The sequence below is a fragment of the Biomphalaria glabrata genome, chromosome 16 (genome assembly GCF_947242115.1).
Source record: "Biomphalaria glabrata chromosome 16, xgBioGlab47.1, whole genome shotgun sequence".
Lineage (NCBI taxonomy): Eukaryota > Metazoa > Mollusca > Gastropoda > Planorbidae > Biomphalaria > Biomphalaria glabrata.
Genome location: NC_074726.1, coordinates 5,346,187 through 5,575,369, shown reverse-complemented (window position 1 = coordinate 5,575,369; position 229,183 = coordinate 5,346,187). Strand labels below are relative to the sequence as shown.

Sequence of the window (229,183 nt, the reverse complement as noted above, 5' to 3'; positions counted from 1 at the left end):
CCAAATTTAACTAGAATAATATTAGATTGAGTAAAGGTTAAAAAAAAAAACGACTTATCTCAATCGTGATTTTTATACTTAACATTTTTGTTTGAATTCTAACTTTTCCAAAGCAAAGTCTTTCTTAAAATAATATGATAAATTCATGTGAAATTACATAAACTCTGTCTGGAAAGGGAAGGGGCGGTAGAATGGAAACGATTTATCCTCGCTCCTTTTTATAATTTCTGCTAATGATTGCATTTGACATTTAAGAATAGGGGTGGGGCGACTCGATATAAGAATTTAATTTATAGCATCTATAAATTGTATTAGTGACAGATTTTTGTTTCATTTTGTAATTTCTTAACTATAATACAAAAAGACAAAAAGAAAAAAAACAACAAAAGTAGATTTAAGAGTAGAGTTTAAAAAACAACAACCATAACCAAAACAATATCACATAATTTATTATTGTACCACAAGGAAAGAAAGAATTGATGCTATTTCCCTTCAGTGTCACCTTTAGAGGTCAGGCTGAAATTGCTCCTCTAGAGCTTGTGAAAGAAAGTGGGTAGTGAGTCTTAAGGTCGCCTTGCCCCGTACAAGGATAGCCTCGTTGCCGTACACACCGACCAATTGTCTCTCTCTCTCATTTCATTGTTCCCTTCGCTCTTCGTTCACACGTGGCATTCATAAAGATTCATGGTTGGTTCACAGTTTCCTCCTCCTTTATGCAGTGGCGACATCTTGTGTCGCAGTGCTCTCTAAATCTCCCGAAGGAATCCCCAATTATTTATACTTTAAAGGCATTAGCTATGTCCATTTATAATATTTGTTCTTTATATTGAATTTTTCAGTAATGAATTTCGTCAGAACTTGTCTAAGTAGCATATATTACTATTGTATTCTTCTATGTCATCGATTTACTAATTACAAATTCAGCTGCTTTTAAAATAAGAGTCAAGTTTACTTTTAATTATTTGGGCCATCGGCTTCTTATATAAATCTCTAATTTTGTTTTCTAGTTCTGTAACATTTTTTCGCTCTTGTTTGTAAAGCTCTTCATATTCCATCTTCTCTTTTTCAAGGCGTTTAGCTAAATCTTGGTATTGCATTTTAGCCAGTTGATCACGTGATTTACGAATTGCTTGAACTAAATCATTTTCACATTTATATGCAGACAACCTATTTCGGATATCTATCTCAGCGTTGACTGCTTCTTCTAAATACTTAAATTGATTAATTATTTCCTGCAGACAACCATATTCTCTGTTGTCCTCATTAAGATTTTGAAGCGCCTCTTGACAGGTTTGGAGCATGGACTTTAATAAAGTCGTATCGCAGTTGAGTTTTTCTTCTTTCTGGATTGCTTTTAAATTAAGAAGAATAGCATTATATCGCTGTTCATAAGTCGAGATATTAGATCCCATCAAAATTTTATTTCTTGTTGATTTCGCCATATCAAAAAGATTATTGGTATACCTGCAATTTTCTAGAACTAAATCTTCAACAAAGCTAAAAAGCTGCTTAAGTTGCCTTTCCTGTTTCAACTCATCTGTAGTCTTGTTGTCAAATAAAACTACCCGATTGTTGCATTCTTTCAAAAGGTCCGCCAAACGACCTTTTTGTTTTGAGAGCCACTCTTGAAGGGAGGCCTCTTGATTATCTTTCTCGAAATGATCTCCAAAAGTCATCACCAGTATGCAAAATTTTCTGATAAAATCTCCTCCAAAAATACTCTTTAAGAACACAATAGTCTCTTCGTCTTCTTTTTTGAACCTTTCCCCGAATCTTAAAACCAGAAGAAAGGCGTGATAACCGTCAGGGTTCGCCGAGATGGCAGCGGTCAGGGAGTCTAAAACGAGTTTATTTGATACTGTCTGGTCGCCATCTGTATCACCAAAACCAGGGGCGTCGAAAACAGAGACAGTTTTGTCTAAAATATAAGCTTTTGCTGAAGTAACTTCCTTGGTGACAGATGAAGAAGAATTGAGACTTCGAAAGACATTTTGTTTTAAAATAGTGTTCCCAAGAGCACTTTTGCCATTCCCTGTTTTACCAATCAAAAGGAAGTCTATTTTGGAAATTTCTGTTAAGAACGATGACCTATAGCGAGAGTAAAGAATAAACATAGTTTCATTTACTAATTAATGTATCTATCTATCTATCTATCTATCTATCTATCTATCTATCTATCTATCTATCTATCTATCTATCTATCTATTTATCTATCTATCTATCTATCTATCTATCTATCTATCTATCTATCTATCTATCTATCTATCTATCTATCTATCTATCTATTTATCTATCTATCTATCTAACTATATCTATACCTATCTACCGCTATCTGTATCTATCTATCTATCTATCTATCTATCTATCTATCTATCTATCTATCTATCTATCTATCTATCTATATCTATCTATACCTATCTTCAGCTATCTGACTCTGTCTATCTATCTATCTATCTATCTATCTATCTATCTATCTATCTATCTATCTATCTATCTATCTATCTATCTATCTATCTATCTATCTATCTAAGTAGCTATATGTATCTATCTATCTATCTATCTATCTTTCTATCTATCTATCTATCTATCTATCTTTCTATCTATCTATCTATCTATCTATCTATCTATCTATCTATCTATCTATCTATCTATCTATCTATCTATCTATCTATCTATCTATCTATCTATCTATCTAAGTAGCTATCTGTATCTATCTATCTATCTATCTATCTTTCTATCTATCTATCTATCTATCTATCTATCTATCTATCTATCTTTCTATCTATCTATCTATCTATCTATCTATCTATCTATCTATCTATCTATCTATCTATCTATCTATTTTTTTGTTATTGAAAAGTAAAATATGGCATTGTAATTTCTGTTTTTCGGAATATCAAGTTTAGATTTCGAAAATTTAGAGTTTACAGAACAATATGACAGATGAAGGATGTAGCAAAATATGTAGGTCACTTCGTAGCCAAGTAAATAATGCACTCCTTCTTAATTTTCGGACTCACCGAGTAAATAAAGATAACAATAATCATTCATGACCAAATAAGACGTGTCGAAAGTAAGAGGCTATCTCAATTACCGCACCTCCATATCAATTAAAGCAGTATTACATGAGCTGTGATTAGTTCACTTTCTATATAACATTTTCTGGTCTAGTCCGAACGATAAATACATTTATATGCAGACAGTACTTTAGTAGTAAATTACTTGCTGGTAGAATGGTTTAACGGGCAAAATGTATTTGTTTATTTTAATGTTCGATGGGAAACTTTACTATTAACTCAATCTTGACAGAGACTCGGATTCATGATTGGCCACTTCAAAAAATATTCCTTTAATTGTAATGATGTTAGTGAGACATTTGAAAACAAAACAACAAGTTCACTTTCAAACCTATGGGTTTTGGGTTCGAATCTACTTGAAGAATTTTGGGATTTAAAGAATTTGCCTGAGTCCACCCAATACTTATGGGTACTTGACGTACATCGCTTGGCTGTTGTGCTGGCTATATTAACCGTCAACCACAGAGACTTTACATCTTTTGAACTATAAGATGGCAAGGTCAAATATCGATCTTCCACAACACCGCACAATCACAACAATCTATAGATGGATGTACTTTTAAACATATATAGATATACATTGTTACCTTGACGTTATATTTGATGGGCTTTCTCCAAATGTCTTTGTTATCAAAGTGGAATTCTGATCCACCTTTTCAATCGTTGTATCATCATTTGTAGACTAAGAATGATAGAAAATGTAAGATATTTCAGAGTAAAAGGGATATAAAAGAAAATATATCAATAACTAAAACAAGAATTGTCGACTTTTATGATAATTAAACAATATCAAGGATTCTAAATTGAAAAAAAAATGATTTTATCATCCAAATTTATTTAAAAACCACACAAATATTCATATATCTTTTTATTTTATAATTTAAAAATGTATTAAAACTTATTTTGTACTCTGGATAATCCAAAAAGATTCTTTTTATATACAACTTTGGGCATAGATAAAACTTACAAATTTAAATTTTCCTCGTTAGAAGATAAACGAAAAAAAAATGTGTAAAAGAAGAGTCATGATATGAAATGATATAAAATGAGATGAGGATATCACAGGATGAGAAATGAAGAAGAGAGAAGTAAAGAGAAGTGATGAAAAAAAAAGTTATGAAAAATCGTTAAGGAAATAGAATAAGAAAACAGAAACGAGAATTTTTAAAAACTGTTTGATGAAATCTATACTGTTTGAAAACTAACATAAAATAGATATATAGACTTTATTTCAAACAGTTGCCAACAAGGCTCCTTCAACAAACATTCTAACCGTGTCTGTGTGTTAACAATTAAAATGTTTCGTTTACCAGACGTACTAGTTACCTGAATGCTGTTCACTTCTGCTGAAACATCAGGATGTAGCTCTTCTATCGTAGAAGTTACATCTTTATCATTTTCATTGGATTTCAACTGTGAAACCGGTTTCGATGGTTTGTACTCATGACATGGCTTTGTATCTTCTGAAGTCTCGTTCTCTTTAATTTTACTGATATCTGAGGGGTACGAAATAGCTTGTCGTCTTCTGAAACTGTCTCTTCTCATGGGTATTGCAGGTTTTTGCTTGGCAGCATGCTGTTTCGGACTTACTAAAACATCCTGCTTTTCCGCTTGCAATAATTCTATCGTCTCTCGTACGGTGAAGCGTTTTTCACTTTCCCCACTCATTCTTTAAACAAAAAAAAAGTTGTTAGTTATAAAATATATAAATATTAATTCGGTTATAAAATATATAAATATTCATTCGATGTAATGTATGATTTTTTTTTAAATATTTAAACAAAGAGACATGAAGAAATGTATAGGTCACTTTAACATATCTACCTAATTCTGTTCTGTTTATTATTATTGTTTGATTCCCTCCTTCTTAAGACCGTCAATAGTTTATCAAGTCAACAGCTTATCAACAGTCAATAGTGAATCAAAAGTCAACAGTGAAACTATCATTGCTTTCATAGATACTTCATAGACTACTTTATGATTTCATATATTACTTTTTGATTTCCTATTTAAGCAGTTGTTTGAGACAAACATCTATAAAAAAGCTAACAAGATCCTCGAAATAAAAAATCACCCTTTGTATCAGGATTTTGTGATTTTACCATCACAAAAGAGATACAAGACACCGATAGCAAAGACAAACAGACACAAACACTCTTTTGTTCCCCTGGCAATCAAATCATTAAATAAGAACAATCTGATATAAACTTTGTCACATGTAAATTATGAGCGAGCCTGGTGTGAATGTACACTTTGGTTTCTTATAGTTATAATGTTTTTTGTTTAGTGTAATGCACAAATTGTAAGACAAATTTCCGTACGGACAATAAAGATTATTATTATTATAACTTCTTGATTTTATAGTTTACTTCTTGATTTCATAGATTACTTCTTGATTTTATAGTTTACTTCTTGATTTCATAGATTACTTCTTGATTTCATGGCTTACTTCTTGATTTCATAGTTTCCTTCTTGATTTCATAGTTTCCTTCTTGATTTCATAGCTTACTTCTTAATTTCATGGTTTACTTCTTGATTTTATAACTTACTTTATGATTTCATAGATTACTTCTTGATTTCATAAATTACTTCTTGATTTTATAGCTTACTTCTTGATTTCATAACTTACTTCTTGATTTCATAGCTTACTTCTTGATTTTATAGATTACTTCTTGATTTCATAACTTACTTCTTGATTTCATAACTTACTTCTTGATTTCATAGCTTACTTCTTGATTTAGTTACTTACTTCTTGATTTCATAGATTACTTTTTGATTTCATGGCTTACTTCTTGATTTAATAACTTACTTCTTGATTTCATAGCTTACTTCTTGATTTCATAGATTACTTCTTGATTTGATGGCTCACTTGTTGATTTCCTGGCTTACTTCTTGATTTCCTGGCTTATTTCTTGATTTCCTGGATTACTTTTTGATTTCATGGCTTACTTCTTGATTTAATAACTTACTTCTTGATTTCATGGCTTACTTCTTGATTTCATTGGTTACTTCTTGATTTCATGTTTTACTTCTTGATTTCATAGCTTACTTCTTGATTTCATAGATTACTTTTTGATTTCATAGCTTCCGTCTTGATTTCATAGCTTCCGTCTTGATTTCATAGCTAACTTCTTGATTTCATGGCTTACTTCTTGATTTTATAACTAACTTTTTGATTTTATAGATTACTTCTTGATTTTATAGCTTACTTCTTGATTTCATGGCTTACTTCTTGAGTTCATAGATTACTTCTTGATTTCATAGATTACTTCTTGATTTCATGGCTTACTTCTTGAGTTCATAGATTACTTCTTGATTTCATAGATTACTTCTTGATTTCATGGCTTACTTCTTGAGTTCATAGATTACTTCTTGATTTCATAGATTACTTCTTGATTTCATGGCTTACTTCTTGATTTCATAAATTACTTCTTGATTTCATAGATTACTTCTTGATTTCATAGATTACTTCTTGAGTTCATAGATTACTTCTTGATTTCATTGCTTACTTCTTGATTTCATGGCTTACTTCTTGAGTTCATAGATTACTTCTTGATTTCATAGATTACTTCTTGAGTTCATAGATTACTTCTTGATTTCATAGATTACTTCTTGATTTCATGGCTTACTTCTTGAGTTCATAGATTACTTCTTGATTTCATAGATTACTTCTTGATTTCATGGCTTACTTCTTGAGTTCATAGATTACTTCTTGATTTCATAGATTACTTCTTGATTTCATGGCTTACTTCTTGATTTCATAAATTACTTCTTGATTTCATAGATTACTTCTTGATTTCATAGATTACTTCTTGAGTTCATAGATTACTTCTTGATTTCATTGCTTACTTCTTGATTTCATGGCTTACTTCCTGAGTTCATAGATTACTTCTTGATTTCATAGATAACTTCTTGATTTCATGGCTTACTTCTTGATTTTATAGATTATTTCTTGATTTTATAGATTACTTCTTGATTTCATAGATTACTTCTTGAGTTCATAGATTACTTCTTGATTTCATAGATTACTTCTTGATTTCATGGCTTACTTCTTGATTTCATGGATTGCTTCTTGATTTCATAGCTTACTTCTTGATTTAGTTACTTACTTCTTGATTTCATAGATTACTTTTTGATTTCATGGCTTACTTCTTGATTTAATAACTTACTTCTTGATTTCATGGCTTACTTCTTGATTTCATTGGTTACTTCTTAATTTCATGTTTTACTTCTTGATTTCATAGCTTACTTCTTGATTTCATAGATTACTTCTTGATTTCATGGCTTACTTTTTGATTTTATAACTAACTTTTTGATTTTATAGATTACTTCTTGATTTTAAAGCTTACTTCTTGATTTCATGGCTTACTTTTTGTTTGAGTTCATAGCTTACTTCTTGATTTCATTGCTTACTTCTTGATTTCATGGCTTACTTCTTGAGTTCATAGATTACTTCTTTATTTCATAGATTACTTCTTGATTTTATAGATTACTTCTTGATTTCATAGATTACTTCTTGATTTTATAGATTACTTCTTGATTTTATAGATTACTTCTTGATTTCATATCTTACTTCTTGATTTCATAGATTACTTCCTTACATTCTGCTTTCCATCCGTCAGGTGATGCACATTATGAGGTTATTCTATAGATAGACTATACAACATTTCTCTGACACCATATTTTGACCTTCCCCTTGTGTGAATCTTTTCTTTTGTATTTTAGTCCTGGGATATTAATGGATTAAACAACAAAAGGGCCCTGTTGCCTTGCAGCTATACCCAATCACGGGAAAGACTTCGGAGGTCAACCCTGAGGAAAAATCACTATGGCGGTTGGCAGCACCCAGTGCTACACCCTGACAGAATCTGGGACGCCGCTGACCCCCAAACTGTATCGGCACTGCCGTTCTTTGGATACATCAGCTGCGTGGGGAGGGGGGAACTGATGTGTTGGCGACATCTTTCCGACCCCAGCTAATGCCCAGGCATTCATCTCATGTCCATGAGATGATCCATAGGCGCTTCGCGACAGAGGGAGGCCACAGAAACTCATATCTCGGAAATGATGATTTAATAATCAAGATATTGCACCTTTTTTTTTAGGCAACTGGCAGTCTGGACGTGTAGTATGCACTGCCATCCCCTGTTATCTTACAGGAGGTTCAAAGTAATACGTTATAATGTTGTCTTCTGAAAAAAGCAGGCTAAAAAAAGTACACAAAAAGCTACTGTGCCTTCAATGCAGGATTTTGGAAAATGCATCCTTTTTACAAGGCTTAAATCAACTCTCTCTGTTTGTAAAAAAAGTTGAACATGTTTTTCTCTCTCATTTCCCAATCCCGAACCAAGTTAAAACTGTGCAGAATCATACATTGAACCTTTGAAGACGTGAATAAATAAAAAAAATATATAACCAACTAGTAACTACAACACGAAACTATTAGCGGCTTTACCTTTTTCGGGTACTGGGGGGGGGGGGTCGCTGATTACATTTATGTTTCATTGGTAAGCTTGAGAAGTCTACAAATATTAATAACAATAGAACTACTTACTTTCAAATCAAAAGAAATCATCGAAATCAATCATCGACAAACATGCGAAAAATAAATAAAACAAAACAAAACTTCTACAAACATGTTTAAACAATTATAAAAAAAAAAAATACTTAAAAAAAAATGCGTTTGATTTTTTTAAATACACAAAATGTAAGAAAAGCTTTACTTGTTAAGTTCTTGTTTAGGTTTGATGTAATAAGGCTCGTGATCAGCGCCATTCCCCCTACAGTACCAAAGCAAATACGAGATAAATCTGAAAGAGATAACAATAGTAGCCCATAGTTGAATAACTGAAAGGTGTCTGTCCAGCTTTCTTTTTATCTTTTCTTTTTGACTTTGTTATAAACGTCTCTTTAATACATTCAATTCTTTTTTACTGTATATAAAAGTACATTTTATTTTGGGGCATCATCAAATAGAGAAAAAGGGAAAGAAAATATTTTCACGTACATTTGCAGGCTTCTTAAGAGAGATAAGAGGCGCCTCGAAGCAAGTACACACGGATAAAGTTTGGGAAAGAATTATGTATTATGGTCACTTATGTATATTTCTTTAAAATATTAATGCAATCTCATCATGAGAACATATCAGTTATAAAGGAAAATATAAATTGGTTATCTTATATGTAGGTGAAGGACATTTCGATAGTATACTTAACCAACTACTTAATAATGTAACAAAATTGTTCCAAATGTGTACTTTGACCGACCAAACCTAATAGACCCACTAAAACAACATGAGCCTCAATAAACACAATGATTGTATTAGTCTCTATTTATGTTCTTTACTCCAGCCACTTGTTCTCTAAGCTGACCTCCTTTTACACACAGTCCTGACACACTGCTGTTCACTCAAGCATGTACACTCAAGGTCCACTGGTCATTTCATACACAGGCACACACACTGCACTACCAGCCACGCAAAACACATACACTTACTATCACATCTCCCTCCTTGATAGTTTTGAAATATCAATCGACTATACAAATGATTTCTGTCTCACTATAAACAAATTAGTCAACTGACTAAATGTTTAACACAACAGAATGTTTAATTGTTAATATTATCAATAGTAACAATATAAATTATAAAATGTGTAGCAAAAGAAACAAGATTCTAGGTTTACAAATAGACATTAATTATATCGAAATTGCATAATAATAAAAAGGTATACATGTATCTAATTATCTGCGTCAGGGTAACGTACTGGTGGCCGAACTTGCCTACCATATCGAGTTATTACTGGCGGCGGATTGGTAGTGTTAGTCTGTTCCTGTTGCACATTTGTATCGCTCACGTTCTCTGGCTGTGTGGTTTGACCATTAATGACTGTCTCTAGGGTGTCCATTTCAAAAAAATCAGGCCTGCCCTTTGATTTAGTACATGTGTCTCTTAACATTCTTCTATTTCTTCGGTATGTTATCCCATTCGGTGTTTTTACCCAGTAAGATCTTAAGGTATCCGCTTCTGAGATGACCACTGCTGGTGCCCAAAGATCGCCAGGCTTTTTTTGCATCCACACTTTGCTCCCAGGCTGAATGTGTGGTCGCTCGATGCGTCGCGCTGTTTTGTTATAATATTTTGCTTGATCTAGAGTCTAGATACTATTATAATAGATGTAGACCTACTATTATAAGAGTGAATTCAAGGGTTCAAGAAGTTTTTTAATTATTGTATGTTAGTATATTTAATATCTACCAATATAGAACCTTATATAGCCTGTCCAATCGTAGTGTGTTTACATAGCGGCTTGCACGACACACGAATCGGACTATTAAAATATACCAGCCGGCGGGAGGGGGCGGAAGGAGGGTTAGAGAGTCGGCTTGCGTGCTCATTGTCCCACATATTTGGGCAAAGTAAAGAATTATATACACAGAATATTGTGGAGTTAGTTCAGGCACGGTGGCTGAGCGGTAAAGCGCTAGGTTTCCGAACCGACGTCCCGGGTTCGAATCCAGGTGAAGACGGGACTTTTAATTCCGGGATACTTGGACGTCTCTTTGATAACCACATGACAACCTCGTGATTTTTGGGCCACAGAAACAGATGACCTTTACATCATCTGCCTTATAGATTACAAGGTCTGAAAGGGGGTCTTCACTTGTGGGGCTAGTTATATAAATCTGTATTTCAAAATATGTAGGTCGGAGCTAGGGCTATGTAGCCGTGTAAAAAATTGCAATTCTTTTAAACCTTTGGAGCCAAAGACAAGCCTTATTGTTATTAGTATGTTAGAAAAGAACGAGCATTCCTTCTCTGGCGAATTTCATTAAAGAGAACCAAATTTCAAAAATTGTAGCCCCTTAATCGGATTTCACTGATTGCTTTACCACTTGTGATGTGGCATGTCTGCGGCATAGCCGCCCTTTGACAGCCAATGATAATGTTCATTAAAACCCATGATATAATAGCTTTTCAAAGTTTTTGAACCTTTGGAAGATGACTGCCAATTTGTTAAACATATGATCACTATATAGTCACTAGCTTGTGTATATTTTGAAATTCTCAGACTTTAAAATGATTTAACACAATATAACAACAACAAGAACAACAAAAACATAAAAAAATAATAATTAAAAAAACTTTTATTGAGTGTAACAGTGACAATTAGTTTGGATCAGTCATTTAATTAAATTTAAAATAGATCTAGATCTAAATTTACAGTGATAATTCTGCGCGATGAGAAATGTTTTTACCAATTGTTTTTCTTTAGTGCAGTTTCATGCTTTTAGCTTTCTCAATGCTCTTTGATCCTATTATTTGTCTGGACCAGTTGGAAAAAAAGAGAAAAGGGGGGGGGGACCTAAAAAAAAACAAAGAAGGTTTCATATCTGTCTTTTGATAGATTGAAACTTTTAAGTGACGACTCATTTCTCTACAATAAATATAAAGTGTCTAATTCAACGTATACCACTATATACGGAAAATCGAAGGAAAATTTCTTTCCCTTTTTCGATACCAACAAAATAATTAATTACCAATAGTTAAATAACAAATAAGTTATTTTTTTTAAAGTTGATTCTAGTGTTGTAAGGCAAAAGAGATAAGTGTGCAAAAATTAAACATAATCCGAAATTAGATGTGAGGAAAAATCACGTGTGCAAACTATTTACCCGACTGACAGATAGGGTGAGTTAGTTGATAAAAGATTTGTAACTAAAAATACACCTTCTCCCTTGCCTGGACTTCATAGCTTACAGGTTTAGATAGCTGCATACTTTATCAAGTGTCCCAAACATGACTCTGGTCCCAAAACCTTCATATAGAACAGGGGTTCTCAACCTGTGGTTTGCGACCCCTTTGGGGGTCGATTGACGATTTGCCAGGGGTCGCATAAGACCATCGAAAAAATTGATTTTTATTGTCTACTCTTATATTGCTGTGTGTGTGTGCGGGGGGGGGTCGCGACAGAGTGGGGGATGGTAAAAAAGGGTCGCCGAGACTAAAAGGTTGAGAACCGCTGATATAGAACAAAAACTATACGGAGAACTGCCTGACCTGAAAACCACTGCGCGGTTCATCTCAGATATAGGATTACTGATCTGAACCCTCCGACTTGTTCAATGAAAACAAAGAAGAAGAAGGTTTAGAAAATATGCGTTTGGTAACATTTTGAATAATATACTTATTTCACATTTGACAAAAATGAGTTAACCGTTTTTGAAAAATGAAGTGTTCTGAAATAAAGAATTTGTGCATCCAAAATAACTGCAGATAGTTGGAAACATATTGCATTAGACTAATAGTAAACAAAACATTACTTTGTTACAATGACTATTAAATAAAAATAGATTTAGTATGACAATACAATATGAAGGTCTCCGTATATTTACATTAGTCTTGGGGACTATTTACAATGACTTCTGTCTCATCTCTTCATAGCTAATCAACTATAGAAGCTGCAAAGGATTATTGTATTTATCGTTTGCTAAACGTATTTTCAAGGCAGCTAATTCTCTTTCACTCGCAAGTTTGCTCTGTTGAAGTTCAATCTCCTTTAACATCCGCTCTTCTTTTTTGTTAATGGCATCCATCATCAGCTGAACTGTTTCTAATAAAGGATCGTTCTCCTCTTTATTCTTTTTCTTCTTAAAATATGTTTTCTTTTTCTTGGTGGCTTCCTGCTTAACGCTTTCCATCAGTTCCTGCCGTTCTCGTTCGCATTGTTCTTGAATAGATTTTCTTTGTTCTTCAAGCTTGATATCTTCACTTTGCAGTGCTGGCTCAGATCCTACAGAAACATCATCAGCTTTATTTAATGAAGTTTCATTCTTAGCAACGCTTTTGCTTGGACCACAAGGCTGATTATCATTCATTTGTATGCTCTTTAGAACAGAATCCAAACGATTTGTTAAAACTTCAGTTATTTCTTTGGACATTTGTTTCACTTCCTTGCTTTCATTTGTTAAAGTGTAAAGCATCTTGTCCATTCTATCTAACAACAGATTGTATTTTTCAAGACGATCCTCTAATATACTTTCTCCAATCAGCTCTAATTCTTTACAAATAGATTGTAGCTCTTCATTTAGGCAAGGATTTTTAGAAATTCTCTGCAGTTTGGCGTTTTCAAAATTTCTACGAGTGTAAGTTTGTTCAGTCTTAGTTATTTCACCTACGCTACTTATTAAAGTTCCAACTTGGTCTTCTCTTGCGTGCACATTTACATTGTCCCATAAAATGATTCTTTCCTTGCATTCGCGAAATAATTGCTTGAAATAACCTTCTTGGTTTCGGCACCAATCTTTAAAGCTGAAATCTGGAACTTGTTTGGCAAACTGGTCGCCATGAGTCATTAAAATGATGCCAAAGTGTTCTATGAAGTCTGACCCGAATATTTCTTTCAGCACCATTATGCAGTTATATTCTTCCTGGGTCAGACGGACACCGAATCTCATGATTAGAAGAAAGAGATGACAACCTGTGGGTTGAATAAACGGCTCGATATCCTGGGCTCTCCTTACAACGGACATCTTGGGTGCTTTCACATCCTCAGAACTTGCTAGACCAGGAGTATCAAATACTCGGAGATGGAAATTTTTAAAATATACATCACCGCTTTCAATGTTTAATGTTTTGGGCAAACCATCAGACGAGCAAACAAATCTCTGATCGCCCAGGATCGTATTACCTGTTTCACTTTTCCCATATCCAGTTTTTCCAACCAAAAACAAGTTAACCTATAAAAGAAAAAAAAAAGAAAAGAAATTCATTAGGATGTGAGATTTATAAAGTTGTAAAATATTGTATTTCTTACTACATCTTAAGTAAACTACTAGATTTTTTGCAATCTTACTTCTTTCAGCCACTGGGAATGAGATTTGGAAAGTTTTGTAGTAAGTAGGTATAGTAAGTTTAGCGAGCGAACCATAGGCGTAGTAACAGGGGGGAGGTGCTTTCCGCGATTCAGTACCCCCCCCCCGGAAAAAATCCGATATGGGAGGGGGGGGGGAGGGAGAAAAAATTCATAACCCTCCCAAAAAATTCTTCACGGAAAAAAAACCAAAAAAATAAAACTGTCTGCGCCCATGTAGAGAACAGTAACTTTTTTTTTCTTTCTCCTAATCGGAAATGTTCGTTATATAGTCAAAAAGCAGCTTAAAATTTCTCATACTTATTTCAAAGTGGGAACATTGTGTTTCTAGAAAAGTACACATACTTATTTCAAAGTGGGAACATTGTGTTTCTAGAAAAGTACACATACTTATTTCCAAGTGGGAACATTGTGTTTCTAGAAAAGTACACATACTTATTTCCAAGTGGGAACATTGTGTTTCTAGAAAAGTACACATACTTATTTCTAAGTGTGGACATTGTGTTTCTAGAAAAGTACACATACTTATCTCAAAGTAGGAACATTGTGTTTCTAGAAAAGTACACATACTTATTTCAAAGTGGGAACATTGTGTTTCTAGAAAAGTACACATACTTATTTCAAAGTGGGACCATTGTGTTTCTAGAAAAGTACACATACTTATTTCCAAGTGGGAACATTGTGTTTCTAGAAAAGTACACATACTTATTTCCAAGTGGGAACATTGTGTTTCTAGAAAAGTACACATACTTATTTCCAAGTGGGAACATTGTGTTTCTAGAAAAGTACACATACTTATTTCAAAGTGGGAACATTGTGTTTCTAGAAAAGTACATATACTTATTTCCAAGTGGGAACATTGTGTTTCTAGAAAAGTACACATACTTATTTCAAAGTGGGAACATTGTGTTTCTAGAAAAGTACACATACATATTTCCAAGTGGGAACATTGTGTTTCTAGAAAAGTACACATACTTATTTCCAAGTGGGAACATTGTGTTTCTAGAAAAGTACACATACTTATTTCCAAGTGGGAACATTGTGTTTCTAGAAAAGTACACATACTTATTTCAAAGTGGGAACATTGTGTTTCTAGAAAAGTACACATACTTATTTCAAAGTGGGAACATTGTGTTTCTAGAAAAGTACACATACTTATTTCAAAGTGGGAACATTGTGTTTCTAGAAAAGTACACATACTTATTTCCAAGTGGGAACATTGTGTTTCTAGAAAAGTACACATACTTATTTCCAAGTGGGAACATTGTGTTTCTAGAAAAGTACACATACTTATTTCCAAGTGGGAACATTGTGTTTCTAGAAAAGTACACATACTTATTTCAAAGTGGGAACATTGTGTTTCTAGAAAAGTACACATACTTATTTCCAAGTGGGAACATTGTGTTTCTAGAAAAGTACACATACTTATTTCCAAGTGGGAACATTGTGTTTCTAGAAAAGTACACATACTTATTTCAAAGTGGGAACATTGTGTTTCTAGAAAAGTACACATACTTATTTCAAAGTGGGAACATTGTGTTTCTAGAAAAGTACACATACTTATTTCCAAGTGGGAACATTGTGTTTCTAGAAAAGTACACATACTTATTTCCAAGTGGGAACATTGTGTTTCTAGAAAAGTACACATACTTATTTCCAAGTGGGAACATTGTGTTTCTAGAAAAGTACACATACTTATTTCAAAGTGGGAACATTGTGTTTCTAGAAAAGTACACATACTTATTTCAAAGTGGGAACATTGTGTTTCTAGAAAAGTACACATACTTATTTCAAAGTGGGAACATTGTGTTTCTAGAAAAGTACTCATACTTATTTCCAAGTGGGAACATTGTGTTTCTAGAAAAGTACACATACTTATTTCCAAGTGGGAACATTGTGTTTCTAGAAAAGTACACATACTTATTTCAAAGTGGGAACATTGTGTTTCTAGAAAAGTACACATACTTATTTCAAAGTGGGAACATTGTGTTTCTAGAAAAGTACACATACTTATTTCCAAGTGGGAACATTGTGTTTCTAGAAAAGTACACATACTTATTTCCAAGTGGGAACATTGTGTTTCTAGAAAAGTACACATACTTATTTCCAAGTGGGAACATTGTGTTTCTAGAAAAGTACACATACTTATTTCCAAGTGGGAACATTGTGTTTCTAGAAAAGTACACATACTTATTTCAAAGTGGGAACATTGTGTTTCTAGAAAAGTACACATACTTATTTCCAAGTGGGAACATTGTGTTTCTAGAAAAGTACACATACTTATTTCTAAGTGTGGACATTGTGTTTCTAGAAAAGTACACATACTTATCTCAAAGTAGGAACATTGTGTTTCTAGAAAAGTACAACGACAGCTGACATGTCGTTTCCTTATGCATACATACCTCTTTTATTTGTTCATCCATTAATATAAGTAGTTTCAACCTGCAAATAAGAAAATATAGGACAGAAAGTCTTTATTTATATTAAAAAAATACAAGTTTTATTTTCGATTAGCCTAAGCTACATATTCTGTTGAAATGTATACTGTTCAATATACCACTCCACTTATAAATCGTAAAAGACGTCTGTAAAGAAATTTTTCTTACATAAAGACAAACAAAAAGAACTTTCCGAATTGGCTCGATATGTATCAGTGAAATGTCTAGTATAATTTTGTTATAGTAATTTCAACAAGGAACTTGTGATTGGTTGAAACACACTTTATTACTTAAAACAGCGTTTATTAGGCTATCTGCAGGCTATCTGCAAGTTTTTATGGTCAAGACAAGTTAAGTAAACATTTACACAGCAACACAAATATTTTATAGTTTTTATTGTCAAGATAAGTAAACAAAGCATTTTTATAGCAATACATATTTTTTTTTTATTTACAACAATATAAAATATAAAAATGAAAATATTATTTGGCTGAAACAATGACTTTTACTCAAATTAACAAATCAAACATACAAGTGAAAGATTAGAGACTTCAAGTCACGGGCTAGGTCAGTTCTTAATTTGATTCCTTTTACATATAGTCGCTGATTAGATAATTGAGGGGGTGGCCATATGAATTGGAAAAGAGAAAGAAAAACAAAACCGATTCTTTGAAAAAGCTAAAAAAGTAAAGAAATTCTTTCAGACTAGGCGAACTACAGGGCAGATGATGAAAAGGTCATCCGTTTCTTTGGCCGACGGTTAATGCTGCCTTCACTTTCCCCAAGTAATTCTAGGTGGAATTAGAGTCATCCTTTAAACCCCAAAGTTTAAAAAGATTCGAACCAACGACCTATCTGTTTCGGAATCCAAGTGCTTTACAGTCCATCCACCACGCCCCCGTCTCGAGAAGATAAAACTTTAGGATTTCCGGGTGTTTTGCTCTAAGAGTTGCCTGACATCGAAAGGCGATAAAAGGGGGGGGGGGGGGCTGTGTTCATTATGCCGGCATAAATAAGATTTGTTGATATTGTCATGAGCCATTGAGCAGGTTGGTTGGAATCGACAGAGATGGTTTTGCGCTCTAGGTAGATAGTTTGTGCTCGTCAAAACAATTTATATTTAATTTTTATATTTTATTTCCTTGATTTTGGGTTTAAGAATATGTTTTTAAAATACTTAAAAAAACAAAAACAACAAAGGTTATATTTAGCGTACTTGTATCAATTGCTTTGGATCAGTAAGGTAATTACATTTGTAATACACCTTGACTAAAAAAATTTTAAAAAGCATTTATAATAAATATGTATGTATTTAAAAAATAAGGGGAGCGACCTGAATTCAAACTTGTGGAATAAAGCCTTCTCATGCTTCTCAAGCCAACGCGGTAACCACTGTGCTAGCGAAGAGTCTATGAACATGGAAGTGTATAATTATCAATTGTTTCTATTTCTTGTTTGTGTTCACTAAGCCTTCGACGGCAGCCTATTATAAAGGGAACTAATTCAGCTTATACCACCTTTTCAGTAAAGTACTATTTCTTTCCCTTGTTTGAGATACCAAACAAAAGTAATGGATTACCAATAGTTAATTAACTAATTGTTTTTTAAATTTGATTCTCGAGTTGTCTGGTAAGAAGAAGAATTGAGCGAAATTTCAGCTTCATCCGAAATTGGGTGTCGGAGAAATAATTTGCGCAAGCTATTGGCAAGGCAGACAGACACACAGACAGACAGATATAATGAGTTGATATAAGCTTAGTAAAAATAGGCATTCAATAATTTACGAAAAGGTAATAAAATGTATTATCTTACCTTTAAGTAATGTTTTCTAAAACAAATTACTAGGACAAAATCTGACAACTTTTATTAAGCGACTCAAAAATACAAAAAATCTTTGCTGATAATGTCCCTTTATCCTTGTGCAGTTTTTATGATGTGTGAAAATACACTCTGGGGTTGAGAGGTGATGTGTGATTTTGCTGGTATAATGTGTTTTGATTTGATACACACTTGGCCTATGGGCCTACTAATAAAAAAACATCACTTTGTTTTGTTTTAATCAGGACAACATCTCTCACGTGAACCAACTAGTTTTGAGATAGTCAATAAATTTCTTGTCATTTCTATCGCCTCTTTTTCTCTGTAAGCTTATATATAATATATATATATATATAATAGTCTATTTATATCATTGTACCAGCAGCTTATTCCAAATAAGCCCTGCATGTCTGAAATCGTGTTGTAACACAGCATATCTTAACTGGCGCAGATAATAAGACCAGTCGATAATTTAGACCTAATTGTTTGTAAACTAGAAAATTTTGAAAATCCGACATCACAATATTTTAGACCATTCAAAGTTCTGATTCAACGGCTACTTTTTTTTCTGAAAGCGAAAAATCTAATTTTTAAAATCATTATGCAAGCAGTTTTTTAAAGAGAAAAAGCTAATTAGTATGCATTATAAGTTAGACCTAAATTAAAACGAATAGTAATCTTGTAAACGTCATTTTCTTTTATTTTTTTTTTTAGAGATTTCGTATGAGTTTGGGCCTTTTCAAAACAAATACATCAATTAAAAGACTTCAGTTAGGCCAGGAGAGGCGTGGTAGCTGAGCGGTAAAGCGCTTGGCTTCCGAACCGGGGGCTCCGGGTTTGAATCCTGGTGAAGACTGGGATTTTCTACTTCGGAATCCTTATGCGCCTCTGAGTCCACCCAGCTCCAATGGGTACCTGATATTAGTTGGGGAAAAGTAAAGGCGGTTGGTCGTTGTGCTGGCTACATGACACCCTCGTTAACCTTAGGCCACAAAAACAGATGAACTTTACATCATCTGCCCTATAGACCACAGGGTCTGAAAGGGGAACTAAATAGGCCAGGTTCACATCTAACTTTGCAATCACTTGCACCTATCCTTTGATCAGCTGTACCGTTGGTGCACTACACAAGATCTGTCAACCTTCTTTCTCCATTCTTATCTCTCATTTGTCTTTGATATAATTTCATTTGGATGTTCATCGGGGGCCGATTTTGAGTTTGTGTTTCCACACAAACTGTCTTTGTAATCTTGTTTTTACAAAGCTTATATCAAGTCTGTCTGTCTGATCAAAAGTATGTACACGTCATTTATGTCAAACTCATCCTCGGATCACGTTGAATCTTCACACAATTATTCATTGACATAGACAGGACATGAATCAATACAAAAAAAAAAAACAATTATAAAATTAATAACTGGTATTTTATTTTTTTGTTTAATAGCAACAAAGGAAACCAATACTTCAGTATTCACATAAATGGCTAAATGTGTTGGGCATAGTCCCCTTAAATAGGTGTTAACGCTATTTCTCCCTCACGCATTCTCCGATCATGTTGATACATTAAACAATTATATATTGTACCTAACAAAACATAAATCACTAAAAAAAAGTACTCCATTAGTCAATTAATTATTGGTAATTTATTATTTTGTTTAATATCGAATAAGGGAAAGAACTTTCACATTATCGAAAGATATAGTTTTATGGACGAGTCCTTCCCATTTAGAATATCTTTTTTTATTTTGAAAGGATTTTTTAAAATGATTTTCTTGTTTGTGTAAATTTATTTTTCCTTATAAATGTTTTGTTTACTTAACATAAAGACCTTTTTTTTTCTTTCTTATAATAAAGTCTTACAATTTGCTAGTCCGCCATCCACATAGAAAATACGGAGGCCAGATAACAATATTGACATGACAGCTTTTACTTTAGCGTTGTAGATACCTGGTCGTTACAAGATGATGGCGCTAGACATTGAGACCCGCTGTCCGATCCAACGCCAAGTTCACTTTTGATTCGACATATTTTTTCACCTTCTTCGTTCAACAACCTTATTGCTGCTATTATTTGAAGTTACATGCCATTTCTTATTCATTATCTGCATAATTCAGAAACAATTGTTTTGAGAATTAAAACTCGGATCATCTTATCTTATATAATACAGACGTTACTTCAAAAAAGAAGATGATTACGTCCTACGCGTCATGCATTTAGTCATGCATATTAACCAATGACTTAAATTCAGCCAAGTCACTGGTTTTCCTGGCTAGCTCAGGCAACCCATTCAATGCTCTAATAGCACTAGGGAAGAAGTAGTATTTGTAGAAAATGTGTCCTAGCATATGAGACGAGGAATGTGCCTTTATCTTTGTGTCTTTCAGAGTATTTTATTAAATTTTGTTTTTGTATTTGAAGATTATGGTTCAGTGTTTTATCATTTAAACAATAGCTCAGAATGCACAACAAATGATAAAAATACCGTTGATTGGTTCACTTCATTGAATGTTCTTTATTATAAAAAAATAAACAAATTAATAAACTTTCATTTCATGCAAAAGGTAGATAATGAATATATTAAACAGTGAATTATTTTTATTTTTTTATTTATTTTTGCCTTTAATGCAACAAAGTTTTCAAATTTCAAGAAAATCGCTTGATTTGTATTTCCTTTGGTGTGATAGATGCTTCAGGAATAAGTGTTGGAGAACTATAAAGCATGCCGAACCTTGAGAAAATGTTTAAATATGTTTTTACTACTATAAAAAAAAACGGAGGCGGGGTGGCTGAGCGGTAAAGCCGTAGGTCCCAGGTTCGAATCCTCGTGAAGACTGGTATTTTAATTTCGGGATCTTTGGGCGTCTCTCGGTGCACCCAGCTCTAATGGGTACCTGACATTAGTTGGGGGAAAGTAAAGGCGGTTGGTCGTTGAGATGACCACATGACACCCTCGTAAAAAGAAGCAGATGACCTTTATATTATCTGCCCAATAGACCACAAAGTCTGAAGTAGGAATCTTACTTTTAACGTGAAAATCATGTAGCGTATATAAGTACTTAATATATATATATATATATATATATATATATATATATATATATATATATATATATATATATATATATATATATATATATTAAGTCAAAAGATGGCTCAATCATCAGTGATCGTACACTTCAAATGGAACGATGGGTAGAGGACTATGAAGAACTTTACCAGATTGAAAACGCCATCTCGCCAACTCTTTTGTCTAACTTCCCACCACCCTCTGTAAAGGAAATGAGCACAGCCATTGACATGCTTCCACACGGGAAAGCACCCGGAGGAGATGGTATTCCTGCAGAAGCCATTCAGACTGGAAAGCATGCCTTAATCAAGCCACTCCATTAACTGCTGAGTTTAAGGTGGGAACAAGGAATAGTCCTACAGGAATTAAAGGATGTAAACATAGTAACAATTTACAAAATATAAAGGTGACCTCTCGGATTCTAACAGCTGTAGAGACCTATCACTTCTTAGCATAGTTGAGAAGGATTATGCCAGAGTAATACTGAAGCGGCTGCAAATATTGGCAGAGTTTACACAGAATCGCAGTGTGGCTTTAGGGCCGGTAGATCCACAACTGATATGAGTTTCTCCCTGCGGCAGCTAGAGGGGAAAAGAAGAGAACAAAAGCAGTCCCTCTTTATAGCTTTTATTTACTTGACCAAGGCGTTTGATCTTGTCAGCGGAACCGGCTTGTTTGCGTATTAGAAAGAATCGGCTGTCCAAACAAATTACGGAAACTAGTGTAATCTTTCATGAAAATATGCAGTGTACCGTACAATTTGACAGTTCCGCCTCTAGGCCATTCTCCATCAAGAGCGGAGTAAAACAAGGATGTGTTGTGGCTCCAACACTATTCTATCAACAGAGAAGACTACGCTGGTTCGGTCATTCCACTCGCCTGCCAGATGGAAGAAACCCTAAAGACATCCTATACGTTGAGCTTGCAAAGGGAGTCAGACCCAAGGGCCACCCGAGACTAACCTACAGAGATGTCAGCAACCGAGACATGAGAGCCACGGGCATCGACCAAAGTATGTGGGAGGAGATATCCCAAGACCAGACAGCATGGAGACGTGTAGGTGCTAATTTAGAATTGGCTTGATCAGTCACTTTACATTTAGCCCCATCTCAAGACGTAACCAAAGCCAGTAACTTATCTAGACACATCCAATGTCTTCTGAGACAGAAGAAGGAGCCATATAACCCCCGAAATGAACCCCCCCCCATGGTTGGGGATCGGAATTTAGTGAATGATTTTTTGCTTTGATTATGTTTATTTTAGGTGAGATTTTAATACTAAACCATCACTTGCCCCAGCACAACCAATGAGGTTTTGATTTTAAAACCCCCTACCAGGGGAGCTCGAGTTTAAAAACCCCTACCAGGGGTTTTGAGTTTAAAACCCCCTACTAGAGGTTTTGAGTTTTAAACCCCCTACTTGGGGTTTTAGCAGTTAACTCCCCCTCTTCTATAAAACAAAACAAAAAAAATGCAAACGAAAATCCCCTAATTCCAAGAGCACAGTTAATGGAGATTTTGATTATAAAACCCCCTCTAAAATTTACGATGAACCCCCTCTTCAATATAGAAAAAAAATGCTAATTACTCACTCAAAATGTTATGAGCGTAGCTAAATGGGTTTTGACTTAGTTTTGAGTTTAAACCTCACTTCAGCGGGGTTTGAAGGTACAAAATACCTCTTTAATAATAAAATAAAAACAAAGCAAATTATACACTCACAATGTTAGGAGTGTAGTCAAAGGGGTTTGGAGTTTGAAGCTAAAAAGTACCTCTTCAATATAAATAAAAGCAAATTACTCACTCTAAAATCTATGAGCGTAGCCAGAGGGGTTTTGAGTTTAAACCCCCCGCCAGGGGAGTTTGAGGCTAAAAAATACATCTTCAGTGTAAGAAAAAAAGCAAATTACGCACTCAAAATGCTATAAGCGTTGCCAAAAAGGGGTTTTGAGTTTAAACCCCCATTCAGAGGGGTTTGATGCTAAAAAATACCTCTTCAATTTAAAAAAAAACTAAAATTATTTGAGCGTAGCCAATCCAATCGGGGATTTTGAGTTTAAACCCCTCTTCTACAGATGGCTTTTTTTTTTTTAAAGTTTAAAACCCCTCCAGATGGTTTTGAGTCTAAGATCCCCCTACAGAGCATTTTGAGGTGGAAAACCCCCAACAGATGATTTCGACGATAAAACTTCTCTTTTCGATATAAAATCTAAAGCAAACTACAGTCACTTAATTCCAAGAGCGTATTCAAGAGAGGTTACACATTTTTACCAGTGGCAGGGCTCCATTAATAAAGTGTAGTGAATAGTCATCTGTCGAAATTGAAAAACACTAAATGTGGGTCAACAAAGATGACTAGGAGATTTTAGGAGTCAGTTATAGAGATCGAGTCTAAATCAAGGAAATCCTATGCCGAACTGGGAGTCGACCCTTTAGTAAGATTGTGAGAGAGCGACGCCTGACATTTGCGGGACATGTTTCCGACAAAATGAATTACGCATAAGAATAGTTGCAATGATATCCTAGTACAACTTGACGCCACTCATTCATTGAGGTCCTCATGGCAGGTGGGAAGAGGCTTCAGACATTACCAGTGACAGATTTTTATGGAAACAGCTTGACGTCAAATGCTCCGAACGGTGCGGGAGGGTCTAAGTCAATAAGAATAGCACATTAGGGTTTTGAAATAAAACTTTTTAATAGCAGGAAAATGCACTATAGATACCTCAGAATATGCATTTTGTTGGCTTTCAATATCAGAAATAGCACTTGGCGGCGGGGCTTCGCCCCGCGCTGGGGGAGCTTCTAGCGCTATTTCTGATATTGAAAGCCAACAAAATGCATATTCTATATTCTATATATATATATATGATTTACACTAATTAATAAATAATGCGGCTAATTGAGCCAATATATTGCAAACCAAAGAACTTTATTAACACAAGATTACTCTTTAGATTTTATAATTGAAAATGAAAACCAAATGAATGACCTCAATATACCGTTTAAGAATATTACAGTTGTTTTTTCTTTATATTAAGAAGTAGTTACATTGTAGGATTTAGACAAATGTCTCTTGACTTGCCACTGTTTCTTTCTGCCGAATTTTCGAATAAAGTTGACATTTGAGGCCTTGTAAATGATTAAGTATCGTTGTAGATAAATGTGACGATGTATTCAACTCGTCCATTACAGTTCTTTCATACAACTCCAACTCTCGTAAAATGTTATTCAATTCTTGTAACAGTTCTTCGTTATTGCCTTTGTACTGATCCTCGGCAGCTGCTATTTTTGATCTCAGTCTCTGAACGGACTCTACTGTATTTTTTCTGAGTTTAGGCATGGCTAGTTCTTTTTCGAAAGCTTTTCGAAAATTTTCTGCTTTCGTAAAGTCAGCGTATCGGTACTTTAAAGTGATTTTGGTAAAATCTAACAGTTTTTGAACTTGTGAAGTCCTTATTTTATTTTCTGTAAATTTGTTATCAAATAAAACACATCTATAACCACATTCTTGTAATAAATCACCTAATTCCCCTTCCTGCTTAATGCTCCATTCAAAAAATCTGGAAAAAAAAGGTCCACATTTGGCGCTTTCTTGAAACTCATCTCCGTGGGTAAAAACACAAATGACGTTATTTTTAAAAACGCCATTTCCTAGAGTTGACTTTAAAAGTTTAACTGTTTTAAGTTCTTGCCTAGTAAACCTTTGACCGTAGCGAATAACAAATACCACTGCGTCGAATCCGTCTTCTACCTTACAAAAAGATTCTTCTAGATATGCTTGAACTGTGTCGACATACTGCTGGTCAGTGTTGTCTGTGTCTACACCTGGTACATCCACTATATGGATTAGAGCATCATTGAAAATTGTTGAGCCTTTCAAGACGCTATTCTCCTCAGAGCTGCAGTTGCTTGAGGATTGAAATGTTTTCTTGCCAGTGATTGTGTTCCCTGTTGAGCTGACTCCGTTGCCTGAAGTTCCTATCAATAACAGATTTAAACTTTGACATGGGCGAGACTCGTAGGTGGCAATCTATTATGAATAGAAAAATGTGTATTTATGAAAACCTCAATCAATCAATCAATCAATCAATCAAACGATCTATCTATCTACTATTATTCTATCTACCTATCTATCTACCTATCTATCTATATATCTATTTATCTATCTATCTAATCTATGTTATCTATCTATACTTTTAATTTCTGGAGACAAAAAATGTCAAAAATCAATGGTTATACTATTGAAATTCGAAATACTTACCATACAAGGATGGAAGTGTTCCTTTATTTCAGCCATCCCATTAGAATTCCTACTTTGATTTAACCTGAAAAAAAAAAAAGATTTAACAAACATTACTAAGGAAATGGCACGCTATCTACGATAATCTTATCTTATTCTTATCTAACTAATGACAGACCTTCTTTCCTACACTTGTCGACGTGTTGCTAATCTATTTAAGCATGTACATTTGAAACTTGAGCTCTGCATAGTAATCAATTTAAAGACAATGTATCGTATAAAACAGTGTTTCCAAGACTTTTTTATCGTATAGAACAGTGTTTCCCAAACTTTCGACGAAAGTGCACCTTTTTATAATTTTTGTAACGCTGAGTACTCCTCGCCCTGCATCTATGAGAATAGTGAACATAATAAATGAGTATTTTTTTAAATCAGCATAGTTAACGAGATGCATCGCGTACCCCCTACAAAGTCTTCCCGTACCACTGACTGGTAGGCGTACCTCACTTTGGGAAACACTGGTAAAGAATTAATAGGTCACCATTGTGTCTTATTTAGCCTTTTTTGTAAAACATGAAGTTGGTGGGAGCCTTGAAGAGTACCCGAGCTTCGACAGAATCCTCCAATAAACCGTCTTTTCATTATATTGCCATTAAGATAATCATTCTTTTCTTTTAACTGGTAACACTCTTTCCTTTAGTAAACATTAAATGATTATTGTGGCCAGTACATCATGTCTTAGATAGTCAGTAGTTTTATTGTTTATGCGTGTTGTGCCCGATTCTTTGGAGTAGGCGCAAAAGAAACTTGTGTATCAAGGACCTAACACCGTAGAAGTTCTATCTTCATTTAGAACAGAGCATGTTGTTCTTTTATATTGCAATTTCGGCAGATATTTCAATAGAGCGGATAACAGAGCTTCAAGGGCCATATTTGTACGCTAATTTATATCAACTTTTTTTAGTGCATGATAATCATGGAAAATAAGGGCTAAATGCCTAACACTCATATAGCATTAAGTCGCAAACTTTTACTAAGATGCAATAAAATGAAGGGGTGCAAGACGGAGCCTCGGGACAGAGCATTATTCTGCCATTTGGAACTTTAGAAATTCTTTCTCCTGGCGTCTATTTCTTCTAGTAAGAAAAGCGGATGCCAAATAAAGATTTAAAAAAAGTTTCAGAGACGTTCGAGGCAGTTTGTAATGGACGATATTTACATAATTATCATTTTTTTTTAAAGAAAGACGTCATGTGATGCGATCGTTTTTGTAGTATGCGTGGTCTAGAGGCTAGGTATGCTTGAACTTGGCCTTGCTTGGCTACCTACGAAAGAAGCTCGAGGTTCGACACCCGACACGAGCAGAGTTGGGTTTACTGAGAACCTAAAGGCAGCACAGAAAAATCTTTTCCCAGATACCACTCCCCCCCCCTCCACTGGTCCACAAATGAGATTGGACCATAGCGCTCTGAGCATGCTATAAGCATGAAAGTAGCGCTATATAAAGGCTATAATAATAATAAAAAAAATAACACGAAAGAGCTGAACATAAAGATGGTCAATTCCATGCTGGAGACTGTTAGGTTTGAGAATCATTTCGACGTGTGAAAATGTCTTTTTTAAATGGTCGTTTTAAATCCTTTTTTTTTTCGACGAAAAAACAGGAAGAACGGAGATACTTTAAATTTAAAACAACTTAACTTTAGTTAGTAAAGTAAAAAAAAAATACAAAAAAGTTTCCCTTTTAGACCTTGCGATCTATGGCGCTAATGACGTAAATGTCATCTGTTTCTGTGGCCCACGGTCAACGAAGATGTCCTGTGGCCAGCACAACGACCAACCGCCTTTACTTTTACCCAACTAATGTCAGGTACCCATTTGTGCTGGGTGGACTAAAGATCACAAGAGTAAAATCCCAGTCTTCACCAGGATTCAAACCCGGAACCCTTGGTTCAGAAGCTTTACCACTCAGCCACCGCGCCTCGCTTAATGTAATGATATAATAAATTTAACATTGATCATATTATAGATTTACTTGATAAGTTATTAATATTGATTTAAAACTACAATTTGCATTAAACATTTTTCTCATTGAAATACATGTACGATCAACTTTGTTCCGCTTGATCAATACTTTGCTTCAGGGGGTGGGAGTGGCTGCTAACGTAAAAATGACAAGCCTGCATTCATCATTAAACTTTGGAATAAAAAACAATGCTTATTATTTGAAATATTTTTCGCTAACATCAAATAATAATATTTAAATTTAGAAAACTATTTATATTACTAAAAAGAATTAAATAATTATGAAAACACCTAACAACGCGTTGCTTGGGAGCCTGTTAGGCATATTCTAATAAATTTTTAAAACACTTCAATACGAATAAAGTTAATTAGATATACCTACCTTCGTAGATGGAAGTTGATTAAGGATTGCGGATTCTTGTATAAAAGAAGGTCATTACGGTCCTTCTTTTTTTCTTATAGCTATTAGTAAGTTACTTAAGCTTTATTATCACACATCACATCATTTCCAAGTTACCGAAATAGCATGCAATTCATATGTTACGAATTACAATTGTTATCTATCCACATATGGTTATTATAGAGCAAGCAGTTATAAAGTAGGACAAATAACTAATAGCTGCAATAGTACTCTTTACAAGTTAAGAGACCTAGGTTCGCTTGTGAAAGTGTCTTTGTGTGCAGCCGATTATGTATATGAATTAGAGATGGGAATCGAACCCAACTTTTAAAGTTCGGGTTCGGTTCGGTTCCGTCAGATTTAAGTTCGAGTTCGGTTCGGTTCGATGACGAGTATAGTTCGGGTTCGGTTCGGTTCGGTCAGGTCTAAAGTTCGGGTTCGGCTCGGTTCGATGTTATGAAATTATGTAATAGCAAAATTAAGTTATAAGGTTTAATACAATTTATCAGATAAAACACTTTAAGTTTAATTTTTACATAAAACTAATACTTTGCAACATATTATAGGCCTGTGGGCAATACTTTTTCCAAAATAATGTAATGGAAATAGAATTGAAGATGCTGCAGGTTTTCGCTCAAGTCGGCAAGTGGTTTAATTCTGGGCATGACTCGGCGCTTAGCGTATTCTAACCTTTTTCTCTTAGTAAGAAGAGATATTTTTTTAAAAGGCTAATATCGATGTGCTTTCTTTCAGAACGCACTATTCATCATAATAAAAAAACAAATATTCTTCGTGTAAAGACGTCTCTATCGAGGATTTTTTTTTCACACATAAGTCGTCACTATAATAAATTGCAATATACGGAAGAAATTCGACTATTCTGAGACAAAAAATGCAGAAGAATCTCAATAGCAGAGATGTTTTAAAATGTTTTCTTCAAAACGTTTTGACCCATTTGTGCATACGCGCCTCGCAAAAGCAGTCTACAGTTGACAAGGTCTTATTAGAAGATAAAATGACATCTCCTACTTAATATATTTTAATTTTTAAACATGTAATTATACTAATATTCAGATAAGTTAAACTGAAAATAAAACTTTTTTTCGACGCCCCCTCTCCTTGTTAGTTGGTCGTTGGTTTGTCGCTTAGAAACAGCTAGTACAATTGAACCAATAAAGACGTTTTATATTTTTACCGGTAAGGATAGTATAGAGGGACTTTTTATGGTCCGTCAGTTACGCTGGACAGGGCACGTATCCCGTATGGGAGACGAACTTATGCCAAAGACAGTCTTATTTTTTTTTTTTTGTGAGCTAAAGGGTGGCCGCCATAACAGAGGCGCCCCACGGAAACGCTTCAAAGACCAGCTTAGGAGTCAACTTTGCTTAGCTGACATAGAAGAGAGCACCTGGTTACATGCGGCCTCAGAACGAGTCAGTTGGAGTTCACTCCCGAAGGCCGCGGGATACACATTTGAGACCAAAAGAAAATCCGCTGCCGAGGACAAACGCAGACGCGAAAAGAAAAACTAAATGGACCACCTGCAGACAGTGGTTATGCTTGCCCTGGATGTGGCAAAATATGTAGGTCACATCTGGGACTGCGCAGCCATGGGAAAAACTGCATTCCTCACTAATCTTCGGACTCGAAGACAAGCCTTATAATAACATATAAACTTAATAAACTTTAAAATAAAGTTCTTATGTGAACAACTCAATATAGCCTGTTATTACATTATATTTAACTTTTGATAGAGATGTAATATTAATTAAATATACTGATATTTAAACGAAATCTAGGTCTCAAGATTGTCTGCTGTTTCACATTTGCATTACGCTAATTTCATCATACTCAGTGCATAAACTCAAATCAGTCGCTTAACCTCTTCTTATCGCCACCAGACAACACACACACACACTCTATGACACCCCTTTTTGTCAGGAAGTTGCGTCTCCCCATCCCCCAATTCAAGGTACTCGCCATCCCCACCCACGGGGGAGGACCCAAAGTTTGAGAAACGCTACATTAAAAATACTGATGATCAATAATGCAAAACAAAATAATAGTAAAAATATTCAGGGGCGTTGCTAGGAATTTTTCATCTTTTGGGGGCCCGGGAGGGGCTGGACCTCTTTGGGGGCCCCTGCATTTTGCGTAATATTGAATATTGTAAAAAACACTCATTTGGGGCCCCCCTCAAGTTGGGGCCCGGGGAGATTTTCCATTTCTCCCCCTCCTCCCCCACCCTTGCTACGCCACTAATAATATTCCAATATGGAATACTTCACAATTTTGTAAAAATAATTCACTTAATAGAAGATAATTAAAATGTATTTTAAACTAGAACACAAGTGAACTTATTGTAGATTTATATCTACACTCTATAATCAGCAAAAAAATATTCTACTCTCAACTAATAGCCATCTCAAATAAAAGTGACAATATTTTAATGTTGACTTTCTACTTACTAGGAACTAGAGTCTACATCTAGATCTAATTAGAGGGCGCCTACTCAACTCAAAACCAATATTGCAAACAGCCCGCGAAAATTCAAGGCCAGGGGGGAGTCGGCACATACGGAAAAACCCAATGGCGCGCCGCTTTTTTTTTTTTTTTTTAAAGTTTTCAAAATACCCCCCCCCCCTTTTTTTCCCAAGTTTTCAAAGTGTAATGGAATCATTAGGATTTAAATAAAATATTTAAGTAATTTTTTTTTTAAACCAAAAATTTAAAAAAAAAAGGATGTACAAATTGCAAAATTAGTTCGGTTAAGATAAGGAGGGTTCGTTCGGTTCGGTTCGTACCAAGCAGTTTCAAAGTTCGGGTTCGGTTCGGTTCGGTCATAAGTGAGGTTCGAGTTCGGTTCGTTCGGTTCGGGTTCGGTTCGTTTCCCATCTCTAATATGAATGTGTGCGTATATGTATGCGTGATTTTAATAATGCTGTGATGTTAGTTGTTTTTTTTTTTTAATTTATTTTGGTCTTTTATGTAAATTAAATTTCCTCTAAGTGGACATTTATTTGATTATTGTTTTTTAGTTACGATGCTTTGTTTTCTATCAAAAATAGTCGAGTTCTGTGTACGTCTTGACAGAGTTGTAGGCCTAATGATAACCTAAGGACACCTAGATAGTGAGAAACTAATAGAGTTTCTATATAGCTAAAATTTTGCATTAATATTTAATTATTAATGTAAAAAAAAAACCACTTATTTTGGGGGCCCCCTTCAAGTTGCGGCCCGGGTGTATTTTCCAATTCCCCCCCTCCTCCCCCACCCTAGCTACGCCCTTGTTCCAAGGACTATTATCAGTGATAATCTGTCTGCCATTCATGTTTATATTACTAGCATCTAATATAAACTATAGAAATCAAATCGCACTTTCACCTGCGTCTGACCTAGTTTTGTATCGGCTGATTGACTAATTTTTTTTTTCTCCAGTGCCTCGTGAACGCGCTTTTCACAAGGTCACGGCTGAATTGGTCCTTGACCTGGGCCGGCCTTAGGAAATTGGAGGCTCTAGGCAAAGTGAATTAGATGACCATTGACTATAGAGAAACAAAGGCCTGTCTTACAATGCCCAAGCGGATAATAAAGTAAGTTCCCCTTTCAGATGTTGAGATCTATAGGGCAGATAATGTAAAGGTCATCTGTTTCTGTGGCCTACGGTTAACAAAGGTGTCATGTGGCCAGCACAACGACCAACCGCCTTTACTTTTCCCTAACTAATATCAGGTACCCATTAGAGCTGGGTGGACTCAGAGGCGCCCGAAGATCCCGAAATTAAAAATTCCAGTCTTCACCAGGATTCGAACCCCAAGCGCTTTACCACTCAGCCACCGCGCCTCTCCCAAGCGGATAGATCTCAACTAATTAGAAGGACGATACTCTATGTCACGGCTTTTTAGATAATTTAGATACAGTTTATTTTGTAAAATACTGTACACATCGTGTTCCCAAGTTTTAAATTAAATGTTTCTGTATTTAAATTGATAGGATTTTCTTCATTGAATCTAGACAGATACACCACATAGAATCCCCGCAAGTCACAGAAGTTCATCTAATCAGCTGACGTCTTCAAGAAAGATCTCATATATTAGCACCTCACTCAGCACCTTAGATGAATTAGCACTACTTATCATCTTTAACTTTAATAGGAGCCGAAGCACAATCAAAACAAGAATAACACTGTGCTATACATTCAACATCAATCTATTTCAAATAACTCTGTGACACAAATGTTATTAATTCAAAGTCTGTAATGGAGTTTCAACTAAAGACTTTTGGCTACAAAAAATACTCTTTTTTTTTTCCCCCACTCAGACACATTACTATTGGAAGTAAGGAACTTGCAGTTGGACCATTTGGAATTAAAGTACATATTTTATTTCTTACACAGATCTAAAAATGTCTTTTAAATATCATTAGCCTGCCATTTAGAAATGTATTTGACTACTGACAACTTGGCAACATCGTCATCTAATAACCAACATTTCCACAACTTGGCAACATCGTCATCTAATAACCAACATTTCCACAACTTGGCAACATCGTCATCTAATAACCAACATTTCCACAACTTGGCAACATCGTCATCTAATAACCAACATTTCCACAACTTGGCAACATCGTGAGCTATAGCCAACATTTCCACAACTTGGCAACATCGTGATCTAATAACCAACATTTCCACAACTTGGCAACATCGTCATCTAATAACCAACATTTCCACAACTTGGCAACATCGTCATCTAATAACCAACATTTCCACAACTTGGCAACATCGTCATCTAATAACCAACATTTCCACAACTTGGCAACATCGTGAGCTATAGCCAACATTTCCACAACTTGGCAACATCGTCATCTAATAACCAACATTTCCACAACTTGGCAACATCGTCATCTAATAACCAACATTTCCACAACTTGGCAACATCGTCATCTAATAACCCACATTTCCACAACTTGGCAACATCGTCATCTAATAACCAACATTTCCACAACTTGGCAACATCGTCATCTAATAACCAACATTTCCACAACTTGGCAACATCGTCATCTAATAACCAACATTTCCACAACTTGGCAACATCGTCATCTAATAACCAACATTTCCACAACTTGGCAACATCGTCATCTAATAACCAACATTTCCACAACTTGGCAACATCGTCATCTAATAACCAACATTTCCACAACTTGGCAACATCGTCATCTAATAACCAACATTTCCACAACTTGGCAACATCGTCATCTAATAACCAACATTTCCACAACTTGGCAACATCGTGAGCTATAGCCAACATTTCCACAACTTGGCAACATCGTCATCTAATAACCAACATTTCCACAACTTGGCAACATCGTCATCTAATAACCAACATTTCCACAACTTGGCAACATCGTCATCTAATAACCCACATTTCCACAACTTGGCAACATCGTCATCTAATAACCAACATTTCCACAACTTGGCAACATCGTCATCTAATAACCAACATTTCCACAACTTGGCAACATCGTGAGCTATAGCCAACATTTCCACAACTTGGCAACATCGTCATCTAATAACCAACATTTCCACAACTTGGCAACATCGTCATCTAATAACCAACATTTCCACAACTTGGCAACATCGTCATCTAATAACCAACATTTCCACAACTTGGCAACATCGTCATCTAATAACCAACATTTCCACAACTTGGCAACATCGTCATCTAATAACCCACATTTCCACAACTTGGCAACATCGTCATCTAATAACCAACATTTCCACAACTTGGCAACATCGTGAGCTATAGCCAACATTTCCACAACTTGGCAACATCGTCATCTAATAACCAACATTTCCACAACTTGGCAACATCGTCATCTAATAACCAACATTTCCACAACTTGGCAACATCGTCATCTAATAACCCACATTTCCACAACTTGGCAACATCGTCATCTAATAACCAACATTTCCACAACTTGGCAACATCGTCATCTAATAACCAACATTTCCACAACTTGGCAACATCGTCTTCTAATAACCAACATTTCCACAACTTGGCAACATCGTCATCTAATAACCCACATTTCCACAACTTGGCAACATCGTCATCTAATAACCAACATTTCCACAACTTGGCAACATCGTCATCTAATAACCCACATTTCCACAACTTGGCAACATCGTCATCTAATAACCAACATTTCCACAACTTGGCAACATCGTCATCTAATAACCCACATTTCCACAACTTGGCAACATCGTCATCTAATAACCCACATTTCCACAACTTGGCAACATCGTCATCTAATAACCAACATTTCCACAACTTGGCAACATCGTGAGCTATAGCCAACATTTCCACAACTTGGCAACATCGTCATCTAATAACCAACATTTCCACAACTTGGCAACATCGTCATCTAATAACCCACATTTCCACAACTTGGCAACATCGTCATCTAATAACCAACATTTCCACAACTTGGCAACATCGTCATCTAATAACCAACATTTCCACAACTTGGCAACATCGTCATCTAATAACCCACATTTCCACAACTTGGCAACATCGTCATCTAATAACCCACATTTCCACAACTTGGCAACATCGTCATCTAATAACCCACATTTCCACAACTTGGCTGTAAATACTCAAAAAAAGATATGAGTACAGTATAAGATGCTACAGCTACACACATGCTTTTATTACATAAAAAAACAACAACAACTTGTGTAACAATAAATAATATTGTTTTAAGTATATTTATTTCCACTGGGAAACTATACTTAAAAATATTTTTAAATAAGCATCATAAAAATATAATCCATATTGATAATACCTCCACATACAAATACAGCTGTAAAGTCTTTTCCACAACAAGAATTAAGTTTAATAATTAAAATACACATACGTTTAGCAAATTATGCTTTTAAACTAAGTGAATCATAAGTCTATACATCAAGGATTAAGTTGCGACCATTTAACTTCAGAAATGTTTTTATAAGAAAAAATGCAAATACTTTTTAAAAAATATATATTTCTGCAATCATTCAAAAGATTTAGAAATATCAAAGGAAAACAAGAAAGAGTACATACAAATGTGAATTTAAATTTGATATCTAAACATCAATGCTACATTTATTTTACTCTTCATGGTAAGTTAAATAACTGTCTCAGCCATTTCCTTTCAGGTCCCAAATGTAACTATATTTCTTTTCAAAAAACCTAAAGAACTCACGGTCTCAACAAGCCTTTATCCGAAATCATTGCATATCATACTCTCCACGTCCAGACATTAACCCATTCTTTGCGACTTAGCCCAAACACACACACACACTTTTACCCATCAACATCAATATGTCATGATAGTTTTATATACAAACAGTATGTTTACTATCATCTGCAGATCGTGATTATAATACAATGTATTCATATAGTTATATATACAGCAGTAAATACGCAGTTGCAACATTTGCTTAACATAGTGTACATATATATATATATAGGTAGGTAAGAAATATACCCATGTTGTAATATAAAAATATTACAAATATTTAAAGCAATGATTCTCAACCTTTTTAGTTCCGCGAGCCATGGTTAATGGGGTTGCGACTTGTCTGATGAAAAAAAAAAGATCTGTTAGCGAAGAAGTTATTTTAATTTTATACAATTTTCATTTTTCTACTGACCTCGTTCTGTCATCTCGGGTAGATCATTGCTTCTAGAATTCACTCGAAAATAATGTGTTTAAAGGGAATGAACTGATATAGCACAAGAAAATAGATGCATATAGTGTCGTATTCCGTTATATATGCCATTATTGTTTTTTAATGAAAGCAGTATTAATTTAGTGATGTTCATTTTTTTTTTTACTTTCATGTTTAAACCTACAATAGTACCAAGTCAAAATTGCCGAGACACAGTAAATCATTAGTGATATTATTATTGCTGATTGCTTTCCATCCAAAGACATAAAGATTGATATGCGGTATTGAATGTGGAGAATGATGATACGAAAATGTACATGATAATTTCTTTTACATTTGAAAAAATAAACACATTAACATAAATTAGTTAGTAAAAAAAAAATATCTGGAGAAATTGTTTATAGCAAGCCAACACTGTACTACACCCCAATCACCGCATGGCTGCCTGGTAGTGCGGTATGCCCGCTAGACTGTCGTTCGGTTGTCTCGGCGGTCCCGGGTTCAAACCCTGCCCGCTCCCATCCCCGTCGTCCTGCTAAAGGTTTGGACTAGAAAGTAGATTATCTTCAACTCTGAAGTAACATCTGAAACTTGTAAAACATTTTAAAAAGAACATCCGACACATGTAAAACATTTTACAAGGAACATCCGACACAGGTAAAACATTTTACAAGGAACATCCGACACAGGTAAAACATTTTACAAGGAACATCCGACACAGGTAAAACATTTTACAAGGAACATCCGACACAGGTAAAACATTTTACGAGGAACATATGACACAGATAAAACATTTTACAGGGAACATATGACACAGGTAAAACATTTTACAAGGAACATCCGACACAGGTAAAACATTTTACAAGGAACACCCGACACAGGTAAAACATTTTACAAGGAACATCCGACGCATGTAAGACATCTGACAAACAATCCATTGTTTTATCGTTGAACTTCACAGACTGGCGCTTATATAAAGCGAAGAAAGAAAGCCATGTTGTAGGTATGGTGCATAAACAAACACATTTTACAGTAATATTGTGCCCAACACGCAGCGTAATTATTCAAAGTATTTTTAGACTTTCTTAGACCTATGTCCTCCCAAGTCTCTCGCACAGAGCGGGGTGATATGCCTGAAACTTGTGGATTGTGTGTGAGAGAGAGACCAAAACCGCTCTGCTACGGCTCGACCACCTAACACAGGGGCTCGAACTTAAATCCCGACTATGGCAGAGTTGTGTTTGACGAGCACCTAAATATATAATCATTTTGTGTCTGCGAATCTCAATTTTGAGCAAACGTAAATGGAAATGAATCCTTATATAAATCCTTAAATAAACCAATAGAGGTTTAGAAACATTTTGCGCTTGTCTTGTGTATACAATAATTATAAGATTTTTTAATACACAGGCATCATTGTCATTTCATAAACTAGCTTCTATTCTAAATATTTAAAAAGAAGGAATTGTCTTTTTAATAAAGTCCTTTCTTTTTAAGTTTCTTGAACTTGATATTTACGCATGAACTCTACTTGAACTTGTATAAAGCTTGGTCTATTCTGAACTGAAAAGTCACAGCAGGAATACATGATTTCATAATACGATTCTGGAATATCTTTCAAAGGTAAATTGGTTGGTCTGGATAATTTCTCTCCTTTCTTAATCAATTCTTTGACCTCATCATTAGAGTATCCTGTATAAAAATATTTTTTAAAGTAAAAGTCATTAATATATGAATAAATGTTTGCTATAAAAGGTTTAAATGTTTTAAACAGTTTCTTTCGTCTCGTAATGGAGTATCTATCTACCTGTGTAAGGTTCTCGTCCAAATGTGATTAACTCATACATGACTATACCAAATGACCAGACGTCGGATTTAAGGCTGAACTGGTCGCTTAATAATCCCTCTGGAGCTGTCCATCTAATAGGAAACCTGTCTAAGTTTTATAATAAATAGATGAATAGATAGATATAGATATATATATCGATATAGATAGACAGTGCTTTTTGTGACGGTACGCACCGGTACGGCGTGCTGGCACCTTTTACAATGTGTGGAAAAATTATTAATTTTCTTGAATGTAAACGTTTATTATTAATCTATTAGTATTTAAAAGTTAGGCAATCCATCACTGAGCACCGACACCTATTATTTTTTACAACAAAAAAAAAAGCACTGCATATATATAGATATATATAGATAGTAAGATAGATATAGATATATAGAAATTTATTAGAAATATAGATATTATGGACATAAAAAATAAACGACTGGTTTATTATTATTATATCTAGAAATTTCAGGCCGATCTGTTTTAAAGCATATTTTAAAAAATCGTATGTTAAAAAGTTAAGCTACAATAGAACAAGTAAGGCATTTAAAGTAGGCTGGGTGTTTCCTCAGGCTAGGGTTAGGGTTATATAAATAGGGTTATATAAATATATATATATATATATATATATAATCCCCGCATTTTAAGTTTTCGGTCTTGACAAGAAGTAAGGAGGATAAGACATGATCTGAGAAGTCCAAGATATTAATGTTCAAAACGATCCTCCTCAAGTTAATTCAATAAATGCTCCAAAGAAGACATTTCTGAAATCGAATATTACTCTACTTTCTTTTGTCGGAACTGTCGTAATTGTCGTATCGGTTTCTATGTTAACGACTTTTGCGTTACAAATAAAGAAGTCCTCATCGAAACGTGCAACTTAACAAGAAGATGAAGACATTGATCACGCCCATAACAGACGTAGGTGCGCTATAGTAACCTCTAATGTCCCTCACATAATAGTAATGGCTACTACTGCCTTTTTCTCTATTAGAATCAATGTGACACGGCTCTGTGCCCGTCTCACACGTTTAATACAGCCTTGACACTGATGTTCTTACAAGCATTTCTATGTATTACATTAGAGACTCAGGGGGAGGGGTACATTTTTTTTTATGCTCACGACGTATGTAAGATTTTGTTCTTTTACAACCTTATAACCCTCCGGGCCTGACTTTGGGAGGGTATAGCAGTTTCCAAAACTCCAGCTGGCTAACCAGTGCCAAACTTTTTTTTTGGAAGGGGGGGGGGCAGGGGAAGGGGGAAAGAAAAAACAAAAAGGAGACACCTCTGGAGAAAGTTAAAAAAAAACTCTTCAGAAGTGAGTAAATAGATCACCCCATTAAAAAAAAAAGCATTTTAATTCTAAAAACCAAATAAACCCACAAAAAAACTCTCTCTTCTCTTCCAACACCCACTCAAAAATGCCGACACAGAACCATTAAACCACTGGACATGTACACATGTGTATAGTTCTAAAGGGAACGTAACAAACGCTTGTGACAATATGAAGATTCCAGCATTCCTTTGGTTTTTGGAACTCTTCAGTAAGGCCGGAAGGATAATCAAGAGTATGACATACCTACATAAAACGTAAAAGTGTGAAAATACAAACTCATTAATAATAATGAATCTGTCACCACCTCAAATAAATCCGTTAAGTTAGCACTTCTGACATTAAAAAAATGTCCCTGATCCATCTAGATATTCATTAAGTCCTTAACATGTCTGACACAATAGAAAGTCCTTTCTGAAGATAGTAATGATATGAAGGTAGTAATAATACTTATTTAGTTAATATGCGACATTACCTTTCAATAAATGATTGCCATTATTGTTATGTAATGTTCGGGCTAGTCCAAAGTCTGCAATTTTTACATTGTTGTCATTACCGACTAAGATATTTGCTGCTCTTAGATCACAGTGTATTATTTTCTGTTTGTGGACGAATGCCATACCATCCACAATCTGAAACACAATTTTCATTGAGGCGTTGTAATATTAGAATATTCGACCTGTAATAGTCTCATTTAACTTTATTTTTAGATACAAAAAACTTGTGTGAATTCAAATTTTATTTTTAAGTTATAATTATCGAAACAATCGTTAAAAGCTGATTTAAGACATGATAATAATAATATTAATACAAATGTATACTGGAGGTGCCGTGGCCGAGAGGTATGGCTCTTGGCTTCTGAAATGAAGGTTCGAATACTGGTGAAGACTGATATTTTCATTTCGGAATCCTTGGGCGCCTCTGAGTCCACCCAGCTCTAATGGGATTGGACAAACTCAGTTCCCAATCACAGATACATCCATACTAATACAGGAGTAGTTTATTGAAATATCCACAATCGGGGAAATTAAACCAATGTTTAATCAAGGGAGACCACAATGTCTGGTTACAAAAAGGCGGTTAGTCGTTGTTCTGGCCACACGACACCCTCGTTAATCGTGGGCCATAGAAACAACAGATGTCTTTACATCATGCAAATAGATCGCAATGTCTGGATGGGGAACTTTACATTACTTTACTAGTCTAGATCAGTGGCGTAGCTAGGGGGGGGGGGCAAATATTAAAGTCCTATCGCTTGTCTAGACCAGTTGAAAAGGGGGTGGGTGAAAAAAGTAGAGAGTATCTGGTAGATTGCTCTTTAAATGCATTTATATTTTTATAAAAGGTGAACGGCTTGATTTCAAACTCGAGAGATTACGCCTCATCAGTTTCCTCAAGCCAATACATTTACCACTGTGCCAGGGAAGTGCTAAGGAAAATAGAAGGTTTTTTACTTATCTATTTTTAGCTTCAAACGTTAAAGCAAGGACCTACATAGATGGGGCTAATTCAAGTTATACCACAAAGTTCATATTTACACCAAAACAAGCCTTTGAACCTATTTTAACTCGACACAGGTAAAAAAAATGTGATAAATGTTACAACATGAGATATTAATATTTAAACGTGACCTACAGATGAACGGACGGAAACACAAAAACAATAGCAGCTTTTCAAAATGCTGTTTAAATATGATCTATCAGTACTAAGTACTTACTTGAACAGCAATATTCACTATGTCTTTTAACGTCCCATTCTGTAATCCACCATTTTCTAAATAAGCGTGTAAGTTTCCATTAGAGAGGAACTCCAGTACTATATGGCTTATGGGCTCTTCAATTACCACCTTCAAAATCTATATAAATAAGTTACAATATATATATTGAAATGCAAAGCCACAACTGTCATTATAATAACAGTACGAACGACGTACTAATGCAATACAACAATCAATGGCATTTAATAATACTTTTTATTTTGATAATTTATGTAAATTGTGATTAATTAAAACAATGTAATATTATCTTATAAAAAATATGATGAGCTAGTGTAGGTTTAAATACAAAATCTTGAAATTTGCATATATATAACACACAACTGCCATCATTTTTTACAATGTCTTGAATAATTGCATGAATTAATTCCGGAATCAAACTTGGAAAGTGCTATATGTCTAAATGTTCGAACTAAATGAAGCTGAGCAGAATAAAGCTTGACAAACATTCACTAATTATGAATTTTATCATTGTTATTTCTCTATTATTTTATCTGAAACGCTCCCTACATGCATAGTTAGACTGATCACGTCACACTGACATGTTTGGTAAAGTTTCTTGAGCTTAAAGAAAGTTTGTAGTCAAGCAATAAAAACTGTCATGGTTACCAGAACGTTTACAAAATGTTTACAGACAGTTGTTGTTGTTTTTTTTCCAATCGCCACAAAGCTATCATGTTAGTTACCTTAACGATTTTTGGATGGTCCAGACGTTTCAAAAGTACAGCTTCGAATAGAAACTGTTGTGTCGACATTTCGTGTGGTATCATGGACTTCACAGCTACCACTGTGCGATGGTTCAGATTGCCTTCATTGTGATTTAAAATATTTGGTATCATTAAAAGAGTTAGATTTTAGAATTACAATCTCTCAAATAGTTCCTATACCCGCACAACACTCCTACTCCTCAATGTTTTGATGGAAATTATCGTTAGAGGAAATGATTAATATCATAGGAAGCGAGGTGGCTGAGTGCTAATGCGCTTGGCTTCCGAACCGTGGTCCTGAATATTGGGATTTTTTTTTATTTCTGGATCCGTCAGGTGCCCTTTAAGCCCATCCAGCTCTATTGGGTACATGACACTAGTTTGGAAAGTGAATACGGTTGTTCTTCGTTGTCCTGGCCACATCACACCCTCGTTAACAGTGGACCACAGAAACAGAAGACCTTTACAGCATCTGCCTTATACATCGAAAGACCTCACAATACCATTGGGAAGGAAAACACAAGGTACGTTTGGGTGATATTCACCGAGACCGTTGCACTTGCGGGCATGGAAGAGAGCCCCAGCAACTAGTTCACTATCCACACACTGTTTGGCAGGGGTTTAAATCTAAAGCGTACAGACACAGGACTGAACTGGTACAGAGAAGGAATGCATAGGAGTTTCCTGATGTTCAACCTCGCCTCTAGCCTGACAGTCTTCGGATACGAACCAAGGGTAATAGGCATGTACCATGACATTGCTTGGGTCCCTCCCACTGGCTCCCAGACAACAATTTGTTCAGACAATGAGAAAGAAGAGGAACGTTCTTTTTCAACCTAGAATACAAACCACACTAAACAACTAGCATTAATATAACTTACATTTACTTAGAATTGTATCTAAAATAAATTACCTTTTCTGACTATGGAGAAATTTCCTTTATCAACTATATTAATGAATTGTATAGCTGTGATAGGGATTTCAATGTCCTCTAATTCGTCAGTATGTTGAAGTGAATGATTCATTTCTTTAAAAAAAAGTTAGAAAGAGAACAAAAAAGTATTATTTTCGAACTTAAGTGAAATAAAATACAAGAAATTTTCGATATGGCAATCTCAGCGATGATTTTGTCTATAATGACACTTTAAAGTTTATGATGCGATCAAACAAACTTGCACATAAAAATAGACTAGATACACAAGCGAAATATAAATACATAGTAATAATAATAGAACATTTAGACTTACTTCACAATTCCGACAAAGGCCACATATAAGAAAATGTTTGATTTGGTATATAATTCAAGGCTAATGCATGCTCTATTTATATAACTCGAAGTAAAGCTTATAAAATCAAACACTAATTTAATTAAAGTAGGTTAAATTAACGATGAAAATTAGGAGAGAAAGAGTTAAAACAGTACGACATTTCATACTGTTGTTTTCGTTATAAGCGTTTGCAACTAGATTGATTTCTAGAGCTCTTTGAAAGACGACTAAGGTTCAAGCGTCTACTTTCTACATTGTAGATATTTCGAGTTGTGTTATACATTCTTGTATTCTTGTTACTTGTATTATATTCTTGAGTGTGGTTGCAGTTGGACAGATGCAGAATTAGGAGTAAAGACACAGTCCACAAAATAATAGCATAATAGCGGTGGGAAGCGTGGTCGAAAGTGCGCATGAACTTGGCTTGTCTTGGCTACCTAGAAGGGGGCTCGAGGTTCGACACCCGACTCGGGCAGAGTGGTGTTTACTGAGCGCCTAAAGGCAGCAAGGAAAACCAACTCCTAGATACCTGGTCCACAAATGAGATTGGACCAAAGCGCTCTGAGCATGCTATAAGCATGAGAGTAGCGCTATATAAAAGCTATAATAATAATAATTTAAATTAGGACGAAAAGGCAACATGATGACAGTGATGTTTAAGAATACTGAAGTCTGTTTACAATACATAAATGTTAAATAAAATAAATTAATACTAACTTTCAGTATCTTAACCCTTAAAGTGCTGAACTGTCTTACAATGAGTACATACACAATTCTGATGTTTAGAGGCTAAACTACCACACGCGTTTTATGGGTTAAACGAACATTTATGATATTCTTAAGATATTTTAAGTACTATATATGTTTACTTTAGAATAGTGCAGAAATAAATTCATTAAAATTATTATTAATTTATTTCACTCGCGCTAAAGCTTACAATACATTTTTAAATGCTATTATAAGGAATGTATTACCTTTCGATGTTAGAAACCTTGGTAGAACAGTCACACTAATGAGAAATATTAAGCATAATTAAAAAGTTAATATTTTTAATCTATCTAGATTCTTATCCATCAACATGCAGAAACACGTTCTATAGAGGTGCATGTGTAAAATATGAAATAAACATTAACGAATTATTAATATACATAATACCAAAAAAAAATAAATAAATAATTTAAAAAAAAAATGCTCATACTATGTATAGTTGCAGATTAGAGTTTGGATCAGCCATGAATTCAATTTGTAATATACCTACATCAACAACAATTTGTCTGTTCTATTTAAATATTTTTTTACCGATTGTTTTGTTTAGTGCTATAATTCGAACTCATGGCTCAAGCCTCCTCAAGCAGACATACTAACCACTCTGCTAGAGAGGTGCTTATAAAAACAGAAGAATGCGTAAATATAAAAATTGTATGAATAAAAAAAATAACTATTGACCTATAACCATTTTTTATACAAAAAACATTTGCTTGTATATGTATGTTTAGATCTAGATCTAGAGTCCAGATACTATTATATAAAACGTAGGTCTACTATTATATTAGATGCAAATCTAAATGTACATTTATGTCTAATCAAGATCTATGATACTTATAGTTTATGGTTTACACACACACATATATATATATTGTAATATTGGGTGATCACGAGCCAGATATTTCTAGATAATTTCCCAAATGTTAAGACTACTTTGTCTTGGATAATGACTGTATACAAATTCTTTCATTGACATCATATTGGGAAGCGTGGTCAAGAGGCTGAATACGCAGGACTTGGCTTGGCTTAGCTATCTATGAAGGGGGATCGAGGTTCGACACCCGACTCGAGCAGAGATGTGTTTACTGAGCGTCTAAAGGCAGCACGGAAAACCCTCTACCAGATACCCCCCTCCCCCCACTGGTCCACAAATGAGATAGGACCATAGCGCTCTAAGCATGCTATAAACATGAAAGTAGCGCTATATAAAAGCTATAATTATTATTATTATCTTAATTCCTCGTCTGCTAGATATGAAGGAGGCGGATTGCTAGTTACTATGCAGCTTGGATTTATTTTCTCACCTTGGAGTTTTTTACTCGCTGTATTAACTAAAATAATTGACATTTAAAAAAGAATGTCAATTCGAGACTGCGCATTTTTAGCAAAAATCATTGAATTTAGAAAGCCTTCAGGAAAGAAGACTTAGAAGTAAAGTGGCAATTATACATAAAACACTGAACCATAATCTTCAAATACAAAAAAAAAAAAAAAAAACAACTAATAAAATACTCGGAAAGACACGAAGATAAAAACACATTCCTCGATTCACATGCGAAGATAAATTTGTACAAATGCTTCTTCTTCCCTAGTGCTATAAGAGCATGGGATGGGTTGTCGTAGTCAGCTAAAACAAAAAAAAACAACAAAAAAAACAACACAACAATGACTTGTCAGAATTTCAGTGATTGATTGACATGCATGACAAGATTGACCTTGGAGCAATCGTAGGACGTAGACATCCTCTTTGTAGTAACGTCTGTATTTTTTTAAGATGAGATATTTTAACTCTTTCTCTCCGTAACTATTTTCCACATTCTGGTGGAATCAACGTTGTTTTCGTCAGTTAGCAGAGAAAGAGTTAAGAAAGGACACACTTTCAAAAGTCATTCTTTTCTGGGGGGGGGGGGGTGAGAGCACGAAGAAAGGGTCGTCCACAGAAAAGCTGGCTAGAGCACTTGAAAGAATGAACCTGCCTATCGCTTTCTCGATATTCTTCTGAGAACAGCTGCTGACAGGAAAGAGAGGAGGGAGTTGGGGATTGTTACACAAACTGTCGAAGAAGCCCTATGATATTTACACTTACGTTGACGGGTTTATCACGTTGTTCGTACCAAAAGAAAAACAAGACTCTTCCTTGCCGTCTGGCTTTAGTGTTTCCGCTACGACGCCTAAGGAGTGCGATCTTTTCAAAGGTGACATTTGATTATAAAGTGATTGCAAATCTCTTTCCGTCGGAGATTTTCCCATTGTATTGTAGTGCACATCACGGTCCTCGGCTACGTCGATATAATCATATGGAGGAGTGTCTTCGCCATTGAGAGTTTTCGGTTTGGTAGAGCCTGAAGCACTTGTGTCTGTGGCACTTGTAGCCCTTCTGTTAGTTTTCCTAAAATCTAACAAAGAAAATAATTCATAACATTAATGATGATAATTGTTAAGACACAAGACTCTGGAAAAATAAGCAAACACTCTTAGCTTGTAATTTCAGGAACACTTTAATATTCTTATAACTAACGTCCTTATAATATTTTCAAGTCTCTTTGTGTACATATTTCCGGGCTTACTATTTTTAACATTTTTTCCATTCAATAACCCAAATACAATTTAATACACAGTTAGATAAAAGCAGTAGCCAATATAAAACCAAACGAACAAGGTTACAAAGACAGTTTGTGTGGAAACACAAACTCAAAATCGGCCCCCGAAGTGGTTCACCTAGAGTCCTCACCAGGATTTGAACACGGGACTTCAGGTTCCAAGTGCTTTACACCTCAGCCACAACATCTCCATATATTCATTTAGCATACACTACATTTTTTTAATAAAAATAATTATTAGCCTTATCCATACATTCAAAATTAATAACATGTTACATGTAATAAAGAGAGACTAAAAAAGATGTATTCTTGTAACAAAACTAGACATATTGGCAACTCGAAAAAAAATAATTCTTGACCTACTTTAAGCTACAATTGTGTACAAGTGACCATGGGCGTCAGCAGGATTTTTTGCAGGGGGTGCAAGTTGCCACTCATGGCTCAAAGTCGTAACTGCAACTTGTTTATTACAAAGAATATTAAAGAAAACAAATTGTTCACCACGCCACCTCCATACCCATGTGATATTAAGTTCACAGTAAATACTTGGGTCATGAACTTTAAAAAAAAAAAGATTGAAGACGATTGCATAATATATAGAACAATAAAAACAACAGAAGATACAGAAATTTTACAAAGAGAATAAGATGAATTACAGAAATGGAAATCAAATTGGAGCATGTCTTTCCACCCAGAAAATTATCAAGATTAAAAAAAAAATTAAATTAATTCCACTTATCTTATTCATGGTAAAACAGTAACACAGACTAAAAACGCAAAATACCTAGGTGTTATAATAAATGAAAAACTGTCATGGAATCCACATATTGATGAAACTATTAAAAAATTAAACAAAGCATTAGGGATTATTAAAAGAAATTTCTATGAATAAAATTAAATCAAATAAGAATGTAAAATGTTATTTAACCTTGGTAAGGCCAATAATAGAATATGCATCCTCTTTTAAGGACCCCTCAAGAAAACATAAAGAAAGTGGAACATACTCAAAATATAGCAGTGAGATTCATGACAAACGAATATTAACTTTTGACTAGAGTAACACCTTTAGTAAAATTACTAAATTTAGAAAGCCTTCAGGATAGAAGACTTAAAAGTAAAGTAGCAATTATACATAAAACACTGAACCAAAATCTTCAAATACAAAAACAAAATCTTAATAAAATACTCAGAAAGACACAAAGATAAAGGCACATTCCTTTTTTGAAGTAACGTGTGTATTATATAACATAAGATAATAACCACATTCACACCATTTGTCATTGACACCATGCTGTGCTACGACCGTAACAATAATAATGTCTACAATAACAACGTAACTGTTGTTATATCAACCGAGGGAATAGGGACAACTGACCTCGTTGACACATTCGAAGTTCTAAGCATTCCTAAGAGGATCCTTTTTACTTGTCATAGGGCTGTACTGCTACAGACCTGCCGCATCGTCAGAAAATTTCTCAGTGGACACTTAAGAGAATTACAATGAATGTAGTTTCCCTTTTTACGAAGTTCGACCCTGGCAGTGCCAGAGAATGTAAATTAACTCATTTTTGTAATAATAATAACAATAGTATAAAATATTTTAGACTAAACAGTGTAAGGGGGATAATAACAAATTAGAACTAAGTATTCAGTTTCGCTCATGGAACTTATTCCAGGGCTCATTCAGTCTAAATGCTTTAAGCTCATACTGAGTCTATTGAATTATAAAGTGTATTATTGCTTGATATATAATATTTGTTCAATACTTACTTGATATCTTCGTGAGGGTTTAAACTATCCAAATTCACAAAATAGATCTGTTACTTTTTAAACCACCCAAAAATAAAGGGGTCCCAGTTATTGGTGAACTATCTTAATAATAATAATAAAAATTATAATATAATAAAATAAGTATATACTGTTATAAGTACGATTGATTGTGTGAAGAAATTGTATACCATTTGTTGCTGGGAATCCAAGTGTGGTGATGAGGTGGAGATACGATCTATAAATCATTTGGTCGTTCACATGTTGAACATTGTTGTGTACGTGGACCAAGATGTCTCCCTCTTTCATCTGTCAAACGTACCACACAGTTATTTTACGTAGTCAATCAGAGAGCAATAACATGATCACTGACATGTATAAGTCACCAAAAGAATCACATTATATTATATTTTAAAGAAGCCTATATGATATGCAAGAAACATACATAAGAATTGTCAAATATTGAAAAACTGCAGGGGAGGATAATAGTTAATAAAGAGACAATTGGAGGCTGAGTTTTTTTTTTTCTCACAGTTACTGTCCTTTACGTGTCCATATAAAGAATGAAATCTGAGCATACATAATAAAGCTAATATTGAATAGTGGCTCAAGATGCGAGAATGATAATAACAATAATATAATTATTTGTATGGCCTTTTAGCTTCCATATGTGGTAAAACAACATAAAATGAAAGGAAGGGGAGAAGGGAGGTATGGTCAGAACATTGTCCAGATAGCCTTTGCTCCCCCACCCCCCACCACCACCACCAGCCAAGCCAATAATGTGTCCGAAGGCACGGCAATAGCCGATACAGTTTGGGATCAGCGGCGTCTCACGTTCTGCCAGGGAGTGTGACTTTGTGCTGCAAGCTGGCCAAAGGTCACCGCTTCTGATTTTCTTTTCAGGGTTATCTTCGAAGCCTTTCTCAGACTTTAATTTAAATTTTTCTTGCTCCAGATGCTAGGACGATTACTAAAAGTGCTTCCCTAGCGCTATTAAAGCATAGAACGGGCTGCCTGAATCAGGCATGAAAACCAATGACTTTGCAGAGTTTAAGTTTGTAATGAACAGGCATGACCAGACACAGTACGCGTAGGGTGTATTCTTTTATATTTTGAAGGAACGTCTGTAATTTATAAGATAATCTGTTTTATATTTCTAATCTCCCTGTATGACTGACCGACTCATCACTTGCGTTGGACCACAAAAAAAAAAAAAGCCAGTATACTTAATTAACTAATTCGTCAGGTACAATGAATAATTGAGCGAAGTTTCAACTTGATACAAGAATGGGAGCTGGGCGAAAAAACATGTTTAAACTTTTTACCAGACAGACACAAAGACAGACATAGTGAGTTGATAAAAGCTTTGCAACAAAGAATGGTTTGTCAATAGCCTTCTACAAAATAAATATCTAAATAAATTTCTAAAAAAAAAAATAAACATTCAACTAAGTCAACAGATTACCAAGTCTGCAAACTGCGGAATGGACGCTAATCTAAATAGTCCATCAATATAAGCATGAAGCTCTACATGAGCCAAGTTGCTTATAGTGTTATAAGTTGAAAAATATTTAAAGAAATCTTGCAGTCCTAGCACTGTTTCCTCAATGTTTCTCTGTTTTTCTGGAAATGAAAAAGTACAAACAATTTGATAAGAAAATATTGGCCTATATCGTTTTAATAAAAAAATTATTATATTTAAACTGTTCATCAATCTAAAAAATGTATTCTCATAGTTGAAACGATCAACTGAATAGTAATTGTTGTTCTTTTTCAACACGATGACAACAACAACCTGATCAACATGACGTATCTGCATTTGCTTCATTAAAATAATAATAATAAGGCTTGTTTTCGAGTCCGAAAATCTTTGAGGAATGACCTCCAGCTGTCTCGTTCTGAAGTCGCCTTCAACCAGATGCTTCTTCTATGTCAGTTAAAGCATGTTCGCGCCTAAGCAGGTCTTTGTGGCGTTTCCGTGGGGCACTTCTGTTGCGTCGACTACGTTTCAGCTCGCCCCAAAAAATACTGCTTTTGGCATACGTTCGTCCCCCATACGGGGCTTTCACAACGTAACTGTCGGGCCATAAGAAGTCCCTCTATACTGTCCATACTGCTGTTCACCTTCTTTTGCTTATTCTTCTTTTGCCTATTCATCTACATTGTTTGTATTTTAATTTCTTTTATTTTACATCGGTATTCTTTTTGTTCTTGATTTAGTTGAACGTGTCTGTCTGTTTTAAAACTTAACTTGCTTTCCAAAAATTTCCATAAGAGCCATTTTTTTTTTAATATCTAGTTTTACAAGGAAAACATAAAATACCCACTATAAACCTTTGTTTTATTAAATTTGTTGCTTATAGCTTAATATGCAGAAAGGCTAGATAGATAAGTTGGTCTAAATATCCTAACGCATATATTCGCTGTCTTTTTTTTTTTTTTTTTTTTTGGGGGGGGGGGGTGAGGGATTAGCTTCCCCGACGTCCTGCTGGACGTTTGGGCAAATCATCTTCAAATTTATATTTCCTTTCGAGACATGTATAACAAAAACACGTCTTAATAACAGTGCTGACATGGCCATTACAATGTCAATTCACAGGAATGAGTACAGAACCTTTCTTGCTCAAATCTCGGCAGCGCGCTTTGATTGTTAGCATGCAGAATAGGAATAAGAAAATACAACTTTTCAACACAATCGTCATCCCAACAGCAACATATGCATGTGAGACATGGAAGTCATCTGCCGAAATTGAGAAAAGGTTAAATGTGACTCAACAAAAATGGCTGTGGCGGATTTTAGGAGGCTGTTATATGGTACAAATCGGGTCTTAAACAAGGAAATCATATGCTGAACTGGGAGTCAAACACGTAGTGAGGTTGTGACAGAGTGACGCATGAGGTTTGCGGGACATGTTCTCCGACTAAATTAATTATGCAATGATATGAAAAGTATATGCTGCATCGGTTGTCGTTCTTGTGTTTACATGTGCTTGTAACTCGTCCGTAAGAATGTGTTCACGACATGTGTGTTGTGTGGTCATTCAGTGTATTCAAGCCATTCTAAGCGGACATGGTTTTCGACTCAGTTATCATTATGTTCATAACACGCATAGCAAGAGTTGCGATGACATGGAGGCCAATACGAAAAAAAAAGGGTTACAGGGACGTCCTCGTATAATTTGGCGCCACACTTTCGTGGAGGACCTCAGAGCAGTGAATACCAGGTGGGAGGAGGCTTCTGACATTGCCAATAACAGATCTTGGTGGAGACAGCTTGCGTCCAATGCTTCAAACGGCGCGGGAGGACCTAAGTCTAAATACCTAAATAATATGTAATACAGTAGTTCAAAAGTGATTAAGACAAAGCTTAAATATAAAGAGTGTTCATTTTCATACTAGCCTGTTATAAACTTCAAAATCTTTTTTGCTTCATAAATGTAAACTTGAATAAACAGAGACATATCGGAAACAAATTTGTCTGTATCCCCTCTCAGTTGTTGTAGCAGCTAAAAGGAATAGACACATATAATTTAAATTCAATGTAACTTTAAAACATAATTATGCATACGCATATTTTACATATTTGTTTATTTGTGGGAACAAAATACAGTTATTTCAGTGTTAGTGAAGAATGGAAATCCAAATTGAGAGATAAGGCCTTAAAAAATTGTGTGAAGAGATTTAGTTGAGAAAGCAGTACATATTGTTAGGCGCTTCCGTGCTGTGTGTTATGCAGCAAAGTCAAACGAGGTAAACACAAATAATGAAATAACACAGGCAAAAGTCCAACAATGTTATTTGGTGGACGCTAATAGTGAATGTCGAATAAGAAGTTAAATGGAAATTTTGAAAATAATTAAAATCCCATTAACCTAAGCAATATTTCAGCGCAGCGTTTATTTATTTTTCAATATAGCTATAAAATAAAAAATAAACAGAATATAAACAAGATTATAAAGAGAGTTTGCGTTATTACAAATTCAGAGGCTGCCCCCGTAGGATCCCTATAGGATGCGCCTATTTGCAAGGAATATTCAAGACGTGATGTTAACATATTGTAACATTATCTCCCTTAAATTATGTAATTGTTTTAGAATTGGTGTATTTTTATGAAAAAATCGCTTGCATAGTTAATTTTATAAACTAAACGGTTTGCTTTTAGAAAACCAAAAGTAGCCGTTGCACCTAAACTTTGCAAGCTGCATCGTATGGTGAAATAATATTTTTCATTTCTCTACTAGCTTTCGAGATCTCGGTGTGACAGACGGACAGACGGACATTTAGCACAAACCTAATAGCGGCCGCTAAAAATCCTTTAAAAAAAAAAGCTTACCTAAAGGGGAAGAACTCTGCCCTTAAAAGTATACCTATCAACAATGTACAAGTTATTTCCCTTCGATATCAAACAAATATTTGTTTTTGTTTTAATTGATTCATATTTTGTTAAGTACTCTAAATAATTGTTTAAAGTATCCAACTTGATCGGAGAATACGTGAGGGAGAAATAGCGCTAACAATTATTTAAAAGGGACTAAACCCAATACATTTAGCCAATCTTTGAATACTGAAGGATTAGATTCCCTTGTTGCTATTACAATGAATGATTAGTTACCAGTTAATTAATTGTCTATTTGGTAACTTTTTGTATTATTGATTCATGTCTGGTATATGTTAATGAATAATTGTGCGAAGTTTCAGCTTGATCCGACAATGGGTATAGGAGAAATAACGTGTAAACACTTTTTACTAGACAGAGAGACAGAAACACATAAACAGAATGAGTCGATAGAAGCATTGTAAACATGTGATTACCTTCTTCCATTGATCCGTAAGAAAATACTCTTTTCCTCTTGTAACGTTTCTGACTAGCCCTAAAAGTACAAGTATTAAGTTTCTTTTCCTTTGAACAAGATCATTCCTCGTTTCCAAATCCTACACACACAAAAAAATTAACGCATTCTATTCATTATCACAATACTTCTATTCAATAAGTTATAATTAAACAGTTCCGCTTACTCAAGAAGATGCCTATAAATTGGGATATTTTTTTATAAGAAACGAAATCGGACAACGAAAAAGATTACAGCCCACCCTCTGGATCCGCCATTGTACCTGAAAAATCTTGAAATTGTGTTCAATATGCACAATGCATTGGCCCTATTAATTTAAACTGGGGAGAAACATTTTCATTTTTTTTACAAAGCTGTCTGTCTCTCTATCTGGTACAAAGTATGAACACGTTGTTTCTCCCCCATTCTATTCTTAAGTCTAAACTTTGTACAATAATTAATTGTTCCTAAAAAAATGTGAACCACTTTTAAAAAATTACTGATTTATTAATTAATGGTCAGAAATTAAAATTTAACTGATATAGAATAAAAATATATCTTGCATTATTTACAGAAATGTTTGTAAATGTACTTTTTTTGTATATACTTTGACCTTACAAAATTTACGTTTTTATTTTGCTTGTTATAGGTTCACATTAAACGAAATTGATCATTAGATCTATAACTTTATGATTCCAAAAAAAGAAAGATTCACTTACATCATTTGATGACAAAAATGATGCTGGATTTAGTAGTTCGTTAAAAATGAACTGAAACCATTCTTCAATCTTGGCATTCTCCATCTAGAAATGTTTTTGTTTTAGTTTTAATTAGTATCTGATAATAAATAATGTACATACTGAAAAAAAAATGCTTAAACCATAACTACATTATTTAAAGAAGTTTAATTACTCGGCAGTCAGAAACAAATACAAACAAGGTTACAAAGACAGTCTGTGTGGAAACACAAACTCAAAATCGGAATGCAAATCAACATTTTAGTCACGAATTCTTGGTCGCCAATATCATGGATGAGTGTATTCTGGGACTAGACTTTATGCAGTTATTTGGACTCTTCTTAAACATTTTGGGTGGCACAGTGCAATATGGAAATCTTGAAATTCCGTTGCTGGGGAACGACATGGAAGAAGAACAGATAAAGAGGGTCTTGATAACGAGAGGTACCAGTATACCCGCACAGTCGGAAGCCATAATATGTGACACAATAGACGGTAATGATCCTGTGTCTATCGCAAGCCTTATAGAGCAGTCGAAGGAAGCGCGCAGTAGACTGCATGTGGGGAGAATACTGGCGGTTAATAAAAACGACAGAAGGGTACCTGGTCGGGTTATGAAGTTTACCACTGAAGCTTACAACCTTCAGAAGAAGAATGTTATCGCCACTTGTTGTCCAAAGGAACTTATTGCATCGTGTGACGCGGTGGTCCCTGTAGCTAGTGCCTGGCACGTGATTCTCGGGTTGATCGGATACTTGGAGATGAGGGTGAGAATCTGTCGGAGGAAGAGTGCATTGGGGTTAGGCAAATGTTGCTGGAGTTTGGGGACGTCGTGCCAGACAGTGAAAATGGGCTCGGCGAGACTGATTTGGTGTTTCAGGACGAAGTTGTGCATCTGGATCGGTTGCACCGGCATTGTGAGGAGACCAGAGTCTGTTCGGGACGAACTGAAATAGGGAGGGCGCAGTGTTGTAACCCTGTTCCTCCCTTACTAACCTTTTTTTTTTTATACGGGCGAAGCAGGGGGGGGGGTATTTGTTTATGCTGTTGGACGTAAATGACCTGAACTAGTGTGTAAATGTGCTAAGAAACTTTAGTGATGAGTTTTGGATTTCTTGACTGAGGATTGAGGATTGTTTTCTATTGTGTTAGTGAATCGGGATATGCAAATTTGATTCGGAGATTGTGACATTATTTCTTTTTCTCAGCGATATTGATTGATATGGATTGTGCTTCTGCAATCGAAGAGATACCAGCGATCTGAGAATCGGTGAGTTATTTTGTTTAGTACAAACCCACGTCTTAACAATATTTTAAAACATTTATGCAAACAGTTTTTAATTTTTGGTCAAACAATTTTTTTTTTACATTTGTATTGCAAAATTAAGTAAGTTCTGTCATACTAAATATTACATTTGCACGAAAAAAAATGTTTACTTTTTTTCAACGAGACAAAATCTATTTAGTATTGTTACGTTCTTCTCTATCAGGCCTTCTGCAAACACTGCTAAACACAACAGCACATCTAACACAAGAACTTGACAACGTGTGTGGACTCTACTGTCTATTGTTACACACTGTCACTAGTCCGTGAAGGCTCTCGATCACATGACCACAATATGGGTCATATTTGCGTGACCTAGCAGTAATGTCCCTTGTTCAACAGCCCTTGACCTGTGTGATTGGCTTGAATCATGTGTGTCATTAGGCCGCACACACATTAACCCTTTCAGTCCGCCACTAGGGTTATAACAGTATGCATATAAGTTGGGCATAATTTAAAATAACAATTAATAAGTAATTTTTCATATTATCGCATGGAATAGGAAAGTGGCGGGGATCCCTGGTGCACTTCGCCTTCGGCCTCGTTTGTAGTCTGAGCATCCCGAGCTACTGAGGCACTGGAAATGGGGAGTGAATGTAAACACCTACTTGGACCTACTTTGACAGAAGGATTTTATTCAGCCTGACTTGTAAACGACATTGTGTTTGTGTGTGGGGGGGGTGTGTCTAAATCTTTTGCTTTGCCAGCCCAAGATCGGCCAATAATATTCAACTGCCGTAAAGAGCCTTTTTTAGAATGCGGTTGTCTTGCATTCTGTCAACATGGTCTGCCAACTGAAATTAAGGCCGCATCACTGTTAGAGTATAATTTTACAAAACCAATTCAGGAATATGACAATTAAGCTGGTACATCGCACTTACTTTGACAACTGAGGAATTATAATTGGTCAAATAGACCATAAGCTCCAATGTTAGCTCCTTTATTCTATAAATGGTCTCTGTACCTTCGTTTGATATGTATTGACAAAAGCGCAGAAGTAAATCTAAAAAAAAAATACATATTTTCTTTAACAATTGTACATTATATTACTATTAATTTGATGGAACATAAAGAATGTAAGAATATTTCTATAAAAATGTCAAAATTAAATAAATCTCTATATTACTATTAAAATAACAACTATATACACATTTCCCACTCTCACTCTTGTAATTAATAAGTATATAGAGCTTTAAATCAATGAGATTGGGTAATATGTTAGCGGTTAGTGATGCTGTCGGAGGCGCGGTGGCTGAGCGGTAAAGCGCTTGGCTTCGAATCCTGGTGAAGACTGGAATTTTTATTTCGGGATCCTTGGGTCTGCGCAGCTCTAATGGGTACATGACATCTGTTGGGCAAAAGTAAAGGCGGTTGGTCGTTGTGCTGGCCACATGACACCCTCGTTAACCGTAGGCCACAGAATCAGATGACCTTTACATCATCTGCCCTATAGACCACAAGGTCTATAAAGGGGAACTTTACTTTACTTTACTTAGTGGTGCAGTGAAGGCGCGGTGGCTTTTGAAGTGGGGGTCCTGGGTTCAAATCCTGGGGAAGACTGGGATTTTTAATTTCGGGTATGAGTCTACCCAGCTCTAAATGGTACCTGACTTTAGTTAGGGAAGAAATGGCGGTTGGTCGTTGTGCTGGCCTCGTTAGCCGTGGCCCACAGAAACAGATAATCTTCCTATAGATCGCAAGATATAAAGTTGAACTTTTCTTTTTTTTTTTTTACACTTAAGTCATGTGACTGTCATGTGACTATACCTTGTAGACCTAAGACTAGCCCATAATAAAAGGGAAAAGGTGGATGTAAAATAGCAACAAAAAATATTTAATTAAAGAAAACAACTTTGACAAGTTTAAACATTACATCTATATATTTCTTTTTGTAAAATGTAAATTGTAATCTTGACCTATGTATATGTTTTGTATCCTTTTTTGAGTCTCTATCGCTATTTCTTTTATATCCTTCATTTAAATTACCTGTTAGATTATGTCTTGTAAGAATCTTTTCTAGAACAGAAATGCTGTTTTTATATTCTTTGATAATATCCAATAAAAGATGTATACTATTCCAGATATCCTCGAAGTTACTTCTATTGGATAAAGTTGCATTAGCTGATAGAGACCTCAGTATATCAGTCAGCATACATGAACATTTCTTGGGGTATTCAAGAGTTGCTCTGCCTGAAGATCCATTTAAAGTATCCTATCGCATACATTGAATAAAACACTAAAATATTTTGTAAAATGTCTTTCGACTGCAGTAATCAATAGAAAAACATGAGAAAAAAAATTAGTAGATCTAAGTTCAAATTAAATATTTCAACATTAATTATAATAGCAGCTGAACAAAAAAAAAGAATGGCTGCCTGGTCGTGCGGTTTGTGCGCTGGACTGTCGTTCGGATTTATCGACCGTCGAGGGTTCAAACCCTGCCCGCTCCCATCCCCCGTCGTCCTGCGGGAGGTTAGGACTAGGAAGTAATTATCTTCAACTCTGAAGGAACATCGGAAACATGTCAAACATTTTACAAACAAACAAACAACATTTGAAAAGAGTTTAGTAAGAAGATTCATGATACAGTTCTTGTATAGCAAAGCAGGTTGCTTTATTAACGAACATTAAAATTGGTCTTTGTTATGAGCCTAAATAAAAGCAAATCTTAGTGCTCCGCTTTCGAAAACAAGCAATCAACGAACTTACGATTTAAAGTTTAAAAAAAGAGCACGGTTGCAAATCACGAGCCTCATGTTAACACACAAGGAGAGAGTCTGTCTAACCGACACCATATAAATTTATAATGCCATAGTGTTGCCATTCGGCAACGAGCTATTGGTCTAAATGATCCACAGATTGCGACGCTGCAGGTCAGTGTTTAAGCCTTCTATAGCGATTGGTGTGGATCTATTGAAGTTCGCTGAAGACTCTGCTCACCACAAACATCACGTGACTGAGATGTACAAACATCGAACAAATACGCAAGATATAAATCAGCCAATTAAAATTGAAATGCTCGCCTTTGAAATGCAACACTATTCTCTTGTTCAAAATTTGCTAAATAGAAACCACAAACAGAAAAAAAAAGTGTTAAATCCAATAGAAAATGAAATGTCACGCTACTTTGAGTAGGGTCTAACCAGGAGATGTGAAAGAGTCTTGACTAAGCGAAAATACAAAGAATCTTAAGCGCACAATTTTAAATGTAGCAATCTCTATAAGAGAGAGAGAGAGAGAGAGAGAGAGGCACGCACGCACGCACGCACACACACACACAACACAGTCAAATTAAAAGAAATAAATCTTGACGAGAGCTTTTAAATGAACAAAAACTAGCCGCTACAATCCCTTTAGCAAACACTAATACAAATTAACTTACTAAATATAGGATATATTATATATAGAAGTTTGCAAGAAAAATAAAATTTACTAAGAACTATAACACAACCGGATCAATTCAACATTAATAACTTAGTGAATAATACAATTTCTGTTAAACAGAATTAAATATATTAGAAGGACTTAGCGCATTTACTTACGTTAGAGTCAGTTTGTGTGATGCATAAGTTGGATTCACTGGCAGTGAAATGATTGTTTTCTGAAATAGTCAAAATAAGAAATGATCAAGAACGTTTAGCTGGTAAAAACTGCTTTTAGTTTTGTCCGTCCGTCCCATTTACGTCGCCAAACTAGAAAAGACATTTTAAAATCCAATTTCGTATTTCCCAGCTTGATACGTTATGGTGCAACGCAAACAATCTGTTGTGTTCATGCTAACTGTCTACTTTTGAAAATTTATTTTTGCAATAAAAAAAGTTGTTAATTTTTTATGGCACAGTATCCTAACCTGTTCACTAGAGGGAAATTAAAATGGAACCAGATCTACATAAAATTTAACTATTAAATAAAAAAAAAAATTGTATAATGAAACAAGAAACATATAATCATTTTAAGCCAAAGCGTGTGTTAGAGACGCGATAATGAATTATTACTAACCATTATCCATTGGCTTCGTCCGTTGATCCCCCCCCCTCCCAAACAATAAAATGTTCCTTTTTGTCACGGGCTCCTCTATTTTTTTCTTACAATAATAATGAGAAGAAGAAAAGTATCAAAGATCTTTTTTTTTTTTTTAAGCTTATCTAAAGAGCAAGAACTCCGCCCTTAAAACTATATCAATGATGTACAAACTATTTCCCGTATTCGAAGTTAATTAAACAAAATGGTTAATTACAAATAATTAATTGAATAATTGATTTTTTTTTGTTTATTGATTCACGTTTTGTTAGCTACAATAAATAATTGTTTAAAAGTATTATCTTGATCGGAGAATGAGCGAGGGAGGAATGTCGTAACAATTATTTAAGCGTAGTGAACCTAAAACTTGACCATATCAATGTATAGTAGGAGGCACGGCGGCTGAGCGGTAAAGCGCTTAGCTTTCGAACCAGAGACTGGTGTTCGAATCATGGTGAAGACTGGGATTTTTTATTTCGGATCTTCGGACGCCTCTGAGTCCACCCAGCTCTAATGGGTACCTGACATTAGTTGGGAAAAAGTAAAGGCGGTTGGTCTTTGTGCTGGCCACATGACACCCTCGTTAACCGTAGGCCACAGAAACAGATGACATTTACATCTACTGCCCTATAGACCACAAGGTCTGAAAGTGGAACTTTACTTTTATATGAATAATAATGTATTGTCTAATGGTTACCTTTTTTTTTATTGATTCGTGTCTTATCAGGGTCAATGAATAATTGTGCGAAGTTTTAGCTTGATCAGAGAATGCGAGTGGGAAAAATAACGATTTTAACAATATCATTTTTTTAACAAATTAAGTTTCACTAATATTTAAACCAAATGTTATTAAAACAAAGTATTTCGTTCAAAAGGTAACAGATCTGTTTCAAACGGCAGAAGTCAGTTTACCTGGCCTACGTCTTCTAAACCAGCCAAAGAAATTAAAACCACGTCTGCCTGAAAAAAAAAAGAAAAGGTCACGTTTGGAAGTTTTAATTGATGTTGACATTTTAGCCTTTCTAATGGTAATGTACAATACCTATTATCTAGTGACTCACCATGGTAAGAATACTCCTGTTCAGAGATCAGAAAAAAAAATTGCTTTAAATTTTCACTTATATGATCACAATAAATATACGTAAATAATTAATTATAGATAGATAGATAGTTAGATAGATAGATTAATAAGATAGATGATAGAAAGATAGATAGATAGATAGATAGATAGATAGATAGATAGGTAGGTAGGTAGGTAGGTAGGTAGGTAGGTAGATAGATAGATAGATAGATAGATAGATAGATAGATAGATAGATAGATAGATAGATAGATAGATAGATAGATAGATAGATAGATAGATAGATAGATAGATAGATAGATATGCGAAAGGCAGCTATTCTATTGTAAATATTTTAATCCACTTAATAAAACGTACACAGCACCTGGGTTACGTGCACATTCAGGGCCGAATTTAAGTATGTGAAAGCCCTAGGGCATGATTTTGTAAAAGCTGCCTACAATTTTTCGAAAGCTTTTAATAAAGCTGCACTTATGATTGAAAATACTTATATCGAAAAGCTTGTTATATTTTGGAAGAAAAAAATAGAGTTCTTTTAAATTTAATCTCACTTTCCATTTCCAAAAAAATATTTAGTATGCATATTTAGTTTTAAAATTTGTATACTTTTAAGTTTTTGGAAGGTAAGGTGGCCCTTGGTAGACGCACTGTTGTAAATCCGGGGATTATTTACTTATTCGGAGCGTGCTAAAAACATATACACCTGTAATCAAGATATTTTTGTCAACTGTAAAAATGAAAAAAAAAAATGAGCCTTCAAAATTCGGATATATTTCTCTTTTGTGGAGGCGCCTTTAGTATGGAGTTCCCTGGTGCTATAGCACCTCCTGCCATGCCTTATATCCGGCATGGAAACATCGCTTGAATCAAGTACATATCACTTGAGTCGCGTATACATCGCTTGAGTCACTTATTAGTTACCTAAGTCATGTACACAACACTTGAGTTACATAAACATCAATGAGTCACATACACATCACTTAAGTCACATACACATCACTTGAGTCACATACACATCACTTGAGTCACGTACACATCACTTGAGTCACGTACACATCACTTGAGTCACGTACACATAACTTGAGTCACTTATACATCACTTGAGTCACATACACATCATTTTAGTCACGTACACATCACTTCAGTCACATACACATCACTTGAGTCACATACACATCACTTGAGTCACATACACATCACTTGAGTCACATACACATCACTTGAGTCACATACACATCACTTAAGTCACATACACATCACTTGAGTCACATACACATCACTTGAGTCACGTACACATCACTTGAGTCACATACACATCACTTGGGTCACGTACACTTCACTTGAGTTACTTACACATCACTTCAGTCACATACACATCACTTGGGTCACATACACATCACTTGAGTCACATACACATCACTTGAGTCACATACATTTCACTTGAGTCACGTACACATCACTTGAGTCATATACACACTACTTGAGTCACGTACACATCACTTGAGTTACATACACATCACTTGAGTCAAATACACATAACTTGAGTCACATACACATCACTTGAGTCACATACATTTCACTTGAGTCAAGTACACATCACTTGAGTCACATACACATCACTTGGGTCACGTACACATTACTTGGGTCACATACACATCACTTGAGTCACGTAAACATCACTTGAGTCACGTACACATCACTTGGGTCACATACATTTCCCTTGAGTCACATACACATCACTTGAGTCACGTACACATCACTTGAGTCACGTACACATCACTTGAGTCACATACACATCACTTGTCACGTACACATTACTTCAGTCACGTACACATCACCTCAGTCATATACACATCATTTCAGTCACATACACATCACTTGGGTCACATACACATCACTTGAGTCACGTACACTTCATTTGAAACAAAGGAGACTCATAGAGCCAGCTAGAATGAATCTTTGGATACAAGTAAAGATAGTACAAAAGTAAACTTTTTTTTTTCATTTACCTGGACATTAAGTTGTTGCCTTTGTCTGCTCTGCCGGACGTTACCTGCGGAGTGTCAGCATACGAAACAAAAACCAGCAAAATATACAAAAAATATATATAAAAAAACTTAGCTTATCTAAGGGGAAGAGACACAAAATAAGTTTACCATATATCTCAATACTGCAGGAATAGGCTCCCTTTTATATAAAACAAAAAAACTATATACCACCAATTGGTAATCTAATTGTTTCTTTTTTTAAACTTGATCCATGAATGAGAGAAAAAATATATCTCTTTCTCCCTCTCTATCTCTCTCTCCCTCTCTCTCTCCCTCTCTCTCTCCCTCTCTCTCTCTACCTCTCTCCCTCTCTCTCTCTACTTCTCTCCCTCTCTCTCCCTCTCTCTTTCTCTACCTCTCTCCATCTCTCTCCCTCTCTACCTCCCTCTCTCTCTCCCTCTCTCTCTCCGTCTCCCTCTCATTCTCTTCCTCTCTCTCTGTCTCTCTCTCTCTTTCCCTTTCTCTCTCTCTCTCCCTCCCTCCCTCTCTGTCTCCCTCTCTCTCTCCCTCTCTCTCTCCCTGTCTCCCTCTCTTTCTCCTCCTCTCTCTCTCCGTCTCTCTCTCTCTTTCCCTTTCTCTCTCTCTCTCCCTCCCTCTCTGTCTCCCTCTCTCTCTCCCTCTCTCTCTCTCCCTCTCTCTCTCCCTGTCTCTCTCTACCTCTCTCCTTCTCTCTACCTCCCTCTTTCTCTACCTCTCTCCCTCTCTTCCTCCCTCTCTTTCTCTACCTTTCTCCCAGTACCCCTCTCTTTCTCTCCCTCTCTCTCTGTCTTTCTCTCTCTTTCCCTTTCTCTCTCTCTCCCTCCCTATCTCTCTCTCCCTCTCTCTCTCCCTCTCTCTCTCCCTCTCTCTCTCCGTCTCTCTACCTCTCTCTTTCTCTACCTCTCTCCCTCTCTCTCACTCTCTTCCTCCCTCTCTCTCTCTCTCTCTCTCACTCTACCTCTCTCCCTGTCTCCCTCTCTTTCTCTTCCTCTCTCTCTGTCTCTCTCTCTCTTTTCCTTTCTCTCTCTCTCTCTCCCTCCCTCTCTCTCTTTCCCTTTCTCTCTCTCCATCCCTCCCTCTCTCTCTTTCCTTTTCTCTCTCTCTCCCTCCCTCCCTCTCTCTCTTTCCCTTTCTCTCTCTCCCTCCCTCCCTCTCTCTCTTCCCATTCTCTCTCTCTCTCCCTCCCTCCCTCTCTCTCTTTCCCTTTCTCTCTCTCTCTCCCTCCCCTCTCTATCTCTCTCCCTCCCTCCCTCTCTCTCTTTAACTTTCTCTATATCTCTCTCCCTCCCTCTCTCTCTCTCTCTTTGATTTGATCGTGAATCTCGATCTCCCTCTCTCTCCCTCTCTCTCCCTCTCTCTCCCTCTCTCTCCCTCTATCTCTCCCTCTCTCTCTCTCTTCCTCTCTCACTACCTCTCTCTCTCTCTCTACCTCTCTCCCTCTCTCTCCCTCTCTCCTCCTCTCTTCCTCTCTCCCCCTCTCTTTCTCTCTCCCCCCTCTCTCTCTCTACCTCTCTCTCTCTCTACTCTCCCTGTCTCCCTCTCTCTCTTTCCCTTTCTCTCTCTTTGTCTCTCCCTCTCTCTCTACCTCTCTCTCCCTCTATTCTTTTCTCCCCCCCCCTCCCTCTCTCTACCTCTCTCTCTCTTCCCCTCTCTCTCTACCTCTCTCTCTCTCCCTCCCTCTCTCCCTCTCTCTCTGTATCATTTTACGTCTCGCAAGACTATCTCTTTCCTTTCCAACTTCTCTTGTTACCAAAGAGGCCAAACCCTTGATCTGAAATACACATTATTAAAACTGTACAAAAGTTCTATGTTTGGTGTCTATGCGACTTTCACAGCGAAAGTTTGCCGACCTGTACAACGAACGATGCGTGAGATTCTAAGTCTCAACTTAAATGTATGTTACAAGATTAATGACATACTTGAGAAAAAAAACAACTAAATAATAATCACCTTCTATTTTCTGCAGATCTTTTGCTAATTTATTGAGTCGTATTTGTTTGTCCTTTAGGCACTTCAACAAGGTTGGAAACCAGTTTTCATATTTTGTTAAATGATTCAATAACTCTTTAGCTGTTAGCACTGTGGTGATGTTGAAGGGCTCCTTATAAAATATAAAGAATAAAAAATTTAAAAGTTGAATTATAATGCAAATATAATTAACCTGTTTTGTACCAATAAATTCCAGATTTTGATGTACGTTGCATATGTATCAGTGGAGGGTACTGATGCATCTAATTTAATATGTTACAATAATAAGGATTTAGTTATATACTATATTTTATCAAAAAATTAATAATTAAACTATTATATTTAAACCGACACTTCTGTAGGACAGCAACAGAGACTTATTTGAAATCAAGAATTATTTACATAGATTAGATACAAACAGCTTTAACTATAAAGTTCAAATTATTTATTTATTTGTAGGTCAAGAAAAGTAACGTAGACCTATAACAATACATTCATTGATTTTTCAGATTTAGTTTAGTAAAATAGTTGCTTATTTTTCTACTTACCAATAAAACACTACTGTTGTATTTATCAAAAATATTAAAAATGTTTTGAGCAATGTTAGGAGTTATGTTGTCAGTAAACTTTTTTTCTATGTTTATCTTGAGTAATGTGCTATAGTCCAGGCTCCTCTCGTTTGGATGTCTCAGAATGTTTTCGCTCGAAGAATAAAGCCTCAGACGACTGATTGACTCACCACTTTGCGCTTGCATTTCTTGAATTTAAAAAAAAGAAGAAAAAAAAACAAGGTTACAAAGACAGTTTTTGTAGAAACACAAACTCAAAATCGGCCCCAGAAGTGGTCCATCCAGGCAGGCTTCAATATTTTCAGAAAGAACATCCGAATGAAATTATATCAAAGACAAATGAGAGATAAGAATGGAGAAAGAAGGTTGACAGATCTTGTGTAGTGCCCCAACTGTGTAGCAGATCAAAGGATAGGTGCAAATGAATGCAAAGTTAGATGTGAACCTGGCCTAATTGGTTCCCCTTTCAGACCTTGTGGTCTATAGGGAAGATGATGTAAAGTTCATCTGTTTTTGTGGCCTACGGTTAACGAGGGTGTCATGTAGCCAGCACAGCGGCCAACCGCCTTTACTTTTCCCCAACTAATGTCAGGTACCCATTGGAGCTGGGTGGACTCAGTGGCGCCCATGGATTCTGAAGTTGAAAATCTCAGTCTTCGAACCCGGGACCCCCGGTTCGAAAGCCAAGAGCTTTGCTGCTCAGCTACTGCGCCTCCACTGACCTAACTGAAGTGTTATAATTATTTTGAAAAGGCTCAATCTCTTTTTCGAATCCTCCAAATCAATAATAGATTACACGTTACTGCATTAAAACAGAGATATGAAAATGCAGTTTACAAGATTACTATTCGTTTAAAATTAGGTCTAACTTATAATGCATACTAAATAGCTTTTTCTCTTTAAAAAACTGCTTGCATAAGTGATTTTAAAAATTTGATTTTTCGCTTTCAGAAAAAAAAAAGTAGCCGTTGCATCAGAACTTTGAATTGTCTAAAATATTGTGATGTCGGATTTTCACGATCTTTTCTAGTTTACGAGATCTAAACGGGACGGACTGACGGACGGACAGATGGACAGACGGACAGACATTTCACACAAAACAAATAGCGTCTTTTCCTCTTTCCGGTGCCGCTAAAAAAAGTCAATTCGTGATATTATTTGGAAACAAATATAAATAGTTAGAAAAATGTGGTATTAGTGGCAAAGTTAAATAGACAGTTTGATATCGTATCAACGGGGCTGGAGACTGGAGTTCAATATCAGCTTATGCTTATTTGTGCTAGCTGAGAACTTCAAGACGCATAGAAATGTTGTCAGTGATATCATATCCCCTTCCCCTAAGGTCCATAAAAATATATTGAATCAAAGGGCACCAAGAAAGATGCACAGTACACAATTTATAAACAAAAATATAATTAAGTTAACCCTTTTATCCCTTACGATCTATAGCATAGGTTCTCAACCTGTAGGTCGCGACCCCCTTGGTTTTCGAATGACCTTTTGACAGGGGTCGCCTAAGACCATTTGATTTCTATGTTTCATTGCAAGTATTTTGTTGTCGATTCTTGCGGGTTGCAATAAGCATATTTCTACCTGACACCGATACATTCACATTCTATTGTATGGAATTTATTCAGATTAGGACGCTGCAAAATGAATCATGAAACGATTGTGAAGCGTCAATTAAATGGGGGGGGGGGGGGGCATATCATATTATAGAATTAGAATACGAACATATTACCAGAAGATGCAGATGCAAAATTCAACAGTAAAAAATTGAAAATCAAAAGATAAACTTAAAAAAATAATAATTAAGCACAACATTATTATAGATTCACGTAAAGCTTTTGCTATGTAAAATAAATCATGAATATCAGATATATACATTTTAAATTTGATTTCGATTTTATAGCATTAGAAACATCACATTTAGGGGGTATTTAGGCCTTTGATCGAAATAAATTTCACGATTGGGGGTCGCCGCCTAGTGGGGAATCGAATTAGGGGTCGCCGAGCTAAAAAGGTTGAGAACCGCTAATCTATAGGGACAGGTGATGTAGAGTTTATCTGTTCTAATGCCGACGGTTAAAACAAATGTGTCATGCGGCCATCAAAACCCTTTCAATGCTCTAACGTATACCAGTTACACATTACAGTAGCGGGTGAAACCGATTGACTTCCTAAAAAATTACGAAGTCGAAAGTCCCAGTTTTTATAGGAACTTTATTATTCTAGACTTGAGATCTCTTGGTTTTGGGGCCAAGAGCTTAACCACGCCGCCACCAAGCCTAAAGATACACATTTTTCTTATGAGGAAAACATATTAACTTAGAGTTTCCTTATTATATATATAATAAAAAGGCTAGTCTTCGAGTCCGAAGATTAATGAGAAATGCAGTATTTCCCGTGATGACACAGCCCCAGCTGTGACCTACATATTTCGCCACACTCAGAGCAGGCATAGCCATTGACCGCCGGAGCTCGGTTTAGATTATCTTTTCGCCGTGTACGTCTGTCCTCGGTAGTATTTCTTATGTTAGCTTATTTAAAGATACAATATGATTTAAATATTATAACGAAGAAAGATGCTACACTGTAGTAATTAATTTTCGATGTATCGTACATTTAACACAGTAAGTGTGTTGGCCTATATGTTTCAATCTTTGCTTGCATTGACTGTTTCTGGTGAAGCCTTCGAGTTTGAATGGACCTCATTCACCAATAGTAAACAAACAACATTTAGCCTCGTGATAATATTAATAAATTAACGAAAAAAAAAACTGTCACGTGATAGCCATTGTGTATTACTCAATTTGAATAGAAGAGAGAGAATCATGTGGCTAAATGTTGTTTGTTTACGATTGGTGAATGAGGTCCATTGAGACGGACGAGTTAATGAAACGGGAAGACCCGGAGAACGGATGATAAAAGGAATCACAAGTTAGATATGAGTGCCCAAACAACGGGTGTTCAATGTAATGTTGAAGAAATTATAAAGTTTTATGTCTAACTCCTTCGATGTTTGGTTATTTTGGTTAATTCTACATACATGTACATTGAAATTGAGCGTTAAAAATATTATCTTATATATTACAGACGTTTCATCAATTTGTTTTTAAGGACCTTAGCTAGGCTCTATTCAGTGGTTCTGTATAAAATAAAATGATACCCCTAAAAAGATTTAGTTAGACTTGTGTCTGGAGCAGTACCCTAACGACCAGTGCAAGATGTACGTATTATGGACAGTCTACACAAGCTCTCATTTTCGTGCCCCCCCCCTCGCCCCCCCCCCCAAAAAAAAAAAAGTTCTTGCTGGTTTGCTATACATAAAAATGATGTTAAGCTAAACATGTGGTAAATTCACTTCCTATTTGTTTATTAGTTTACAATATCAATGCCTAGAAAGTGCCCCTCCCCCCATATCTCAAATAGATAAGGGCTTTATCAAGTCTGAATCCGATCCTATTTAAGCCGACTATCCATCGCATTACATTTTTTTAAAAGCATAGGAAAAAAAAAAAAAGAAGTACCTTAGTTTATACGACTATATCGCAACCTGCCAGGTCTAGAGCCGTCATTATTTGCATGTGTACATCAAAATATATTTTAAAAGTAAGCTAAGTTATTTTTAAAACATGCTTAACCCTTTGTGTCTATATGGACAACCTGGGTCGGAAATAGGTAATATAGAGGCCCTGGGCAGGACTTTTATGGTGACCCATACACTTTATGAAAGGCGTTACAAAAATTCACTTACTTTATTCATAAAAAAATACTTATATCTTATATAATTAGATAATTGTTATGCCATTTCTTAGAAGAAAGATATAGAGTAGTAGTAACTATTTAGTCTAATATTCCTTCTTTTTTTTTATAATATGTTTTGACTTTGTGAAGAGTAAGGCTCTAAGATAACGCACTGCCATGAATCCGAAACTGCATTGATATAAGTCTATTACGTGTACACTACGAGGGGGCACATCACAACCACGCTCTTACAGCCAAACGCAAGCTTTAAGGTATTATCGGTATACAAAAACAAAAGATTAGCAATGGAGATTCTATAAAATATACAAGAAAAACGTTAAAGCTGATGATCCCTAGAAATCTTTTGATCTTTCAAGAATTTTATTGGGGGTACGTTGGGGATGTCCAGGGGCAGTATCCCCGCCTCCTCTCCCCCCCCCCTCCGTAAGTCCGGCTCTGTGAATAACATACTCTAGTAATGAAGTTATAATTAAAAATGTTCTCTTTCTTACGTCAACATTTTTTAGCACATCAGCATCATATTGGTTATAGGTGATCGAAGATCAATCATGTCTCTTGATGTGATTTTTTTTTTTTTAACTTTTGAGACAATCGGAGCCAGTAATAAAATTGACAGTGATCTTTTATTTTTACTAACCTTCACGAATTAGATAAACAAGTCATATCATATCAATTTAGTGGTTATTTATTGTGAACACATCACATACAGTTCAATAACACTATGGAAGTCCGAATCTGTGTTCCATTTCTGTGTGTGCCAGTAAAACGCATAAATAAAGGTCTACAAAATATCGAGCTTTGTCGATCATATTACTAAATTTAATTTGTTCCCTAAATACTACGATCTAAGTTCCTTGCTTACCTTGCTGTTCATTCACAGAATCTATCACCAGATGTCAACATTATACACAGACATTTTTTTAAAACTTTCAATGAGAACGGGAGTGTCACAGGGATATTATTCACATTTATCCATGCAATACTAAATCCTGATAACCGCATAGCAATGCGGAAAAAATGTTCCCTATTTAAATACAACTTTTACACACTGTAACTGCTAAATAGTTCTTGATAGGAGACAAAATAAAGGGATTTTTACGATGAATCCTGTGTTACACAGTCATCTACAAAATATCGAGCTTTGTCGATCATATTACTAAATTTAATTTGTTCCTTAAATACAACGATCTAAGTTCCTTGCTTACCTTGCTGTTCATTCACAGAATCTATCACCAGATGTCAACATTATACACAGGCATTTTTTAAAACTTTCAAAGAGAAAGGCAGTGTCACAGGGCTATTATTCACATTTATCCATGCAATACTAAATCCTGATAACTGCATAGCAATGCGGAAAAATGTTCCCTATTTAAATACAACTTTTACACACTGTAACTGCTAAATAGTTCTTGATAGGAGACAAAATAAAGGGATTTTTACGATGAATGCTGTGTTACACAGTCATCTTATCTTTATATTGTGACGGTGATAACAGGTTTATAGCGAAGTAAAATAAAGGAATCTCAAATGTAAATCAGAAAGTCTTTATCAGCTTACATAGCATAAAAGTAGATTAAAAATGAATCTGTTATGGCACGATTAAGAATTAGTGATTTGTTTCATGGAAATGGAATGTTTTAACTTAGCGACAATGACGCCACTAGTAAAACAAGAATAAAACTGTAGGAAAAATAGCGAAACGTCAACAGAATACTTCTGCTGGCTTTAGAGAGAGGCAGGTTTTATGGATGTAGAGATTTAACTTGACAACATTCGATGGTTCCCTTCGTTATTATTTAACTTCTTGTTCGACATTCGCTATCAGCGTCATTTAACTTATAATGTTGGGCTTTCACCTGTGTTATTGGATTTCGTTATTTCATTGTTACCTCCGTTTGATTTCTCTACATAAGACACAGTGTGGAAGCGCCTAACAAATTTAAAATAAAATGTGAACCACTATTTCTTTTGAAAGTTTTAACTATAGATGAAGAGGGAAACGGGCTACCAGTAGCTTTATTTATATCCAGAATGTTCGTAGACCTACTTGATTCGTAAGTTTCCGATGTTATATCAGAAATGAAAATTATGATGACAAACCGGAAGAGGCAGATAGCACACATTAAGGGATCCCCTGTCAATAAAAAAAAAATCCTTAATATTGTCCTTCCAAACTTAAAGGTTTCCCCCCCCCCCCTGATTTTTTTTAATGAAAATGTTAAAATGAATATTTATAACAAGCAAAATACAAAGATACATAGAAACTCCAGGGTTAATGTGTGTGCGATCGGGTGACACGTGTCTCAGGCAAATGACACTGGTCAAGAAACAGTAGACTGTGACTACGACTGCTTTATTGATCCTTATGGAAATTTGTTGTGATTACAGGGACTGTTTCCTCAGATAAAGACAACACAACAGAAACATTTACATAAATAGGACAGACATAACATAAAGAGTTCATTCATCGACTACACACAGGCATCTTGGTCCTTTTCATGTTTCCAGATCAACGAGTCGCGTTTATATAGTCTGACCGAGGTTTTGTACCGCTCGGTTCTAGTGTTGATATACAGAAGTCGCCCACTTCATGACGACTTGACATAGTTATGATAGAGTGGGTGGCTGATGTCATCCAAGATTTTTCCGATTTTTCTGAGACATTTTTGTTAAAAAGTTCATTTAAATATGGTATGTTCTCTATTATTACACGCACATATGACCCGTGTTATGGTCATGTGATAGAAAGCCTTCGTGGACCAGAGACAAGTGTGTAAGAATTTCAGTCCAGGCAAGACCAATCGCCTGAAAACTTACCTGCAACGTCACAACCTGTGGGCAGTTTAGACTAATAGCGTAGCGTAAGGGACCCCTGCCATTTTCCTTTTCTATACCAGGCTAATCGTGCAGGATACGCCATTTACGTAACGGCCCCTTGAGGAACGGCGCCTGGATTGTGACAAGGTTGTGGGAGCTTTTTTTACAACTCCGCACAGTGCAATGAGGATGCTCGGGCACCCCCTTAGGCGGCACCCCCACGGGAGTCATACCATTATGAATAAGACAGATCAAACGTTTGGTACCATGCTTAGCAAGACAGACGAGCCGATGGGTACCATGATGAACAAGACAGACGAGCCGATGGGTACCAAGATGAACAAGACAGACGAGCCGATGGGTACCAAGATGAACAAGACAGACGAGCCGATGGGTACCATGATGAACAAGACAGACGAGCCGATGGGTACCAAGATGAACAAGACAGACGAGCCGATGGGTACCAAGATGAACAAGACAGACGAGCCGATGGGTACCAAGATGAACAAGACAGTCGAGCCGATGGGTACCATGATGAACAAGACAGACGAGCCGATGGGTACCAAGATGAACAAGACAGACGAGCCGATGGGTACCATGATGAACAAGACAGACGAGCCGATGGGTACCAAGATGAACAAGACAGACGAGCCGATGGGTACCATGATGAACAAGACAGACGAGCCGATGGGTACCAAGATGAACAAGACAGACGAGCCGATGGGTACCATGATGAACAAGACAGACGAGCCGATGGGTACCAAGATGAACAAGACAGACGAGCCGATGGGTACCAAGATGAACAAGACAGACGAGCCGATGGGTACCAAGATGAACAAGACAGACGAGCCGATGGGTACCATGATGAACAAGACAGACGAGCCGATGGGTACCAAGATGAACAAGACAGACGAGCCGATGGGTACCAAGATGAACAAGACAGACGAGCCGATGGGTACCAAGATGAACAAGACAGACGAGCCGATGGGTACCAAGATGAACAAGACAGACGAGCCGATGGGTACCAAGATGAACAAGACAGACGAGCCTATGGGTACCAAGATGAACAAGACAGACGAGCCGATGGGTACCAAGATGAACAAGACAGACGAGCCGATGGGTACCATGATGAACAAGACAGACGAGCCGATGGGTACCAAGATGAACAAGACAGACGAGCCGATGGGTACCAAGATGAACAAGACAGACGAGCCGATGGGTACCAAGATGAACAAGACAGACGAGCCGATGGGTACCAAGATGAACAAGACAGACGAGCCGATGGGTACCAAGATGAACAAGACAGACGAGCCGATGGGTACCAAGATGAACAAGACAGACGAGCCGATGGGTACCAAGATGAACAAGACAGACGAGCCGATGGGTACCAAGATGAACAAGACAGACGAGCCGATGGGTACCAAGATGAACAAGACAGACGAGCCGATGGGTACCAAGATGAACAAGACAGACGAGCCGATGGGTACCAAGATGAACAAGACAGACGAGCCGATGGGTACCATGATGAACAAGACAGACGAGCCGATGGGTACCAAGATGAACAAGACAGACGAGCCGATGGGTACCAAGATGAACAAGACAGACGAGCCGATGGGTACCAAGATGAACAAGACAGACGAGCCGATGGGTACCATGATGAACAAGACAGACGAGCCGATGGGTACCAAGATGAACAAGACAGACGAGCCGATGGGTACCATGATGAACAAGACAGACGAGCCGATGGGTACCAAGATGAACAAGACAGACGAGCCGATGGGTACCAAGATGAACAAGACAGACGAGCCGATGGGTACCATGATGAACAAGACAGACGAGCCGATGGGTACCAAGATGAACAAGACAGACGAGCCGATGGGTACCAAGATGAACAAGACAGACGAGCCGATGGGTACCAAGATGAACAAGACAGACGAGCCGATGGGTACCAAGATGAACAAGACAGACGAGCCGATGGGTACCAAGATGAACAAGACAGACGAGCCGATGGGTACCATGATGAACAAGACAGACGAGCCGATGGGTACCAAGATGAACAAGACAGACGAGCCGATGGGTACCAAGATGAACAAGACAGACGAGCCGATGGGTACCAAGATGAACAAGACAGACGAGCCGATGGGTACCAAGATGAACAAGACAGACGAGCCGATGGGTACCAAGATGAACAAGACAGACGAGCCGATGGGTACCAAGATGAACAAGACAGACGAGCCGATGGGTACCATGATGAACAAGACAGACGAGCCGATGGGTACCAAGATGAACAAGACAGACGAGCCGATGGGTACCAAGATGAACAAGACAGACGAGCCGATGGGTACCATGATGAACAAGACAGACGAGCCGATGGGTACCATGATGAACAAGACAGACGAGCCGATGGGTACCAAGATGAACAAGACAGACGAGCCGATGGGTACCATGATGAACAAGACAGACGAGCCGATGGGTACCATGATGAACAAGACAGACGAGCCGATGGGTACCAAGATGAACAAGACAGACGAGCCGATGGGTACCATGATGAACAAGACAGAAGAACAGATGTTACCGGCTACCATGTCGAGCGGTATAAATTTTCTGTTACTCAATCTGACGATGTTGGTGGTAGCGGTGTCTTTTGACTTTTATATTGAGCCGTGCAATCTTGTCTCCCACGACGAGAAGCCTCCTATTTGCTGCGACTATCACAACGACGAGCACAGATCTAGTTAAGTCAACGTGACTCTCGCCTGCACCCAGGCGTTCAACAAGAATTGTGCCGATGGGACCTCACAGAGCCAACATACTTGCCAACAAGGTCTGGACCCAACAGACTCGAAAGGATCTAAAATATCGTATTCTAGAAATAAATCCTAAAGCACAAATCTTTGCATGCACCAACCATTCTCAGAATTTTTCAGGAATTAGGACTGGCGAAGCTGATCAATTAGCACATTTTCTCCTACACTTGACCCCTTTTTGGTCAACTTTAGCACACCGCTAGAACGTCCTCATCATAATAAACGGATCAAGACCAAAGCGCTTGGTTTTAACTCGCGGAAGCGCCAGATGAGAAGCCTTCAAGATAAATTTTTTAAAAAATTAAATGTTCTTTTTTGAACTAACGTCTGTATTATATAAGTTAAGATAAGAATACAGATCATATTGAAATTAACAAAAATAATTTCCTCTAAAAAGGCAAACGAAGGCTTTTTTAACGCAGCGGTTCTCAACCTTTTTAGTTCCGCGACCCCCCCTACCATTATTTCCTACTAGGAAGCGACCCACTTACAGATTTTATTTTTCGTTTACAGATAAATATATATTTGTGCTCATTTTTTAAATAATAATAAAAAAAGCTATCACTCAACCTTGCATTTAATTAATTTTCTAGTGCTTATTCACAATATACATGCTGCATACTTAAGTGACAATCTGACAAATATGTCGAAGTATGGAGGACAGTCTTTGATACAGTAAACTACATTGCATGGCGACGAAGCAATGAGATATTGGTCTTAACCTCACACAGATTGCGACGTCGCAGAACAGTGTGGAGGCCTAGTATAGCAAATTATATTTAATTTTCAACGTGTTCGTAACATACTCACTTTAGAAATTTCCTGTGGGAGAACAAGAGCTGTACGTGAAATATAAGGATAAGAACTAACAGTAGAACACAATTTAGTTGATGAATAAATGTAAGATCGTCCGAAAACGTCCTCAGTATCACACACATTCGGAATGTATTTCACAGATTGTAAGTCATAATATTTTATAAATCTCCGAATTACCCCGAAATAAGTCTAAGGTTTTACCGAAAGTACGGCTATCACCTTTCCCTTCACCTATCCCTTGGTCTATCGGACCGTTTAGGCAACACACAAGATCTGTAGACCGGCTTTCTCCATTCCTCTCTCGATAGTATCTCTTTCAATGACATGTCCTACCATTCTTTTATGTTGTCTTTCCATTGCTTTCTCAGTCTGCCTCTTCTTCTTTTTCTTGGTACTGTCCATTGAAGGAAGGTTATTGCTAGCTATGAGGCCCTTGTGTCTTGTGAAATTGCCTTAGAGTTTTAGTTTGCTTTATGTTTTTGTGCTAGTAATACGTGTATGATATAAACAACTGTTGCGTAAAAGAGAACGCTGAAATACCAAGTCCTGAATAGCTTAAAATTGTGTCAAATCTTGAGTTTAAAAAAAGAAACGTAAGCCCTACGTTCTGCAATGAGATCTGGATTCAGCAGCCCGTAAAAATATTACATATAAATTGTACTAGATGTATTGTTACTTTTTAAAAAGCGGTCATGCAGAAATGTCTCACTATGGTTGAGTGTCTATGCTTAAGAAGTCATGTATGAATGAAGCTGGCATAATATTCCTTATTATAACAAGTATATTATAATATTTGAAAACAGCACCGTTTGTAAATAGAAATATTTTAATAAATACAAAACAAATATCAACAAATTCTGTCTGTCTGTCTGTCTTTATGTTGTCTATTTTTACACGTCATTTCTCCCACATCCATTCTCGGATCAAGTTGAAACTTTGCACAATGGACCTCATTTACCAATCGTAAACAAACAACATTTAACCACGTGACTAAATGTTGTTTGTTTACGATTGGTGAATGAGGTCCATTATTTATTATTATGGGCGTAACCAGGAGTTTATTTCGAGGGAGGATTTCGGTCGTGGGCTGATTTTTTTCTCCCTTTCGTATATATATATATATATATATATATATATATATATATATATATATATATATATATATATATATGTATATGTATGTGTGTGTGTGTGTGTGTGTGTGTGCGTGCGTGTGTAGAGTTAGCTGAAATCCCTCCTTGCCAAGGGACCAAGGGCGAAGCCCGGCGCCATGCATTATTTCCGATTTTCAAAACAATAGGAATGCATTGTAATAGACCCACTAAAACAACATGAGCTTCAATAAACACAATGATTTTATTAGTCTCTATTTATGCTCTTTACTCCAGCCACTTGTTCTCTAAAACTGACTTCCTTTTGCACACAGTCCTGACACACTGCTGTTCACTCAACCATGTACAATCAAGGTCCACTGGTCATTTCATACACAGGCACACACGCTGCACTGCCAGCCACTCAAAGCACATACACTTACTATTACATTCATATTCTGAGGTATCTAAACTGCATTATACTGATACCCTTCAAGTTTACAATTTTATTCACAGCACTTTATTAATAGAGAAAGCGAAGTTTCGCTTTAATTTCTTATTGGAGTAGAGGGGTTAACCACAAAACACCTATTGGCTATGCTCATGAAATTTGGTGACTGTAGTTTGCTTTAGTTTTTTGTTTTTTTTTATCGAAACGAGGAGTTTTATCGTCAAAACCATCTGTTGGGAGGTTTTTAACTCAAAACCCTCTGGAGGGGATTTTTTTTAACTACTAAGCCCCCTTAGCAGCGTTCATTGAATTAGGTGACTGTTGTGACCGGTCGTTGTCTTGTTTCACCAATCTGCTGGTAGACAACTAAACCGTTATAAGCGTAATATATCATAAGTAACGAAACTTTAAATAACTTTAAAAAATTCAGTGTGAACAATGCTAAGTATAATTTGTTTATAGTATAGACAAAATCAACTTGTGATAAATGAAAAAAAGTAGACTTTCGTATATAATCTAGTGACTGTTGTTTGCTTTAGTCCTATATTAAAGAGGGATTTTTTTACGTCAAAAAAACTGGAGGGGGGTTTTAAACTCAAACCCCATTGCCTACGCTCGTGGAATTTTGTTTGATAGAAAAGTGGGTTTTATCCTCAACCCCCCCCCCCCCCCACCTCCCTAGGTTGAGAGATGATTTAACAGTAAAATCTCACCTACAATAAACACAAGAAAAACATTAAAAAAATAAATGTTTAAAAAAAAAGCATTTACGAAATGTAACTGTATCAATTAGTTTGGCTTAGTGACGTAAAACAATGTGTAATAGATCTAGAAAAACAAAACAATAAATCTGTGACATTAATAATGTTTTTATCAATTGTTTTTGTTTAGCGCAATTTCATGCTCTCTCAGTACGCTATGATTCTATCACTTATCTGGACCAGGGGAGGGGCGAAATGGGATGTCAGGGTGGAATTTACCATAATTGGTTTTGAAAAGCATATACAGAAAAAAAAAAGGGAACGACCTGAATTTAAACTCGTGACTCACGCCTCCTCGGGCCGACGTACCAACCACTCTGCCAGTGAGGTGTTTATGACTAGTGAAGATTGCATAGTTATAAATATTTTGTTTCACTCTAGAGCGGCGACTAAAAAGAGGACTAATTCAGCTTATACCACCCTTACGTCAAGTACAATTTCTTTCCCTTGTTTGAGATACCAAACAAAATATTTAATTACCAATAGTTACTTACTTTATTAGTTAATTCTTTTTTTCTTTTTTTTTTTAACTCGTGTGTTGTCAGGTCCAATAAATAATTGTACAAAGCTTCAGCTACATGTAAAAATGGATGTCGAAGAAATAACGTGTATAAACTTTTTTTACCAGACAGACAAATTAAATTAATATAGCTTTATTAAAATTTAAACACACACACACACACACACAAATAATAATAATTAACTCCCCCCCCCCGCGCAGTTGGGGGAAATTCCCTCCCTCCCTGGCTACGCCTATGACCATATTATTATTATCCAAACATCAGCTAATTCATGCACAACGCTTCAAGGAACAAAAAAAAAAAAAAGAAAGGAAACAGGAGCAGGTGGAGATCTCTTAGAAAAGAAAATGCAATAGACGATTACATATGACAACTCATGATACGCTTCACTGAACAAGGGTGCGAACGACGAAAGTCTTAGTAAAACAAAACCCTGCAGACAATGGCGCCACACCAGGAATCTAAGAGCTGACAATTTTCCTTACTCTTCTCTTAGCATTTGACTTAAATGGTTATCTTTCTTATTCTGTAATCCTAGTTCTAGTGGGGACAATGGCGTAGCAATAATGAACCCCTGGCCCACGACCATCAGAGGCCCACAAAATGAGGAATGCCAACCAGGCCAAAAGGGGTTCATTGCGCGTGGGCCATCATTCGTGACAAGTTGGGGCCCACATAAGCCCTTGGAAAATATTAATTAATTTTTTTTTTAAAGCCCATATAAACAACAAAAAATAAAAAGCTCCACCAAATTGTCCCTAACGTATTACCAAACTTATAATTCACAATGTTAACCAGTGCTAGAGTTTGTGTACCAGTACTAGAGTTTGTGTACCAGTACTAGAGTTTGTGTACCAGTACTAACCTCTGTGTACTATTACTAACGTCTGTGTACCAGTGCTAAAATTTGTGTACCAGTGCTAGAGTTTATGTACCAGAACTAGAGTTTGTATACCAGTACTAACGTCTGTGTGCAAGTACTAAAGTATGTGTACCAGTACTAGAGGTTGTGTACCTGTACTAGCGTTTTCTTAAAAGTACTAGTGTTTGTGTACTAATACTAGAGTCTGTGTACCAGTACTAGAGTCTGTGTACCAGTACTAGGTTATGTATACCAGTGCTAGAGTCTGTGTACCAATACTAGATTCTGTGTGACAGTAATAAAGTCTGTGTACCAATACTAGAGTCTGTGTACCAGTACTAGGTTATGTTTACCAGTGCTAGAGTCTGTGTACCAGTACTAGATTCTGTGTAACAGTAATAAAGTCTGTGTACCAGTACTAGAGTCTGTGTACCAGTACTAGGTTATGTTTACCAGTGCTAGAGTCTGTGTACCAGTGCCAGAGTCAGTGTACCAGTGCTAGAGTCTGTGTACCAATACTAGGTTATGTTTACCAGTGCTAGAGTCTGTGTACCAGTGCTAGAGTCAGTGTACCAGTGCTAGAGTCTGTGTACCAGTGCTAGTGTCTGTGTACCAGTACTAGAGTCTGTGTACCAGTGCTAGTGTCAGTGTACCTTGCTAGAGTCGGTGTACCAATACTAGGTTATGTGTACCAGTGTTAGAGTATGTGTACCAGTGCTAAAGTCAGTGTACCAATACTAGATTCTGTGTCACAGTGATAGAGTCTTTGTACCAATACTAGAGTCTGTGTACCAATACTAGAGTCTGTGTACCAATACTAGAGTCTGTGTACCAGTGCTGGAGTCTGTGTATCAATACTACATTCTGTGTCACAGTGATAGAGTCTGTGTACCAATACTAGAGTCTGTGTACCAGTGCTAGAGTCTGTGTCAAAGTGCTAGAATCTGTGTACCAATACTAGAGTCTGTGTACCAATACTAGAGTCTGTGTACCAGTGCTGGAGTCTGTGTATCAATACTAGATTCTGTGTCACAGTGATAGAGTCTTTGTACCAATACTAGAGTCTGTGTAGCAGTGCTAGATTCTGTGTCACAGTGATAGAGTATGTGTACCAATACTAGTCTGTGTACCAGTACTAGAGTCTGTGTCACAGTGCTAGAGTCTGTGTACCAATACTAGAGTCTATGTACCAATACTAGAGTCTGTGTCACAGTGATAGAGTCTGTGTGCCAATACTAGAGTATGTGTACCAATACTAGAGTCTGTGTACCAATACTAGAGTCTGTGTACCAGTGCTGGAGTCTGTGTATCAATACTACATTCTGTGTCACAGTGATAGAGTCTTTGTACCAATACTAGAGTCTGTGTAGCAGTGCTAGATTCTGTGTCACAGTGATAGAGTATGTGTACCAATACTAGTCTGTGTACCAGTACTAGAGTCTGTGTCACAGTGCTAGAGTCTGTGTACCAATACTAGAGTCTATGTACCAATACTAGAGTCTGTGTCACAGTGATAGAGTCTGTGTGCCAATACTAGAGTATGTGTACCAATACTAGAGTCTGTGTACCAGTGCTAGAGTCTGTGTACCAATACTAGAGTCTGTGTACCAGTGCTAGAGTCTGTGTACCAGTGCTAGAGTCTGTGTACCAATACTAGAGTCTGTGTACCAGTGCTAGAGTCTGTGTACCAATACTAGAGTCTGTGTACCAATACTAGACTCTGTGTACCAATACTTCATTATCAGTTAGGAAAATATTAATGTGCCGCACAGAAAAAGGAGAAGGCGACAATGACAAGTATGTCTTAAATATAGATAGACCTGATTGTCACAAATTTAAATTTGACACATCTGCAATTTTTTCAATTTTCTCAAAGCTTACTCTGAAGATTTTGTTTTTCATGTTTCATGTGTGGAAACACAAACTCAAAATCGGCCCCTTTAGTTTTCCACCTAGAGTCCTCACCAGGATATAAACACGGGTCTTCCGGTTCCAAGTGCTTTACCCCTCAGCCACAACATCTCCATATATTTATTTAGCGTACACTTATATTTTTTAAAAATAATAATCATTAACCTTATCCATACATTCACAATTTATAAAATGTTACATGTAATAAAGTGAAACTAAAAAAAAATATTCTTCTAACAAAATTAGATACATTGGCAACATCTATAGATATAAATTCTTGACCTACTTTAAACTACAAATATGTACAAATGACTTAACTTTAACAAGACTTTCCCCTGGCAAATAAAAAATATTATCTCCATTGCCATTTGCAATACAAACTAGACTAGCTAGATCTAGACCTAGTTTTAGATCTAAATCTAGATTCAAGATCTAAGTCTAGGTCTAGAACTAGACATAGAATCTTGATATAGAATCTACTATAGCTAGACAAGAACTTCTATGAATTTACACGTTTAATCTTAAAATTACTAGACCTAGGCCAATGGCATGATCATGAATAGTTGGCCTTTTGTTACTTCTATTTACTGCTAAATAATGGAAATAGAACTATATGAAAGTTTTTATCAATGTTTTAATAGTTTTATACCTAGATTTGTTTTTTTATGTAAATGTGTAAAAGAAAATTATAAAACATTTTGTTTGTTCATTTGAAAAGTAGTTTAATTTTGTTAAGGAGCTGTTGAAACATTGACTTTGAAGAGATTTCTAAATGAGTCAAGCGCAATGGCAATATCAATGGCAATGTCTTTGATTCTGAAGATAAAGATGTGTGTAGTGGTTCACATGACTTGGCAAACCCAGCTGCGACCTGCATATTTTTCCTCAAAAATCTTCCTGCGGTCAATTTAAGTTTTCTTTCTGTCTTCTGTGATTTCCTTAAGGTCTGAAATGTGTGTCCCGTAGCCTTTGTCTCTTTCATAGGCCATCTGCTGCCAGCTACTTTCCTCCATGCCAGTGTGGGTGAAATGGCGCCTGAGCTCATCTTTTTAGCACTGGGGGGGGGGGCACCTCAAGTACGCTGTCCTCTTTTAGATAAGCTTGCCAAAGAAGGTCGTCTCCCATGCGGAATAGGCGTCATCGACAATAATAATTTAAATAAGGTACAGTATTTGCAAAAGAATGTCTTTTAGTAAATATACCGATATATCTTACTTGTTTGGTATCTCGGTATGTTACGTACCTTACTGCTCAAATTTGTGTATGTCGAACACTAAGTTTTGTCGCATTAGGTGGGAGGGTGGCCCACCAAGACATACTTGAAGGGAGCCTTGCTACGCCACCGAGAGCTGATATTATATAGTCACATTTATTTACCAACTTGTGTTTTTAGATTCTTTATCAGCAGCCTACTACAAGTTTTATGACTGTTTGATTAACGAAATCTATGTATTCCGCCTTGATAACGTTTAAACAAAAGCTATCTCCATGTTTTCCTTTTTTTTTTGTTAGGTGTAATATTAATGTCAATATTCTATTTTATCGTCTTCTATTATTCTTATTTTCCAGCTATAGTGCCGTATGGCTCAAAGTGTTTCATGACAAAATATTATGTTAATAACAAAAAAAAGAAGGAAATTTACCTCTTAAGACCTTGCGATCTATAGGGCAGATAATGAAATAATCATCTGTTTCTGTGGCCCACGGTTAACGAGGGTGTCAATGTGGCCAGCACAACGACATACACAATAGCCAGCTCGAATTACCTGACATAAGTGTAAATCACTTAATCAGTTGCCTAAAGGAGGTATTTTCCTTTTTTTAAAAAACACAAAGTATTTAAACTGTTTTTCTTGTTCTAGTTTTTATTGTTTTTTCTGAAAACAAAATTCCTGGCCATTTTATTGTCATTGGCGCTTTTCTTAGGCTAGCAAAAGAATACTAAAGATAATTAAAAAATCAACAAATAAAACTGTGATTTGATTATAGTCTTTTTTATGTGCAGTGGCGTAGCTAAGAAGTAAGAAGGGGGAGGGGGGAGAATTTCAAAATCCCTCCGGGCCCTCAAATGAGTGTTTTTTTTTAAATAAATATTTTGCAGGTCTGTGTGATTGGATCATAGACTGTGTAATTTAATTGATTTCTGTTTGTTTCGATTATGGTCTGTGTCTTTTAATTAAAGTCTGTGCAATTCAACTACGGTGTCTGTGATTGGATTAAGGTCTTTGTGATTGGATTATTATGTGTGATGGGATTATGGTCTGTATATTTAGATTATAATATGTGTGATTGGATTATGGCCTATGTGTTATAGTGGATTTTATCTAGCGTAGCAGGACGTCTGTCCTGACTAAGACCACAAACAACAATGCCGCTTATCTTGCATCATTTACAACCAATCGTTGAACTCGCTAACTAAAATACGCAATGTAAAAAAAAAAAAACTGAACGGATCTTTTGTTTCTGCGAAACATGTAAAATCATGTGTCGATGACAAATACATCTAGATCAAAATAGTTTTGCCCCAGCGTCCCGAAGCTTACAGAGCCCAAGTTGCCCTTCTCCAGTCCGAGATACCAGTTCGCTGGACCCAATATCTGACTAAACCCAGACTAGTTGATCTGGTAGTCAGAGGCTACATGAGACACAAGCCAGTGAAAGTATTTTTAGTGGAGGATGTATATCCATTACACCACTAACACCATTACAAACTAAATCTAAATCCTCGAAACTTTAAAGAAATACTATATTTGAGTTTGAGTTAACTATTTTACAATTACAAAGCGTCTCCCAGGTTATTTTGATATTGGTCCCGACCTCCTCTATGTACTGTATAATTGCAGATACTGATCGAAATATATATTATCAACAAACGTAATCATTGTGTGCAATCGTAAAGATTTATTCTTAAAAATAATGTCAAACCCTATGGATATGGCTTATGATGTATCATAGCCTGTGTTTGAATTTAACAGTTGAATGTTTCTATGTTTATTTATTGAAGTACAAGACAATGCTTTGAAGAAAATCTATAAAATACTTAATTAATAACATCACTTTCAACCCAGTCAAATATTTTGTTCTGTCAGATGTAACTATTTTGATTTCGAGAAGAAAGGAATATACGCAAGCCAATGTCTAAACCCGAGTTTGTTTGAAATATTGCGTAGTAGGCCTGTTCTTGTTAATACAAATATGATAGCAAATACCGAAATAAAGCCAACTGTTTCTTTGTGTTTCCAAATCACCTGACATAACCAAAATTCTTCATGAATTTTTTCCTCCTTATTGTTTTCTTCTTTATCTTTTATCTGCTTGTTCATATCTTCTTCCTCTACAAAAGTTTCACGACTTTGTGAGACACTTTGAAATTCTTCTAGTGTGTACCTACTTTCGGCATTCAGATTTCGAACAGTTTCTAGCAGCGTGTAAAATTGTTTTTTCTGTTGATCTGGGTCTTTAGTTCTATTGTCAAACAAAATGATCCTGAAATTTGCTTTCTCGAACAATTTCTGTACATCTCCAGTCTGTTCTCGACACCAGTCTTTAAAAGATGGGCCATTGTCTTCTTTAACATCCTGGTAGAACAGATCCCCATATGTAAATAGGATGATGCCCCATTTCGGAATCATGCCTGAACCAAATACTGAATCATAAACCTTGACCGCGTCTTGTTCTTGTTTTGTAAATCTAACGCCGTACTTTAATACTATCACAATGGCGTTAAAACCACCAGATTCCGTCAAAAGATCTTCTAGCTTACATATAACGTCTGTAATGGAATCATTTAAGTCTTCACCTCTGTCACCGATTCCCGAGCATTTCACAGCTTTTATGTTGATCAACTCTTGAAATTCTTTTTCCGTCACTGATGTATCATTAGCATATTCCTGAAATTCACTTAACGTCAGAGACGAAGCATTGTCAGCACTTTGCTGTTTTTCGATGGAGTTAATGCTGAAGCTTTTCCCGTTTCCACCTCTGCCGATGAAAAGAATGTTCATTTTCCGTTTGACTTCCTCCCTTTCGAAATATCCTCCTGTATGAAAAGAAAAAAAAAAGAATATTTGTATTAATTCTGAAATATAAAGTTCAAATGATAAGCATAACTGTAGGGTTACACAACTTCCGTCACACAAATACAAATGTAAGTTAATTTAAAAAGTGCTACTTGGACTTGAATATTTAATGTTTTACAGTTTGACCTGTATTGAAATATATTGGAGAAGTCCGAAAAATCCCGAAATTTAAAATCATATTATTTACAGGAATTTGAACCGAGACCCTGTTGTGGGTGGTCGTTGACTTGTAGAACCAATCTGCTGACAGACAACTAAACCGCTGTAGGCGTATTATTTTTTAACAAATAAACTTGACATGACTTGAACGTATGTAGAAATGAAGAATTGAAAAACGTCTTCGCCCCAGTTACCACACACGACCACATTCACACCAACACATGTGCAAATACTAATACACATATACACTGAATAAAAAAAAAATATTTCTGCCTATACTGTAGATATTTTCACTTCAGAGCAGGGGCGGACTGGGTGTCAAAATCGTCCAGGACATTTCCATACAATCAGGCATACATATTGTTTGCTAAATGATTGGCATCAGATCATACCTATCATCAAAAGTATTGTGTAAAGTTTAATAATGTATCGACAGGAGTAAGTTATATGAATAATTTATTAGATGATACATTCTGTGACTAAATGAGTAAAATATATCAATTAGAATCGGGAATTTCTTAATGTTAAATTTTTTTTCCTGCTACCATATAAAGTTACATATACATGTAGTTGTCATTCACATTCAAAGCATCTGAAGATCCTCCATCAACGAGCGTATTGTTTTAATCTGTTTATGATTAAGTTCCACTCCTTGCTTTTTTTCTCGAGGCATATGAATTTAAATTTTCAAAAACAACTCTTCATCCTCCATTATTTAACTGCAGTTCTCACAAGGTCATGGGGGGCGAGGTAGCAAAGTGGTTAAGCGCTTGGCTTTCAAACATGTGGTACTGGGTTCGAATCTCGGTGAAGACTATAACGGGTACCTGACTGTATTTGTGGAAAGTAGAGTCGATTGGTTGTTGTGCTGGCCACATGACATTCTGCTCATTTACCGTTGGCCAAAGAAACAGATGACCTTAACATCCCCTGCCCTATAGATTGCAAGGTCTGAAAAGGGAACTTTACTCACAGCTTGTCAAAAGGTTATACACTGCTTTCTCAATCATTTGGAAACCTAGTTCAACTGTCTCCTTCTTCATATTATAGGAAAGCCTCTTTGTATATCAACTATAGCTTTGTAGTTTTAATATTAGTGTTTCTTATGATGTTGGGTCTGTTAATGTATGCATGCTGTCATCATAAGGTTGGTGAATCTCTAGTGCACAGGATTCCAGCAATAGTTGCTTTTTATCTTACTTATTTTTTGCTATTTCTTTTTGGATTCTTTTCCTTTTTGATTCCATTGCTGCACTGTTCAAGATAATAATTTATGAAGAACTTCGTAGCGGGCCACATTTGGTCTTTTCTCAATTTTGACAGATGACTAAAAGACTAAATGTGGCTCAACAGAGATGGCTGAGACGGATTTTGGTGGGAGTCAGTTACAAAGATCAGGTCTCAAACAAGGAAATCCTATGCCGAACTGGGAGTCGAACACTTAGTGAGCTTGTGACAGAGCGTCGCATGAGGTTTGCGGGACATGTTCTACGTCAAAGTGAATTACGCACACCAAGAGTTGCGATAACATGGAAGCCAGTACGATGAAAGTGCAAACAGGGACGTCCTCGTATTACTTGACGACACACCTTCATGGAGGACCTCAGAACAGTGGAGACCAGGTGGGAGGAGGCTTCAGACATTGCCAGTGACAGATCTTAATGGAGACAGCTTGCCGCCCAAATGCCCCGAACAGCGCGGGAGGACCTAAGTCTAAGTAAGTAATTCATAGAGGGGCCCACTCGGGATCATGCAACAACTCCAATAAACACATACGAATTCGTATGTAACTGGACTTCTTTTATAGGACTTGGAGCGTTGTTGTTAGTTCCTGTATAGATTCATCCGAATATATTTACTATAGATACACTAAAGTCTAACATTATAAGAAATAAAGGACTTGAGTTTCTTTGTTTATCGTTTTCTATGCTTAAGGAATTGACGTCTACTAGAAGAACTATATACGAATGAAGGGCATTTACGCCAATGCTTTAGATATGTATTAGACTTTAAAGTGTATATGATGTGTTTTTCTTTATAATTCACGTGGCTCAAAGTGTTGCTTTTAATGAGAATATTATAAAATCTTAATATAATTTACTTGGCATTTATGCGGTCATTTCGGTGGCCCTGCCGGAGAAATTTTTACCGGCCCACCGGGCATTAGCCAGAATGCCCTTATAGCCAGTCCGCCCATTCTACAGAGCTAAATCTAGATTAATGTGAGTGTATATTTTATCATCATCAAACAATTTTAACCCATTCAAAACTGTGTCAACAGTGAAACATATTAACATTACAAAATACAACTTCATTCTCAAGACTTTTCACTTTTTTTGTTTAAATCAAAGTAGAAATGGATCTAAATTCTTTACTTACCGGCAAGGTCTCCTTCACAGTGTCAGTTATGTTGTAATAGTTTGGATTTTCCCGATTTTTCGAGAAAACTAATACGTGGAATTTCCGAGAAAAGCTCGACCTATGACCTAGTTTTGTGAAAGTAGTTGGGTGAACTTGAAGTCCACAGTGTGCACACAGGCTTGTATCTATTGATAGGTCAAACTTATCACCTATGGGTCAGATGTTACGGGAGACAAGCACGAACTGAAACTTTGAAGTAACACGATGGATTGATTCCCTTTATCTTGAGTACCGTTTTCGAATTCGCACCGACATGTTTATAAAGCTTGGGAGAAAAAAAATTGTTATCTATGTCAGATAAGATTGAATATACACTTTTTGATCGTTCACAAAGGCTTTCCTATATGTAATGAATACATTAGTAATTAGTTTTGTTTTTTTTAAACTTTTTAAAAATATTTTTTTAACAAAATGAACAAACAATCTGTCACATGTGGTACGCTATACATTGAATATATTAAAATTTGTAGCGTCTATGTACCATAATTCTTGTAGGACCTAAGCTATAGCCTATGCTGCCTATAGTTAAATCCGGCCATGCTTGCATCTATTAGTAAGTGATTATTTCTGAACGCGCCCAAACCTGCAGTGAGTAACTGGAATACATACAGCGTTTGCTCTTTGGGCAAAAGAAAAATCCGTAAGTCAAAGGATGTTATTGTAGAAAATTTTTGACCTAACAGAGTAATCTAATTTGAGTACTAATTATGTACAACAGCATTATGTGTTTCACAGGTTCAGGGCCTCCCTAACAGTAGCGGGTCCTATGCAAAACGGATGGCGCGGGCCCAGTCTGGGTAGGGTAAGCATACTGTTAACATTAAGATTTTGTATTAGTAAATACATTCGTTTTGCTCTATATTTGTATCAAATAAAAGTTGACAACGCCGTTTCTTTTTCTTTCGCGCGTATGACTATTTCGTCTATTTTTTTTAGGAGATGTGTATGCGCTTTCAGGAGATTTTAATAATTTTATGAGATTTACAGGATATATATATATTGCATTCACTCGCGATTTTCTGTAGGCCCTTGAAAATCAGGAGCCACCTTAGGTTATTATTAAGTTATAATGGTTTTATTTTATACTTAGCATTAGCGCGGGGCATACAAAAGTATGGGGCTCACTGCCACCTCATTGGTTAAAGTGACCTAAGTCCGGACCTGAACATGTTCACCTCAAACGATCTTATTTAATTAGTTGTTAGTGTCTTTTTTTTTAAAATGATTATTATAATTATTTCTCTTTGTTTATCATCACGATGTTAGCCAGTTGTCGATTTTCTTGAAAATATTTATAAAACATTTGGAATTCCCGTTGGCGAGAAAGTATTATTTCCTGAGTTTACCAATTATTTCACATTAACCAAAATAATTGTAGAACTATGTAGATCTATGTATTGAAGCCTAGGTCTTATGTGTTGATGCATGTTGTCTTTAATGATAGCAAAGTTAGCATTGTACACGTAGATTTGTCAACTATCTTGATGCATATAACTTACACTTTTAAAACAGGTAAGTAAATTTTGTTTATTGTTATTAGTTTCTACTGCAGAAGCGAAACATATTCGTTTAAGACGCCCTACTAGTTTCTAATGGCGCTTGATGTTATATTTTTTTTTCTAATTTTATAACTTTAACTATCAGGTTGTGGTTTACCCGGCTTCCTCAGAAAAAGCAGATAGAGAGGGTAGATAATGTTAGATTCCATCATAAGCTACCTACGTTTTGTTCAGCGTGTCCATGAAGTCACTTTTTGACTCTTTGGAAGATACAAGTTGTGATTTATATTTAAAACAGATTTAATTCCTAAACTCCTTAATGCTAATGATTTTTATGATACAAATTAAAAGCGATTAGGTGCTATTTATCATAGAGAATAATGTCTAAGGTAAAAAGCCTTACTTTACTTCTGCTCTACTTCTGCTGACATCAAAATAGGTAATATAATTATACATCTGTAGTTTAATTCAGAGACTTTTACATTTTATTTTGTGAATAAGGGGGTCACAAATTTATTGCTCTCTTTTCATAATTAGTTGAGACATTGATAATGGTGTAATTTTTTTCGCTTAAATAATTTTTGTTTTCGATTACTATAATTAGTAAAACTATTTCTGTTTGCTTTCTTAAAGGAAAGCAATTTTATAATTAGATATGTGCTAATTTATTAACACGCTATACTTCGAAAGATCTGCTAACGTTGCATATAAGTGGAACATAATTTAAAATAACAATTTATAAGTAGCTTTTCATATTATCACGTGAACTGCACACCTCAGACATAAAACATTGAACTAAAGCAGGGGTTCTCAACCTGTGGATCGCGACCCCCTTTGGGGATCAATTGACGATTTGCCAGGCGTCACCAAAGACCATTGAAAAATGGACTGTGTCTACGTGGGGGGGGGGGGAGAAGCGGCAGAGTGGGGGATTGTAAAAAGGGGTCGCCGAGCTTAAAAGGTTGGGAACCGCTAGATACTACATGATTTTTATTTTTTTTTTGCGGAAATGTTTTTTTGTTGTTTTTTTTTCATTTAGGCCCTGAATAACAACAGAGTGTTACAAAACAATTAGATTATTAGATAATCATTATATGACATCCGTTAGGCCAAGTTCACGTCTAACATCAAGTTCACTTTCACCTATCCCTTAGTCTGCTGGAAATTTGGGGCACCACACAAGATCTTTCAACCTTTTTTCTCCATTCTCCTTTGTCATTTCATTCTAATATTCTTTCTGAAAATATTGAAACCTGCCTTTTTTACCTGCCTGGGTGGACCACTTCGGGGCTGATTTTGAGTTTGTGTTTCCACACAAACTATCTTTGTAACCTTGTTTGTTTGGGTTTTTCTTGTTGTTTTTTTTAAATATATATTTTTTCTTCTTACAGATTTGGATCATGCCTGATAATGATTTAGACCTTCTTTTGATTGGAAAAACTGGCAATGGAAAAAGCTCTACTGGAAATACAATACTTGGCAGAAGAGTTTTCAAAAGTTCGCCGAGTTTCACATCTGTCACCAAGCATGTTCAGTTTGATTATAGCGACTACAATGGGCGAATTATCAAAGTGGTGGACGGTCCTGGCATCGGAGACACTGACATGAGCAAGGAAGATGCCATGAATCTTGTCATCGACGCAATGAAGCATGCCATAGCCGCCAACCCACAGGGATATCACGCCTTTCTACTAGTTGTCAGATTTGGAGTTCGATTTACAGAAGAAGATAAACAAACGATTCGTTTGTTAAAACATATTTTTGGTCCGACATTTGTTGCTGATCACTGCATCTTGGTGATGACAGGGGGAGACAGCTACAGCCCGGAAGAAACTGGAATGGATTCTTTTGTAGACTGGTGCAGTACGCAACAAGGGGAATTTAAATATCTTCTAGAAGAGTGCAAACAAAGATTTATCTTGTTTGACAACAAAACTAAAGATCCCATGAAGATCAAGCTTCAAATCTATGATCTGATCAAGCTTGTTGATAATTTAAACCGCAAGAGATACACCGACAGTCACTTCCAAGCAGCTGAACATAAGAGAAATTCAATTTTAGTGGAAGCCAAGATTCCGATGATAAAAGAGGAGAGTATGAGAGAGGCCAGTCTCATTCTGCAACAGTTGAGCCACGTTCAACTTGACCAACCAGAGAGACAGATGGAACTTTTAAAAAGTTTGGACACAAGAGCTAAAAATCTGATATCAAGCATTAGAGCTCAAGACAGACAAACAGGGGTTCTCACAGAAATCATACAAAACACACAGCGCATAGTCGAATGCGTTGAAGAACAGTTAGAAAGTACCGAAAACGCCTTGAAGATTCAAGCTCTCAGGGAAGAGCACAGGAAACGTCTGGAAGAGCTGAGAGCCGAAAGAGAAAAAATGAGACTTGAAGCCGAGGAGGAACTGCGACATGAAACAGACATGAAAATCCAAGCCCTTGAGAAGGAAGATGAAGAAAATAATTCTAAGATTAAACAAATGGAAAGAAAGCTACAGGCAGATACGGAGGTAGTCCAAGAAGAATTTCTCGAGGCCAAAGAAAACTCAGCGTGGGAACTCATAAAACTACTTGGCTCTACTTTATTGTCAGCAGTAGCGCCCGCAGCGATTGCCTTCCTCAAAGCATGGGCCACGAAACGTTAGGGTTCAATCACACTTACATGGAAAAACGGACAGTTTCTGAAACCTCTATCAAATCCAAATAATTTTCTCATATCCAGTTTTTGTTTTGTTAAATACGAGTAAAACTTTTTTGATTCCTAACACCCTTTTGAATCACAAGACTTTAATTCAACCAAAGCAAAGTCGAAATAAGGAAGAACTTCCATGAAATTCCTGTACATAAGCTTCATGTGTATTTTAATTATATTTTTTGTTACATAATGATGAATATACCATAATAAAAGCATCATTTCTTGTATATATATATAGTACGTCTATCGTGATTCCATATGGAGACCATGTCACTCTCTTTACTGGGGCTTTGTGCCTCCTTATGTGGCTCGTGAGACCCATGTGAGCCTGGAATTTTCGGCTGCTCACTGGGAATGTTGTTTCAGCTGGAGGTAGTGTCATTGGCCTTGCTTTTTGTTTCTGAAAGGCTTTCCTTTATTATCTGAGAATAGAAAATATATCTCAAAGGCTAAAATTGAATCTAAAGATACGTCCATTTTCATTTAAATGTCCTCCAACTTTCGTCTGTCTCAAAGCCCGTGGTAATCTGCCTTAACTCTTTCTCTCCGTAATTATTTACCACATTCTAAAGCAGGGGTGGGAAAATTACGACCCGCGGGCCACATGCGGTCCGCCGGAGTGTTTTATGCGGCCCGCCGACACCTACAGAAGTCAGGTGTGCCCACAGTATATACTTATAAAAATACAAATATATTAAAAATAATATAAATATAAATTAACAACTAGTAGGCTAGTTACACAGTTCCGGAACATTATACACGAGTGTAAAAAGTAAAATACTGCACATTAAGTACAACTGTATATTAGTGGGGTTATTGTAATATAAAAAGACATCAGCAATTTAAAAAAAAAAAATTATTAATTGATATAAAAAATTGCTAACTCTTCTTGTAATTCCTTAACGTGGAGTGTGGAAAAAAAGAAACGTGAATATAATACAGTGTAACTATGAATTAAAAGTTAGCTAGAGTATCTTTCTTAGTTGTATATACATATGCGGCCCGCCATTCCCAAATTTTAAAAAATGCGGCCCTCTATCCAAAAAGGCTGCCCACCCCTGTTCTAAAGGAATCAACGTTGGTATCGTCATTTAGAAGAGAAAGAGTTAAAGGACCAGTTTTATTAATGTTAATTAAACACGAGGTTTCTAATAGCTAATTATTTGATTTTAGCCTCTTTGGTACATTTAGAATTCCAACTTATTTACACAAATATTGTGTTCCATATACTATATGTTACACTGGGAAATATGAAATATTTTCACTTCCTTTTAAACTAAAAAAAAAAAGTAAATATTTCCCTTTCAGACCTTGCGATCTATAAGGCAGATGATGTTACGGCCATCTATTTATTTGGCCAACGTTTAACGAGCAGGGTGTCATGTGGGCAGCATAGCGGCCAAGCCTTTACTTTACCAACTAAAGTCAGGCATCAATTAGAGTTGGGTGGACTCAGGATGCCTTAAAAATGTCGAAATTCAGAATCCCAGTTTTTCACCGAGATTCGAACCGACGACCCCTGGTTAGGAAGCCAAGCGCTTAACTACTAAGCCACCTATTGATTATAAATAATACAAGTTTTTAGAATAAAAATGTGCAGTGTAAGTGAACAAAATTAACAACTGGCATAACTTTCTTTAGGAAGCGTGGTGTCAGAGTGGTAAAGCACGTTGCTTTCGAACCAGGAGTCCCGGATTCGAATCCTGGTGAAGACTAGGATTTTAAATTTATTTCGGTATCTTTGGGCGCCTCTCAGTACACCCAGCTCTAATGAGTACCTGACATTAGTTGTCCAAAACTAAAGGCAATAGATAAGTCAGATTTTCATCGACATGTGACGTCACACAAAGCTATTAATTTAATCAATTGACTTACTGTATAACGGAAAACCATACAGTAACGTTTACATTCTCGTAAAAGAAATATATCTTCATCTATGCAGTTAGATTAGATGCAAAGAAAAAAAAAGCGTGTTAAATGTAGATTTACATGCTTGACTAACCACGGCAGTGTGTATTTTCTCGCCAGACCACTCTACACACTACAAACACTATCGCTTGGTTGTCTTGTCATGACCGACTACACATAGTCTAGACTAGCCTTACACTGACCAGTTTGTTAAAATCAGTCAGACACACGATCTATTTACTTCTTGGGACAGAGAGAGGCTTAGATGAAAATGTTACTTTTTTGTATCGAGTTGGTTATCCTAATGCTTTTAGATCTATATCTGTATATATATAACTGTAACATAGCTCTGAACTAGGCCGTCACTAAGCCTAACAGCCTAACAGCTACTGTAAAAATGAAGCGATACTATTGGTTAAATTTAGGTTCCTTTTCAGTATTGTTGAGGGAAGTGACGTTTTCCAAAGCTAAAGACACAATCTCAAAGAACCCCGTTTTTTTTTTTTTTTGAGATGTCAAGAATTTAGTGCAGAATTTAAATGTCCATAACTCAAATTTGAAAACTCAATGGAGTGTCCCTTTAAATCAGCGGTTCTCAACCTCTTTTGCTCCACGACCCCCTAATACAATTTTTTACTAAGAGGCGACTCCCAACCATATTTTTTGTCATAAGTCTAGGTAAATGTGGAGGCGCAGTGGCTGAGCGGTAAAGCGCTTGGCTTCTGAACCGGGAGTCCCGGGTTCAAATACTGGTGAAGACTGGGATTTTTAATTTCGGGATCTTTTGGCTCCTTTGAGTCTACCCAGCTGTAATGGGTACCTGACATTAGTCAGGGAAAAGTAAAGTAATGCGGCTTATCGTTGTACTGGCCACATAACATCCTCGTAAAACCCTCAGAAACAGTTGACCTTTACATCATCTGCCCTATAGACCACATCAACATGTATAAAACTAATATTGTTAGAATTGTTAGAAACGTATCATATGTATTTAGTGTAAACATAATGTGTGCTTTAATTTTCTTTAAAAAGTAGATTTTATGATTTTTATTTATTTACTTTTTCATTGCGTGTTTATAATACGGTAAATAAATATTTTACAATTTAGAAAGTATTACTAATCATGGAAAACGTGGCGACAGTATTTTGAAACTCGCCAAAGTTAGTGACAAGGTTGAGCTTGTTTTTATTTCACTAGATCAGGAATTTACATCGAGTTTATTTCTGTATTAAAACTAGATAACTGACAGGCAGAAAACAACAAAACATGTTTTACAATGATACGGTGTTGATAATGGAAGAGGACGTCTAGAACATATCTCATAGAACAGAATGACTGCAAACAGTGGATCCAGATTTGTGTCACTAACATTGAAGAGAAATATTTAGATGCAATGCTATTGGCGTTGCTAACATATATCGATGAATCAATCATACAATGAGTTGCAATGGATACTAATGGTGACTTATTCTGTACCAAACATTGGTATCCAGACCGACATTAAAGCATATTTAGAGCACCATCTGTGCAGACACCACAGATATTTTTTCCAAGAAGTCTTTTACTTTTTCAAATGTAACCAACTTTGTCAGTTACATCACTCACTGTAGAGGCCGTTTATAGATGTTTGCATAGGAACTAATCTTTAAAATCGCCTTTATGTATATATTGTAAGTATACCGGAACTAGTAATTGTGAACAATCTACAAAACCTGTGGATTCGTCAAGCTTGTAAAAGAAGCAAATATCATTCCCTTAATATCTGAAGACATGTCTACTAATCGCTTGTGGATAGTGTCATTAGATATGCAAATTGCAAAAAAAATATTTTAAAAATTTGCTCCAATCATAGCGAGCAATGTCTTTGGCCGCTGACAATAACTCCTTGGTAATGGTGTGAGATTTCAGAACTCTGGCGATTCCGAGAGCCACCAAAATAAGACGCTTCATAGGATGATATGTTTTAATTATGGTATTTTCCATCTGAGTCAAGTCTGAGTTTCATCAGGATTCAAAATTAAACTACTGTAGGTCGTTATCCGCAAAGCGATTCCGAGAGCCACCAAAATAAGACGCTTCATAGGCTGATATGTTTTAATTATGGTATTTTCCATCTGAGTCAAGTCTGAGTTTCATCAGGATTCAAAATTAAACTACTGTAGGTCGTTATCCGCAAAGCTCGGACGTATGTTCGGCCTTAATACATACGGCAGAAAGAGCTTCATTACAAATGTTGCATCGGGGTCTCTGAATTCCTGCTTTAACAATTGAAGTAAAACTATACCTCAAAACGATAGTCATTCTTTTTTTTTTTTTTCATTAACTTTGTTTTGTTCAAAGTCCTTGTTCACGAGTTGTTCCATAATGAATTTATTTCCATTGACGATGGCGTATTATTGACGTGATTAGATCTTCACCAAAAAAATGTTTGATCCCACAATGGCGTTTCGACACATTGATGGACAGTAAATAAATTGTTGAAAAATGTATTCTGCAACAACAGAGGGATGGTCTGCAGCAACTAGTTTTGAACAACCATTATTAAACAACAACAACAAAGAAGAACCAATTAAAAAAAAAACAACTAAAAGTGCTCTCTGTATCCTCTGGCAGTAGGCCATTGTTTACATTCTTCACTCACACATTTATCTATTTTTTCATTGAAGATTAAAATTGACGATCGTTTCATAATTTGATTTGTAATAATGTAATTTGAGTCAAGTCCCGTATCATTACCAACACTTATGTAAATCTATATCCACTATAGTACAATACATTAGAAACAAACAAAAATTCGTATAAAAAATTCCACTCCCTCCCCCCCCCCCAATTTTCCGATGGTCTTAGGCGACCCCCAACAAATGGTCATTCGACCCCCAAAGGGGTCGCGATCCACAAGTTGAGAGTCCCTGCTTTAAATTAATGCTTAAATAATATCGCATTCTAATAGTGTATCTCATCTTCTAGGAACTGGATAAAGATATTTTCAGTAGGCTTACAACAAGATTCTATGCCTTAAAAAGTTCATTACTCGAAATTATCATATAAAGAAATACACTTAAACATGTCATGGAAAGGAGCACAAAATATTTTTAGAGAGACAAAGACAGCGAGAAAAAGACGTAGAGGATTGAACGAGTTTGTCTGTCTTTCCTAAAATATACACACACAATGTGATCAAGCTTGTACAATGTCAATCTATAGTGTCTTTAGGCCTTACACTTATTCTGTTTGTAAAGGAAATACATAGCGATAGAATGGAGGCGCGGTGGATGAACGGTAAAGCGCTTGGCTTCCGAACGGCGGTCCCGGGTTCGAATCCTAGGGAAGACTAGGTTTTTTTTTTATTTCGGGAACTTTTCAGCCCACCCAGCTCCAATGGGTACCTGACCTTAGCTGGAGAAAAATTGAGGCAGTACAGAAAAGGATGAAAAAGATCTGCTCTGTACATCGCAAGGTCTGAAAGGGAAATTTTACTTTCTTTTTTTTACTTCTAACGGTAATATGTAACTCCATATGCTCCATTTGTCATAAGGCGTTCAACGTATAAAACACAGTGACTTATGGACAGTGCTTTGGTCTACATTCTCTTGCATTAGTTTCATGCACAAAAATCACAATGTTCTGGTTGGTGCATTATGAAAACTAGGACTGGCTGTGTTCGGCGACACGCTAGATACGTGTGGTAGTTGAATTAATCATCTCGGCCTTGAGGTCGATACGGTCCACCCACGCTTATACACGGTTTAGACACTGGCGGATCCAGGTGGAGGGAGCTGTTGTTATTTGACAAACGAATTGTGTGATGTAAATAGAATGTATCGAAACTTCAAATTCACCTACTACGTTGCGCACCCCGTCCATACTTTTAACATCTAACCCTAACCCATGTCTCATTAACTACTGATATATTAGTAGTTAAAAGTTAAGCAATTTATCACTGAGTACAGACACCTAATCACTGAGTATACCGGCACCTATTTTACAAAAAAGCACTGTATCTATTTATCTATCTCTCTATCTATCTCTCTATCTATCTATCTATCTATCTATCTATCTATCTATCTATCTATCTATCTATCTATCTATCTATCTATCTATCTATCTATCTATCTATCTATCTATCTATCCATCCATCTCACTCCCTCTCTCTCTCTATATATATATATTTATATATATATATATATATATATATATATATATATATATATATATATATATATATATATATATTGTGTGTGTGTGTGTTTGTGTTAAACAGGGGAATAAATCCATATTTATAGTTTTACGTCTCAATGCTGTAATACCTATTTAAATTAACTTATTAGTTAGACAGACAGAGTGAGCTGATATAAGATTTGCATTAAAAAATGTAACGTTTAGACTGAATTCTCAATGCGAAATAAAGACTTCTTATGTAATTCCTAGTAAACCAGTTACAAAAAACAAAAACAAAAAAACTCAGCGTAATAGGTGTTAATAATAAATATACACATACACACTAATGACACTATAAATACATTTTTTGTTATAAAAAAAGCATTAGGGTTTATTAAAAGTAATATTTACTAACAATACCATAAAGTTAAAATGCTATTTATCCTTGGTTAAAACACTATTAGAATATACATGCTTTGTTTCGGACCCCTTAACTCAAGAAAACATTAAGAAACTGGAACAGACACAAAATAGAGCAGTGAGACTCATAACAAACGAATATTCACATTTGACTAGAGTAACACCTTTAGTAACATCACTAAATTTAGAAAGCCTTCAGGAGAGAAGACTCAATAGTAAAGTAGCATTTATACATAAAACACTGAACCATAATTTAGAACTGCATAAACAAAATTGAATAAAATACTCAGTAAGACACAAAGATGAAAGCACATTTCCTATCCCATATGCTAGGACAAATTGATACAAGTTCTCCTTTTCCCATATGGCCACGTGAGAATGGCACGAGCTGCCTGTACCAGGCAGGAAAACTAATGAATTAGCAGAATTTAAGTCACTCGACTAGATTGATACATGAATACTCGTAGGATGTAACTACCTTCTTTTAAGTAAGAAGGAACCTGTCCGAATCTAATGCATCGCCTCTCACTGTACAGAAAAAGAAAACCGGTATTCTAATAAATTACTTGTGATAAAGAAGTGCTTGTATTGAAGTAAGAGAATGTATTAGGGGGTGGATGGTAGGGATCTATTACCTCTCTCCTTCGCTGAGATTTCAACGGGGTTGTACAACGCGAATGTGACATTTTAAATATCTCTGTTTTAAATAGTTTGTTTTGTTAAATTCAAATACTGAGTCTATTTTTGTTTTTTATCTAATGAAAACTGAAGTACCTCTTTCAAACCTTGCAATCTATAACACATATCAATAGGGTCATCTGTTTTTATGGCCTACAGTTAGTGAGGGTGTCATGTGGCCAGCACAACGATAAACCGCCTTTACATTCTCCAAAGTAATGTAAAATAGCAGTTAACCCGGACTTGCTGCCCTGTCTCATCGTGGCGCCCGGGTCGAAACGGTCGTGAGAGGTGACGACTAGGTCAAAGGGTAGCGAAACAAGGCTCCCGGGGGAGTGCCTAAGAGCGTGGCGCCCGGGTGGAAACGGACGTGAGAGGTGACGACGAGGTCAAAGGGTAGCGAAACAAGGCTCCCACAGGAGTGTCTAAGGAACGTGCTAGAACATCCGCATTGTACTGTGCGGTGATGTAAAAAAGCTCCCGTAGCAAACTGTCAACGTCCAGGGGCCGTTACATAAGTGGCGTGTCCCGCACGGTTAGCCTGGTTTAATATACAAACACGACGGGTGTACCAGTCTAGTCAGCGAGCCCGAAGTGTCCCTGTCCATTTGGATGTGAACGCAAACTCTAAGTTTAACCCAGAGTGTCATCCCCCGTTGGACAGGGTGTCGAGAAGGAGGTACTCGCGATCCAATTCAGGCTGGTGAAAGTGAGCTTGTGTTCGCTTTCACTGGCTTTAGTGTTCCAAGTGCGACGCACAACACTACGAGACAATTTTAGATGGTAGCCATTAACCATTAAATGTATATTATATCATAATCAATAAGTATGTCACAGTATCGTAAGGTTCACGCCACAACGTACTAGATTGTTCCAGTTGAAGTATCAGTTTTCCCTCCCTTCATGTCCATCTTTAAAATGTCACATACTTCTTACAAAGCGTCTAACAACTCACTCTGTTTGTCTGTCACAAATTTTGAACACGTTATTTCTCCCAATTTTGCATCAGATTGAAACTTTGACAATTGTTCACTGTTCCTAATAAACAATGAATAAATAAAACAAACCAGTTAAATAATTAATTAGTGGGAATTAGTTCCTTCTTTGATAGCGAAAAGGGAAAATTTTAAAGTTTTAAGAAATATGGCTGTAAATGTGGAGTTCTTCTCGTTAGATTTTCTTCGTTTTTTTCTTTTGAAGAGTACAATAACATTACATAACTTTAAAAGCTACAACATATTTTGAAAACATTGTGTAGTACAATTAGGCCAACTAGAAAACAGATGAAATGTATGCCTTTTACAAATCTTTAAATGGTTTAATTTTACAAAAATCCATATACAGTACATATTTCTGGATTCGCCCATGGTTTCAAAAACATTCGAATTGAATAAAAAAGATTTTCCCGTTTCTTCTTCCATGACACATACTCGGAAGCTAAACACACTCAGACACACACTCAGACACACACTCAGACACAGACACAGACACGCATCCGTGTGCAGGATGTTCATATGTGCTTCGCGGAAAAAAAAAGTTGTTACACATATTTTCAAAACACTTTGAAATCGCCTTGAATGTATAGTGGACGAAACGGGTAGGTCTCTCAAAACGTTTTCTTTCACGTGCGTTTAGTTCTTTTGGCTTGCCGATGTGCCTCAAATCAACAAATCAAATCAAATCAAATCTTTTGGCTTGTCATAATTTTGTTTCACAACAATGGATCTATATTATTGCTCTCTGGTTCAATTAGCCTGACCTGATTCTAGAGATTCTAATGGCCCGATTAGATTCTGTTGACCAGATTAGCCCAAAAAATTAATTAAAATGTTTACTTTTTGTTTAGAAAAATTTAGTTTAAATGAAAATTTATGTTTAAATTTTGCGTTAACTTTCTGAAATGTTTTAACTCCAAACTAACCTACATCTTATGTGCCTTAGCCAAATTTAAAAAAAAAGCCAAAATTAAAGAAAACAACTTTACTTGGCATTGATAAATGTAACCCAGATAAACTATATGTACACAGTAGGCTGACTGCTATTACCTTGGCTGCATTACAGGCACAAGTTTGAAACTGATTTGTGTACATTGTTTTTGGTTTCTAGTTTTATTTAGTTACAGACATTGTTCCATGTCAAACTATTTATATTTGTTATTGCAGAAGCTGTAACTTGGAGCTTGTGAGAACACTAGTAAAAATAATTATCTAAAAACGGAAAAATCCTGGATGTCTGAGAGAGATAAAAATGGAGTCTCACATGACTAAATTACTTATATATTGGAGACTTATATGACTACATTACGTTGAAATTTGTGTGTACTTTTGGAAGGGATAGAAGTGTAATACAGCTAAATACATGTACACATAATCTCATTGATGTTATGGCGAAAATTCTTCTGACAGATTAGGTATTTAAATTTTGAAGAATACGTTTTAGTATAGTCTCTTATATGTAAGTAAAACCTATTATCTATTTATGGCAGTGAAATTGATTTCGGGAATATTAAAAATTATGAGATAAATAAAAACTAAAAATATCCGTTTTTATTATATGAATGTGACGTGTCTTATAACTATGTAGTGTTTAATCTAGCTATATTTTAATTATGTTATTTAATTTGACTGTTAAAGAATGTATTTATAATTAGACATGTACTATTGAGGCATGTGTACTGAGTCCATTTGAATTATAAACTAAAACGTATGTACATTTTTTGGAACTTTTAAAGACTTGGCTAGTTCAAATTATAATTTAAAGCTATATTTAATAGTCCGCAAAAAAAAAAGTTAATTGTAACTGAAGAAAAGTCTAAAAACTATTGGCCTTACTTACTACCTTAAATGATATGTGTAGGAAGTGTGGCTGAGTGCAAAAACTGCTTGGCTATCTGTCAAAAAGGGCTGTAGCTTGAATCCTCACTGATTGCCCAAAGCCCGAAAAACAACTCACAGTACACACACACACACACACACACACACAAGAACGCTAATATATTTTTTGTTTATTGAAAGAAATCACTACGTAGTCCACATTCGCGAAGGGAAATATAAACAATGATTAGAATTGTATAAATTGGTTCAACTTGACAGGATTTCTTGAAATGTGCGAAACTGAACTCTTCAGTAAACAGGCTTACATTAACAGTCAATGTTAATTACTTATTAATAAATTTGTGTAATGTTGACGTTTAGGGAAGATTTTATAAGCAAATTCTATTAGAATGAGCAAACGATCAAGCGATTATATATACACACATATATATATATATATATATATATATATATATATATATATATATATATATATATATATATATATATATATATAAAATGGAATTAATATCAATATATACATTAGTTACTGATCTATATTCAATATATACAGCTATATCTACGACCTTCTGATAACTAGTGAATCTCATTTGATAACCTAATAATAATTTTGAAGATAAAATGTTTCATTTACATCAAATTTTATGACCAAATATTAATTGACCAATTATTCACGGTGGCTGATTTGAAAAGCGCTTGGCTTTCAAACCTGGGGCCCTGGGTTCCAATCTCGGTAAAGACTGGGGTTTTGAATTCTAATGGGTGCCTGACTTTAGTTGGGGAAAGTAAAGGTGGTTGGTCTTTGTGCTGGCCATATAACGCCTTGCTTGTTAACCGTTGGCCAAAGAAACAGATGACCTTAACATAATCTGCGCCATAGATCGCAAGGTATGAAAGGTAAACTTTTTATTTTTATTTTTACAAAACAACTTAAAGTAAAGAGATAAATTTTTTATATTTTTTAAAGAAAAAACGATATAAATTTAATCATAATGTATTAACATAATTTTTTTTTGTCTAGAAATGCAGGACTCATCAACGGACAATATCTCATCTAGATCTACCTCTACATCGTCATCAGGAGAGAATGACTTTGAAAGAGCCGTGTTCAAATCTCAGCACAGCATAGAAGCGAAGAAGCTAATAGAGTACAACAACTCCCTGAAACTAAACATTGAAGATTTGTTCGTAGCACACATTGATGCGTCCATTTTGCTTCAGGTCATTAAAAAACAAAGCAAAAGTGTTTTGACTGCTTCTGAAATCGTAAGTTTTTAATAAGTAAACAAAATACTGTTTATTGTGAATAAAGGATTTGTGAGTGATTTACCATTTATAGGTCAAACAAAGCTGATTTTTAGGAGGATACTCAATTTTTATACTAGGGAGGAATTATTATATGTTTAATGTTTTTAGTCTTGTACTTTTTGTAGTGTTATAAATTCTTTTATGTGAATCTTGTACGCTGACTGCAGAACTGGCAACGCCATTGCAGACTCATTGTCCCACCAAGGAAGGATAACACCATCCACCGAGCAGGTTGTGAGTTTTCATCATGCTCTGACTATAATAAAAAGAAAAAGAAATGGAAAAGTGGTTTGAGTGCTGGAACAAGTCACAAATAGCCCATGGAGTCTGGGAGCCCTGATCTCACTTCCCCGTCGTGGAGGCTGTCCAGGCCTGAGAAAGCTATTATAGCACAGTGCAGGATCGGCCACTGTCCTGTTGGCTCATATTTCTCATGTTTTAGCCCAAAATTTGACACACCAAACCAAAGACATTCTTCATACGTATTATTACACACCTTTATATTAATGTTAATTTTGTATTATTTGTATTGACTTCCACAAGTAAAAATAAACTGTACTTACATTTTTTTAAAATGTCATTCTTAAAGGATAGAATCAAACATACTTATGATGTGAAAGGGAAATTAGAAGCTGCCAAGGAGCTGCTGGAGCTGTTACCGAAATATGAGAACTGGTTTCAAACTTTACTCAAATGTTTGAAAAACAGAGATTTGAATCTGACATTTTTGATTGAACACTTCAAAAAAATTAACGGTAAACTAAATGACTACTACCATTAAATTAGTTATATATTTCTATCACAATTAATTCAAAAAGTTGTATACCACTTTATTAAGATTAAATCCCGGCACTGTAAGATAATGACTTTGTGATTTCATCTCCCCAACCAATACAGCCCACACAGAAACAAATAATATATTCATAATCTTCCCAAAAAAGAGGCCAAAAAAAAAAAAAAAAAAAAGAAAGAGGCAAAAGCCCAAGGATTCTTAGGATGTAAACAGCTCGACAACTGAAGTCAAAAGCTAAAAAGCTGAGGTATCCTATTAAAAAAAGAAAAAAAAATTCATTATCTTCTCTATACATGGAAAGTTTAAAAGAGAATATTTTACATTTGACTTACTTATTTTTAACACTTATATGTAGAAGCTCGAAGATTCTGAAATATACACACATTTCTGTTTTGTGCATCATGTGTAGAGTGTCTCAAAACATTATATATAGCAAGATTTAAATATAACTACTTATTTCTTCCTTAATGTTGATAACGTTCACATCCATTCAAGTAAAACAATACAATTTCACAACTGCTTTGTATATTCAACGTGTGCATTAAATACAATATTTATTGATAGATGATGTCCATACTAAAGTTTATTCAGAGAAGAACAGCACAAAGGTAAGCAACCGGTTTTATTTTAAACGTATTTCTGTTTTGAGTTATCTCTCTTTAATCTAAAATAAAATTAAAAAAAAAAACTGGAGGTGGAGAAACACATTTTGAGACCAGGGGCGGACTGGCTATATGGGCAAACGGGCAAATGCCCGGTGGGCCGGTACCAAATGGGCCGGTTTGGTCGCGACTAAAGAAAAAAAAATTAAATGCAGACAACTTTTAAAAAAAGTGACAGCAGCAAGACACAAAGGCCCAAACACGTTTTCTTGTTGTTTTTTTTTTTTTTATTATTATTAGAATTAATTTTGTTTGAAAATCAACAAGAATAAAAGAATTACACTATACACTGTACGTGTTATCATTTGTAAAACGTTAGACCGTACGTTCTGCTATGCACAATTGCATTGCCTTCAACACTACTTTAATGTCTTCGAGACTGTGTTTGACCTGATCATTTTGCTGGTCGGCATGGGCCTTTGATCGCACTCCTATTTTGTTTTGCTCCTTCCCTCACCCGTCTTTTGATGGTTCCATTGAAAGTTAACGAAAAAGAGGGATGGGAGAAGTTAAGTTAGAAAACATTGATATAACGCGGCAAAAGGGAAGACAATTAGCTCTTTAACAAAACTTAATAGAAGTTACCTTAAACACATACACACAACCGCGAAATTGCAAACACCCAACTTATCCACAATTCAATATGGGTATAACCCTATAAAGTTCTAGTTTCTGCGATTTGAAAAGAAAAAAAGTAAGTTTCTTGTTGTTTATTTGTAATAACAGATCTAAAAATACTACACTTAAGGCAAAAAAAAAATTATTTAATTAAAACATAAATCTAGATCGGAATTAATACCCATACCGTTATGATTAATAGCAAACTTATGCTTAGTATGAAGTCATTAATGATGAAAATTATTACAATAATTTATATAGCTCTGTCACATCCGATATTTAATGAAAGGAGATTTAGAATCATTTATATTTTAAATAATATATTCATATACAAATCGCGTTTTTGAGAATGTACTAGGACGAAGCAAGAGCTTTTCACATTTAGAAGTACCTCTCTAACCTCTCTATATATAGTCCGTCCATCGTAGTTCGATTATGACCACTTTGTCATCCAGGGGGCTGAGGGCTTTGCACTGGGGTTATATGCCTCCTCGTGTGGCTGGTGAGACCTATGTGAGCCCGGACTGTTCGGCCGCTGGAGCTAGTGTCATTGGCCTTGCTTTTCTTCTCTGACGTTTTTCTTCTGCCAGCTTGGTTCTCTTTTCCTCAGCTACCTGTGCGCCAGTTTTCACAGCGCGACGCCATGATGCTCTGTCATGTGCCTCTGTCTCCCAGGTGCCAGGGTCTATGCTGAATGTCTTTCTTTGACAACCTTGCGAGGGCTTTCCTTTGCTTAGTTTACCATACAAGAGTCGTTTAGGGATGCGGTGGTCTTTCATTCTGCATACGTGTCCTGCCCATCGCAGCTGGGACTGCATCAGGATTGTGTGGATGCTTTGCAGACCCGCTTTTTGAAGGACTTCAGTATCTGGTATTTTGTCTTGCCATTTGACATTCAGTATTTTTCACAGACATGTCGTGGTAGTGATTCAGTTTCTTTGCATGTTAACTGTACACTATCCATATGTTTCTGAGTCATAGAGCAATGTAGGGAGGACGACAGCTCGATAGACCCCTAGTTTTGTATTTGTGGTGATACCACTTTAAAGGAATGGGTTGCCTGAGTCAGCCAGGAAAACCAATGACTTAGCATATTTTAAGTCACAGATCAACATGCATGACTAGATTGACACGTGAAATGCGTAGGACCTAATTATTTTTCATTTTTGTTAAGAAACGTCTGTAATCTATAAGTAATACCAAAAAGTTTGATACTCATTAAGGCTGCTATTGTAGTGTTTATAGTTTTCAGACTACATACATGTATAAATAGAATACATTATGTAAGCCTACGAAAGCATACATCCAGTTTTCGATGCGTTATCAAACTTTATATATTTTGAATAGAATTAGGCTTACACCTATGATAAAACACATGGGCGTAGCCGAGAAGGGAGGAGTTCAAACCATCACCGGCCTCAGATCTCATTGTCTGAAAGGGAAACTATACTTACTTCCCCAGTGCAGCCAACCTAAGCAAACTACAGTCACCAAATTTCATGAGCGTAGCCAAAAGGGGTTTTGTGTTCCCCCCCCCCCCACCTCCAATACAAAAACTAAAGCATTTTACATTTTTTCTGCCAGTCGCTGGACTCCACTGAATAGAAGATTTAGTTTTTGATTTTTGTAGCGGAAGAGTAGCAGGCTAATTGCACTGTAGATACCTCAAAATATGCATTTTTAAATCTTAAAATAACGAAAATAATGCTTGGATCCCGGACCCCACTGAGGGAGCTAACGGCGCTCCCCCAGACTCCCTAGCTGTCCCTTGGCGGTGTATACTGCCTTTCACTAATTATAGGAAGAGAGTATTCTAGGGTAGGAAAAACGTTTGAAAGAATGAAAGATAAGAATGTAATGAAGATTAATAACATATAGACACACACTAATATATATATATATATGTAAATTGCGGAGAGGTTTAAAATTTCCCACACACACCGAAAATATATGACACGACATTTGTGGGCCGGTTTATATGGTAATGCCGGGCCGATTTTGATACCCAGTCCGCCCCTGTTTGAGACTATCAAATTATTAAAATTAAAATTTTAAGCTCCTGTTTAGCCTACCTCTTTATCTCCGTAATTATTTTTGCACTTTCTGACAGAATTATTCATTTTTCACATGTGTACATTCTACCCTGTTATGACTTCAATAACATCTTTGTTTGTAATCAGAAAATGTGACTTTTCGTATAGAATTATAGGCGAACACATGCTCATCTTATAAGACACAAATTAAAGTTTATCAGACCGATCATTAATTTACTTTAATGAGGCCAAATCAACGATGATATCGTTAATTAGTAAAGAAAGAGTTCAAATGTCACAATTCTAGCACATCCACGTTTTATGGCTTTAATCTACATTTATATGCACAAGAAATGTTTCACTTTACAGGACAAGTCTAACAGCTCTTCAGTGAGTGGTAAGCACAAATATTTTTTATCTCTCGTTTGGAAGTGGATCGCACAAACTGATATATTGGTAACAGTTTGGAGAGTTGAAAAAAAAAATTATTCTGGCATATTTTACATCAAAGAATGTAGTCTAGGGGGTTTAACGAGAACCGATTTATGCTTTGCGAACTTACATTTAATTTCGCCACCAGAGAAAATTGCTGACTTTTGGGACACATACGTACTTGTAAGATATGTATTTGTAGACTCCTTGGCAGTTGGGACATAAGGTGATCGCCAAAGTCGACTAGATATTAAACGTCTCGATAAACACACATGTAGATAAAGTCAAGCACTTTTTAAGAAGATGATGTAAAGGTCACCTGTTAACAAGGGTGTCATGTGGCCAGCACAATTACCAATACCAACCGTCTTTACTTTTCTCCAACTAATTTCAGGTACCCATTAGAGCTGGGTGGACTCAGAGGCACCCAAAGATCCCAAAATGGAAAATCACATTCAAAACCAGGATTTAAACCCGGGGACCCCCGGTTCAGAAGCCAAGCGCTTTACCGCTCAGCCACCGAATATTTAGATAGTCTATAATAAATTCTTTTTATTCCATTACTTACTTATGTCAGCCCCCACGGAAGCATACTGCCGCAACCACACCTCTCCACCCAACTCCAATATCATACCAGTATCCTACGTTTTGGAAATGACTGACCTCTTCTTTCTTAGCTTTGCTCTTGGAATTTGAGGATGGTCGATAGCATGATTAGTTTTGGTTTTGTTTTATACAAGAGTGTGATTTAACTGCGAAACCCTCTGGTAAGGGGTTTTAAACTCAAAACCCCCTTGCTGCGCTGGGGAAAGTGATGGTTTAGTATTAAAATCTCACCTAAAATAAACAAAATCAAAGCAAAAATCACCAATCACTAAATTCCAATCCCCACCACCGCAGGGGGGGGGGATTTCATTTTGGGAGGGGGGGTGAACCCTTATCCATGTTAATGCAATGCACTTTTAACAAATGATTGCTATCTAATTTATGTAATAAAAAAGGATGCTTATTTTAAAATATTCACTATTTATTTCAACGTTTTAATTTTTTAAATATATTTTTTAAGCAAAAGGAAAAAAACGCTGCTTGAAAAACCTACTGTGTATACAAAAGCCAGGTAAAGATAAATGTTTTTACTAGTCTTCATAAATGCCACGTAATTTTAGTTATCAAAGTCACATTTTAAACATGCAAAACTAAAGTATCAATCATTCTTTGTTAAAAGTATTGCTAATGATAAGTTTATTCTAACTTTAAATAGCTCTACGTTATTGTACTCTACTATTGTATTTAAGCTTTAACATACACCTATTCGTACATAAACATTCCAGTGGTCTAATTTTACATAAGCTATACATTGGTCTAATTGTAAATAATTTTACATTTGTTTGTACATAAGCTTTACATTGGTCTAATTGTAAATAATTTTACATTTGTTTGTACATAAGCTTTACATTGGTCTAATTGTACATACATTTACTAGGTCTAATCTTATATAAACATTACAAAGGTCTGATTGTATATACATTTACATAAGCTTAATTGTAGCCTTCATAAGCTTTACATAGGTCTTATTGTTCATAATCTTTGTATTGGCCCAATTTACTTTTACAAAGGCCTTATTGGGTAGTTTAATAACTTCAATGGGGTGATATGCTATATTCCTTTGGAAATGTGGTGACGATGGTCTCCAGGTTGGGCCCTACCCACTTTCGTCCTCTGACGTCTTGCAGGAGGTTCAGACGTTAAAAGTACAAGTAAAGTTTTCCCAATTCAGAGCTTGCAATCTCCTCTATGGAGCAGATGATGTTAAGGTCATCTGTTTCTATGGCCAACGGTTAACGAGCAGGGTGTCGTGTGGCCAGCAAAACGACGAACGCCTAAACTGTCCCCAACTAAAGTCAGGAACCCGTTAGAGTTGGGTGGACTCAGGGACGCCCTAAAAATCCGAAATTTTAAAATTCCAGCCTTGACCGAGACACGAAACCAGGACCCCAGGTTAGGATGCCAAGCACTTAACCACTCAGCCACCGAGCCCCCAGGTTCAGACTTCAACAATCTTTATATCTGGCGAAACGACTTTAATTTTTTTTTTTAAATGCCGAATAGGCCTATTTTATGAGAAATAGAGTATATTTCTGCACAGCGAACGAAAACAAAATCAGAAAAGTGAACTGTAACAGGTCCTCTCACTTTAAGTCCATGATGAAGACCTCCAATTCTAGACTGAAAATTGTAAATGTGTTCTATACCAAAAAATATTTGTTTACTCTAAATCTTATAAGAAATACCACCAACGGAGGACAAGATGGTCACGTACTTGAAAACAAGCTTGGAACATGACGATGCAAAGGTAATTGTTTAATCATCAGTTGAAAACATTTGCTCAGCAGTGACGTGTATTGTTTTCTACAGTGGCTAAATATTACGCTACCGAGTACATTGGAATGTTATATATGTATATATATGCTGCGTAAAAATAAAAAATAAAAGAATTGTGTTTTTTTTTTTAATTATAGCTGGGATTGGTATATATTGATATATGCATTTTATTTTGAATACCATTATAACGATTTTCTTAGAAAAATTCACGGTTTATGAATATTAATGACAAAAAAATTCAGAACTCGTTTGCCACTTTTTGAAAAATTGAGGTCGACCGTTATATTGGTTTAAGCGTTATCGTAAAATTAATTTTGGCTATACACATTTTGTGAATGAAAGAGCTTTGAGTGACATCAAGGAAAAAAAAATTGACACCGCTTACGTCACTGGCTTACAGCAGTACACCAAAACATTTCTTTGCACACAAGAACAACTGTGAATGAATCCAAAGACCCCCATTAAACATTTGCGTACCATCTTATTGCAGGCTCTATTAACCTAGTCGCCAAACTAGAAGCCACATATACGGCTCTCTGCAATTAAAGTTTACAATTTATAAATCACGCAAAACAGAATCGCTTTAAAACATTATTCTCTTCCATAATAAATCAATCTACATAAATTGGTGGCCGTAGTGGTACACGTTTAATAGAGCCAAAATTAAAATGCTCGTATTCATTTCTACGACCGAGATAAAAAAAAAGGTAGAGAAAATATGTTAGTAGATTTTCAGAATCCCAGTCTTTACAGAGTTTCGAACCCAGCACCCCAGGTTTGGAAGCCAAGCGCTTAAAGCACTCAGTCATAGTGCTCCTTTACTAGTGTATATAATGTTATTGTTCCTTATGCAATACAGAAATTAATATTTATAATATCTATAGTATTTAACTATATTGTTTGTTCAAATACTGTTTGGTTATTGTATGCCTGAATGAATTTAGGCTAAAAATTGAAAATATTAATATGTTTACTACGATATAGTAGGGTTAAAATAAAACTTCTTTATATTTCATTGTTTGAGATCATAAACAAATTAATAGAGTGATATCGAATGTGTTTCTTATAGTCTCAAGATAACTGTATATAAATATATTCTACAGACATCAAAGACTTTGGAGACGCAAACGGACGAGCCTTTACCTGACAACTGCCCATGTCAAGTAGAGTTCATTCTAAAAGATTTAAATTCACTTTTGGACCCTTCGAGAAAAAAGAACCCTGGTCATATTTGTAACCAATTGAATCTGCTTCTCGGCTTAATAAAGCCTTACAGATATTGTTTTAAAATGCTGGAAACTAAAGTTCTGAAATATGATTTATCAGGTATGTTTGGATCTGTATTATAGCCGGAACGATTTAGTGATAATTAAATTTAAATCTTTTTCCCTGTTATGTTAAAATGCCAGTGTAATTTCTGCTTTCTGCTATTACATTTCATAAAAATTAAATACTTGTATTTATATCTTTTCTTTCAGGTTTATTTTCAAGTGTTTGTAAAATGAATGTCTTTCTGCAAATGAATATGTCTTTTGGCATTCAAATTAAACAAACAACTTCAGAAATATTTGTTTATTTCATTACTTCCAGCAATCTAATCTGTCAGGTAGGAAGTACATAAAAATGCAATGTAGCTGCTGAAAAACTCTGTGTCTTGTGTTGTGATTTTTATTTAAATGGAAGTCTGTTATTTTTTAAGTCGTTATGATTCATTATAATTTATGTTTATTTATGATATATATTTATATATATATACAGAGAGATAGAGAGAGAGAGAGAGAGAATGATAATATTTTTTTATGGTTATCGTACTCTCAGAAATTATTAGAGACAGACGAATTCTTGGACCGAATCGAAACGGAAATGGATGGCTTGCTGATACATTTGACATTGGAAGATGTAAGTGTTAATTGTAGAAAGTTTACTTCATAAATTTATCTGTTTGTTATATATATATATATATATATATATATATATATATATATATATATATATATATATATATATATATATATATATAATTGCATTATCGATGTTTGTAAAAACTAATTAATAACACATTTTTCAATAAATTAAATTATTTATTTATGATACTTTAACTATATACATAACTGATATATTTCATTTAGGATTCAGATGAAGATTTAAGAGCTGCATTGGTGGAAATTAAAAGAAACATGATGCATCTACTGTTGGCAGTAATCAGACATAAGACATGCGAGAAAAAAAGATTTTTGGGGGAAAACTGGAGAAAGGTATAGGTCTAGTTGCATTTATTTTTATGTTATATTTATTTAGGATATAATTTCAAGATTGATATCAATGTGTTTTTTTCATTTACAAAAATAGAGGAAAGTACGTCTTTTAGATTTTGCGAATTATTGGGCAGATAACATTAAGATCATTTCTAGCCTACTGATAACCAGGGCGTCATCCGGCCTGCACCGACCACTAACTGCCTTTACGTTCCTAAAGTATTTAATAATAATAAATTTAAATCTTTATTATCCGTGGGGTTGGGTTGACAAAGGGGAATCCTAAAAGTCCTGAAATCCTTGCATTCAACGCTTTTCGAACCCGATACCCCTCGGCTCGGAAGCCAAACACTTAACCACTTAGCCGCCACGAACCTATGTTGGTTTTATCATGTCTAATACATAAATCTACTGTTGAAAGTATTAGTTTAAACTATTTGCATCATGTCACTCCTATCTATATATAAAATTATCTTCATGGCTCAACAGTTTGGACACCAAGAAGTTAAGATCACACTTTTATTTCTGCAAGTCGGACTAGAGCTACCCTACGTACCTTAAGCGGCGAAAAAAAAAAGAGGGGAGGGGGGAAAACAAGTGATCTTCTCTGAATTCACCCGTTACTAAAAAGCAGGGCCGGACATAACCATTGTGGGGCCCTATGCGAAATGGATTTCTAGGAGCTCCTGGTAAATCAGGAGGCCGCGGGAAATCTATTATAAGATAAAATACGCCGTGGGTCGACTAATATACTCTACAAACATAGGATAGGCTGAAGTCGTTATAACAACACGATAGTTATAAAATAATTGTTAGTCTACAGTAAGAAATCCTTAACAAAAATAAAGGATCAGTATAATGAAAGGGGCGTGGTGGCTAAGTTTTTTAGCGCTTGATTTCCAAACCTATTGTCCTGGGTTTTAATCTCGGTGAAGACTGGAATTTTGAACTTCAGAATTTTTATGGCGCCCAACTTTAATGGGTACCTGACTTTAGTTGGGGAAATTAAATGCGGTTAGTCGTATTAAACAAATGTCGAAGAATTGTAGTTTCATCTCAATGTACTTAGTGTATTCAAGTACACGTTTGATAACAGATATTTATAGCTGTAGTAAATGTTACATCTTATAAATCATTTCATCTCGTATTTCGACAGATAATCGAGACGCTATTCTCTGATGATGACCACTTCGTAGCGGACATGTCCTTGATAGTAATGTCCTACATTTTCGAAGGACTTCAGATGATCAAAATACTAGCAGGTATCATGTTGTTTAATAAGCATTTTTTTTCTTAATTACAGGATTCTCCACATCTTTTGAGCTATTATCACTCTTCTTCTTATATATGTATATAAATATCGTCTGATATTATTTCTAGCATGCTCATAAATAATAATTATAATTATAGCTTTTATATAGCGCTACTTTCATGCTTGTAGCATGCTCAGAGCGCTATGGTCCAATTTCATTTGTGGACCAGTGGGTGGAGGGGGTATCTGGGAGAAGGATTTAGGCGCTTAGTAAACACAACTCTGCTCAAGTCGGGAGTCGAGCCTAGCGCCCCCTTCATAGGTAGCAAAGCCAAGCCAAGTTCAAGCATACTTAGCCTCTCGACCACAAAATTATTCTGTTGTAACTGTCGGGGACTTGTTAGGCCTATCTTGGAGAAGTGCCGCGAAGTAGAAATTCGTCATTGGATTCAACTCACACCATAGAATACCGAACGCAGTCTGATTCATTGCTCTCCTCATTACGTAATTGATGTGTCGGAGGAAGAGGAAGGGAGCAAAGCTACTCCCGTCTCACACCTGTCGCGATGCTTCTTCTGTTTTAATGCAGCAGCTAGATTGTGTGAATATTTTCAAGGGATGCCATATTGTCTATTCTCCATCGCGATTCTCAATAGTCACTGTCAAACGCTTTCTTAAAGTCTAATAAACTGATCATCAGTCGTTTTTTTTTGTGTATTCGAGACTGATATTTCGTAGAACGAAGATCTGCTCTGCACATGATCTGCCTCTTTGGAAGTCTGCTTTTTCTACAGACTCTTCTACAGACTGTTGAAGCCGTCTCTACAGAACAATGCCGAAAACAGAGAGGAGAGTAATGTCCCTCCAGTTGTTGCAATCTGCCAAGTTGCCCATTTTAGGAAGCTTTACAATCATTCCTTGTTCTCTTTTCTCGGGAACTATAGAAGTTTTTCAACAGAGAAGAGATCTGTCATTCTGTCAATAAGTCACTGTCCCTCATGTTATAGGATTTTCAAACACTGAGTGCTGCATTTCGGCCTAAAATATAATTTCTAGTTTAAGGCGGAAATATAACTCCAGCCCCTTCAGGAAACCAATTAATTTAAGACTCTCAAAAATCTTGTCTTTACTAGTCCCACAGTTCTTTCTTAAAACTGAAAGAAAGCGCTAGTTCAGTGGAATTGCAAATCTCTACTTTCATATCATTTGTAGTGTCTTATAATATTTGTTTAAAGTAAGAAGTAACGATGATCCCTAAGCTAAGAATTGTTTTCATTATTCTATTATAAAGTGTCAAACTGATCCTAATTTTAGAATTATATTTTCACTGAATGAGGTCTCATTTGTTTTACGTTCAAGCTTTCCAGTTTGTTAAACAATGATGACAATTAATTTCAGACTTTGATAAATATGAAATAAAGTTCAAATTACAACGAAAATAAACCTTGTTAAATATTTAGACGAGAAAATAAAATTTCGGACATTTTTGTCTTTATGTTTGTGTATATTTGTGTTTCCTTTAGCTAACGATTTAAGTCCAGAAAAAGCTTTCGAAGACTTGCTATTGAACTTGAGAAGCTATGCTAAGTACAGCATTCCGAGCAGCAAGATGAAACTCGAAGTCTTCGCCTACATTGAAGGATTGGCACAGTTGGCAACATTAGAAAAATTTGAAAACAAGGTAAATAAAGTTGTACCTTTCAAATAACTGAAAAGTATGAGACTAAATTTAAAACGACTATTTAAGCAGTTATATTTAATGGCTTTTAATTATTTAATTGTATTTTTTATATATATTTTGAAATTATCTTTAAACAAGCAAAATATTAAAAACTATTTTATTAAACAAAACTTATCTAGTGGAAAGAACCTCAAAATCTATCTATTTAATAATTACGACAAATTGATTAATTAATAATTTTTTATTTTGTTTTATTGATTGACGTATTGTCATCAACTATGATTGATCATCGATTGAAACTATATTTTGTCTTGCATTTTATATCAAATTGAACATTGTAAATAATTAAATAAAAAAGTTGTTTTGTTTTTTTAATTATGATAATAAAAATTTTTTTTTTTTAAAGATATTGACAGCTGACACCATTGATGCTCTACATTCCATTGTCCAACGTCTACAAGATCAAAAAATAGACAGAACTTATCTCAGTCTAAGTACAAAAGTAAAAGCTTCACAAACAAAAGGTTAGTTCGTATATAACACTCTTAATACATTTTTTAAATTGAAAATCTCATTTAGGGTTTGAGGGGCTAACCTTTATATGGCCTCCCAGAAGGAGTTTTCTCAGAGGTCGGGCCTGAACCAGAAACTCTTGACTCTCACTTCTGTCTGAAGAGATCATTGCTGGTATGCTGGTCACACGATTTTCACTCCTGACATCTGGCCACTTTATCCCCAGCGTCTAAGTTACCGAATGTTGTTACTATCAAGTGGAATTATTTTATAGTCCTCTTATTTGACCGCCGCGTACCGTGAGGGGACCACCTCCTCTAGCGCTGGCTTGTGCATAAAGGTCCTTGTGTGGAGCGATGTGATTAGCGCTTTGGACTAAAAATAAAAGTAAAGTTCCCTTTCATACCTTGTGGTCTATTGGGCAGATGATGTAAAGGTCATCTGTTTCTGTGTCCTACAGTTAACGAGGGTTCGGAATGGTCGATTAAAAATAAAATACCCCTTTCAGACCTGCGATCTATAGGGCAGATGATGTAAAGGTCATGCGTTTCTAAGGCCGACGGTGAATGAGGGTTTCGTATGGTCAGCACAATGACAAACCGCCTTTACTTTCTTCAACTAATGTATTTTACCTATTAGAGTTGACTGGACTCAGAGACGGGTCTTGAATACATTGGTTCCTGAAGTAACCCCGTAGGAAGCAATTTCTTAACCTACTGTTCACCCATTCATTTCCATTAACGGACGTATCCATGAGAGCTAGAAATCTTCGGATTTCAACAGACAAAGCCCTGACAGCTACATCACCGGCTTTGAAACTAAAGTGTGGAAATATGTGTTTGTAAGAGACATTATTGGACAATATCAATAGTTAAATATTTATATTCTAAACAACAAAACAAGTTATCGAAAATTTGATTTCAAAGAGAAAAAACGAAGCTTTAAAAAAAATAACAAGTTATTTTAATCTTAAAGTAAAAAAAAACCTGACACTATATGTTGCAACACAATATTATCAACAATAATATTGATGTTAAGTTGGTTCTTTTACTTTTTACTTGATAAAAAAGATAGATGTATATTTGTAGATATATTTAGATATATTGCCTACTTGTAGATTTATACGTGTAGATATATACTTGCAGATACATTGTAGATATATACTTGCAGATATATTGTAGATATATACTTGCAGATATATTGTAGATATATACTTGTAAGACAATCGAAATTTTTTAAGGAGAGATTTTTTTTACGGGTTTCACTTATTTTTGTATTGATTAGCAATTATAATTAAATTTTTTAAATCATTTTTATTTTCATTTTTATTAAATGTTTAAAATCTCCAGACATTCCCTGTGTATCTTTGAATCGAGAAACATCTGATGTGACTAGGTTTGTTGACAATGATACAGGTAATTTCATGTTTTATAGATGTGAATGTTTTAAATAGTTTAGCTTTTGAATTAGAAATAGTGCAAATCTACTAGTAGTCTAGTAACATAGTACTCGTGATTGAATCCGTGTAGAGAAATGTCAATGCTTTGTTATCTTTTTAGCAGAGATTGAGAGAGAAAGAGTTAAAGAAGGGCGGGAAAGAGAAGACGAGAGTTAGGAGTTAAGGTCAGAAAGAGAGAGCTAGCAAATATTATTATTATTATAGCTTTTATGTAGCGCTACTTTCATGCTTATAGCATGCTCAGAGCGCTTTGGTCCAATGTCATTTGTGGACCGGTGGGGGGGGGGGGAGGGGGTATCTAGGAGTTGGTTTTCCGTGCTGCCCGAGTCGGGTGTCGAACCTCGAGCCCCCTTCTAGGTAGCCAAGACAAGCCAAGTTCAAGCGCACTTAGCCTCTCGACCACGCTTCCCACCATATTTAGGGAAGAGACAAAAGTGAGAGAAACCAACTGAAATAAAGAAGTGAAAAGAATTATGAAAGTCAAGAATTAAAAAGAGAAAGTGGGACACTAAAAGAGAGAGAGAAAGAGAAAGAAAGAGAGAGAGAGAGAAAGAAAGAAAGAGAGGGAGAGAGAGAGTTTAATTTTTTGAAAAGGAAAATTTTCAGAAAGATATAGAAATTTAAACTCGATTTTAGGACAAGCATCAACGAAAGAGATGTATATAAGACACAAAGACTTATTTATATCTAGAGAAAAAAAAAATGTTAGCCAGGTCGCCTTGTGATAAATTCAAATAATAGAGTGCTGTAACATAAAGCTCAACAACAACAGCAAAAAAAAACACAACTATTATTCAATGGATACCAGCACATATAGAACTAGAAGGAAATGAGAAAACCGACACACTCGTCAAGAGTGGGAGTACAAACTCACAATTAAAAATTGCACTCTATCCAGAAGAAATAAAGAAACTAATAGTAAATAAATAAAATAAATGAAAAATGGACAAGCTCTCATCCGAATCATAAGAAAGATGATGCCTATCATAAGCTCTCCCGACAAGATCAACGTCTAACTTTCGACCGGACACAACAGAATGCGACAACACATGTACCGGAAGCTCAAATTGGAACCAGTGAAATCTGCCCATGTGGAGTATCAGCAGAGAATGCCGACCACGTCCTCCAAAACTGCTCTCTTTACCAAGAGGCCCGTACAAGACACTGGCTCCAAAGCACCCCAATAGAAAGAAAACTATACGGAGAGCTCCCTGATTTGGAAAGCACTGCGCAGTTCATCTCATATATTGGTCTAGTCATCTGAACGCTCTAACATAACAATGAGAAGAAGTTTGCTGTATAGTGTGCCGGTATAAAAAAAACGAATAAAAGCGACCGTAAATCAGATCCACCCATAAGATGACTTGATGTAGAAGTAGAGCTAGAACATTTCAGAGTTCTGGAAATGGTGACGACAAACTATGGAGAGATTTGAATGGAAAGATGTGTTGAAGTAGACCTAGGGACTACATGAGCTGAAGCGAAACATAAATGATGGATATATTATTAATGTTTTATATGCTTAAATTTTCCCATTTTTATCTATTCAGATGTAAAAAATGTCTTCAAAACTTCGGACTACATAAATTTTAAATCTCCAACCTTTGAATCACTGAGCTCGTCGGGAGACTTCGCTTCTAATTGGTGCGCATTCGGCCGTGGCTTTGATTATGCTTTAACTAGTCATAATGGGTGCTATGACGTGGCTCAAGATTCTACACTTGCAGACAGCGGAATCGACAGGGAAACCCTGATTTTGTGAGTAGATCCTTAATAGAATAACACTTGTGGGTACATTTAGTAGTTGGTTGAATCACAAATATCATTTTTATGATACTTATTAATTGTGTTTTTTTTTTTTGGTCAGACAAGAAAGCACAAAGAGTTATACGTCCAACCTGTCAGTACAATTATCTTTAGATCCAGGTAAAACTAGATTATCTTATGTTATGAAATATTTTCTGAATTATTTATCGATATCGATTTTATTTTGATATTTACGTACCCAGATTGATGCTTGCAATGTAACTTTGTAACAACCGTTATATGTAAACAGATCAAAGCACTAAACAGGAACCTTGTTCAAAGTTGCAGGACCTTGAAACTGACAGACAAGCGATTGAACTTAAGGGCATTATCGGACAAGGGAATTTCGCTACAGTATGGAAAGGTAAGTTGAAACCGATTGCTTCATGTATTTTTTTATTTCGAAATACTTGTTTATAGCTCAACGTCCACGCTATAGCACTCACACAAATGAAGGCAACACTCAACGAAATCCAATAACACCGGCGAAAAGCCGAGCAATCAATATAAGTTAGTCGACGCTGACACTGAACAAGAAGTTTAATAGCAATGAAGGGAACCATCGAATGTCAGCTAACTCTATACGTTCATGCAAGTCTTCCTATCTCTAAATACGTTCATGCAGGTCTTCCTATCTCTAAATACGTTCATGAAAGTCTTCCTATCTCTAAATACGTCCATGAATGTCTTCCTTTCTCTAAATACGTTCATGAAAGTCTTCCTATCTCTAAATACGTTCATGAAAGTCTTCCTTTCTCTAAATACGTTCATGAAAGTCTTCCTTTCTCTAAGGCGTCCTGGAAGTAGTCTGTTTACGTTGCCTGATATTTCGATCTTTATAAAACCTAGTCTTGTTTTTAGTTGTCATTGTCTCTAAGTCAAAACTTCCGCTATTTCCGAAACAAATAATTAATTTCTAATTGTGTCAAAACAATACAACATGACATGGCCAAATAGTTTTTAGCAGTTAAAATGTATACGATTATACATTTCCTTTCATTGCAAAGTAGTAGTATTTAGAATTAGTAGACAGGATAGTTTAAAAAAAAATAAAAAAAAAAATATTGATATATTTTGGATGTTTCTTAAGAGTTAAAGATAAAATACAAATTAGCGCTAATCCAAACCAGGACGACGGAGGTTGGCAGCAGGCAGTGTATGAACCTGGCCCCATCGCGACGACCGAATGACAGTCCGTGGAGCGCACCCCATGACCTGGCAGCCAGGGAGCAGAGAAATACATTTTTTGATTATGTTATCAGAGTTTATTAGCTCTCAATTCTAGACAGCAGTCCTAGGTATCCTAATTAAGAATTTCATTCACGCAGTCATTAGAAATAAATAAATATTAAGCTAATTTGGTGGGCATGTCAAAACAAGGAGAATCACATAGCGAAACGGAACAGCTTCTCTCAGAGAGCTTAAATTTATGTGGCTTACTGAACCAAGAATACACGAGTTGAACAATGTAAAGTTTCCTTTCAATATTTTAGGCTAAATCACGTCATCATTATAATGTCCCCAGGTGTCAAAGATAAGACATTAGAAGTGGCCGTCAAAATAATTGATTCTTCCATGTCTTTGCCTTGCTCATACATGCATGAGGTCAATATCATGAGCAGACTAAAACACCCAAACATAATTCAGGTATGGTGTTAATTTCTACGTCAATCAATAAAGAAGTCGTTTGCTAGATTTTTTCATTAAAATCATTTTAAAGACAGATTCTTTTAGCACTACTACTAACTCAAATGCAACTTTAAGGCATATTAGCCCCAGTGGCGTAGCTAGAGTAGGGGGAGGAGGGTGGAGAATTAGAAAATTCCCCCTGGCCCCCATTTGAGGAGGGGGCCCAAAAATTAGTTTTTTTTTACATTGAAAATGAAATATTACGCAAAATGCAGGGGTCCCCAAAGAGGTCAAGCCCCCGGGTCCCCAAACGATGGAAAATTGTTTAATTGGTTTCTACAAAGTTTGAAAATTTGGAGCTTCTTTTAGTTTTCATCCATTTCTATCTATCTACAATAAAATATTGATAGCAGAGTAAAGAATGGTACTACTTTATATTAATTTATATTGTCTTTTATATATTCTTATCTTCTTATCTTATATAATAAAGATGTTACTTTAAAAAAGAAGATGATTACGTCCTATGCGTCATGCATTTAGTCATGCGTATTAACCAATGACCTAAATTCTTCCTAGTCTCTGGATTTCCTGGCTAGTTCAGGCAACCTATTCCATGCTCTAATAGCATTAGGAAAGAAGGAGCATTTGTACAAATTTGTCCTAGCATAGGGAACGAGGAATGTGTCTTTCTAAGTATTTTATTAGATTTTGTTTTTGTCTTTGAAGATTATGGTTCAGTGTTTTATGTATAATTGCTACTTTAATTTTGAGTCTTCTATCCTGAAGGCTTTCTAAATTTAGTGATTTTTACTAAAGGTGTTACTCTAGTCAAATGTGAATATGTGAATATTCGTTTGTTATAAACCTAACTGCACATAAAGCCAAAAGAGTTACTAAAAAAAAAAAGACAACTAAGCCCTTGTATTTTTGGGGAACGCAGGTGAGGAGAGTCTGGAATGGAGAGATGAAGATCTCATTGAAGAAAATTGAATTTTCGAGTCAGCTCCTCAAGCAGAAGAAGAACATCTTCGCGTGTATACTATCGATGAGCACATGAAACCTCTTTGGGAAAAAAATTGATGAGAAATTAATAATTTGAAAGAAATAATTTTTTTTTAAATTTTGTGACGTGACGCAGAGGGGGAGAGGGGGGTCTGAGAATTTGTGATACTTTGTGACAAGGGGGAGGGGGGGTCAAAAAAGGTCATTTTTGCGTGACGTCATTTACGAACGACCCCTTTGAGCTGGTTGGGCTGGTTATAAAGATCCCACAATTTCAAATCCTAGTCTTTGCCAGGATTGGAACCCGGGGAGACCCATTTCCGAAACCAAGCGCTTTACCACTAATCCCTCACCTATCCTGATGCGATGAATGAGGACATTATAAAAAAAATTGTATATCATTTCGATTCGATGGCTAGGATACTTGCTGAGCGTACATTCGATACACTTATTTAATTTTTATTCGCAGTCAAACAAGATTTCCACCACCTTGATTACTGGTGTATTTTCAGTTAAATATTTACATTATTTTCTAATTTAATATTGTTACAAATGACCAGTGACAGGAAGAGGTTAACGTGTGACCCCGACGAGATAACACAGCAGCGGGTGTTCCCTGGAATGTACATGTATAAACAGAGACAGGATGTGACGTGTCCTCACGTGTTGTTCCAGGGGACGAACAGATCTAAGTAGGGGGACAGTTACTAATGAATAGTGACAGATAAAGGTCACTACGTGTGACCCCGACTTGATGACACTGCAGCGAGTGTTTTCTGGAATCTACATGTATAAATAAAGACAGGATGTGACGTTTCCTGACATGTTATTCCAGAGGATACTAGGAGTGTTTATGCAACTTTAGAGAAGCGATTAGGGACTCTATATAAGCCAGAGAGTTAATGTGAAAGTCAGTCGTATGGAGTCGTGAGTGAGCCGTTACATTCGATACAGACTATGTAAGACGTGTGCGGCTCTGTGGAAGAGAAATGTGTACGACTCGATGCAAGTTAACTAGGGTAGAGTTAACTGGAGTGGACTACTGTCGTTAAAGTCTATACAGCGAACTACAGTGGACTTGAGCCGTTACAGTCGATACAGTCGATGTAAGACGTGTGCGGCTCTGATTCGGTAGACTTGAGTACGACTTGGTTCAGCTTTGGGAGACCTGGAGAAACACTGGGAAGTGTGTCGTTGGTCTGTTCTGTGGAATACGGCTCGAGGAAAGTTGAGAAGAGATGAATTGCAACGAAGTGAAGAGATGAATTGCAACGAAGTATAGCTAACTGTAAACTGACAGATATTGTACAGTCTTCTACGCTACATGTTACATTAACGAATTGTTAGAGTTAATAGTCATTAAAGTTATATGAAACTGAAAGTTTAGTCGTCAAGTTCTTTGCTGTGTTTTTATTTGTGTGCTTACTAATACTTCTAGCCAGAAGATTCAGAAATACGTAACAATATGCATTTATTTAATTTCTATGTGTTTGATTGATTCTATTATATCCAGCTACTTAACGTGGTCACAATTTCAAATCCAGTCTTCATTGTCCTGGAATATATGTCCAAAGGAGATTTAAAAACATTTCTTCAAAGTTCTGAGTCGAAAAGTTTACTATACAAAGACTTTGTCCACATGGATCTACAGGTAAGAAACACAAATGCACACATACACTTATAGATGTGTTTTTGTTTGTCGTGTGTCATTAATATTGAAAGTTAATAGTAATGGAAAGTAAATGACATTTGATCATTTATTAAAAAAAAAAAAACAACCTGATAGACAAGGTTTATGTTCCGTTCTGAATTTTCAGGATTAAATATCCAAAGTTTCAACTTAATCCGAGAAGGAGAAGTTGGGAAGCGGAAGAAATAATGTGTAAAAGGTTAGTGCCCCAGATAGACAGGCCAGACAGACTAGCTTGATAAAAGTTTTGTTAAAAATGTTTTTAGGCAAACTAGGAAGTCGATAGGTGGAGATCTTGCACACAAAAACATTTAGAAATTGTATAAAATCTATAATATGATAGAGCACTAAGACTCTACTTCTACTAGCCTAGCTCCAAGTCTCTGTTATAGTACTATGACTCAAGATTTACTGACAAATATTTTATTAGAGGACTTTTGTTTTTTATGAATTGCATGATTTTTTTTTCAGTGTTTATTTTATTTTGCTTTTTCATTAGGGGTCACCAAATTCACTTTGTCTAGGGTCTCTAATTACCCAAGGCAGGCCCTGAAAGCCACTACTCTACCCGGCTCTCAGTTAAAACTGCGCAATGTTACAATTTCCACTATTGAACTTGACGACCCTGGTACGAAGAGCTTGAAATCTAAATCAACAGCCAAATATTGTAGAATCGACAACTCGAAATGTCAAAATTTATTATCGCTGGACTGTACTGAACTCATATTTGGCTTGAACTTATTGGCCACTTCTTTCTAAATGATCACATGACCATATCACAGGTGATTTCAGGTGAAGTGCTTACACCACAACATTCCTCTCCCACGTTACTGTGTCGGCTGGGCATGCAGACCCAGCCCCCCTCCCCCTGCCCTATGTTCACCAATTTATTTATAACATTATTTATTTATTTTAGGTTACTGAGGGTATGCTGCACTTGGAACAAATGGAAATAGTACATAGAGACCTTAGAGCCCAAAATGTATTAGTTGGAGAGAACATGGAAATAAAAATTTCGGATTTTGGAATCGCCCTTGATTTAAGAAAAGAAAGTAAATTATATAATGATCTCAGCGGTGAGTTATTGCTCCCTCTTTATAGGATTATAAATTCATAAACTATAAGTATTGCCTTCTTCAACTGAAGAATAAACATGCTTCATTTAGAAGGCATTAAGGGGAGGTTCCTCTTCCTTCCACTGCCCCGTTAACCACAGAGTATTATTGTGCAGTTGCCCAGAGCCTTAAATGTTAAATTGCATATGCTTCGGCTAATTGAGCAGCGTAAATATGTATTACATTATTATATGATGCATGCATTTAAACACGTAAAAAAAGAAGTGAAGGAAATCTCTCTATTGACAATGTCTCATCCGCTGTCCATGTACTGTTAGAGCTTCATCAATAGTAAGAAAATTTTTGTGATGGAAAAAGGGTTGTATGCTAATGAATATGGTGCCATAAGCGTTATACTGTGCAGGGCGTTTCTGTGTGCTATATACAGTGCTTAGTAAGCTTCTGTAAAGCTGTCTTACTAGAAGTGGCAAAAAGCAATCCACTACCAATAATATGCTACTAATTTCATGCGATGGAAGGACTTGTTATCACTAACAGGGTAAGGAGGCAGTTAGCTTCATGACTAATCGGCTGTCTACCCGCCTAGCCAAAGGAAATCTTTGAATTCAAAACTCTGCTGCCTTGAGGGGGAAAAAAGGATCTGTTGACCTTTAGTGAACTGTGGGGTGAAGTTAAGAGTTTGAGTGGATGTCCTTTTTGACAAACCCCCTGAAACCAGCCCTGGTAATAGATTTATTGGTGTTTCGGCTTGAGTTGTGTTTCTTTTTTGACATCCCGCGCTTTCATCTTTGGTTAATTTTTGTTCAATGTAACCTAATGTTCTGTAGTTAAATTTTGTTGAATAATCAACGAAGAGAGCATATTTTACAGATTCGTCGTTTCCTATCAAATGGACATCGCCAGAGGCAGCGATCAAAAGAAAATTCAGTTCTAAGTCTGACGTTTGGTCCTTTGGTGCTTTTATGTATGAGATTATTACGCGGGGTCAAGATCCCTATGGAGGTAAGTAATGAGTCAAAAGGATAGGTAATAACATAATATTCAAGCAAAGTGGAAACTTACGTGACGCTAAGGGCTATCCCAATTAATTTATAAAATACTACTAATTAGTTATTAGACGCCATCTAGTTATAGAAAAGCTAGTTGATAGATACTCATTAAAAAAAAACAACTAAAATGATATCTGAACAACCGATAGTTTTAAGGCTGAAAGAAAATCTATATAAGGATTGAGTTCGAGTCCGAAAATTTAAGGAGTGAGCAGTATATCCATGTTTTTATGCTTTATATTATTTAGTCACATTTATTCCTCCACACTCTCTCTCGGAGGCGTCCAAACTGTGTAGCCTCTGCCTGCCTACAAAACTCAATGTCTACCAAGCAGTGTTTGTAAGCCAAGCACTTTAGCAATTAGCTACAGCGCTCATATCGCAAAAGTTCTTTGATTTACGTAATATTTTTAGGGTGTGGTGTTCGAAAGGACTCCCAACCATGGGGGGGGGGGGGGTTCTGGAGTTCATCATCATCATCATCAAACTCCATTAGAGTGAGGGCTTGAGAGGCTCAAATCCTCTCTTGCAAAAGCCCTGGACAGAAACCCTGCTGTCTTGCGTAGTGCATAAATGTCGCCATACAGGTCGAGAATTTTGGGCTTCCCAGACCTGTCGAGACGGAGATCAGCAAGTCTGGGGCAGTCAAACAGAATATGAGGCACGGTTTCCTCTTCTTCCCCGCAGCGGGGGCACCGTGAATTAAAATTTGGCCATAGCCGCGAGAAATATGAGCCAACAGGACAGTGGCCTGTCCTGCACTGTGCTATAATAGCTTGCTCAGGCCTGGACAGCCTCCACCACGGGGAAGTGCGGTCAGGGCGCCTCATGCGCTCCCAGACTCCACGGGCTTTTTGGCACTTGTCCCAGCACTCAAACCACTTTTCCATTTCTGTTTTTTGTAATATAGCCAGGGCTTGATGAAAGCTTACAGCCTGATCAGTGGGTGGAATTTGCCCTCCCTGGTGGGCCAAAGAGTCTGCGATTGTGTTGCCAGTCACACCTATGTGACTCGGTACCCACTGCATTATTACAGGGGTGCCATAACATTGTTTGATGTTATGTGAAGCCATGATGACAGTGTTGATATTGGGGGGCCATGGTCCGGGGCTTTGCAAAGCCTGTAGTACAGATTTTGAGTCAGTGACCACAACAATCTGTGTTGCCCTCAAATGTCCCTCGCCGAGTTGAGAGTCAATGAGTTCTGGAGTTAAAATCGCCATAAATATTGGGATTATCATATATAAAATCAGAACAGCTTCACATGAACTGTTTTTGTAGACCCAATATACCGCATGGTTTTAAAAGAGTATTATTGCTTAAACAGAGTGCAAAGGTTTTGAAATACAAAGTAGAGCATTGAGATTTATATGTTCAAATTTGATTAGAGTAACACCATTAGTAAAATCACTTAACTCAGAGAAACTTTTTGGACAGAAGAATAAAAAGTAAGTAGCTATAATACATAAAACAATAAATCATAACTTACAAATAGAAAAAAAAAAAATTAATAAAATACTCAGAAAGATACAAAGATAGAGGCACATTTCTTATTCCATATGCTAGAACAAATTTGTACAAGTGCTCCTTCTTCCTTAGTGCTATAAGAGTATGAAATGGGTTGCCTGAATCAGCCAGGAAAACTAAGGGCTTTGCAGACTTTAAGTCATTGCTTAACATGCTTGAATATATATGACTAGAATGTCACTAGATTGACACATGAAATGCGTAGGACATAATTATCAGCGTGCAATCTTTAAGATACGATTAAAACTTAATCCAAGAACAAGTGAGGGAGAAATAAGGTGTTCACTTAGGAACGAAACCCTACATATGTATCCGCATCTGTGAATACTGAAGGATTAATTTCCTTTGTTGGTATTAAATAAAATAATTCAGTACCAGTAATTAATTGACTAATTGTTAGTTAGTTTTTTTTTTGTTATTATTATTGATTAATGTCCTTTCTTTCCAATGAACTATTGTGCGAAGTTTCAACTTGATTCAAGAATGAGTATGGGAGAAATAACGTGTACCAACGTCTTACCAGACAGACAGACAGAGCTGATATACGCTTTGTAAAAAAATATAGGGTGTTAACTTCCATATATGATTGAAGATATTTTTGTTACCTACTGTAAATTACAAATCTTTTTCTAGATCTGCCAAACGATTCTATTCTGAAAATGTTGAAAGAAGGTAAATCTAAGATTCTTCCAAGAGTGAAACCATCAGACATTCCGAAACAGTACTGGAATATGATGCAAAAATGCTGTCGACAAGACCCAGACAAAAGGCCAAGCTTTAAAACCCTGAACACATTTTTCACGTCGATTTTAGAATAATTTTTAAAGATTTCTTCTATTCAATAGTACTCTTTACATTCCTGTCATAATCACTATAACGATAAAGGTTACAATACTATTAACCAATTAGAACCTTGTACAATAAAAAAAAACAAAAAACTAAAGTACTATGTAAGTTGTCAATTCAGTTGTCTTTTGTTATCTTTAAAGCAGTAAACTAATTGTTTAGATTTAGACGCACTTAACAATTTTTTTTTTATAAATACAGAATAATTAAAGATGTGAAAATGCAAATGTATGTAAAAGTATTAATTTTTTTTTTATTTCTGCTCTAAACTTAATCGCCTTTTTGTTTACACTTTAAAGATCACATTTATGTTTTTTTTTGTTTTTACTTGTATGTACTACTTAAGAATAATACATGTATATACTTGTTATTTGGGATGGCAATTTTTCCCCTTCCCTAACAACAATTCTTTTTTATTACATTGCAAAAAAAAATAAAAAAAATTGACATATCAAATGACCTAGTTCGTTGCTGTTATTGGAGCTTTCTGCATGAAAGTCTTTCTAATAATTTTATGAACATTATACTTTTAAATTCATGAGTTTGGCATAATAATATTTTTGAAGAATTTTTTAAATGTTATAAACGTTTAAATTATGTAAATAATGTATGTATATAAAAAGTAATGTTTTTATTTCATTTTTTTTTTATACTTTAGACTGCTACTATCTGATGTAGGATATTGTAATGGATAGCAGGCAAACATTGAAATACTCTGTAATATGATGGGAATTATAATTAATCTTTAGAATGATAGACCGTAAAGATCTATTCATTCTTAATTACATAATATAATGTACATATTGGGAATTAAAAGACATTTCTGTACAATTCTATATTTTAATTAGAAGAATTTTTTTCATAATTAAATAAATTATACCAACGCCATAGGCATTACGTCAAGTCTGTAAGCATTATGTCAAGACTTAAAGTATTATGTTAAGACTGTAAGCATTATGTCAAGACTTAAAGTATTATGTCAAGACTAAAAGCATTATGTCAAGACTTAAAGTATTATGTCAAGACTAAACGTATTATGTCGAGATTATAAGCATTGTTGTGCTCAAACCAACACTATCTAATCGCATTCGTGTCCGCACAGCAGCTTAGCTACCCTTTTGGTTCCGAGATTACTACTTACAATACTTTCTTATTTCTTGTCCTAACAGCACCTTGTCCAGATTGTAAGCATGTTGACACTGTTTATTAAAAGCCTGATGTCAAGAGCGTACACATTATGACAGTGTAAGTCTAAGCTTGAAAGACAATACAGCACGCTCTGGTAATCTTGTTTGCATTCCATATATCATTTTTTGTAGTCTGAAAATACGTAAATAAGTAGTGTGTAAGTGAGTGAATTTAAATGTCTGTGAGGCTAAGGTCAATTATTGTGAACCTTTAAAATATGAGACTAGAAAAGAAGTGAGATCAAATATTGTATTGTACACAAACTTTTTGTTCACTTGTAAAAAAACATATCAAAACACGATTTCCGTTATACAACAATTTCTGTTATACAACGTTATCTGAAAATGTTGACCTTTTCATTAAAACGTTTAGCCTCTATGCATTATTGTTTCTTTTTTTTATTAGTAAACCTCCTTTGTGCAAGTTTACACAATCTACCAGACAGGGCCGCATTTAAGTATCTGGAGGCCCCGTGGTAGAATTTTTGTGGAGGCCCCTGGGCCCCACCTGCCCACCATTAAATTCGGCCCTGCTACCAGAAATCATCTACATAGTTGAAGAAACACTTTTTTTTTGTTTAATTTACTTTACCTTATGTAAATATTAAATTAAAATATTTTTAAATTCGGAAAATTGCTTAGTCACTTAGAATAAAAAAGATTGTAAAACATTTAAGAACGCTCAATTTATTATATTAAAATTAGACTTTTCTTTTAATGTTGCTGTCTTCTGTAGTTTTAACGCTAGGCTAATACGTAACATTAAGAAATATTTATATATATATATATATATATATATATATATATATATATATATATATATATAAATCAGTCTCCTTTATAAGACCGATGGTGGACTGTAATTTCTTATTTGATTTCTTTCTTGTAATGCTTCATTAATGCAAGAAGTCTTTCCAGTGAACTTTGCACAATCAAGGTCTTCTATTGACAGTAATAATAATAATAATAATAATAATCTTTATTATCCGTAAGGAAATTTGTCTTACAATTTGTGCATTACACCAAACAAAAAACATTATAACTATAAGAAACCAAAGTGTACATTCACACCAGACGCACTCATAATTTACATGTGACAAAGTTTATACCAGATTGTTCTTATTTAATGATTTGATTGCCAGGGGAACAAAAGAGTGTTTGTGTCTGTTTGTCTTTGCTATCGGTGTCTTGTATCTCTTTTGTGATGGTAAAATCACAAAATCCTGACACAAAGGGTGATTCTTTATTTCGAGGTTCTTGTTAGCTTTTTTATAGATGTTTGTCTCAAAAAACTGACCAAATGGGGTTTGTTTTTTGCCAATGATTTTGCCAGCAGCATTTAGGATTCTATTAAGTTTATTTTTATTTTTAATGCTCAGATTGCCATACCAGGCAGTGATATTGAAACTTAAAATATTGCAGATGTGAGCGTGATAAAACATAGCCAAGGCCTTTTCGCTAACATTAAACGAGGACAGTTTTCTTAGTAGTCGTAATCTTTGCTGCCCTTTTTTGCTGATATAATCAGTATTTACAGTAAAATTTAGTTTATTGTCTAGGATAGTACCAAGGTATTTAAAGGTTTGCACAATTTCAATAGTCTCTCCAGCTACAGAAACAATATCATTTCCCTTCTTGTCCCTACGAAAATCGATTATCATTTCTTTGGTTTTTTTTACATTTAATAATAAAAAATTATCTTTACAGTATTCCTCAATGTGTTCTAGTTCTTTGAAATACTCATTTACGTCTGAGCTCTCTGAGAGCAGGGCAAGAAGAGCCGCATCATCAGCGAATTTTGTGAAGGAGCAACAAGAACTATCGGATTGAAAATCATTGGTGTACAAAATGAACCACAATGGCGATGTTACAGCCCCCTGGGGCGCCCCTGTGTTAACTATGCGTTCATTAGATATAACATTGTTTACCCTAACCCTCTGAGCTCTCTGGGAGAATGAGTTCTACATAAGACCTGCAAAATGTTTTTTTTTACGTCTATTGTATCTGTTCAACTCTTAATGACTAAAAGAAACAGTTGGGTCAAATTCGGGAATTCCCGCTGAAGCCATGTTTAAAATTATAAAAAAAGACATAAACTGTCAAATTTCTAACCAAAAAATCGTTAAAGGCATTTTCGTAATACCCGTTCAGTGCTGAGCCACTTTGAGTCTCTGAAGAGTTTGCAAGTCTCATCACTTCACCTGAATCAATTAATATGTTGAACAGTTGGGGCACTGCATATGATTTCACAACCATCTCTCTCCATTCCTCTCTGACTTTTGTCAGGATTAGAGACTCTCTTTCAATGACAGGCCTTTCCATTGTTACATGTTGTCTTACCTGAGCTTACTCTTCTTCCTTTCTCTGGTGGCGAACAGTAACCTTGGGGCCTGCCTAATCACCACTGTGATCCTGTAGGTAGAGAGAGAGAGAGGGAGGTAGAAAAAGAGAAAGGGAGGTAGCCAGAGAGAGGAAGGTATAGAGAGAGAGAAAAAAAAGAAAGAGAGGGAGGTAGAGAGTGACAGAAAGAGAGGTAGGGAGGTAGAGAGAGAAGGAGGTAGAGAGAAAAAAAAAGAGAAAGAAAGGTAGCAAGAGAGAGAGAAAGACAGGGAGGTAGAGAAAGAAAGAGAGGAGAGAGGTAGTGAGACAGAAAGAGAGGGAGATAGAGAGAGAAATAGATGGAGGAAGGGAGAGAGAGAGAGGGGTTGAGAGATGGAGAGAGAGAGAGAAAAATAAAGAGAGGAAGAGAAAAAGAGAGAGATGGAGGAGGTAGAGTGAGATAGAATAATCTTCTAAGTGCCTTCTCTGAACTTTGTAAGTTGTACCATATTGTCTTATGAAAATGATTTACTATATCAGATGTTGATCTCCTTTTAAGTTATGTACTCAATGTGCTTGTAACTCGTACGTAAGAAAGCGTTCACAAAATGCTTGAGATCTGTTTCTTGTAGTCATTCAATGCATTAAAGCCATACTATACGGACACGATTTTGACTCTATTGTTTAATTAGGTGTAATCAAATGAGCTCTCAAAGTCATGAATCTGATTCGAGCAGGGGCGGAGATTGATGGTACAGGTAACAAGAGCATGACAGCCCTTATGCATCGCGCCCTAAATGGAAACGCAAAATTTATCAAGATATTGGACTTGTGCATCATATTTACTTACATATTCGGATTTGAATGCTGTTGACAACGTGGGAAATACTGCATTGCTAAACAGCATACTTAATAAAAATGTTTATGTATTTGGAGTTTTACTGAAGTCTCAAGTAGACATAGACGTACAAAATAAAGATGGGTTCTCTCCCATTGATGGTAGCCGTGGAGCAAGATCTGGGAGAGTTTGTTGGTGACTTACTGAAGCTGAATCCACAATTGAAATTACAAAACAAAGATAGCGACACCGCATTAATACTAGCTGCTAAGAAGTATGCTCAGAAGTATGGTATCGTCAGAAACTCTGATATTTTGGAAGAGTTGACATAGCCCTAACATATCATATGAAAGAGTCACTTATCTTGCAAGATTATCCTTTCTTCATCATTACCTAGGAAACCCACACACCCCATGACATGGGGTACCACACATGATTGACAACCCTCTCTCCATTTCTCTCTGTCTTTTGTCAGTGTTGGCTCTAGAAGTTAATAGCTATTGGGGATATATATATTAAGTGACGTGAGTGTAGTTTGAAGGTATGTAGCCCAAAATGAGAGAGGGGGAGAGACAGAAGTCACAACAGTTGATGCAAAGACTTAAAGCAGGGGTTCTCAACCTGTGGATCGCGACCCCCTTGGGGGTCGATTGACGATTTTCCAGGGGTCGCCAAAGACCATTGAAAAAAACGATTGTTATTGTCTATTCTTCTATTGCTGTGTGTGCGTGCGGGAGGGGGGGGGGTCGCGGCTAAGTGGGGGATTGTAAAAAGGAGTCGCCGAGCATAAAAGGTTGAGAACCGCTGACTTAAAGCTTTTCAGACATGTTCTATTTGTGCATCTCTGACATAGCTTAATACAACGATATGGGGCAGTTTTCTCCTTCATTGGATTCAATTATCAAACTTTAGTTCTCCTCGTCAAGACTCCACATTTGTTCTTACATTACTGTCTGTTACTTGTTGTATTCAACACTTATTTATCAACAACTCTCGTATAAATAGTTAAAAAAAAAGGGTTATTTTTGGTTGTTTTGTTTTGTTTTTCAAAGAGGGAGGGAACTCCATATATCTCATTTCTGTATGATTTATTTCCCCTTTTTTATATTACATGAACTTAATTAATTACCTCTATTTAATTGACTAATTGTTTTTTTTTTTGTTTTTTTTTATGATTCATGTTTGTTTGGTACCGGTACAATAAACAATTGCGCAAAGCTTCAACTTAATTGGAGAATGGCAAGGGAGAGAATCAAAGTGTTCCAGACAGAAAAAGTGAATTGTTATAAGCTTTCTAATACCGGTAACAAAAAAAGACTCTTCCATAGACCGGCAGGTCCAGTGGAGTAACTAGAGATTCGGAGGCCATGGGGGGCTTTGCCTTTAGCGGCCCCTTCATTTTGACATTCGACATCAATGGCCCCTTACTTTTAAAGGCTCCGCGCTATTTTTAGGGGTAAGTTATTAAATTAAACCATTATAACCATGGCCTATTCTGTTTCCAGGAGCTCCTGGAAATCTTTTGAAACTATTAAAATATCCCGAAAACTCGTTAAAAATCTTCTGGAAAATAGACAACATTATCATTTTGTGTGCCATTTAATATGGACAACACAAATTCACGTCACTTTGTGAGTAAAGAGCTGCAAGGTGAAACAGTAGATTTGAGTACTGCAATGGATTCGATGACTTGTCTAAGGAAACAGAGTTGATGGGATATATGCGAGCAGATGAAATGGAATCTTTAAGAAGTATTTTACTGAATACCACCAAAACACAAGAAGAAATTTTATATATGGAGGGGGGGGGGCAGAAAAAAAAATCCCCCAGCCCCCCCCCCCCGCCCCCCCCCCCCAAAAAAAAAAAATTGGCTTACCTCATGCTGCTTTCCCTAGCTACTTTGTTGAATTCAGAATATTTTTTTAGCAATACCCGTACCTGGGGAAGAAACGTCTCGCGCTTCAAACTAATGAAGAATTGCATGAGGTGAACAATTCAGGAAGAGAGAACATTTTGGCAAGTCTTGCTATTGAGGGTGATCTATGTGGGAAACAGAATTTTTGTCTTTCCTTGCTCTCTCAAGGAAGAACAATAAATAAAGACCTCAAATCAGTGATGGTCAAACTACGGCCCGCGGGCAAACTCCGGCCCAATGAAACGTTTTATCCGACCCGCCACATATTTTGTAATAATAATTTTAAATATCAGTTTCACGTACAACATAAAAAAACTATGGTTTTCAATACTAATTTAAAATTTGGGTTATATTGCAAATTATTATTTCTATGAATCAGTACTTGTTGCGTCTGTTGAAGTAAAATGTGTACAATAACACAGTAAAGTCTAGATATATATATTTGTGTAATGTTGTTAGGACTTTTGTCCTGTTAGCGCGCGTCTAAAAGGAAGAGAAATCATAAGGCAATGTGTTTTTTTAAGTTGAATTCTTTATAAATACTAAATCTCGATCTAATCCAGGGGTTCTCAACCTGTGGATTGCGACCCCCTTTGGGGGGTCGATTGACGATTTGCCTGGGGTCGCCTAAAACCATCGAAAATATAGATTATTATTCTCTATTCTTCTACTGCCGTATGTGTGTGTGTGTGTGGGGGGGTCGCGGCAGATAGACGAATTGTAAAAAGGGGTCGCCGAGCATAAAAGGTTGAGAACCGCTGATCTAATCATATCATAGGAAATGGAAAATTCTATTTATAAAATCGGGTTTTCCCAATATTAGCTAAGTACACTGTTCTTACCTTTGTTTTTGATCGAGAGTATACCCTTAATTGGGTCTGTGCATATGTGTGTGTGTGGAGGATTACTATATTTTTTTTATATTTTTTTAAAAAATTTACTGATGAAATTTGATAACCACTATATTGTTTCACTAGATAAGTATAAACCCTTCTTAGGTTTCCCGTTAGAGCAAGATGTACTATATAACCATAAATAAAGGAAAAGGCTGGAAATTATGCATATTAAGACCTTCCTTTGTTTAAAATCACAGAGAATAGAGCAAAATAAAAAGGCAGATAAATCAAACACCACAGTTACAAATACATTTCACAAATAATATTTATAAATAACATGTAGAAATTTTAGTGTAAAAAATCTGTACATTGCGAAATTTTAGTTTCAAATTACCGTTATGTGTTGTTTTGTGTGTGTGACCCAATACCTTGATTCTGGGTAGTTTTCAAACACTTGAACTGAGGTATTGCTTTATAAAAACCTAAATTGGCGGTAAACGCATGTCCCACTAACAAGATATCAACATTTCAAGCTACTAAAGAAGCTATATTTAAATAGGTTCTCATTGACTCTAAAGGAATTAAGTGTAAAATAATATGTAAGTAGCTTTTTGAGTATATCTTTTCCCTAATTTAAAGTTTATTTTATTCATATTAAAAATATATTAATGGAAAGAGAGGATTACCAGATGTGCAGTTTTTATCGGATGTGTCAACGATTTAGGGCTAAGTTGATTTTCTTGTTAGCACCTTAGGAATTTTACACATTTTCGCCTTCACCAGTTCACCTTCACCTATCCCTTTAGTTTTTTGGACTTTTGAGGCACCACACAAGATCTGTCGACCGACCCTCTCCATTCCTTTCTGTCTTTTGCCCTGGATAGAATCTCCCTCAATGTCAGGCCCCTCCATTCCTTTGTGATGTATACGTTTCACCTCGTCCTGGTCTGTGACGGCATGCACGGCTTTTTGGTAAGCCTGGTGACGCCCTTGCCCTTAAGGTTTTTTTTAATGGTTATAATATCATGTAATGTAACATCTTTCTTTCTCTCTGACCACAGCCGAGTACCTCCAGTTAGGTGATTCACCTTTGTACTCAACGTATGTCCGTTGTAGTCCTTCTTGGGATATATTTTATTTGACTTAAAAAGCTCTACGTCTTTGTAATTAGCGAAAGATTTTAGTCATACTCTCAGAACTTAAGACCCCAAGGAAGTTCCCTTCCATCGAACTGTCTTATCTACTGATCTATCCGAGAGGGATCTAAGCAATGTAATTAGTTACATCCCTATTATCAACGGGTCGTTTGCCAAGGCGTTTAAGTTATAGGTTAGAATCACAGTTAAAGAACCTGGTGTCACAGTTTGTAAGTTTCTCTCTTGTTAGTTGAATTCGTTGTTGATCTTTGCCGAAAGTCATCAGGGGTGCTAAAATGTTGTAACTGTGATGTGCCGGGGATCAGACAATCAGACATGGTAACAAGGAGAATACCAAAGAATGGCGAGAGGCTGCCAATAAAGAACAATGGGAATACAAGTCATTAAGAAAATCAGTACAGCAGTACGTTATAAAGATTAAGATATTATATATATATCTCTATACATATATTTATCATGTGCGTAGCCTGTATTTTTTTCCGGGGGCGGAAAACCTCTCCCCCTCCCCGCGAAAAAAATATTTATATATATATGTATATGTCTGTGTGTACATAATCTTTATTACATTGTGAACCTTCATTTTTTTTGTAAGACGTTTATTGTGCCCTAGAATAGGTTCTTCCTGGAGCCCCGCCGCCAAGCACTATTTCTGGTATTGAAAGCCAACAAAATGCATATTCTGAGGTATCTACAGTGCATTTCACTGCTATTAGAAAGTTTTATTTCAAAACCTAATGTGCTATTCTTACTGACTTAAGCCCTCCCGCGCCGTTCGGCGCATTTGCCATCAAGCTGTTTAAAAATTTGTGACTGGTAATGTCTGAAGCCTCTTCCCATCTACTCTGAGGACCTCCATAAATGTGTGACGCCAAATTGTACTAGGATGTCATCGCAACTCTTATTATGCGTAATTCATTTTGTCGAAGAACATGTCCCGCAAACCTTATGCGACGCTCTGTCATAATCTTACTAAGGTGTCGCCTCCCAGTTCGGCATAGGATTTCCTTGATTTAGACCCGATCTCCATAACTGACTCCTAAAATCTGTCTTAGCCATCTTTGTTGAGCCACAGTTAGTGTTTTTCAATTTCGGCAGATGACTATTCACTGCAATTTATTAATGGAGCCCCGCCACTGGTAGAAATGTGTAACCTCTCTTGAATACGCTCTCTTAAATAAGCTTTTGAAATCAGGTGACTGTAGTTTGCTTTAGATTTTATATCGAAAATGGAAGTTTTATCGTCAAAATCATCTGTTGGTTTTGAAGTGAAAAATCTCTGGAGTTTTTTTTTTTTTTTTAAATTCATAGAATTTGGTAACTGTAGTTTGCTTTAGAATTATATTGAAAATCGAGATTTTCCACCTCAAAACGCTCTGTAGAGGTTTTAAAAAGCCATCTGTAGGAGAGGGGTTTAAACTCAAAACCCCCAATGGCTTGGCTACGCTCAAATATTTTTAGTGTGTAATTTGCTTATTTATATTGAAGTACTTTTAGCATCAAACCCCTCTGAAGTTGGGTTTAAACTAAAAATCCCTTTCGGCTTCGATCATTGCATTTTGAGTGCGTAAATTACTTTTTTTTTTTTTTTTTATATTGAAGATGTATTTTTTAGCTTCAAACCCCGCTGGCGGGGGGTTTAAACTCAAAACCCCTTTTGGCTACGCTCATAGATTTTAGAGTGTGTAATTTTCTTTTTTTTTATATTGGAAAGGTTTTTTTTTTTAGCTTCAAACTCCACTGAAGGGGAGTTTAAACTCAAAACCTCTTTGACTATACTTATAACATTTTTAGTGTATAATTTGCTTTTTTTTATTATTATTAAAGAGGTATTTTTTTCGCTGAAGGGGTGTTTAAACTCAAAAATGAGTCAAAACCAATTTAGCCAAGCTCATAACATTTTGAGAGCGTAAATTTTTTTTTTCATATTAAAGAGGTATTTTTTAGCTTCAAAACCTACTGAAAGGGGAGGTGGTAAACTCAAAACCCTTTTGGCTACGCTCATAGAATTTTGAGTGTGTAATTTGCTTTTTTTTATATTGAAGAGGGGGTTTATCGTAAATTTTGGAGGGGGTTTAAAATTAAAATCTTCCTTAACTGTGCTTTTGGAAATTGGGGATTGTTGTTTGCATTTTTTTTGTTTTGTTTTATAGAAGAGGGAGATTTAACTGCAAAACCCACTGGTAGGGGGTTTTAAATTCAAAACCCCCCTTGGTTTTGGTGTGACAAGTGATGGTTTTGTATTAAAATCTCACCTTAAATAAACAAAATCAAAGCAAAAAATCAGTCACTAAATTCCGATCCCCCTCCTGCGGTGGGGTTTGAACCCCAACCCCTCTCCCTGGCTACGTCCATGATATATATATATATATATATATATATATATATATATATATATATATATATAATTCTCTTCGTGGCCCAACCATGCCAAAAACCACGAGAAAGTATTTTTAAACTTCTTACCAGACAGATTGACAGACAAGGTGAGTTAATATAAGATTTGTAAAACAAAAAGAAGGAATAAAAGGAATAGCTTACAATTTTATTGGTTGTGTTACTTTTATTGATTACTAAATGTTTAACTTTTATCTCTCACACTTTGTTGTTGTCTTGTTAAAAAATCATTTTATTACAGAGGATGAACATCGAAGAAACTGAAAGCGCTCTACCAAACATTGAATGCAGCCGTGATATGTCAAAGACTTCTCAGGCAAAATTCAACAGAGCATTAAGAAATGCTATTTATGGGACTTTCACAGAATTTATTCATGCAGAGACAATTGTTCACATGATGCGAAAACGCTGTCCAAATCTTTTGTTGGACAGAGACATAGTAAGTATAATATGGATATAGCTTTTTAAACGTAAGATGGTCATTGTTTAAGATTTAACATTTGAGATGCCGATCTCGTCTACAGAGAAATACTACTTACTAGTTCTTCCTACAGTTCAGTATCGTTGGAATGATCGTTTATATTATTTTCAGTGCCCCATGGGATGATGTCTTGATGTTACAATGAGAGTGTTGACCAGACAGTGCGTTGCACATGTTATCATTCAATTAATGTAGATTTCTATTTTTAAATAACCACTGAACACTCAAACAGAATCGTTGTGCTGGAGACTCAAATACAAGCTATTTATTTAAACAGCGAAAATCTTTCAAAACTAGGAATACACACTGTACAATACAATTTAATGAAACAAGTTTTACTGTCTCCGTTCGAGTTCTTTATTACAAATGATCATCTCTGTCATTTCCAAAACATTTTCTTATCTTCTTACTATATTTGGAAACAATCAACCTATCTTCTTATATGGTCATGGAATCTTGCCCTCTTCTGTTCCAAAAAATTTGTTTACAATATAACATTGATCTTGCGCTGCAGACTGAAGAAATCTAAAAATAAACTTGATGCAACAGCTGCTTTATATATATCCCCGGTCACTTCATCCCCGGTCATTTCATCCCCGGTCACTTCATCCCCGGTCATTTCATCCCCTGGTCATTTCATCCCCTGGTCACTTCATCCCCCGGTCACTTCATCCCCCGGTCATTTCATCCCCTGGTCACTTCATCCCCCGGTCACTTCATCCCCTGATATTTTCATCATCTGATAATTTTATCTAACAAATTGTAATTTTAAAAAGCATTAAATGAGCAATATTTAATGTATTCCTTTTTTATTTAAATGACAGAGAGAGAGAGAAAGAGATAGAGAGAGAGAGAGAGAGAGAGAGAGAATCACACCCTAAATATACATGCAAGATTATTTCCAATAAGCACTCAAACAATTAATTTTAAGGCTATAGGAACCTCATCATGACGGGTATGTTCTCAGAACTAGAGGCCCCCCACCAGTTTCGATATCTAAAATGAATATCAATAAACAAAATACATACTTACATTTACATGTAGAAATGAAATATCGATAGAAATAAAGTCCTATAACACAATTTGTAACTTTAATGTTTATAAGAAAGACCGCCTTTATTATAAAAAAATAAAACCTTATTACAAGGCTAAAAATGACTCGCCCATTTTCAAGAAAGAGCGATTGAAAAATCAAATAAAGTGAAACATGGTCGTACTTTCACCACAGCTTGACCTTTGATTATAAGTTATCAGCGGCACGGTCATAATTATTGTAATCGCACTTCTATCTCTCAAAAGATTTCCACTACTTGCACCACACCTTGGCCTTTGATGATAAATTATCAGCGGCACGGTCATAATTATTCTAATCGCACTTCTATCTTTCAAAAGATTTCCACTACTTGCACCACACTTTGGCCTTTGATGATAAATTATCAGCGGCACGGTCATAATTATTCTAATCGCACTTCTATCTTTCAAAAGATTTCCACTACTTGCACCACACTTTGGCCTTTGATGATAAATTATCAGCGGCACGGTCATAATTATTCTAATCGCACTTCTATCTTTCAAAAGATTTCCACTACTTGCACCACACCTTGGCCTTTGATGATAAATTATCAGCGGCAAGGTCATAATTATTCTAATCGCACTTCTATCTCTCTATCTCTCAAAAGATTCCCACTACTTTCACCACACCTTGGCCTTTAATCATTACGCTATAGATAAGTACACATCCAGATTTACCATATAATATTAGATTTCTTATTAAGAATACAAAGTGGAAGAGGAAACACTATAAACGCATTAGTAATATGTCATAAAATGTAAAAAAGAAAGCATTCTACATAATCATATTTATACATAAAATATTTAATTGGGGATGAAATGACCGGGGGATGAAGTGACCGGGGGATGAAATGACCAGGGGATGAAATGACCGAGAATGAAGTGACCGGGGATGAAGTGACCGGGGGATGAAGTGACCAGGGGATGAAATGACCAGGGCATGAAATGACCGAGGATGAAGTGACCGGGGATGAAGTGACCGGGGATGAAATGACCGGGGATGAAGTGACCGGGGATGAAGTGACCGGGAACCATATATATATATATATATATATATATATATATATATATATATATATATATATATATATATATATATATATATATATATATATATATATATATATATATATATATATATATACGTTTTTTTTAAAGGAAGCAGTTAGAAAAAAGTCTGAAATCGAGGGCAACCTAAAAGCTAGTGAAGAGTTACTGGCGAGACTTGCTAGGTACGATAATTGGTTTAGTCGTCTGATTGACTGCCTTATGGACGATGAAGTGAAACAAAGTCATGTAGCTAAAATACTTCTAAAAATTCAAGGTAAATAAATTGATTTTCAACTTCTTCTTCTTCTTCTAGCCAGCTTTATTGCTGCTGAGCTATAAGCTCTTTTGCAGACTATGCCAAGGAATCAATAGTGTGATGTTTTCTTCAGTTGTTCAGCACTGCCGTACAGAGTGTTGGTTATGTTGGGCTGTAGTGGAAGTAGGGTCTGCCTAAGGTGGATTAGGAAGGGGCATTCAATAAGGATATGGTTTATAGTTTCATAAAGTGGGCGCAGTGTCTGCAAATGGGGAGTTATGTGGAGTTAATTTTGTTCAGATGGTAATTTAATAGAGGTGTTTGTCCTGTTCTTAGTTGGAAAATTTGTAGAATTTTCTTTGCGGGGGAGGAAGCTAATAATGTCCAGTTTGTTAGGCATAGTCATTTCTTTGTACATGGCTCTGCCTGTGTTTCATGATGCCCATTGGTTGAGCCACTCCTCTTTGTGATTGTTGACTAACATTAACTTTAGGGTGAGGTAGCTTACATGTTTGTCTGGTTATCCCATAGATGAACTTGCCTTTGATAGCTTATCTGCCTTTTCATTTCTCATGATGCCAGTGTGTCCAGGGATCCACTGTAGTGTAATATTAATATTTAATGTTGATATCATCTGATGGATTTTCAATTTAAAATCAAAAAGAACATTTCATGATGTCGGATTTTCACCATCTTTTCTAGTTTACAAGATCTAAACGGGAAGGACAGACGGACAAACAGTATCGTTGTGCTGGCCATATGACACCCTCGTTAATCGTGGGCCACATAAACAGATGACCCAATAAAAATCTGCCCCATAGATCTCAAGGTCCTGAATGGGTCTTACATAGACTTAGGTCCTCCCGCGCCGTTCGGCGCATTTGGCGGAAATCTGTTTCCATAAAGATCTGTCATTGGCAATGTCTGAAGCCTCTTCCCATCTGGTGTCCACTGTTCTGAGGTCCTCCATGAAGGTGTGTCGCCAGGTAATACGAGGACGTCCCTGTTTGCGCTTTCCTCGTATTGGCCTCCATGTCATCGCAACTCTTGGTATGCGTAGTTCATTTTGTTGTAGAACATGCCCCGCAAACCTCATGCGACGTTCTGTCACAACCTCACTAAGTGTTCGACTCCCATTTCAGCATAGGATTTCCTTGTTTGATACCCGATCTGTGTAACTGAATCCCAAAATCCGTCTCAGCTATTTATATTGAGCCACATTTAGTCTCTTCTCAATTTTGACAGATGACTTCCATGTCTCACACGCATATGTTGCACTTGGAATGACGATTGTGTTGAGAAGGTGTATTTTTGTCTCGAGTCCAATGGATTGGCTTGTCCAAATAGGCTGCAGCCTTTGGAAAATGCTCCCTGCCTTTCATATGAGGCACGTTACATCATGGTAGGCATCCCCATCAATTGCTATGATGCTGCCAAGGTATTTGAACTTGTCCAACTCTTCAAGCTTTTAAATCGTCAAATCTGATGGAGGCAACCTTTGCCTTATATCCCACTGAAGGGGAACTTTACTTTTTTTACTTTCATGAGTTAATAAATAAATACTAACCAATACGACACAATAAACTCACTACACTGCACATCGCCGTACTAAAACCTACTCGAGCACTCACTCCACCCCGGACTGATTTCACGGCCGACTTACAGTCCTGGTTTTCTAACTGTCTGAACTAAACTGCATTATACACTCTGTCTCTCTTTCTTACCAAAGCTTACAGTCACATGACTAATCAAGGGTGATTTTTGCGTGTAACGGTCATACTAGTACTGTCCTTTGTCCATCGACACAGTTGACTGCCATGCAGCATGTGAAATTGTGTTACGTGTGTCACTTGGTCACACACAAAATTAACTCTATCGCTCCGCCAATATGTTTATAACAATACTAAATGAATATCTCAGTATCCAAGCTATAAACCTAAACATAAACATTACATTTTAAGTATTTCACCTTTCTTTTTTTCTATTTAAGCTGAGCTACTTCAGGAACCAGAAAAGGTAACATTTTCAATTTTATTATATGCTATTAGTTACATGTAAGCATTTCGGGACTCATAACAATGTGTCTAAATCATATATAATTTATTTTCAGTTTCAAGGGGATGATTCAGACCTTGCAGGTAGATTCTTAGTGTACTTTTTCTTTATCTTTGAAAAGGGGAGGGGCGTGATTGCTGAGCCGTAGAGAACCTGATTTATAGCCGAGAAGTCTCTGGTTCGAATACTGGTGAAGACTGAGATTTTGAATTTTGGAATTATTAGGGCGCTTGTGAATCTAACCGACTCAAACCGGTACCCGACATTAGCTGGGAAAAAATAAAGGTTGGTCGTTGTGCTGACCACATGACACCTTTGTTAAGCATGGGTCACAGAAACAGATGAGCTTGATGTCTTGCGATATAGATTGAAAGGGATATCTAAGTTTATTTTTGTACTTTAGCATTGCGATTACTTTATTGAAGCTTATATTCAGAAGAGTATTAATACTTAAAACTAATTTAATCTATCCAGTAATTCTTAACCTAGTTAATGATGTCTAATTTTAATAAAAATACTTTTAACAAATTATTCTATTTAATATAATTTTATTTATTTATTCATCTCTATAAATTGTTATATATCTTTGCATGTTTTAGAATTCTATGATGACTACAGTATTAGTATTGGGTTGGAGATCGAGTTGATGCGGGTCTGTATGAAATATGAGAATGTCAAAATGGAAAAAGGTAAGCAGCTCTACTTAAACATTCTAGAACAGCTTATTCTAAATAAATTATAAGTATAAATATAAATGCATAAATAAAAAAACTTCAATTGTATATGTCTCTCTCTCTCTCTATATATATATATATATATATAGAGAGAGAGAGAGAGATAGATAGATAGATAGATAGATAGATAGATAGATAAATAGATAGATAGATAGATAGATATACTTGTGCTAGATATAACATTGTTCAAATTGATTTTGTTTAACATAATCTCCTTAAATATTCACTTCATCCGGCGAGCCTCTCCCTCTCATTGACCCACCCTAAAGGTATTGAGCGTCCATCGCTTTTAAATGGTTGTTGAAACATGATCAGATAAACATCTTTAGAATGCACCTCTTTCGAACAAAGTGATTATAATTTAATTATTGATTTTAATTTTAGAGAGAGAAACAAAATGAAATAAACGCACATTTCTAACACAGGGGATAGATTTATGGAAGGAAACAAACAAACAAAAATTAGTACTTAATATAAAAATAACAAGACTTGTAGTTTATATTCTGACATGACGATTGCTATGATTTTAAAACAAATTCTCATTTAAAAGATCTATGATCTATATTGTTACCTTTTTTTTTCGTTAACCTTTTGTGTAGGCCAATATGATAATCTTGCCTATATGATAATCTTTCCTAAATGATAATCTTGCCTATATGATAATCTTGCCTATATGATAATCTTGCCTATATGATAATCTTGCCTATTTGATAATCTTGCCTATATGATAATCTTGCCTATATGATAATTTTGCCTATTTGATAATCTTGCCTAAATGATAATCTTGCATATATGATAATCTTGCCTATATGATAATCTTGCCTATATGATAATCTTGCCTATATGATAATCTTGCCTATATGATAATCTTGCCTATTTGATAATCTTGCCTATATGATAATCTTGCCTAAATGATAATCTTGATTAAATGATAATCTTGCCTATATGATAATCTTGCCTATAAGATAATCTTGCCTAAATGATAATCTTGCCTATATGATAATCTTGCCTATATGATAATCTTGCCTATATGATAATCTTGCCTATTTGATAATCTTGCCTATATGATAATCTTGCCTATATGATAATCTTGCCTATATGATAATCTTGCCTATTTGATAATCTTGCCTATATGATAATCTTGCCTAAATGATAATCTTGAGTATATGATAATCTTGCCTAAATGATAATCTTGCCTATATGATAATCTTGCCTATATGATAATCTTGCCTATATGATAACCTTAACAAAGAGAAGCTTAGTTATATGATTATTTGTTTCTATTAAATATGACACAAGTCTTTATGTTGCAATGTTTCTGCTTAATGTTGTTGTTGTTTTTTCCCCTGACGTATAACAATAGAACGGCATGAATCCAAACTTGAAAACCAAATAAAAGAAACAGAAAAACAAGCCAAGACTAACAGTAAGTAGGATCTAGACTTAGTAAGATACTGTATCGCGTACAATAAAATTTATTAGTTGAAAATCCTACAAACTAAAATACTAAATTTTATCTTAACCCATAGTTAAAAATTACTATATTAAAATTATTCAAACGAATCGAAGGTATAATAAGCATGTATTCAATTCCTAAAGTTAAAGATAACTGAAGTATTTCACAGAAGCGTGCAAACCCTGTTGACAGTTGCGACCTGGATATTTTACCAGAAAGCCAAGGCCGTTGTCCAAGTGGTCTATTATGTCTATTATTTCCACTTAAAAAAAGAATACAATATTTCGCAATGCTACAAAGACCCACCTGTGATCTACATATTTTGACACATCTAACGCTGCTTAATTCATTGTCTGCCAAGCATCAAATAAAGGTTTCTATTTTACGTCTTTGGTGGAATGTTTTTCTTATATTCTTATCATGTGTCCTGCAGACTTTGTAAGAGTTCTCCAACCGGCAAATAAATGCTGATTTATTTAAAAAGACTAACTATAAGTTCACGCTGCTTGTAGTCCAATGGTTAACAAATGTGTTAATGTGCAGACCAACACATTACCGGTTTTAAATTTCCCTATGTTGACCAGGTATCTTATCTTATAAAATACAGACGTTACTTCATAAAAGATGATTACGTCCTACGTATTGTATTAAGGAACACTGTCTATCTAAACATAGAGAATTACTATATTTATTATTATCATTATTATATTTTAATACAATTTTTTTTTTTCAGAAAAATTGTCTGTCCTGTTGAAAGAGACACAGAAAGAAAATAACTCTCTAAAATGGACAAATTATACAATAAATAGTCAATTACGTAAGTATTTTGTTTTTAGGTCATCTGGAAGCGAAGTAAATACAAAAAAAAAACCTACACACAAGTCGAATCAAATATAAATGGGATGAGCTTAACAATATTAAGGCCATGAATGTCGATGCACTAAAGTTGTGTACTAGAAGGTTTATCTCAGTTTTATTTATGAGTACACATAATAACCCACACAATGTCTGAATCAGAAAGGCTTTCATCGTAGAATAGCTTGCCCAAAAAATAAATTACAATAAGGTTACAAAGACGAAGTGGTCCACCCAGGCGAGTTAAATTCGATCAAAGACAAATCACAGAGAAGAATGGAGAAAGAAAGTTGACAGATCTTGTGTGGTGCCCCAGCGGTCCTGCAAACCAATGGATGGGTGAAAGTGAATGTGAAGTTAAATGTGAACCAGGCCTAACTGATGTCTTAAAATGAATATGTAATTGATATAATTGCTTTGTGTATGGTCAATATTTATTTCCTTAACAAAAAAAACAACATTTCGTTAAAAAAAAATCCTTTAGTTATGTCAGTTATGGTTCGGGTGACGCACTGCAGTTCAAGCGATAACATGAAACATTACTTATTAATTGTTGTTTTAAATTATGTCCAACTTTTATGCATACTAAGTAGATTTTTTTCTCTTTAAAACAAAAAGTTAAAAAATACATTTGTGTAAATGTAGTAGTTAGTATGACAGAACTTACTTAACTAAGCAATACAAATGTAAACATTTGTTTTACAAAAAAATCAAAAACCTTATGCATAAATGTGTTAAAATTATGACAAATGGTAATTATACATAAAACACTGAACCATAATCTTCAAATACAAAAACAAAATTTAATAAAATACTCTGAAAGACACAAAGATAAAGGCACATTCCTCGTCCCATATGCTAGGACAAATTTGTACAAATACTCCTTCTTCCCTAGTGCTATTAGAGCATGGAATGGGTTGCCTGAGCTAGCCAGGAAAACCAGTGACTTGGCAGAATTTAAGTCATTGGTTAATATGCATGACTAAATGCATGACGCGTAGGACGTAATCATCTTCTTTTTTGAAGTAACGTCTGTATTATATAAGATAAGATAAGATCTCCCCTATTAAAGAGCCTCCAGTGTTTGTTACTATTAATAGTGAATAGTTGTAAAAGTGTTGTATTTTTATGAAAAAACTGCTTGCCTAAGTGATTTAATAAAATTTGATTTTTCGCTTTTAGAAAAGAAAAAAAGTAGCCGTTGCATCAGAACTTTGAATGGACTAAAATATTATGATGTCGGATTTTCACTATCTTTCCTAGTTTACGAGATCTAAACGGGACAGACCCACAAACATTTCACACAAAACTAATAGCGTCTTTTCCCCTTTCGGGGGCCGTTAACCAGGAGCTAGAGTTGTCATTTAATCATTTTGTGTCACCATTCCAGATTTTTTTATACACTTGTTTTTTTTTTTAAGTAGACATAATGATTAAATTACAAGATTACATTTCCAGTATAAAAACGTTGCTTTGTTTTTCTTTAGGGGCCTCAACTTCAAAGACAACTATTAACGAATTTTGTACACATTGTCAACCTGAAGCAATGTTGACAACACAACGTCAGTTCCTATGTGATCTTGGTAAGTATTGAATGCGATGTAAGTATCGGCTTTATTATATGTGCTAGTTTTACTTCAATATTGTCAGAGTAATTCGTCTTATCTCTGCCAGCATAGGCCACAAACCATCTTCCTCCAGGCATCTTAATTCTGGGCCAGTCTCTCCAACTGTCCCAACGTCTTGCCCATCTGCTTGGCATCTGCTTCCAGATCGCGGCGCCATGTATTCCTGGGCCGTCCCATCTCCCTCTTTCTTTGGGAGTTCCAGGTTAGGGCTTGACTTGTTATATTGGATGCAGGCTTGTGAAGAGTGTGACCTATCCATCTCCAGCGTCTCTGAAGGATATCTACTTCAATGAGCTGCTGATTTGTTCTTTGATACAGTTCCTAATTTCAGAGCTTGTCTTCCTCAGGCAGGTATTGATGAATACCTTGATTTTTTTCAATGGTGGTAATGGTGGTTCTCCAGGTCTCTGCTCCATAAAGTGACAATGGTTTAAAGAGCCTGATCTTAGTGGTGGTGCCTATTTCCCTTAGTATACTTTTCCACTTCTGATCATTTGCTGTTTTCATGACCCAATCTATGGCTAGTAGAAACAAGAAGGGAGAGAGTAAACAGCCTTATCTCGCCAGAGTAATTGCCAAAACCAAAATTAGAACCATCCTTGTAAGAAATACTGTCTTCGTTGATGACGCAACAGTTCTGGCACACACGCTGTCGTAACTCCATCATTAATGTCACGTTTCTCTCTGGCCTGCAAAGAGTATAGGCTAAATATAAATGAGCGCGAATAAAAAAAAATGATGGTAAAAAAATTCAAGAAGTCCTGTATTTACAACAGGATATTAAAATAAAACGCATAATAATTTTAAAAAAAGGCTCAACTAGAGTTTTTGGAAAACCGGAATGTCAATACAAAGACTAAAATGTAGATCAGAAAGGCATGTACAGTAGTGAGTCTTGAACTACTTAGGCTAAGCACGAGTAAAAATTAAATTCATTACTCTTGCGCTGCCTCCGAAGAATCCTTAAAACTACATAGCAAGGAAGCGTTTCATGAGGCTGCTTGAAGATATAGATTTGTAGTAGCCAGGATGGCTGCCTGGTCGTGCGGTTTGCACGCTGGACTGTCGTTCGGACTTATCGATGGTCCCGGGTTCAAACCCTGCCCGCTCCCATCCCCCGTCGTCCTGCGGGAGGTTTGGACTAGAAAGTAATTATCTTCAACTCTGAAGGAACATCCGAAATAAGTAAAAAAAAATTAAACATTTGTATCTTCTCCAAAATCGCATTCGGAGGTGTCTTTGATCTAAGTCAAACACTACTTAGACATAATAAAATGATACAGTGTTGATATAATTTTCTGGACTTCAATTCCTTCAGACTCGAACTTGAGACAAAAATATATACACATCGATTAAGATACAGGATAGTACAATATTAGTAATAAACAAATAAACTAGCCTAGTTTGTACCTTAACTTGCGACATCTTGCTGTAACTCTATATTTCTAGCTTATCTAGCTTATCTAAGTAAATAGTCTCCGGAAAATTTCTAGAACCTTCCTTCCACGCCCACGCTATCGTAACCTTTACCCTTTATTTCCCGGCTTTTTGTCGCCTCAACTATCACCCGCACATTGACCATGCAATGATCATCTGATCACGTGACGCCACACCTTTGCGACTAGCCTTGACCTTGTGTCCCGCCTACAAATTTAAGCGTGACATGGAGCTGATATTAGTGAGATATTTGCTTCAATGTATCGAGACTATTTGTTAGAGAAGGTCTCAACACTGACCTCAAATATTGTGGGCAGTATAGACCAATAGCTCGTTTCACGTCGCACATACCTTAAAGGCCCTAAATATTCTGAAATTAAAAATTTCGGTCTTCGCCAGGATTCGAACCCACTTCAACCCACTTCAGTTCGGTGCCAAACGCTTTACCTCTCAGCCATCGCGCTTCAATTACGATGTTTTTAAAAAAACTGTAGTCAAAAAGATATGTATTTTTTCTCATCTTTCATCCTCTCATTTATATTCCCGTTTCATTTGTTGCAGACGATGCCCTTGAAAATTTTGTGGACCAAGCTGAGATAAAATCTACTGACAAGTCATGGCAAGATTTACTTGTTTTCATTTCTTTTTCTGACCTTGAGAAAACGTTAAAGGTCTGGATAAGTAAAAAGCTGGACGTCAACTGTTTCGGAACTCTGAAACGAAATTTTTTAATACCTCAAATCTTAATTCCATTCCCTTGTGTAATACCAGAGATGCTTACGCCTTTGATGGCAGCTAGTTTAAACAGAAGCTCCAAAACTCTTGCCAGACTTTTAGAAGCTAATGCTAATGTTAATGCTGCAAATGACTTAGGAGACACAGCACTGATTTATCTGTGTCAGGAGAGTAAGTCCATTCAACACTGGTTTAAGAACACGTGTAATCAAATGATCTCTCAGAGTCGTGAATCCATCAGCTGCCTTACCAATCTGATTCAAGCAGGGGCGGAGATGGATGGTACAGGTAACAAGGGTATGACAGCCCTCATGCATTGCGCCCTAAATGGAAATGCAAAATTTATCAAGATATTGGTGGAGAAAGTTACGAACATGAAGATACAATCCGAGGACGGCAGAACAGCATTGATGTATGCAAGTTGTTGTTTAGAAGAGGAGTCTGCTACTTGTGCATCATATTTACTTACAGATTCGGATTTGAATGCTGTTGACAACGTGGGAAATACTGCCTTGCTACACAGCATTCTTAATAAAAATGTTCATGTATTTAGAGTTTTACTGAAGTCTCAAATAGACATAAACGTACAAAATAAAGATGGGTTCTCTCCATTGATGGTAGCCGTGGAGCAAGATCTGGGAGAGTTTGTTGGTGAGTTACTGAAGCTGAATCCACAATTGAAATTACAAAACAAAGATGGCGACACCGCATTAATACTAGCTGCTAAGAAGTATGCTCAGAAGTATGGTCACGTCAGAAACTCTGATATTTTGGAAGCTATGATAATGGTGTCAGACGTTGGTTTCGACATAATAAACAATAAAGGGAAATCGGCAATGATGATTATCATAGAGTCAGATGCAGCTGAAATTAACTTAGTTCAAAAGATGACAGAAAACGGAGCAGATTTGAATGTGACAGACCTGGAAGGTAGAACGGCATTGCAATATGCTAGAAGTAATACTTCAACTTTGGTAAGGGACGAGATACAATTAATTATTAAGTTTATCAAAAGACAAATATCAAACTAATAAATAATTGCAGCCTTTTAGAAATTATCTATACACTTATTTCAAGCATTTATTTCTTTTTAAATGTGAGATCAAATAGTGAATTATGAAAATAGTGAAAACATAATATTTTGATGTATGTATTTAAAGAATAGATTGGTGAATGTCTACACCAACGTGTAATGTGTGAAAAGATTGTAGTTTTCAAACGCAGACTACTTTAAAAATGAATGCTGAAACATTCTTATTCACGTTTAACATCTTGATCTATACTATGTACTGGCGTAGAAACCATGGCGCGAAGGGGTTCATTGCGCCCGGGCCCACGACCAAAAGGGGCCCAAACGGGGTTATGTAAGAGACTGTGTTGACTATAAGAGTTTAAATGCAACTCATTATTACATTATTTTTATTAAATCATGTTAATTTTCCTTAAGTTCTATTTCTGGTGTCCGAGAAAAATAACAAATCCATGTCAATCTTGTTACTGTAGTATGTAATATATTAAAGGAAGGTAACTCTTTAATTGTCAGTACAGCGTTTCATTTAGATCTAACGTGTTAGATTTTTTATTCAATAATAATAATAAATACATAAACTACATGTAAGCCTACTCCTTGTGAAAGTGTTTCTATAATGTATAATATTTGCTTTTGTTTTGGTCCCAGTGTTATGTATGTTTAATATTACAAAACATATTTACTAGTTAAAATACTTGAATTAATTATATGAGTAAATAGTATCCAAATTTTTTCTATTGGTAACCTAGACATCATACTTAATAAAAACAGAAAATACACATATTGTTAGACCAAATAAAATCTAAATATAATGATACCCTTCATTTCGACAATATGTCTTCCAATTTCTTAAAGTTACAAACATTAGTGCAGCCGAGCTTAAGATCATAATCGCCTTTCTACTCACTAGTTTGTTCATTAATTTCTTTACAAAGATGCTTTGAAAACCATCGTCTCTTGAATAATGAAGCTGGAGTAAAACAGGACTATTGTGCTGTGGGAAGCCCTAAAAATCCCATACCTGTGACTGCCAATACACATTCCGAATATCTGAAGACTCATCATATGACTCGGAATTTCGAAATATTACATGGTTGACCAAAGACAAATGATCTGCAGTGACCTAGTTTAGTTTAGAGATTATGTTCGTTTTGTAAATAACTATAATGTGCATTGTTTTTAGCGACGGTACGAGCAGTCACTCAGTCAGACAGACAAACGACGTTGCAGATAGGTGAAGAATATGGTTAGGGCTTGTAGAAAGATGGATATTTAAGAGAGGACCGAGTAATCGACGAATATAGAGACAAGACAATCATCCCCATCTGTAAATAAACATTAGGTCTTCTAAATTTTTATCAAGAATGTTAGAGTTAAGTGTTGTTTCTCTTGAATGTGCTCGGACTCGCATTACGCTAACTGAAGTAGTTCAGGACAACACACACAAGGCAGGACAGATCCCAAGCTTAAGGAACTTGTTCTATTTTACCCCGTAAGTAACAGGTGTATCTTGTTAACTGTCACGCGTATCAGTTTGTCTTCATTGCCATGTACTCTCTCATTAGATACAGTAGAGCCCTTTGGTCACACTCAACTTATAGAAGGCTGGGGCGATTTGCGTCGGCTGACTACACACATACCACTACCCCCATCTGTGTCACCACCAAGTTTATAACAGTATATTAATCTTGAACGAGGAAGGATGACCTGGGGACTTTGGGAACAAATCGGCAGTCAGCGTGTGTTTTTCTTACCGCGGAGGGTCGGATTCCCGGCTTCTGCTTTTCTAATATTTTACAATTTATAATTACTTTTAAGAATAGTTTATTTGATTATTAAATTTTAAGGCTACCCACTTATTTAAGTTATTTGATCTCTTAGTTTTTATCATGTGGATTGATAACTATATGTAATTGTGTTTTTTGGTTGTTGTTTGTTTTTGATTATTCAAGAAGTTCTAATTAAATTCTACGTTACGTATTTTAAATAGCATTCTGATGTCCTGTGATTTATGCGTGTGCGATTAATATAAAGTTAAAGTAAAGTTCCCCTTTCAAACCGTCTGGTCTATAGGGCAGAGGATGTAAAGGTCATCTGTTTTTGTGGCCTACGGTTAACGAGGGCGTCATATGGCCAGCACAACGACCAACAGCTTTTACTTTCATTACAGCTAATGTCAGTTATCTATTAGAGCTGGGTGGAGCGCCCAAAAATCCCGAAATTATAAATCCCAGTCTTCACTAGGATTCGAACCCGTGACCACGGTTAGGAAGCCTAGAGCTTTACCGCTCAGCCACTGCACCTCCGTAATTAATATACATACACAAAAGTACCACCAAGCTACAAATAGAGCTTTAAATAGTTAGATTAGAAACAGAAAAAATAGTTATAAAATAAAACATTCCAAAATACTAAGGTCACTATGGCTTGTGAGAGGTCTGCTGTTGTCAACATTCCATAGCCAGGCCGGTAGTGGACTGTCTTTGTTCTGCTACACACATACAAACGGGTGTTTGGACACAGAGGTGTGTGTGTAATTGGTCATTTTAATTAAATCTGTATCTTTAAAATATTAACACCTAAACAAGTTTGAGTTAACACATTTTAATTTAACAATCGAAATAGTCCTTTACACATCATAGTCTAACATGTTCCACCTAAAAATCATTTCGTATCCGAAAGTTATTGCGCTATAAAATCTGATACAGACGTTTTTAAAGGATTTTTTTTACCGGGTACACTTTGTATAGTCAAAACTTGCCCACGGAGCCCTAAGTAAAAAAAAAAGTTATGTACATGCATGGTATATAATATACAAATTAAAACAAATCAAAACAATTTGCTGAAGAAGTGTTTATTTGGAAGATAAATTTTGTTTAAAATAAATTTTAAATGTATAATTCTGATGGGATTGAGACGATTTTATATCTGTGTTAATGTCCGACTCAATGATTGTAACTAGCAACCACATATCTACTCGAACATAAATATCGAGACGGTTTCAATTGTGATGTGGTTTACTGCTACGTCACTGAAGCCATGTTGTACCAAATAAAGAGACGAGAAAACAATCAAATCGTCTGCTCAGTGACCCATATCGCAGGATATAGATTGGCATCTGTTTTGTAGCCTCATTGGAGTATATTTTAATAAGTTACTCCTTTCTTAGTATGAATTCATCTGTGATTGGGATGTGAGTTTGTCCACTTCCAAAAGGAATCAATAACCAGTCGGGAATAGCCAAGCGAAGAATGTCTTAAAATATTTGGTTTAGGTCCTGATTAAAAAGTAGACATAGTGAACCAAAAGTAATGGGCGACTCTGTAATTATTCAATTTATTGGATCGGATAAGCTGACCTTTAGCGAAAAAGTTATTTTTAATGTATACAATTTTGATCTTTCTGTGGACCACCTTCTAGGGATCCGCGGAGCAAAGTCTGAGAACCACTAGTTTAGTGTATTAAACATGTTGTAAAATCAATTATTCAAAGACCTAACCTTAGTCTTAATTTGTGAGACTTCTGTAATTCTGAAAATAAATTGTGACCGAGCGTAGCATGAGATTAGCGGGATATGTCCTCCGACAGAATGGATTGCTGCGCTCCAATAGTAGCAATGACGTGGAGGCCGATGGAAAGAAAGAGACGTTCTAATATAACTTGGCACCGCACCTTCACGGAGGACCTAAAAGCAGTGGACATGATCTGGAAAGTGCCAGTAACCGATTTCTATGGAGGGAGCTTGCCGCCCGATGCGTCAAACTGCTAGGGAGGTTCTCAGAAAGGAAAAACAAATACATCTGAAAATGAAAAGATTAAGTAAGGTCTTGAAGGGGGAAAAGCAACTGAAGTTAAAAAAAATATATTTCTATAAATATTTTCCAAAAAAAGTTTTAAAAAACGACCAAATCTTTCCTAAGGACACTTGGTTTGTGTTCTCCTCAATTAATGTAGAAATATAACGCTTGTTGTTGTCAAATTGTTCTTTTTTCTCTGGGTCCATCGCTGTAAAATTTATGCTTGCTACTTTCACCTCAAAGTTAGCGAAGTCTGAGCTAAACTGTTTCCAATCTTCAGAATTGACATTTTCTTTAATTTTCAAATCTTTCACTTTGCATTCAAATTTCCATAACTCCTGGACTAAATTCTCAAGAAGGTTAGTATCGCTGAGATTCTCTTGTAGATAAACACAACTATGACTTGGAGGTTTTATACTCACATATTCATAGTCTTCGGAATCAGTCATAAGAGCATCTTGTAAATCTGCAATTGCCGTTGAAGAAAATTTACTGAAATGGTCTTTAGATACTAACTGTAGGGGTCTCTTCTCCTCAGTCTGTGACTGTGATGCATCGATGTCTATATCTTCTATTCCAATGCTTTTTCTTTTTTCTTGACACATTTTCAGCTTCGCATTTACTTCGAGTGAAAAGATCTTCAGCGACTGTAGAGGCTGTTTCATCATTTCCTCATCACCATTCGACTCAAGCAAATTATGGTTATACTGAGCAATGTCATCTTTAATTTGTTCTAATTGTACATGCCTTTGACTTTCGTCTGTCTCAGAATCAATGTCTTGAAATTTTTGTCTCTTGCTTTTAATGAACGCATTTGTTTCCTCTATTATTTTAGGCACTTCATATTCAAGTCTCATCTTATTGAGGTCTTTGAAGGCAGAAATAAAATCTTTTTCAGTGTATGGCTTAGCTCTTGGTACATACTGCAAAAGTCTTGTCAGTTGATCGTTCTTGGTGTCTTGGCTTTTAGTCTTGTTGTTGAATAGGACGCAATGAAAATTACATTCATCGAATAAAGTTTTAATGTCGCCACTCTGTTCTTGACACCAATCAATAAAATCAACATTTTCATCCTCAGTGTCAGCCTCAAAGTTGTCCCCATGCGTCACGACACAAATTCCGCGGTCTTTTAAGACATCCTTTCCCAGAATGCCTTTCAAGTGTTTGATTGTCTCACTTTCCTGCTTTGTGAATCGCTGTCCGTATTTTAATACTATCACGACAGCGGAGAATGTGTATTTGCAAAGTTCTAAGGCTTGTTTCACTGACTCGACGAAAGAATGAAATACAACTTCAGGGCTATTCTCGGTGTCTATTCCTGGGCAGTCGAGGACTGTAATTGTGTCACTGCCGATTACAGCGGTTCCCTTTTGGCACTCTGATGTGTTAGATGACGTACTTGCTGACGTCTTAAATACAGTTTTACCCAGAATGGAGTTTCCGGTTGCACTTTTCCCATTACCAGCACTTCCCAGCAGAAGTAAAGTTAGTTCATTTTCTTGACAAATCTAAAGAAACAATCAAATTGTATTGTATCAGATAAAGTTTTTAAAAAAGTTGTTCCTACTAAGGAAATGCTTTTTTTTTACTCGGATAGAACTAACATGACATTAGATAGTGATGCCCAAGATCCAGCCCCCGAAATTGTTTTATCCGGCCAACCGAAATCTCGGCACGAAATGTAGAAAATCCCCTCCTCCTTTTCTAAAAAAAAAAAAAAAAAAAGTTGAAAAATATATTTAAATTAGGGCCCTCATTTTTTAATCGAATGTAGAGTTGCCATGACCTTTAACGTTTCTCTACTATGACAAATGAACGGATCTAAACTTGTGCAGCATGATGATAAGCCAACATGTTAGTTTATAAAGAAAGTAAAAAGCTACTATACAACTATAGCGGCATTCTTTATTTTAGCCGCGAATAAAATATTGTTAAATTACGGGCAATAGATCCACCGGTTTTGAATCAAATAGTTTGAGGTTAATTTAATTTCCATTTACACTTTTTCGTTGGTGATATTCATAATAAAGAGTAAAAAAATGAAAATGTCACGCTAGACGAGTTATGTTGGTTATCACTGACATAAGTCATCAAATTATATTCAAGAAATAATTTGAAATGTTTGAAATAAATTAGATTCATGCGATAATTACATATGTATACAATCATATATTAAAACTAGATGTACAGTTTATAAAGACAGACAACCTTTTTTTTTTTAATTTTGAATGTTATCATTTTTGAGAAGAAGATTTTAACGTTTGTTCTTGTGATAATAATAATAATAATAATAATAAACAAGTTAATTAACTATTGGTAATTATTTATTTTCGTTTTGTATCTCGAACAAGGGAAATAAGTTTTCCTTGACTGATAAAATGGTATAAGTTGAATTAGTCCCCTTTAATGTTTAAAGAACAAAAATGTAAATAAGTCTAAATAAACATAAACCATTTTATCATTAGCAGCATCCTGGCACAGTTGTTACCGTATTCAGGACCGGTCCTAGCAATGGCGGGGCCAAAAGCAAAACGGTAAAAACAGTCTGGGTAGGGATAAGCATAAGGTCGAAATTGAGATTTTGTAATAGAAATACATTCGTTTTTAAAATGTCGTTTTTTATCGCGCGTAAAATTGGCATCCAAAAATGAAGCTTTAGTTTATTTCTCAGAATATTTTCATGACTTTTTGGTATATCTTGCAATTACAGGAGATTTCTAGGAGCCCCTGGAAAATCAGGAAGCCGCAGAAAACCTGCCATTTAATATAAGTTCTAAGATAAGTTTTTCAGCGCGGGGCCTATGAAAGTGCGGGGTCCACTGTGACCGCATAGGTTGCAGTGGCCTAAGTCCGGACCTGGCACAGATTTATCATTATCCGTCTAGATCTATTACAGATTTAATCTCATAACTGATCCATACTAATTGAAAGAAATATACTTAATATAAGCTTTTTTTTTTAAAATAGTGTTTTTGTTTTGTTTTGTTTTATTTTGAGTGTTTTTTATTTACTTCTTATTCTTTTACAAAATGAAAAGCTAAATTGAGTTTTTAATCGTAAATTAAAAAAGTAAAGTTTAATTTTAGGAACGATTGTGCAAGGTATATCCTTTTTTTTTAGCTAACAAGGACCTCTCTCTATATTAATTTCCAAACTTATGACAGATTGGAACGACCAAATTTTGAGGTTTAAAATTTAAGCATTTATCGAGATTTACTAAACTCGCGTTCTATTAATTCGAAACTAAACGGCCACCATTGGTTTGATAGTTATTTTCCAATCTAATTCTGATGAACAAAACTATAAACCACATGATTTTACCTTCTTTGAATGAGGTTGACTCTCTGTTGTATCTCCATCTATTGGTTCTGCCATGTCTTTCCGTTTTTGATTGATAGAATAATATCTGTGAAAACATTGTAACTTCTCTTCAATTTCCAAAACCTTTGGTGCTAGGGATGGATCGCCTTTAATTTCCTTCAATGCTGCGATATACAATTGTGTGAGTTCCTCCTCATCAGCAGTGATCTTGTTTAAGAGTATACTAACTGTAGATTGTCTGGATGTACTGTGATCGTCGATAGAGATTTCCATTCTCTCTTCTTTAAGTTTTTCCAATTTGTCTTTATCGTTCTTAGCATCTTGTTGGTTACAAGCGTCAGAATTATAGTTAAATTGAATAGGACTTTCTCCTGCAGCTGTCATAGGATATTGCCTTTCTCTTCCAGCTGTTATAGGATATTGACTTTCTCTTCCAGCTGTTAAAGGATATTGACTTTCTCTTCCAGCTGTTAAAGGATATTGACTTTCTCTTGTAGCTGTCATAGGATATTGACTTTCTCCCGCAGCTGTTATAGGATATTGACTTTCTCTTGTAGCTGTCATAGGATATTGACTTTCTCTTGTAGCTGTCATAGGATATTGACTTTCTCCCGTAGCTGTTATAGGATATTGATTTTCTCTTCCAGCTGTTAAATGATATTGACTTTCTCCCGCAGCTGTTATAGGATATTGACTTTCTCTTGTAGCTGTCATAGGATATTGACTTTCTTTTGCAGCTGTTATAGGATTTAGATTATCTGCTGCAGTTGCCATAGAAGTTTGACTTTCCATTGCAGTTGTTATAGGATTTTGATTTTCTCTTGCAGCTGTTGTAGGATTTTGATTATCTGCAGCAGTTACCATAGAATTTTGGCTTCCTCCCGCAGCTTCTGTTGAAGTTAGCTTGAGCATTTTCTGTTTTTTTACGTTTAGGTAAGACACACCTGCGTATGATAAAGGATATTTCTCTGTTTTTACAAAGATATCTTTACAAAGCTCACTCTTTCTGGTAAAAAGTTCTCACACTTTATTTTCCCACAGCTATTGTCGAATCAAGTTGAAACATTGCATACTTTTTTTTTTATCTGCGAAGACAAGATATGAATCAATAATACAAATTAAACAATAAGTCAATTAATGACGTGTAATAAATTATTTTTCTTGATAAAACAAGGAAAATTTATCCTTCAGTATTAACAGGTTTGGTTAAATATGAAGGGTTTAGTCACCTTAGATAACTGTATATTCTATTTCTCGCATACCCATTCTCGGATCAAATTGATACTTGAACAATTATTTATTGTAAGTAAAAAAAAAACAACTTCGATTACTTAAAACATTAATCAATTAATCAATTAGAGAAAAAAAGAGAGAGAGATAAGGGAGACAGAAAAGAGAGAGAGAGAGAGATAAGTAAGAGAGAGAGAGAGAGAGAGAAAGAGAGAGAGGAGAGAGAAAGAGAGACAGACAGACAGACAGAAAGACGCTTTACTTACAAATAATCTTTACAAATGAAATTTACATAAAAAAAAAACAAATATTGATAATCGCTTGCTAGAGGTCTAAACATGTTTCTCCATGCGCACTATTGATCTAGTACATTGTAAGTTACTTTTCATTCGCGAACATCCTGAAGAAAGTAAAGGCCTACATGCATCATGTTCTGATTCAATAGAATGAGAAGAGCTTAAAAAGACTATTGAGAAAATGAACTCGAACCAACATTAATGATCAAGTGCCAGTCAACTTTACAAACACGCGGCGCAACACACAATTTATTTATCCTATATTTTTTCACTCATATTCACATTTTGAAAGCAAGTTTTGTGTCACAAGAGGACTGCTTCGTGATAATTATTTCTTGGACCTAATCACACAGCTTTACTTACTGAAGTATTGGTGGACACGATCAGTTTCGTCACACTCAGAGAATAGTTGGAAAGACCTTCCAAGCCAAGCAAAGTTTTAAGGGAAACAACACACGAAAGACGGGATTACCCGTTGTTACATCCCGTTTTTCAGGAAAGTCTTTGCGTTTTTTTGATCAATATCTTAGTTTCCTTTAATGATTAATCTAGGCCAAGTATTGTTAGTGTTTGTTAACACAAGAAAAACCATTTTACAAGTTAAGAAAAACGTACTGTCACAAGCAGGCCTACAGAATAGTTTAGAAATATCTATTTACCTCAAACATTCTAACCATGCATTCTATGTCTAGTGAAGCAACACAATCATCCAATCATTTATACTGTATTAATACGTTTATTTCTCGGACCTACCTATCAGAGTGTTCAAATTGAAACAAACATCTACAAAACCATCGTTCCTACATAACATATTGATCTATATTACCTACTTAACTTTATCTTAAATATCAATATCACAATATCATTTTAATTTCTTTCTCACTCTATTAGTCTGTCTATCTATCTTTCTAGCTTTTTTAATTCTATCTATCTATCTATCTATCTATCTATCTATCTATCTATCTATCTATCTATCTATCTATCTATATATCTGTCTGTCTATCTATCTATCTATCTATCTATCTATCTATATATCCATATATCTATCTATCTATTTATCTATCTATCTATCTATCCATATATCCATATATCCATCTATCTATCTATCTATCTATCTATCTATCTATCTATCTATCTAATCTATCTATCTGTCTATCTATCTATCTATCTATCTATCTATCTATCTATCTATCTATCTATCTATCTATCTATCTATCTATCTATCCATATATCCATATATCTATCTATCTATCTATCTATCTAATCTATCTATCTGTCTATCTATCTATCTATCTATCTATCTATCTATCTATCTATCTATCTATCTACCTACCTACTTACCTATCTATCTATCTATCTATCTATCTATCTATCTATCTATCTATCTATCTATCTATCTATCTATCTATTATCTATCTATCTATCTATCTATCTATCTATCTATCTATCTATCTATCCATATATCCATATATCTATCTATCTATCTATCTATCTATCCATATATCCATATATCTATCTATCTATCTATCTATCTACTATCGATCAATCAATTAATCAATCTATCTATCTTTCTTTTTCTCATCAATCAATCAATCTTTCAATCAATAAATCTATCTATCTTTCTAGTTAATTCAATCACCTGCCAAATAATCTATTATATTAGATACAGATACTGCTTGTGTAAAAAATCTACACAAATGACATTTCTACTTGGACCCAAGACTTCAACAAGTCTCGTGTTGCTAACATATATAGAAGTAGTCTTGAGATAGAAAGATGAGAGTACACATAAACAAATGTTATTTGTTATTTATCTTTATAAAACTATATGGAATTTTGCTTAAATCTAATTGTTTAGTTAATAAATCATATCTATAATTTAACTTAACTCTCCAAAACACATTGGTTTTGAGATAGTTTGTCGAATCTGTGCATCTAAAAGAAAGGTAAAGCGGGTAACCTAATAAAAGGTTAACATCACCTTTTTTACTTACAGAAACATGTATAATATCAACCTACTTTTATGGCTCTATTGTTAGAGGCCCTAATGGAATAAAGCACAAACTAATATCTGTTCTCAGTACATGCATGTATCCTGTTCAACCTGTTTGCTCCCGTGTTCCGAGGTCTTTAAATGTCTCACTAGCCTATACGTATAGAACATTTAACCAATTCACGAGACGAGGAGACCCTTACTTATTGAAACACGTCACGTGAACATTGGTTTTAACATTAGAACAAGGTCATAACAGCCAGCTCCATAAGATTAGCAATGTGAACAAGTGTTATGATTTCCCAAGGAACTCGTGTTGATGAGATTAAAATTTTATAAGAAAAAAAAATGAGGTCCTTGCAGACAATTCGTCAATTGATGCATTGTAGCACACACAGCAGTCTTTTTGATAGCTTTTGTGTGTTTATAAAACTTTTAGCTTTTCATTGAATACATTCTATTGTTACGTTTCTTTCATTTCTGGGTCAGGACGGCTTAACAGCAACGAGTGCACATGACGTAGTTTATAGTTTGTACTAATTATAAAGGGAGGCGCGGTGGCTATGTGGTAAAGAGATTGGTTTCCAAACAGGAGGGTCCCGGATTCGAATCCTGGCAAAGACTTGGATTTTTGGGGTGTTTAAATCGCCTATGAGTCCACGCAGCTCTGATACTGGGTACTGGCAGTAGTTGGGGAAAGGCAAAGGAGAGCTGATCGTTGTGCTGGCCACATAACACCTTCGTTAACAGAAATAGATGAAATAGATAGGTTTGAAAAAGGAACTTAACTATTGATAAACTGTATAGATCTGACGAAAGTTATAACAGGTTAAAGCAGTGGCGAAGCTAGCCATGTGCGAGTGGTGCTGGCCGCACGAGCATCAAGTGTTGAGTGGCATCAAACTAAGGATACATTTTCTCAATAAAATCAACGCATTATACATACAAAGACAAACTACTGAATTTGAAATGTTTACGACAAATTAATTTTCGAATATAATTACTTAATCTCCTATATTCTTTCTTAAATCAAACGCAAGCTGTTAACCAGGTTGAATCAAGTTTACTACCTCACGCATATTTTGTTACTCCATTGTTCAGTACGCTGGTTTCATCTAGATCTAGAGCTTATACATAAATGCCTTAGACTCTAAAATAACAGAATCTGGCACTTAAGTTAAAGAAGAATGACAAAGACCAAATCTAGGTCATTTCTAGGGGTTTGTGAAATTCAAGTCCGATCCACCCCTGAGAGAATATTTGCTTTGAACTAAGCTTAGTTCAAGACCAAACACGTACCAATCTCCACAAATACAAAATGAACTTATTGTAATATTGGGTGATAAGGAGAAAAATATGTTTCGATTTTGTAAACAATTCACCTGACATCACAAAACTTGATCCATTTTTCCAAATGTTGAGGTTAAAATGTCAAGGATAATGACGAGGTACGAATTTTTAGTCTTTCATTGACATCACCTTAATTCATTATCTGCTGGAAGCATTCTCTCAGTTTGGCTGGAATTCGGGCTGAAGCTGCAATCTATTCAGTATCCTTTTGTTTTGATACACTGGACCGCTAGGCCTGCTCAACAAAATAACATGGAACTAGCCTTAAGCGCTTGGTGCACCAGAAGAGAACTCGTTAAGATAGTTATGGATTCATTTTAAAAAATAATAGAAACTCTATAGACATTGATTAGAACAGATGAAAACTCTTCTACTATGTCTGAATCAGTTAGTTACTATGCAGTCTTCATTTTTTCACCTAACATAGGTTTTTGGCACCTGTATTAAGGCAATCAATAAATCAATACAGTAACGCGAAATGTATAAATATTTGTTTTAAATATTTTAAGAAGGAAACAATACTTCACAATAGCTAATAAAAACCTCATATTTCGATTGGATACTTTTATTGCATATATGAATTTAAAATACATTTAGACATTTAGTTTTTGTGCGCGTGTGTATTCAGTTATATAAAAAAGATCACGCTATGGAAAGAGCACAGTACACTGATATGGAACAAAGAAAAATTGTCAAGAAATTAAAAAAATATTATGGTTCACAAGCTTTTTTTCTTTACTAGATTTGAAAATATCATAGCTAGCAGTGATGTGCAACATTCTCAGTCATCTCTGAACTCTATACGTCTTCGAAACGCGTGTCAAATGTGCTACATTTTCTTGTTCTTGTAATCCTTTAAAATAAATAAAAAATCTGAGGCCTCGTTATGCTCTGTGTGCAAAGTTTTCCAGACCGGGGGGTGGTAGGGTGGAGGGGGGTTGCACCTAGCCGGACATGTCCACTGATCTAAAAGTGCAATATGCTGATTAACCCTTAAAGTGCTGAGCTGTTTTAGAATGAATGCATACAAAATGAAATTACATTTTTGATGTTTAGAGGCTAAACTACCTACCGCATCTTAAGGTTTAACAAGAAACAGGAAGTCGTTAACTGTTCTATGTAAAATATGCATTGCAACTAACATTTATAAATTGTTTTTCTTTAATAAATGAATACATAACGCTTTTACATTTCGTTCATTTTTTCCCTGAAAAAACACTAATATATGTATATACGAAAGCTCGCTCTATAGTAGCACGGAGTTGGATTTCCACCACAACTTAGTAGGATTAGATAAAAGCACAATATAAAATGTATGATAATTATTTTATGAGAAAATGTTTCAACAAAACTGAACGCTGAAATAAAAAAAAAACTTATAAGATAATACAAAATTTCCTATAATTAGCGGTTTTCTCTTGTTCGTTTAATTTAATTTTATCCTGTAAGTTTTGCTCATAGATTTTGAGTTTGCTGTTGATCTCCATGCGAAGAATCGTTAAATCTTGTAGTGGTTGCTTAACGAACTCATACTCTTCGTACTTTCTCATTAGCGACTCTTTGTAATTTTCCACATCAGTTAGTAACTTTTTCAACTGATCTTCTAAACTGTGTGGGTCTTTTAAAGCTCCAAAACTTGGGATTTTCTGACGAAATTCTTTAATAGTTGCATTAGCTTGCTGGAGAATTTTAGGCGCTTGCGTTTCAGTAGCTAGTCTTTGTCTATCCCCCTGAGCATTATCGTACATAGCTTTTGTATAAGGCGTAGTTATCTCGACCAGCTCCAAAAGTTTATCTATTTGCAATCTCTTGATACTCTCATCTTTTGATCTGTTGTTAAATAGTACACAGCGGTACATACACTCTTGAAAGACTTTCTTTATCTCTCCCTCTTGCTGCTGGCACCAATCAAGGAAAGATAAATCCTCTTCATTATCTTCATTATCAGCTTCAAAGTTATCTCCGTACGTTAGTACGCAAATCACGCATTCGCGTATCACATTTTGTCCCAGTATTCCGCGAATGTTTGTTATAGCGTTGCTTTCTTGCTGTGTAAATCGTTGGCCGTATTTGAGGACGAGTAACAACGCTGAAAATCGGAAGCTGCACATTTCCAACGCTTTCTCTATGTTGTCTACGGACAATGAAAAAATCTCGTCAGGACTTCGCTCAGTGTCGACACCAGGACAATCAATGACATAAAGGGTGCTATCATTATACACTCCGGTATCTTTGGTCACTGCTGAGCTGGCATTCGATGGTCCAGCTGTGGTTTTGAAAGATTGTTTGTTAAGTATTGAGTTTCCGGTTGCACTTTTTCCGTTGCCAGTATTACCAACAAGGAGGAAGGTAGCTTCTTTAGATTTCCTCTGAAAAAAAATATTTAAAAACGCTTTTATGGCAAAACTTCGATTTATTGTTGTCTTAGTAGTGAAAAACCAACTTTAAACATTTTTTTTTTGGGGGGGGGAAGTTATATTTTGTTAATTAATAAAACATTGTCATTACAAAGAAAAAGTAAAGGCACTTAGTCGTTGTGCTGGCCACATGACATCCTCGTTAACCATTCACCTACAAAAAGATGATCTTTACACCATCTGCCCTATAGACCACAAGGCCTGAATGGAGAACTATTATTACAAAAGTAGTGACCACCTAGTCTTTAAAATATGTTTTTCAATGAAATACAAATATAGATATACCTGTTCCATAATTGCTATACAATACTTTTGGATAGTACTGTCGCTAATATATTGAAAGTTATGATCAGAGTATTATCCAACTTGTTGTCAAGAACTCCCTTTATTACAAGAAGTATCCTGTGAAAGCATTTCAATAAAATATTTCACAATTTAAAATATTTACAATCGATGATAAAATTAAACACAGAAATCTAATTATCTAAAATTATAGAAGTATTTTGTTTTCATACCATAGAACCTAATCGATGTATTCGACTTAACAAAAACACTGTAACAAACACGCCGTAGAATGACAGTACTTTCAAGTTAAACTTTGTTCTAGGTGTTGTTTTTTTTATGTTTTGTCTATATATAGACACGTAGGCAAATAAGTCAGCCAAAACCAGTTTGTTGTTAACTTGCTATTGTGTTAGGATTGAAAAAAAAAACGTCACAAAAGGACTTACCATTTTGTGTATTCCTATTCAGCCTTCAAGAAAAGCTTGTATCACTCTTAGCAAAGGATTTACCGTACAACCCTCTAACAGATAAAGAGCTCGTTTCTCTAGGAAATGTTTTCAATTTCTAGCATTGTGCAGTACGAGGAATTCCCGTTACTACTTATGCCTACTGTAAACACTTCGATTTGCTTTGGCTTTACATTTAACATAGGCTGGGAGGTTTATATCACTATAGACCAGGGGCGGGCAAATTACGACCCGCGGGCCACATGCGACCCGCAGGAGTGTTTTATGCGGCCCGTGGACGCCTACAGAAATAAGGTGTGTCCATAGTATAGACATAAAAGAATGCAAATATATTTTAAAAAATAACTCTAAATATCTATATAAATTATTGAAACTGTCTCATTATATATAATAAGCATGATTATAAAAAGTTCCAAGTAAACGAAGATTAACCTAATTGACTTTGACTATACTTCAATACAGTCAGTCTAAGACACAATCTTAGGCCAGTATTTATTCAATGCTATGAAGAACTGTGTTGACTGTTGTGTATGCTTAGAACAAGTTGGCAAGTGTTACAAGTGATGGAGCTCGATTTTTTGACTGAGTAAAACAGTTTGTTAGTTTGTTGTTGTTTTAAAGAATATACCAACCATAAACTCTAAATAGGAATGTTTGCACAAAGCTGCATAAAATTATAAATTATTCACCCATATATAATTGTGACCACAGTAATTAGAGCTAGGAGTCTTAACCACAGGCTGTTCCGACAAGTTCTTGAAGATTTAAAAACAAAATAGTCCATTGTTCCGTTGGCTTAGCATGGGCAAGGCAATGAGAAGAATATAAAATCACAAGGAAGACGTTTTTATAGTCCTTGAAAGACATTGAGTATGAATTTGTTAGTAATATTTCTATATACATATATACATATATATACGGCCCCACATTCCCTAAATTTTTTTAATGCTGCCCTTGATACGAAAAGGCTGCTCACCCCTGCAGTATAGACTATTCTTTCACGACGTTATTGGCCATCGTCCTATGTAGATCTAGATGAGACTTTATAAAAGAGTTTATATAATTCTATCTTTGCCACCTGTTTACTTATATATATATATATATATATAGACTTCATGTTCTGTTGTGTGTGAAGCCTACTACAAGAAGCAGACATTTAAACTAGGTTTCCAAGTTATTGAGAAATAAAAGTCCCCCTTACAGACCTTGCGATGTATGTTAAGGACATCTGCTTCTTTTGGCCAATGGATAACAAGCAGCACAACGACCAACCGCCTTTACCTTAACCAACTAAACTCAGGTACCCGTTAGAGTTGGGCGGACTCTTGGGCGCCCTAATTATCCCGAAATTCAAAATATAATGTACAAATTGCTTTCCGAGCTGCTGTGAAGAGCATCTGCTTCAATTCAATCTTTTATTTATATTTCTATAAATTAAACTTAGCGTTTCAAAATATAATAGGACTTGCGAATAAAAAGAATACAACTTTTCAGTTCCTTGCCACCAGAAGAGGGTTTTCTTTTCTCATTCTATCAATAAATATGAAAAAATAATATTAGTTAACCGTACTTAGCCTCTAGATCCAACCATTCCATAATTCAAACATTAACAATTTGTGAATAGCAAAATATAGTTTTTTTTTATTTAAGATGTATACATTATAACAAACGCCCTTGATCGATGAGAACGCCAAGTGCACATTCCAGATAACTCCATGATCTGGCCAACTGATAATCAAATATTCCTAAACTTATAAATAATAGAACAAAAGTAAAGTTTGCAAAACATAAACCATTTTATTTGTTGTCTTCAACGATAAGCTACGCTCGTGAACAAATATTTTATTTAATAGCTGGGAGCTACAAGCAAAGCTACTATTATTTGTTCATTATCGTTAGATCAATTCATTGATTACATCATATTATTTAAGAGTTATAGAAATTATACATGCTTTATTATGACTATTATGTGATAGTGGATAATTTATCCAGACGTTTTACAGGTCGTCTCCAAAAGGCTCTGGCTTAAGAATATGTGAATCGAGCTAACGACCCTGGTGCTGACACATTGGGGCGCCTCGTACAGCATCCATTTCAGGTTATCCAAAGTCGGGTGCTCGTAGTGTGGGGAGGTGAAATTGGCGATCAGTGCAAAGCCGATTCCTTTCATGACGCCTTGATCGTAGAGGAGAAACAGGGGGAAAAGATCATCACACGAGGACGTGGTCGTGTAGCCGTAAGCGTAGTGTACACCTAGAGGGAGAGAGATCAAAGCTATTTTTCAATGTGATAGTATTACATCATTTATACTAGTCAAACCGTTTTAAATTGCTTAAAATATAATACTAACAAAATTACGAATTAATTAAACATGACAATAAATATGACAATATTTTGTGGACTTTATAGAACTGCAGATTCAAATTTTCTAATATAGCACTAAAAAATATCTATATTAAGGAAGTAATAGACTTTTACTCTACAGAGTATTTGTAAACATATGGGAATATAACTAGCAGAATAAAGGCCATGTTATGAAGATTAACAGCAGTGCTTTGTAATATTATTATAGCAAATTAAAATATAAGTTAGCGTCATTAAAATTGTTTAATTTATAGTGAATATCTTCACTAAAAATGTCCTTATTAATATATCGCCTCGTTTTATTTTATTTCACTGACAAAGTACTTCACGAAACGTATTTTTATTGCAAAGCTTAGACCTCATATCAACTCACTTTGTCTGTCTGGTACAAATGTTGATGACGATATAAGATAAGATAATATAATTTTTATTGATCCAATCAAATGGAAATTCAGTTTGACTACAATTGATAACCTCTTACTTACCATTTTCTGACCAAGCTGACATTTTGCACAACTATTCATGAATTTAAAAAAAATAATGAAGGAATCAGCTGTATAATTAATTATATTTGTGTATAAAGAAAAGGGAAATAAATATTGAAGCATTAAAAATATGTCATTTATTGTGCGGTTCTTTCCCATATATAGCCTAGGTTTTGTTATTAAAAAGTATATATGTATATATATATATATATATATGTATATATATATATATATATATATATATATATATATTGCTAATATTATTTGGCCTCCTTTTTGGGCTTTGAGTAAGCAAAATGAAAGTGTGGGCATTGTTTACGATCGGAACGATGTTGCCCACACAGCATTTCGCCCTGCCCGCGCAACTGATGTATATACATGGCGTGGTATAATATGAAAACAGACCCATTTTAGGGAAACATTTCCCTAGCGTCCAACTGGAGACTGCAGAAAGATCAGTAGAAATAGTCATGAGATTGTCGCAGGAGCCTCTCTGAAAGTAGATGTTTTCTACCTCACTACAGGCGTTCCTACTCGCATCACAAAGTTGTTCTGTTCAAAAATAAAGAAAACAAAGAAAACAAAATAGTATTATCTCCCTTAAATGACATTTGGTTTTAAGGAAATGCAAGGTTTAACATTAAGTTACTGTGAATATCTTTTCCCTTGAAAGTTCGGAACCCATATTTTCCTAATAAAATCTTCTGGAATATGTTGTTTTCACATACTGGTTTATTCGTTCCGCTTACATTGACAGAGAAATGCCGCCGTTTTATTCCTCATATATCAGTGGTTCTCAAATTTGTTTGACCAGGGGACCCCTTTCGACCTATATAGTCAGGATGTGTCCACCGACAACTAAGTGAAAAAGCTACATAATACATAATACATATACATAGTATATAAGTTATAGATATAGAAAAAAAATATTGTAGAAGTGTTTATTAACATGTTATCTTTTGTTTAAAATAAAATGTTAAAACATTATTATTATAGCTTTTATATAATTGTGTGCCTTATTAAGTATTAAAGTATTATCGATATTCATGAATATAAGGAGTTAGAGTTGATGTATACTAAGTGTTCGTATTTGAGTTAAGCAAGTATTGACAAGTGTAATTGAGAATCATACCCTAGATTATCGAGCCATACGTAAGTGGTAAAGAACTCACCCGAGTTCCCTTACAGTTGCTTATAGCATGCTCAGAGCGCTTTGGTCCAATCTCATTTGTGGACCAGTGGGGGGGGGGGGGGAGGGGGTATCTAGGAGTTGGTTTTCCGTGCTGCCTTTAGACAGCTCAGTAAACGCAACTCTGCCCGAGTCGGGTGTCGAACCTCGAGCCCCTTTCTAGGTACCCAAGACAAGCCAAGTTCAAGCGCACTTAGCCTCTCGACCACGCTTCCCACATTAATCACTTGGATGAGGTTGATGAGAAGTCTGTAAGCAGCGACCGCGAATCTCAACGAGCCCAAATTTCTAGTTGATTTCATTTATTAATGATGAGATTCATTTTAGCAATGACTCCACATGGTACCCAATAAAAGGACGGGACAGCAGTCAACAACTAGTTTACAATCATCTATAATGTAGGATTTAAATTTAGTCCATTTTTGTAACCAAAATGTGTGTTCTACTTGTTCAAAGTTTGGTTTCAGAAACTCAGCTCAGAAACACAATCAAAACAACGACTAGTCTTGGAACTGATAGAACTGGTGCACGCGGGGTCTTGATCTTTACGCTCCGGAACATTGCCTGAGATGAACTCCTATTGAAAAATCAGAGCAGGAAGTACTAGTCCTCCCGTAGTGCTCTGGCAAGAAACTTAGCCGTCCGGCGTAGTGCCTCATAGCTACCATGCATGTCAAGTGACTGCTCAGACAGGTCCCCCCTTAGCTCGCGGAGCTGGGAACACTCGTACAAGACGTGCGACACTGTTTCGACGCTCTCTCCACAGTGACGGCATCGGAAGTCAAAGTTCGTGCGGTACCGGGCAAAGTATGCCCCAATAGGACAGTGTTCCGTTCTGCACTGCGCAATAATTGACTGCCCTGACCTCCTCAGTCGCCACCATGGATCGTCGCGATCTGGGTGACGCATGTGCTGCCAGACACCACGGGCTCTGTCGGAATCCTCCCAGGACTTTAACCACTTCTGATGAATGAGTGCTCGGATTTGTGCTGTTGCTTGTAAGTACGTGCTTGGTGCTTCGAGGTGTGTGGCTGCCAAAGCACCAGAACACTGCCAGATACCTGGACCGTGCTGTAAGGGATTAATCCAAGTACGGAGACTTAGTGTATGGAGGCTTACATATGGTTCAAGTTCCTCAATAGTGGATATTTCCATAAAATGCTACTCAATTATTATGGACTTGTTTCAGATCGGAGTTGGTCCACGCGCAAAATGGTTCAAAAACCCCAATTTTTGAAATAAAAATACCTATAATTTCATGAAATCAATTAAAACTTTAACTATTACAATACTTACTCGGGTCCGCGAAATAGGTTGTGACATAGGTGTAGCCGCCATCTTCTTGAGTATATTTTGCCATGGCGGTAACGTTTAGTCCTCGCGGATCATTAGTTTCAAATCCCGTTTGGATTCCAGCGATGTTGCCGCTAACATCATAGATCAGCACTATCGTGTGGTCATCATTCCTGATGTAGCGTTCACCTCGCCATTTAGATCCTTGTTCACAGCCACTAAGTTTTGTCCAGCTGACAAAAATCAAACAGTACAAGATTATTGTGCTGTACACTTCTTTTCAACGTCGTGGTTGAGTGGTAAAGCGCTTGGCTTCCGAACCGGGGAGGGGGGCTCGAATCCAAATGACAAATGGGATTTTTAGTTTCGGGAAATTTAGAGCACCGCTGCGTCCAGTTCTAGGGGTACCTAACATTAGTTGGAGTTAATTAGCTGGCCACATGACACCCTTAACCGTGGGCCACAGAAACAGATGACCTATACATCATCTGCCCTACATAGTTTGAGAAGGGGGTGTATCTTTTTACATATCTATTCATTCTTTGAATGAGCTTCCACAAATACTTGAAGTATATGTCAGGGGCAGGTAGGGTGAGAGTGATTGTGTTATTTCTTTGTACTATTTAAGTATGCAAGAGTTATATCCCTTTGTTTATTTCTTCTTATTTGTGCTCTTTGTGATTTCTAAGTAGTAAAGTATCATTATTATTTCATGGAATTAGTGTTATTCTGGAGTTGGAGTTAAATAATTTAGTACTAATTGTTCCTAATTCTATACCAATTATCAAGCCCCTATCGAGCCACAGGAACCAAGTCCAGCCAAGTCTAAAGTGAACCCTGACAGTGTAGTTACTAAATCTTTTTAACTTATAAATGAATACATTTATTTACTGAATAAAAACAATAATTAAAATAATTATAAATATTATCCAATGTTAAATAATAAATAATAATTAAGATGTCGGATCTGTGGTTTAGTGTCTCAAAACTGCTTAGCTAACTATCAAGGGGGCTAGAGTTCGAATTCCAACACCATCTGAGTTTAGCTTCCAAGGAAACGTTATTCCAATTTCTCCCATTTCACCGCAAGTGAGAATGGACCATACGGCACTGAGCAGGCTGTGGAATTGTGAATGTGTTCTACAAAAGTGATTAAAACAAAAACAAAGTTTACTTGCTTAACTTAGATTCTAAACGTAGGTACATTTTTTATAATGTCAGTGAAGTCGCACAGCTATGGTAGCCCCCCGTCCCTGACATTTCTTGTTGTACATACCATATCGTCGTGAACCAGTTACCACATAAAATGTCATTTAAAACATTTCCAATTACCAGACCTTGGTGCCCATTTACACCAGTACCATTTATGGGCTGGGCTGCAACAATTCTCGTTTTTATGTCACGTGGTGCTGTCGTAATCAGTCGGGTGAATGTCGCAACTCCTTCGTCTGTGGTTGACCTGCTATTCTTCGGTCGGTTGGGTCCTGGTTTATTTGGGGGACGTTGGCCGCCCGCCAAGCGCTTTGTTTTTGCCCTTGTTGTCACTTCCGGTAAAAATAGTGGATCCTTAAAGCTCTTGTCCGTTGGTGGCCAATTTTTCGTCAATGGTCCCAACTTGAATAACTTCTTTTCTAAACGGTATTAAATATTACTTTTATTATCACTTTAATTAATAATTACAGAGTCTAACATGCAACCAGGGACGTCCGGGCAGTTGTAAGTTTCTTAAAACCCTAAATGTTAAGGTGTTTATATCTAAGTGATGAGTTACATAATGTATAGAAGTTTGTAGATCAGGACGGGGGTCTTCGTTAAGAAAAAAATTAAATTATGGCTTTTATACAGCGCTAATTTCATGCTTATAGCATGCTCAGAGCGCTTTTAGTCCAATCTCATTTGTGGACCAGTTGGTTTTCCGTGTTGCCTTTAAGCGCTCAGCGCTCTGCCCGAGTCGGGTGTCGAACCTCGAGCCCCCTTCTAGGTAGTCAAGCCAAGCCAAAGCGAACTTGGCTTCTCGACCACGCTTCCCACATCTGAACTTATGTGATACTTTCTTATCTTTTGTCATCTGAGACACACAACTCAGAACGTGTCGGAATTCAAATCCAGACTGTAAGAATATGTAGGACTGATTGTTGACGATCGCTGACTCCTAGCACTACGCTACTGGTACACAACTAAACCGCAACCGCTGTAGGCTTATTATATATTAACTTGTAAACCTTGAAATAACTTGAAGAAAAACAGTTTCAAGTCCAAAGTATAGGTTTAAATGTTTAAGCGTGGTCTCTGTCCAGAAGAAATGAAGAAACTAATAGTATAAAAAATAAATGAGAAATGGACAAGGTCTCATCTGAATCACAAGAAAGAGGACACTTTCTATGAGCCATCCCGTCAATACCAACGTCTAATCTTTCGACTCAGGAACGCACACAACAGAATGAGACAACATATGTACCGCAAGCTCAAAATTGGAACCAGTGAAATCTGCCCGTGTGGAGTGTCACCAGAAAATGCTTACCATGTCCTTCAAAACTGCACTCTTTATCAAGAGGCCCGAACAAGACACTGGCCCTAAAACACCCCAATAGAAAGAAAACTTTTCGCAGAGTTCCCTTATTTTGAAAAGCACTGCGCATTTCATCTCGTAGATTGGTCTAGTCATCTGAACTCAACAACATGAAAATGAGAATAAGGAAGAAGAAGTCATAGCCTTTATCTATTCATACAATTTATTGATCTAAATTATTGGTCTAAATGAGTGCTCTACATAAGTGTTCTAAATGAAAGTGAACATGTAAATAGAAGAACAAACCCTTGATCTAAGGCATCGCTGCGTGTTCTTGGTTGGGATTGAAAGTAGACGCCGGTCATGGAGGGTCCATACGTTGTCCTCAAGATATCCCAAACCACAGCATCAGCTGAACAAGGAAATATGAGATGAAACATTTTACGAATTTTTTATTTCCGAAATTTTAATATTTGTTTTTGTGCGTGAACCGATTCTGGTGTTAAAAAATATAAAATTATGAAGCCTGGAACGACACGGGAAATGTATTAATTTAATCTAAAGATTTCTAACAAAAAAAAAATATGTAGGCTATGCTATGAGAATGACATAATCTAAGTATTCTATGGTGCTTCATTTGGGTCATTAAAATATAACACGATGTTTCGTTTGGGTTATTAGAAAAGATAAGATTTGTATGAGATGAACATTAAAAAAATAAAACTTGAAAACTACATTATTCCTCCTGTAAATTGTATATGAATAGTAAATATAATTTAAATGTTAGATTCAACTATAAGCGTTAAGATTTATTAACAAGTAAGCCAACCATTATTTAATACATTCGAAGATTTTTGCTAAATTGAGTTCTACAGACAATGATCTTTAAAGGCTGTTAAAAATTTGGAAAACGGGGTCGTCTCCACCTCGTTATGTGGATGTATTCAAAGGGGGCCTCCAAAGCAGGGTCATTGATGTTGATTACGGTGAAGACATAGCCATTGACCAAAGTATTTGGAGATAGATGGTGACCAAGAAAGCTTTGAACAGCGAAAAAGCTTCGGCTTCAGCTCTGGAAGATAAGCACGCCAAACGAAAAATGCCTGGCTTCTCTACCACCACAGAGAATGTGAAAGCGCATATGAACTATAGTTTTGTATTGTTTTTTTGGGGGGGAAAGAAAAAATAATGTGTTTAGTTCTATTTCTTTTAATTATAAAGGCCACTAATTGTGAACTATTGCTAAAAACACACTTTTAAAAAATAATTAGCCATAATTAAGACAATTAATCAAATACGTTTTGATAAGTATAGTTACCTAAAAGTGCAAAGCAACACGTGACTAGGCCAAGCAGACGTGAGCTCGCTCGTGGCATGGTTAACAAAACAAAAACTTGAACAGAACACAAACGATCCTAAACAGCTTGTAAAAAAACGTGTTTACTGCCAAAGGACTATATACTTAATAGTACTCGGTGAAGTACTTTTTCTACTGTATTCGCTAATTAGGCGTAAAATTTGAATGGCAGAGTATGTTGAACTTTTCTTTTACAAAGGTTCTCGTGAATTTAGAATCATCCATCTCGTCTGGCTTGCTAGTGGGGACCATTCCCACAGTGTGGATATTATTAGAAATGTGTATAATGGGTATGATAGAAAAAGCTAAAAAAAAAACAAAATTCAATAATTAAACAAAAGACTAAAATATAATTTTAAAATGTCTCTTGTTAGCTTACACTTTCACTAGGAATGGAAGGTGTCAGTAGTTCAGAAGACTAAAGCCGAAACTCTATAAATTTTGAATAGATTATTTCAAGCTAAAATTTGGCATATTAAAGTATGGCATTGTAGCTTAAGTGAAAGAGCGCTTCGAGCTAATAAAGCAATTTATTTTATTATGTTTCGCCAGACTGGCCAACATTTTTTTCTTCATTTTTTTTATGACAAATAACATATGTTTAATTTACAATGTTATTTAAACATAAAGTTTGAATTGACTTTTTTTTTTACAAAATTAATATAGTAAAAAAATGCAGACGTTATTTCAAAAAGAAGATGATTGTTATTAAATTAACTCACTCTGGAGGGTTGAAATCTTGTCCACGTTATTTCTTCCACTTCCCAATCTTGGATCAAGTTGAAAATTGAAACAATTATTTATTGTCCATGACGACACATAAATCGATCAATCCTTGTGTAAAAAATGAAATCGTCGGCTAAAAATTAGAAACGAACGAAAGATAGTTATAAAACCTTGTATTTTCATAAGTACTTGGCTAGCTCAGTGGCTTTTACGTTGGCCTTCCATCGCGAAGGCTTGAGTGTCCGAGTTCGAATTCCTATTAAGAATTCTTGTGAAAGGTCAGCACGAAAAACTTCTCCCAGATGAAGAAAGGGTATTTTTACTTTCTATGACTTCTTTTCTAATTAAATTATATTCTGTCTTTGATTACTCGAGCTTAGATTTATCTACTATATTGTTGTAAATGAATTAGTGTTATAGTAATTCTCAAGAAACCATCTTACAAACAATGTATATTATATTAGTCAACCCGCGGCGTAACATACGTCGCTATTTAGTGATGGGTGAACACTTCCTGAAAAACACAGTTGTCCATTTGGGCAAACGACTGTGTGCGCGTGCCTAGAAAGCGAGGAAGGCGCAGGTGCGGGAGGGGGCGGGAGGAGGGTTAGAGAATCGGCGTGCGTGCGTAGTGTCCCGCATGGTAGGTCGACGAAGAGAATTATATATACAGAGACGATTTCTTGTTCTCCCCCCCCCACCACCTCTTTTTTTCTGAGCCGCGCTCTCTGTCGCCGTGAAAGTTACGTGGGATAACTCTAGTCCAACTTGCAGAAGTATAAGTGTTATCTTTCCATGACTTTTTCATCGAAAGTTAGAGCGTCGGAGTGCGTGCGTGTTCCGCAAGGTTTGGCGACGTAGATAATCATATATATATAAAAATTGCTACATAGTGAGGATCCACAAACAACATTCTATCTGTAATACCAATCTGTATAGCAATTCCATCAATTTTAAGAAATGGTTTCTTTATCATAGAAACATATCAAGGTTGAAAACCACTTGAAAACATTATCCTAGATATTTAGAAGACAATAATTTTTAACATATTTATTTCTCCCAAGTACTCTCTTTAATATTTTACAGAAATCAGTCTCAAACTGCCACCTAGTGTTGGCACAAAAAAAAACAAAAAAATTAAAATGTTCAAAAGTTCCCCTTCCCCCCCCCCCCTTTCCAAAAATGTATTTGAAATCTACGAACGCAACACACAATCGAATGAGGGGCCCTTTAAATGATGCAGAATTGTGGACCGTCGCCATTAAAATATATGAACACACACACACACACACACGCACACACTCACAACCAGTATGACTACTTAAGTAGGTAAACCATGTGCGTGTGTGTGTGCGTGTGAGTTAAATTAGACGTCAAGTAGAAACAGATGTTACCAATAACAGTCTAGTTAAAAGGTCTTATTGAGCTAGATTATTTTAACTATTTATGTATAAAATCTTGACTACAAGAAGAAATCTAACATTAAAGAGACTGTAGCAAATAATGAGTTATTTAGGTCACTAATGAACAACTTTTCATGTACTAAACGTCTTTGTATCCATGAAGTGAACTATAATAAAACAAAACAAAATAATTAAATTATACATTGTGATAAAGGTACAGTCAAAGGTTCATAAACTAGTTGTTTTTTTTTTTGTTTTTATTTTTACAAAAGATGTTCTGGGAAATGTAAATTATACGGGATCGGGGCTGCATGCGAATGGTAGGGTTAGGGCCTGCAGCCATTAAGATGAAATTTTAACTTACCAAAAACCACACGATTTTAATGTATCTTCATATAAATGACTAATTGGGAAAAAAAGGATAACCTTTTGGAAGCTCTCTGAATATTGATATTTAAAGTAAAGTTCATACCTCTTCAACTGCTAAGCTGCCAGCCGTTTCATATCACGTGTATCTAAAAACGAATTTATCCAGCTAATGGACGACAAGAAGTGCTATCTCAAGTTTAGTCATGATCTGCACAACTATATTTAGGCATGAATAGTGCATGACACACACAATGGAACCAACTATTCACACAAAATCAATTTAAGTACTAATTGTTGAGCTATAATAATAATAGCAAAAAAAAACAACTTTTATCTTTCAGACCTTGCGATCCGTGGGAAGATAAAGTATAGGTCAAATGATTCTACGGTCTACGGTTATCGAGGGTGTCATGTGGCCAGCACAACGCTCAACCGTCTTAACTATCGCCAACTAATGTCATGTACCCATTTAAGTTAGGTTGACTCAAGAACGTCCTTAAAATCACGAAAGACATATTTCAAAGATTATAGAGACTAGAACTTTACAACTGGCCAACACGACCCATATATTTTTGAAAAATTATTAAATAGGTACTGTTTAAAGGAGCTTACTTTAAAAAATATGATTTCTCATTGGTTAGGGGGACACCACCCATTTTAAATATTTCAGCGGAAAGTCCATCAGAGTCAGGTGCCTTATGTTTTTTTAGTTTAAATATTGCTGTCTCAATTTCCTCAAATGTCGGTGGGTCGTCGAGCTCCTCTTTCATAGTTTTCTGAGGGACATTTGCCAGCGATTCCTCCGATACGTGCCTTTTATCACCAAACAGCATACTGTAGTGTTCTGTCCATCGATTTAGTATGTCCACCTTGCTAGTTAATAGGGTAGAACCATCGGATGATCTTAGAGGTGCTGTAGTCTGGTAAGTTGGGCCATGGACACATGGAAGCGACTCATAGAAAGAGCGTGTGTCACCAGTGTCAGCATTTCTCTGTATGTTTACGGACAGCTCAAGCCACCAATTATTTTTTTAGTTCCCTGACCTTTGACTGCAGAGTGTGACAAGAAGCTTTATAGAGAGTTCTGGCTGCGTTGTCATTAGGGTTCGTGTCAGGTCTTTGTTGTATGACATTATTAAGTATTAATGCATTTGTATAATTAATTTATAACATAATTTATTTTAGGCCCAAGTTCATCCCGACAGTCACACTATACACACCCAGTTGTACACAGACTAATAAACGAGATGTATGATGATTTAAATAAAATTATGAATTTAATCTAATTATATTTGTACAATGACATATGATCAATAATAATGATAGAGAAATATGAGTGGATATAGTATGGTATGCAAAATCAATACTTATAGTAAGACTCTAGTAAATACTTAATTAGTATTTTAAAACAAAATTAATCACCTTAACTTATAAGGTTAAGTAATAATATTGTCCACACAATCTTTCAAGACTGGCAACTGGCAATACAAGTAGATCTATCATCCAGCCAAGATACTGTTCACCGACGATCAATAATCAATCAAGTACATAGCAACATCAAAGCTCACAACTTCACTAAGACACCACCAGGTCTGGATACAACAATCTGGAATCTGGAATCTCAAACTCGTAAATCAAACTTGAAACATCAGACAAAAAACCTGAGATGAAAATCTCAGTCCTGTAAGCTAAAACTAAGACCCTATAGAAAGGTAAAGAACAGATTCTTCTAATCTTACAACTTATATGCAAAATACGAATATGATCGAATCCATATAAAAATAACTTAACAATATGAAATAAAAACTCACCCTAAACAGGGGTCAAGATAATCCTTTAAGGATATCTATCAAGGACAACGATAAGGCTATCCAATATCCGATTCAAGGAGAAATTCAAGAGCTGACCAAATTATAGCTTGCTTCAGTCTAAGCAACATGGCGTGAAAAATACCAGACGAGCTAGAACAATATATGTCATAAAAAATTATGACGAAACGACAAAAGGAGATCACCTACTGTACACAAACAAAACCCATAAAAATGACGTCATCAAAGTAGTCGAAAACGGTGCTTTTAAATAGGTGCGACAGTTCGCAAGAACAGAGCGATAGTATTTGTGCTTATTCTTTAACAGTTCTTGAATGGCGGTATTGTTCTCATCAAACCAGTCTCTGTTGGGTTTACTGCAGTATCTTACGACTTTGGCTGTCACGTCCTGAAGTATCGATTTTAGCTGGCTCCAGTTACTCACTGGGTCATCGTCCTGGGGCTTTTGAAGATCAGCCTCGAGTAGTACACTGAAGCTCTCTCGTACGTCAGCCAGCCTTTCGACATTTAGCCTTTTTTGCCCTAGACATGACATCTTTTTTTTTACCCTTTTGATGGGGATGTTCAGCTTTGTCCGTAAGCAAAACTTACATTTTTGTAATGTAATTAATGGAATGATTATTTCCTTGTTCTTATGTAAAGTTATTATGTGTATTGAAATTAAATTCAATATTATGTAATATTAGATAAAAATGATTAATAAGATATCTTATAGAATAAATAATTGTCCAGCCTTATAGTAAAGTTAATTACCATGGACTATTATGTATTCATAATTAGTGTCCTGCATGGATGATCCATAAACACTAGTATATTAAATCTAGACTACTAAGAAGACTTTAGTAACTAACTTCTACTGACTCTAGAGAGTCCATTGAAATGAGAAAAATTCCTAACGACATATAACAAAAAGTATATGTGTAAATCAAGATAACAATTACAACTCTGTATCATAAATATAACGAAATATAATAATTTAATATAATACTATTTATAAAGTGAAAAATATATTTTGTAAAGTAATTACCCTTGTTCTACATTTTCACAAATAAATAAATGTTTCTTTTTCTTATCACAAATAATTTTAACAGATTGCAAGTGGAATTTCAATTAGCTTAAAAATGTATTTTTTTTAGACATTTTATTTTTTATTTTATATATAGATTTGTGTGGGCATACATGCATGCATGTATGCTTGTATGTGTCTATGTTATTGGGCTTATGTGTGTCTGTGAAAATTGGAAATAGCCTTTATATTGATTTTTAAAATGGAGTTTTTAAAATCGAGATTGAAATTTTCTAAATGTCGTGTTTTATTTGCTATTTGAGCCTTCCCCCCCCCCCCCACTTTTCTTTAAAGGCTTTTTCTTTAGAAAATTGATGCTTTGGGTGAAGTTTATTTCTCTGTATAAGTAGTTTTTTTTTTTTCTTTTGTGAAATCTAAAATTATTTTTAGTCCAACTATGGTACAAATATTTCATCACTATAAGAGAAAGTGATTGACAGGAGAGCGAGAGTTTGAGAACTGTAATAAAACATAGAGAATAAATTGCAAGGAGTGTTGGATTAAACATTGAAGTGTTGTTTTTTTTAAGCTAAAATATGGTGCTTTTAATACATTAATACAACTTTAGCAGCTTTGTTATGGAGTGTGTGTATGTGTGTGTGTTTCTATGGTAACGGTGGGAAGGGGTTAACGATTGGTTGGTAGCTGTGTTATATGAATGATGCAAGATAAGCGGCATTGTCGTCAGCTGTCTTGGGTAGGTAACAGACGACTCCACATTGCCAGAATGGAAGGACGTGTTTGTGTACTGAGCTATATTTTGCTATAAATACAGTTTTATATTATTACTCAAGTTTATTTCATTTATTCCATTTCACCTCAACTTAAATGTGTCTATAGTTTAATAAAAGCTATAATTTCATTTTGCTCACAAAGAAGTTATTCAAGTTATTATGCGTTTTGTACAAGTTATAATACGCTTACACAAGAAGCTAAAAATTTCTTTCTTTTTATTAAATATAATATATTTTGCTAGTATCACAACCAATAAACTGATCTCTGCACAGCTTGTCTTCATCGGATTTTTTTTGTTTGCTTTACTTGCAAGTCAAATAAATGTTACCATTAGTAGTCTAAAAATGTCTGGGACAGACGTGGTATCACCACAAATACAAAGCTAGGGGTCTAAAGAGCCGTCATCCTCCCTACATTGCTCTATGCCTCAGAAACATGGACAGTGTACAGAAAACATGCAAGGAAACTGAATCACTTCCACATGACTTGTCTGAGAAAAATACTGAATGGCAAGACGTAATACCAGATACTGAAGTCCTTCGAAGAACGGGTCTGCAAAGCATCCACACAATCCTGATGCAGTCCCAGCTGCGATGGGCAGGTCACGTCTGCAGAATGGAAGACCACCGCATCCCTAAAAGACTCTTGTATGGCCAACTAAGCGAAGGAAAGCACTCGCAAAGTGGTCAAAGAAAGCGCTTCAGGGACACCCTCAAAATTTCTCTGAAGGCGTTCAACATAGACCCAGGCACCTGGGAGACAGAGGCACATGACAGAGCATCATGGCGTCGCGCTGTGAAAACTGACGCACAGGTTGCTGAGGAAAAAAGAAAAATGCTGGCAGAAGAAAAACGCAAGAGAAGAAAAGCAAGACAAACGACACTAGCTCCAGCTGGAATAACCTGCACAGTGTGCAGCCTAACATTCCGGGCTCACATAGGTCTCACCAGCCACATGAGGAGGCATAAAACCCCAGTGCAAAGCCCTCAGCCCCCCCGACAAAGTGGTCATCATCGAACCACAATGGACGAACTATATATATATATATATATATATCAGTAGTACCAAAACGTTTGGGTTTGAGGGACATATACACCACTTTGTTGATATGTCACCAGCTCATTACCACAAAAAATACTTTAAAAAAAATAAACGTCGTGTTTAATGCAATCAGGGCAAATATATGCAAGGACCGAAGAGCTAGGTATAACTGAACTAAAACAGTTTTTTTTCCTTTTTTTTCCTTATGTATTTGCAACTTCTTTAATTTCTTCTTGTTGTTTTTTTTTTTGTTGCTGTTTTTTTATTTTACCTGGCATTGTGACGACATAAAAAATACTAACATCAATGAATTTTATCCTAAAAATAACATTAACTCAATTCACATATGACATCTGATGTTATTACTGGTAAGTGCTCAGTCTTAATGTAAGTGTTTTTGAATTGGTCCAGTAATGAGATAATCTGATGTGTCAGAGGTTCTAATTTTGAGTCAATATCATGGCTGTATTTTATTGAATTAAGAAATTGTGTGAATTTATGCAATTTTTCCCTTAAGACGTTCACCTCTTTATGAATAGTTTGTTCTGGTAAAGTTATATCTAATGGCTGTTTTAAAAGACGTTGGTCGAGTTGAAATACTTCGCCGAAAAAACTTTGTAGCTCGTTTTTAAGTATTTCATGACCAAACTTGAACCAATCAAAAGGTAAAATTTCTTTCACTTGTTGGGTAATTGAGGATTTATCTAGTTCACTTGACAAAATTAAGAAACAATAATTCTTCAGGAAGCTGGCCTGAAACATATCTAGTATGCATTTGTCACAATTTGTGCTTAATGCAATAATGCACCCATGGAAAACAAGGTCAGTATACTTTTCAGAACTCTCAATTAATCTTAATATTTCACTCCGGGAAGACGAGACTGAAATGCGAGCACAGTAGAAGTGTATTCCTTCTTCCGAACATTGATATTCCTGTAGTCCCTCATTTTCAGTAATTAGACTTGGCTGGGATTTTCCAAATTGAGAACACAATAGGATACGCATCATTTGAGCATCGCTGCTTATGAAAAGTATGTTCTTGACTGGCGACCTGAAAAAAATTGAAAAATAAAAATGTAAATATAATGAAAGAAATAATTTTACACTATAGCAATCGATCTCTTGACATTCCCGTCTAGACGGGATGATCTATCGACGCTCTATCGGCTTCACTGACAGTTTCTTAGATTTCCTAAATTCCAACTTTTGTTCAAATTTTTTTCGTTCCGTTCAAAACTAGAGAGTAACTATTAAAAAAGAAACCTGTTAGTGACATTAATACATATTTCGCCAGTTTTATGACAACAAAAGCATCAGTGTTGACATATTTTCTTCCAAAACGGCATTAGAGCACAATGACGGGAATCATAAGCCTTGCCTAAGGTATGCAGTCGGGGTTAAAGTTGCTGCATCAGTCTCGTCAGCCGCTAGATGACACGCAAGATTAAATAAATGCTTCTAAAAATATATCAACTAGTGGAAAGCGTGGTCGAGAGGCTAAGTACACTTGGCTTGGCTACCTATGAAGGTGGCTCGAGGTTCGACACCGGAGTCGAGCAGAGTTATGTTTACTGAGCGCCTAAAGGCAGCACGGAAAACCTACTCCCAGATTCCCCTCCCTCCAACTGGTCCACAAATGAGATTGGACCAAAGCGCTCTGGGCATGCTATAAGCGTGAAAGTAGCGCTATATAAAAGCTATAATTATTGTTTAAACTATCAATGAGAATATAGCAACATGTAACCTTAACACAAATTTTACAGCGTACAACTATTTTCTAGTTCTTTATTTTTACCTTCAATCAAACAGGTGAATCAACTCCCCAATTCACACTCACAAACATAAAATGTTTTAATACTTACTTGTCAAACCTCTCGACTATTGGAGATTTCTCTGTCATGCTGTGGCTGTATTCATGTCTTCTTCTGGGAGTTTTTTCAAGCAGTACGTCCTTTAAATCTCGTGTCAGATACGAAGCATCTTCTCCAAGATCAAGATAATCTGATAGAATAGCTCTTCTAAAAAATTACAAAAATCTTTGATTTATTAGTGGTCCTAAAAGGAAATTTGGATTTATTGTTGTATACAGTCTGTCTGTCCGTTTCTCACGATTGTTTAGTACAAAATAAATTAGAGATATTCATTTAAAGAAGAAGATAATTATGTCATTAATTTAATGATATGTTAATTTAGTCCTACATGCTCCAATGACTCCAGGCTTGAAATAGTCGTAGAATATGGAATAAAAAAAAATTGCTTGTATCTCAAAAATTAACAGTGCTATTAAAATAATCATGTACTTTATATATATACTAGCCTGGCATTACCCGCGCCCTGCGGGTCTTAGTTTGCGAAAATGGGTTAACCCGATGCCGATACATTCATATCTATTAAAAACGAAAAGAGCGATAGATGAATAGGATATAAAGTACAATTAAAACGTGTTTACCCGATTTGTTCAATGAAAGGGATTATTAAGTAAGTCAGGACGTCTAAATTCACAGATATATGGAAGGAATTTATGTAAAAATGCTTTTGAAACACAAACTTGAAGGTTAATTTTAGTACGTAATGAAATCAATAGACCATCTTTTGTATTTCCATGTGTCAAAGTAAAAAACTATATGTGCAAAGTGTAGTTCTTAAAATTAGATCTAGATCTAAATCCTTTCAATCTTTTCTCATGTCAACATTGAAAACAAAGCCTAGATCCATATAATACTATAATTTTAATAGAGTCGGTTAACTTTTTTTTTTGAGGGTTTTAAGTTTGTTTTAGAGCTACAATACATACAGTAAGGTCTAAGTTAGTACCCAAGGAACATTTCTGTCGAGCGGTTTTTATTTCTGTTCCTAACATACATACATACATACATACATACATACATACATACATACGCCTTACTTTCTACTTTATAGTATATATATATATACCAGACCAGGAGGCATCCATACAATATATATATATATAATATATATATTATATGGATGGCTTCTGGTCGTGCAGTTTGCGCGCTGGACTGTCGTTCAGATTTATCGATGTTCCAGGGTTCAAACCCTACCCGCTCCCATCCCCCTTCGTCGTGCGGGAGGTTTGGACTAGGAAGTAAACTATGTTCAACTCTGAAGGAACATCCGAAGCATGTAAAACATTTTAAAACATTTTAAAACATATATATATATATACTTTATACATTAAGATTTGTATTGATAATTGTAATCAAATCACAGAAAATATTCTTACTTGTTTTTATATCTAGGCTCATTTAGTATCGTACATGCACGCTCTGTTTGGGTTTCTTTATCAAACACTATTTTCTGTTTACTGAGAAAAAAAAACGATTGAAAATTATCATAAAATAAAAAAAAAAGATTTTAGAAATTCTTAAAAAACAAGCTTTTACGGAGTCTAAATGTATCAATTAGTTTGGATTATTAGTCTTGTATTTAAATTTATAATAGAATTAGACCAACAACAATAAATCTGTGCGATTAATGGATTAATGATATTTCTGGCGGCCCCGATAGGAAAATATTTGCTATTTGTTTTGTTTATTCTGCCTGTCCATGCAACCTTCCGTCCCGTTGAGATCTCGTAAAGTGGAAAAGATATTGAAAATCCGTCATCATGATATTTTAAAACTTTCAAAATTTTGAGGAATGGCTACTTTTTCTGAAAGCAAGAATTTTTGTTTTTTTAAATCATTTGTGCAAGCAGCTTTATCATAAAATTACACCGTTTTTAGAGCTATTCACTATTAATAGTTTGGGGCGCGGTGGTTGAGCAGTAAAACGTATTTCTTCCAATCTGGGAGACACGGGTTCGAATCCTGGTGAAGACTGATTTATTTTATTTAGTTTTGAGATCTTTGTGTTCCTTCGAGTCCACCCAGCTCTAATGAGTACCTGAAATTAACTGGGGAAAAGTAAAGGCGTTTGGTCGTTGTGCTGGCCACAAGACACCCTCGTTTACTGTAGGCCGCAGAAAAAGATGACCTTTGCATCATCTGCCCTATAGACCACAAGGTCTGAAAGGGGAACTTACGTCATTATTAAAAGTAAAAACACGATAGACTTTATAGTACTACAGCATCATATCCAACATATTTTTAACATATTTATGCAAACGGTTTTCGATTTTTCGTAGAACAAAAAAAAATTGTGTTACTAAATTACATGATTTCTGTCATACTACACATAGTAAAAGATAACTTTAAAAAAGAGAAAAATCTATAGTATGTATATAAGAATGGCATTAATTTAATTAAATGGAAAATATATTTTTTTATTTAGGGACAAATTTTGTTTCTTGAAGATTTTAATGAGAGATTGTCCCTTTACAAAATAATTAGATCATTTAGATAATCAGTCAAAAACATCAGTCAGGACTAGATCACATTTAACGTCACCTTCAACATGGCAATGATATCACTTCCAGGTTTAGGGAATTAAAACATAGAGCTTATAGAAGATTATGAGCGATTTTCATCTACTGCAAACTAACTTCTGAATCGCTAGACTGGAGAACATTTTATGGATATATCTTGTTTGTTTCAATTTAGAGCGGCGACCTATAAAGGGGACTAATGTAGATTACGCCACTGCAACCTATGCGACCGAAGTGGGCCCCACAATTTCATAGAATCTGTGCTAATTCTAGTTGAAAATGATTACATTAGACCATTATGACAGATTTCCCTCAGCCTCCAGATTTACTAGGAGCTCCTGGAAATCTTCTGAAATTGCAAAATATACGGAAAAGTCCTAGAAATCTCCGGAAATTATTACAATCTTTTGAAATATATAGACAAAAATTGTTATTTTTGGGGTGCCATTCAATATGAAAAACGCCAATCCTACGCGCGATAAAAAAAAAACGGCATTATCCGTAATTGTGGAATCTGGTGAAAGAAACTTCTCGCGCCTCAAATTAATGAAGAATTACTTGAGGTCAACAATTTTTGTAGATAAATTGAAACATTAGGTTATTCTTGCTATTGAGCGTGATCTTTGTAGGAAACAGAATTTTATGATATACTTTATGACTTATGATATACTTTATGACTTATGATATACTTTATGACTTATGATATACTTTATGACTTATGATATACTTTATGACTTATGATATACTTTATGACTTATGATATACTTTATGACTTATGATATACTTTATGACTTATGATATACTTTATTACTTATGATATACTTTATTACTTATGATATACTTTATTACTTATGATATACTTTATGACTTTGCTACACGCAAGGCTTGTAACGTAATTCTGTACGTAGTTAAAAATGAATAAAATGCAAAGATGAATATATTTTCTAATACAAATATAAACTCTTAATTTTCACTTTTTATCCGTACCACTACCCAAACCTGGCCCCGCGAAATCCGTTTCCCATAGGGCCCGACAATGATAAAGTCCGACCCTTTTATTTAGTGACTGGTGAATACAGAATAGATTACTTGTTCTCCTTTCCTCTTGTTTTTCGCCGCTAAAGCTACGTGGGGTAACTCTAATCCGTCTTACAGAAATAAAAGGATGTTATTTCCATGATTTCTTGGTCACAATTGTTAAGTCCGTCCCTGCTTTTTAGTGACGGGTAAATACTACTTTTTTCCGCCTATAAAGTAAAGTGGGGTAACATAAGTTCGACTTGCAGAAATAAAGGATTGATCTTTCTTTTACTCTTAATGTCAGGAATGTTTGATATATTACTTTATCAGTGTGTTTATTGTAAATCACTTTCATCTCATTAAACATTTTATTGTTAACATCTAGTTAATTATTTATTTTACGCACGAAGATGCATGTGGAATGTCAGGGGTCCGGGCAGACTAGTTAAGGCTTAAAACAAAACTTTGATACTAAAAGGAATAACTTTAATGTACATTTATTACGCAAAATGGGTCTTCTAAATATGTAAATATTTATTGAAGTAAAACCGTTAGATCGTTTAAAACCCGAGTCAAAGGCTCTTCGAGCTCTAAGTTTGAAAAAAAAAACCTGTTTGAGCGTCAAGCAGTAAAAAACAAACCTGTGTGAACACACAGTTCTGTCTGGAAGAGACCCAAGTCAATGCCTATGTAAAGCATTGCTATTTCCGATGCATCTGGCATAGGCTAGACATGGCCGAAGGCCGAGTGCACCGGGAACCTCCGCCATTTTCCTATGTTGTACCAAGCTAACAGTGGAGGACTCGTCATTATTGTAAACGGTCCCCTGAGGAACTCAGCATGGATTATCGACAGGACCGTGAGGGCTCTCTTTCAACTCCGCTCCGTGCAATGGGTAAACTCTCGCCTACCCTTGGACACCCTCACTACATTTAGCCTAACCACTTACTCTAATGGTCGTTTCCACACGAGCGCCACGTTGAGGCAGAATAGCGTGCTCGCTTCGAAGTAAAACCTGAAAATTGTGTTATAATTATGTCTTAAATTTCTTTTCTTTTTCATTACAATTAGGGAATCTTTCCGGGTCTGCATCGCTTTTCAACGTCCACAACTAGCAAATGGGTAGCGAACGAAATTCTTATCTTTTCGGGAAGCGCCACGGGGAAAATTATGAGAAGCATTGATTGATATCTTAGATAAACAAATTGATAAAAATTGTGTACCCACTAATTAGACTGTGTTTAAAACACTTTGAGATTATAATGTTTTGTTTCTTGTTATAGTTTTGCAAAATTTAATGATAATAATAATTATAACACTAAAATTGTTTACCTAAGCCTTTAATCCAATTTTACATCACGACATGTAATAATAGAATGTTTAAATATAAAATTATGTATTACACTTACTGGCTTGTGACTGTCTCATACATTGTTGTATCTTGCAGGCTTAGCTACATGATGGAAAATAATTTTTCATAAATTATTTGTAATCTGGTTTAAGAATAAATGTAAAGATCAGAATATTAATATTATTAATCAGTATCGATACGACCAGAATTAAAATCTTTTTTTAAATACTCATATTTTTAGAGAGTCATTGTGCTGTTCTTAGTACACTTACTAAAAACAGATAGTCAACACTGTCCACACCGGACACCAGCAGAATATGTTTACCAGCAAGACAGTCTTGTCAGCGTTTTTAAATTACTGAGCGCAGGCATCTTATCTATATATATAATTCTCTTCTTCCCTCAACAGTTTGGACGAGAAGAAGTAAAGGAAAGATCAGTTTCTTATGTCTGCGGATAGTCATCCCACCAAAAACAAAACAGAGTAGTATTCTCACTATGGATGGCTGTCTGCGAGCTAGACTGTCGTTTAAATTTATCAAACCCTGCCCGCTCCCATCCCCCTTTGTACTGCGGGAGGTTTGGACTAGGAAATAAACTATCTTCAACTCTGAAAGAACATCCGAAACATGTAAAACATTTAACAAATAAACATTTTACAAACACTAAATAGCAGCGCCGAACTTAACCATTGTGACCGAGAAGTCATGGAAAGAGATTTAGTAATCTACTATGTAAATATATGTAAATAGCAGGGCCGTACTTAACCATTGTGACCGAGAAGTCATGGAAAGAGATTTAGTAATCTACTATGTAAATATATATATATATATATATATATATATATATATATATATATATATATATATATATATATATATATATATATATATGTATGTAAATAGCAGGGCCGGACTTAATCATTGTAAGGCCCTAAGCGAAATGGATTTCGCGGGGGCAAGTTTAGGTAGGGAAGCGGATAATAAGTGAAATTTAAGAGTTTGTATTAGAAAAAAAATTCGTCTATGCATTTTATTCATTCTTTACTACGTACAGAATTACGTTACAAGCCTTGCGTGTAGCAAAGTCATACATAATAAATAAGAAATAAGTATATAATAATAATTCTGTTTCCTACATAGATCATGCTCAATAACAAGAATTACAAATGTTTCAATCTATCTTTAAGAATTGTTGACCTCAAGTAATTCTTTATTATTCTTAGGCGCGAGAAACTTCTTTTAACAGATTTCACAATTACGGCTGATGCATAATGCCGCACGTAAGATTGTCGTTTTCCATATTGAATGACACCCCAAAATGACAATTTTTTTGAATATATTTCCCTATATTTTAAGGACTTTTTCGTATATTTTGCGATTTCGGGAGATATCCATCAGCTCCTGTTAAATCGACAGGAGGGCGCGGAAAATCTGTTTTATGTTATAAAATGGTTTAATTTAATAGTTTATACACCTTGAATTAGAGCGGGTCCTATGAAAGTGCGGGGCCCAACGCGGTCGCATAGGTTGCAGTGGCCTAAGGCCGGCCCTGCAAAAATAGCGGCGTATGCTACGCCGCAGGTATAGTGGTCTTATATAATACAGACGTTACTTCAAAAAAGAAGAGGACTACGTCCTACAGTTCATGCATTTAGTCATTCATATTAACCAATGACTTAAATTCTGCCAAGTCACTGGTTTTCCTGGCTAGCTCAGGCAACCCATTCCATGCTCTAATAGCACTAGGGAAGAAGAAGTATTTGTACAAATTTCTCCTAGCATATGGGACGATAGACACATGTTCACCTTTGTGTCTTTCTGAGTATTTTATAAAATTGTGTTTTTGTATTTAAAGACTATGGTTCAGTGTTTTATGTATAATTGCTACTTTACTTTTGAGTCTTCTATCCTGAAGGCTTTCTAAATTTAGTGATTTTACTAAAGGTGTTACTCTTGTCCAATGTGAATGGAGATGCTTTCTCCAGAGCGCTCTGGTCAAAGTGACATACGAGAGTGTTATGAATACTTTCGCTTTGTAGAACTCGATTGACTGGATCTACTAACTTTTTTTTTTTTAATAACAGTTTTTGTGAATCATTGCTTTAAGAAAATATATCATACTAATACATTTTTTAGTATCTTGTCTAGCAATATAAGAATAATAAAGATAGAAATTCAATATAAACAGTTCATTTCTTATGTTTCATGATAAGGAAGTATAAAATGTCACTTACCAGATTTAAATTATATATATCAGAGGCCATCTCTTCTTCTAATCCTACGGTGTACAAATCTTCTTCTACGCTCATTATTTTTTTACGTCCAAGTTTCATTTCGTTTTCAGGATCTGTATGTGATAATAGTGTGGTAAGCATTGTCGACTCCTCAAGTAAATAATCTTTCTCAAAATGATATTTTCCTACGGTGGAGGGATCTTCTTCTATGCTCGTTATTTGTGCATGTCCCTGTTTGTCCGGATTCGTATTTGTTGATAGTTTGGTTTGTTTAGTCAGTTCCTCTAGTAAATAATCTTTCTCAGAATATTTTCCTAAAATTTGTGAAAGTCTGTCGTTTATATTTACGACTTTCTGCTCTATATCTTGTAGTCTGTCATCATGCTTTGTTTGTTGATTTTGACACTCACCAATGCTTGTTAGAATTGATGTATACGTCTTCTTATTTTCTCTGTCTACACCACTTGATAATGTTTTCAATAGTTCATCAAAGTCCATATCAATTTTAACTTCACGACCCATGCCTACATTCAAAGCATCACGTGATTTCCTTTTATTAAGTCCAATTGATGCTGGCCAGATTTCTATATTCCATTTCCACAGTAGACAATTTTCTTGAACAAGATTTTCTATGACAGACGATTGTACGCTTATTTCAGAAACTTCCAATTGTGAACTAATGTTCATTTGTGAGTAACCCAAGTACTCATATTCCTCAGTGTCCTTTTTATGGACAGCTAAAGTCCATCTGATGAGCACATTGAAGTCTTCCTCACCAAAGGGAATCGTTTCTAGCCCTAGCTTTAGAGTGCTAGGCTCAATTTTGTGTATGTAGCCTCTAAATGTTAAAGCTGGTTCTACTTTCGCTGTATATGGAGGCGTGTACCTGAAGTAATCTTCATTGCGGAGCAGCTCGGAACAATTTTGTTCATTGTAAAATATTTCCAGAGCTGTTTTCGTTTTACTTTTAAAAACTTCTTTTAATACAGAGGCGTAATCGTGTAGTTTCTCTAACTCCATGGCCAAATAAATATGCGAATAGAGTTCTGAAATTGAATGCATAATTTTTATTTTCAGAAAAAATATATTTAAATAGCAATAAAAATAACTATTAGATTCACGAAACAACTGAATATAAGAAGAATATTAAGACTATAAATAAAAGAAAACAAATGAATATGGATATAAATAATATAAGAAATAACTATCATTTAGATCATATTAATGTGTATTCAGTACAAATTATTAGCCATTATAATTAAGAAATGGAATATAAAAAGTTAAAATACGTAAACACGCTAATTTTTTTTTTAATAATAATATAATAATAATAATAATAATCTTTATTATCCGTAAGGAAATTTGTCTTACAATTTGTGCATTACACCAAACAAAAAACATTATAACTATAAGAAACCAAAGTGTACATTCACACCAGACTCACTCATAATTTACATTTAAATAGGATATTGTAAATTAAAATCAATATATTTCAAACTTATCTACAAATTTTCTATACATTTACTAATAACATTAATAGAACTATAATGTGGGAATAAGGATAATTGGTGTATTTGCATTTTATAATGTGTGCACTACCTGTGACTACCCTCTTTTTTAGTTTTCAGAGGTAAGAACATATTAATTGTATTAATATTATTATTTCTATTATTATAATTATTATTTTAAATTTTAATTAAACACGTCGCATTTAAATGTGTTGCTGGTATGGTTTCCATTTTAAAAATTTTAATTCATTTAGGTGATCAATGTAAAATCCCTATACTTTTATGGCTGACTGTTAATTTACCTCAGAACGACGCTAACTGTATTTTCCTTACCAGCTATCTGCTATTCTGAACAGTTGTACAGAAAGGAATCGACCGACATATTGTTTAATTTTTGGTATTTCGAGAAAAAAAAAGAACACTATCAAATAATCAACATAGAAACAAACACAGATCTAATGGGGAAAAAGATCTACAACAACAGCGGTTCTTAACCTTTTAAGCTCGGCGACCCCTTTTACCACCCCCCCACTCTGCCGCCCCCCCCCCCCCGACACACACATACAGCAACAGAAGAGTAGACAATAGCAATCCATATTTTCGATGGTCTTAAGCGACCCCTGGCAAATAGTCAATCGACCCCCAACTGAGAACCAAGAACGACCAATACTCAAAACACAATTGACCTCCATTTATAAGAGTTATTATGCAACTGTCATACGCTTATCATTATCTTATAATGAATGCCAGATGTGTCAACAAACACTTCAACACTTCTTGGCTTTCAACCTAATTGCATTGGTCCTGTTATCTGTAAGTCATGCGCATATAGTCATTTATATAAATAGTTCTTCCGCAATTTCGATAATTAAATTATTGTATGCACTGGTAGTTAAAGGTGCGTAGTTGCTGAGTAGTTATGCACTTGGCTTCCAAAGCTGAGGTGTCTGGGGTTCGATATTCGGTGAAGACTGGGGTTTTAATTTTCGGAATTTTTAGCACGCGTCTGAGTCCACAACTCAAATGGGTGCCTGACATAATGCTTGGGAAATTAGAGGCGGTTGTTCGTTGTGCGGGCCACATGGCACTCTCCTTAACCATAAAGATTACTCTTTACATTATCTGGTTTATAGATAGCAAAGTCTAAAAAGGAGGTACTTTACTTGTAGTTTGTAAGCCTATATAAGTTTAAATTGTTGGAATTTGCTTTGCCATTTTTACAAAGCTTATATCAACTCACTCTGTCTGTATGGTAACAAGTTTGTTCACTTCATGTCTCCAACATCTTATCTCTGATCCAGCTGACATCTTGCACATTTTTTTCTTGTACCAGACAACACAAGAATCAATTAAAAAAACAACAACAAACAAACAGATAATTATTTTGTTTGGTATCTCGAACAAGGGAAAGAAATTTTACTTGACTCAAGTGGTGGTATAAGCTGAATTAGTTCCCTTTATAGGCCGCCACTCTAAATTGAAATAAACAACTATACAATCTTCTCTTATTACGCTGGCAGAGTGGTGTGACATAATGGGGAGTTAACTATTTTTGATTTTTTGTAAAGACAGGAGAGATTCCTCTTTAGAAGTTTATAAGGGCATGTAAAGTATATTTAGTTGCCACTCCCTCTTGAGTTACCAGCTTGACCACTGGACCTGTGTTGTAAAATTATTTTTTTTTCTGTTAGTTCTTGGTCGTGTGTCTTGGGGTACTCGGGAAAAGTGTGCCCTGCTCTGGAGATCTTTGGGGCTAACTATATCTTTGATTATTATTTCATTGTATATAATGTGATTAATTAGTATATACGGCCTCAAATGATTTCTAGGCAGTATATTTTAACCCTGATGTTATGCATTCTGGGGTACTCCCAAAAGTGACGTATTTCTCTAGCCTTGTGTCTCTGATGGATTCAGATTTGTTTTGAACCATCAGATAGGCTTTCCCGAACGGATTACTATAAACATGGGCGCCCGCAGGGGAGTGCAAGGGTGCACAGCATCCCCCTAAATTCTGAGTAGCCAAATTCTAGCCATTTTTTCGCACCATGAAATCAATTAACTTCTAAGTAACATCTGAACAAGAAGTGCTTCCACTGGTTATTGTAGTAGTAGGTTAGCATAGGCATATCAGGAATTGATGACCTACCATGTACGTAAACGTACGTAAATGGATGGCTGCCTGGCCGTGCGGTTTGCGCGCTGGACGGTCGAGGGTTCAAACCCTGCCCGCTCCCATCCCCCGTCGTCCTGCGGGAGGATTGGACTAGGAAGTAAACTATCTTCAACTCTGAAGGAACATCCGAAACATGTAAAACATTTTACAAACATTTTTACGCCTATGAATTCTGAGTAGCCACATCCTTCGGATCTGTTTTTTTTTTACGTAGATGTAGACTTAGTCAGAATCTAGGGGGGTGCTAGTGCACCACCATGTACCCCCCCCCCCCCCCTGCGTGCGCCCATGCATTATTGATTCAAGAGTTTAATAAATTAATGTTCAAGAAAATTGTGCGCATCGTCTTGTGAGTCTAAATCTAAAGGCCTATCATTGGAATATTATAAAATGTTGTAACTTAACACGTAGTGCTTCCATTGAACGTAAATATGGAGTTGAAGCTAGGAGCTGAAACAAATGTGATACACACATATATTAGACATAAATGGATAGCAGCACCAGGGACCAAGTTTTTAAAAGTTTTAAAATACATGCCTAACGGCTGTCTGTGTCGGCTCTATTGAAGTTGTTAGTGAATGGATGCTGCGAGGTGGGGGGGGGGGGCTAGCTAGGGCTAGTGACCTTTGACCACTGGGGTGGTAATTTGCATACGAACGAAATGACTCTGGATCAGAAGAATGTTTTTTTTGGACATTCCGATGGTCTAGAGGTTAAGTTCGCTTAAGTGCGTTATCGCTAGGCGGTGGTGTCGAATCCAGAGTCACAGGTTCGAGCCTCGGTCGGCGCATTCCATTCTTTTCGTAGCACTTTAATTCACTACTTTCTCTCTTAAAAACTTGGTCCCTGGTGCTGCTATCCATCTATGTCCAATATATGTATGCTTCCTTTGAAGTACAGTTGTAAAGATAAGCTATTATTGTAAGAGAATTGGCAAATCTGTAGATCATGTCCGACCATGCACGATTTATTATAGGATTGCCATTATTTGTGTCAAATATTTTATAGTATAGCATGTTAGTCATGAAGATTTGTTTTAATTTGCAGTAGATTTAGTTATTATGCTACAAGGTCGACTTTCACAAGACATTCTGTATAGTGATTTAACAGAAGGCAGGAGATCCGCTGGTCTTCCCCTGCTAAGATATACGGATGTATGGAAACGCGAAATGAAGCTCTTCAAAATCGACACAGCTGGGAAGAAAGTGGCACTGGATAGATCCATATGAAGAGCGAGCATTAAAGGAGAGGTCCTGGATTGCAGATGCCATACATAATAGTAGTTGAAAGAAGGGTGAAAGTACAAAGTACACCACAGTTTGGAAGCCACGTGCATAACTACTCAGCCACTACGCTCCTTTAACTACCAGTGCATAAAATAATTTGATTTTCGTAATTGCGGAAGAACTATTTATATAAACGACTACATGCTCATGACTTGTAGATATGCTATTAGTCTTTCCAACTTAACATAGTGGCCTCTCAACAGCACATCTTTAATGACATTATCAAAAACCAACTTGGGCATCCTGAGGAACACGTCAGAAATGTCATCTTGAGGAAGGAGAGACTGCAGGCAGAAAAACCTGATACCGGATATAGAGTTGCTGCTGCTGACAGACACACTGAGAAAAAACAACAACACATGTTTGGATTTTGGGAGTTATTACAGAACACAGCTTAACATTACGTATCTTGATTCTTAAGTTTCTTTATTACGTCTCGCTTTTCAAGCAATAATAATGGTTAGTTCAACTTGTTTTGTCTACATCCTAAAAGCTGCAATGCAAAGAAGATTATCACTTTAATGTTACTTTAGTCTAATACATTTTTATGTTCCTTATAGGACTTTAATGTTACTTAAGTCTACTAAATTTGACCTGCCTTTTTTAATTGGACGAATTGTGAGTTTTAGATGTAAGAATAATGAATTTCTACAAGAAAACGCTTGGCGTCTGGACTCTGCCCCAAAGCCGGTGCTTAAAGTGTTCGCTAAACCTCCTAGTGCTACATGTCATTAAAGAGAAGGGCTTTTCTCTTGTTTTGTTTTCTCTTAATTTTTTTTTTTTTTATGAAGGTTATGAAAAATTGCTCTATTTGTAACGTAGAACACTTTATATATATATATATAGAAAGTTACCTTCCACAGCGGCTAAATTTATCAAAAGCGATTCATTCTTCGAAAAGTAGACCCCATTTAACTTTTAAAGCCGGCAGCATAATAATAAGGAATGTCTTTTTTTTGTGCGTACATTTTAATGTTGTTGTTTTGTTTTTTATAAAGAATATCCAACAATAAACTCTAAACAGGAAAGTCTGCACAAAGCTGCATAGAATATTAACACATGCGCAGTAGTAATCAAACATCAGAACTAGGGGTTAAGACACAAGCAGTTCCGACAAGTACTTGAAGATTTAGAAACAAAATATTCCGATGTATCCTTTGGATTAGTATGGGCAAGGTAATGAGAAGAATCTAAATTCTTAATGAAGAAATTTTTATGTTCTTTATAGGACATTGACTGTGTCTTAGTTACTAATAATTCTAATGAAGAGTGGAAGACTAATGTCTTTTCCACAAATACTACCACAATGGGTGGTTAGCATATGAAATGCAAGTGCATGTTTAATCTTTTCAAACAAGGCTTTTCATTTTCCCCTGGCAAGTAAAAGAGAACAGGTTGTGTCATTTTCCTTTGCTGACAGGTAAAATATTTTTATTAAAATAGTTAAAAGTACAAGACTTATATAGATTCCTTGATTGTGGAATGTATAAAAGCAAATTTTAAGACGTCAAAAACCAGTTTTCAATACAATGAGTTCACCATTTAGCGCAAAAGCTGATTCAGCTCCAGAGGACAAAACTCTAAGCAAATTATAACCTGGAAATAAGTTCCAGTCAGTAATTCCTCGGGAGCTTTATGGCTGCCACAAGCTGTATTTCAACACTTAAAACAAAATATTTGCTGCTATCGTTCACGTTGTTTGGGTCCACATACAACTGTTAACAAACATTTCTTTTTGTGGAAACAAAACAAGTATAACGCACAGGTCGATGGTGAGTCCAATGGTGACTGTAATTTGACAGCAGTCACAAGGATAACAACCAGTAATGCTGCCCTCGATACAAAAAGGTTGCCCACCCCTGAGTCTAGTTAAAAGTATGTACTTTTACAGAATCGTTCAATCGATATGAAACAGTCTTGGCTCAGCTCTGGAACAGCGACCGAATAAAATCCTATCTTATATAATACAGACGTTACTTCAAAAAAGAAGATGATTACGTCCTACACGTCATGCATTCAGTCATGCAATGACCTAAATTCTGCCAAGTCACTGGTTTTCCTGGCTAGCTCAGGCAACCCATTCCATGCTCTAATAGCACTAGGGAAGAAGGAGTATTTGTACGAATTTGTCCTACCATATGTAATGAGGAATGTTCCTTTATCTTTGTGTCTTTCTGAGTATTTTATTAAATTTTGTTTTTGTATTTGAAGATTACATAACAGGTTCTTCAACATCAAATCTAGTACCTTCTTCACCTGTGTGGATAAGAATATCTTTCCAGAATAAGGCTTTACGGTCACATACAAACGTGTTGCACGAGATGAACCATCGTTGCTCTACGACTGAAGGAAGTTAATGTCATTGTTCATTTGTTAGGGTTTTGTCAAGTACTTAAAATATAAATGTCTGTGTCAGTCACAGTGGCTGCTTACCATGATATCGGTTAATGTTTAAAAAATTTAAATAAATGGCATTGTCTTCGATCCCGAAGATGAAGGATGAATGCAGTGTTTCACATGACTACGCCAACCCAATTGCGACCTGCATACTTTCCCGCATCTCGCGCAGACAAAGCCGTTGTCCGCTGGCGGTCTATTTAAGTTTTCTAGCCGTCTTGAATAATGGCTTCTCTTTGAGTTTCAAATGTTTGTCCCGAAGCCTTTGTGAGAGATCTCCAAACTGTCTCATTCAGAGGCCATCTGCTGTCAGATACTTTCTTCTATGCCAATAAGGGAACATTTTTAATTTTGGCTCATGTGAAATAAAGAATGGATTGTTCTAGAATACTAGATTTAACGGATTATTTATTTTTATTCATACTTTATCGATACCTTAACCTTCTCAAGCATTTGCTTGTTGGTAGATTTATACAGGACCTCGTGTTTGATTGGAGATTCTGATAGAGAGGAGTGAAAAAAGTAAAATCCGAATATTTTACAATAAAAAAAAAAATATATAGTTCCGTGGAATGCTTGATTACATAAGGAAAACAGGTAATAATAATGAACAAGTGGAGACATAATTTTTATTCTGAATTTTTTAATTTAAAAGATTATGTACATAAATCAAATGGTTCGTGCATTATAAAAGTTTATTTCCTTTTTTTTTTAATTGAGCTTTGTTTGAAAGATGAATACTGCATCAAAATAATCAAAATGATTACAACAATAACATGCAAGTATGATAAATTATTATATAAGTCACATCGATACTTTCTTCTTGGTTTGTAGTGATAACTGAAGTTCTTTTAGACCGATGGAAGTTAGTGAATTGATGTTAAAATTTATTGAACATACTTTCTATAAAAACAAAAGAACTAACAGAACTGTTTTATTTCTATCAGTCGCATATTTCTGGAAAAAATATCCTCGACGAAACTGTTGCTCTCAAACTTCGCAAGATGGCTGTAAGCTTTGTTTGCGAACATTTGGATAACTATGGCGACACCCTGTCCGTTGTTCTTACTCACGGAAGAACAGTCATACACTCTGCTCGACATTACGCTGCCTACATGACAACTTCCGGCGTTTATGGTGACGAGGCTGAAATTGTGGCGATGTCTCAAATACTTCCCGCTACTATTACTATTCACTTTCGAGAACGTCCGCATGACCCTCCTCGAGTTTACAATCCGGGTCAACGTCTCTCCCTATCCCTGCTATTTAGCGGTTGCATTCACAGCAACGTACTGGATTTTAAAATAATCGCAGCTGCTACCTCACAAACTGTCCTTATTCCCCGAATATCCATGACTCCATCAGATTCAAATTTGCCTTTTACCTTTACGCGTAGACAATTCCCTGTCAGATTAGCCTTTGCCAAATGTTAAACAAAATTATGCCTGTATCTTCCAAATCCTGTTTTCAATCATGATCATTTGTATGTTGCTCTCTCCTTCTTTTCATTACCTCGTTTGCCTAAGCCCACCCCATTTCGACAAATGTCTTTCTGGAAGTGTTGACCCGTCACTAAATAGCGGCGTATACTACGCCATAGGTCAACTAGTAATAATTATTTTTGTTAATTTAATAACTACGTGTGTTTTATGAAGATGTAAAGAAAATAAATTAAATATAAGTAGTTTTAAAATTCAAAATGAAAAGAGGTACTAATATTTAGCATACAAAGTTCGGTTGACATTTCCATGGTTTCAACATACTGATTTGATCTGATTTTTTGATTTGAGGCACATCGGCACAATTTAGGCCATGTCATGCCTGCAGTCCCCTAAGGATCTCTCTCTCTCTCTAAACAACAAGGGCCAGATTCTATACAGTCATATCATTAAAATCAAGGTCTATTCACAGTTAAAATAGTAAAGGTAGTAAAAATTTAAATATTTGGTAAAAATCTAATGTAAATAGTGCATGTTCACAAATTCATAAATCAGATCTTCGTAGATAGCCCCACTTCCCGGATAAAGCCCAGTACCTTCCCAGGGTCAACATTATCAAATAGTGTATTTAAATTAGTGACTCTAAAATATTTCGCCCTCACATCCTGGTATCTGGGGCAATCAACGAGGATATGTTCCACGGTGAGGCGAGAGTCACAGTACTCACAAAGTGGGGGCTCCTCTCTCTTCAGTACAAAAGAGTGCTTGATGTAGGTGTGGCCAATCCTAAGTCTGGACATGGTCGTGCTACCACGCCTTTTCAGACCCTTAGATGTGGGCCGCCACCTGACATCCGCCACAATCTGCCTGAGTATTGAACATGTGTTGAATATATGTTAAAAAAAATAATATTTTAGAAATGTCGAAATAATGGTCTGTATCTTCCATTTAGGATGGCTGCCTGGTCGTGCGGTTTTGCACGCTGGACTCTCGTTCAGATTTATCGATGGTCCCGGGTTCAAACCCTGCCCGCTCCCATCCCAATTCGTCCTGCGGGAGGTTTGGACTAGGAAGTAATTATCTTCAACTCTGAAGGAACATCCGAAACATGTCAAACATTTTACATTTTTACAAATTTTATGAGAAATTTTAACTTCACTATCACATTCACAGATGCTATAGTTTGTTGAACCGTCTTTCTCCATTCTGCCCTGTCTTATGAGTTGACTAGAATGTCCTTTAGTGACAGTCCCGTCCACTCTATGTTGTTATTGTCCCCATATATAACTTGTGCTTGTAAATTTCGTATGAAATGTTTAAGAGGAACTGGGGTACGAACGTTTATCTTGTGTGCTATTATAAACAAAAAAAGTTTGCTCTAGTCATGTATTTTTTTTTGTGTGTGTGCACAATTGTAAACCATATTTCCTCACGGATAATGAAGGTTATTATTATTGTTATTATTATTACTTTCTCTGTCTCTTCTTTTTTCTTGCTTCTGATCTAAGCTTAATCAAAACCTTGACCTCTACGTTGACTTAATCTTATTCACACTGTGACATATTTGTTATTCTCTGTTTCACGTATGCATTCACAAATTTGCATTCTTTACAAGCTGTAGTCTTATAATTACTAACAATATATTCTTACTTTTTCTGTTCCTCGGTGTGCTCCACTTCTAATAAAGTGTGACATTGCTTAAGCAATGGCATCATCTGGTCTGTCAGTGATTCCATTCTTTCTTCTACTTCAGAGGTAGATTGTATGGTGGTCAGAAAGGACATGAATGATCTCACATTTTCTTGTAATTCATTCTTTTCTTGCCAAGACGTACTCAAAATATACTCATCAAATACAAATTTGACGTCTTCCAAAAGCTTAAACTTGCCTTCGAGACTAGGATGCAACCAGTCTATACGTACGATGCCTTTCACATCGTAAATCAAAGAGAGATAATTAAATTTTTTTGACACCAGCAAAAAACAAAATTTTTGTAAGAACCTCGTATCAAAAACGTGTAGCAGGTTAGTGTCAGACGGTGAGTTTATAACAAGAATACATCCGTCAAAGCTATCATTTCCATCATTTTGAGCACTTATCATTAAACTCAAAATATGCTTCCTTTGCGAAAATTCGGGGACAAGACCAATATAGAAGTATACTCCTTTATCTTCACACTCCATTAGTACCAGTTTATGTGTCTCAGAAATTGACCAGGGTGGTAAAATGTTATATTCATGAAGCAGAATTGATCGTATCAAATGAATGTCGCTGCCGATTAAAAGTATGTGCCTGACCTTCAACCTATAACTGATGGGAAAAAAATGAAGTCAAAAATGGGGCATGTGGGAAGCATGGGATCAATGTAAAATTAGTTTTGATAAGAGAAAAAAAAGTTGAATAGTTTAAATAAAAATAATAATTAAAACTTTTTTTTTTCTAAAAATATGTTATTGTAATAGTTCATTTGATGTAGGTGTTCATTTAAAAACTAGTGAGAATTGAATGTATTTAAAGAGAATTAGAAATATATAACTCATAGGCGTAGTGGTAAAGGTGGCATCATGTCCCGAGCGCCACTCTCAGAAGACGCTACACGTAGCGTGGTGACAGAAGATTGTCAAGACAAATATGTTTTTGTTTTTAAAATTTACCTTTTTTTTTCAAATAAGTTCTGAAAAGACTATTTTTTTTTTACATTCGTCTAATTACTTATTATGTTTCTTAATATTTCTTCTTCTTCTTCATCGTTCTCATTGTTATGTTGGAGTGTTCAGATGACTAGACCAATACATGAGATTAACTGCGCAGTGGTTTCCGAATCAGGGAGCTCTCCATATAGTTTTCTTTCTATTGGGGTGATTTGGGGCCAATGTCTTATACGGGCCTCTTGGTAAAGAGAGCAGTTTAATATTTCTAAAAAATGGTATTTTAGACTTACATTCGCGTTTTAGCTGATGTAATCACCGAGCTATATACAATGCGCCATAACTATTTGATTATGTGCATAATATTAATTTTATCGACTAGCTAAATTTTTATTTTCAATTTACGCAGAGATGCCTACATGCCAAAATTGAAGATGTGGATTCACAGACCAGGAAATGTGTATTCAGAGAGGCGGGTGTGTATTTTCCTAAATATAATGAAATATACTGAGGAAAGACAAAAAAATCATTCAAACACTTAATGCAGCAATCCTCAAGTTAACAACAGCATAACGTTATATAAAACAATTTGTACATTTGTCAAAATATTTGCACTATTAGTCTTTGTCATAGACTTTTCTAGACTATGTCAAAATAATGCTCAATCACTATTTCTTCTACTAAAAACTTTGCCCTTCTCACTATCATATCAAAAGAACTCATTCTTGAATTTGGTAGTTTAATAGATATCGAATCTAGAGCTATAAAAGGTTTTGATATCTAGGCAGTAACATTTAACAGGTAATTGGGGGTTTTAATGTGCATAGGTGTTTTAACAATCCCTATCGTGAATGTGAAACGCTAGATCTAGACATATTGCCTGACCTGTTAGAACAGCTAATTTTGCCCCTCTTTTATTTAGAATGATAAAGGAGATCAATAACTCTTTTTTTAAGATGACTGTAATTGCTGTTTTTCAGTAGATATCTAGAGCCTCTAACTACTAGAAATAGTCAGTAGTCTAAATGTATAATTAGATGATCTAGATAGTAGATTAGTTCTAAATTTAAGTATAGTACACACCTGATTACATCAATATCGAGAATCTAGACTAGAATTAGATTTAGATAAATTTTCTAAATCTAGTCTTGATCTAATTCTAGAATAACCTATTAATCTAGATCTTTTGGGGTCTAGACCTAAGTCTTAATTCTAGTCTTTACGTAAATTCTACGAAAATCTTATCTTATCTTATATAAGACAGACGTTACTTCAAAAAAGAAGATGATTACGTCCTACGCGTCATGCATTTAGTCATGCATATTAACCAATGACTTTAATTCTGCTAAGTCACTGGTTTTCCTGGCTAGCTCAGGCAACCCATTCCATGCTCTAATAGCACTAGGGACCGCATAATGTGTCTCATAATGACAAGTGGACAACATAAACACATTGCATATAGAAGCTTCAGTGGGCATGAGCAATTAAGCTTATGAGAGAGACACAATTAGATAGAGCCATTTTTTGTCTAATACATGCCTAACGGCTGTCTGTGTCGGCTCTATTGAAGTTGTTAGTGAATGAATGCTGCGAGGTGGGGGAGGGGCTAGCTAGGGCTTGTGACCTTTGACCACTTGGGCGGTAATTTGCATACAGGCGAAATGACTCTGGATCAGAAGAATGTTTTTTGGACATTCCGATGGTCTAGAGTCTAGAGGTTAAGTTCGCTTAGTGCGTTATCGCTAGGCGGTGGTGTCGAATGGTGACCGGTCATTTCATCCCCGGTTACTTCATCCCCGGTCACTTCATCCCCCGGTCACTTCATCCCTGGTCATTTCATCCCCTGGTCACTTCATCCCCCGGTCACTTCATCCCCCGGTCACTTCATCCCCCGGTCATTTCATCCCCTGGTCACTTCATCCCCCGGACAAACAATGTTAAGGAATTGAGAAAGAGCTTGTCAAAATGTTTTTCTTTTGTGGGGGTTGGCACTGGTAAAAAGGTGGGAAACGACTTAAAAAGTTCTCACAATATTTTTTTTTTTTTTAAATAAGTTCAACACATACTTTAAAGAACTTTTGAAATACCTGGAATGTTTTGTGTTTATCCAGGGTAATAATGCCCTATTAGTTACTGTACCAAATACGCCACCAGTTTTTTTCTTTCCATAAAAAGTTCTTTCTTCTTCATATATGGATTCGAGATGTTTTAAAGCGTCTCTTCAAAAAAAAATAATTATATATTTAGACATATTATTGAGACATTCATTCGTTGTAATCATAATCATAATATCATAATATAGGATACAATTTTTATCGCATAGTTACTTGCAGTAGAGTAATAATACTGTTTTTAAAACTACGATTGTTCCATTTTAGAAGTATAACATATTCTGCTTTAAAATTGTGCTACATAGCTAAGTGTCTTTCTTTTTTCGCATTTATTACCAACAGTACTTTAAATCTTTTAGTTGGCAACACTGCCTTGGTTAAAAATTGACAGCTTATATTGTGCACTTCATACACCACGGAAATACCATGTTGAGTAAAAACCTAACCTTTCAGACCTTGCTATCTATGGGGCAGATAATGTTAAGGTCATCTGTTTCTTTTGGCAAACGGGTTAACGAGCAGGGTGTTATGTGGCCTTTACTTTTCCCAACTTAAGCCAGGTACCAATTAGAGTTGGGTGAACTCAGGGGCACCCTAAAAAATCCCGAAATGCAAAATCCCAGACTTCACCGGGATTCGAACCCAGGACCTCAGGTTCGGAAGCCAAGCGCTTAACCATTCGACCACCGCGCACTCTAAACTCTAAAAATAATTTATTTATTTTTTTCACTACATTGCATAATTTTATTTAATTTTTAAACAAAGGAAAATTTAATTTAAGTTACAAGTACTTCTTTTTTTTAATAATATGGCATGCTTTTAGATATAAGTATTTTTTAGTGGAGTTTTTATTAATGCTTTCGAAAAAGTGTAGGGGCCTCAACAAAAACTATGACCAAGCCTCAACGTACTTAAATCCGGCCCTGCGTTCAGGCCAAAACGGTTGAATTTTGAGAACATGTACACTTTTAAAAATTGTATTACATATACCGAAAGTATCACGTATGAATAGAGCTTGGAATCATAGAAGTCTTCGGCAGAGACTTATGAGAGATTCTGGTGGAGTCTTTTGTCTTAACCTACATACCCAAGACTTCACAAACGTTTTCTAAGAAGATACTTACAAGCTATGTATTTCTTTTAAAAATCCCATTATTAAAAAATGTAACACTATGATTTTAGAATTCATAAATTATCAGTATTTACCTTTCTTTGACTGTAGGATTAATAAAAGTTGGAATAGGTCTCTTGACAGTGCTTACTCTGTCGTGTCGTTCTTTCGTTTCACTGTGCAGATGAATAGTGAGTTATTGCTTAACGCTATGTCATACAAATATATATATTTTTTTTTAAATCCATATTAACAAACTACAGCTTTATGAACATGCCTCAAATATTTCTGCCATGTCCACAGAAATGTGCAAAATTTAAAATGTTAGCAAATTTTGTAGCGTAAATACACGTAATTAGCATCAATAAATTTCTGAAAAAGAAGTGCTTATGTCAAACCAGCACGTTCCTTGCACTTACTGATATTTTGCTTTCTCGTGTAGTAAAGGACTTGATATCTAATAATGAAATAACAAGAATAACATTTTATGTAAGCGTAAATATGTATTCACATTTATTATATACAGCACAATGTAAGGCAGGGGTTCTCAGCCTGTGGGTCGCGACCCCCTTGGGGGGTCGATTGACTATTTGCCAGGGGTCGCTTAAGACCATCGAAAATATGGATTGTTATTCTTGCTACTCTTGCTGTATGTATGTGTGTGTGTGGGGATGGGGGCCGCGGCAGAGTGGGGGATTGTAAAAAGTGGTCGCCGAGCTTAAAAGGTTGAGAACCGCTGATGTAAGGAGTATCTATGTGTGCATGTTACTTATAGAAATCAAAACCATTGAACAAAACCTGATAAAATTGGTCAAGAATGTTTCTTAGACTATGGCGGAGAAAGTAGTGAATGTTCAATGTCTTGATCACAACAAGAAGGCCCTAATAATAATTTGAAATTATTAATAATTTATTTAAATTAATAATAATTTTAATTTTTTTTTTTTGAAAAATGAAACTTTTTAACATATGTCGGTTAAACGGTAAAACCCAATTTCCAAGACTATTTTCATTTTCTTGTAAAAATTGAAAAAAAAAATGAATAGAACGTCTCGTCACATAGATGTAAATCCAGTGCACTAGATAAGTGATACACAAACCGAAGCCCGCGGGTGATATCCGGCTTGTAGATGAAATTAAAATTCATCAATTTGTTTTACGTTTTTTTCCTGAAAGCTGCATTAGTTGGTTGGTGACAGCAAAAGTAATAAATCCCAATCTATTGTTGAATACAATGTGCTATTTATTTTCTAAATAAAGAAAGGTATTAACAACATTTAACAGAACATATTGCGCCTAATCTATTTCATTAAAAAAATACATATATAGCTGTCCCAACATTTCGGTTGTCTTACATAGGTCATTGAAGTATACTTATATATTTATTTTTAAGTTTATTTTAAATTAACCAGAAGATCTACCATCAGCCATAGCCTGTATAAAATTTACAGCTTATGCTAATCCAAAAATAGCAGCACAGATAAACGCTAGCAACAGAGAGAAGGTAAAGAAAATATGGTCTATCATAGACAGGATGGCTGCCTGGTCGTGCGGTTTGCGCGCTGGACTGTCGTTCGGATTTATCGATGGTCGAGGGTTTAAATCCTGCCCGCTCCCATCCCCCGTCGTCCTGCGGGAGGTTTGGACTAGGAAGTAAACTATCTTCAACTCTGAAAGAACATCCGAAACATGTAAAACATTTTACAAACAAACGAAACAACAGTCTACAGTAGAACAGGGCGTTCTTAATACATTTTTACATATATAGATAACTTCATAAAAATCAAGTAATTAAAGTAGCGAAGCATCAGTAGAATTTAAAGACTGAAACAAATGATAAAGATTCTAGTTGACATATAAAGCTGCTTTATGGTGCCATAGTTATTGAGGGGAAGAAAAAAAGGGCGATAAAACAAAAAAAAAAATGACTGAAAACCTCCTTTTTATACCAGCGTCCTTAAATGTATTAACACAGTTTCTAAAAACTGTTTAAATAACATTTTTAAAACTTTTAAGAAGCAAATGTATAAAATACTAAACAAGATAGTGTAATGAAATATTTTTGTCCTTTATATTACCAATTAAAAATTACCAATTACGAAATGGAGAGAGACAGTGACCAATAAAGCTATGGATAGTGAAAGAACATGGGCCTCAGCCCTGGAAGAAAAACTGAGTGCACATTGGTGGTCAGCTCCTCTACCACCGAAGCAAAAGCCACTTTAACCTGCGCTATTTGTGGACGGGAGTGTCTCTCCAAAATAGGGCTCCACAGCCACAAGAGGAAGTGTGCGAGATGAACCATAGTCGTTCTACGACTGAAGGAGGCCAATGATGATGATGATAATGTACAACAGTAAAAAAAACAACAACCATAAAAACCCACCTAAATATTACTTTTAATTTCTAATATTTGTATCTGCAACCTTTGGCATAGTGTATATCTAAACAGTATGTACTAGTTATGTTTCTTCATTCTGGTTCCTCTAAATGCAAATCAAACATTACTATTTTTTTCAGATGTTGTTCTTTTAATTTATTTTTTACAAGCTATACCATTCTCACTTCTTACCGTGCACAAATCTTCATCTAAAGTAGTCTTTTTCTCAGACTTCATCTTGTTTTCTTCGGTATTGACTGGGTTTGTTAAAGACTGGGTTAGTAGTCCCGTATCTTCAACAAAACGTTTTTGTGTGAAGGTCATAGTTGTACAAATATCTGAAAGTCTGCTGTTTATATCAAAGACTTTCTGTTCAATAGATTGTAGCTTGTCTTCAAGCTTTGTTTGTTGATTTTTACACTCAGTCATGTTTTGGACCATTGAAAGCAACGTCTTCTGCTCCTCACGTTCACTTTGTTTATCTCTAGATAACGTTTCAAATAAACCATCTAGTGCGGTGGCAATGTTATCTTTCTGATCTGAGTCTTCGGAAACAGTATTAGGCGACTTTACTTTTGCATGGCTAATTAATGAAGGCAAAACCTCTATGTTCCACTTAAATAAAAGATTATTTTTATAAATATGACGATGTAGTTCCGACAACTTTACGGGAAATTCAAAAGATTTCGTAGAACTGAGATTTATTTCTGATTTACTCAAATCCACAAATTTCTCTGTGTCTTTATTGAAGACGGATGTAGAACATTTGGCGATGCTGTTTTGAGAAGAAGATGAATACGCAAGTCCTACTATTAATCTATTTGGTCCATCTTTCTTAATGAATCCTCTGCACGATGTAACGGGTTCCGTTTTTATAGCATATGTTGGTGTGTACATTTGGTAGTGATCCTTGCCGAGCAGATCAGAACAATTCTCTACGTTATAAAATATGTCCAGCGTTGTCTTCTTTTTACTCTTCAATGATTGAACTATTGAAGCAAAGTCTTTCAGCGTCTTTATTTCCATTTCAAAATAATTTCATGTAGATTTCTGATATAAAGGAACACAAAATAATTTCATGTAGATTTCTGATATAAAGGAACACAAAATAATTTCATGTAGATTTCTGATATAAAGGAACACAAAATAATTTCATGTAGATTTCTGATATAAAGGAACACAAAATAATTTTAAGAAATAAATTAATTTCATTTTTATTAAAAATTGTATTTATAACATTTAAAAAAATGATATTTATATTTTGTAAAAATTATGAAATTGTTTTTTTATCGTTTTCATAAAAATGTGTAGATCTAGGTCTTTATTTTACGACCGACTAAGTGTGTAAGCAATGTACAATGTTATTATGCTACTTAAATTGATAATAAAATAGATATGTCATATAGTGTACGAAAGAATTAGTATAACAATATGTGACCAAGGCTAATGTGACTACTAAGAAGGTTCCACGTGACTTAATTTTGATCTAAAAATTACTAAAACGTTTCGTTGTGGTGGTTTGCATTAAGATTACCAAACTGTTTAGACAAGTGACCGGAGCGCCAACTAACATAGAATAGAGCGCCTGGTATCCTGGTTGCAGGAGGCTTCGAGAAAGAGACAGCTGGAGATCATTCACAAAGGCCTCGGGATATACAATTGACACCGAGAGAAAATTCACTGCTTAGGACTTACGTGGACTTCAAAAAGAGAATCTGACATGGCCTGCGGTGGACAACGATTATGTCTGTTGTATAAAAAATATATGGGACTAAAACTCACAGCATGTAGTGTCCACTTAAATCCTTAAAAAGAACAAGAAAATTGAGTAGAATCTAACTGGCCCACTTAATTTCTCCTCCCACTTTCGAAATTGTTTGTTTAGAGCTTTGAGTTATAGTTCTGTAACAAAACAAAGTTACAAACATGCCTATTGAGCAAAATGAATCACTTACTAATGAGCTTTTTTTTAAATATTATTTTTCGAATACTTTTTTTTTCGGCGGCGATCCTCAATTACGATATCTAAATGTGTGGGGTATCTTATCTTTTCAAGGAACAAATCGGTTGTATTTGTAATGTAGTAAAACATTATTCAAAAGGTCCCTTTTTAATACGATGAAATGAGCTGTAGATGTCAGGAGAATGCGTTTCTGCAGTGACGAATGCCAGAAAACGCATTTGCCGTCAGGGCTTCTCCCCGACATCCACTAGGGAGCTTACAGTGATCCCCCAGATCCCTTAGCTGTCAAGAGAAAGGCCTCAACAAGGCTGTTTTTTTTTTCCGATTAATTTTTTCGGCGGCGATCCTCAGCCTTAATCTAAATACGTGGGGTAACTTAGCTTTTCAATAAACAAATCGGTTGTATTTGCAATATAATATGGGCGTATAAATTCATATTAGAATATTTTTGAAGTAAAACATTATTCAAAAGGTACTTTTTTAATAGAAAGATCCGTGGAAATAGTCATGAGATTGTCGCAGGAGCCTCTCTGAAAGTAGATGTTTTCTACCTCACTGCTGGCGTTCCTACTCGCATCACAAAGTTGTTCTGTTCAAAAATAAAGAAAACAAAAAAAAAAAGTATTATCTCCTTTTGTTGACATTTCGTTTCAAGGAAAGGCAAGGATTAACATTAAGTTACTGTGAATATCTTTTCCCTTGAAAGTACGGAACCGATATTTTACTTATAAAATGAGCTGTAGATTTAAGGAGAATGCGTTCCTGCAGTGAAGAATGCAAGAAAACGCTTTTGGCGTCGGGACCGGACCCCACTAGGTGAGCTCACAGCGCTCCACCAGACCACCTATATGTCAATAGAAAGACCTCAACATGGCTGTTTTTATTTTTTTGATTTTTCATCGGCCATCATCAAAACCTTAATCTAAATATGTGGGGTATCTTTATCTTTTGAAGGAACAAATCTGTTGTATTTGCTATGTAGTAATTAGAATATTTTTCAAATAAAACATTATTCAAAGTTCTGGATCCGCTAGAGCGTGCCACCGCCTAGGGCCGCTACTGGTTGTGACAAAATATGTAGGCCGCAACTCGGACCGCGTATCCACGTGAAAAAATGCGCTCCTCATTTATCTTCGGACTTAAAGACAGGCCTTTTTATTAAACGTATAGAGTGTTGGTATGTGTTCTCATTATTTATTGGTGACGGTTGTAGTACAAGAGTTGGATTAACCAAAGAGGTTGATAGTTGATATAATACACTTAATATTGACAATGGTGGACATTTTTTTTAACAATGACATTTTGACCACAAAAAAGCTATTTGAAATGATGTTACTATATTGAACTCTTAACTTACAAATCAGTTGTTGTTTTTTTTATTTCATTATTCCTGTGTTACACTTTGCTCTAATTACACCATTTAAGCATATTCCACATATGTAGGCTCTACATTTCTATTAAAACTTAACTGCTACAACATTTATGTCCGAAAATGGATTTGATGAAACTTTGTTTAGAAGATTAAGACAACTCTTTCAAGTTGATCTAGGAAATGTGCGACATATCACTTTGCTAAAAAATCCATGTTTACCTTGTAATCTAAAGATTTAGTATCATTTGAAGTTAGATGTAGACAAGAAAGCCACAACGAATACGGAGCATAGTAAAAGTTTTGCTTCAATGTTTATTCATTTCATTAATTAACTGCAATATTAAAAGTCCTTTTGAGAAGTTTCTGAGCCAACATTTTCTTTCAATTCAATAATACGTCATTTGTTTTACGCAAAAACTGCAATGGAATAGTTTTCTTAAAAAATGCAGGGGCATTTAAAAGATTGTCTATACCAACTTGCCCTGTACAATGACACCTATAGGCTTAATTCGTGCTTTTTTTTATTACAGAAACTATGACAAAATCAGTAGGCCTAATGATTAAGGAAGATGTTTCTTACGTGCATTAGGGTTAGGGTTAGGGTTAAATTAAATAAAACAAAATTGTGCGTGTGTGTGTGTGTGTGTGCATATTTTTTGCCTTTATTTAAAAATCTTTAGAAAGAAATCAAATGTCATTGTTTAATTCTATTGACTACTATAACTGAAAACCTTAAAGAAAAGTTTAAAGTCGCGTGAAAGATATTTATCCAAAGCACCGCTATTAGATATAGAAAACAAAGAAAAACATATGCTGGAGTGTTTAGAGACACTTGACCTCTGTAACTAGTGTGCTGGTATAATAGATCTACATGCTTAACCGACCAGGCCAATGTGTTATTTTTTAACTGACCACTCAACACTATTGCGTATGCCCATCAACTCTAAACACTACACTTGGACTACATTTGATGGCCCACTACGTCTACAACAACATCAACTATACCCACTACACCAGGACTACATGTGTTGGCCCACTACGTCTATCTGACTAGGTTGTAAAAAATCTGTCGAGTTGTTTTCTTCCTTATTTGCTTTTCCTAATGCTCCTAAATATATATCAGTGTAGACAGATGACAATTTAATGTATGCTTCGGCATCAGCAAAGGCTCAAGCAATAAATAGGTTAATAAAATATCTTTTACCGCAAAATGAATTAATCTAAAACAATAAATATTGACCTACAACGCTTTATACTCCAACTATTAATTAACAGTTACTAGCAGTGTTAAGCCCCTGAAGCCAGAACCAGAACTTTAAATTACAATCCTAATGACCAGGTTGTTGGTCTGAAATTCATGAACACTTTACAAGCTAGATTGCACTCTACCTCTGAGAGATTTACATTAGTAACTAGTTCAATATATATTTACATATTTTACATTGACCCTGCCCCACCTCTTTACAGTTAGTGGACTCATACATATACACACACTCATGCTACACAAATTAGTTCGTGCTAGATCTATCTGTTTATAAATATACTAATAAGCTTTATATCGTCAATCATAACAGAGTTTAAAGCAATAAGGTAGGCAAATAAAAGGAAAACAATTATTACGAATATAAGTATGTTATTTAACAGTTTTGCAAAATGCTCATTAACACAAGACATGAAGATATTCGGCTCCGGCTTCGGCCGAATATCATATTTTACTATCCGGTAATATTCGGCCGAATATCAAAAAGTACTATCCGGTGCACCCCTAATATATCAAGATGTTCTAAGGTATACATTATTTTTAAATAATATAAAGTTTGTTAAATTTTGCATTACATGGTTTAATAATGTAGCTACAAATAAACCATTCCTGACAGAGATAAGAGGTTTAATACTACATAGAAAAAATTTTGAAGTAACACTCTTGTAATTAATTCCACTTATCTTATTCATGGCAAACCAGTAACACAGACTAAAAACGCAAAATACCTAGGTGTTATAATAAATGAAAAACTGTCATGGAATCCACATATTGATGAAACTACAAAAAAATCAAACAAAGCATTAGGATTTATTAAAAGAAATTTCTATAAATCAAATAAGAACATAAAACTAAAATGTTATTTAACCTTGGTTAGGCCAATAATAGAATATGCATCCTCTGTTTGGGACCCCTCAACTCAAGAAAACATTAAGAAACTAGAACAGACACAAAATAGAGCAGTGCGATTCATAACAAACGAATATTCACATTTGACTAGAGTAACACCTTTAGTAAAATCACTAAATTTAGAAAGCCTTCAGGACAGAAGGCTCAAAAGTAAAGTAGCAATAATACATAAAACACTGAACCATAATCTTCAAATACAAAAACAAAATTTAATAAAATACTCTGAAAGACACAAAGATAAAGGCACATTCCTCGTCCCATATGCTAGGACAAATTTGTACAAATACTCCTTCTTCCCTAGTGCTATTAGAGCATGGAATGGGTTGCCTGAGCTAGCCAGGAAAACCAGTGACTTGGCAGAATTTAAGTCATTGGTTAATATGCATGACTAAATGCATGACGCGTAGGACGTAATCATCTTCTTTTTTGAAGTAACGTCTGTATTATATAAGATTGTAACAATGCTAAAAAGTTAAATGTATTACATGTATGTTAATTTGTCACATATTACTAATTTTATGTAGCTTTTTGAAAAAGATGATTATGTATCTATCTAATTATCCCTCTATTATATATAGGTATATATATATAATATATGTATATTACTTATTACAAATATATTAAATTCATATCAAAACAGTTCCTAGTGCAAGATCTTACCTTAGATCTGTACAATAAAATGTGCTTAAACATATACACTAGTAGCTAACACGACATTGTTAGTTGGAAAAATACACAGATCCTCGATTCTAAACTTAGAACTAAGAGAGTTATTTGTAATCTATGGCTGTATTTATTTATAGGTTGCTGTATAATGTGATGTGTAATGTAACACCTCAATTCTTCATCTTATTCTCTCTCTCCCTATCCTAGTGTGTGTTTATGTTTATATATATATATATACAGAGCATGGGCGTAGCCAGGGGGGGGGGTTTGGGTTTTTTTTAACCCCCCCCCCCCCCCCGAAATGAAATTCCCCCCCCCCCCCGAAGGGAGGGAGTCGAAATTTAATGACTGATTTTTGCTTTGACTTTGTTTATTTTAGGTGAGTTTGTTATACTAAACCATCACTTGCCCCAGCACAACCAAAGGGGTTTTGAGTTTAAAACCCCCTAACAAGGGGTTTTGAGTTTAAAACCCCCTACCAGGGGGGGTTCGAGTTTAAAAACCCCTACCAGAGGGGTTTGAGTTTAAAAACCCCTACCAGAGGTTTTGAGTTTAAAACCCCATACCAGGGGTTTTGAGTTTTTAACCCTCTATCTGGGGTTTTTGCAGTTAACTTCCCCTCTTCTATAAAACAAAACAAAAAAAATGCAAACGAAAATCCCCTAATTCCAAGAGCGCAGTTAAGGAAGATTTTGATTTTAAAACCCCCTCTAAAATTTACGATAAACCCCCTCTTGAATATAAAAAAAAACAACTAATTACGCACTCAAAATGTTATGAACGTAGCTAAATGGGTTTTGACTCAGATTTGAATACCTCTTTAATAATAAAAACAAAGCAAATTATACACTCAGTTTAAACTCCCCTCCAGTGGAGTTTGAAGCTAAAAAGTACATCTTCAATATAAATAAAAGCAAATTACTCACTCTAAAATCTATGAGCGTAGCCAAAGGGGTTTTGAGTTTAAATCCCCCGCCAGGGGGGTTGAGATTAAAAAATACATCTTCAGTGTAAGAAAAAAAGTAAATTACGGACTCAAAATGCTATGAGCGTTGCCAAAAGGGGTTTTGAGTTTAAATCCCCATTCAGAGGGGTTTGATGCTAAAAATACCTCTTCAATATAAAAAAAAAGCAAATTACACACTAAAATTATTTGAGCGTAGCCAATCCAATCGGGGGTTTTGAGTTTAAACCCCTCTTCTACAGATGGCTTTTTTTAAAGTTTAAAACCCCTCCAGATTGTTTTGAGTTTAAGATCCCCCTACAGAGCATTTTGAGGTGGAAAACCCCCAACAGATGATTTTGACGATAAAACTTCTCTTTTCGATATAAAATCTAAAGCAAACTACAGTCTCTTAATTCCAAGAGCGTATTCAAGAGAGGTTACACATTTTTACCAGTGGCAGGGCTCCATTAATAAACTGCAGTGAATAGTCATCTGCCGAAATTGAAAAACACAAAATGTGGCTCAACAAAGATGGCTAAGACAGATTTTAGGAGTCAGATCGGGTCTAAATCAAGGAAATCCTATGCCGAACTGGGAGTCGACCCATTAGTAAGATTGTGAGAGAGCGATGCATGAGGTTTGCTGGACATGTTCTCCGACAAAATAAATTACGCATAAGAAGAGTTGCAATGATATCCTAGTACAACTTGACGCCACTCATTCATGGAGGTCCTCATGGCAGGTGGGAAGAGGCTTCAGACATTACCAGTGACAGATTTTTATGGAACCAGCTTGACGTCAAAAGCTCCGAACGGCGCAGTAAGAATAGCACATTAGGTTTTTGAAATAAAACTTTTTAATAGCAGGAAAATGCAGTGTAGATACCTCAGAATATGCATTTTGTTGGCTTTCAATACCAGAAATAGTGCTTGGCGGCGGGGCTTCGCCCCGCGCTGGGGGAGCTCCTAGCGCTCCCCCCCCCCAGACCCCCTTGCTATTAATGGCAGGGAATCTACAATTTTATGGAAACAGCTTAACAGCAAATGCGCCGAACGGCGCGGGAGGGTCTAAGTCAGTAAGAATAGCACATTAGGTTTTTGAAATAGAACTTTTTAATAGCAGGAAAATGCACTGTAGATACCTCAGAATATGCATTTTGTTGGTTTTTAATATCAGAAATAGTGCTTGGCCCATGATACAGAGAGAGATAGATAGATAGATAGATAGATAGATAGATAGATAGATAGATAGATAGATTTACTATTGTTATTATGAATATTAAGCTTATTCGTCAACGAGTAATAATTACTAGTTAAAAACATTAATAATATAATATAATTAATGTTTATTGTATTAGATGAAATTTTTTTTATATTCTGTTGCGATTCTTTTATTATTAAATTCAAACTTTCAAAATTTAAAAGATTTTAAACTATGAGAAAACATAAATGATAATTTTACTATGTATAACTGTTACTGAATTGTTTTGGCATCAGATTAAGTTGTTAATAGATGACACTCTGGCATAAAGTCATGAAAGTGTTTTGTTAGAAATAAAAGAACTATTGAAATATGTAACCTAATAAATGTCCTATGCTTTCTACCTTCTATTTGGTATGGCTTTGAGTCAAAATAGGCAAATGGCAGGAGCTTTATTTTTTTATAATGAATACTAATTTTATTTTTACTACTATTTTAAGACCTAGACAATTTTTTTTTTGCATCGTCATCCCAAAATATTTTCATCTTATCTTGTCTCTGCTTCTGGTCCCTTTTGGGGCATAGGCCACGATCCTCCTGACGTGTTATAGAACAGTTAGTGTAAGAAAGTCAACACATTTTGTGTGGATATACTTTTAACTATTAATCTCATATTCTTTAAATCCTTTCCAGTTGGCCAGTGGTGTCTTACAGGGAAAACAGCGGAGTATAAGTATTAATACTAGTTCACACCTACAAGGGGAATGACATAAAGTAGATAAAATTGAAGAAACAATCTAGGTGTTTTTCATTAAATGAATGTAGCTAATTAGTTATTGCTTTTTATGTGTTAATAAAAGTATACTTCGAGAATAATTTTTTAAAGATATTTTTTTTTATTTTGAAAGGTATTTAGATAATAGTGGGATATCATGATAAGCTAACCACACCGGTTGACAACCCTGATGTAGATTTATATGTTAGTAAAAACCTGTCTCAAATAATGGTTCATTGGTTGTCTCATTGCTTTTTTGAAAACCATTATTTTATGTCCTGGTGTCTAACGGTAATAGCTAGTGCTATTTTAATTATAAGCGTTATCATCGTTGTGTTCTTCATCTACAAATTATCAATTATATAATGTATATCAAAAATTAAAAATATTGCTTTTAGCTATTCCCTGTTAAAGTGTAAAATTTGCCAACACTTGTTAGATTAAGTCTCAATTTTGATTTATTGCTTCATATATTGTCGAAGACTTTATTGATCTTGATAATTAAACCCTAATAATGCTTCATCTACTTCAGTGAATTTGAACTTTATTTTCTATCGTTGTTTATTTCAACCATTGCCTTCAGTGCAATTTTTTTGGTATCCTCTTCTTGATTTTATTTCAATATACAAAACAATACTTTTGCTCAATAAACAAATAAATTAAAAACATTGTTGATGTTTTCACGACGAGACGCAATTTATTTCTATACATCAATAACCATATTTAATTTATAACTACTTAGATTTTCTCTTGGTACGGGTGACTAAATGTATTTTTTAATCTTTTGGTATTTGATAGGTATTTTATTTTCCCTCTTTTTATCGCTACTTGTAATTAGATGTAAGCATTCTAATGTACAAATGATTAATGCTGCAGAACATAATACATCTTTGCAACAATACTTTATCCACATCTTTATTACCACGTGATTGAAAAATTAATAATTGGTACAATGTTAAAAAATTAATTTTATTAATATGTTACTGGCGTGGTGGTTGAGTGAACTATAATTTACTAATACATAATAAGACCTAATACAATAATCAGAAACACAATGATAATGGCACATTTCTTATTTCATATGCTAGGACAAACTTGTACAAGTGCACTTTCATCCCTAGTGTTATTATCATCGAATGGGTTGCCTGAATCAGCCTGGAAACCCAGCGACTTGACAGAGTTTAAGTAACTGACTAACATGCATGGCTAGATTGATAACTTGACACACCCTAGACGTAATTATCTTCTCTTTTGAGGTAACGTAATTTATAAGACAAGATAAGAAGCAGTGCCGGTCCTACAGATTGCGGGGCCCTATGCGAAACGGATTGCGCGGGGCCTGGTCTGGATAGGGATAAGGATAATAAGTGAAAATTTAAACTTTTTTTGTTAGAAAATAAATACGTCTTTGAATTTTGTTCAAACTTTACTAAGTACAAAATCACGGTCAAATTAACTTTACGAGCTATCTACAATAGGCCGATAAAACATTCAGATCTGCCTTTTAGATTTACTATCGACTAGCAAAATATCGCTTTTGATCTTTTTAAGCGCTCGAGATAGATTTAGACCTATATTTACATGCGACTGACTATTACAGTAAATAAAGTATTGGAACTTCTTGTTTTGGTTAAAATTTGCCTTATTAATTTTATTAAATGAAAGCTGACATTGCCGTTTTTTTATAATCGCGAGTAGGATTGGCGCCCCAAACTAACAGTTTTTGTCTATTTTTTAGGACATTTTTATGATTTTTATGGATATTTAAAATAATTTCAGATTTCCAGAAGCTCCTTGAAAATCAGGAGGTAGCGGAATACCTGTTAATTAAAATGGTTTAATTTAGTCATTTAAAACTAGTGTAAGGGCGGGGCCTATGAAAGTGCGCAGCCCACTGCGGCCGCATAGGTTGCAGTGCCCTAAGGCCGGCCCTGATAAGAAGTGTATGAAAGTGGTAGACGCCCGAACCGAGGAGCGTTCAAACCTCAATGAAGACTGGGAAGTTAAAATTAAGGATCTTTAGGGCGCCTTTTAAACGGTTTGGTCGTTGTTCTGGCCATAAGACTCACTTGTTAACTATGGACCATGGAAACAAACGTCCTATAGCTCGCTAGGCATGAAAGGGGTATGTAAAATTTCTTTCCTATTTATATTCAAAGATAATTGAGATATCAGATCTAATATATTTGTACAAAGCTTACATCAACTCACTCTGCCTGCTAAAAAGTTAGTACAAGTTGTTTCTCCAACACACAATCTGGATCAAGCTGGAATTTGACACACTTATTTATTTACCTGACAACACACGAATCAATTTAAAAAAAAATAACCAATTAGTTAATTGTCTAACAAGATCAACGTCAAATCTTTCGACTCAGAACCAACTGGACACAACAGAATGAGACAACATATGTTCCGGAAGCTCAATACTGGAACTAGCGAAATCCACCCATGTGGTATGTCACCAGAGAATGCTGACCATGTCCTTCAAATTTGCATTCCTTAACAGGAGGCCCGAACAAGACATTGGCCCCAAAACATCCCTATAGAAAGAAAACTATATTGAGAGCTCACTGATAAGTAAACCACTGTGCACATTTAGACTTATATATTGTTCTAGTGATTTGAACGCTCCAATATAAGTGTCACGAGTCGAGTCTGTGACCTATTTCGACCAGTTTCTAGAAGCTCGAGTTCAAACCAGTGCAAGTGTCCAGCGTAAACAAGTTAATTTTAGGTATCCAATCAAAGAAAGGGGTTAAGGAAAAAAATAGCACACGTCAGCTTCTAGAAGGTCAAAGTTACTAAAATAATTATCTGAGAAGGTTCCATGATTCTGGAACGGACGATCAAAGAAAGTATAAATAAGGGGAAAGTCAGTTAGACGGGGTCCTCGCTCGGTCCTCGCATAGTAGTAGTTCTTGTAGAGCGATGGTCCTCGCTCAGTCCTCGATTAGTAACAAGTTTTGTGATATTAGCGGGTCCATTAAGTAAAGTTTTAGTAGTTGAAGTTGAAGTTATACTAAGTGAAGTTTTATGTATCTTTAAGTTTTATTTATGAAGTGTCAAGTTGTTATTGAATCAAGAAGTTAATTTGATGTGAAAGTTGAAGAAGTTATTAAAGAAGTTTTGAAGAAAATACAGAGAGAGGTTTCTTTCTTCATTTCATATGAATTCATCAACTTATTAATACAATCCTTCGGCCAGTTCGTCACAATAAGAACGATGAAGAAGTGTGGTAATTAAGTAATAAGAACATGGTATACTAAGAAAGCTAAAAGCATGACATTTCGCTTTACAATGACACTTAATATAAACTTTTTTTTTTTAAGTATTTTTAGTGGCTCCAGAAAGGGGAAAGGACGCTATTAGTTTTGTGTGGCATGTCTGTCCGTCCCTCTGTTGAGATCTCAAAAACTAGAAGAGAACATGAAAATCGGACATCATGATATTTTAGATCATTCAAAGTTCTGATGCAACGGCTACTGTTTTCTTTTCTGAAAGCGAAAGATTTAAAAAACAAAATGCAAGCAGTTCATAAAACTATTCACTATTAATAGTAACAAACACTGGAGGCTTTTTAGTAAGAGAAACTGTTATGTGTGATTTTTTAAAGACAGTTATGCAAATGGTTTTAGATTTTCGGTCAAAAAATATTTTTTATTTTTACAATTGTACTGCTAAGTTATGTAAGTTCTGTTGTACTACTAAATACTACATTTACAAAAAGAGAAAAAATCTATTTACTATGCAAATAAGTTGGACATAATTTAAAACAACAATTAATAGGCCTAAGTAGTTTTTCTTATTATCGATTGAAACTCAATCAACACAAATCAAAATGAAACACAAAACTAAATGATTTTTTTTACGGAATTTTTTTTTCTTGAGGCTCTGAACAAGAGGTTGACCCTTTACAAAACAATTAGATCAATTAGATACTCATTATAAGACATCAGTTAGGCTAGGTTCACATCTAACTTCACATTCACTTTCACCCTTTTTTCTCCATTCTTCTCTGTCATTTGCCTTTGATAGAATTTCATTATGATATTCTTTGTTTAAATATTGAAACCTGTCTTTTTTCCTGCCTGGGTGGACACTTCGTGGGCTGATTTTGAGTTTGTGTTTCCACAAATACTGTCTTTATAACCGTGTTTATTTATTATTTTTGCTTGTTTAAATATCTAGTTGAAATGAGATATATTCAGAAATGTATCTTCTTCATGTAGAGACAATATTTTAGCAGAGTACTTCATTTGTATTTTTTTTCTGAATGTGAAAACAACTAATTTAACCAGAAAAAGAAATGCGCTATTATTGTCTTATTGTTTCCTTTATGTTTTGGGTTTTAAAATGTTTTATTTGCAAATAAATTTGGAAAAATGAGAATATATGTAAAATGCAAAGAATATTTTCTATTATTTCAATTAATAATTTACCAAGAGTTGTAAAATGTTTGTTTTGTAAAATGTTTTACATATTTCGGATGTTCCTTCAGAGTTGAAGATAGTTTACTTCCTAGTCCAAACCTCCCGCAGGACGACGGGGGATGGGAGCTGGCAGGGTTTGAACCCTGACCATCGATAAATCCAAACGACAATCCAGCGCGCAAACCGCACGACCAGGCAGCCAGAAAATGCAAGACAAACATTGCAAGTACTATGGTACACAGAGAACCTGGCAAACGATATTCAGGGATTGTTCATTATTTCTGGTTGTTTAGATTGTCGATTAGTACACACTATAGACACTTTTCAACGTCCATAATGAAAATTTCCTAAAAATCAACAGAAAAAATGCAATTTTCCATCGCTGCAACCAAAGACAAAGTCTATACACATTGGACTATTAGAGCATCAAAGTTATTGTTTAGCCAACAAAGCCTTTCATTAATTGTACACAGTTTTGTGTTTAATATTTTATGCAAATAGAACCATACATATAACTTACAAGTACCTAGCATACGGTGCAAAGTTAACATATCTTTTCAAGGAACATGTATTTACAAATGTACATTTTAGTTTTAGTTTTAAAGTTTCTGCATAAAACATCTAGGTGGTATTGAGATTGGAGATTATTCCGTTGTTGTTAGACAAAGATTTTAAATAACAGTCCATATGCTCCAACCTTTCCAAAAGTTTGTCCAACTTGTCATTCACATCTGGTAACTCACTTTTTAAACTTGATACTCCACATTCGTGAGCTGTAGTTGAAGACGATGCACACGACACGTCATGTTTCACATCTTGAAGATGTTTATGGAAAAAATCAAATTTATCCTCGGCACTTTTAACCAGTTTCTCAAATCTGTCTAGAAAGTTATCCATTAAAATGGGCTCTACAAGAGCTGACCATTTAACAGTCACAGAATTCTCCGAAATTAACCCAGACGATATAATTTTCTCTAGACTGACAGAGATCCAATCGTTTGAATGTGATGCTAAACCTTCTTTGGGTTTGTTATAAAGAGAAGATAATTCTCCTAGAACTAAAACTTTTTTTTTGTCCTCTGCATTGTTCTCGTCAATAATTTCAACCTTCCATGTAATCTTTACTGGCCAGATGGCTTCCTCTTGTCCATTTTCTGAAACCTCCAAATAGAAAAACATCATTTTGTCTCCATAAAATTTCATTCGGATGCGACAGAAATACATTTTATTGAAAATAGTTTTTGCCGTGACCTCTTCTAAATAATTCTGAAATTTTTCTTCCACATTGTCTATACGTAAGTAATTCTCTTTAAAAATTGCTTCTTTTCTTAAACCTTCTGCATAGGCTCTAATATTCTGTATAGATGTTTTAAAATTCTCTTCTCCTTGAGCCATTCTGTATTTTGTATAAAACTAAGATTCCCTTTATCTGTTTGTAAAAAAACAAGAGGAAAGCTTAAAAATAAAGTGTATTAACATATCAAGTATTAAGGGACAAAATATATGAACTATATATAAGAAATATGCAATCTGTACCTCTCTTTGGTACTAAAATAACGTTACATTATTTCTATTAAACAAAATTTGAGAAAAACAGACTGATAGAAGTATATGTATTTTTTTTTATATTTAACACTATGACAATAACCTTAACACCTATACTAACGATTAATTATAAAATTGACTCGTATCTTATTTTTTTTCTTAATTTGAAACACATGCTAGAAGTTAGCCTATTGTCTTTTCGTTGCAGAGAATCTGGGTCTAAATCTATATTATTTTATTCGCAATTGAGTTCATTCAAACCTTTTCGAATGAGCCTCTAAATAAATAAGGATCAAATTGTTTTTGACATCGTTATCTAGTAGTCAGTTGTCGTACTGAAAACAGCAATATGTGTCGTGTGTGTGTGTTTAATTACATTGGCAACAAATTTACGAGGTTTGAATGCATTTAGTTACACGTGTCCCAAGACAAGCCGGCGTTACATACAGGCAAACTATGCACACGATTTAAAAAAAAAAAAATCAAATCTTAAACGAAGAAGAGCTCTATGTCTCTGTGTCTACTAGCTTAGCTCTAAGGAGAGCCGGCATTAGGCATACGTGGGGGTTTCGCACAGGACTAAAAAATTAAGCAAAATATTGGATCAGATTTTAAAGATTGTAGAGCGCTATGACTCTATGTTTTCTAGTCCAACTTTGTGCAGGTTTTTAATAAATTGGTTATTTTTTATGGCAGCATCTTGTTTTTTTACAAAGCTTATATAAACTCATTCTGTCTGTCTCTAAGGTAAAAAGTTAGAGCACGTTTTTTCCCCTCCTATTTCCTGTTTTCGGATCCAAAAACAAAATGTGCACAATTCATCATTAAACCTGACTAGACGTGAATCAATCTTTTTTTTTAAATTAAATAATTAATTAATTAATCGTTTGTGATATTTTATTTTGTTTGATTTCTAAATAAGGGGAATAAGTGCTACTTAAGTATATGTTGGCTTATTATAATGTTCATAAACACACAAATGTTAAAGATCATGATACCAATCCATCAGAGAAAAAGTGAGGGCCCAAACGTTTGGAAGGTAGATTTCTACACTTAGTGCCGACGTTGCGGCGGGCCGGATGGAACCACATCGCGGGCCGGATTTAGCCCGCGGGCCGTAGTTTGGGCATCACTGTAAATCTAGAACTCTAGATCTAGATCTAGGACTAGAATAGATTATAATAAAGATTTAAATCTAGATCAATATTCTAATGTAGAGTTACCGTTAATATGTTTGAAAGAATAAAATATATCCACTGACAAAATTTAATATCAAAGCTAAAGTGTCTGTGTGTGTGTAGACGTGAAACATTATGTTTACCTTACTACTTTCTTCGAATTCTTCATTTCTTGGCTCTTACACAATATTCACAGAACGAAAACGAGGCCAGTGCATGCTAACACAGTGCACCACAACCGGGTCAAGACCATGATTAACGATGTGTATCATAGTTCTGGATTCTGACACACAGCCACCCAGTCATACACTTAAATGTTACTAGGTCAATGATGTAGAAATGGTCGGCCAAATGCGCTATGGTCCCAAACTAGATATTTCTAAACATTTACACAGCCGCATATAAATTTTCATTTTCTTTTACGTATAAGCTGCATATAGTTCTCTTTATAGATCATTGTCAAAGTCTTAGTGAACAGAAACCTGAAAAATAGGACGAGACTATAGAAACAGTCTTCCATGTGCATTATCTCTCCACTAGTAGAGTGGTTACCCTATTGGCTTGAGAAGTCTCAGAAGGCTTGGGCCATGAGCTCGCATTCTGGTTTTTCCCCCTTTTTTAAACTTTTATAAATGCTTTTTAATTGTTAGTCTATAATGTCTATATCTATTAAAAATGTAATTAAATGACTGGTCCAAACTAATTGATACAAGTAAGCTAAATATAAGCTTTTTTTTTTTAAAAAAAATCTTATTTGAATGTATGAATGGCAGTTTTAACTTCTCAAATGTCGGTGAGTCATCGAGCTCCTCTATCATAATTTTCTGAGGAATATTTGCTACCGATTTCTCCGATACATACTTTTTGTCATCATGTAGCAGGCCTAATAGTTCTTTCTAGCAATTTAGTACATCAGCCTTGCTTCTTAGTAGAAAGGAACGATCAGAAGCTTTTAGCGGCGCGTAGTCTGGTAAGTTAGGCCTTAAGAACATCGAAAGGACTCGTGCTTCAAAGAAGAGTTCCAAAAGAAGTCTGTCGTTATCGTTGCAGCTGCCAATACCATGTCTACCTAGGACACCTGGCCAAGCGCTGTGGTCGTTCCCCACTCGGGGGTTAAAGTCACCCATGATAATAATTTTGTCAGCCGCGTCCACCTCAGGTCAGCGCAGAATCTTTCCTTGGTATCCCGTTCTGCCTGCAGTAAAAGTGACGTATCTATCTAGAGTAAGATAACCGTAGTCTGAGCGACATCAGTAGGTCTGAGTGACCAATAGCGATATCTTGTTGTTTCATAACAAGAGATAGTTTTATTATGAAAGCCAATACCAATCGCTTATGTACCCCAGGGCCTCTTCCAGACCAGTAGAATGTATAACCAGCCACTCTTTTAGTTAACGAACCTGGACTCTCCAAGCACACCTCACTAAGGGCAGTTATTCTCTTAAGTTCTTTTTTTTTTTATTTATATGTGCGTGCATATAATTTTACATATATTATACCAATATTTAATATAAAACTTTGGTGTTAATTATTATCAATAATGTAATAAAATTCTTCAAAAGCATTGACGATTAAATACCTAAATTTAAATACAAAAAAAAAAACAAGAACATAGAAGCACTATAACATACAAATCAATACATGAAAAAAATTAGCTAGATAAGACACAAATAGTAAGGCCTATATGTAAAAAAAATAAGATAAATTACGTGAATTGGCCCACAGATTCTGTACAAGTTATTTCTACCACTCACCGATCTTAGATAAAATTGAAACTTTCCTCTAATTTTTTATTTTCTGTAACAATAAGCGAATAAATAAAAAAATTGACAAAATGTATTTTAATTAGTCGTGATTAGCTACTTAAGGTGAGATAAGCCTTAAGTAGAGACTTAGTCGCCGCCTACAAATTTGAAACTAACAATACATAAATATACAAATATTTTGTTTTTCATAATAGCTTGTCTAGCTCAGTGTCTATTACGTTGGCAATTAATCAATGAGGCTTGAACCATTGAATTCGAATCCAAATCGAATAATGTCCTTGAGAATTCACTGCATTGGAAGTTTTTTTTTAAATGAGAATAATGCTTTATAATTATCCCTATATTAATAATATTGTTTGGTGCGGATTGATTATAAATACTTGGTAAGTTGACTTTTTAACTTTATTTTAACATTTCTTTCATATAGCAACTGTACTATATAAGTATTTTTTTTTTAATTTTAATTTCAGGGCCTGTTGGAAGCTGTTTGCAGACTACCAGGTACATACTTTTTAAATTATTTCGATGCAGAAACGCAGCAAAATATTTTATATTAAACAAATCTGTACATCGATCAGCGAGAACGACATATCTTTCTATTCACTGAGCAAGAATTGTTTTGCGTTTCCTGACATTAACATTACTATGGAATATTATATTCTGCCTCCATATGCTGATTACTGGAGTGGTGATAGAGGCATGTCTGTTCTATTTGGAAGGCTGCTTGATCGTGCGGTATGATAGCTGGACTGTCGTTCGCATTTATTGATGGTCCCGGGTTCAAACCCTGCCCGGTTCCATCCATTCGTCGAAAGGTTTGGACTAGGAAGTAAACTATCTTCAACTCTGAAATAACATCCGAATCATGTAAAACATTTTAACAAATCAAACATTTGTTTCTACTGCGATGAGTCTCGTGTAAGATTCTCATAGGTTCTTTGAAATCTACACGGCAACACGGCCAAAGATCTAACTGATAAGTTGAGCCAATTTCATCCTCTCATAACTCAAGCAAATAATAATTGGGTAAAACTCTATAATGTACATAGAGTGTAAGGCAATGATTTTTTGAAGGCAGGAGCGCTTTGAAACAGTACTGTTAAAAAAAACTATTAAACGGGGCTACAGACTCTGAGTCCGTGCAGATTTGATTGGCTAAAATTTGAAATTCGATATCGGAGCAACACATATTTTCCAGATTTTGGATTAGGTGCATCTGTTGTGCTTAATTTATCAGAATGCGGAAATTTATTTTGACAATTATTTTATTTCTGTTCGTCTTTTTATGTACATTTAAGAACAAAATGTTTCGGCTTGTGGAACTATTCGTTCTAATAGAAAAGAACTGCCATGCACAATGAAAAGTAAACAGGTTTTAAGTAGGGGAGAGTTCGACTTAAGTCAGTGCTGCCCAACCTTAAACGGCCTGCGGGCCATTTTAATTTCCAACACTCGTGTCGCGGGCCACATTAACAAAAAGATTTTTTTTTTAATTAAATGAGACTAAACCAATTTAAATTTTATTATGATATTTCCGTGGCTCCAGTAGGTCTACTTACATACATAAGTCAATTACGTCATAAGGGTTTCCAGTGTCTTATTCTTCTTTCTTCTTCTTCTAGCCAGCTTTATTGTCTGTATATATATATATGGATAGCTGTTTTTTGATAGCTTTCAATTGTTTCAAGCGTGCCTACTTTGAGCTCCAGTGGATTTGATTCTTTTGTTAAGATGCTATTTAGTAAATGTGTTTTGATGGTTGGTTGTTTGTAGTTTAGTCCGGGTGTAATGTTTGAAAACCTGGTAATTTTTTCTCTGTTATTGGGTAGGTGTTGTTTTAGGGCTAGTTCGTCAGTAAGTTGGATCAGAGACATTACCATCGCTACTTAGTCTACTATTTATATACATAATTTATTTTGTCAGTCACACATCTCGATCTAGAGAAGCCGCTTATGTATAATTACTGATTTAGAATAGAGGGCTACTTGTAGATCTTGATCTAGTCTATCTAAATTGTTTCACACATTATCATTAACTACATTTACATTTCAAACTGAAGCCATTATATACGTACACACACAAGAGCGCATGCGCGCTATTTCAAACAGATGCTTTATATTCTTTGTAAAAACACATTTAATAATCACACCTCTCTAAGGAAAATCCCGAACTTTCACACTCTGAACATTTTTTTTTTAGATCTAGAGGTCCTTTAGGTCTACATCTGTATGGAAATAAACATAGATAAAACAAAATTTGAAAGATAGTTTGTAATTGACCCAAGAAATGTCCCACTCAGGCATCTCTCATTCAAGGCCCAAAGGTAAAAACATTTCCCTTTGGTTAAATCTCTAAAGTGTAATATGGTGTGATGGTGCCGCATTGACATTATTGCATAATATAAAACACTGCTAATTAAATGACTTATATACATACTAAATAAATTATTTCACTTGTAAAAGAGAAGTAAACTTTTTATTTTAGAACGACAAGACAATGATCGAATCTACTGTATATATGCACTCCTTTTAGAGATTTAAAAGCACTTGTGAATACAGTTGAATAGAAGATGACAAAATGTTCACACTCTTTTTTGAGAAGGTCCTAGAGGCCTAGTTGTATATATGTGTCACGAGTCGAGTCTGTGACCGATTTCGACCAGTTTCTAGAAGCTCGAGGTCAAGCTGTCCAGCGTAAACAAGTTAATTTTAGGTATCCAATCAAAGAAAGGGGTTAAGGAAAAAAAATAGCACACGTCAGCTTATAGAAGGTCAAAGTTACTAAAATAATTATCTGAGAAGTTTCCATGATTCTAGAATGTACGATTAAGAAAGGTATAAATTAGGGGAAAGTCATTTTGACGGGGTCCTCGCATAGTAGTGGATCTTGTAAAGCGATGGTCCTCGCTTAGTCCTCACTTAGTAATAGTTTGGTAGAGTCCATTAATTAAAGTTTTATTAGTTGAAGTAATATTTTTAGTTAAAGTTGAATGTTATACTAAGTGAAGTTTCATATATCATTTAAGTTTTATTTATAAAGTATCAAGTCAAGTTGTTATTGAATTGAGAAGTTAATGTGATGTGAAAGTTGAAGAAGTATCATTAAAGAAGTTTTAAGAAAATACAGAGAGATGTTTCTTTCTTCACTTCATTGAATTATCAAGTATGATCATATAATCCCCGGCTAATCTGTTCGTCACAATATATTGATATATAAATAATTTCCCCATAGATCGCA

At 35.5% G+C, this 229,183-nt stretch overlaps 13 protein-coding genes and 1 long non-coding RNA gene across 30 annotated transcripts; 3 read left to right on the top strand and 11 right to left on the bottom strand.

The window, feature by feature from the left end:
• Nucleotides 1–431: 431 nt before the first annotated feature.
• LOC106076390 (uncharacterized) lies at nt 432–8,984 on the bottom strand. Of its 2 annotated transcripts, none has more exons than XM_056014096.1 (4): nt 8,801–8,984; nt 4,404–4,746; nt 3,665–3,759; nt 432–2,088 (listed from the first exon to the last, which is right to left on the bottom strand). In XM_056014096.1, the coding sequence occupies exons 2-4, from the start codon at nt 4,743–4,745 to the stop codon at nt 921–923; spliced, it is 1,605 nt and encodes a 534-aa protein (XP_055870071.1). In that variant the 5' UTR covers nt 4,746; nt 8,801–8,984; the 3' UTR covers nt 432–920. The 2 variants fall into 2 exon arrangements, with proteins under 2 accessions (XP_055870071.1, XP_055870072.1); XM_056014097.1 differs by lacking the exon at nt 8,801–8,984 and adding an exon at nt 8,632–8,734.
• A 2,220-nt stretch (nt 8,985–11,204) lies between these two features.
• On the bottom strand, nt 11,205–18,497 carry LOC106065199 (uncharacterized). Its single transcript, XM_056014098.1, has 3 exons — nt 18,199–18,497; nt 16,351–16,390; nt 11,205–13,814 (listed from the first exon to the last, which is right to left on the bottom strand). Exons 2-3 carry the CDS (start codon nt 16,369–16,371, stop codon nt 12,528–12,530), a joined length of 1,308 nt encoding a protein of 435 aa, XP_055870073.1. The 5' UTR covers nt 16,372–16,390; nt 18,199–18,497; the 3' UTR covers nt 11,205–12,527.
• A 1,123-nt stretch (nt 18,498–19,620) lies between these two features.
• On the bottom strand, nt 19,621–28,194 carry LOC106050169 (uncharacterized). 2 transcript variants are annotated; one of them, XM_056014099.1, is made up of 3 exons: nt 27,917–28,194; nt 25,535–25,598; nt 19,621–25,303 (listed from the first exon to the last, which is right to left on the bottom strand). In XM_056014099.1, exons 2-3 carry the CDS (start codon nt 25,568–25,570, stop codon nt 24,332–24,334), a joined length of 1,008 nt encoding a protein of 335 aa, XP_055870074.1. In that variant the 5' UTR covers nt 25,571–25,598; nt 27,917–28,194; the 3' UTR covers nt 19,621–24,331. The 2 variants fall into 2 exon arrangements, with proteins under 2 accessions (XP_055870074.1, XP_013060569.2); XM_013205115.2 differs by having other exon boundaries at nt 27,921–28,194.
• Nucleotides 28,195–34,719: 6,525 nt separating this feature from the next.
• LOC106050182 (uncharacterized) lies at nt 34,720–74,949 on the bottom strand. Of its 4 annotated transcripts, none has more exons than XM_056014601.1 (22): nt 74,453–74,949; nt 64,230–64,438; nt 63,664–63,814; nt 61,696–61,739; nt 59,669–59,684; nt 59,520–59,567; nt 58,130–58,188; nt 56,574–56,799; nt 55,469–55,590; nt 53,246–53,329; nt 52,510–52,629; nt 51,098–51,203; nt 49,163–49,320; nt 47,886–48,003; nt 45,414–45,723; nt 43,537–43,571; nt 42,208–42,321; nt 41,274–41,395; nt 40,531–40,668; nt 39,289–39,445; nt 37,454–37,582; nt 34,720–37,338 (listed from the first exon to the last, which is right to left on the bottom strand). In XM_056014601.1, exons 2-22 carry the CDS (start codon nt 64,434–64,436, stop codon nt 37,139–37,141), a joined length of 2,664 nt encoding a protein of 887 aa, XP_055870576.1. In that variant the 5' UTR covers nt 64,437–64,438; nt 74,453–74,949; the 3' UTR covers nt 34,720–37,138. The 4 variants fall into 4 exon arrangements, 3 of the variants coding, with proteins under 3 accessions (XP_055870576.1, XP_055870577.1, XP_055870575.1); XM_056014602.1 differs by lacking the exon at nt 74,453–74,949 and adding an exon at nt 69,224–69,458; XM_056014600.1 differs by lacking the exon at nt 74,453–74,949 and adding an exon at nt 68,881–69,110.
• A 7,984-nt stretch (nt 74,950–82,933) lies between these two features.
• On the bottom strand, nt 82,934–86,813 carry LOC106050181 (uncharacterized). The gene is made up of 2 exons (XM_013205129.2): nt 86,673–86,813; nt 82,934–84,094 (listed from the first exon to the last, which is right to left on the bottom strand). Exon 2 carries the CDS (start codon nt 84,057–84,059, stop codon nt 83,151–83,153), a length of 909 nt encoding a protein of 302 aa, XP_013060583.2. The 5' UTR covers nt 84,060–84,094; nt 86,673–86,813; the 3' UTR covers nt 82,934–83,150.
• Nucleotides 86,814–87,129: 316 nt separating this feature from the next.
• Nucleotides 87,130–91,145, top strand: LOC106050177 (uncharacterized). Of its 4 annotated transcripts, none has more exons than XM_013205121.2 (2): nt 87,130–87,354; nt 89,605–91,145. In XM_013205121.2, exon 2 carries the CDS (start codon nt 89,614–89,616, stop codon nt 90,862–90,864), a length of 1,251 nt encoding a protein of 416 aa, XP_013060575.2. In that variant the 5' UTR covers nt 87,130–87,354; nt 89,605–89,613; the 3' UTR covers nt 90,865–91,145. The 4 variants fall into 4 exon arrangements, with proteins under 4 accessions (XP_013060575.2, XP_055869501.1, XP_013060574.2 ...); XM_056013526.1 differs by lacking the exon at nt 87,130–87,354 and adding an exon at nt 87,435–87,516; XM_013205120.2 differs by lacking the exon at nt 87,130–87,354 and adding an exon at nt 88,036–88,226.
• Nucleotides 91,142–92,904, bottom strand: LOC106050178 (uncharacterized). The gene is made up of 2 exons (XR_008775183.1): nt 92,790–92,904; nt 91,142–91,336 (listed from the first exon to the last, which is right to left on the bottom strand). It is a non-coding gene; the product is annotated as an uncharacterized LOC106050178 (long non-coding RNA).
• A 6,623-nt stretch (nt 92,905–99,527) lies between these two features.
• On the top strand, nt 99,528–128,492 carry LOC106050176 (tyrosine-protein kinase Fer-like). Of its 3 annotated transcripts, XM_056013523.1 has the most exons (24): nt 99,528–99,676; nt 100,242–100,489; nt 101,935–102,179; nt 102,811–102,976; nt 103,579–103,622; nt 106,697–106,724; nt 107,826–107,876; nt 109,045–109,112; nt 110,245–110,467; nt 110,620–110,747; nt 110,960–111,040; nt 111,271–111,396; nt 112,553–112,658; nt 114,172–114,329; nt 114,736–114,853; nt 116,192–116,257; nt 117,852–118,059; nt 118,169–118,227; nt 118,358–118,471; nt 119,633–119,754; nt 122,252–122,389; nt 123,345–123,504; nt 124,375–124,506; nt 126,714–128,492. In XM_056013523.1, the coding sequence occupies exons 3-24, from the start codon at nt 101,937–101,939 to the stop codon at nt 126,896–126,898; spliced, it is 2,724 nt and encodes a 907-aa protein (XP_055869498.1). In that variant the 5' UTR covers nt 99,528–99,676; nt 100,242–100,489; nt 101,935–101,936; the 3' UTR covers nt 126,899–128,492. The 3 variants fall into 3 exon arrangements, with proteins under 3 accessions (XP_055869498.1, XP_055869500.1, XP_055869499.1); XM_056013525.1 differs by lacking the exon at nt 100,242–100,489 and having other exon boundaries at nt 99,534–99,676; XM_056013524.1 differs by lacking the exons at nt 99,528–99,676; nt 100,242–100,489 and adding an exon at nt 100,636–100,782.
• Nucleotides 128,493–137,584: 9,092 nt separating this feature from the next.
• Nucleotides 137,585–152,473, top strand: LOC106050171 (serine/threonine-protein phosphatase 6 regulatory ankyrin repeat subunit B-like). The gene is made up of 10 exons (XM_013205117.2): nt 137,585–137,661; nt 137,814–138,011; nt 140,283–140,448; nt 142,421–142,446; nt 142,541–142,568; nt 143,085–143,174; nt 144,583–144,645; nt 145,409–145,492; nt 147,018–147,113; nt 149,157–152,473. Exons 2-10 carry the CDS (start codon nt 137,817–137,819, stop codon nt 150,359–150,361), a joined length of 1,953 nt encoding a protein of 650 aa, XP_013060571.2. The 5' UTR covers nt 137,585–137,661; nt 137,814–137,816; the 3' UTR covers nt 150,362–152,473.
• Nucleotides 152,474–153,198: 725 nt separating this feature from the next.
• LOC106050179 (uncharacterized) lies at nt 153,199–158,563 on the bottom strand. Its single transcript, XM_013205125.2, has 2 exons — nt 157,479–158,563; nt 153,199–155,665 (listed from the first exon to the last, which is right to left on the bottom strand). Exons 1-2 carry the CDS (start codon nt 158,388–158,390, stop codon nt 154,229–154,231), a joined length of 2,349 nt encoding a protein of 782 aa, XP_013060579.2. The 5' UTR covers nt 158,391–158,563; the 3' UTR covers nt 153,199–154,228.
• Nucleotides 158,564–162,896: 4,333 nt separating this feature from the next.
• Nucleotides 162,897–165,641, bottom strand: LOC106050180 (uncharacterized). 3 transcript variants are annotated; one of them, XM_013205126.2, is made up of 3 exons: nt 165,496–165,641; nt 165,050–165,166; nt 162,897–164,716 (listed from the first exon to the last, which is right to left on the bottom strand). In XM_013205126.2, the coding sequence occupies exons 2-3, from the start codon at nt 165,056–165,058 to the stop codon at nt 163,724–163,726; spliced, it is 1,002 nt and encodes a 333-aa protein (XP_013060580.2). In that variant the 5' UTR covers nt 165,059–165,166; nt 165,496–165,641; the 3' UTR covers nt 162,897–163,723. The 3 variants fall into 3 exon arrangements, with proteins under 3 accessions (XP_013060580.2, XP_055869473.1, XP_013060582.2); XM_056013498.1 differs by lacking the exon at nt 165,496–165,641 and adding an exon at nt 165,280–165,408; XM_013205128.2 differs by lacking the exon at nt 165,050–165,166 and having other exon boundaries at nt 165,496–165,616.
• Nucleotides 165,642–167,284: 1,643 nt separating this feature from the next.
• On the bottom strand, nt 167,285–214,261 carry LOC106050172 (uncharacterized). 4 transcript variants are annotated; one of them, XM_056014218.1, is made up of 8 exons: nt 214,098–214,259; nt 210,372–210,484; nt 208,125–208,982; nt 205,972–206,009; nt 205,648–205,728; nt 204,418–204,549; nt 201,333–201,992; nt 174,769–175,018 (listed from the first exon to the last, which is right to left on the bottom strand). In XM_056014218.1, the coding sequence occupies exons 3-8, from the start codon at nt 208,956–208,958 to the stop codon at nt 174,985–174,987; spliced, it is 1,779 nt and encodes a 592-aa protein (XP_055870193.1). In that variant the 5' UTR covers nt 208,959–208,982; nt 210,372–210,484; nt 214,098–214,259; the 3' UTR covers nt 174,769–174,984. The 4 variants fall into 4 exon arrangements, with proteins under 4 accessions (XP_055870196.1, XP_055870195.1, XP_055870193.1 ...); XM_056014219.1 differs by having other exon boundaries at nt 201,333–201,986; nt 214,098–214,258; XM_056014220.1 differs by lacking the exon at nt 204,418–204,549 and having other exon boundaries at nt 174,768–175,018; nt 201,333–201,986; nt 214,098–214,261.
• LOC106075891 (uncharacterized) lies at nt 178,515–192,852 on the bottom strand. Its single transcript, XM_056014216.1, has 6 exons — nt 192,687–192,852; nt 190,877–191,922; nt 188,699–188,742; nt 185,127–185,207; nt 183,745–183,900; nt 178,515–182,933 (listed from the first exon to the last, which is right to left on the bottom strand). Exons 2-6 carry the CDS (start codon nt 191,894–191,896, stop codon nt 182,213–182,215), a joined length of 2,022 nt encoding a protein of 673 aa, XP_055870191.1. The 5' UTR covers nt 191,897–191,922; nt 192,687–192,852; the 3' UTR covers nt 178,515–182,212.
• A 3,713-nt stretch (nt 214,262–217,974) lies between the features above and the next one.
• On the bottom strand, nt 217,975–224,471 carry LOC106069863 (uncharacterized). Of its 2 annotated transcripts, none has more exons than XM_056014385.1 (2): nt 224,324–224,471; nt 217,975–222,886 (listed from the first exon to the last, which is right to left on the bottom strand). In XM_056014385.1, the coding sequence occupies exon 2, from the start codon at nt 222,850–222,852 to the stop codon at nt 222,079–222,081; it is 774 nt and encodes a 257-aa protein (XP_055870360.1). In that variant the 5' UTR covers nt 222,853–222,886; nt 224,324–224,471; the 3' UTR covers nt 217,975–222,078. The 2 variants fall into 2 exon arrangements, with proteins under 2 accessions (XP_055870360.1, XP_055870361.1); XM_056014386.1 differs by having other exon boundaries at nt 224,226–224,336.
• Nucleotides 224,472–229,183: the final 4,712 nt, after the last annotated feature.

Coding starts and splice junctions, on each gene's coding strand:
- LOC106076390 (XM_056014096.1), bottom strand. CDS start 4,745: ATGAGTGGGGAAAGTGAAAAACGCTTCACCGTACGAGAGACGATAGAA. Junction 3,760..4,403: donor CAGAAGTGAACAGCATTCAG/GTAACTAGTACG, acceptor TATCATTCTTAG/TCTACAAATGATGATACAAC. Junction 2,089..3,664: donor CCATCAAATATAACGTCAAG/GTAACAATGTAT, acceptor CTCTCGCTATAG/GTCATCGTTCTTAACAGAAA.
- LOC106065199 (XM_056014098.1), bottom strand. CDS start 16,371: ATGGATGAACAAATAAAAGAG. Junction 13,815..16,350: donor TGGATGAACAAATAAAAGAG/GTATGTATGCAT, acceptor TTTCTTTTATAG/GTTAACTTGTTTTTGGTTGG.
- LOC106050169 (XM_056014099.1), bottom strand. CDS start 25,570: ATGGCTGAAATAAAGGAACACTTCCATCCTTGTATG. Junction 25,304..25,534: donor AACACTTCCATCCTTGTATG/GTAAGTATTTCG, acceptor TATTCATAATAG/ATTGCCACCTACGAGTCTCG.
- LOC106050182 (XM_056014601.1), bottom strand. CDS start 64,436: ATGCAAGCGCAAAGTGGTGAGTCAATCAGTCGTCTGAGGCTTTATTCT. Junction 49,321..51,097: donor GATTTTGAAGTTTATAACAG/GCTAGTATGAAA, acceptor TTTCATTTCCAG/AAAAACAGAGAAACATTGAG. Junction 39,446..40,530: donor TAGTGAATATTGCTGTTCAA/GTAAGTACTTAG, acceptor ATTGTGTTTCAG/ATTGTGGATGGTATGGCATT.
- LOC106050181 (XM_013205129.2), bottom strand. CDS start 84,059: ATGAACATTCTTTTCATCGGCAGAGGTGGAAACGGGAAAAGCTTCAGC.
- LOC106050177 (XM_056013526.1), top strand. CDS start 87,481: ATGCAAAACGGATGGCGCGGGCCCAGTCTGGGTAGG. Junction 87,517..89,604: donor GCGGGCCCAGTCTGGGTAGG/GTAAGCATACTG, acceptor TTCTTCTTACAG/ATTTGGATCATGCCTGATAA.
- LOC106050176 (XM_056013523.1), top strand. CDS start 101,937: ATGCAGGACTCATCAACGGACAATATCTCATCTAGATCTACCTCTACA. Junction 111,041..111,270: donor TACATTTGACATTGGAAGAT/GTAAGTGTTAAT, acceptor TATTTCATTTAG/GATTCAGATGAAGATTTAAG. Junction 118,472..119,632: donor TTTCGCTACAGTATGGAAAG/GTAAGTTGAAAC, acceptor TAATGTCCCCAG/GTGTCAAAGATAAGACATTA.
- LOC106050171 (XM_013205117.2), top strand. CDS start 137,817: ATGAACATCGAAGAAACTGAAAGCGCTCTACCAAACATTGAATGCAGC. Junction 140,449..142,420: donor AATACTTCTAAAAATTCAAG/GTAAATAAATTG, acceptor TTTCTATTTAAG/CTGAGCTACTTCAGGAACCA. Junction 142,447..142,540: donor TACTTCAGGAACCAGAAAAG/GTAACATTTTCA, acceptor ATTTATTTTCAG/TTTCAAGGGGATGATTCAGA.
- LOC106050179 (XM_013205125.2), bottom strand. CDS start 158,390: ATGCTCAAGCTAACTTCAACAGAAGCTGCGGGAGGAAGCCAAAATTCT. Junction 155,666..157,478: donor GTCAACCTCATTCAAAGAAG/GTAAAATCATGT, acceptor TTGTTTCTTTAG/ATTTGTCAAGAAAATGAACT.
- LOC106075891 (XM_056014216.1), bottom strand. CDS start 191,896: ATGGAGTTAGAGAAACTACACGATTACGCCTCTGTATTAAAAGAAGTT. Junction 188,743..190,876: donor ATATATATAATTTAAATCTG/GTAAGTGACATT, acceptor TCCATCATGTAG/CTAAGCCTGCAAGATACAAC. Junction 182,934..183,744: donor ATAGTCGAGAGGTTTGACAA/GTAAGTATTAAA, acceptor AATTTTTTTCAG/GTCGCCAGTCAAGAACATAC.
- LOC106050172 (XM_056014218.1), bottom strand. CDS start 208,958: ATGGAAATAAAGACGCTGAAAGACTTTGCTTCAATAGTTCAATCATTG. Junction 206,010..208,124: donor TAGATGAAGATTTGTGCACG/GTAAGAAGTGAG, acceptor TTTCATTATTAG/ATATCAAGTCCTTTACTACA. Junction 204,550..205,647: donor AATCCTACAGTCAAAGAAAG/GTAAATACTGAT, acceptor TTTTTTTTGAAG/AGACGCTTTAAAACATCTCG.
- LOC106069863 (XM_056014385.1), bottom strand. CDS start 222,852: ATGGCTCAAGGAGAAGAGAATTTTAAAACATCTATACAGAATATTAGA.